Raw genomic sequence first — 288,358 nt, 5'->3', positions numbered from 1 at the left:
TGTATATGCAGGTCACTTTGTGTGGTTTCTGAAGGAATGTTATAGGTAATGTATGTTTCAATAAATTGTAAAACAGTGGCGTCAGAATCATGGCCATATTTTGGAGTATCCTTTTTCCACAAAAGCATGTGGATGTGTGGTCCTCCTCTGGATTGATATTATTTTCTCCAAAAGAAGTGTTGCACTTCTCCAAGTGGATGGGTAGTTTTATTTCAGATGAAGTGCAGTATGGCTGTGAAGCAATGGTGAAAGTACCTTGATACAGGGTCAAGAGAACAGAGTTACCCTGGTGTTTATATTTCTATTCCATCTTTATTTTGGTGTGCAGTGCATAAGAAGTCATGCAAGTCATCCCCTATGTACTCTGCACAACTTAAAGTAACAAACCATGTGGGTGGGCCTAAATTCCTTAGCAGAAAACGTACATCAGCATGACATCCCGACCAGTATTATTTTGTACTTCACATGTTTACCAAGAGATTTGTGATTCTGGACTGCAAAACTTCATCTTTGTATTTTATTAATTGAAGCAATTGGGTAGCCGATATGTTTAAAATGTTAGAGCCTGTTTTTGATGTGTGTGCAATTTCATAACATAGAGTTGCTAGTTCACTTTCGAAGAGGAGGTGGAAAATGTATTCGACATTTTGCTTGAATCTGGGGTTTTCACAATACATTTGTAAAGAGCGATATTCTGATACAGTCATTTGTGTGGACATTTCATCATATCTTCATCCTTTTCCTGTAGAAAAGGGTACAGAAAACGAACATGCTTTTACACTTTTTTCCCATGTGCTCATTGCAGATCTTTTGGCTTGATGCATTTGATACGTTTCTAATGCATCACCAATTGTGTCTTTGGAGTGCTTTTGGTGAATGGTATACTGGTCTAAAATGTTGGCTGCTGTAACAGGATCTACATGTTCAAATGTACCAGTTTCTGGTGACTCTTCAATAATTTGGGTGGTTACTTTTAAGTTTCTGTCTATTTTTCTATCTTTGTAGTATTCATTGATTTCTTTTATTTATTGATGGCCTTGTCTAACTTTGGTTGAGTCAACTAGTTTTTGCCAAATGTTTTTGTCTTTTGTTGGCACACCATTAACTAGTACAATGAAAAACATTGATCTATTGGCCATTGTAGTGCTAGAGTTTGAACATTTTCTTTTAGATCCAATGGTAAATATACTACTTTTCCAGTTATGCCCTTAAGTAGCTTGGGTGGAGGTGATTTGGCTGATTTTGGTTCAAGGCATATTATAGCTTGAAATGAGTGCACTGTTTGTATTATCATACTCTCGTACAAGTTAAGCTGTTGGAGAGCTTTTGGAAGTGGGAATATTTTGAAGTTATTAGTAATAGCACGTCATGGCATTTGGTTAGCTTTGGGTTGCAGTACATGCACACTCTTGAAGGGTTAGTTATTTTGTATTTACCTTCTGTTGTTAGATAACAAGCTAATTGGAACCATATGGTTTTGTCATTGTCTTCTATTTTGTAAGTTAGGTCTAATATTGTTGTGCTCTTTTTTAAAACATTCTGTGGCAACAGACATATTTGGTATAGTATTTCAGCAGATGTGTTTTGAAATTTAGCTATTTCTTTTTTCTATTTCTTTATTAGGATGTTGCTGTTAATTAGGTTTTTGGTAATGTTTTCTGAAGGTACAGAATTCTCCAAGTCACCTTAATTTCCAAAGTATTTACACTGGATGTGTTCTATTTCTTGAAGGAGTTCTTTCGCTGTTGCATGTAGGAGAATGTTATTTATATTTTGCAGTTCTAGAGCAGGACTTTTGCACAAGATTCCGTATAATAGAATGGTGTGTCCCTAACATTTTGTTGTGGTGTAGAGTGTTTTTGCATGCAGTTCCTAAAATTCAGGCTAATGAATGTCCTTGCAGACCAATGTGTCAGCGCACTGGACAGAAGTCTATGTTTTGGAAAGTTTTAATTTTACTACTGTCTTTTAGTTTTACATACTGATTGAGGAATTGCTGTAAAGATTTAAAGGATGGTTGGCTTATATTACCCATTGAGCTGCAAGTCCATTTGTAGACTAGATGGTTTGTTTGGGTGAAATGAGCATTTGGTTCAAAGTTTGTTGGGGATTTATTTGCTAAAATGGTTTCTTTTGCCATAATGGTTTGTTCGACCATTTCATATCCTCAACACTATTGTCTAAGGTAATTGTTTTTTGTTGTTCTTGTTTGAAGCTTCTTCATTGAAGTATGGTTCTGTACTGCTTGTGTGAATCCATTCACCATCACAGAAGTTTGAAAATGTCTCCATGCTGACACTACGCATGTTAAGAAATACTTTGTAATGTATTGATTAATTTAGTTAGTGGTTTTATTCTATTGAAAGAAAAGCGATGTCAATTAGAGCCTGCAGGATTACTCTCCATGCAGTAGTTTTTAATGGAAGATCGTGACTTTTCAGATGTTTTTATAAGATTGTGAAGAACTCTACGGTAGAACTTTTTTTGTAACATCATTTTGGGGATTTTCTTTACCGTGACTACGTTAACACTGGTAGATGAGGATTGGGTTTGGTAGTAGGTCTGCTTTTCTTTGTACATTATTTTTTACTTTTTTAATTTTGCAAGAGGGGACTTACCTTCTTTAGCCAGGGTTGTTTTAGATTTGTTGAGTGAGGTTACTAGCTCTTTTCTATGTTTTCTATACATTGTTTTAGAGGTGGATGACTATGTGGTGTACGTTTAGTCTTATCTGCTCTAGATTTTCTTTTCTATGCAGTTTTTTAGTAGGCATTTTGTTGTGCCTGACAGGAAAAAATAAAGGTTGCATTGGAAAGTTGTGTAATGCATATGCATGTATGGTTCATGGGCATGTGGCTGTGATTGTAGAGATGAATAGAGTGTTGTTTGATTGAGAGATGGTATATTAGCTGTGGTTGGAAAGGTTGTGAGAATACGAGTATTCAGAGGTGTGATGGAGGTGAGTTAGAGAGGAAGGCAGTGGTAGTGTGATGAAATCTGTACAGTGATTGTGCCGTTTTGAGGAAAACAGTGGGTGTAGAGTGAAATAAATGTTGGTTTCAAAAGAGTAGTCTGGGGGAATATATGTAGTGGCACTGTGCTGCTATAATAACATATATATATCTGGTACATTAATGTACTTATTTTGTCATATGCAAAGTGTATTCTTTATTCGGTTGTTGATTACAGTAATGTGCTTCATTCCTATAATTGTAAAAGAAAATGATTGGGGATATGTGGTAATGGTGAAGTACTGTGTGGAAGGAAGGGTCATATTTGTAATGGAAGGAGTCGTGGTGGGAAAAAGTTTATACAGTTGGTGGACAGTTCAAAATTATTGTTTTTAGGAGCATTTTCATGAAATTTAAGAAATGTGTTTGTGCATTTGCAGAAGCTCTGAAACATTTTGTAAAAGAGAAGAAAAGTGGATGGAAGAGATTTGTAGTACACTTTGAAATGGCAGTTGATGTGTATAAGTTTAATGCGTTAGGAGTATATGCATACTTGCCAACATGATGCATTCTAATCTGTAGGTGTTTAGGTTGTAATAGAGGTTTAATTTGCATTATGGGACTAGTAGTTCCACTTTTACTATTGTCAAAGTTATAGTACAAGTCACAGAATGTAGAGAATAAAGTAGTGCTGCATAGGCAGCTGAAGATTGGAATGGGTTATGTTATGAAGTATACATGTATTGTTAGTACACTAATCTGGCACAGACTGAGTGCCAATTACAAATGGAGTGGACAAATCTATTTTTCTGCTTTTACTTTCTTTTATGAAAAAGTGAAACGTTGCTGCTGGAAATGCAGATATGCATTTTTGTACTTTCTTAAAAAGGCTTCCAAAAATATATTTTGAAAAGCACAACATTGTCATGTTTATTTTATATACATGTGACAGTTTGAAATTGTGAAGTTTAGTCATGTATATTTAGTTTTATAATTGGCAAAATCAATTGGAAGTGACAGAATGCAAAGGAAAAAAGAAAGACATAAGATGCACCTACACATTGGAATGGGCGATGTTGGGATGTATACATGTACTGCCAACATAATAAACTGGCAGGCACTAGGTTCCACTTCAAAATAGTCTACAGGTTTATTTTATCTGGCGTTCCCTTATTTTATGGAAAGTGCTGCTGTATATGCACATATGCATTTTTTCACTTTTGTAAAAATGCTTGTAAAATGAACACTTTGAAATGCAGAGCATTATAATTGTTTGCTTCTTCATGTGAGCAGGTGATGAATGTTGCTCTGCATGGCATTTGCTAGAGTAGTTAAAAAAGAGAATATGCTTATTGAGAAGCTTATTACATGGTAAATTGCAGAAACCCTATTTATATATATATATATATTCAGTGAAAAAAACTTTGTTAAAGGGACGTTATGGTTAAGTTGCGCTACTAAAAACCTATGAAATTCAGTGAAATGTTCGTAAAGAAACGAAAATGTAACTGTCCTGAGGACACTACATCTGTCCGTAATGTTCTCATGCAAGTTCAAAATGTTCTAAGAACACTAGTAGTGTCCTGAAATGTTCGTAAAGAAACAAATATTAAAGTGTTCTAAAGAACATATATCTGTCCGTAATGTTTGCTATCAACTTAAAACTGTCCGAAGAACACAATTGCTGTCCTGAAATGTTCGTAAATAAACGAAAATGATGTGTCCTGAACAACAGTACAACTGTTCGTAGTGTTCGCTACCCAATTGAAAGTGTTCTAAGAACACAATTGGTGTCCTGAAATGTTCGTACATAAACTAAAGTACACGTGTCCTGAAGAACACTATATCTGTCCTTACTGTTCGCTACCAAGTTTAAATCAATGCGCATGCGCTAACCAATCTCCGTGCACTAGTTCGCAAACAGATCATATGACCGCGCCCACGCTCACCGTGTGTCCTGACATGCGGACACTGTTCGTGTCCCCGAACAATTTAAAAGTACATTTTCAGTTAATCCATAATATTTTTCAATAAAATCTCACCATGCCACAAGTCCCACATAGCAATCTTGAGTTTCTATATACCTTTTGAAACTTTCCGATCCTTTTTTTGTGTTCGATCTGTCCGCGCACAGTGTGCATGTCCGCGGACCGCGCACAAGCACCCCTATAAAAGACCACGCCCAAGAGCTTATTCCCATTGTGTTTCTGGCTATTCTTCAAAACGCAGTGATTTTTGCTGCCACCTGCAGACTACACCATCATCGACATGGCATCCTTGGCTGCTGAACTGCCACTTGGTGCTGCACCTGCTTCAGCACCACCACCACCCCCTCCACCACCACCACCTCCCCAAGGGCCTGAAGAGGGGAACAGGAGTGAGGATGCGGAGGAGGAAGAAGAGGATGATGAGAATGAGGTAGAGGAAATCCCTACTACACGCACTAGGCATGAGTCTTGGGTGTGGCGGTTATTTACCATTCATGGCAATGGTCCTAGGCTCGTGCGAACCATGTTACCTGCAATGAGTGCAAAATGATACTCAGTCGCGGGAAGCACGGTAACTACAGCTTTGGGACCACTACTATGAAGCGACACCTGAGGTCATTTCACTCTGGGGCTATTCGCAGGGTTGTACCTTGCAAAGAACGTAGCAGGTTGATTTCCTCTACTTCATCCTCTGTTTCTGATCCTGTCACCACAAGGACCACCTCTGTGGGACAGCGTCTTTTTGAAGCTGCCTCACAGGCCATACAGAATGCTGATGACCCTTACCTTTCGAGGGTCACAGTTGTATGTATGTACTGTGACACAGTACTCTGCAGGGGGGAGCGACTTCGGAGTGCTTTTGAGACTATCGTCTCAGAGCACGAGAAGACCTGCTCACTACCCAAATAAAACCCACTCTACATCTTCCTCTCTCAGTTCGCCCTTTCTTATCCATGTGGTTGGTGTCCCCCCCCTTTACCCTCCTTTACCCTCCTCTCCTAGTGTGTCGTGTCTGAAAAACCAAAAAAAATACAAAATTACAAAAATCAAAAAAAAATAAGGCTCTTTTCAGAGCCGCCTTTCCCAGTTAAAAAATAGAAGTGAAAATAAATGAAGCAGGGCTCTTTGTATTTTTTAGAAGTCCGCGGACAGTTCGCGAACATTAAAAAAATTGGGTTACTACTCCATCACAAACATTGTAATTTTCTCTGGAAAGAAGTGGTGGCTCTGAAAAGAGCCTTTGGGTGGTGTTTGTAAGTCAAAAATTGTAAATGCTTAACATCTACTTCAAAATCGTTGTTGTAATTCCAAAAAAGGTCGCAATGCATTTTGTACATTTCTCAGAAAAATCTGATTGCCAGCATAAGTAAGTAAGATGGACTCCATCTCTGCGAAAAATGTATGTACTACAAAACATAATATTTTCATTGTGAAAAGAAGACATGCCAAAATCTCTTAGGAAGCCACAAACAGCCTTATTAACATTGCGCCTTGCTTTTTCCATTTGTGGACCAAATGAAGAAGAACGAAGCCACATTTGTCTCTGCGCAATCTGTGAAAATATCACTTGCGAATTAGGAAACATGTCCATAACCTTCCTCAGTCCTTCTTTCATAGCAAATTGCAAAAAAATTCCAGTCACATGCCCTAAACTGTTCCCTCCACAATGAATTACAATTATGTCTGGATGTTGCTCTGTCTCCAAAGTAGCACAGAGAGGTAGCAAGTCCAACCACTTCATTCCACGTACTCCATGCCAGTGTACTTCCGCATGTGGGAATCCAAGATCTACAGCTACTCCACAGCTTTCTGCATGCACCTTCAACCAATGTATCCACGAATCTCCTAAAATCCAAACAATCTGTTTTCTGAAACACACAGCCATAGCTATCTTTTGTTCTCTCAGCAAAAAGAGTATCTCAAAAAATCTCTCCTGGCATAACACACCCACCAAACTTTCCTGACCAATCCCTTTCAGTGCTTATTCTCATTTGCATGACTTCTGAACCCAAAAATCCCCGGATGTAACTCCCGATGTCCTGGAACTACCGCCATGTCCGCGGACATATCGTAACATGAACAGCCCTTCTACCATTTCCACTACACTCTCTCTGCCATTCCCTCATTGGATGTACCTCAAAAATCACATGACCATGCACCAATCACATTCAAGACCTCTACATCTAACTGCATCATCATAGATCAGCACTGCAAATATACTCTGAATCTCTCTGAGTACAAGTGTCATATCATTGGCAAGCAGCATCTACCAGAAATACTGTACAAGTCTTCAAGATTTCTACTTGCAGCTCCACACATATCCATATGCATGAACACAAACTTCAGGTATGCATATTTTCTGTATAGTACATGACATAGCTCTCAACCATTTTTGTTTTACAGGCGGGTGAAATCACCCGATTTCGTTTTTAGCGGGTGAGACGCCCATTGGAATGAATGGGCGTCCAGGAGGCTTGGCGGGTGAGTCTGCCCTTTACAAGGCGTGTGACACCCGCCAAAAGCGTGTGACTTGAGAGCTATGGTAGATGAACACATTTTCAAACAGACTTTTACCTTGTAAAATCTGTTAAATGAATTTACTGTACTTTTTTCAATTTCCTAAAATCAACTACCACTTATACACCTTTATACTTTTTACTTTCTTTAAACACACACACTCAAATCATGTTAAACTAACATTTTTTAAATGAAATATATAGACTACATATATTCAAACAAATTGCATGCAAACACAATCTATGTTTAAACCTTTATAAAAATACTTATACAATTTCATATTTTTTTGTTTTTATTTATTTATTGACTTAATTACTTTAAATTAGACATGACATTGAGGCGCTATTACCTAGAACAGTTTACTTACAGAAATAGTGGTATTCACTAATATATTATAAATTTCACAAGACATAGTAAAGATATTTTATTTTTGCTACAGTTAGTCATTCAATACAATTAGTTCATTAAGTACATATCATATACACTGAACTAATGCAATGTATCTTATGTAAATACATTAGTTTAATGGTTTTCCAGAAGGCACTGAGGATTTCAATTAAAAAAATCAATATCTAAATTAAAAACACTGCTATACACAAACAAAGTTACTAATTTGAAGCTTTTACAGTTGCAGTGAAGACCAGTTTCCTGAAAAGAAGCAGCCGAATTCGAAGAAGAAAGAAAAACTAAGAAGTTACCTGTTAATTTAAAAAAAAAAAAGTAAGTAAAATATCACCATAATATTTATATTATTAATCGAATATACTATAACATTAATACCAGCTATTTTGGTTTCTTAAAATAGAGATTTAGTACCATTTTGTCCAAAAATGTCCATGTCGTAAACAGCGATTTACAACCAGAATGACCCACAAATTTCTAATTTTGGACACACAAATTAGCCAACTGAACGACTACAATATTCATATTATACAACAAACAACTGTTTTAATTGTATACATTAGATTTACTATTTGTACTTTTCCACACCACTAGCTTACTTTTTTTGTCATCTGAACCCCAGTTTAGTGACACATAAATTCAAGAATACCTATCCCTACTAGTTTTAGTTCCCAATACACAATCACACACCATTACATACATCTTTATCATCTTACTCAAACACTCATGCACACAACACACATACATTCCAGAACATCCCAACCCATATCTTCTTTATTTATAAGAATGCCTACCAAAAGACAACTCCGTAGAAAGCAACGCAAAATTAGAGCAAATGAAAATAAAGGAGTCCAACATAAGCATCCATCTCTAGCAGAATTTGTAAAAAAAAGTTGAAACAAAACAGCTAATACAATCATTTAATGAAACACAAGAAGTTTCAAGTACAACAACTTCGCTTCCTCTATCAAACTGTAAAACAAACCAAAAAACAAGCTCTTACCAGAAAATCAGCTATCAGTACAGATAAAACTATTTATTCAAATTTTAATATAGTGCAAAGTAAGCATACCAAGAAAAGTATTTTAGCCAAAATATACCGTCACAAAGTCCTTCAAAATCTTATAAAAACAGGAGAGAAATCAGGTTCACAGCTTTAAACCTATCATAGGAAATTAATCTTAGAAGCATTGATGGACAGTGCAATTCTTCTCAAAAATGTTTTTATTTATTTTACTGTTAAACAAAATGAAACCACTAATAAAACTAATAACTAAATTACAAAAAAGACTTCTCAATAAGCGAAATGTCAACAGAAATAACTTCTTAAGTATCTGTGGAGGTGAATGGAATCACACTACAAGCACAGAACCATATTTTAATGAATAAGCGTACAAACAAAAGCAAACTAATACAATTGCCATAAATAGCAGTGGTCGAGGTTATGAAAAAGTGAATAATACCATAATGGAACAAGAAGTACTCCTTACAAAAATATGCCCTGAAAACTTAGAATTACCCCTCCATTCAACTGAATCAGAACGTCTAGTGTACAAATGGCCATGCACGTCAATGTGTAACATTCCCAAACAATGTTTCAAATCTTTACACCAATTCCTCAATAAATATGTAAAAAGCAAAGACAAAATCAAAATTAAATTACTGCAAAATATAGATACCTGTCCAGTGCGCAAGTACACAGGACTACAAGGCATTCATTGGCCTGCATTACAGGACCTACTTGTAAAACCACTTTCCATGATATCAAAAGGATATCAACACATCATTCAACTATAAGAAATCTAGTCTATAAACTGTACTATGCTAAAAGTCCTGCTTTAGCACTAGCAAAGTTAAATAACATCCTTCTACATGGTACAGCAAAAGACCTACTTGAAGAAATTCACTATATCCAGAAAAAATATTTTGGAAGTGAAAGCCATTTACAGAATGAAATAGCTTTAAACCAATTAAGCAACAATTCTACACATGGCAACCTTTTGCTAAACACATACAAAAAAGAAATACTAAAATTTAAAAGTACATCAGCTGAAGTACCAAACCATGTATGTGTATGTTGCCGTAGAATTTTTTATAAAAGTAACACAAAAACTGTGGACCTATCATACAAAATAGAACACAATGAAGATTCTAAATGGTTTGAATTAGCTCTCTACCTTCTAGCAGAAAACAAATATGAAATAACTGAGCCCTTAATACTTTGCAGTTATTGCACCACAAAACTTGACAACAACCAAACTCCTTCACGTTCTATCAGAAATAATTTGGAATTATACCCAGTACCAAAACCTCTACAACAACTTAATTTATATGAGAGCATCATAATTCAAACAGTACACCCATTTCAAGCAATAATACGCCTTCAACCAAAAACAGCAAAATTACCTCCCTCTGAATTGGTAAAAGGCATTCGTGGAAAAGTAGTTTATTTACCATTAAATCTAAAAGAAAATGTGCATACTCTAGGAGTGCAACGTCCAATGCACCAATCTTTAATTATATTAGTAAATGGAGTACCTACAAAAGACAAAAAAATCAGGCAACAGCTGGTAGATTTATATGAAGTTAGACAAGCCTTCCAATATCTCAAAGAGAATAATGAATATTACAAAGAAATTAATATTGAAGAAAACTTGAAAGATACAACTGAAAAAATTCATGAAACACAAGAAGCTGGTCAATTTGAGCTACTAGATCCTGCTACAATATCAAATACCTTAGACCAGTATACAATTCATCCTTTGCACTGTAATGACACCGTACAAGATGTACTAGAAATTTACCAAATGCGTCAAACAAAAGGATCGCCAATCAGTATATGGGAAAAAAGTATAGAAGCACGTGCTTTTCCTCTACTCTTTCCTACTGCAAAGGAGGAAGGTATGATGATAGACCTATTCAAATATAAGCTTCAGAATACCGCTCATTACGGATGTATTCTGAAGATCCCAGGTTTAGACAAAATGTGGAATACATATTCCACCTACTCTTTGAAAGTGAAGTAGCAACTTTATGTTACGGAGTTGCACACATATTAAAATCAGGATCACACTTTCAAAATATGACAGCTACACAATTATTAGAGAAAGTGCAACAAAAGGATGAGGTTTTACAATCAAATATTACTAATCTATTAGCAAATATGCGTGGTACTAAAGAGTACTGGTTTCAACGTCATGGAGATGTACGTTGTATGATCAGAAACCTTGGCCCACCCACTTGGTTTGTTACATTAAGTTGTGCAGGATATGCATGGGAAGATTTACATGATTTCCTACGCATATCAAATAAAAACAAAACAAACATAGATATTCTAACACCTGGAGAACTTTGTTCTTTGGATCCTGTTAATGTTTCAAGATATTTTCACCATCGCTTCATTGCTATGCTACATTTTATTTGTAATAAAACTGTTCCTCCCCTTGGAGAAGTGCAACACTTCTTTTGGAGAAAAGAATACCAAGCCAGAGGAGCACCACATATCCACATGCTTTTATGGATTAAAGATGCTCCTAAATTTGGTCAAGACAGTGATGCCACTGTATTACAGTGTATTGAAACATATGTCACTTTTGAAATTCCATCAGAAGCCACAAATAGTGATCTTTGTGCACAAATTTTACAATTTCAAAGACACAAATGTGGAAAATATTGTCATCGCAAATACAAAAACAAAGGCAAATACTACACCAAATGCCGATTTGGTTTCCCTAGACCAGTTACAAATACAGGTCAAGTAAACAACCTCATGTCTTCAGTTAGACATACTGTTAAAGGAAAGTCACCTAAAAATACATATTACATAAAAAGAAAAGAAGAAGACAAATATATCAATGATTATAATGCAATCATTGCCCACTTATGGAATGCAAACATAGATGTGCAGGACATTGCAGACAATTCTACTGCAGTTGCACGATATGTCACAGCATACTTAACTAAAGCAGAAAAAACAGAGCTCCAAGACCTCTGGAATGACCTGTCATCAGATAAAACAGTATCTCAGAAATTATACAGCTTGGGCATAAAAATGCTCACCCATAGAGAATGTGGATTTTATGAAGCAGCTGATCGTTTAACTGGCACTTCATTGTATGGTAAATCTGAAAATATAGTATGGCTAAGTCTTGGTACAGCTAAATCTAGAAAAAGAGTTCTAAAATCATATGAAGATATAGAAACAATAGCCAAACATGATCCCAACAGCCAAGACTTTTTAAAAAACAATTTATTGGACACATACTACCCAAAAAGAAGTAATACTTTGGAAAACATGTGTCTATACCAAATAGCCCAAAACTACACATACAAAAATAATATGAAACCCGATGAAAAAAAAGGTAAATATAGAGTGACAAACTGTGAAGGCAGCTTAGTTAAACTCACTAAACCAAATTTAATTAATCATATCAAATTGTCATTGAAGACTCCTCAACATAAAGAAGTATATTACATGTCCCTGCTACAACTCTTCAAACCATGGAGAAAAGAAGAACAATTACTAGATAACTATGACTCATATGAGGATGCTTTCAAAGCAAATGAAAGCACTATAACTGATGTAAACTTTACACAGTACAAAACAATGTTGCACAATGAACAGCAACACGAAGAAGAACTCCAAGCCCAACTAGATAAGGATACTCCTGACAGTAGTCAACCTTCTGTAACAGGAAGCCAAGAACCACTGGGAGAACCACTAATAACAAATGAGGCAGAATTAGCTATGATAGAAGTAGAAAACACCATGTGTCAGTATGAAGATAAGGAAGACTTAACTATACTACAATCAAAACTAAACAATGAGCAAAGTAGCATTTTTCAAGAAGTAACAAAACAAATTGCACATGGTGTAAAACATGAAAATAAAGAATATTCCTGCCATAATTATAAACCTATACTACTGTACGTCAGTGGTGAAGCTGGTTCTGGCAAAACATTCCTAATCAAAATCATTAGTAAGTTCCTTCAACAATTGACAAACAACAAACTGTCAGCTGTTGTCACTGCCCCCACAGGTTTAGCTGCCTACAACATAGGTGGTGTTACATTACACCGATTACTACTATTACCAGTAGAACACCAGAACAAATTAGACTATTACAAACTTTCTGCAGAAGCTGCAATGGAATTACGCAGAGTATTGAAACAAATGAAAATGCTACTAATAGATGAAGTGAGCATGGTCTCCAACCTGATGTTAGCTTTGATTCACCTCAGATTACAAGAAGTACTCAAAACAGACTATGAAGAGCTCTTTGCAGGAAAACACATTATTGTTTTTGGAGATCTGCTTCAATTAACACCAGTAAAAGGTGAACCTATTTTTAAAACATTAGGGCACAAACTCTGCCGTAAAACTGTTGGCAGCATTGGAAATGTCAACCTTTGGCAACATTTCCAATACAGAGAATTAACAGAAAACATGCGCCAATCTGCAGATCTCACTTATGCCAACATTTTAAAAAGTTTCAGAGTTGGTATACTTTCTAAAGAAGCAGAAGCAACATTGAAAACCCGGCACATTAATGCACTTTATGGCGATAATGCATGTGCTACAGATGTTATGGAACAATTAGCCCACAAAAATGTCAATTGTATGGCCTTAATGCCAACTCTTTCAAGCTGTTTCAAATTCAATGAAATCATGCTAAGTAAAGAAATGCAACCAATAATGGAAATTAGCACCACAGACAAACTAGATGTACATGGTATGACACTACCCATGTGTGACCAAGCCACAACAAGACTAAATAATTTAGAAAAATCAATCTCAAACACAGCAGGCTTAGAAAAGATGTTAAAATTATCCTTGAATTGCAGAGTAATGCTTAAACGTAACCTTGACGTGGACCAAGGACTAGTTAATGGAGCACTGGGTACAGTTGTTGGCTTTCAAACATACCCACGTGACAACAAAATTCAGTTTGTCAATATACTCTTTGACAAACTTTCAGAAGTAAAACGGATAGGACGCTCAACAGCTAGATTCCTTCTCTTCAAAGATATGTATGTACGCAGAGAACAATTTTCTCTAACTCTTGCATACGCAGTCACGATTCATAAATCACAAGGTCTTACCCTAGACAAAGCAATGATAGATATTGGTAACATAGTCTTTAAAGAAGGCATGAGCTACGTAGCACTATCACGCTTACGTACACTTGACGGTCTATTTCTAATCAACTTTGATGCAAGTAAAGTAAACGCTGATATTCCTTGCATTTTAGAATATAATAGACTTTGCTCACTATACACTCCCCATCTAAACACATATTCTGTTCCACAAAAACTAAAACGTTGTAAAAGAAAACTAAATCAAACTGAAATGCAACAGGACGTCACTGGAAATCCTCCAAAGAGAGTAAAAGAAACTAATACTCCATCAAGTACCACCGACAAAAAAGAATCAATCAGAGAAAGTAAACCAGGTACTTCTTTAAAGAAGGAAGACAAACTCTAAAAAAAGCAGTTAGATACAGAACTACCTGGACCATTTAAATTCTCAAATATAGTTGGTGTAAGTCGCTATGCAAATGTAGCAATGAATATTCTATTTCAATTACCACCAATTGTTGACAACATTTACTCACACAGTACAAACCCGTTGTGTTTGCAAATGTTAGTACTTCACAGAAATGCAGCAAACAATCCTGACAACACATATAGGGCCTCATTACGACTCAGGCGGTAAGGGGTTTACGGCGGCGTAAACAGCGCCGACCCTTACCGCCTGATTCCGAGGTCCCTTAGCGCCATGGAGGTTTTAACACCTGCTTTTAGCAGGTGTTCAAATCCATGGCGCTAAGGGACCTTGATGTTAATTACGCCACCGTAATTTACGGTGGCGTAATTAACGCCTTCCCCACTCCCATTATGCCCTATGGGGCAAAAATGGGAATGGGGAAGGGTAAATGGGGATTGGGGACTTACCGCCCCGCCGACCTCGGAATGGGGCGGTAAGTCCGCCAACCACCATGGCTTAAACGTAGTTTACGCCATGGTGGTAAAGGTACGACCCAGGCGGTAACTTACCACCTGGGTCGTAATGAGGCCCATAGTGGTTTTGGAATAAGACGACAATTGGACTACTGTGCTGGAATGGTGAAATTCACTATAAACTCACAGGAAGATCCACAAGAATTTCTAATGTACTTACTACAAGTACTGGAAAACAAAAACATACCTATAAATGAAATCTTTCATACATGTGGAAACATACATGCACTCTCTGCAACAATGTGACACAAGAAGAAATCCCCAATGAACGCTTCATATATATATCAATACCAAATTGTGAATCCATTCCATTTCAGCAACTTGTACAAAATGCAAACCATGGTAGATTATGCTCTACCTGCAATTCAGATAATCGCTCCACGTTAGTAATACAAACACATAGTAAATATGTAATACTAATGCTTCTACGTTACAATGCAGATGGTACCAAAAACAACTGCAAGCTGACTGGATTCACACATGGTCAAATATCACTTGGTAAGAAAACCTTCACAACAATAGGTATAATCTACCATGCAGGAGCCACAACCAATTCAAGGCACTACACTGCATACATAAAAAAGAAATGTGGATGGTTTGAATGTAATGATAGTACCATTACTCTAAAGCAGAGATTACCAGCAAATCTTACAAACGCTTATTTGATGTTCTTAAAACCAAAATTTGATAAATAAACTGTATTTAAACCTTTCAGTATATTTGTGTTACAAAAATATAAACTGTTAGAATACTCCAAAACCTATCTAACTGCTCAAAGATTCTACAACAACTAATCAGATAAATGAATACCACTAAATTAGACCAAAAAATACACAGTTAGAATACGCCAATTGGTATCTAACTGTCCCAAAATTATAAATGTGTGTTAAAGTAATATAAACTGTTAGAATACTCTAAAAGCTATCTAACACTCAAAGATTCTACAACAACTAATCAGATAAATGAATACCACTAAATTAGGCCAAAAAATACACAGTTAGAATACGCCAATTGGTATCTAACGGTCCCAAAATTATAAATGTGTGTTAAAGTAATATAAACTGTTAGAATACTCTAAAAGCTATCTAACACTCAAAGATTCTACAACAACTAATCAGATAAATGAATACCACTAAATTAGGCCAAAAAATACACAGTTAGAATACGCCAATTGGTATCTAACTGTCCCAAAAATTAACAATATCCAAATAGGTAAATGAAAACCACTACTATATATTAAAAAAATAGACAGTTAGAATATGCCAATTGGTATCTAACTGCTCCAAAATTTTATAATATCAAAACAAATGAAGAATCTGTTACTGTTCCAAAAGAAATACAACAAAGCAAAGTATAAAGCATTAGCCAGAAACAACAAGTGAACACTGAAAACAAACAAAAAATAAACTGTAGCATAACAGAAAAAGGGTTTTTTTTTAAATCCAACATGGATTTTTTTTTCTCCCACAGACCCAATGATTTTAGCAACAAATACAGAAACTGAGCAAATTGCACAGTACTCTGATTTGTACTCTACTAAATATGAGGGTCGAAAAAAAATAATATTATATTGCTTATACAATGTAATAAGTCATTACAAAATACTAATACTAACATGCTATTTTCTTTTATCACAGAAATGAAGAAAAAAAACATGGACTCCCATTACTAGACCAAACAGTAAGTATACAAAAATAAGAACAACCATAGCAGCACATCACATCCATAGTATCTAATACCTTTGTTCCTTATACATTTGTTTTTCACCCAAACTTATAAACAAATATGAATGTGATATGCTGCGGTGGTTGTTGCCAGGGCATAGAGTCTTGGGTGCCATGCACCCAAGACTCTATGCCCTGGCAACAACCACCGCAGCATATCACATCCGCAGAGTCAAACATTTCAACTATGATCTATGGGAAACTTTTAATGTCCGCGAACAATGTGAGTGTTCTTAGAACACTTTGAGCTTGCCAGCGAACAATACGGACACTGTTTGCAGGACACACCCTACGAACATTTCAGAACAACGCGATAGTTCTTAGAACACTTTCAACTTACCCACGAACAATACGGACAGGGTCCTAAGGACACCCCCTACGAACATTCCAGGACACCGGGAGTGTTCTCAAACACGTCTTCAGAACACCCCCATCTTGTTTATTTGCGAACATTTCAGGACACCGCGAGTGTTCTTAGGACACATTCAACTTGACAAAGAACAATACAGACAGCGTCCTCAGGACACCCCCTACGAACACTCCCCGGACACTGGGAGTGTTCTTAGAAGCGCCTTCAGAACACCACCATCTTGTTTATTTGCGAACATTTCAGTACACCGCAAGTGTTCTTAGGACACATTCAACTTGACAAAGAACAATACGGACAGCGTCCCCAGGACACCCCCTACGAACACTCCCCGGACACCGCGAGTGTTCTTAGAAGCGTCTTCAGAACACCCCCATTTTGTTTATTTGCGAACATTTCAGGACACCGCGAGTGTTGTTAGGACAGACTCAACTTGACAGAGAACAATATGGACAGCCTCCTCAGGGCACCCCCTACGAACACTCCCCGGACACCGCGAGTGTTCTTAGAAGCGTCTTCATAACACCCCCATTTTGTTTATTTGCAAACATTTCAGGACACCGCACGTGTTCTTACAACACATTCAACTTGACAGAGAACAATATGGACAGCGTCCTCAGTACACCACCTACGAACACTCCCCGGACACCGCAAGTGTTCTTAGAACAGTTTCACTTTGCTTGCGAACAAAATGGACACATTTTGACTCCTTAGAACACCCCCTAGTCAGTTTATTTAGAAAATTTCAGAACGCCCGTGATGTCCGCAAACAAATCGAACACAAAAAGAACGTCTAACACATAAAAAACACACTTTCATCCTATCTCACACACTCCCACCCTCCCCAAACACTCCTACACACCAACACACTCTACAAAATACACATCCGCGAATCCAATATGGCGCGCGCTACCGAAAAATCTGACGTGCTTCACGCTCCATGCCGTCCAATCAGCGAACACTTTGCATGTCCGCGAACATCACGCAAGACGATTGGCCAATCAGGACACTTTCCGCGGAGGGAATAGGGAAGTGTATCCGCAAACCGAACACAGATATCACTAATTTTATTTTACCTACTTTTTGGTCATTTTAAAAAAAACTACTGGACGAATTTTCACCAAATTTGCAAAAGCACGCTTTCGGGACCAAGCTGCTGATCCTGGTCCAAATTTGGTGGAAATCCGTCCAGCGGTTTGGGCTGTAGACGCGAGCAAAATTTTTTTCCCATTCACTCTATGGAGAGTGACTATAATGTATACAAATATGAGCATATAGAGGGAAGGTAGAGTAATAAAAACTAAAACTATGACAAAGTGCTGATACCATAATGACTATCTTCATGCACAGGTGGCGCGAGTTATGGTTGCTTATGTTACCATAACTGGCGAATTTCAAGGGTTTTTCGGTTTTACTTGGAACCATAACGTCCCTTTAACAAAGTTTTTTCACTGAATTTCATAGGTTTTTAGTAACACAACTTAACCATAATATCCCTGACATGTAACATAGAACATACTAACCCCCTCGTAGTGATTTTCATGTCCGCGGACTACCGCCATGTCCGCGGACACATCGAAAATCTGAGCCTGATGAATGTAAATTTAAATAGTGTGCCCCATTTCCCCTTTGAAGTTGGCTCTGAAAAGAGCCGTTTTTTTTTCAGATGCTTGACAGACACCTGTTATTTTATATTTTTTTTCTTGTTTTTTTTCTTACTTTACTCCTAAAATCTTCACCTAACCTTCTCCAAAGCAACCCTTACATTCCAAAATAAAAAGGCATTTCCGGTAAAAGATAAAGAAATGCCATCTTCTTTAAAATTAACAGCATTACTGGCATCAATATTCTCATTGTTACAGAAGAACATACCAGCTCTAAGCATGAAGGCACACATGCCTCGGTTGATGACACACCTAGCAATGTTTTGCTGAGGACAAAAAACTGAACTATTGTCCCATATTGCCCTACGTAGTAATCCAGAAAAAATTACTTTCGCATTTGGAAGGATCTTCACTACAGCTTGAACCAAGCATTCCAAATCAGCCAACAAAGTAGGGGCACTGACGTTGCCCAAATGGAAAGCACCTTAGTGCAAAACTACCACATGCGGACTGTTCATCGTGGCCATATCCGCACAAACTTGTACAATTCCCTGTACATTGCAATCAGGCACAGTGCTTCACACCACCTCCACTCCTTTGACATCAAAGTTCTTTGCAACATGCCTGCATTCAGCGTACTGCTGTAAACCATACACAAACATATCTCCGAGCACCAACACCCTGACTTTCTCCACTTCTGCCATCTTCACCACACACAGTCTCTTTCAACACAAATCCACAACCTCGACATCTGATTGGTTGATCCGTACAGTCTTCTTTCCATGTTGGATTTCCTGGAAAAACCCGGATTTACCACGCCCTGTCCACGAACAGCCGCAGTGTCCGCAGACGGAGTCCACTTTACTCTCTGTACCATTCCCTCATTGCATACAGCTAAGCAATCACACAATACGAATAACGTCCTCAGAACACCCCCATTTTGTGAATTTTCCAACATTTCAGGACAATTATCATTTCATTATTCTACATATTAACATTACAAATATTATACTTTTATCTTGTACTCTGCACACAATGCTATCTTTCTCCATTAGTAGCTCAGTATACTACATAGAATCGCATAATACAATGCTATTTATTGATATAAATGCATCGTGCAAAGCACTAATAACGGTATGATATTTATTGCAATATCCTTGACACTTTTTTCGGAACAATATAATGAAAATCCCTAGTACACAAATTCCATGAAAAGTACATACACATGTGATGTCATCAGTGATTTCATCAATGACATTTGCGATGTCATCTTTGATGTCCTGGGTGTTAGTCTTACCAGTGCATGGTGTTGGCGTGAGTTATTTTTCATAGCTTACCATAACTTGCTTTTTTCAGGGGTCTTTCGGCTGTACTTAGAACCATAATGTCCTTTAAACAAACTTGTTTTAATATCACGCAAACAATATACAAACATGGCGTGCAAAAACCAACTTCTACAGATGGCTTTACACAGAATGTTGCAAAGTAAGAATTTATGCTCGTTCACAGTGAAGGTCAGCTGCTTCATTTTTTTCTCGGGCCCCGGAGAGGCTCACGAAACAGACTATAAGGTTGTATTGTGTTTTGACCTTGACAGACAGAGATTGTGATGAAAGACTTCTCTTGAAGGAGTGTTGCTAAAACGTAAGAGAAGATAAAGATGAAATTTCTGAAACGAAACCACTTTTACAAATTATATCACTATGCGAAAGATCGTTGGCACACATAGAGTCGTATTTTCGGACTGCACCACTCGTAGACAATGGAAATTGCAATTGTACTGTAAGTAACCCTTTACATTACTTTATACCAAATATAATTACAATAGCGTAGCATTAAAGACCGCTGAAGTTGAACTTGTTCGTTGAAAGTGGCATAATGTTTTCTACCGGGTACTATCACCGCCGAATTGATCCCTGTCATTTAGAGGGCTCTGAAAAAGGCAGACGACACAGAGTGGGTTAATAGAAATAATTTAACCGGTCTATAGGCGGTCAAACGCTCTACTCGCTGTGCCACTTTACTGTAGCCTGTCAAGTGGCACAGCGAGTACAGCGCTCGCTTCGACATCCGTGCACAGCTTGCTAACGCAAGTTCGAATCCAGGCAAGCCCAAACTCAGCCTTTCATCCTTCCGTGGTCGATAAATGAGCACCACACACCGTGGTTAATAATAAGCACCGCTTAGATACCTCACAGTTCTTAGTGCTATATGAATGGGAAAATATTATTTTTTTATTATTAACATACTCTGTTGCACTATCTTCGATAGCAAATAGTTTCACGCCCTAATAAATAAAATGATGATTTTTAATGAAGATCGGCTGGTGAGACTAATTTATGTTTTTTAAAACAGGTACGTGGCCCCGTTTTGTCTATGTCACAATTTACAGACTCCAGCGGATGGGGTCTTCAACTGCCAGGTGCAAGTCCAAATATGCAACTTCATGACCCTCACCATTTTATGGGACAATCGCCAAGGACCAATATGCCCTTACGCAGTACTAGCGGCTACAAACAACATACCAACCAATACGGTGGTCTAATGGCTCGTTGTTGGAGCAACCTTCCGATTATCAGAGAGACCATTTACTACTTTTATCATAAACCAACAGCCTATCTACCGCAAAGGAACAACGCGCGGCTCCAAATAAACTTTTGCTGATCGACAGCAAAGACAATAGCAAATCGATGAATATTCACTAAACATTTCATGTGAAATAAATGTACTTTACCAAGTGTACAATCCTGCTGTTTACTTTTAAACCACAGTTTCATATTCCGAATTGTGACGCACTGAGTTGTAAACTGATCTAACACTCGCTGTACAGCAAAGGGACATTGCGTGTCTCAACATGAACTTTTGCGGATCGACAACAAAGACAAATGCAAATTGCTGAATATTCTCTAAACATTTGATGTCAAATAAATGTATTTTACAACATTTACAATCTTGCTCTTTGCTTTTAAATCACAGTTTCATATTCTGAATTGTGGCGCGCTGTGTTGTGACATAATGTGTGTTGTCTTCCGGGTTCTGTGTAAAGTCGCGTAGTACTGGAGACGACTGGGCGCGTTTCATTACGCACCCTGTAACGTCACGGAGAGAGGCAGGGAATATGAATGCTTTGATAATATCAGGCTTTGTGGCGGGAGATATGATTTAGTGTCGCAAAAGCAAGTCAGCCAGGTCAATAGCGCCAGTCATAGGATTATCACATAATGTCGATGCACACCAGCCGGATTTATCGTTTCTTTAGTGGACAAAAAGTCGGTTGACGCCCCTAGGAAATTGTACTATTAGTGGACAAAAGGAGTGCTCTTAAAACACTTTCACCCTGACAACGAACAATACAAACAACGTTCTCAGAACACCCCCATTTTGTGTAATTGCAACCATTTCGGGACACTGCGAGTGTTCTTAGAACACATTCAACTAGACAAATTACAATACGGACAGCGTCCTGAGGACACCCCCAGTTTGTGTATTTACGAACAATTAAGTACACCGCGAGTGTTCATAGCTCATTTTTACCTTCCTTGCGAACAAAAATGACACATACTCCGTCCTCTAAACACCCCACCATTTAGTTTATTTACAAAATGTCAGAACAGCTGTGTTCTCCGCGGACAAATCGAACGCAACAAAAACGTCTAGCACATAAAAAACAAAGCATTGAACCTATCTCATACTCCCCCACCCTCCCCAAACACTCTTACACACCAACACACGGCACTAAATACAATTTTTTATCCACGTTTCACTGCGCTGTACGCGGTCGACTGCGAATACAAGATGGCGGGCGCCACAGAAAATCTGACGCGCTCCACGCCCCTCGCCGTCCAATCAGCGAACACGTCGCACGTCCGTGGACATGACGCAAGCCCACGGGCCAATCGTGGTGCTGTCCGCGGAGCGAACAGGGAAGTCCGTCCGCGAAGCGAACGCAGATATCACTAATTTTTTTGCCTTACATTTTGTTATTTTTTTAAAAACTACTGGACGGATTTACACCAAATTTACAAAAGCACGCTTTTGGGATCAGGCCGCCACTCCTGCCGCAAATTTTGTGTAAATCCGTCCAGCGGTTCGGGCTGTAGCCGTGCGCAAAGTTTTTTCCCATTCAGTCTATGGGAAAAAAAAAGTTTTGGGACCCCCCTATAACTTTGCCCCCCCTGGACGAATCCTCACCAAACTTTGCAGAGTGACCCAACTACTTTCTTTGCAAAGTTTGGTGAGGATCCGTCCAGGGAGAGCGAAGTTATAAGCCGCCCCAAAAGTGCTCTTCCTATGGAAACAGCAACTTAACCATAACTACATGGCCACTACTGTGGCCATGTAATATATATATATATATATATATATATATATATATATATATATATATATATATATATATATATATATATATATATATATATATAATTTGTGAAAGAGTTCAAGAAAGCTTTTTTAAAATTATAAGCATGCCTGTTGCCAGTAGGTTTTGATGCAGATGTATTTCATTAACAGGAGATATGTACTCAGAGTTCAAGTGTACATCTGAAGTGTTGAAGTGAGATAATGGTTAGGTATGGAGGTTTTGGGTGTATTTGGTGGATGCATGTGTGACTCTTTGAAAGCAGCCAATGAGGGAGCGTTGAGAACATGGAAGTGGAATGGGTAGGACCGCCCTCTGAAAGGAGGTCTGCGGACACCACAGTAGTCCGTGGATTGCACGTGCCATATCCAGGTCTTTTGTGGATGCCTGACATGGAAAGGTGACTGTGGGGATTAGCCAATCAGGTTTGCTGGGTGTGGTGTACAGGAAGAGAGGGTAGTAGGAGTTTTGTTGGCAGGGGTTATGAGAGCAGTGATAATAACTATTTGTATGTGATTGAGAAGGCAGACTGTGGATTCTGGGGGCCTCTTCAATTCAGTCATTGAAGGTATATGCTGATAATCATGCCATCCTTAGAAATATTGGATTGGCAGATGTGGAAGGTTCCTGCCATGCAGTTTGTGGCTCAAACTGGGCAAGCTTTCTTTTTTCTGTGAGAGTATGTCTTACTTCAAGTGTCCAGATATTGTTATTGTCAATTGTGGAGGGTATGTTTTGGGCTTTGTGACTCCAGTGTCTTTGCAAGTTGCGCTGAAGGAATTTTTGTTAAAGCTTAATGCAACTGTTTCCTGCTGCTCAGATTATTATTTAGGAAATAAATCAGAGATGCACATGGAGATGTCCAGCAAACATTTGCAGCCCTTAAATTGAACAATCAAGGCAGATTGTCAATAAAGGTGTATCTGTTTTTTTTTATGCTGCAGGAATGTCATCTTTTGAGAATTATAATATCAATTCTCAGGGTGTGAATTTATTTTGTCGAGATGGATTTCATTTTAAGGATGTCGGAAATGCAATTTTGCTTTAAAATCTTAGGAATGCATTGAAGAGATTCATTTAAGGAAACAAGAAACATACAAGGAAAAAAGGGTGTTTGTTAACAAATATCCCCCAAAAAAGGTTATTTTCCGAACCACCACTAAAGATTAAGTAAGTTTCATTGTGTTTAATTTTCCTTCCCACCCTCTTCAATTGGATGATCTGTCTGTGGATACCGCAGAAGTCCATGAATGGGATGTGCCACACCCGGGTCTTTTGAGGTTGCCTGACATGGAAAGGAGACTGCGGAGGCCGGGGACAGTTGAGGTGTCCACAGACATCAGAGAATGAGCCAATCTGGTTTCCTTGGTGTGGTGTACAAGAAGTGAGGGTAGCAGGAGTTGTGTTAGTAGGGATTTTGAGTGAATTGAACATGGCCATGGCAATGTCTTTCAGGAGGCAGAGTGTTTGAATTCCCGGGGACTCTTGGGTCCACTGGGTGAAGGTTTATGCTGAGCATTGGGGAATAGCCAAACATCTTGGAGTCCCTGAATTGGAAGTGTTCTCTTACAGAGTGCATGACATGAAGTGGGCGGACTTCCTCCCATTTTCTGCATATATAGTTCAATTGAAGAATCCAGACGTTATTATCATTCATTGCAGTGGGAACAGTTTGGGGAATGTGACTGGAATCTCATTCCAGTTTGCAATGAAGGAGATATTGGGAAAGTTGAAGGCAATGTTCCCTAATTCCAAAATAATATGTTCATGAATTGCCCAGAGACAGATGTGGATGCATTTCAGTTAATTTGGTCCGCAAATGGAAAAAGCTAGGTAAAACATCAATAAAGCTGTGTTTGCTTTTGTGTGTGATGTTGGCATGACATCATTCCATAATGAGAACATTTAATTTGATGGGGCCAACATTTTCAGGTGAGATGGTGTCCATTTAACTGATGTGGGTAATGAGATTTTTGTGGAAAACATTCAAAATGTTTTGAAGCAGTATCTGTGAAAGTGAGAAGATATTATGAAAAACCGTGAAATGTTTTCTTAGTTTAGTTTGTAAAGCCAAAAATAAAAATAAAAACATAAAAGCCAACACCCCCCAAAAACATTTCTTTTAACGCTTTAAGTGCTATGGGTTTTCCCCCCAGTGCCAAGGCATTTTTTGGTGATTTTGGTATGTCGTCATTCAATGCCTTGTAACTTTTTTTGTTGCATGAAATAATTTGGCCCCTTTTTTTCACACATGCAGGCGGTCATAATGCCATCCAGGAATCCAAGGTTGCAGTAGGGGGTGAGAGAAAATAACCAAAAAGGGCGAAATGGTTGTGTTTTTTCAAAAAATGCCAATAAAATGATGTACAAAGAAGCCTGTGGTTTTTTCCTTGTAAGAGCTAGGAACAAATGATTTGCTGTGCTGAATTCCCCAATTTCCTGGCTTTCAAGAACAGGTTGAGTGGAAATAAAAAAAGCATATTTTGATGCGGTGATCAACAATTTTGGGAGACGTTGTCGATTTTGGCCATTTTTGCTAATTGGTCATGTGTGGACAGAATGGAAGAAAAGCGTAAAAAAGCCAAATTGGAGAACAGAAAAGCATATATTTCTGAAAAGTAGACAAAATTCCAAGTTTGGGAAGGGGTGATTTGCACAGGTCAGGCAACAACTAGGGAGGGGAAAATGCCATAGTTTGGGGAAAAAGCAGAAAAATGACAGAACAAAGGTATGTAGTGAACATGGTTGGCTTGGTACAGCAATGGCTTCTATGAATTTTGAGAAAAACAATGCCCCGATACATTCCCCTGACTCTTGTAGTTAGGAAAGCACACATTTTTTGTAGTGTTTCACAAAACAAGCAATACCACAAGCCAAACACTGAGCCACGGTACACAGGAGTTTTATGCTTACGGCCTGAACAGACGTACTTAGCATGTTTAAATCAGGAAAACCAATGGGGTGAGGAACGGCAAGCATACATTTTTTGAATTGAAAGAGCACAGGCAGGCCTTTTCAAGGGTAGGTGACTTGTGCAGATTACAAAAGTGTACGGTACCTAAAGCAGCGACTAAATGTAGAGCATATTTGGGAAATAAAAGGGTTGTGTGACAAAGGGCACCAACGTTAAACCTTGAAACGTTATGAAAACCACAGAAAAACAACAAATGTCAAACCTACCTGTGTGCAAAGGGGAAAGCATAAAACACCCCTAACCCCAAGTCTTTTCCGACAGCTGAATTTCACTATTTTTTCAGATGGCACATCATACAGATATGGGCCTAGGGTGTCCAAGCCACCAAGGAAAACTGAGAACCCCATGCATTTATGAAAAGAAGACATCCATGGAAATCTGCAGAGGTCTGACTTGTGCAAATCGGCCCAGAATGTATTACCCAGAAAGCCTGGCAAAGTCTAAAATGTGGTGAAAAAAACACAATTTCCCGCTCATTTTACTCGGCTCATCCACCGAAACACACCACCAACAACTCATGGCCTACTGTCCCGCATTCCCGCAGGTGTCCTGATGAAAACGGTACCTCACATGTGTGGGTGCACCTACCTGGGCGCCAATGGGAAAGACTAAAATACCCCTAACCCCAAGTCTTTTCCGACAGCTGAATTTCATGATTTTTGCAGGTGGGAACACCATACAGGTATGGGCCTTGGGTGTCCAAGCCACCAAGAAAAACAGGGAACCCCATGCATTTCCGAAAAGAGGACACCCGTGGGAATCCACAGAAGTCTAACTTCCGCAAATCGGCCCAGAATTTATTACCCAGAAACCCCAGCAAAGTCCAAAATGTGGCAAAGATAACACAATTTCAGCATATTTCACTTGGCTCACCCACCGCAACACACCACCAACAACACATGACCTACTGTCCCGCGTTCCCACAGGTTTCCCGATGCAAACGGTACCTCACATGTGTGGGTGCACCTACCTGGGTGCCAAGGGGAAAGCCTAAAACACCCTTAACCCCAAGTCTTTTCCGACAGCTGAATTTCATGATTTTTGCAGATGGTCACACCATACAGATATGGGCCTTGGGTGTCCAAGCCAATAAGGAAAACAGGGAACCCCATGCATTTCTGAAAAGCGGACATCCGTGGGATTCCGCAGAGGCTTGACTTCCACAAATTGGCCCAGAATGTATTACTCAGAAACAGTACCTCACATGTGTGGGTGCACCTACCTGGGCACCAAGGGGAAAGCCTAAAACACCCCTAACCCCAAGTCTTTTCCGACAGCTGAATTTCACAATTTTTTCAGATGGCACACCATACAGATATGGCCTATGGTGTCTAAGCCACCAAGGAAAACAGGGAACCCCATGCATTTCTGAAAGGAGGGCATCCATGGGAATCCACAGAGGTCTGACGTGCACAAATTGGCCCAGAATGTATTACCCAGAAAGCCTGGCAAAGTCCAAAATGTGGTGAAAAAAACCACAATTTCCGCACATTTCACTCGGCTCACCCAACGAAACACACCGCAAAATCTCATGGCCTACTGTCCCGCGTTCCCAGAGGTGTCCCGATGCAAACGGTACCTCACATGTATGAGTGCACCTACCTGTGTTCCAAGGGGAAAGCCTAAAACAACCCTAACCCCAATTGTTTTCCGACAGCTGAATTTCATGATTTTTGCAGGCGGGCACACCATACAGATATGGGCCTCGGGTGTCCAACACACCAAGGAAGACAGAGGACCACATGCATTTCCGAAAAGAGGACACCCGTGGAATCTGCAGAGGTGTGACTTGCGCAAATTGACCCAGAATGTATTACCCAGAAACCCTGGCAAAGTCCAAAATGTGGCAAAGATTATCCAATTTTCTACACATTTCACTTGGCTCACCCACCGAAACTCGCCGCCAACAACACAAGGCCTACCGTCCTGTGTTCACACAGGTGTCCCAATGAAAAGTGTACCTCACATGTGTGGGTGCACCTACCTTGGTACCAAGGGGAAAGCCTAAAACACCCCTAACCGCAAGTCTTTTCCGACAGCTGGATTTGACAATTTTTTCAGACAGGGACACCATACAGATATGGGCCTAGGGTGTCCAAGCCACCAAAGGAAAACAGGGAACCCCATGCATTTCCGAAAGAGGACATCCGTAGGAATCTGCAGAGGTCTGGGGTGTCCAAGCCAACAAGGAAAATGGGGAACCCCATGCATTTCGAAAAGAGGACATCCGTGTGAATCCGCAGAGGCATTTCCACAGGAGTCCCGGTGAAAACAGTACCTCACATGTGTGGGTGCACCTACCTGGGTGCCCAGAGGAAAGCCTAAAACACCAAAAACCCCAAGGGGGTAATTCATAGAATGCAGCGCACAAGTGGCGCACGCGGCTGGCGCACAGTGTGCGCGTGTGAATCCCTGCGCCAGCCGCGTGCGCTAAAATCCATTTCCGCGCACAGCGTATTCATGGATTCCAGCCACCAAAACCAGCCGTGGCGCACAGTGGCGCAGCGACCCTGCAGCAGCGCCAGTTACGCCCCCAAGAACACCTCTCGCGCAGGGAAAAGCCATCAAAATCCCCAGTCCAGCGCAAAGGGCTGCGCTAACCCTGTACCAGCACGGCAAGCGGGCTACGTGTATCACTGGGGTGCGTGGGAAGTACCTCACGCGATTGGCCCCGTGCGACCAGGGTATGCGTATTTCAGGGGTGCGCGGGAAGTTCCACACGCGATTGCCGCAGGGTACGTGTATTTCAGGGGTGCGCGGGAAGTTCCACACGCGATTTCAGCAGGGTACGTGTATTTCAGGGGTGCGCGGGAAGTTCCACACGCGATTGCCCCCATGCGAGCAGGGTACGTGTATTTCAGGGGTGCGCGGGAAGTTCCACACAAGATTACCGCAGGGTACGTGTATTTCAGGGGTGCGCGGGAAGTTCCACCCGCGATTTCAGCAGGGTACGTGTATTTAAGGGGTGCGTGGGAAGTTCCACAAGTGATTGGCCCCGTGTGAGCAGGGTACGCGTATTTCAGGGGTGCGCGGGAAGTTCCACACGCGATTGCCGCAGGGTACGTGTATTTCAAGGGTGCGCGGGAAGTTCCACACGCGATTTCAGCAGGGTACGTGTATTTCAGGGGTGCGTGGGAAGTTCCACACGCGATTTCAGCAGGGTACGTGTATTTCTGGGGTGCGCGGGAAGTTCCACACGCGATTTCATCAGGGTACATGTATTTCAGGGGTGTGCAGGAAGTTCCACACGCGATTGGCCCCGTGCGAGCAGGGTACGCGTATTTCAGGGGTGCGCGGGAAGTTCCACACGCGATTCCAGCAGGGTACGTTTATTTCAGGGGTGCGCGGGAAGTTCCACACGCGATTTCAGCAGGGTACGCGTATTTCAGGGGTGCGCGGGAAGTTCCACATGCGATTTCAGCAGAGTACGTGTATTTCGGGGTGCGGGGGAAGTTTCACACGTGACATCAGCAGGGTACGTGTATTTCAGGGGTGCGCGGGGAGCACCACACGTGAATTGCACGTGTGGGTCCTCCCAGGTGTTCCCTCTACACCCTCCACAGCCCCTGCAGCTGGCTCACACCACAGGGGCCTACCCTGCACATGTCCTGCAGGCACCCCATCCACCATGGCCATGCCCCCCAGCCAACCCACATGTCAACTTGCACTACTGCCCACCAACGCATGTCCCCCTGCACCCCAGCTACCAGGGGCACCCTCCACCAGGCCCCCACCCATGTCTCCCACCCCCACCCACCCCCAGCACTGTGGGGCACCTGCCAGCAGGCCCCCACCCATGTCCAACTCATGTTCCCCACCACCCCCACCCCCCAGCACTGTGGGGCACCTGCCAGAAGGCCCCCACCCATGTCCAACTCATGTTCCCCACCCCCCCAGCATTGTGGGGCACCTGCCAGCAGGCCCCCACCCATGTCCAACTCATGTTCCCCACCACCCCCACCCCCCAGCACTGTAGGGCACCTGCCAGCAGGCCCCCAACCATGTCCAACTCATGTTCCCCACCACCCCCACCCCCCAGCACTGTGGGGCACCTGCCAGCAGGCCCCCACCAATGTCCAACTCATGTTCCCCACCCCCCCCAGCATTGTGGGGCACCTGCCAGCAGGCCCCCACCCATGTCCAACTCATGTTCCCCACCCCCCCGACCCCCCAGCAGTGCAGGGGCACCCTCCAGCAGGCCCCCACCCATGTCCAACTCATGTTCCCCACCACCCCCACCTCCCAGCACTGTGGGGCACCTGCCAGCAGGCCCAAACCCATGTCCAACTCATGTTCCCCACCCCCCCACCCCCCAGCAGTGCAGGGGCACCCTCCACCAGGCCCCCATCCATGTCCAACTCATGTTCCCCACCACCCCCCGCACTGTGGGGCACCTGCCAGCAGGCCCCCACTCATGTCTCCCACACCCCCACCCCCCAGCACTGTGGGGCACCTGCCAGCAGGCCCCCACCCATGTCCAACTCATGTTCCCCACCACCCCCACCCCCCAGCACTGTGGGGCACCTGCCAGCAGGCCCCCACCCATTTCCAACTCATGTTCCCCACCCCCCCACCCCCAGCAGTGCAGGGGCACCCTCCACCAGGCCCCCACCCATGTCTCCTACCCCCCCACCCCCCAGCACTGTGGGGCACCTGCCAGCAGACCCCCACCCATGTCGCCCACCCCCCCACCCCCAGCACTGTGGGGCACCTGCCAGCAGGCCCCCACCCATGTCCAACTCATGTTCCCCACCACCCCCACCCTCCAGCACTGTGGGGCACCTGCCAGCAGGCCCCCACCCATGTCCAACTCATGTTCCCCACCCCCCTCACCCCCCAGCACTGTGGGGCACCTGCCAGCAGGCCCCCACACATGTCCAACTCATGTTCCCAGCCACCCCCACCCCCCAGCACTGTGGGGCACCTGCCAGCAGGCCCCCACCCATGTCCAACTCATGTTCCCCACCACCCCCACCCCCCAGCACTGTGGGGCACCTGCCAGCAGGCCCCCACCCATGTCCAACTATGTTCCCCACCCCCCCAGCACTGTGGGGCACCTGTCAGCAGGCCCCCACCCATGTCCAACTCATGTTCCCTACCCCCCACCCCCCAGCACTGTGGGGCACCTGCCAGCAGGCCCCCACCCATGTCAACCAGAGCCCCCACCCCCCAGCACTGTGGGGCACCTGCCAGCAGGCCCCCACCCATGTCCAACTCATGTTCCCCACCACCCCCACCCCCCAGCACTGTGGGGCACCTGCCAGCAGGCCCCCACCCATGTCAAACTCATGTTCCCCACCACCCCCACCCCCTAGCACTGTGGGGCACCTTCCAGCAGGCCCCCACCCTTGTCCAACTCATGAACTCATGTTCCCCACCCCCTCACCCCCCAGCACTGTGGAGCACCTGCCAGCAGGCCCCCACCCATGTCCAACTCATGTTCCCCAGCCAACATGTCATCACAATCTAGATCCCTGGTCCCTATGGTCAGCCTCCAAATGCAAAACACCCACCCGAGTATTGCATCCACCCACTCATAATTGGCAATTACATGACAGAACACCAATTGCAAGTTCCGAAACAAACACATTTCCCTCACATACACCCAATGGGTGTCAGTGAATCTCAAAACCCATATCATGATATGCATGAAACAAATGAGATGAAACTACACATTGAAGTTTGATAAAAAAAATATGTATTAAACATAAATCGAATCAAAAATAAAGAAACATAAATGGGAATGTACAAAAATGAAAAGAAGCATGTCCGTGAAAAAAAGCAAAACCAAAAATCAAAATCCAAAGTAATGGTGTCCAAAGTCACTGTCCACAAAACAAAATCCAATGGGAAATAAAAAAGAAAGCCATTGCTCTATGGTTAAAATGTGAAAGAAAAATACAATCCAACAGTGAACTATGTACATACAAACAAGCCAGGGTCCATTATCCCAACAAAAGAAAGGATACCTATCTAACTACACTAACTAATAAAATAAACTATATACAAAAATGTGGCCAATGTCCAAAAGGTCCAAAATAAATCCAAAAAAAAATGAAACCTAACACTACTTACATAACTATGTACAAGGGCTGTGGGCTAGTTTGACGGCTCACTTTTGGATGTCCCGGGCCAGGGCATCATCGAACTCCTACTCAATATCCCGGAGGCGGTCCTCCTCCATGGCCCCGAGGGTCCGCAGGGCCGTCGACGTGTCCACCTCCAAACCCCTGCGGATTGCCTCGAGGCACTTGGCCCGCCTCTGGGCCCTCCGCATGGAGTTCTCCGCCCTGACCATTGTGAGCCGTGCCTCTTCCGCCCGCTGCAGCTCTGCATCTATGGCGTGGCCCAACCGCTGCCACACCGAAGACACTCTCTGTCCTGGGTCCTCCTGCCCTCCGGCCGATGCCTGCCCCTCCGATGTTGAAGGCCCCGAGCCTTTATGGCTCCCACCACGTTGCTGTTGCTGCTGTGCCTCTGCCCGTGCACTGCCCCCTGCTGCCTGCACAACCTCCGCTGGCTGGGATGCAGTCGTTGATGTGGCCACCCCTGCTGGACGTCCGACTCCCGACAGTGGCAGGGATGCCTCCTCCACCAGCCTGGCCGCACCGTCAGAGGCAGCTCCACAGGGCACCCAGATGTCTGATGGGTGGGAAGATGGCACGGAGGACGATTGGCGCGTAGGGGGTTCAGTTGAGGAGGGGGTCGTAGCAAGCCCCATCATACGGAGGAATCCAGCCTGGGTGACCTGTCCCAGCAGGCTGACGTGGTCAACGAGCCATTCGAGATGACATGCACTCTCCTCATGAAAAGACTGCAGGTCACCTCGCATGGCCCGTTGACACAACGCCACACCACTCAGAACAGGCTCAACCCGGACCCGGATAGCCACGTCCGCAGGCAGAGGAAGGCCAGTTGACGTGAGCTCATCCCCTGCCTGAAAACGGGTCTGGACGTAGGCATCCCTGCTGGTGCAAGATGATGCAGGGACAGGATCAGGGACAGAGTGCACACAGGCACCTCCGCGGCGGCCTGTGCTGCCTCCTGTCCCTGGTCCTGCACTACACCACTAGCACCAGTGGGATCCCCACCTCCAGACCCTGTCTCTGTTGCTTGCACGGCCTCCTCCTCCACCAAACCCCCCACCAACCGGGATGACTCCGTGCCATCTTCCCCTGTTGGGCCCTGTGGGGTCCCAGCTGCCCCTTCTGATGCCGAGGAGTCCACCTCCAACCTCCGCCTCTTGGACCTCCCCCCGGCAGCTGCGGCCTGGGATGCGGCACCGGACTCCTCACTCCCCGACGAGATGACAACATGAGAGGGGAGCCGGGCCTTGCGTCTCCGGCTGGCGGTGGGATCCCCGCCACTGTGCTCCACAGCACCTTCTCCGCCCTCTTCATCAGTTGACGCTGCAGACAGGGAGAAATAAAACACAGGCATCAGGGCACTGTACAATGGACACATACACACATGACAGTTGTACATGAGTGGCATTGGCAAACCTCAGACATGTCATCACAATCCCCAACACACATGTCATTTCAACTCGCACACATGATCCATACCACAGCCATATCGCAACTGCCAGCACCATCCATACACATACAACAGCATGAGGAGGCAAAGGTGAGCCAGACATCACATGCAACACAGGAAGTGCACCACACATGTACACACACCACCACACTTGCATGCATGTGTACACCTCTGCCAAGTGTCGCAGTGTTCAGATGGGCATCCATGTCACATCTGCCGATCAGGCTTCCACATACCGCTGTCACATGCATCCATGTTGCATCACTGTTGCACCCTTGTCAAAATCACACATATGCACATGTACACAGTGCTGATACATGCAGCTGAAAACAACATACATGGGTGACATCACGGACATGTCTACTTACATACACATTCATCCAAACATGTGTGCCCACACAACTGCATTTGGCATGCAAGCCTACACACACAAGCACCATCCATGTCTCACACATTCCAGCCCTCGCATGTGTTAGCCCCACGGCCCTGTACACCCCCACCCATACTCGACCCCATACAAACAGATGTGCAACCTGCACACTACTGAAAAATCACCACACGCACATCTCATAATCAGGATGCATGTACACTTACTGCTCGACTCCAGACGGGTCTGCCTCTCAAGGACCTGGACATGGAGCGCTGGGGATATGCGTTCCAGGACCCTCATCTGTTCTTCCGACAAGTGGCCCCGGCGCCCCTTGGCATCCTCTGCCTTCAAGAGGCGCCGGGCCTTGTTCAGGGTCCTGGACCTGAAGTCCTCCCAGCGCTTCTTGACATGTTGTAAGTCGCGGACTGCCACCCCCTCCGCGTTGATGGCAGTCACGATGTCAGTCCAGATCCGAGTCCGTCCTTCCTTGTCGGGGCTGGAACTGAAGAGGGCATCATACTGCCCCAGGAATTGCTCCACCAGGACACCAACTTCGGTGGCACTGAAGCTGGTGCCCCTCTGCCTCTCTGGCCGGGGGTTGTCAGTGGTCTCAGATGGTGTTTTCCCCGACATGACAACCCCAGAGGCAGGAGTGGGTGGGCAACTGGGTCCTGGGGCTGGGCTGAGGAGCGATGGAATCCCAGTCGGGAGTCTTCGGTTCCAGCAGGGGTGGTCACAGCAACAGCACCCCTGGCTGATGTGCAGGCAGCAAATGGCAGGGCACGTGGGCAGCAGGCAGTCAGGCAGCAGCAGATGGCAGGTGGGAGCGTGCTCGGGGCTCTGGGGGGCAGTAGTTTGGCCTTCTGGGCAGGAGCGTGGTCTTCCGTGTGCTTACGCGTGGCCAGCTTGATACGGAGTGATTTGGCACGTGAAAATTCGGCACGTCAGCGTGTAATTCGAGGAAAGGCCCTTAGCGCGTAAGCGAGTCTTCACGCATACGCATTTTCATTGGACAGAAGGCCCCTCAAGCGCAAGCCCCCCTGTGATGTGACGCGTACAGGCGTGCATGGGCATTTCAGCGCGGACACCAGCAGTTCGCTGTACGTGCCTTTCATGGAGACCGACGTGTGTTGCTGCTTCCTGTTGTTCCGCGCGCCATCACAACTTCACAGCTATCAAGGACGTATCTCTTCTTTTGGCGGGGGTATTGGCTACGCGTGTTTTTCTGCATCGCGCTAGTCAGACGGTGAGTCGCACACGCTCTTTTTCCCACTGCGGGTGCCCCTGTGTATCGCACCCATTTTCGATGTCATAGTAGCCTGCGTGTCCCACGCGTACGCGTTATTCGTGTTACTGGGTGCCACCGCGTACTGCGGGAGGTTGAACCCACGCACGTAGGCTGCAGGGTTGCGTGCACGGTTTTACTGCAGTTTTGGGGTGCCTGAGCGTTGCGTGACTCGTCACCACATCACCGGGGTCACATACAGCCTTGCAGGTGCAGGGGGGCTGTTAACATCTTTCTTCCCACCCCCTTCACCCCAATTGCCGAGGTCAATTGTGGTGTACACCTCCCATTGGCACCACTCCATCTGTGCCAGAACTTCTACATCGGTGCCATGGTTGGGAGGCCACCAAAGGTGAGGGGCGCCTCAGTTGGGCGTCCTCCTCGTGGCGGGCGTGGTCGGGGACGTGGCCGTGGTGACCAGGGAGTAGAGGGACTCCAGGGTGTCCAGGGCAGCCACCGAGGGGGAAGAGGCAGGGGTGCGCCACTTGAGCACTATGTTGTGCCATGCGTCGGTGCAGTCATGCCACCACCCCCTGTGGTTCCGGGGGATGCAGCTCCTGCATCTGCCACTGGCACCCGTTCGACCCGGCAGTCCGTTCCATCGACTGCCACGGGCCCAAGGGTAGTGGTAGCTGCAGGTGCAGCTGTGGACACCGCCACCCAGGCTCAGGGTCTGCCAGCGCAGGCTGCGTTGGCACTTGAAGAGCCCTTGGTAGATCTCCAACAGGCCAGGGGGGAAACCATAGGGCAGGCCGGGCTGCTCAGACCAAGACACGTGTCCCTGGGGCAGTCATGTCATCTGCTGCCCCGAACAGCCGGGTGTTGGCAAGTGCAGGGGCAGATGCACCCAACAGCACCCCGGTTGTGAGTCTGCCAACCAGGACCGTTGCGGTCCATGACCCTGCCACAGCTGATGTTGCTGCGCAGGGTCCATTAGTGGGCACCCAGCTGCCACTGACACAAGTCAGGCCTTTGGTCATCCCTCCACCTGCCACTCCCTTGGCTCAATCCACCGAACCATACTGGTCAGGGCGGCATTAGCCAGCCAGGGTCTGCGCCACAGTCCAAGAGGAGGAAGGTTGCACCTGCAGCACAGGCTGGGACCCCACACACAGCCACGACCTCCTGCAAGTCAAGGAAGAAGCCTTTCTGTAATCAGGAACTGGACTTCCTCGTGGACTACGTGCGGGGCCACAGCTGTGACATGCTAGTGAGTGCCAATAGTCAGACTACGGCTGCCCAACGTGACACCCACTGGAAGCATGTTGCGGAACATGTCAGTTCATTCGGCCATGAGGTGCGCACGGCGCAAGAGTGCAAAAAGCGGTGGAATGACATCAAGCGCAGCACTAAGGCTAAGCGTGCCTCTAATTACAACTTGACTCTGGTGACTGGCGGTGGGCCTGCACCAGAGGAGGAAGAGCTCACTCCGCATGAGGCTCTCGTTGCGGGGTTCATACCACCTGAATTGGTCGAAGGAGTGGGAGAGATGCTGGACTTTGATGCGCAGTCCAGTGAGTGTTGATGCGTGTTTGTTGAGGACGTGTGTGTTTCATTTGTGGGATGTGTTGTGCATGATTGCTGCTACATGTGACGTGTACATGGTTCTGATGTGTAAGTAATGCAATGCTTCCGTCATGCATGTCTCCTCTGCCTGCATGCGGGACTCCATGTAGGCATGCTCCCTTGCCCCTCCTCCGCCACTCTGCACCCCAGTTCCACCTTTGCACTGGTCTGCTTCAATCTTGCCAATGTGTAGTTTCTTGTTCATGTGTCCTGTGTAGATGCTAACTTCCAGCGTAGAATCTGCCAGACATATGCCGTGTGGTACAGCCTTAGTACCCGATGCAGGGTATCTCACTTGTACTGTGCATGGGTCAGATGTCCCGTGAGTGCCCATTCATGCTCCATGTGCATTGCACGCATGCCCCTATGTGTCCTTGACTGGATGATCATTGTAATATAAGTCCTTGGTTACATACATTGCCTGCCATCTCATCAGCCTTCCCATGTCAACTGTGGCTCAGTCCTGTGTTGCACACATGTTTAGGCTCTGACAATCTGTGTGGCTCACAGGCCTCAGCCTGTTCAATGGCCAATGACTCTGTCCAACTCTTGTTGTGTCTTCTTCACATGTGGGCGGCCTCCGGAGTTTTCATCATGTGTCCTGCCTACTGTCCCAGCATCATTTGCAGTGTTGTCATTTGAATCACATTAAGCTGTTGATGCCAGTCAACACTGCCTGTCAATACACAGGTGTATGGTCAGCCTTTTGATACCATGCTAGGTACTGGGGTGGAGGGGTGCTTGGCTTCTAGATATGGTACACATTGAATGCACAATGCACGTGATGTGTGAATTTGACATTGCACTGCCTTCACTTTTCCTGGCACACACCATGGAGTGCCTGTACATGTAGGTAGTGAGTGGCGTACACATTTTCTGCACTGCATAGACCCACTTCCATGGAAACTGCCACCTTTCAACAGGTCTGATCACAGAAGCTATTCAAAGTAGACCCAGCATGCATGCCAGGTTATATGTTGTGTGTCACATGTCTGCCGGATGCGTTTGCTGTCAGTGTGTGTGTTTGTCGTGTGCTTCTGACATGTGTAGTGACCTTTTTTCTCTCTATTTTCCAGGTGATGACGCAATGGAGGCGGAGGATGGTGTTGTCATGCCAGACACAGGGTTGGTAACACCACATCAACCCGGCACTAGTGGGGGTCGTGGGGTGGTAGGCCACGAAAACCCCCAAGTGCTGCAGTCCATCTTGTCTCTGGCTGCCTATGAGTCCAGCCTTGATGACGACTCTGACGTCCATGTTGAGTTGGATGAGCATCAAGTCCATGTGTCAGGGGTGAGTGATTCTGATGTGGACACTTCTCTGTCTGCGACACATGCACTGAGGGATCAGACAGTCTTCCTCTGCCCGTGGTGGATCGGGATGCAGGGTCACCCTCCACACCAGTCACTGATGTGCCTGGGACATCCCGTCGACGGGGGCATGTAGTCGTGCAGCCGCGGGCGGTGCCAACACAGCGAGGACCCCCGGTCCTTGGGTCCCGCAGGGGTCAAGCCCGGCAATGCGGTCGCTGCGGGCAACCGCTGTATACTGAGTGGGAGCAAGACATGACTGACAATTCTGAACGGCAGGGGGCAGCAATGGAGAACATCGCTGAGAGCATGGAGCGTGTGGCCCGATCTGTGATCCCCCCTGCTAGGCAGGTGCTTCTCCAGCAGCAGGCGGCACGGTTCACGGCCCACTCGCTCAGGCTGGGCATGGCGGCCTCAGACAGAGCACACCAGGCTGAAATGTCGTCTCTGCATCAAGCAATTGCTGCTCACGCAGAGGCGCACATGGATGCCCTGAGGGAGGAGTATGCTTCCCTCAGATCCACTCTGGGTGTCCTTATGATGTCCCAGAGGCAGCAGGCAGAGGAGAGGTTTGCACAGCTTGAGCGTACCATCTCAGCTGAGCTACAGGCTTGCCGGGAGGTGCAGCGGTTGTCCAGCCAGGCCTTGCAGGAGGAACTCCGTGTTACACGTGCTACCTTGCAAGAGGAAGCACGTGTATCACGTGAGGTTCTGCATGCATACCTATGTCACATCGCCACACAGAACCAGGCTCACCCGTCCGGCAGACTTGCTGCCGATGAGGGGCAAGCTGCGGCTAGGCGTGGCCAGGCTACTGTGCCACGTCCTCCTTTCCAGGATGAGCCTGACTCGGACGACCATCTATCTCCCACATAGGTCGGGCTGTGCAGGCGTTGAGCCCATGGAGGTTTTTTTTTTGGCTCAGCATCATCGCATGTGGATGTTGAGCAGCACCCTGTACCTCCCCCCTCCTGGGTGCCTCCCCTCCCCCCGGGTCATATTTGGCCATTTTTGATTTTTCTTTTAGTTTAATTAGTTAAGTTTCTGTTTGATAGTTAGTTTAATTAGGTAATGTAGGTTTTCCATTGTTAGTGTAATTAGTTAATAGTTGATTTACTTTAAAAGTGCTAGTCTATTGTGCTTTCATGTGACTGTGCGGTGCTTTGTGGCTTTTGAAGGCATCCACTGTCTGTTCCAGCTGGGCCCTTCAGGCTTGTCTTGTGTATGTGTTTGCTGCTTGGGGTCCTCGACTCACATATGCCACTCCTGCCTCCCTTATCCATGGGCTCGCAAGGATGGTTCGGTGTTACAGAATATTACACAAGGGCTTTGGACTGTCATATCTGTGGCATGTCTGGTGCTGTGTGACTTGTGTTGACACCCCTAGTGGGGATGATTTTGGTGTTATTGTCCACTGTTCATCTTTTGCTAGATGGGGTGTGTCATGATTAATGTGTACATTGATTGCTATGCATTGTGTAGTATGTTTCATATCTTTCCTGTACACGGTCTTGTTGCAATTCATGCTGTAGATAGTGTTCCACACTTTGGATGTGAAAGACGGACTGATGGTGTAATTTGTGATGTGACTCTCTGACATGGTCAAGTAATGAGATGCCTGATGAGACACACACAGATGACTTTGAAGCATTAATCATGTGTTTCATGCCCTTTCTGCAGGGGGATGAGCCTCCAGAGCACCTTTGCCAGCAGACATGGCCCATTGGTCGACGGAATTCTGGACCCGTTTGTTGGTGCCCACATGCACATGTGTGCACAAGCAGAGGCACAGGGATTGCAGAACCACATCCTAGAACTGCTGACATGTTCCAAGGAACTCCAGGCAAGGTGAGCAGCACAGGGGGGCCACGACACAGCAAAGCTTGCACCAGGCTAGTTGCACATGCAGGCTTAGTCACAGCACTGAGGGTGAGCTTAGACGAATATTGGTGTTGAAGCACACAATGCAGCTCAGATGTGTTGGTGGACTGATGGCTGTTGATAGTAGGGTTGTCTGGGACACATGCAGGGGCAGTTGTATCAACCATGTAGCCTTCCGAGACATGGAAAGGGGCAGCTCACAGGGACATACTCGGGTGCAGTGCATGTCTTTTCCATGTACTTTATGATAAATGCACTGCCAACTTTGTTTCGGTCATGGTGGTACGCAACTTGCTCTGAAGTCATGGCTTGCTATATGGGTCTGTCTGCTTACCCAGGGAACATTGCATGTTGTGTGAATTGTGACACATTGGTGTTCCATTTGTCACGCAACCAGCAGCGGCTGCCTTACTGCATTGACTGTGTATGACCCGTCAAAGGGGTGATGTTATATATGGGTACGAAGCATCTACACCAGATTGTCTGTTTGTAGAGTAGTTTGTTGCTATGGGGCATGTTTGGTGTTGTGTTTTTGTGTAATTGGCACGTACAGGTTGTTGACTGTGGCTCTCTTTGCAGCATTGCAGTGCTCCTGTAACCGGACCTGAGAGTGCGCAGGCAGGAGGCCAGCACTCAAAACCAGAGCTAAGTGTCTTGTTGTTTTTCTTTCGAACTGCTCTGCATAGGCTTGCTGGGGAGTGTACTATTGCATGGATATATGTGTGGTTCAATTTGGTATGTTTTTTCTCCCTAATCACCCGTGATCCTATGCAATTTTGAACCCTGTACCCTCTACCCGGTGTTCCTGCTTCCCGTACCTATCCAAGCAATGTTCCCTGACCCTCTTTCCCCGCTGGGGTTGCGGATGCCTGTGTAAGCCCCGAACTTGCAGGCGTCAAAACCCTAGAGGGGGTGGTTGGTTCGTACCACTCCTGAGCCTGGACTACAGAAGGCCATGACAATGATGTCCAAGTTTGTTTGGATTGTGTATGTGTTCATGCAGGTAGTACATTTTCGTGCATTCCCTAGTTTCATGTGTCATTCCTCCTCCCCTCTCCTGCCACTCATTCCAGTCATCCAGTGTGTCAACACCTGTCCCGACTGCATATCCCTGAACCTCCTTTCCCACCAGGGTCTCAGGGGCCTGTGTGAGTTTGACCTTGCAGGCACCCGGGACATCGTGGGGGTGGTTGTTTCGTGACACTCCCGCGCCTGTACAGTGGACCTGTGACAGTACATATCCGTTCATGATGCATCATCCTATGTCATGTACCAAGGATGTTTCACATCCTGTCGTGACATTGTTTTGCTGTGCTACCTTGGTGTTGCATCATTGTGGTAGTACTTGGCCTTTGTGAGGTACTGCTACGTCAAGTCATCTACTGGAGGGTGTTCTGGTTCGTTTTTCTGGCTTGGATTTTGTGATTTTGGACATTGATTATGAGGGTGCAGGCACCTTTTTACACACAAGGTGGGAGATGGTGACGAAGGGTAAAGGTGATCCTGTGGCCAGGTGGAATTGAGGTTTGAAGGCTCCATGACCCAGGTGCAGTTGTTCAGTGGGTCATGGTCATTTGTGAGGGAGGGGGGGGTTGTTGTTGATAGTTGCCTTGCCCTGCAGTGTGATGGGAACTCTGACATTGTAATGGTGGTATCCTATGTACATGTTGTGTTCTGCTGATCAATGCCTGTTCATGTGTTGTGTTTACCTTTGAGGTGCGAGGGGATAGTTGTGGTTTGACATGCTGGGGTGTACACATGGTGAATGTTCACATGTGATGTGTAGAGAACACTAATGGTCACTTGAGTGCACATGCATATGTGGAGTGCATGTCCTTGCAGAACCACACACTTGCACTCTGATGCACTACATGTACTCCCACCCTTGCATATCCATGTGTACACTGTTTGCCTTCTGGTGCCCACTGTGTCCCTGCAGCAGATGATCTGTGACCGATTATGGATCCTGTACATTCCTAATTTGCTGTTTGATGTGGTCTGTCACTTAGATGTGATGCTCAGGGTGTGCACCACACACAATTGCTGTTCACTGTGCTGTGCGCTGAGCAGTGTGTTGCAGGAGTAGGACACTGCACACATGAGCTGCAGTGTTGATTTTGAAATGCACAATGTGCATGTAGACAGGTATTCATTGTTATGTTACGTCTACGACTCTTGTAATGCATTTGGAAATGACTTATTTTGGGTGGGAGATTTTGTTGGTCTGTCATTTCATCTGATTCCGGGTCAGGCATCATTGTCTGATGCCCCTGTACATTTAGGACATGGCAATGTGTACCTTATCGTTACTGTGTTGGTGTATGGGTATTGCTTGCCATGTCATGTTGTGGTTTTGGAGGGTTTGAGTGACATGACAGTGATGGCCATGGCCTGTTTTGCAGGTGTGTGTGATGCACACCTTGCATGTCAGGGTCATCCGCTTCTCAGAGCAACTAGCTGGGGGTAGATCTCTCTCCACGGCAGGGCCCTCCCTCTGGAACAGCCTTCCTGCCTCACTTGAACTTGAGGGGAACCATCTCCAGTTCTGGAAGCACCTCATGACCTTCCTCTTTGCTTCTGCTTTCTCTCTGCCTCTCCCTTGCAGAATTCTTCACTGGAACTGCACTGGAGCTGCAACTGGGCCACTCTCACCGACCTCGGTCCCTGGCCCAGCCACTCTCCACTTGCACTGCCTCCCTGGCAACCCCTGCACTGCGGTACTGTCTCTCTATCCCTACAGCCCACGCTTCCCAGCACTTGTCTGCACTTACCTTTGCAGTTGCCACCAGCCGACCTATGTATTTTTTTTGGGCCACTTCCCCTGTACTGCAACCACCCCCCCTTCCCCTTGCACTTTTCCCTTCCCCCTACCCCTGCACTTGCACAATCTCAATGACACCTCGCCTAGTAGTACCGTTGTCTGTCTTCCCTTGTTCCCCCCACCCTGCCTCATCGCACCTTGAAATACTTGTGTATAGGCCATATCATGTCATATTTCATATGTGTGCCTTTTGGTCACACAGGATAACTTGTGTTTAAATAGCTAGGGATGCAATCGATGTGGCACTTCCATGGCAACTATCTCAGGGTGGTAGGGTTGTGACATTTGACTGTCTCTTTGTCATCATCGATTGTCACCTGGTATGTGACAGGCCTGTGTGCACTCCGCAGGGGTGGGAGTTTAGGTGAAAAATGTGGCCACAAGCTGGGTCCGGGCTTCCTCGCCACGTGCCCTGTCCCCTCCCATGGGCAGCGCCTGTGCCTGTGGTTGGGGATGTGGGGGCACCACCATGTCCACCGGGACGCCCTGCCGTGTTGCAACATTGTGCAGGGCACATGCTGCCACAATGATCCTGCACACTACTGGTGGTGCATAGAGTAGTTGCCCACCAGAGCGGTCAAGGGAGCGGAAACGTGACTTGAGCACTGCGAATGTGTGCTCCACTATGCCCCTGGTTGCAATATGGGCGGAGTTGTATTTTACCTGGGGTGGTGTGGTGGGGTTCCGGATTGGCGTCATCATGTGGTTGCTCAGACGGTAGGCACTGTCCCCTGAGGAGGTGATAATAGTTGAGATTATTAGGGTTTGGATATTTGTCTGTGTGTGACTTGCATGCATGTGCAAGGGCATTTGTACTGACCTAGGAGCCATGTGTCGCCATGCTGCCCAGCTTCCAGGGCCCGGCTCAGGGTGGACATTCTGTATATGAAACTGTCATGGGTGGAGCCAGGGTAGTTTGCATAGACAGAGGTGATGATTCCTTTTGCATCGCATACCACCTGTACATTGATGGAATGCCAGTGCTTGCGGTTTCGGTAGATGTGCTCAGTGGCCCTAGGTGGACGTAGGGCCACATGGGTGCAATCTATGGCACCGAGCACTTTGGGGAAGTGTGCCACCCTGAAAAAATCCAGGACAACGGCCTGCCTTTCTGCGGGTGTTCTGGGCATGTATATGTGCCTGCGGACTGAGGGGCGCGCTGTCATGATTGCCAGTACCTGGTGTAGGCAGCGTGACTGCGTGGCCTGTGAGACCCCCCCCCACTATGGCAGTGGTCCGCTGAAATGACCCAGTGGCCAAAAAATGCAGGACATTGAGCAGCTTCTCCAAGGGGCTCAATGCTTGGGAGCAAAGGGTGGGGGATGTAAGGTCATTTTCCCACTCCCTGACCAGGTCTAGGATGATATGGGGTGGAAACCTATACCTGCCATAGACCTGGTCGTCAGGCATCCCAAAAAGGCTTGTCCGTGGTGAGAAAATGTGTGCCCTGGCTATTCTCCTCCTCCTGCGGTGTCCCACGATCAGGGCTGCGACAAATGGGGCATTCATCTTAGCTGTATATACGCGTTTGTTGTTTGCGCGCACTTTTATGCTGTGCGCGGGGACGCTTCCGCCTGCCTTCGTGTGGCGGACGCGTTGACGCCTGTGCGCGTCTTTTGCCGTGCGCGGGTTTCCCGTATTCGGATCCATGAATACGGGTTGTTCGCGTGCGTGTGGGCGTTCCGTGTAGTTCCCTGCAGTACTTCCCCAGTTACGCCTTCTTTTTCATGCGTTGTTCCCCATTCCGCGTGTTACGCCCACTGTTACGCCCACTTTGGTTGTGTGCGCCGCGCTATGTGCGCTTTTGCTGTGCGCGTAGCGCACACGCCGTGTATGCCTGCGTGCGCCATGGCTGGATTGGGCGCACGGACAGTGGGAAACACGCGCAGTGGCTTCCTTGAATCGCACGCGTGCACGTGCGCTGTGTTTCTCACGCTTACGCTCCCTTGCGCCTGCTTGCGCTAGGATTTTCGGCGCATGTTTGTTCCATGAATCGGCCCCCAAGTCTTTTCTGACAGCTGAATTTCACGATTTTTGCCGATGGTCACACCATACAGATATGGGCCTTTGGTGTCCAAGCCAATAAGGAAAACAGGGACCCCATGCATTTCTGAAAAGAGGACATCCGTGGGAATCCACAGAGGTCTGACTAGCACAAATCGGCCCAGAATTTATCACCCAGAAACCCCAGCAAAGTCTGAAATGTGGAAAAAAAATAAAAAAGCACATTTCACTAGGCTCATCCACCGAAAAATGCTGCCAACAACACATGGCCTACCATCCTGCATTCCCACAGGTGTCCTGATGAAAACGGTACCTCACATGTGTGGGTGCACCTACCTGGTTGCCAAGGGGAAAGCCTAACGCCAAGTCTTTTCCGACAGCTGAATTTCATGATTTTTGCACACGGGCACACCACACAGATATGGGCCTAGGGTTTCCAAGCCACCAATGAAAACAGGGAACCCCATGCATTTCCAAAAAGAGAACATCAAAAGGAATCTGCAGAGGTCTGACTTGCGCAAATCGGCCCAGAATGTATTACCCAGAAACCCTGGCAAAGTCCGAAATGTGGCAAAAAACCCCCATTTTCCGCACATTTAACTCGGCTCACCAACCGTAACATGCCCCCAACAATACCTGGTCTACCGTCCTTCATTCCCACAGGTGTCATGATGAAAACGGTACCTCACATATGTGGTTGCATCTACCTCGGTGTGAAAGGGGAAAGCCTAAAACACCCTAACCCCAAGGCTTTTCCGACAGCTGAATTTCACGATTTTTCCAGACAGGCACACCATACAGATATGGGCCTCGGACATCTAAGCCACCAAGGAAAACAGGGAACCCCATGCATTTCGGAAAAGAGGACATCAGTGGAAATCCATACAGGTCTGACTTACACAAATCAGCACAGAATTTATTACACAGAAACCCTGGCAAAGTCTGAAATGTGTAGAAAAAAAATTTTTTTCCGCACATTTCACTGGGCTCACCAACCGAAACACACCGGCAACAACCCATTGCCTACCGCCATGCATTTCCACCGGTATCCCGGTGAAAACAGTACCTCACATGTGTGGGTGCACCTACCTGGGCGCCAAGTGGAAAGTCTAAAACACGCCTAACCCGAAGTCTTTTCCAACAGCTGAATTTCATGATTTTTGCAGATGGGCACAACATACAGATATGGGCCTCGGGTGTCCAAGCCACCAAGGAAAACAGGGAACCCCATGCATTTCTGAAAAGAGGACACCCGTGGGAATGTGCAGAGGTCTGACTTGCGCAGCTCGACCTAGAATTTATTACCCAGAAACCCCGGCAAAGTCCAAAATGCGGCAAAACCCCCCCATTTTCCGCAAATTTCTCTCGGTTCATCCACCGAAACACGCTACCAACAACACACGCCCTACTCTCCTGCATTCGCACAGGTATCCAGCTGAAAACGGTACTTCACATGTGTGGGTTCACCTACCGGGGCGCAAAGGGCTTGTTTCGGTGGGTGACCCGAGTGAAATGTGTGGAAATGTTTGCGTTTTTTTCCCTACATTTCGGAATTTGCCAGTGTTTCTGGGTAATAACTTCTGGGCCAATTTGCACAAGTCAAAACTCTGCGGCTTCCCATGGATGTACTCTTTTCGGAAATGCATGGTGTTCCCTATTTTCCTTGGTGGCTTGGACACCCTAGGCCCAAATCTGTTTGTTGTTTCCCCAAACCCTTTGGGGGTTATAAGTGGTGTAGCCTGTTTCGTTTTGCACCCTGGTAGGTGCACCCACACATGTTAGGTCAGGACACCTGTGGGAACGTGGGAAGGTATGACATCTGTTGTTGGCGGCGTGTTTCGGTGGCTGAGCAGAGTTAAATGTCTGAAAATTGAGTTTTTTACCCCCACAATTTGACTTTTTCGGGGGTCCTGGGTAATGGATTCTGGGCCGATTTGCGCAAGTCAGACATCTGTGGATTCCAACCGGTGTCCTCTTTTCAGAAATGCATGGGGTTCCCTGTTTTCCTTGCTGGCTTCGACACCCTAGGCCCAAATCTGTAGGTTGCCCACATGAACAAAATGTGCTGTGCCGGAAAGTTTGGGGTTACCAGTGGGTTACCCTTTTCCTTTTGCGCCCAGGTAGGTGCACCCACACATGTGTGGTACTATTTTCATCGGCACATGTGTGGGGACGCGGGAAGGTAGGCCATGTTTTGTTGGTGGTGTGTTTTGGTGGCTGGCCAGAGGGAAATGTCTGAGAATTGTCTTTATTTCCAGCCAATTTCAGGGACATTTCCCTTTGTACACTCACCGAAACACATATCCAACAACATGTGTCATACCTTCCCACGTTTCCACACGTGTCCCGACGAAAACAGTACCTCACATGTGGGTGTGCACCTACCAGGGCACAAAAGGAAAAGGGTAACCCACTGGTAACCTCAAGCCTTTTGGCACAGCACATTTTGGCAACCTACAGATTTGGGCATAGGGTGTCGAAGCCAGCAAGTAAAACAGGTATCCCCATGCATTTCCCAAAAGAGGATACACGTGGGAATGCACAGAGGTCTGACTTGCACAAAGCTGCCCAGCATTTATTACCTAGAACCCCAGACAAAGTGAACATTGTGCTTTTTCCCCACCAAATATCACACTTTGTCTGGGATTGTGGCAAATAAAAAATGGGTCCATTTGTGCAAGGTAGACCTCTGTGGATTCCCACGGGTGTCCTCTTTTCGAAAATGCATGGGGTTCCCTGTTTTCCTTGCTGGCTTCGACACCCTACGCCCAAATCTGTAGGTTGCCCACATGATCAAGACACATGTGGGGACGCAGGAATGTAGGCCATGTGTTGTTGGCGGTGTGTTTCGGTGGCCAGAACGAAATGTCTGAGAATTGTCTTTATTTCCAGCCAATTTCAAAGACATTTCCCTCTGTCCACTAACCGAAATATGTCACCAACAACAGATGTCATACCTTCCCACGTTCCCAGAGGTGTCCCGATGAAAACAGTACCTCACATGCGTGGGTGCACCTACCGGGGCACAAATGGAAAAGGGTAACCCGCTGGTAACCCCAAGCCTTTCCGCACAGCACATTTTGTTTGTGTAGGAAACCTATAGATTTGGGCATAGGGTGTCGAAGCCAGCAAGGAAAACAGGGAACCCCATGCATTTCCAAAAGACTACACCTGTGGGAATGCACAGAGGTCTGACTTACGCAAAGCGGCCCACAATTTATTACCCAGAACCCCAGTCAAAGCGAACACTGTTTTTTCCCCACCAAATATCACACTTTGTCGGGGGGCTGCGGACCGCGGGCGATGAAGTTCAGGTAAGCCTCTGCCTTTTCTCACAATGTCTTTTCCTTTCTTTTGCAGGTGCTGTTCTTCTGAGGTTCGTGGCTGAAGCTGAACACGGGGAGCGTTACGTTGCAGAAAAGCAAACTAACGCGAATCGTGTCAGTCCATTCGGGTGTGGTTTTAATAGCTTCAAGAAAGAAGTCCAGGTAAAATAGTCCCCATGGTACCACACCCAAAAACACTATACTGCAAGCCTGATATGAAGGAGCCAGGTTATGTGGGTGCCTCCACATGTCTGGCATTAATGAAAAGTAGTTCCCAAGCACAAGTCCATATTCAAACATGAGCCTGGTGCCAAAGGCACCAGGACTAGCCCCAATAAGGCCTAGGCTGCAATTTCTTGGGTTTAGTGGGGACTGGAATCAAACCATAGGTTGGCCAGGGGGTCTTCAGAGTATGGGTTGTGACAGCGGGCACCTCATGCAGCCCTCCCTGGACCTCCTACAAAGAGCTGTGTGAGGTATATCCCCCGCCATTTGGGGTGAGGGGGGAGAGGGCTACCAGAATTGGTGGGACAGGCCCCCCAGTGGGTGGAGCAGTAAGGTTTGGGCACCCAGGGGCCAGATTGGCACACCAATGTGCCCCTCTGCGCCAAGGCAAATTGGTAAACAAAGAAAGAAATTGAAAATGGCAGGTTGCACTTTAGGGGGGGATGAGGGGCACCCTACACCGCCAGGGAATTTTGTAATGTGAAGGGGGTGCACCTCTCCAACCCCACCCGAATTAGATGGGTGGCGCATCTCATGTAGCCCTCCCTGGGGCAGATAAGGGGGGCTGTCCTGCACTCCTCCCTGGGATCAGGTGTCTCTTCCTAGGAGTAGATATCTGCCCCCAGGAAGGGCTGCATGACATGGCCCCCACACCATTGTGGGTGGGGGCAAGGTGTCACCACCCCGTCCCATTAGAAAATTCCCATTCAGTTTGAGGTGCCCCACAGCTCCCCCTAAAATGTGGTTTACCATTTTCAGTGTTTTCCTTTAGTAACCCTTGGTGCAGAGGGGCACATTGGTTTGCCAGTCTGTCCCCTAGGTGTCCAAACATTACTGTCCCACCCACTGGGGGGCCTGTCCCACATTTTTTGGTGGCCCTCTCCCCCCTCACCCCAAATGGGTGACTTTGCACCTCATGCAAGCCTCACTGGGCCTCCTACAAACGGCTGTGTGAGGTACACCCCCCACCATTTAGGGTGGGGGGAGAGGGCCACCAAAAATTGTGGGACAGGCCCCCCAGTGGGTTGGGCAGTAAGGTATGAGCACCCTGGTGCCAATTGGCACACCAATGTGCCCCTCTGCCCCAAGGCAAGTTTGGTAAACAAAGAAAAAAATTGAAAATGGCAGGGTGCACTTTAGGGGAGGCTGAGGGGCACCCTAAACCACCAGGTAATTTTTTAATGTAATGGGGGGTGACCTCCCCCCTACAGCAATGCAGGGGGGCATCTCATTACGCAGCCCTCCCTGGGGTCAGATGCCCCTTCCTAGGAGCAGATATCTGCCCCCAGGGAGGGCTAAAAGGGGTGCTCCCATTTCCCCTTGGGGTGATGGGGAGAGTGCCACCCCACTTTTCCCTATAATAAATCCCTGGTGACTAGTGGCTCCGCCACTCCCACCCAAATCTCCCTTTTTTTTCATTTTGCCACCTTCCTTTGGGGCAGATGATCAACCATCTGCCCCCAGGGGGGCCCTAACCTGCAGGCCCCATCCTTTTGGTGGCCTGCACACTTATTCCTGGTGGCCCTTCCCCCCTCCAATTGGATGGGGGCCACTTCATGTACTCCTGCCTGGGAGCAGAAATCGGAGCCCAGGGAGGGCTACAAGGGGTGCCCCCCCTTTCCACTTGGTGTGGGAGGGGGAGGGCCACCACCCTTACATGAACAAAAAAATCCCTGGTGTTTAGTGGCCCTCTAGTGGTACATGCAGCACACTGTGACCCTCGACAGGTAAGTATCCACAGCATCCCGTTTGACCTGCAAGGTGGCCGATGGGATCCTCGACCCCACAGGAGTACCATGTGTGCTGGCAGGACCAGGAGAAGAAGATGGCTCAGAGGAAGAATCCTGCTCCTCCCTGAGAAAGAAACAGTCTTTCTAAGTGTATCCGGGTGGTTAGAACCGACGTGGTGGTGCATTGATGTCATCCCAAAGGAGTAGTAGCAATGTTGTCTGTGACTGTGTTTCACCCCACATTCAATGCATTCAACATGGGCAGTCTATGATTTTGGGACCTCACCCACAGTCTTAAAGAATCGCCACACCCAGGACTCACTCTGGGTGCTAGAGGTGGGCACTTCCACTACCTTATCTTCATCTTCCTCTACATCATTGCGCATGTTCCCATGTTCAGGCCCTACAGATGGTGATGGTGGTGTTGGGGGTCTGTAGGGAGCAGAGGTGGCCATAGCAGATGCAATGATGCTGTCCACTGTCCACAAACAAAGTTCTGCAAAGCAGGTCCTGCAAGATACTCTCCCCTGGATAGCCACATTGAGAATGCAGAAAATTAATGGATGGGTCCCTTTAAAGGCACTGTTCGTGGACAGTCATCCTGTCTGCAGACTACAGAGTCACAAAAAGGCCTTGAAAAGTTGTAAAAGTTGCCATATCAATGGAGAATCAGTCTGGGAGCTGTGCAAGGGTAACATTTCTGCTTGAAACATCACAGATTATCTGGAAAAGCTCTTTTGATCTGTCCGCAAACATTGACACCGTTCACAGACACCACCATCATACATCACGGGTGCGGTCACTTGATGATGTCCAGAATGGCTGCGGCCTTGACCGCTTTGCATGGACACCATCTGGGCGGGAACCGCAGGGCGCATGCACTGGGTGTCAATGGAACAAGTACTGTGCCCGGAGACTAATTAGAGGTGTGTCACATGAAAACAGATAGACATCACACCTTTCCGGGGGCACCTCCATTTTACTTTCCAATTTTGTTCACAAGTTCTTGATTTCGGGGATATGACTACTCTTTCTGATTGTTGGCAATGTAAATGATGAAACTGGGGTGTGCTTTTGACATGAACACGATGTATTATAAAAGAGATGACAGAGATAGAAATCATTATTTTAGTAAGGTGTGTACAAAGTACATTTTTTGTTGACCTTAAAATATCTATTGTATACCATTGGAGGTGTTATTGTCGCTCATTTATTCTCTTTGGAAGTTCTCCTCTAACCATTCAAGTGTGCTGGCCATTTCTGTGAGAAAAAAAGGGCTTATGTCCTTTAATCATGTTCATGTAATGAAAGCTAATAAAAGAGAAAAAAAATGCAATGCATTTACTATTTAGTGAGAATGGGCCTCATTACAACTCAGGCGTTAAGGGTTAACGCCACCGTTAACCCTTAACGCCTGATTCTGATTTTAACGCCTGCTTTTAGCAGGCGTTAAAATCTATGGCGCTAACCTGCCATGGTGCTAATTACGCCGCCGTAATTTACGGCGGCGTAATTAGCGCCTTCCACACTCCCATTATGCCCTATGGGGCAAAAATGGGAATGGGGAAGGGAAAATGGGAAATGGGGATTTACCGCCCCACTCACCTTGGAATGGGGCGGTAAATCCGCCATCCACCATGGTGTAAACAGAGTTTTCTCAGAGCTGGGGATAAATTCACCAAGCTTGTAATTTGGCAGACCCTTAAATGCGGCGGTAGTAGCATTACCACCACATTTAAGCTGTACTGCCAAACTCATGATGAGGCAGTATATGAAGTGCACAGTTATGTTTTGTGATTGGTGTATTCCATTGCAATGTGGCTTACATAAAAAAAATAGTATATTTAAACGTGAGTATTTGTACAAAAAGGTATACTTGCATGTTGTAAACATTAGTTGTGATTTTAGATATAACTGTTTGTTGGTTGATGGGTACATCTTTTTTGAGTCTCCTCTATGATTTTGAGCCTTGCAAATGCCACCCAACGTTTGTGCACGGACTCCATAGCTGATACATTGAGGGAGTACAAAATAAAGGATTTGTAGCAGAGGAAAGGTGCACTAGTAAAAACCTATGAAATTCACTGAAAACACTTTGCTAAAGGGATATTATGGTTAATTGCACTTACACAAACCCATGATATTCACTGAAAAAACGTTGTTAAAGGGATGTTATTGTTACACTTATAAAAACCGATGAAATTCACTGCCAACACTTTGTTAAAGGGACATTATGGTTAAGTTGCACTAACAAAAACTCATGAAATTCAGTGACAATACATTGTTAAAGGGACGTTATGGGTACAAGTAAAAGCACCCAACAGTCTAGGCTTAGGTCTTCACCACAGCCACCACAAACATAATGCAGGAATGCAGTTGTAACTCTGCATGTCTTTGAAGGTGGGGACCTTTAAACAATGGTTGAGGCAGACATTGGAGACTTGGTAGCACAGCAGAAGGGAGCTGCTATGCATACATTAGCATATGGTGTAGGTCATTCCATGTGTTGCACATTAGGGAGACACATGTGAGCATTTATGTTTGCTAGGGTTTGCCCTTTATAAGACCCTTCAAATGTTGTGTTGCATGCACGGCTGGAGCCCTTGCACCGACAAGTATGTCGACTGGTTGCAAGTAGGTTTGCCATTGTTGCTTTCTATGTGTGGTTTGGCTACATCACATACATTGTTTGTTCCATGGGTGTGGTGATTGTTAGAACATCTTACAGTTGTCGGTGCATGCCTGGAGATGCTGCAGTGAGCAGTGCTGCAGCATGTCCAGTGGGTGCAGTGGTGGAATACTGTCTGTATGGAAGAGGGTACGGTTGAAGTGGATGCAATATGTGCTTGAGTAGTTTGCATTGAGCAGGTTAGTAAGTGTTGAACTGCACTCTGCACTACTGCTTGTATGCAGTTACTTCTTACAGTTGTGGCTGCATGGATGGAGATGCTGCAGTGAGCAGTGATGTAGTGTGTCCACAGGTTGCAGTGTTCTATACAGAAGAGAGTATGGTTGAACTGGTTCTTATATGTGCTTCGGTAGTCTGCATTGCGCAGATTAGTAAGTGTTGTCGTGTACTATGGAGTATTGATTCTATGCACTTACTAGAGTGTTGGGAGCCGGACCAATGTTGTCAAGAATTGGTTGTTTGGTGGACAGTGATAGGATGCCTTGTGAATGGAAGTAGGTAGGGGTGCCAACCAGTGTGGTATGTGTGTGGATATTGTAAGTGGAACATGTTAGCATGCACTTCTAATTGCTATATTATGGGGCATATTCGCGGCTATGTCAACACCCTTAATTACATGCCACATGTACCCTCGGCTATATAGAGTACCCTGTGTTACCGCAGCAAAATACAGGCAAACGGCACGTGGTGTATTTGTTGATTTGTCATAGCCAGCCTGTGCAATATTTTGGAAAGAGCTGTGTAATAGAAACATCAAGTATTTCAGGGGGGATAGTAGAGATTAGGGGAATAGATGAGGATATTATGGGTGTGGGATACCTGGTACAGATGTTAGGGACACTTGGTTAGGGTTTGGGAGAGCAGACAAATATTTCGTTTTCGATGTTTTTCTGAATAGCTGCAGCTATCAACAAAGGGCCCCAATGGGCTGTTTCTGTAACTGCGGGCATAGGGCACACAGGCAAAGGCGCATTAACTTTGTTATTCTATTGTCTGTACTTCTACAGGCGGCTTTAGATATAGCTGAATGTATTGAGTCATACATTTTCTGTGCAATAATCATATTGTTATGTGGAAGTTACAGACAGCACACCATTTCATTTGTGTTAGTTATTTTATGGGTTTAGGTGTGTTGTTGTCTTATTTGAACTTTTAAAGGTTGGCAAGGTTTGATTCTGAGTTAGAAAAAAAATGGGCGAGTATCTGTGGCAACAAGTTGAGGCTCATAACCACGTTTCTTATCTGTGACTCTCCCAGATGGCGGGTAAAACAAAATAAGATTTCTGTGTGTTTCCTGGTTTGTTATTGGTTGTTGTAACTATTGTACTTGTCTGTGATAGGCTCCAGTCAGCCATGTTAGTACTTTGCATATTATTTAGTTTTCATTTTGTGGTTTTGACTTTGGGAAGTATAAAAGCCACCATTGTGTCCAGTTGTATTGTTTTGATTGCAGAATTCACACCGTAAACATGCTGATTGTGTGGCTTATGTGAAAATGCCAGTAAGTAGTTGCATATTTAAAGGTTTATTTGCAGTGCTGTTTGGGTTAAGTATATTAACCACTGCTAGCAGATGGTATTTATTGCCACTTTTTGTCATCTACTCAAATTCAGTTGCAGTTCATTCTTGATGTATATTTTAACTTTCAATTACATGCAGCTGAAAAAATTAGATTTTTCAATCAATAGCATTCATATGTAGCTATTTCACTGTTTTGTTCAGGTTTGTGTGGGTAAAGGTTTGATTGAATTTGTTGTAAACGTTAATGAACTTTCACTAGAAAGTACCTCCGGCTGTCTTCAATTTTCCGTGAGGTGGTACTATTGATGGTGTCCTGCAAGTTCATCTTAGTAACATTTTTATTTTTGTACTTTCTTGTGTCTGCTTTATTTTAGTATCTGTTGAAAGAAGGTGGGATTCTTTGAATTTATTTTCTGATTGGGTCTTTATTATTTCTATGGTGAGCAGGTTCTGATAGGATGTCAAGTACCTCAGGTGCTCTTTGATGAAGTCGTACATTTAACTCCATAGAAAATCCGACCCAAGAGAGGATTGAGGTTTTGAAGGAGGAGGTGCTGTGTGTTGGCGACATAAAGAATGAGGCCCATGCATTTTGATTTTGTGGTGCTGATGTTCTTTTATATAATCAGTGGCTACATTGTCCTAGTGCACACGTTTAATCAGCATCTTTTGGCAAAAGGTGCCTTGCACATCCTCTGCTTGTTTTCTGAAAAGTACTTCCAACAGTTTGTTATGGTCTCCATTAACAATACCCGCTTATGTGGTGGAGATGGATTTGGCTGATACACCACATCATCTCGACTGCTGCTCTTTGTGTTAGACATTTTGTTAAAAGTCTGACAGGATAGGAAAATACAAACCAACAAAAATGACAAGTCTAAAAAGACAATGCCACAAAACATTTTTTTACAAAAAGAATAAAAAACTAAAACAAAAAAGAGAAACTGACAATAACGGGACAAGGGAAAAGAGGATAAGGTAAAAAGTGGGTAAAAAGGATGTAGAATGTAGATATGGGTAGCCAAAAGTTATTGTAGTTACTTAGGCAATCTATTCACTAAGAAGAACTGATAGCATTGATCAATATAAAGTTATTTCCTTTTGGGTGTAGTCAGTATTCGCAGCTGTGGAATCTCATGTTTCCTGATTGGTCAAGGGTAGTGTTTCTGCTGTTTTGTATAACACGTTCTCCAAGTTTACTTAACCTACCCCATCCTTTCAACTGCAACCACCGAGGATACTCTCCCCTGTTTATCCTCACCCAGTTGACCCTGAGTATCCCTGTTGATTCATTGTAGTGACAATGTGTATACCTTTAGTGTATCAATATTGTGTGTTTCATTTTAATTATAGCATATTGTAGTAACTTAACGAGGCATCTGCATGAAGTAGAGGCACGTTTATTCATCAATAAAGTAGCCCATCGCATCACCTGAATCTGCCGCCTTGGACCGCACATCCTCAACTTACTCATTCGATTCCCCACGCATTCCGACACAAACTCTTTCCCTCTACAAACACAAACATTCTGTGCGGGCGGATGCAGGCAATAACATTGAGTGTCATGAAAACAATGCCATGCAATTACAACACAACCCCCCCCCATAAATAACAGAAAAATAAGAAAAGCAACACAAAAACAAAGTATACAAGAAATGAAACATAATAACTGTTAGGGAACATTCTCCAGAATGGCTAATTTCCCTTACCTGTTGAGTCCCTCAGCAGCTTTTCTGGATTTCTAGGATACATGTTTTCACCTGGTAAGAGTGTGAGCCTTTTTTTCCCACTCTTGCATGTGTTTTTGCTGTGTGTTGTACCTTTTTGTGTTCATGGATATGGAGTCTCACCAACTCCATGGGCATAATCCTTTTACTGTGTGTCACACAGCACCTTTAGTGCAGTGATACAGGGTTGTCTTTTTCAGACTTCCCACTTTAAAGTCCATTTTCCAGGACTGACTGCTGCCTCCCAGAACATGTAAAGTTGCCTTTAACTTTACTAGTCTTTTTAAATCTAGAGACCTAGTACACCCTATCTTCCAATAGAGTACTGGAGGGGTCAATAGTTATTCCCTTTTTGTCTGCTTCTCATGGAACATTAGTTTATTCCCCTTTCTCTAAGATTTTGTTGGTGGCAGTGGTATCTACCCTTTTCTTTCTACCGTGAGCTATGAAAATAGCCTCGGTATAGTTAGAGGCTATGGTGGTAGCCTCAAACTCTAAACCTGCTGGAACCCTTTTATTTTTATATGGTTCTGGTAGGGTTTATTCACCATTTCTTTTTGTAAAGATCTTTCTCGTGTTTTACTCTGCGTGACAAACCAGGTTTGGTTCCTTTGTTTGCCCTCCTTAGGCACCTGAGTGTATGGGTGGGCAGGATTTGAGGGAGGGGTTTTAGGCCCCCTGCACTGGGGCTCCTTGGAGACCCAAGTTGCACTCTAGTTTGAATGGCGAGGCGAATGTCCGGCCAGAACAACCACTCTTCTGTGTGATTGACAGCCAGGCTGTGTGACTAGGGGATTTGGTGCATAAAAAGCCGGTCTCTGGGACTGGAAGGCAAAGTCGCCACTGGATCGAGAGAGCCAACAAGAAGCTGAAGGAAGACGACTGCTGCAACTACTGGACATCCCTGTGAAGCCCTGCTGCAGGTCCGAATCGCCTGAAACTTCGATGACAGAGGAGATCTTCAAAGAGTCTTCTCCTCTTGAGCCTGGTGGGACCAACCAGCTCACAAAGCCCCTGGACCTCCTCTTCAGCCTGGTCGAATTTAATGTGTTACAGGAAACCGGATAGCCAGTAAGAGAGATTCCATTTGTGCTTTTAAGGAGTGCACCTTTTATTTGACGTTTTGCTTGGCTGCTGGCTTCTTCCCTGGGCAGTGCAGGACCACCCGACATCCTCCTTCTTGTCACCTTGACTGAAGCTTCAGGAACCATGAATCTGCAGGAACTGCCAGGAACAACTGCCTCAGCTACAGCATTCTTCTGCTTTTAAGGTACTGTGCAAATCTGGTTGCTCGTTCCGTCCAACTGCGGTGAAAGTGTTTGATATCTTTTGCCTGTCCGAAGGCTTGTCCTTCTCTTCTCTTTTGAATAACTTTTCCTCTGACCAACTTCTTTTTGAACTCTTGGCAAAGACTTAACCGTGAACTACATTGAACTGTGTGATCCTCTTCAAAGACTCTGAATCATTAACACTGGCCCTGGCCTATTGATTTGAATCCTATGTGTATTAAGCCTTTTCTAGATTGCCCTGCCTATCACTTGTTGGTGTTGTTGATTTTGAATAACCTTGCCGTTCATCCCCTTTAAATTGCTGGAGTGCCATTTTGCTCACACTTCATTTTGAGTTTAACTTGTCCTGAATTGATTGGTTGGTGTTGTAGTGTATTAAGATTTTGATTTTCTGCTGCTTGATAATAGTGAACTGTTTTATAACTAACTGATGGTGTATATAAATCTAGATTCTTTTATTCAGAAACCTTGAATCAGTGTTTGTTTGAATCATAGTAAGTGTTGTCTTTTATGTAACCTCTTGTACTGCTCACTTTACTCTTGAGGTCTGGCTGCTCAGCCATCGCTATCACTTTACTGTGTAGTACAGGCTTGTACCAAAGGTGAAATTGTACTGACACTTTTAGTCCTAATTGTGTGTGGTGTCCCAAAGGGTACTGCATATAATTCTGCCTAAAAATAACCAACAGGAGAAACATGGCGATATATAGTCTGCATCAATTAAACTAAAAAACACATTTGTAAAAATCCTAATCCATAACATAATCTCTGGACCACACAGGACGTTTCCTGGTTCTAGTCCTCTGCTCCACACCACTACCATCCTCCAAACTCTCATCTATGTGCTCACTCTGCAAACTTCCATCTATGTGCTCACTCTCCAAACTTCCATCCACATGCACTTCATCATCACACAAATCATCAAACAAATGAAAAACCTTCCTCCTCTCACTCTTGTGCAATAAACAGCAGTAACCCTTTGCTCTTGTGTGTGCCTCATACTCCTTTGGGATGCGGAGGGGTTCGGGCCTCCCCAACCCTGGAGGTCCGTGGACGGCCCTGCCGACCCATGGGAAATTACCCTGACACAATTGCTCCCTAGTTTTTCACTAAAGACTTCCTCAACTTGCATATTGTTCCTTAACGCCTTTTCTATGGTCTACACTACCACCCTGTTGCACCTTTCTAACATAACCTTACTAAAGGCTGATAACTTCAAACAATACTTCCTCTCTCACATGGTCAGAGGTAGACCAAACATATTTGTATACAAAGGAGAAAGAGCACAAAGACTAATTTCAAGATTTTTCAATTTAGCTGATCTATACCCATACAGACATGTGGTTGAAAACCTCCCTATACTTATAGTCCAGAAAAAATAGACCAAGTATGAACAAAATGTACACAATACTTAACATATTTTAAAAAAGGTTATGAATATATAAAATACTCTTCAAAATGTTCTAAATGAACATGACCCAACATTTAACACATGGTGAAAACAAAATGAATAACAATTAACATGTCTGTATGGGTATAGAACAGCTAGATTGAAAAATCCTGAAATGAGTCTTTGTGCTCTAGCACCTTTCTACCATGCCATTTGTCAGGGTATGATAATATGCTGAAAACCTCCACTCAATCCCCATACGGTTGGCAAAATCTCTCATCTCCTTGCTCTTGAACTGAACACAATTATCACTTATCATCGTCCTTGGATAGCCTTCTCTCATAAAAACTCACAACATACATTTGATGATCTCACTCTTATCTATTTTGTTCACCAACATGACTTCCATCCATTTGGAGTGATAATCCACGATAACCACAACAAACCTCTCCTCATTTGCCAAATGTTCATATGGTCCCACAATATCAATGCCGACTCTCTCCAATGTTTGCTCAACCTTGCATATCCTTATCGGTGCACTCTTGAAAATCTTACAACTTTTGTCACAGTTTTGACAAGGCCAACAATTCCTCACATACCTCTCCACCATAATGTAAACTCCAGGCCACCAATATTTAGCATGCACATTGTTCTTAGTACCCGGAAAACCAGGATGCCCCTGATGAGCCTTTTCCACTAATTCTTCGTGCAAACTTTGGGGTGGAACCAGCTTTTCTCTTCTCAACAACAAACCTTCCTCTAACAAGCATTCATCTTTAACCTCCTAAAACTTCAAACACTTTTCTTCCACCACTCTTTTATCAGACCACCCACTCCTGGTGGACTCTATAACATTGATCAATGTCTGATCCTTCATGAGTTCCTGCAACTACACTTCTCTTGATGTCACCTCAATTACAGCAGCCACCCCTTCTATATCCTCAAGTTGACCAGCATCTGGGTATTTTAATGGCAACCTCGATAGAAAATATGCAACCTGGTTTCTCTTGCCTGGGACATATTTTACCACATAATGATAATCTTGAAATTTAAGACTCAACCGAGCCAACCTAGGCGACACCTTGCACAATCCACGTACAGAGAGCACTTCTACCAGAGGCTTGTGATCCATATGTATTATGAACTTGTTCCCCCACAGGTACTTTCTGAAATAATTGATCGCCCAAACACAAGCCAACATTTCTCTTTTTATTACAGAATACCTACTTCCAATATCTGTGACTGACCTGGATGTGTGGCATATAATCTTATCCTGACCGTCTTCTGACAATTGTTTCAAAACAGCTCCCAATCCAATGCCACTGGCATCTACCGTAAATTTCATTTGCCTCTCGAAAACAAAACTACCCAATTCAATGGACTCACAAATGCCCTTCTTGATACACTCAGCTGAATTATTGAACTCATCACTCCAACTGAATTTGACATCCCTTTTCAGTAACCTTCTCAAAGGCTCAGTCATACTGGCAAAGTTTTCTACAAATGTGTTATAATATTCAAATAGCCCTAGAAATGATCTCAATTCATCCTTCGTTTTGGGCTCAGGTGATTCCTTAATCACTTTCATGGCCTCCAATTTTGGTTTATGACCCTTGCCATTGACAACGTGTCCCAGGTATTCCACTTCTGCCATCTTAAATTTAGATTTACTCCGTTCTACTTTCAACCCTTTCTCACTCAGTCTGGAAAACACCTCACGCAACCTTCCATCATGTTCATTTGTACCCTTTCCAAAAACAATAATATCATCCTGATAGACCAGAGTTCCTTCAATACCTTTTAACACATGTAAGCTGACTCTCTGAAATACAGCTGCCACAGAGGCCAGTCCGAACGGCCTTCTATTATATTGGTAAATGCAGTGTAGTCTCTACAATCTCCTGTCAAACATATCTGGTGGTAAGCACTGGATAGGTCCAAAGCAGTGAACGTGTCTGCCCTCTCAATACAGATTAGCATCTCCGATATGATTGGTAGTGGGTACATATCTGCCACAATGTTCTTGTTTACATCCCTGAAATCCACACAGATTCTTAGTTTGTCATTTATTTTCACAGCAATGATAATGGGGCTCACCCATAGTGACGATTCAATCTTCTCAATCATTTCTTCTTCTTCGAGTCTGTTTAATTACTATTCTTCTTTATCTACCAAGGCAAACAGTATTGGCCTAGCCTTGTTGTGTGATACTGGTACCGCTTCTCGTTTCATCCTTATCTTGTGAGCTAAATTTATTAATAAACCTAAACTTGACTGAAATACATCCTCAGGGTCACTCCCATGCTTACTTATGCATTCTCTATTGCTTTTTACGAAGAGAATCGATTCACTCTCACATGGGTCTAATCTTATCCGCAAAGCTGCCTGGTGTTAGCTGTTAGTGTTCACTGTTACTGATATAATGGTAGGTTATAAAACAACCGCAAATAACAGTTTAATTGAATCGGGCGTGGCTAGAGGGCCATGTAAGTGGACGTGCTCCCGGAGGAGCTCCAGTTGATCCTGCAACACTCCGGATTTAAAGTGCAAATAAAGGTGCCTGAGACGGATGAAAATATGCGTGCAAACATACGATACTGAGGAGCATGTCTGAAGTGGGTCTGTGGCTCGTGAGGCACTGTGGTTCAGGAACGTTAAGCCTAAAGAAGATCGCCATGGCTTGAGAGATAAGAATCCAAAATGGCGAACAACCAAGGACAACGGAACGGAGCAGGAAGACAAGCAATCTGGAAAACTGCGAAGAGCGGATGGATTGAAAGTGGATGCACAACATCGGAAAAGCTCTGGTGTAATACTGAAACACAGTATCAGCCCGTCGTTACATAGAGCGATCATTGCAAGAACCAGGTGAGCGAAACGGAACGGACTGCGGGCCATGCAACATCCAGAGAGGGCATGGACAAGACTGTGAATCTCTGATCCCCGGGACTGAAAGATCAGCACACACGCAGAGCGGTCACCGTTTACGGTCACTTGCACATTTGTGACATCGGGAACAGGCACAATAGATACACGGCTGCCGGAGCACAAGTGTATGAGGCGCCTGAATGATATGTTGTATCATGGTGGTTCGGAACGAACGAGTGACATGCCTGACCATGAAACCGTGGATGTAACTGCGGACATAAGGGGTGCAACATCAGAACAACAACGTCAAGACACTATAGTTAGTGACGGGCTGACGCGAGTGGGTGAGCCAGTGAAGCTGGAACGTTCGGAAGAATAAACGTACAAACCACCAGAAGTGAGTGTGGAGTTACAGGCAATACGAACCTGTGATAGCAGCAAAACGTACACCCCGGAAAATAAAGCCTGGGAGCCGCCTCTGCGATCACAGTGTGCACATAAGGTGGCAAGCACGAAACAATGGAAAGGTAGCCATGCAAACTAACATGCAAAATAACACGGCGTGCTTTATGGTACAGCAGGATCAGACACCGTACTAAATAGTTGCGGCCTGCAAACACTTGGTACACAGTAAGAGACACAGGGTGGAGGGTAGCACAGCACCTTGCCGAATTGATTGGGGCACGACACTTGACCCAGACCCGCCAAGACGGTGCCCATTAAAAGAACTAAAGTGTGCACATTACACAGTGCTGGCGACCATGCACAACAAAGGTGCAGATCAAAGCACGGCGGATCGGACCCTGTCAGTGAAGAGTGCATGCTAAGCAAGCAGACTCTAGCTGCTGATACGTGACAGAAGTGTAAGTAGATCCGCAGCGTGGGAGCCAGGACTGCAAGCTCGTCCCCGTTGGTGGGTGTGGACACTAAGTGATTATATAGCAGCATAAATTGGGGCGATATGGTGAGCCTACTGGAAGGTTGACTGGGGCCACATGGCAGCCCAGTACATGACAGCTGCCCATAAACTGGTGGAAGTGCTTGGATACGGCACTGCTGGTAGTTCCTGAATTAGCAGCTCCATGTGTGGTGCACTGTGCATTAACCCATAACAGTGAATGGTGGCCTGTAATAATGATTAAGAAACGACCCAGCCCGGGTGTGTGGGTGCAATTGACCTCCCCTGCTGGCGAAGCAGGGTCCAAAGTGGGAGTGGCCCTGGCTCACCTATTGTTCTGTGGACGTGACTGAATGTGGGTGGTTGCTGAGAGGCCAAGTTGAGTCCGTCCCATTAACTGCGCAGTCTGCTTGGGAAAGTGTGCCAGGACTGCATGAACCAACGGGCCTCGGACGTGGAGGTGCGAACGCCTGGCAGGACATTAGCTATGGACGGAAGGGGCGCACTCGTGCGGGAGCAAAAAGCAAACACCAGCACCACGCCCTAGGGACATAAACACGATGGAATGAAGCTTAGAAGAGCTGATGACCCGAGCCGGACCCCACTACACAGAATGACCAGCGGCCAGGCGTTAAGATACACACGCCTGAGAGCGCCCAGAGAACACCAGGCAGGCGATTGGTCGTGCCACCCAAGCGGGAGTTGCCCAAATCTTAATCACACTGACTAACAAGGGAAGTGACACTCTGTACGTTATTTGATACGTGGGAGGGCACAATCCACTCAGGTGGCTAATAATTGGCTCCCGGATACCCCCAGTGCGGCCTGGCCAGGCTCAGGTGCCAACAGCAGTTTCACCCGTTGGGGCTGGAGAGAGGGGAGGCTCGCCCACAACTCTTCGACATGACAACATGTCCAGCAAACCACTAAGAATGAAGAGCAAGCAGCCCACGCTGGAAGAGTACACCAGAACATCGCCGGGCACAGAAGGAGCCAGGAGCAAGAATAAAACCCCCTCTAGGAGCGCAGTCACCATGGGCACCAATCAGGAGGTCCTTGCGGTGATCGCAGACCACCAAACTGGGTCTGGCCATGACTGAATTGAAAGCAGCACTGGAACTGAAAGTCGGGGCAGTGCAGGAGGAAGTGAACCTTCTCTGACAAGATGTCAGGTCGCTGGCAGAGCGCACATAGAACCTGGAGAAAGAGGTGGGCCCGAACACAGCAAACAGCGCAACACAAAAAGCAGACCTGCACGCCCTAGTGCAACGCGTGGGTAACCTAGAATGCAGGGCAGAGGAGGCGGAGGGACGTACCCGAAGGAATAACATCCGCATTGTTGGCTTGCCAGAGGGGGCCGAGGGATCCAACCCTACAGAGTTCATTGAATCTATGCTGCTACAGGAAATAACAGGAGGAGTCTTGTCCCAAGGGTTCACGGAGGAAAGGTCACACAGGGCTTTAATGAGGAGGCCGCCGCCAGGCACCCGCCCTAGGCCGGTGATCGCCAAGATCCTGAACTATCGGGACCAAGAAAGAATCCTGGAACACTTCCGTAAAGGTGGAACAATACACAGTGGAACAGCAAATATAACTGCATACCCAGATTATACCCTGTTGGTACAACGTAGCAGCATGAACTTTGGGGCTGTAAAAAGAAGATTGCGTGAAGCAGGCTACAAGTACATGCAGCTTTACCCGGCGAAGCTGAAGGTGTTCCATGAAAACAGAACCTTGTTTTTTGAACCCCCTGAAGAAGCTATGGGGTGGCTCGACACGCAGAGCTGCCCCTAGGAGACGGGCATCCAGATGGGAGAAGGAGAAGGAAGGGATAAGTAATCTATGAAGGGGGCACTAATGGGTGCCGAAGCTTAAGACTGTGGGACACAACCTTTGCAATAGATGTAGCTTATGGGCTGGCATGATCAGGTTGGATTGGGACATGGTACGTGGCACTGAGATTTTTTACCTAGTTAGGGAGCCTTGCAGAGCTAGTCCCCATGCCCCCATTTAGAGTAGTTTAGTTAGGTTACCGGTAGTCCGTGACACCCTGCTGGGTTTCTGTCCTCGGCACCGAGACAGCACCAGAAACGGGGTCGCCTGAGATCCAGGGATGGAGCTGGGCATTTGTTGGGGTTGGGGGGGTGGGAGCAGGGGGGAGGGAAAGGGTGATGTCTGGGGATTTGTTGTTGGGGAAAGGAAGGGGAGGAGTTTGGTGGGGCGGGTGGGTGATGAGCCAACATGGGAATCTTATCAGGCGGGAGGGAGGGTGGAGGGGGAGAACAGGATATTGCATCTATGTCGTCGGGATGCCTTAGAGTGGTCACCTGGAACGTTAGGGGCCTCAATAGTTACTTGAAGCACAATAAAGTTATGATGTACCTGAAAATGATGAGGGTTGACACAGCTTTACTGCAGGAGACCCACCTTACCAGGGAGAAGCTGGAGGTGGTCAAGAGGAAGTGGAGGGGGAGCGTTGCGGGTGCCACATACTGGGCATATGCAAGAGGAGTTATCACCTGGATAGCACCCCATGTACCATTCCAGTTGCTTCTGTCCATAGGGGACCCAGAAGGCAGATTGATTGTTGTGAAAGGGATGCTAGAAAACCAGGAAGTGAGTATCGTAAACTTATATGCTCCCAACCAAGATACAGCAGCCTACTTTCGGACCCTGTATGGTAAAATTAGCCCCCTACTGGGTGGCAGGATCCTATGGGGTGGAGACTTTAATTGTGTACTGAATCCCAAGATGGAAAGATCAGACAGCAAGCTAGACAAACCCACCCGGCTGCAAAGGTGTCACAGGCCCTCTTGAGAGACTTTGATCTAGTGGATGTCTGGAGGCAGTTGCACCCAACAGATAGGCAATACTCACACTATGCGGCACCACATGATCTGCACACGAGACTGGACTATGTGTTCGCCGCTGCTGATCTGGTAAGTGGGATGAGAGGTGCGGAATATAAGGCCAGGGTGCTCTCAGACCACTCCCCTTTGGTCCTGGAGTGGCAACACCAACCCCTTAGAGCACGGATCCCAACATGGAAGCTCAAAGCCGAGGCTCTGCAGGATTTGAGATTCCAGGAGGATTTAAGGGAGTTTGTGGAAGGCATTTAAGGTGGTGGTGCGGGGGTCGGCTATGTCGAAACCCAGAGGGCTCCAGGGGGGCATAGAACAAGAGCTGCAGGGAAAGGAAGAGGAGCTGTAAAACATTATGCATAGGGGAGGCACTTCTAGGGAGGACGGGGTCAGGATGAGACAGCTTCAACTAGCTAGTTGTGAACATTGGGACAAGTTATGAAATTAAGCTATAAGAAATATGTGGAGAGACAGCATGCGGGGGGAGATAAACCTGGAAGGTTGTTGGCCTGGCTTTATAAGAGCAAGGCACCAAGGCTTGTGATCTGGGATATTAGAGGGGAGGGAGGTCGGATCCTGGACAGCCAGGAAGGAGTAAATGGCGAGGTCCTGGGATAACACAAAGGGCTATTTGAGGACCCAGGTGGAGCTGGAGGCCAAGAAATCCGGGACATGCTAGGAGACATAGGCCTACCTACCTTAGACGACTTAAAACGGGCAGACCTGGATGCCCCTATCACAATAGAAGAGCTTGAGTTAGTGATTCGTCACCTGCCCACTTGCAAGGCTACGGGGTCAGATGGGCTACTGAGTGAATTTTACAAAACCTACAAACAGGAGCTGCTTCACCCATTGCTGGCAATGTTTAATGAGGGGTATGAGCAGGGCAGGTTGCAGAGAGTCCCTACGAGAGGTGGTGATCATTCCGCTTTTAAAGCCAGGCAAGCCGAGCACAGACTGTGGGTCATACAGACCCCTATCGATGCTCAACCAGGATAGCAAAATCCTTACGGCAGTGCTGGCTAACAGGCTTAAGCGCGTCATTGGCAAACTGATACATCCTGACCAGACAGGCTACGTCCCTGGTAGGAATATAACTGATAACCACAGGAGACTGCATCACATTATTGATCAGACAGAGGAGGATCTGGGTGAGCTGGCAATCGTCTCGCTTGACGCGGTCAAGGCCTTTGACGCAGTAAGGTGGCCCTGGCTGTTGATGACTTTAGAAGCCTATGGAATGGGTCCCGGGTACCTTACGTGGGTTAAAATGGTATACAGCTCCCCAATTACTAGAGTTAAATCGGGTGCCATGATCTCAGATAAATGGCAACTTAGCAGGGACACCAGACAGGGAGGGCGGTCCCTGGTCTCCCATGTTGTACATATTGGTGCTAGAGCCATTGGCTGTCAGTCTTAGACAACAAAACGGGGAAATCGGGATATGCACCGCGGGCGGTCCGCACCTCATTTCATTATACGCTGACGACATGCTTTTGTATCTGCGTTTCCCAGAAGAGAATACACAATACATCCTGGAGGTGATGGAACGTTATGCCGCCCTTTCCGGCATAGCAGTAAACCCCAAGAAATCTTGCATGTTTCTCCTGGGGAGATACAGACATGTCCCACCAGGGGGTTTGCTGGTATTCCCAATACCCTGGGGAACTGAGTCGTTCCGGTATCTAGGAATTGACATATACCATACGACAGTAGAAGAACATAAACAAAACACGGCAAAGGGGGTGGAAGGTATCAAAAATAGCATGGGATTCTGGTCCAGACTGTCCCTGGCCATTATGGGGAGAGCAGCTCTAATCAAGATGGTGGTCCTACCCAGACTGTTACATTTCTTCCTAAATATTCCGCATGTGATCCCTAGGCGCTTCTTCTCCGGTCTGCACAGCTTGTGCAGGGGCTTTATGTGGCATAACTCCAGAAACAGGGTGGCTCTTTGGAAATTACAGAATTCATGTTATAGGGGAGGAATAAACCTGCCGAATTTTGAGGTATACTATCTAGCGGGACAATTGCAATATGTGCCAGGTGGCTGTCGAGGAAGAAACAGCAGAAGCCAGGCAGTTATGCATGGAACAGGCTCCCTACTTCATCAGAGAGGTGGTGTGGCTGTCCAAGCCTAAGGTACTAGAGATGGTGTGGCTGTTGGTGCTTGGCGGGGAGGTTTGGCATAGAGCATGGCAGATGGCGGGATACCCGGCTCCGGTTTCTATGCAGGTGCCGCTGGCGGCGCTATGTAGGGAGGATCCCCAATTGATACAAGGGGTCCATAGATAATGGGCCTGGCCACTCTGGCAGACATATGGCAAGAAGGAGAGCCGCTAAAATTCCAGAAATTGGTGGAGGATACCGGGGTGCACAGAGGGCAGCATATAACCTACTCCAGGATTGTTAAGCGGGTGCGGGAAAAATGGGCGGCGGTGGTGCTCACGGAACAACTGGATGTCACCATGGAGATAATATATAACATTTCGGAGGGCGGGCATGAGATATACCGCATATATGAGCTACTGGGCTCCAAGGTATGGAAGGAATTGTCCCTTTTGAGACAGCTCTGGGAAGAAGAGGTGGGAGAGCCTATGTCGGATGGGTTATGGGATAGAGCCCAAAGATATCATAAGAAAGTATCCCAAAATACGAGGCTCCAACAGATCCAATTATACGTTACACATAGGACATATTTGACCCACAGTAAGATTTCTAAGTTCGGGGGCCAGATGATTCAGAGGTGCCCCAGGTGCGGAGAGGAGGAAGCCGGGATGTTACACATGTTCTGGGTTTGTCCGGAGGTGGGCAGATTTTGGTCTGAACTAAAGACATGCCTGGTGGAAAAAGGCATTACGCTGGAGGTGGAGTCGGCCTGGGCATGCATGCTAGGAGGTTTCCCTAGAGCACGTCATCCGAGGCACATTAGCAAGATGAAGGACCTGGCATACATCCTGGCCAAAAGGAGGATTGCAATGTGCTGGAAGACTGCCCACAGGCCCAGGATGGAGTTGTGGTGGGCTGACCTCTTGAAGTGGGCCGAGGCTGAACGGCTGTTTGGTTCAAAGTGATCAGCAGAGGTGGTGAGGAAAAAGTAGGACTCCTTATCGAATGGAGGCAACTGGTGGTCACTATGGTGGGCCCTCCCAAGCCCGATCACAGTGATGATGATACGGATGAGATGAGGACAATAGACCCGCCTGAGGATGTACAGGCTGATGATACAGACATAATGGCTCAAGTTGGGGGGCGGGGGGGAGCGGGACGGAAGAACATAGTTTGTAATGTTACCTTGTTAGACCTGAATATGGAAGTCCCAGTTATTGTATTATTTGGTGTGTTGTTATAAAATAATAAAAAATGTTTAAAAAAAAGAAAAAACATTTTAATTGAATCTTCAAATTTCACACTAACCTGGGCAGTCAGCAGATCCCAAGGAAGACAACAAATGCGGAAGTGAAAGATCTCCCGTGACAATCCTACCCCTCCCTCTCGGAAGAATAAAACCACCAGAGAGAAAGAGGGCACGACCCTCAGGAAAACCCTCCAGGGGAAAACAACCCTGTATCGCCGTAGATAACTGGACTTCTGGCCAGATATTAGGGTTGGATGATGTCCACTGGGCAATTGGAAACTTGATGGCAGTGAAGACTTCTCTAAGAAGGAGAGACAGAACAGGTAAGTGAATCCTACATAGAAGGTTAGGAGGACAATTACGGAAAGCTAGGAACTAACATTTACTCTCTGGTCTGAAAAGATACTGGCTGAATAGCGTGCGTAGAACCTGGTCCTTTTGAGCACGAAAATCTGTGTCCTGAAGCACTAGATAGAAAGCGGTTCTACCAGTAGAGAAGGAAATTATGGTCAGAAGGCAATAGCAATAGTAACTGAGGAGGGTAGTATCGGAAAGCGTAAAAAGGGAAGACTCACTTTCCAATGACAAGGGGGTAAGTTATCTCTCACTACCCGGGGGTTGAAGGGATTAGAATCACACGGAGATCCAAAGGAAGCAAATGGAGACTGCTGGGGAGATTCGGCACAGGGAGAGTGCAGTAGGGAGAGTCTAAACACGAAAAGGGTAATAACAAGAAAGGTAAGAAAGAGGAAAAGTCACAAGCATGAAAGGACAAACCTAAACTCCTAGGAGCGAACTTACGGAGTGCCGGTATGAGCAGTAGCGACGCGTTTGCTTACTGCACTTCCTTCCGTATATGAAGTCACATGATTACCCCATAACGTTCATTGCGAACGTGAAACAGTACCGCCGTCCTCAGCACAATCACATAGAACGTCGGCCATGTTGGGCGTACTCTTCCTGATTGACCTACATAATCGTCTGCGCTGCCACAATGACCAGCGCCGGAAAAGTGTAACACCTGGTCTCTCCAACCAAGCATGTTCACTCCCTTCTTTGCTATGTATACTTTCACTTGAGCTTGGCAATCCTTAAATTGAACAATACTGGTGAACCATCCTGTTATATGGACTCTTGACCCTTCAAACCCTCCAGGTTTCTTGATGTCTGGTGGTCGCAGCTTTGACTTGAGTCCTTCATGAGTAAGCTTCTCCCAAGTCTTGCGTGTGATGATGGTATATGGTGAACAGCTGTCCACCATGACAAAAATCTTCCAGTTATCCACTATGATTTCACATCATGGGCACTTCAATTCCTCTCCAGGCGATCCTCGAACAACCAGTACCCTTTCATTACCTGAATCTTCATCATCTTGCACCACAGACACTATCCTCTTGTGTCTGCACGTTACTGCAAAGTGTCCTTTTACACCGCAGCTACTACATTTCTGCCCTAAAGCTGTTATTTCTTGAGCTGACATTATGTCCAGATCTGCCGCAGTTAAAGCACCTGTCCCCATATCTTGCCTGTGGGAAATACGTTTTTCCTTCTTGCTTTGTCCAAGGTCTTCTGGGATTTTCCATCAATTCTCTGTAATCTGATCCTGTAGACTTGTAAATCTTGCTATTGAAATCACCTGCTCATTCTCTGTGTCTCCTGATGCGCACAGCATTTACAGCCACGTATTCCCCCAGGTCTTGTGCTGATTTGATGTTGCACTGTGCATTGTTCTGTGTGGCCTCCAATTTCTTGTTCTTCATTTCCTTGGAGCATAGTTGTGTATGCTCCACTCTTTTAGCTATCGCGATGGCTTCAGGCAACAAAGGAGTTCCTATCATCCAAAGTCTATCTGTATTAAGGAGTCTTTTGTGTGGATGATTATCTGGTCCCTGATCAATTCATCTAAAGTAATGCCTGCTCCAAATCGACATGTTCGGGCCTATGTCCTTAGTGCTGATACATGCTCCTCAATGGACTCTTGTTCCTTTTGTGTCCTGGTATAAAAATGATATCTATTAATGGCTAGATTAACCTCAGGTGCATAATGCTTGTCTACCTGCCTCAGAGCCCTCTCATGCTAATCTGTGTCTCCTGCTTCATCCGCTGGTAGCTCCGGTAGTTCTCTGCATTTCCTTTGACCAATCCCAGGGCACGTAGTAACAACAATTTCTTTTTCTGAGAAGTCTGCACTTCATGCTCAACTGTCTTGATATAATTAATCCAGAATTCTTTCTATTCAGGCCATAACACGCCTGGGCTTGGTAAAAAAAACTTGCAGGTGGCTGTATAGTAATACCTTGCATGGTATCTTTCCCCCAAAGATCCAATTTGTTTTATGTTTGCCTTGTAAGTGATTGTCCTGTGTGCAGGACACTGTCTCTCAACGATTAAACAATTTTCTCCTTGTTTTTTTTCTTCTTTTTTTGAAGTACTACAATAAAGAGGAGCTTGATCAACTCCTGACTGTAACAATTGTTGCCTGACTCTTTATTTGAGGCCAAAATGGAGTCAGGTCACGTGACTCAGTGGGGTTCTTTTCTCTAACTGCTTCATGAAAACCTTTGTTTGCATCCTCACGTCATCTACATTTGTATATGAGTCTAAATGCTGCACATCTGCCTTTCCAAACTTGTTTCATTTATTTCTGCTGCACGCAAAAACTACTCAGCATCCTTCAGCTACCTCTACAAAGGGACTATGGCTCACTCCCCGGAGCTCCAGCTCGCGAGTGTTACGTGGGTTTGTCTGGTCAATGGGCTGCCCTCATTGCCAAATGTAGTAACTTAATGAGGCATCTGCGTTAAGCAGAGGTACGTTTATTCATCAATAAAGTAGCCCGGCACATCACCTGCCTCTGCCGCCTTGGGCTGCACACTCTCAACTGACTCATTTGCTTCCCCACGCATTCCGACACAAACACTCTCACTCTACAAACACAAACATTCTGTGTGGGCGGGTGCAGGCAATAGCATTGAGCATCATGAAAACAATGCCATGCAATTACAACAATTACAACACATATCCATACCCTGTATACCCTTATCTAGTCTATCCATATCTGTACAAGTATTCATACCTGTAGCCTCTTTTGCTGTGGGGATGAATTTGAAAATCAAACTACATCATCCTCAAAACACTTCTTTTGTAAATGAAACATTGGTGGTGGTATGACTCCAGGTGGTTTGAGTTAAAAGTAGGAGGAGTTTTTATTCGTGTTACACCCAATAACTGAATGGTTCTCATAAGACATGCACATCACCCTAGTGGACTCGAACTGGATGATGTACCCAACGTTCACTTATAATAAGGGCCATAATTATAATTATGTTATATATCTTGGTTTCTGGGTTAAGGTTGAATAAAATACTTTGCAAATTTGACATCATTTAATATGAACCAATGTTTGCACAGAATTGAAACACAGCTTTTTTGTATACAGTTATTTATTTTTATGATATAATTATTGTAGTTTCTTTTTCGAAAGATAATATACTGAAATTCCTTTAGATGTGCATGTACTATTGACCTTGCGGGCAATTCTATTTATAATTTGCTGATGCAAAATCCGGTTCATAGTTACCTAAATGTTTGGTGTAGTCAATGCAACCATTGAGTGTGTTTTCTATGTAAAGTCCTTCCTTTTCAAAGTATTATTCTTTTAATCTTTTTTTAAATATAATGTTCATGCATTGGAATGTTAAGATTCTTATTGAACCTGTCATATAGGCTTGTAGAAAGTGATATAAAATTAAATTTGTGCATAGTTATTTTTAAATATTTTAGATAAGTGAGTAGAGTTTCTCTCTAATGAGAAGTTTTCTTTCCTCTGCATAATGATTAATGCATACAACCTTTATTGGTTGAGTACTATTCATTCTGGTTCAGAAATTTTGCAGTAACTGAACACAGAAGCTGTGACATCCAAGAAAGATATTAGATAAGATGTTACATCTACAGTATATTTTTGATATATAATATTATTTCAGTAGTATTGTCCTTGTGTAGTGGCAGTGTTAAAAAAAAATAGCGGACATATCTTAAGGTCGTGCATACTGGCCATGGCTGAAGGCTATCCCTACTGTTGCAGGAAAAACTATGGAATAACAAAACCTTTGAAATTCAAGGAAAAAACTTGATTTGCAAGGATGTTAAGGTTAGTAATACATTGTTAAGAAAAACCTTGAAATTCAAGAAAAAACGTTATTTGCAGGGACGTTAAGGTGAGAACTTAACACAGCATAACTACTGGCATTCAGCTAAAGCCACCTTAACTTTGCGCCCCTGTTGCGCAGCCTATGACCACAATGATGATGTCAGAGATCACATCACTGTTGACATCACTAATTGCATTACAACAGTAAGTGGCATTAAGCATGGCCTTCAGCCATGGTCAGTGTACATGGCCAAACATATTTAACACATGTATGGGTAGTCATGGCTTTCAGTTATGGACAGTGACCACAACCTTCACCGATGTGCACTGTACATTTTAAAACCGTATCAGGCCACCAACCATAGATTGTTGTCTTCAGCAGCCTCTACAGATTTCAACTGTGTCCACGATATATTATATACAATGATCAGTCACTAGCAATGCTCTTTAGCACACTACTGGGCATTGGACACAACCTTTGGTTGTGCCCACTTTATATTCTAACATATAAATGGGCTATTAGCCATTGCCTTTGACGATGAGCAGTTTGCACATCTTTTGGCCATGTCACTGTATATTTTAACATACTAACATGATGCTAGCTATGGCCTTCAGCCGTGCTCGCTGTATATTAAATACACTAACACAATACTAGTCAGTGGTCACTGCCTTGGGCCATGCCGATTGCATATTTTAACATATTAATGGCACTAGCTATGTCCTTTAGCCATGGCCACTGACTACAGCGTATAATGTTGCGCATTGTATATTGTGATGGACTACTAAGCATGGCTTTTAACCATGCACATTGGTATTTTGGAACACTAACTGACCACTAGCTATGGGCTTTGGTGATGGGCAGTAACCACAGCCTTCATCATGGCCATGTCCATGGTCTAAATTGTCATTAAGCTAATCAAAGTTGTTATGAGATAACTTATAAATGATGTTATCTCTAATGCAATTGTTGATGTAATCAATGATATAAGATGTGATTAGTGTTGTCACCGGTGATGTCATCAGTGTTTTACTACAACATTTAATTACTGATGATATCAGTGATGTAATCAGGGATGTCATGATTGTGGTCATATGCTGCGCAACAGGGGTGTGACCTTAAGATGGCTTTAGTTGAACTTCAGGGGTTTAGTTGTGTTAAGTTCTCACCTCGATATCCCTGCAACTAAAGTTTTTTTCCTGAAATATTGATACAAATCAAAGAGGTTAGCTGGTGCACCATTCCCCAATTTGCATTAACCCCACCACCAACCATGAACAATGAGGCTTCCATTGACTTCTAAGTGAAAGTACCCAAAAACGCTGCTCTGCATTTTTAAACTTAACTGATCGGTGTACAGAATTCAATTTAAAATAGGAGCATTTATGCACCATGTTTCCTGTAACAAGGTATCATACTTGTGAAAAAAATAGAAATGAGTTTGTTCAAACCAGCAATGATCCACAAAAAATCTTTAACCTCCCACTTCCCCTTGGTTATACGGATTGCAAAGATTCATGACAAAGCTGTCGTAGTTCACAGATGGTCCGAGACAATTGACCTACTCAACCTTTCAGCACACCTGTGGAACCTACAGAAAAACACAGGTCTCCCCAGGTGAACCAAAAAGGACGGGAAACGATATGGATGCCAATGATAGGAAGGCTTCATCCAGTTCAAGGTCTGGGGCAGGGAAGGTCAATAAATGAGATATCCAGTGCAGGCAGACGGAAAGGTGAGTGTGTTTTGGGCAAGTAAGGTAGAAGATATCAGGAAGGAACATAGTAGGAAAGAAGGGGTAATATCCAGGGAAAGGTATTGAGAAGGTGAGCATGGTAAAGAGAACAGTTGCAAGATGCACAAAACAACAGGGCTTTGAACTTACTTTTGTTGTAGAGCACCGTCTCTGCCGTGCCAGAGTTTCTTATTGATTGCTTCTGGTTTGCTCATGGCAGTATGTTCCATCCAACTATCCCACATGACTGTCATGTCACATGAAGGATGCACCGTTCAGTGCGATGTTGCTGGCCCCCAGCCCACTGGGGCATGTAGTCCCTATGTGCATGTAACCGCCATGTTGTCTGCCAATGCCGCAGACAGTGGCGTCTGCATAGGACCACAACACCAGCAATATTAACCATCACCAAAGATATATGCTAATCAAATAGTTATCAATATACATACTCATTTGAAGGCTGCATACCAGATCTAGTGATGAAATAGGAGTATAATTTCCAATAATCTTTGAGAGAGGGAGTGCCATGCTAGAATTAAAATTACTGTTTCCCAACAGCCACATTATTTACAGCCCAGATTTCAATGTGGGTACTTTTACTTATACATACATTAGATATACCCTTCAGCCCAAATTCTTTCCGAAATAGCAATTGACCAAAAAGTGCAACCACACCCTATGATCTTTCTTTGAGTGGGTGTCAAAACAGACCTCTGCATGTCATTAATATATCCAGAGGCTAAATATAGCAGCCCCTTACCTGAGCAGATAGCTAATGTGTACCTTTGCAAATTAAGGCAGGAACAGTTCCTGCTTACTGAACATGAACACATTAAAGGGGTTGGCTGCTGTAGGGAAAGATAATCTATCTAGATACCCATTCAAATTTCTCTTCCAAGAAAAAAACAGCTAAACCCTTATCATTAATGTTGCTAATATCCTGCCCAGTGCAAGGTCAATAATTGTTTGTTTTAAATATAAATCGTACACTCAAATTCCACATGGGGTCCATCCAAAATATTTCTTCTGTAATGGATCCTAGAACTCACGGTAGTACCTTTGGACATAGATAAAGAAGAATCAATTGCCATGAAGGCCAAGCCAATATTAAAAGGTGTATCAATTACGCAAGAAATAATTTTCTACACGCAACATGATCTTTCTTTTTACATTTCCTAAGAGCATATTCTACTGGAGATAATAACATAATGAAATGTAGAATTGTCAAATCGATTGACAATGAACTGTTCCATGAACAGGTTTGAGGATGTCTATGTGAAAGATCAGTACTTCATTTAGGGGTAATAAAACCCTTTCCAGCTTCTTTACAGATTCATATTTCCTCAGATTCCGCCTATTTAAGGATTACATTTCCTTTGGGAATCTACAGACATTATAATTATTGTTTCCACGGGCTGAGTAAGAGTTGGAATTATTGGTGGTGTTACTGTTAAGTCACAGTCATCCATAGAAAATACAGTTAATTATTCTCTGTAAGAAAAGTGACTTTGAAGAACAATTGGCCTTGTTACCAGTATGCCGGTACGGAATTAACGTTCCATTAATTCTGTTTACTAGCACATTACAAGTTTGCAGGTGGGGAGGCCTGATTTACATCAGCCAAGAGCTCGAGGTAAGTCAGGCACCCCACTGGCAGAAAAACAGCCTGTATTACCAGCACCAGTATTACTGGTGCTGTTACTAATGCAATCCCCCCATGGAGTTCTTTGGGACTCTGTGACATGGGGATTAACCTACCCTTACTGTCACCTGTATTCTTCGGGTAATTCAGGCAGACCAGGTTCTGTAACAGTATTACCGTTTGGTGATATCCCACTGAATTTACCAACGAGTTATCACCAAACATGTAATGAGGCCCAATGTGTTTAGCCTATGAAGTATCCTTTATTATTATTCTGTAATAAAGAAGATTGCTTTGCCGCATGATGTAATTACACAGGAAGATGAAGGACATGACCTGCTTCTTTCATTGTCCCACGAGGGATCTCAAATTTATCAAAATTGTCTACTGTTACTTTCTGGGCCTTTTTTTAAAAGGGATTGAAAACTGAATTAACTTGTCATCTGTTTCTGCTTTCTTTCTCTTCACACCATCTTCACACACCAGAAACAGACATGGGCGTAGTGTTTTACCCTATGAAGGTTCCTTCTCTCTGTTTATATCCAAGTTATGAAGAAGATCTTCAGTTTCTAATATTAAATTGTTAACTTTTTTGAAGGTGGCTGATATCTTGTTTAAAAAAACAACATTGGATTTCTTTAATGAATGCTGTGGGGGGAAGTGTCTGCTTTCCGGTTACCCATTTTCACAGATTATTTATATCTTTCCCTTAAAATCTTTAAAATCTTTAAAACTTAGAAATATTCTTTTTTTGTTGTATTGGTTTATAAAAAACCTTAAATAAAAAAAGCACATCAACATCATTACAATGCATTAAAAAGGTTAAAAACAAATGTGTTACTTCATAATTTACATAACCTAAGTACCGTTACGGAAAACATAATTAATAAAACTGTATCACAAATTAGAAACAACACAAATTCATCTGTTAACTTCAAAGCATTTAAAAATGAATCAGCACAATAAATAATGAGCTTGACCGACTGCTAATAATCTTGTACCTGAAGATTTAATTAAAATTATCAGCCACATGCACACATTTAAAGCAAACCTGCTTTCTAATTGCACAAAGGGCAGGGAAGAGAATGACGATATTCATCACAGACTCCACGACCTGAAAAAAAGCTGCACTTGTTATCTATACCGAGACTGCTAGTATATAGAATCTTGAATGTGTCTATAAAATGTAACTTAATTCTGTTAATTCTGAGAAAGGTTCTCATACTTTACCCATGCAGGCACTGCGTAATACACATAGACCCCTATGCTTATTTTCAAGGCTGATAGTATCAAACAATTTATAAGAGCCCCTTTTCTCACAAGTTAAAATCCAATCCAGATAAAATAATTTATTTTTACTACCTCTGGATTATAAATTAGGAGCTCTGAATTCCCATTAAACGTGTGCAATACTACACTTGAATTTGAAACTAACCAGAACATCTGGGTTATTTATTGCCATCTGTACTCTAAGCAGCTGGTAAAGGGTATTGCCAGTCCTCATAACGATTTTCCTACATAGGGAAATGGCATTCCACACAACCAAATAGTACATTGCCATTGTACCCAGCTCACACTTTATAAACACAATAGCTACACAAGCTGGCAGGTTCGAAGCTTTGCACCACATTCTACCTTTCAGTTCTTTCAAAAAGAAACTCTTCTGAAAATGAAAAAGTTTGCAGAGCATAAAGGACTGGAGGGAGAAATTGGTATGAGAGGAGAAAAAAAAATCAATATTTCTGTGGAATCCAACTCATCTGAGTTCTGTTGCCAACCAGGGTCCTATAATAAATCACATAGTACAACACCATGTGAGGTTCAAGGTGAATCCCAAGTATCTAATTAATTGAGAGACGATCACAGCACTATCACTCAGGAACCATGTATAGTTTTGGAGCTCTTTGTCTGGCACCTTTAAAACACATCACACTTGTCTTTGCAGGATTAATTTAACTGTTAGCTCATTCTGATTAGTATAATCATAGAAGCAAGAGAAAAGTCACTGCAATCCTACTTGAAGGTCTGTCCATTAAAAGTACATTGTCAGTATAACTGAGCCAGGAACAATTTACATCTCCTTAGAGAGATACAAATGCAATAGCATCAAAACATTCCCCAAGTTTGAGATGTACAAATTAAAAAGACAGGGGGCCAAAACACACCTCTGCCTTATACCTCTGTCGATCGGGATTGCCTTACAACCTGAACAATGCATATTAAGTTTCACTCTGAGGAAGGTATCCTAGTGTAAGTGGGCGAGCATTGACAAAAGATGTTCTTCAAATGTCCTTAACTTGTTCCAGAGTCTGGACCTAGCTAACATGTCAAATGCGAGGGCCAGGTCCACACGAGCTATACATAAAGGGTCAGATTCCTTCCCTTTTCCCCGTTCATCCAAAGCTTTGATCACAAGCCGGTTTGCCCCATCCCCATTCCCTCCTGAAACCGGTTTGATATCTGGACACTCGATTGGCCTTCAGCATTCATTCTTCAATTTATCTTGACAGGAGTGCAGCAAAGTTGTTACTGTTGGCATCCAGGAGGGCTAAGGGAGTGTAGCTATTGGGGCACATGCATTCACCCTTCTTCAAAACTGGGACGATAATGGAAGTGCTCCATTAGTCAGGGATGATTCTAGTTATCAGGATGTTTTCGAAAGACCCAAGCAGAATCTGAGCCCCTAACTCTGGAGTGCGTTTTATGACGCTATTGCAGGGGCCACTAGGGGCAGGAGCACGAGACTCCAACCTAGATTGAATTATAGTTTGAATTCTCTCTTCTGACACCTCCAGAACCCATAGTCCATAATAAGAGGATACAAACTGCCCTGAAGGAGATTCTTTAAATAAGTTCAAGAAGTGAGTTTTCCACTCACTTTCGGCAATAGGATTAATGTGTGACTCTCTGGAGGAATTCCCCCTACTCTGAACTAATGCCCAATAATTATTTGAGTTACGTTTAAGTATTGCATGTAACATGGATTCAGCATCACGTTGAAGTAAAAGAAATCCATGAGCTTTTACCCAATAGCTGTTTCAACTTCCTTATTATTTCCTTACTCATATCCGAGGCTAACATGCAGACTTGACGTGCACCAATATCCTGCCTCAGTTTCTTTTTCCGGCATTGCAACAAGCTATTGTATCTATGCACCCAAAAAGATGTTATACAATGCTGTCTACCTTTACCCAAATCCGACACTTTTGTATCGAAAATGTATCAGGATAGAATGTTAATATTTTAAATGATAGCGTGGTTGTGTGCCATATCCTATTGATCGCAATATTAAAGAGATGTAAAATCAAAGATCTCCAAGTGATATAAGTTTTGCTAGGGTTATTTGTCTATGCATCATCCTTCACATTGGACCCACCTAGTAGATACAATCAACACACAATGATCACTAGCTGCTTTCTCCACAATTTCAAAATGTTCACATTTATGAAAACAACGTTCAGAGGAAAAAAAAACTAATCGATCCAAGAGAAGAGTTCCTCTCTATGACAAGTGGGTCTACTTAGTATGTCACCAGAGACGTGGCTATTAAGCATTAAGAGGCCCCAATCTCTGCATAGTACACTCCAATATTTGCCATGCTCCAACTGTTGCCTAAGATACTCAGATCCCCAGTTCTTACATAGGACCCCACATTTTTCAGGGAACAAGCACATGGAGTTCCAGTCCCCAGCTAATATAACCTCACACTCCCAGGAACAGAAATTATAGTACTCCAGGACACATCTTTAACTAGCAACAAAATCTTGGATCACATAATTTGAAGGATGCCGATATATATGTTTAGCAGGAGGAGGTGAGAGGAGAAATCACCATTAATTGAACAAATCTCAAACTGCCAAAATACTTCTGTTGTCTTCAATACACATTTCCCCACATACCCCGATCTATTGTCAATTGCAATGAGAAGGCCTCCTGAGGGTGTACCACCTAAGAAAATTGGTGACCGACTGAGGAAAAATATTGTGACCATCCAATACCATTTGATTCAGGGCACAGGTTTCCTGCAGTAAAATAATTGAGTATTGGGTGAGCAATTTGTTGAGTTCACAATCTTGCATAAACGTGCCATATTCTCTCACATTACATGATAAAAAGAGATATGTTATTGATGTTATTGTCCCTTTCCGCACCCTGTAAAACATGAGTTTCGTGATATCTCGGTGGTAATACCACCAAGATACTACCAAATGATATCACTGTTACTGCCAATTGGTCAGGCAGTATTACTACTGGAGGTATTTCCGCCAGATTACATGTGGGGATTTGGTAGTATTATTCACTGTTGATTTTTTTAGGTAAAATTGAGGAGTTACCCCTGGGAGGTAACTTCTCTACTTTACCTCCTAAAATCGCTCCAAAAATCAGTGGTATCCAGGGAGTTAACTCCTCCACTTAACCTAAAAAAATCAGCAGTATTACCATACATTAGTACCCAGCACGAGCGGTGCACCGGGAATCCAACGTGTTGACTGGCTCTTTTCTGAGCCATACCACACAGTATTCCCGTGTACGCCGTGCGTGCCGGGTGCTCTGTTCCCGGTGAGGGGTGTGGCAGCCCCTCAGCCAATGAGGAGGCTCGAAATAGGGCAGTCCCGAGTCCGAGCCTCCCCATGGCTGGAGGCTGCCTTTTTTCCCCTCCCTCCCCCCACCCCGCTTACCTTCTATCCCTTGGTCTCCGGCAGAGGACGGTGGAAGCCTCCAGGCGTGTGGAGACTCGGAGCGGGGCCATCCCTGCTCCGATCCTCCACACGGCTGGAGGCTTCCATCGTCCCCCACCGGAGCCACGGTACCTTTTTCTTTTTTTTCCTTCCCCCCTGCCAGCCCCACTTACCTTCTTTTTTCTTCTTTTCTTGGGAGCGAACGCGCTGGAAACACTTTTGTTCCCAGCGCGTCCGCTCCCGATGGCTACCATGGAAAGGGAAAACGACTATGTTTTTCCCTTTCCTGTCGCCCATTTTTTTCACTTTTTTTTTTCTGTTTTGAAACGCTGTAGCCTTTCTAAACACAGAAAAAAATGCCATTAGTACCCTGGTCTAACGGGCTGGGGTACTAATGGTAATAAGACCCTCGGTGCTGGGCATTACCTGGGGTGGTATTGGCCCGCCGCCGAGGGTCTTATTGCCACAGTAATTCTGCCAGAGGTAATACCACCAAACATGTATTTTGGCTTTGCAGGAAAATTGAGGTAAACAGAATTACCTCCACTGTTTTCCCATACCACCAAACTCGTAATGAGGCCCTACATGTCTGACCAATGCTTTCAGCTCATTCTTACCTGCTAATACTGCTGGAAGCCAGGACCAATGTTCTTGAGGATCCAGGACCATGGGTTGCAAGTTTATAAAGCACACCCTCCTATTATTATTTTCCAATGAACCGTCAATGTTCTATTCCTCCCTTAATAAAGACCAGCCATTAGTTCGCTTACTGGCTGATTCGTTTGTTCTTTATTCATGTTCAGGTGTCACAGATATAATAAACTTGGGTGTACATCAAACCCCATAGATGTAAGGGATGTAACCTCCTCTATAAGCATTGAGTATACCCCCAGCAAGGGATATTAATGGCCACAATGTCCGTTCTGTCTTCGTCAAAAAAATCAACAAGCTCTGAATCCTTAGTTGAAATCAACCTAAGACTGGGAATTTCGTTAAATAGAGCCACAATGTCTGATCGATTCAAAACAATGTTATGGTTTATGGAAGGCCACAAAATGAATTTCAGGAAAACAATGGGGAGGAGGATTGACCCCACTATAACAGATATTATTTCCTTTAATCCCCCCACCTTGACCCCAAGCAATCTTAGATTGGACCTCCTCACCAAGAATTCCCTGGGATGGGCGACAATGGTTGACATCTGTTATGCAGGTCCCCGCGATCTTAGCCAACCCCTCTTCTCTGCTTCCTGTTAAATTGGAACAACCAGTGCTCCAGACATAATTTTGCAGTGCAAGATTTTTACTCCCTATTTTTTGTAAAAAAGTAATTGCCATTCCCAATGGGAGTATTTAATAAGCAAGTACAAAACTGTTTTAAATCTGAAGCCGCAATGCTTTTGTAATAAACACTTCTTTGCAACTAGTTAGCAATGCACATTAAAAGAACCATTTTACCTCTTTAGATCAGTAACAATAATAATAGTTTATTTCCTGGCACTTTGTGTACTAGTCGCCCACACATACCCATCCTACAGTAGCAAACTTTATCGCAGAGCTAGGACTCTCCCATCGCATCACCAAACCTACACACAATAAAGGAAGCATTCTAGACTGGATTGCAGACCTTAATTGCGAAACCAACATTCTCTCTAATGCACCATGTGCATGGACAGGCCACCACTTCGTCTCTTTCACCTTACAGTCTAGTACTCAACTGAACTTGCCTATTGCCTTGGCAGCAGCAGCAATCACTAGAAATAACAAGAATATTACAGCAGAGAATTCACTGCCCTTTTTGCAATCTATCTTTAATAACTCAACTACCAATACTGACCCCTCAACTTAGTAGAACTATACAACTTAACACTCTGCCAAGCCATCGATACGATAGCTCCACTGAAACTGCCCAATGTTATGGAACCTATGGAAAAACCACCCTTCAGCTTCCAACAGACTCATTCTCACAAGCCGCTAGTTGCTATAAGATGGCTATCATCCAAACCAAACGTGACACAACAATAGAATCATGAATGATAAATCGGGCACTAGAGAACTATTTACTATTCTTAAAGAGCTTGAGTCACCTACACCCCCCACTGAAACATGTCCTAAAGATAAGACTCTGTTCACCAAGATTCAAGAAACTTTGCTTGACAAAATATTGATGCTCCAAGTTAAAATCGAAAAGAAAAAACTCAGCATCTGCAATGAATCAGCTTTTCATACGGCCCAGCCTCCAACAGCACAATGCGGCAGCTTATTTAAAGGAACTCCTCTATCCATCAACAAAGTTGAAAACATAAAAACTAGCCTCAAACCATCTAGATGTCAGGGTGACATTTGCCCTGCTAACATCATCAAAGAGGTAGCAAGAGATCTCGCACCTTTCGTCACTACTATTATAAGCACATAATTTGAAACTAGCATAGTCCCATCCAATCAGAAGGATGCTTGGGTCCTACCTGTGTTAAAAAACGTAATCTTGATCCGGACATTTCTATGAACTGCAGACCTATCACCACAGTGCCTTTCCTGCTGAACATTTAAGACAGGGCTGCATATTTACATATGCAGGCACACCTAGAAACAAACAATCTTCTGGGCCTGCGACAATCTGGGTTTAGACCCAGACACAGCAAACAAGCTGCCTTAATAGACTTGAAAACACAAATGGACGACCAGAAAGACAAAGGTAACACAGCCCTCCTTCTCTTCCTAGATCTATCTGCCGCCTTCGACCTCATCAATCATGAAGTCTTGTGCAATTAACTTACCTCATAAGCTAATTTGTCAGACAAAGCAACGGCCTGTATACAATCCTTCCCGCTAACAAGCCTTCCTGTAACTACGCTGTGATACCCTTGGGTTTGGGCATATAACAAATGCAATAAATAAATAAATGCAATAAACAGAACGATGAGGCTTTTAGCTCCAACTGCACTGCCACAAGGGTCCTGCCTTTTACCTACGATGTATAATATTTTCACCAAGCCTTTGTTTGATGACCTTCACTAATTGGGTGTGACCTACACTGACTATGCAAATGACACACAAATCCTCAACCCCATCACCGACGACTACGAGCTTGATTCAAAACTACTGAATAAAATGTACCTCGTCATCCTGGCATAGATGGTCGCACACGGCCTCTGCCTTAACGATGAGAAGGCTGAATGTCTTCTTATTGGCTCCCAATCGAAACTAAATAAACTAGACAACAAGTTTAAATCTTTTACCATAGATGGCATTAACATACTGGTGTCTAAGGAAGTCAAAACACTCAGGTTTTACCTTGACTCATCCTTGACCCTGAACAGACAAGTGAACGCGACAGCATCTGCTACATCCTACACTTGCAAACTAATAAACACTTGCATACCTTTCCTTTCAACACTAAGCTGTGCCACTGTAGCCAGAGCACTCATTCTATCCAAATTGGATTATTGCAATGCACTATACCTTGGAACTAACAAAACCTAAAAAAAATACAAATACTTCAAAATAATGCCCTCAGATCTGCCCTCAACATACCAAGATCTCATCACATATCAGAGGCCAGACGTTACTCCCAATGGCTATCAATTGAGAATAGAATCTCATTCAAATCGCTAACGCTCACCCATAAATGCCTCTCCAATTTAGCACCTAAATACCTGACATGCAAATTTACTAAAAGCCAATCAGATCGACCTACCAGACCCTCACAACTACATTGCCTCAGAGTCCCAATATGCAATCTACAGAACTCATGAGGTAGTAGCTTCCCAATGTTAGTTTCCATTCTGTGGAACTCCCTACCTACAGCCTTAAGAGCAGAACCTTCTTTCTCCTGATTTAGGATACATGTAAAAAATGGATTTATATCCCAGGAGATTGGATAAATGCCTACCTCCTTTTGCTAAATTGCTGTCAACTGTCAATGTCCTCACTAGATGTACCTATACATATGATGTATATATAACTACTGCTATTTACATTGTAACCAATACTATACTACCTCATGCTTGTACATAACCTTTAGATGTTTTTTGTTGTATTGCATACAACTCACTGTGCAACATTTTATTGTAACCATTGTAACCATGTAACCTTATACAAAGCGCCCAGATACCTGAGGGTCAGGTGCGCTATATCAATAAACAAATCAAATCAAATCCAGGAGCCTGGGAATGGGGCCTTATGTGTCTATTTACGATTGTAACTCTCTATTTTTATTTTTGGGTATATTTGCGTAATTTTAGGGAGTAAAAGTGGTTGATACACCCCTTATCTGTAGGACTGCGGATGACCATCAGCTGGAAGATGCTTTCAAAATACTGGAATATGGCAATTTCTGATGGTCTTTGTGAAGTTATAAAAAGCTCCTTCTCTAGAGCAAGGACAACTCCCTATTGTAGTAATAGAGGCCCACACTCCTCCCCTGATTGTGTACCCAAATTCCTCTTAGGAGGGTTCCCCAAAACCAGACACGGTAAAGGTACAGAATTCAAAAAAATCCTATGAAAAAGGATTTACAAGATGCAACACAATTCTTTTGACCGGTTCCATTATCCAAATGTCCTTTCTTAGATTTACCTGAATAACAGTCTCCAAATCCACTGCCCCAGTATTAGAATCGAATCATTGTAATTGTGGTGTTTCACATTGCATTGATACATCATTAGTCTGGGACGGTTCAGTAGCAGAGGATTTCAGGATGTGAGCACGACGCCTCACCAAAACAATCTTCTTTCTCAGTGCCGATGGTCTCAGCCTTGCTTGCTTGCTACTGACAATCAATTTGCTCTGAGGTGGAAGGTACCAGGGATGTGGGATCACTCATTAATTCTATTTTGTATTGTTTCTTGCCGAGTGCAAGCTTATATGCTCTCACTTCATCACATATGCTGTCATACAACTTTAAAAATGCGCTGAGCGCCAAATTAAGTGCTGAGATTGTGGAAGACGTAGGCTTGACTCGTTCATCCACATCCCTAAGAGTGTGATGTAAAGGGTCAATATTTCTCTTATTACTCTGTTGAAATGAATTGCCGATGGGTACAGAAATCAATTTTGTAGTTATAGATCCTGACCAGGAGTCTCCATCAATAGGGGAGACATGCACCTTCATTAGATTCTCAAACCCCTCCTGCTCTCCAACTTCATCTGAGGCTAGAGCTGGACACACAATTAATTTAGCAGCTTAAATAATGCTTTGATCATGTATGATTGAGCACTCCACAATAGTAAGAGCACAACATGGCACTGATTATATAATATCGGTGCTAGTTCCAGAGCTAAGAATGAAATTAGTATATTTTTGCCCTGCAATGGGGGTCATGTTCACCATTTCCAAATTGTTTAGTATTTCCTGGACTTTTCTCCCCTCACACCTATTCAAAGAGGCAATAGATGTAGTAGATATGAGATCTCCCAGATGCTTCATAAGTTCTGAAACCATAGCCTCATTATGATGGTCATGGGAGGGAGCATCCCTTTCTATTGCATCTACAGCCAGTGTCTCACTAGGCATCTCCTCAGAGGGATAATCTTTGTTTCCCGCTGAGGGTACTGAATTGCTTCGTAGAAGATAAGTGCTTCTTTCAGCCATTTGTCACCACAAAAAGAACCCAGGATAGGTATACAGGCGGTCCTATTAAGTTTACATGAATCAGTGGGCCTCACAATGTCTAAAACCGCTGCTCCACCAAACTATCAAATTGTACTGATACACTACTCCATACATCCTTATGCTTAACATTGTGGAAATTCAAAGTTTCAAAAGCTTCAAATTAGCTTGCCTTCACATGTCAAACAGACGCTATTCCACCATAACTCCCACGCTAGACCTCCAGACCAATCAACCCCCATGGCCCAGACTTCTGGGCAAAAGTCACTGACTACCGTCTGCAGACTGCAGACCAAACAGCCTTTACTGAGGGTACAGGTTCCAGCACTGGAGGCTATGTAAACAGGCACAAGCGCCGGCCGCAACGTAGTGTGAAGATCTCAAAATCCGGGTGTACAGGTATTTCACTCACACTCGCTAAATCACAAGGCACAGAAGGCCTAATGCCCAGTGCAAAAAAATGCTTCAGCCGCTCCAGCAGCAAGACTGAACAGCAACGGAAAAGCTAGAAGAATGAACATCTCACGTACAGCACGAGCGTCAAGCAGCACCCCAGGCCACTTCCAACAATCTCAGAACCTAGATCTGGTATATTACTTTGCACAGATATCAAACATGCAGAGTACCAGCAGAGCCTCTCTAGCCTATATCTTGCCACCTCAGCATTACATTATGACAAGGAGGACCAGACTCGACATACATTTTAGCTGTTCAGTCCCTCTCCTTGTTTTGGTTCAATAGCACGTTCATGAATATAAAATTGTTATAACAAACCTTGAAGACATTACCACTTGAAGGATCGCTCTCCAAAGTCAACCGCCAACCACCCAAACAACAAAAAAAGCACAAGATTGTGTCTTGACTAATCACAACTGACGAGGATGCTAATGAGCTGGAACTCTAGTTATGTACCCCCTCCATGGGCCAGTGAGTGCGGTTTGGGCAGGCAGTCAAATAGGAGACTCAGTGAGCTAGACTTTACGCTGACTTTGCATCACTGGCACAGGGGCTGATGCACCAGAACTCCATTTATGAAGCCTCCCCAGGGGCGGGTTGGCAGTCCAGCAAAAAACGACACCCAGAAAAACAGTAATACATTTTGCACTGGCTTGGAGTCGTTCAAGGATTCCAAGAAAACAAGCCTGCAGTGGGGATGGAAGCCAGATCAAGCATACCCCTCCCCTCATGGATTAACAAGGGCAAGACGAGCATTATTGAACTAGAGCATAGGTATTGCATCTCAAATCCCCCTTCTGAACTGAGTCACTGGAATCCCATAATGCAGTTGCTGTGTCTATGGACTTATCTAAGACCTTGACCTGCATTTGCAATCGCTTTGGGACTGGAGGTAACCAATGGACGTAAGGGGATGAAGATAGAAAGAGCTGGACTGCCCTAATAAGAAAAACCGGTTTGCGATGGCTTGATCTATTAAACAGAGTTGAGTTTCTGTGCACCTGTAAGCTGTAGATTGATGCAGTGTACAGATGGTATTGTGAGCTACCAAAGCACTTATCTCCAGAATTTTTCGGGTCATTTCCATTTCCAATCCTGGGGCACTTTCCAGTGATATTCCTGATTTTGTCTTCAATTTGAGCCTCAACCACATTCAAGATGAAATATATCTAATAGTCTGTCAAATAATATGTTATAGTATGTTATAATTTAGTATCAACTATACTATTGTTTTTTTGTTATAAATAGATCTTATTCATACATTGTCACCTATTTCTTTCTTTCTTTCTTTCTTTCTTTCTTTCTTTCTTTCTTTCTTTCTTTCTTTCTTTCTTTCTTTCTTTCTTTCTTTCTTTCTTTCTTTCCCATTCACTGTTCAATTATCCCAGCATGTCACAGGAAGTTTGTGATACATGTTTTGAACTGTACAGCATGCTGTTGTAAACTCATTCATGTTCTGAAGAGGTATCTCATCCTTAGCCCAATGGCTCAAAAGGTATATTGGCTGGGGATGTTGAGACATTTAAAAGATGCACCCATTTGAAAACATTGTAATCCACACTTTTGACCTGAAAACGGAGTCAGAGGGCCTATCAAAACCTGTCTCTTCGGGTGAGGGTAATGTTTCATAATGCACTTTCCACAGACTCATATTTATTAATTAATAGTTTTTAATGCAGCGCTTTGCATTTATTTGAAATTATGATATGTATCCAGAACATGTTTCTATATTACAAATCTTTTAAATCTTGCCCAATTTCAGTTCTTTTGCATTGTCTTCAAATGGGACATGGCCTCTCTCATACCTCTTGTCTACCATCTGATCATCATTGTACTAGTATGGTTAGATCATCAACCCTCTGTAAATTGGTTAGTCCCTTTGCTAATTGGGCAGCATTTCAATTTTGTTTGTTGTCTTCTAGAATCAAAATTTTGGAAAAGATGGATTGTTAATGCTCCCCTCTCTTAATTCCTTTCGCAAGATAACACTTCTAAAATCATACCTGGTTTCCTTGTCCTTGAGTTTTGTATCAAGTTATTCTGTTTTTGAAAAGCTCTCTTGAGATCATGCCACAACCTCATATTTCATTTGAGTACAAGTTCCTACAGCGGAAAAAGTCAATTCAGTGAATTAAGTCAATTAAAATAGCACATTCAGGAGAAGAGGCTAGCAGCTGGATTGAGAAGATGTGCATTTGAAAGCCCTTTTTCTGAATCGGTGACATGTCAAGGTAAGGGTTAAGCATTGCCACACAAGAGAGAAGAGAGGAAGTGGAAGATGATGAGCAGTGTTTTTTCAGCAGTAAGAAAGGAGGTGCGTCAATGCTCTTCATTTCTTGAAGACCATGAGAGAGATTGGATGGTGATCGTACATTGGTGGCACTGGTTCCCTGGAATCTCAAGACTTTCCTTCCACCAGGAGAAGGTGGGACATTTTGGGGGCTAAAAAAAGATGATGCTGGGCTAAATAAAACAGCCCTCTTGTCCCTGGATATCATCGTGGGTGTGGATCATCAAAACAGCAGGAGGCCAGAAATAGATAACCTAAGTGTTATGTTCTTAGTTTGTGTTCAAGTCAACTAGAGAATGTAATGATGTCACTGTGTTCCAGAGTGACATGCGGGGTCCACAGCACAGAAGGATAGAACCAGAGAGAGAGGAGGTATAAGGTTGAAGAAGGAGGCTGTGGATACATTCAAATAATACATCCTAAGTGAGCTTATCCATACACAGCAAGGTTCTTCAAAAGACAACAGTTGCAACGTGGAAACAGTAGAGAGACAGACTTTACAGGGGAAGCGATGGTTGTCCAGTGGCTACTGACACATACTTGTTAGAATGACCATTGATGCTTGCTGTAACCTATTTACAGCCTTACATTGAAGATACATCTGGGAGTCACCACTATGTGCATTATTGCATGTAACATTAATTGGCAAGGAGGTAAAACAGCTGTAGTGAAGGGGAGTAGCCTAAACTACAACCACCAACCCCCAGAAGATCATCCATCCACCTTGGAGTGGTAAAAGGACAGCTCAAGGTGGATCCCTCCAGCAAACAGGGTGAGCAGGTCAACCAGAAAGGTGAAGAAGACTAAGGAGCCAGTGGGGCAAGAAAAAGACCACTACAGAAGTTCGGAAAAAGTGGTAATGATGTAACGGGATCATTCCATAATATTGGAGCAAAAACATATTCCTAATGTCACATTTGTAAGGGGAATCACCACAGAAACAGTGATTAACTTTACGCAACAGATGTTTGACCGGGAAGATGTGTCTAATATGATAGTGTCAGTTAATGACACTCCCTTTGTAGCCGTGAAAAGTCACTGTGTTCCGTAGTGGTGTGAGGGATCCACAGTAGAGAAGGAGAGAGACAGACAGAGAAGAGGAAGGAGGTTGAAGAAGGAGACTGTGATTATGTGTAAAGAATAAATCCTAAGTGAACTCATCCAGACTCAGCGTGGTTCTTCAAAACACAACACTAAGAAATAGTAGATGACCCCTGAGGCTCAATTTGGGACAGGTAGAAAAACTTGGTCCCAATTAACATCCCTGGGAGTGTAGTAATGGCATGAAAATTGAGACATTTTGCGACTGCTAGCTCACCTGGAATGGTGTAAGATCTTATTAATATGGGATCACCCAGGACATTGACCCTGGGGACAGACTTTCTTCTTTCGAAGTAGTGTGTGCACAGCAAGAGGAAGAATGTAAAACTGAATGGATCGCTTTTTGACAAAGAAAGAGGTAGTTAGCGCCTCATATTAGATAATAAGTGGGTAATGTAGACAGAGTTAAGGCCTAATAAAACATTTTCTGTCCTGGCCAAGTAACATTTGGGCCCTCAAGCATAATGGGATGGAAGTATCCCATTTTTCACGGTACAGCCCCCATGACTTCAGCCACACAAAGTATGATACCTTCCTATAAGGGGAGGGCACCACAATGACACACTGAACTAGTGCAGGAATGATAAGGTCAGTGAAAAGAGAGAGTGAATACTTGTAGGGGAAGTGTGGGGCAATGGAAGATAAAGATCGATTTCCAAGAGCCATCTTACATCATTTATCAGCCAGCATTGTGGTGGATTGAACATTTGTTAAGGGGCTAACAATGTAACTGCATAACTTAAAAATAAAATTGAATTCCTGGACTAGCAGAAGAGAATTCCTTCTCAGATGTACTGACCACATACTTGGGATACATGAACAGAACAGCCAGAGGTAGTTTATTGAAATGTATTTGTAGAAAATGGTCATATTGAAGATGGGATAGAAATGACTGTCAAACCTTTTTCCTGTATAAAAGGCGCAGAGTGCTCCATAAATCCTATAGAAATGTGGTAGTAAATTAGAGAACAAATCATGGTTCTTTGGTTGACTTGAACTTGATACATTAGCACAGCCTTTTAAGACATTTCAGTGACTCACAGACATGCTCCCTAGAAACGAAATCTAAATTGGGGACTATTCAGTTTTGAATATTGGGTATCAAGCATGGGATTTATTTGGAGATTTGGGGGGAAGGTGATTGAAAAGGCAATGGGAAAGGCATGACAGTGGTGGGAGCAGGGTGATCACACTGAGCTTAAGGTTGAGTAGCGTGCTGGGGGTACAGTAATGTTGGAGAAAATATCCAACGCCCTAAACGTGCTCGAAACTAAAAGCTGCAAAAGTCACTGTAAAGAGGTACACAACATAGAAGTCAGCAGCTCTCACAAAGAAATGCCCTTTTGCAGGCCCAATGAAGCGCAAGTAGCCATGCTTTATGAGCCAAAGTGCATTCACCTTATAGTTGCACAAATCCCAGTGTTCACAATCGAAATAGCAGCCTTTAACATTAGTTAGTAAAACATAAAATAACCTTTTGTACTAACTGAGCAAACAGTACATTTAGGCCTCAAAATCTAGTCAGCCACCCCACAAGGATGAAGATCCTCGCCCTCATAGCAGAAAACATTAGCCCGACCCATGCAAACAAATACACATATCCCAAGAAGAAAGGTGGAGGAAGGAGCCCGAGGCCAACCATACCTAAAATATGGCCTGCTCACACAATTTGCCTCACAGCACACACCAACCCCTTACCCCACCTCCCAAATGAGCAGGACCCAGACATGCAATATTATTACCCACACCAGGCCAAAAGTGACATTCTGCCAGTTCCACTGGGAACGCTGCCACTCCCCAGAGGGTGCTGGCCTTGTCCCAACCATTGAATGCTAACACAAAAGCTAGGTGTGCCCTAAAGTAAATATGATTCTCTTATGTTGGCGATTATCATGTATTTGTTTACAGCGACATGTATTTTGAAAAGTACGCCCCAAATCGGATCAGTGTGCATATCTAAAGATGATAAGTGTGTGGCAGATGCAGAAGCTGCAGCTCCTGCACTCACCACAGTTTGGTGCAATTTGTGGCAATGGGCATAGGGGCTCTTTTGGGGGTGGGGTTAGTTCTGCCTCAGCTGGCGATCACTTTTTGTGCGTTTGCTGCAATGCTACATCACCAAGGAAACAGCACACATAGGGCCGGCACAATGATTTACCTCACTGTAGCTCATGTCCTGGCTCCACAACAAGACATCAAACACTCTCTACATTGATTGGCTCCATTTTGCGTGCCCCGCAGGTCCTGACCCAATGGTCTGGGCACCCAGACCCCTTCTCACGCCTTGCTGCCAAGTGTAGGCTGACCACACAGTGGCTGGAGTTCAATTAACTGCATCTAATGTCTATTTCTCTGCCATTCCTCCCTGTGCACCCAGGTGCTTAGCTCATTGGTCTCGAAAGTATCTTTTAGAATAGCTTTGCTGTGGCTACGTTCTCCTGGGAACCTTCAGACATGCAACATGACAGTACACTGTTTCTGCTTAATTTTCAAGAACTACATTCTGCTTGTCACACAAGGGCGTGCAACTCCTTTGTTATGAACTGTCTGTGAGAAATGCTTTCTTTATGTGGGCCTTTAACCAAAATATTTTCTCTACCGTTCATATCTTGCTCAAAGATTACCCCATACCATAAGTCTCTCTACGAAATCTTCCACCCACACTGTGCCCGCTTTAAACAACTACCCCATAATGCCCGCGCAGCACACACCCCTCATTGTGTGCCATCATGGAACTACTTGTGCTGCATTTGCTTCTGAGTCACCATATACAAGCAGCGCAGCACTCAATGACTTCCCCACCCCCGGTGTCACTCACCACAGCATCCTTGACGTCAGCACATTACTTGAGCAACTGGTACATGCACCACCCTGGTAGCATTGAATCTGGACCTATACAAGCCTACCCTTGGAAAGGGGAAAGCAAGTGTAACAAAGTCTTGAAAGAAATATACAAAATGATTAAACGAGTCACAAGAGATTACTTGAAATATTGTATTAATAAGAACTGAAATGAAAAAAAAAACTTGCAAGAAGAAAGCTTCTACGAGAACGGAGACATTCTCCTCCATTTAATTGTTAGAATAGTGGTAGGGTCAGTTAGACTTAGTTTCGAATGTGGACACTTTAACTTTGGACATTTCAAAAAGACAACTGACAGTGCACCCTTGTTAGTTTGATGGGCATGGAAGACCCCACAGAGATAGGGACAACTAGGCATTACATTTATTCTTTAATAAATACTTATTTGCAACGTCTTCAAAGAGTCAGTGGGCCTCATTACGAGTAGGGCGGTAAGGGATACCCAGCACCGGTAAGGAGACCGGTGCCGGAAATCCCTTACTGCCCTACTACGAGTTCCCTTAGCGGGTCACTCCTTTAGCACCTGGTCTGACCAGGCGTTATGGGCGGGACCCGTTAAGGGACTTCAGAGCTAATAACGGTACCGCAGTTTGCAGTACCGTTATTAGCACCTTCCCCATTCCCATTGAGCGCTATGGGGGCTCAAATGGGAATGGGGAATGACTTTTTCAATGGGGACTTACCGGTCCCAGAAAGGTCGGACTACACCGGTAAGTCCCCATTGAACCATACCGGTGCCGGACCCGTTATTGTAGGCACTCATGGTGCAAATAGCGCCATGACTACCTCCAATCTCGGAATGAGGCCCTGTGTCCTTCTACTGAACCGCCACAGTATGCAATATCAATCTCTCATATACATTTCAACCCACAGTGTTTAGTCGAATACTAAGGTCCTTCTATCTAAGAAGATCATTTATTTGATGGATTAGTTTAATGCTAGTAAAACACACATTTCTTTCGTGATGAATGAAATAGCCAACATGTGTTTCAACCCTCAGTGGTCTTGTTCAAGGCTGATAACAGTAGTAGTGTTTAAAATAACATATATGATATTGTGAGATGGAAAATGTAATAAAACAATATAATAAATGGTATCTATATATAACATGTTGTATATTTTATTTATTGTATTTATTATTAATATAGAAGAGGAACAATACTCTTTTGATCACAAAAGAATGTACCATAGATAAACAATCATATTTGAGGAGAAGCAGTGAGATTCTTACAATTGGGTACATTTGAAGGACATTCTGATCAGTTTGTGCAGGGGAGTACATGCAACAGTCCTGGGGACAATGCATATGTGGACATACATACATTAAAGATAGTGTACATTGGCCATTTTTAAGTTTGGGTAGGCAGTATGAACAGATGTGCTCAGAATGTGACCATGATGGGTGAAGTGCTAGAGTGGAGGCAGAGGAAGGGAGGGACAGGGGCAGATTAGTGGTGAAGGAACAATGTAAGCTAACAGGCAGATGTGGATATTGATAGTAAATTATGGAAATCAATATTGTTTAAATAATCTATTGTTGAAACAGGGAGTCACGAGATTGGTGAGGAAAAGGGAAAAATAAAGGAGAATGTGTTTAATGAGTTACAATAAACAATCACTTTACGTTAACGTCTCAGTGAACATCAAAAACCAGGTAGGATAATCTTACCATAGTTTACATCTGTTATTTTGTCACAACAGTGTGGTACACACAGTGTACAAAGTTACCTGGGTCTTGATTAAATACTATGTCGATTCCCAGTGCAAAGATATCTGAAAATTAGTGGAAAACATTATCTATAGTAATATATCTTAATATTGATCCTATGCTATGCTCTTATAAGTAAACAGTTGAACCATTGGATTCATATCCTGTTTGTATCTGGCATTATGGGCGAGGTAGCATCTCAAAGCGATATTTGACATTCACATATGTAGATCTGTGTTAATTGATTATATATGGAATAGACAAGATGTGACATTTGAGTTATATGATTATATGTTGTGGAAGCCCTCAGCAACAACTAAAAAATTGCATACATGCATAACGTCTTACCTAGTCCACTGGCATTTATACATTAATCCTAGCCTCATTAGACTGTTGGTGTACCACTTGTTACTACCAAGGGTGCTATTTTGAGATTGACCTTTTTTTAAACACGATGAAATCATGTGCAATGAATGTGATGCCATCTTTCCAGGCTAAATGTTTACATTACCAGCAAGTAGAAGAGCTGGAACCGTATACAAGATCAAAACCTGGCCAATGATTAATTAGGCATATGGCAGTAACACAAATAAGAGTCCAATATTCAGCATAGAACTGTCTAAATATTTTGATGGATCAATGGATACTGTAATACACATACAACCTCCACATTTTCAACAATGTATTGTGTGTGTATATTAATGGGTCAGTATAAAGAGTCTCGTAATATTGGCTTATTATAGTTGGGTTGTGAAAACATTTTTAATTCATGAAATGCAAACTCGGTATCCCTTGTAAAGAGGCCTGGATATGTGTGTAAATATAGCCATAATCATTGGGAAACATGTTCTATCGTTTGGTGAATTTGAGGTTATTCCTATTCGAGCAATATAACTATGTATACAGGAGGTTCACATGGCATGGACATACATTATTGATGCTGCACCTTGCAACAATCAAAGAGTTAGGTAACATGGCACATGGAGACATAGGAGCACATTAATTGCATGGTCAACGTTGAGTCTCTCCAATACAGTACACAATTTACAGATATATCGTGGTTTCCAACTGTCTCAGTTTCAATACTCTTCTATCACAATTGATGATCTGAAGTCCAGCAAATTTCCCATTTTTCGTATCCTGTTGTTGGTGGAATATTTCCCAATGTGATGCTAGTGGGAGATTTGGGTCTTGATTACCCATCGAATTCACATGTTTATTTATCCAGATTCTGAGTTCACAAATGGTACTACCAATGTAAATCTTGTTGCACACATATATTATAGTGCAAATCAAATATTTGCTTTGGCAGTTAATGAATTCTCTGATGGTGAAGCTGCCAAACATGTTAACCTGCAGATATTTTGACTACTTAGCATATTGACCCGTGGAGCAAGTGTCACATTTAAAAAAGAAAAAATCAATATTGTGTTTATCTAACCAGGTATCTGAAGTATGTTTGTGTATCAGTCATGAAGGAAGGGCTTAAAATTTACCTAAGTGTAGAAGCTTTGTGCGAGTACCGGTGGGCCTTTCCCCAATGGCAACTCTATCCATCAGTAGCAAATGTCACTTTGTAATGTGTGTTTATTAAAAACGTTGTGAAGTCTTTCACTGTGAGTGTTATTTCTGGTGATGCCTCTTACTGCATCAGTGTCCTGAATAGGAGCCATCTTTTGGGTGTCAAGGCATTTGGCCTCATTACAAGTTAGCCGGTCCAGATTGAACAGTGCCTGTAAAACCATACCAGCACCATTTTCCGGACCGGCTAACTACATGTTCTGTGGCCGTGTGGTGTTACACCCGCCAGGTCTGACCTGGAGGGCGTAATGCCACTGGCCGCAGACGGCCACAGAAACACCAACAGCATTACGGCATGGTGCCAGTGTTTCTGCGGCACCTGTTCCCATCCAGTCCTATGGAACTCCAAGGAATGGGGAGTAACGGAATGGAGGTGCTGGAATTACCAGACCACCAGAGCTGTAATGCCCCGGTAATTCCGACAAGTCTGTCACTGGTAAATCCCCACAAGTCCGGCGGCAGCCTGCCGCTTTTACCAGCATGGCTACCGCCAGACTCATAATGAAGGCCATTCTGTCTATCCAGTTATGGTATTTAATCTGAGCTGTTTTTAGTTTGTTAGCTCTGTATCCACTATCTTGGAGTTATGAGTGTGCCTTCTTCCTTCAAGCTAGTATAATTTCTGCAATGTCTTCATGCCTGGATGTACTCTCCCATCGGAACATTATCTATGACAATCTATCTGTGACAACTTGTTGCATGAAGCATGGAATTGACTTCTGTGGGTTTTCAAATGTCTTACTTTGTAGTTTATTGTCTTCCACATAGATATGGATGTCTAAAGAATCTATTATAGTACGGTGTTGAGTATTGGTTAGCTCGATCTCAAAGTCAATGAGGATCATTAGAGGGTTGCGGGTATCCCACTGGTAATTCCAGCAGGATAACGGCAACCCTGCCGTACCATCTCTGCTGTCCGATATCACGGTTTTAAAGTATATTATGGGATTTTTCGGGCAGTGGAATGATGGTAAATTCCCATTCCCATCGAGTACCAGTGCTAGTGCCAGTAATTCAGGCATTTATATGGTATTATGGGCCTGTTCTACCGGCAGATCTGCCAGGAGAACCGTGGGCCCCATCTGCAGACTTGTGATTTTGCCAGTCCGGAATAAATGTCGGGGCTCTAATTACCATACTTTATACCAGCATTTATTCTGGAACGGCAAACACGTAATGAGGCCCAATGACTTTATGGGATAGAGCTAACCATTACTGCACAACATACTGTGACACAGAGCTAGCAAACTCAAAAAAGCTCAGAATAAAACAATGGTCTGAGTCATCACCATTCAAAACTGCCAGAACTTTTACAAAGTTTTCAAAAAATACTTTACAAAATTTTCAACAAACACTGGTATTTGCTACTGATGGATAGTGATGTCAAACAATACATTGGGGAAAGGCCCACCTTTTCTTACACAAAAGCTCCTACATGTGGGCCTGTTTTAAGCCCTTCCTTCATGAGTGGTACAAAATGTAACAAAGGTACCTGGTTAGATGAACACAATATTGTTTTTTTCTCCATGTGTCGATACGCTAAAAACTCAAAATATCTGCAGGTTAACAAGTTTGGCAACGTCACCATCAGAGAAGAAAATATGGGATTTACGCTATGATATGTGTGTGCAGCAAGATTTACTTTGGTAGCACCAACTCAGTATCTGAATGCGTGAACATGCGAACATTATGGGCAGTAAAGAACCGAATCGCCAACTTGCATCGCATTGGCAAAAATTTCACCAACAGGATCAGAAAAACCCGAAATGTGTGGGACTTCAAATAGTCAATTACGATAGAAGCGGAGAAGACTGCTCATTACGAGTCTGGTGGTATAGGTTAAAAGTAGTGGTAATGGTATTACCACCACTTTTACGATTCTGCCAAATTAGGAGGCAACAGTATTTCCATCAGTGGTAATACTGCCCATGGTAATACTGTTGGCGGAATTAACACGAATGGATTTAACATTGGCAGTATTACCGCTAAAATCATAAAACTGTACTACTGCCATTTTACAAGTTGGAAAATAGCAGTAATACATTGAAATTGGGCACTAACAGCACCAAAATCATGCAGGTGATGTAAATTAAGCCACAGGTGCACCAAATCTGCTCAGGCAGGATGCATTAGTCCCACACATTCCCTAAACACACTTTCCAACACCATTATGTTGCCACTGGCTCCTGTGCACATGGATATGCAGCTGCTCCAGCTCCTCACTAAGCTGCAGACTCTGGAAGAGCAGGACGCAGAGGATAGGTGGAGAAGGAGAAAGAGGAGGAGGGGGAGGAGGAGGAGATGCCATGCAAGGCGAGCGCCCATAACCCAGGTAAAGCCCTCACCCTGGACCTTAACAGACACCAAGCTAATCACCCTGTCCTGGCTGAACAGGGAGACCATTGCTGAGCGGCTCACCCTGATCCAGGATGACATAGAAAGCAAAATTAACATCCTGTCGGAATAGAAAGTATATCGTGCCTCCTATTGTGGAAAATATATTTAATATTGCACTACACCAAGCTGCTCAAAAGTCGCTTGTAAGAGAAATCTGTGTTGCAAGGTCCTGACCTTTAATCCATGTAGGTCGCCATTTTAGGATTTGTGTGGAAAAGTCACCCTGTGAGCTAAAATGGTGGACGATGTCATTGCAAAATACAACATGGCCGTCTTGACCTCTGTACATCGCTAATGTGTAATCTGCCTGCAGGCTACTTGTTGAGGTCATGAACTGAGACCTCGTCCTACTTTGACCTATGTGTAAAAGGACTACTCGCGCAATGAAACCAATCCACAAGTACATATTATGATAATGTATTTACATATTGAACAAAGAACATCTGTTTTACTACATTGTATTAATTTTTAAGAAGACCTGCAATGCGAAACTTTAGAATACACAGTTAATGCATACGCTTATTGTTACATGTAATAAAAACCAACCAGTTAGATGCGGTTATTTGGGATTCGGCAACAGACCCTAGAATTGTTGATGTATAAAGTGGAATATTAACCCGAAGTGGGGCTGGACATAGTGCCCACAAAATGTATAAAAAGCAAATGCATTCTAATGTACAGCGTCTCTCACTGAACACACTGAACCACGCTGGAATTAGTTGTGTTGTACTGAGGGCCGATAGCTATCTGACTTTGCACTGTTTTTGTAATTGAATTCAGTAGAGAATAAAGTACTTTGTATGTTCCTTTGTAACCCGTGTTCGGTGTATTTCCTTTTGGGGTAATCAGCCTCGATATTTTGTTTCTGTTTTCACAGTTGGTGCCCGAAAAGGGACCCTCAAGATTGATGCCGGATTGTTGAAGGTTGACACACGCTATCGGACCGGGATCGGACGGTGTGACAAAAAGGAAGGGGCCCCTGAATGAGACACGACACCTCAGCAGCGCTGCACAATCCGATCCCTGGACGACTAGCCTGTGGTCTGAGATGGCATCTTGACGAGGGTCCACTTATCGAGGCAGGCAGATTTGCCGAAATCACCATACACAAGGTAAGATTAGTTAGGTAAGATTCTTAGAAGTATCGTTCGGTCCTCCTTAGGTTTGGCCAGGTGAGTCGTGACCCGACTCTTAATTTAACCTTGGCAATTTGAATTTTGGCGCATTGTATCTGCAGACACAATTATTGACCCCAGGTAACACCAAGAATTTGAGATATGCCTGGGAAATTGTCTACCTGCTTTAGGGCATTATTCCGCAGTGATAAACAATCTTTGGAATTTAACCGTCCCGCACCACAGGAGGGGTCGCCGGCATGTACTATGTACTGTAAGTATGGCATTGGAAGTATAGTATTTAATGATATTTGGCACAGACAAACCAGACATGCCTCCGAACTTCAGTGGCCAATCAATGGTAGTTTTGAGATCCCTTGCATTGATTATTTGGAGTCAGTATTGTTAAAGAAAAAGGCTAGACCTGCATCATTTGATGTTTTGCAGAATTGGAAAAAAGAAGCGTTACAACAGCTTAAGAGTAGAGAGAAACATGCGCGCCGCCAAGAAACGATTGCCGAAAAAGCGTTATTATATGACCAGGATAAACAGTCTGAATCGGCTAAAAATATGAAAAGGACTTTCTCACTTGGTATTCAGAAAATCTATCCTTCCAAAGATCTTCATGATTCTAATGAGTTTTTTGAGAAAATATTAAATGAACGAAGGCCTGGTGCCTCTGCGCCACTCCATATGTTCCTCTTCCTGCTGCTGTACCTTTTCCTGTTGTTATTCCTGCTCTTCCTGCTCAACGTGTTGTTCATACTCCTCTGACTTTTGTCCCTCCACCTGCTCCTCCGCCTCTTTTTATCGCACCGTTATAGCTCCTCCATCGAATTTGCCTGCTCCCCCTCTTCCAAGTGGTCTTGGGCCGCTTGTAATCGATCATGGTGCAGATTTGAAGGTTGTCACTCGCATTACTGTACCACCGGAGAAGAAACATGAGTTAATTGCATGGGCTAAGCATTGTATGGAGAAGGATGATCAAGCTAGTGTTTTTTCAACACTTTTTAATACGGATAATTTTCCTGAGAAAAATGTTTTTATTGAAGGTTTGGGGATTCAGTTATGTATAATGTGGGGAAGATTAAATAATGCGGACGTTCCGCAAGGGTTAAGGGATCTAAATACTTTAGCACTTTCCAGAGACACTGTGGAGAATGTAAAAGAGTATGTCGAGAGGTTATTTGAGTATAGAAAGGAGTTAGAAAGGATACGGAATGAGGATGATGAAGAGGAAAGTATGTATGTACAGAAATGGTACCTTCCGTGTCGTAAACCGATATCGGAGGAAATGCGAATTTGTAAGGAAGATGCGATTAGATGGGTTTCAGACATATCGATAACTCCAGTTGAGGTATATGACACATATAGTCAATATACGTTGGAAATGCAGAGGATAGTGATACAGGTAATGGTAGAGTACCTGCAGAATGAGTGTGTAAAGAGGAAGATTAGTTGTCCCACAGAGTTATTGAATATTTATAAGAGAGCTTTTTTGCCTGACACTTCTTCGACTGCTTTAGCGCTCGACTTGGCTCTGTTGCTTAGTAAGCGTTCAGAGTTGCCTACATCTCAGTTGCCTATGAGAGAGGTTCCTCCGACGTTTGTCCCGAAGGTTGAGGTTGCGGCCAATGCTGCTCAAGGTATAGTCGATGTGGACATTCCCGCACATTATGTATCACAGTTTGTTCACGTCCCTTTTTCACGACAGGAAGTGAACACCATTAGACAGTCTATTCCTGACATTAGGAAAAATCTGACAGGGTTCTGTAAAGAGATAGAATCTGTTTTGCAATCCTCAGTGTTCAACTTAGGTGACATTGATTAATTGTTTCCAGTACTCCTGCCCGTAGATTTATGGAAACAAGTTAGAACTATTGATGATGTACCCGGGTTGGGAGATACATGGGCAAATGTAACTAGGCTTGGTGGGGAAAGGCCAGCTGGCGAAAGACCACAACAGGTGATATTAACTCTGCCTGATAGAATTATTGCTAAATTAAAAACCATAATTCCCGAAAAAAGAATTATTTGGGACAAGCTTACGGCCTGTGTCCAAGGAAAGTCTAAGGGTGCTACCGAGTTCTTTAATCGGTTCGAACTGGTATTTTCAGATTTCAGTGGACAAGACTTAGGCACAGAGTCTAGGAAAAGATTATCTGTGGACAAATTTGTACGTGGATTGCTGCCTGACATCCAGTCACAGATTATGTCCTCTGAGAGCGCTTGGCAGGCAAAATCGCAATCAGAAGTACTGCATATGGCTCAGTACTATGAGAATCGTGTCAATAATGAAAAAGATAGGAATAAAAAACGGAAAGGTGATTTAAAAACAAAAGTGCTATTGCAGCAAATTGTTAGGGGCCCCACAGGGGGTAACTCTCAGGTTAGAGGTCAGTATGTCTCACAGGGGAATGTGCCCTTGGGTCCTGTGAACATTAATCAATGTGCTTATTGTCGTCGAGAGGGTCATTGGCGAGCACAATGCCCCGTCCTTCAACAGAGGTCGAATAATACATTTGATAATATGGGTAGGCAATCCAGAGGTCGCACGGGCGTAGGGGGCCCTGGTAGAGGTCAGTTTACACAGGACCCTCAACAGCCTTTTTCACAGGACAATCAGACTCTGAGTGCGGACACTAGGAACATATTCGATCATCCTTCCGCTGCATATTTATCTGAAGAGCTTCCTTTTGATAATATTCTGTTTCATTAGGATTGCCAGAAACAGGGTCTGGAACCTACTCCTATTCCCATCAATCAGAAAGGTCCCTACGTTGAAATCATGGTGGGAAATAGGAAACATCAGTTCTTGATAGACACTGGAGCACAGAAGTGTTCCATTGATCGTTCGCGAGTTCCAAACATTCCACTGTCAGGGCAAAGCAATGTTTCTGTAGGGTTTTCCGGGACACCAGTTGTTTGTCCGGTCTCTATGTCCATTTACGGACCAGTGTCCTTTTCTATTGACCTCGGATTGCGGGGAAAACTTGCTGAGGTTGAATTTGTTAAAAGAATTGAATGCAGTGATTTATTGTTCTTCCGATGAAGTGCGCTTGACGATTTCACCACAGCAATCCTCTGCCTCGCAATTTCTGACTAGACCTTTGCCTCCAGAATTCATTGATGTACCAGAGAACTTGTGGGCTGTTGACGACAATGATGTTGGTGTTTTGCAGGTTGAGCCTGTTAAGATAGTTTTGAAACATGGAATTGAGCTGCCACGCATTCCGCAATGTAAGATTTCGGTTGAGGGCGAGCAAGCTTTGAAATGTATTGTTTCCGATTTTGTGCACCGCAGTGTGATTGAAGAAATTTCAGGAAGTTTGTGTAATAGTCCGATTTTACCCGTGTACAAGATAGGCGAAAATGTAATTCCATTCCATTTTATAATTGATTTACGAACCATTAATAAAGTTGTGGCATCGCAATTTCCAATTGTGCCTGATGTGACGACAATCCTAACCATGATTCCAGCTACAGCTACTTACTTTAGTGTTGTGGACCTAAAGAATGCGTTCTTTAGTATTCCTATACACAAGGATAGTAGATATTTTTTCGCGTTCACCTTAGGGGGACGCTCCTTTACATTTACTCGCGCACCTCAAGTATTTATAGTAGGGCTTTGAAAGAACAACTTGATACCCTTGAATTGCCCTCTGCTTGTACTTTGCTTCAGTACGTTGATGATTTGGTTCTGGCTGCTGACTCTGAGAGTGCCTGTAAGGAGGGCACTGTGTTACCACTAATTCATCTAGCTAAGCATGGTCACAAAGCTTTGCTTAAGAAATTTCAATATTGTTGTCAGGAGGTCGCCTATTTAGGCTATCTCCTGCCAAAGGAGGGAAGAAGATTGATACCTGAAAGAATAAAACACATTTCTGGCATGTCTGTCCCAAATACGCAGAAGGAAGTTAGGGCCTGAATATGTATGGCTTCTTACTGTAGGTTGTGGATCCCAAATTTTTCACTTGTGATAAAACCGATGATGGCCTTGACGAAGAAGGGCATTTCTTCGCCGTTGCCATGGACCTCGGAACACCAGCAATCGTTTGACTTGCTTAAGACTGCATTATGCTCTGCACCAGTTTTGGACACACCAAACTATGAAAAGGCCTTCGTATTATTTGTGCATGAATGTGATGGATGTGCTTTGGCTGTATTAACGCAGGAGCATGGAAGGAAGAATAGGCCGTGGGGTTACTATTCCTCCGCCCTTGATCCTGTAGCATGCGTTTTGCCAAGATGTTTGAGTGCTGTCGCAGCTGCGTCTGCAAAGCAGAGTGAGGGAATGGTCCTAGGCCCTGATTTGACCCTGATGGTGCCTTACTCTGTAGATGTTCTATTGAACCGAACTCAAACGCAACACCTCACTTCCACACGGTTGACGAGATATGAATTGATCTTGTGTGCCCCTCACATTCAAATTAAGAGGTAAGTGTTCTTAATCCGGCTGAACTCCTACCTTTCCCGCAAGATATTACTTGCGGCGATGAAGACTCACATGATTGTTTGTATACGACCGAACAAGAAACAAAGGGCAGGATTGATTTGAAAGATACCCCTTTGGATAATCCGCAAGGAGAGCTGTTTTGTGACGGCTCCTGCTTTAAACTTCCAGATGGTACATCCACAGCCGCTTATGCAATCACTACCTTGAGCACGGTTGTGGAAACTAAGAGAATTACGCATAATTCTGTGCAGGCCGCAGAGATTATAGCATTAACCCGAGCTTGTGAACTATCCGAAGGGCTTGTAGTAAATATATATACTGATAGTCAGTATGCCTTTGGGGTGGTTCACAACTTTGGGAGACTTTGGTCGGAAAGAGGATTCCTAACCTCGCATGGCACCAAGATCCAACATGTCACCCTAATAGTGCAACTACTCTCAGCACTTGCGCTCCCTACTCATTTAGCAGTTGTAAAATGTGCAGCACTTCGAAAGATTGTAGATAACATTGGAAAAGGGAATGCTTTCGCCTATCAAATAGCTAGACAAAATGCCACTGATCTCTTTACGGAGATATATGTTTCTAGGGAGACTGAAAATGCTTATGTGATGGATGAGGGCATTGGGTCTGTATGGGATATCCAAGCCGATGCCACAGTAGAAGAAGCTAAGAGGTTTGCTGAGGGCTTGTGAAAACTTGATGATGATGGGTGTTGGGTGGACACAGTGGATGGAAAATGGTTACTTCCCAATGCTCATGTGATGATGATGGTTGTAATGGCACACGGTCCTACGCATGTGTATGCCCGACAGATGAAGAAAATGTTAGAAAAAGTTTGGGTAAACGACAGAATTTCAAAAATTGCTCAGCACTACGTCCAGAATTATGATTTGCTTAATACATAATGTGGGAAAGAGGACAGCAACCCAGAGGGCAAGTTTTGGGCCACCCTCTGTCCCATTTGAAGTAATTCACTTTGATTTCATTGAAATGGAGCAATGCAACAATTTAAAATATGTATTGGTAGTCATTTGTGCCTTTAGTAAGTGGGCTGAGGTTTTCCCTGCTAAAGATGCTACAGCCATGACCACTGCGAAAACCATGTTAAAGGAGTACTTTCCCCGGTTCGGGTTGCCGAGAGTTATCTGATCGGACAATGGTCCACACTTTGTCGCCGCTGTAATCCTACAGATATGTACAGCGTTACGAATTGACAAATGGTTCCATTCGGCCAGACATCCTCAGAGCGCTGGACTAGTAGAAAGACACAACGGTATCATCAAGAACAAGCTCGCTAAGTCGTGTGCCGGCACCAAACTAAAATTTACTGATCGTTTTACTAGCTATGCGTATTACCCCTCAAACTAAGACTGGGCTCTCTCCATTTGAGGTGGTAATGGGGAGTCCTGCCAATATCTGGAATATTCCAAAATGTTGAAATTTGAGAAATATTGAAAATGTACTACTTTCAGATTGTTGCAGCCAATTGACTAAAAACCTGTATTTGATTTACCACCAGGTACGAGAGGCCTTACCTGTGCGTTACGAAGGCCCGGGCCACGGCATACGACCGGGGAGCTGGGTGCTCATTAAATCCTTTGAGCGCACCTCCTGCCTCGCACCTCGCTGGCGTGGGCCATTCCAGGTCCTGTTGGTCACCCAAACAGCGGTGCGGGTAGCTGGCCGAAAGAATTGGATCCACGCATCACACATCAAGAAACTTCCTCACCCTGTGCCACACGTTACAGAAGAAGCAGAACCCCTCGCTGATACTCCCCTGATGATCCCAAAGCAGTAAGCAGCACTGAGAGTGTGTCGGAGAATATCTCTTTTTTTTTTTTTCAAATTTATTTTTTATTTTCCAATTAAACAATACAACACAGTATCATTTTCGAAGCAATTGCATGATGATATTAACTCTCCCTTTCCCTCCCTCCCTCCCCTTTAGACCAAGACCATGCAGGTGGGCTGCAGTTCGAATACGACGGGGTTCAATGCTGGCTGTCCGGGTCCTCTCCGGAGGAGCTGTCTTCAGTGCTATAGAACAGTGATGTAGTGAGGGCCACCCATTGTAATATGTCATCAGAGGTGTCCGTGCTTTGTTGTCGCTGCGCCAGTTCCCATGCCTGTGTTTCAGCTGCAGACCATCTTTGTAGGTCCGCCCACCACATCGTAATGCTGGGGGCTGCAGGGCTCTTCCAGGTCATCGCGATCCGTCTTTTAGCCAAAATGTACATTAGGTCCTTAAGCCTGTTCAGGGGCATGTTCTTCTTGCTCCTAGGGTATGAGCCCAAAATGCACGCCTTGGGTTATTGCACATCCAATATAATGTTTGCTTCGGCTACTTTCTCGTTGATTAGGGTCCAGAAGGCATGTATGGCCGGGCAACCCCAGAACATGTGAGACATTCCAGCTGAGGGTTCGCAGCATTTAGGGCAAGGTACAGCGCCCGTGCTACTGAATCTGGAGATGACGTCCGGGGTGAGGTAAGCCCTGTGGATGATGTAGAATTGAATGAGCTGGAAGCAGTCGTTCCTGGATACCTTTTTGTGGTAATATGTTATGGCCTCCCACTCTTTGTCTCCGAACGAAGTGCCGAGTTCTTGTTCCCATTTTGCCTTGCTTTTAAGTTCGTGTTGCGAGCCACAGTTGAGCATGATCTCATAGAGCCGCGAGGTTTCGTGACCGCCTTCTGCTGTGCTCAGCAGGTTCTCAATGGCCTCATGCCCTGTGTTGAGGGTCTCTATCTCGGGCCAACGTTTCATGAGGTTTTTCACTGTCACTCCATGCAGGAGCAATTGGCCTGGTGGCATTCCTGCAGTCTCTTGCAGTTCGATAAACGATAGGATGCCAGGGTCGTCTACTAGGTCTCCCAAGGTGGCGATGACGAGGGGTTCCCATAAGTTCCTGATATCCTTCTGGTCCTCTGGTCTGGTCGACATAGTAGCGGCTATCGGGATCTGGGGGGATAAGGGGTCGGCCACTTTGGCGGACATGCAGGCTCTTCTCCAGATCCTGGTGCCTAGCGTGATTAGGTATGGATTTTGTTGTTTTGCGTCCGGCTTGATCCAGAGTAAGTCCCTAAGCAGTGTCTGGGGGTCTGAGGGTCGTAATAGGCGTGTGTCCGAGGTGGGGTCATCGGCCATCCATTGGATCACATGTTTCAGCTGGCCTGCTAGATAATAGAGTTCGAAATTGGGGATTTTGAGGCCTCCTTTGTCGTACGGTCTTTGCTTTACATCTAAGGCGACTCTATGTCTTCCTTCGTGCCATAGAAATTTTCTGCAGAGTTTGTTTAGCTCATTGAAGTATTGCCGGGGGATGTTGTACGGGACATTGGTGAAGAAATACAGTAGTCTCGGCAATGCTACCATTTTGAGGAGCCCCGCTCTGCCGGCCACCGAAAGGGGCAATTTGCTTCAAAAATCCATTGATTTAATCAAGCCAACTTTGGCGTTCTCAGTGTTCAGCGCATGTTCGGTTCTGGGGTCGCGATGGATCTTGATGCCTATGTATTTAAATGAGGTGGGTTCCCATTTGAGGGTTAGTGCGGGGAGGTGTTCTACCTTAGTGTTGCTTAGGGCGGCTAAACGGTACAGGCAAGACTTGTCGTGGTTGATTTGGATCCCTGTGCATCTGTGAAACCCCCTCAATGTCTCCAGTAAGTAGGGTAGTATGTGTTTGGGGTCTTTAAGATAGAGAAGCATGTCATCTGCGTACATGGAGACTAGGTGGGTCACCCCATTTATTGTTATGCCCCCGTCGCCGTACTCCTGCCTGAGGTATGCTGCCACTGGCTCGATGGCTAAAATGTAGAGTAAGGGGGAAAGGGGGGCAACCCTGTTGGGTCCCTCTGGAAAGATTCCATTTGTCAGAGAATGTGTAATTAGTTTGCACCCTGGCCATGGGGTCTGTGTTGGTGAGTTTGACCCACTTTAAGAAGGCTGGCCCGATTCCCATCTTGGCCAATGTGGCGTGGAGCCATTTCCACCGGACCGAGTCGAAAGCTTTGGAGGCGTCCAAGGACGCCACCACGCATCTATCCGGCCCGCCCTCTGTGCTATATATGACGTGATGCAGTTTGCGCAGGTTTTCCGTGATGGATCGACCTTGCACGTACCCGGTTTGATCTAGGTGGATCAGGTGCGGGATGACGACCTGTAGTCTCCTTGCCATTAGTGCCGTTAGTATTTTATAGTCCACGTTTAGCATGGAGAAGGGCCTGTATGAGCCGCAGTTAGTGCTGTCTTTGTTGGGTTTTAGCAGGGGGATGATGGTGGCCTTGCGCATGGAGTCGGGGAGGCGGCCCTCCTCGTACACCTCATTGTATACCTGGGATAGTAGTGGTGCTAGTATGTCTTTGTAAGTTTTATAAAATTCCCCGGGAAGCCCGTCAGGCCCTGGTGTCCTCCCTGAGGGTAGTGACCTGATAGTTGCCATAACCTCATCTGGGGTAATGGGGCCATCCAGTGTCTCCGCCATGTGTTCGTCTAAGTGAGGCAACTCAATGATGTCGAGGGAATCTTCAATGTCAGTGGGAGGAGTAGGGTCTGAGTATAGGGCCTGATAGTACTCTTTGAACGCTAGGTTAATCTCAGCTTGAGTGTGGGCATTGGAGCCGTCATTGCACTTGATTTGGCAGATAGGTGATCTGGGGGTCTCGCGCTTGTATAACCACGCAAGCAGTTTCCCAGGTTTATCCCCCAGGGCGTGGTTTCTCACGGTGTAACTCGCGTAGCTCAGTTTCCCCAGTGTCTCCCAATGTGTTAGGCAAGATTGTTTAAGCTCTATTATTTTGTGTATATGGGCCGGGTCAGGGGATGGCCTTGCCTCCAGGACCTTCAGCTCTGTTTTGGTATGCCCGAGCAGGGCAGTAGTGTGTCTCTGGGCTACCCCAGCCACAGCAATCATTTCTCCCCTTATTACGACCTTGTACGCCTCCCATGCTGTGCATATGTGTTCAACGCTGTCTGTGTTAGTTTGCCAGTAGTCTGTTGTGCCTTGCCTGATTTGCTCATTGAAGGCGTTGTCTAGCAGTGCCTCGCTTCTGAGTTTCCAAGTCGGGATTGGGGGCCTGGGGGCTGTTAGTGTCCATGTGGTAATCAAGGGTGAGTGGTCTGACAGCACCCTGGCCAAGTATTGCGTGTCATTGAACAGAGCCATCTGTTCCTCACTCGCAAATAGGTGATCGATTCTGGTGTGGACTTTATGTGGAGGCGAATAGAAGGAATAGGCTCTGGTATCGGGGTGTTGAACTCTCCATAGGTCTTTCAAGGCGAATTGGTGTGTGAGGGAGTTTAGTATTTTGGCGGGTCTGTCCATGCGGGGGTCTAGGGTGCAATTGTGGTCGCCACCCCATATTATTATGGCTTCACTATTCGTGCTCAGGCGGGTGTATAGTGAGCGAAAGAAGACGGTGGTGTCGTGGTTGGGAGCGTAGGTGCTATAAGACAGAGGTCCCTTACTTCTATGGTGCCTTGCATCAGGGCCATTCTACCTTCATTGGGCCTCATTACGACCCAGGCGGTAAGTTACCGCCTGGGCCGTGACTTTACCACCATGGCGTAAACTGCGTTTACGCCATGGTGGTTGGCGGACTTACCGCCCCATTCCGAGGTCGGCGGGGCGGTAAGTCCCCAATCCCCATTTACCCTTCCCCATTCCCATTTTTGCCCCATAGGGCATAATGGGAGTGGGGAAGGCGTTAATTACGCCACCGTAAATTACGGTGGCGTAATTAACTCCATGGTCCCTTAGCGCCATGGATATTAACACCTGCTAAAAGCAGGTGTTAAAAGCGCCATGGCGCTAAGGGACCTCGTAGTTGGCGGTAAGGGGTCGGCGCAGCTAACGCTGGCGTTAACCCCTTACCGCCAGGGTCGTAATGAGGCCCATTGTCTTTTTTGGTGTGGGTCAGGGTGAAGGGGATGGAAGGTGTGATCCATATCAAGACTCCCCTCGCATAGGTGGAGTACGTGGAGCCTATCAAAGTTCCTCTCCAGACTTTGGCTAGCGCTGCTAGTTTAGGTGCGTTTAGGTGGGTCTCTTGCAACAAGGCGACTCCTACCTTATGGCGCTTCAGGAAGGAGTGGATTCGGTGCTGTTTGACGTAACTGTTTAGGCTCTTACATTCCAGGACATTATTTTGACGTCATCAGCCATGGTCTAAAAGCGAGTGCGGCTCTATGGATGATTCGCAAGGCAGCCCAGTGGTATGTTCTACTCTCTGGGGGTTCCCGTGCAGTCCTATAACGATTCTGCTGCCAGTGGTCTTGGTCTGTTCCCTGTGTAACTTCAACTGGGTTCCCTGCATGGGGTTCCCTTGCCTATAAATGTAAACTTTTAACTTTTCTGCTAACAAAACGCGTCTAGCGAGGTTCCCCCTGTTCTGATTTCCCCGTTTCTGCTCCATTAGGCCTAGGCCCCTTGGTTCCCTACGGGCAGGTAAACTACCCAAACAGATCCCAGGGGTAAGAGTGGTTCAACTTCTGGTGGTGCAACTATGCAGAGTTTCGTGTCTGGATTGGCTCCTGTTACATCGTTGTCGCCGCTTTCCTAGTGTAATACTATTACACTAATGAGCATTGCCTGGGGACGGCGGGGGGGGGGTTCTTCGTGATTTTGGTTGTTGAGGTATGCGCTGCTTCGACTCAAGGTCAGGGACCTGCTCCCTGTCCATCCATTTGCTGACCTCCACAGGGGTTTCGAATAAGTTGGCTCTGTTGTTGTGCAGGATTTTCAGTCTAGCCGGGTATAGCAGCACATAACGCAGGCCTGCGTTCTTCAGTCTGGCTTTGATGTTATTGAATTGGGCCCTACTCCTTTGGACTTGTAAGGTGTAATCTGGATAAATGGCGATCTTTGCAGAATCACGTTGTATGGTGCCGCCCTGTCTTGGAAAGGCTAAAATGATTTCTCTATCCTTGTAGTTAAGCACTTTGGCTATGATGGGTCTAGGCGGGTTTCCCGGGGGTGGCCGCTTGGCGAGGGATTGGTGGGCTCTCTCTATGGTGAAGCCTTGTGATAGTTTCCCTGCTCCATTTTCATGTATCAGGAGGTCTTTGACATAGTTTCTGCGGTCATTACCTTCAATACCCTCAGGCAGGCCACTGATTCTGATGTTATTTCTACGGGCCCTCCATTCTGCCTCGTCGGCTCTGTCTTCCAGGTTCTTCACCTTCTGTGTTAGGGCGTCAACTTCTTTCTGGAGTTGGGTCTTTGCTTCGGTGTTGTCTCGTACTTGGGTTTCTAAAGCTTCTGTTCTGCAGGTTATGGAGCGCACGTCCTGCCTCAGTAGGTTCAGATCAATGGCTACAGCGTCAATTTTATTTTCCATGGTTTTTTGGAGCGTCATAATGGCCTCTAATAGCTGCGAGTTCGCCGGTTCGGGTGTCTCCGCGCTCGATGTCTCCCTGTTGGCGGTGTCAGCATCTGGTCTGAGCGACCCGGTGGCCACAAAGGACTCCATTGTGGTCTGTCTGTGTTTGTTTCGGGCACTTTTGGTTGACATAGCCTTGGGTGTGGGCAGGCCCGCAGGGTCTTTCAAAAGCTTCTTGGTGGCGGTTGAGGCTGCTCGCCCCGCAGCGGTGCAGCCTCCGGGGCTGTCTAGGGCCAGTCTACATCCTCCGCTTCCACCAATGACAGGCGAGGTGCAGGCTGGTGGGAGCAGTGGGGTGCTTGAGACAGACAAGGCCCCAGTGGAGTGTGCGCCTTGCAAGAGGAGCTCCTTAGGTTCAGGTTGGGGGGAGGGCTTCAGTATCGGTACTATCCGAGTACCCAGAGTGTTCAGGCGGTGCGCTGCGTCAGTTTTCGGGCTAGCTGCGGTCCCGCAAGCCGCAGGGTATCACTTTGCCTCCTGAGCCCGAGGTGCGGAGTGCGATCACCGTTTGGAGGTGTTACTGAACATGGGCCTTTGTAAGAGATGTTGGTGTACTGGCGCAGCGTGGGGGCCGTGATGGTCGTTGGCCCTGCCCCACTCACTCCCACGCCTCTGCCAACCGCCGCACCTCATGACTGGGGCTGGTGGCGTTTAAGGCCTTCAGTGGCGGTCCCGCTGAGCTCTCCAGGCTCGGCGGCACAACGCCCAATGCAGGGCGGGGTATGCTGTCACTAGGCATGCTCACGGCAGGGCCGGGGGGTCAGCACATTGTGTTTATGCGCTGCGCCAGTGGTGTCCACGGGGTCCTCCCTTCCCCGCTCCTCACCGCACATCCGAGGGTCGCCCAGCAGGCTCTCTTGGTGCTGCCACCCGGGGCCCGGCGGTGGGGCCGAAGGCCGCGGCAGCTCCTATCCGGGCCAGTGGAGTGCCGCCCGCTGTCACAGGGTGTGCGCATCCCGCTTCCAAAGGGCCCCGGAGACAACGCCGCTCTCGTGTCCGCGGGGGCCTCTGCCGCTCCTCCTCACTCCTCCTCTACGGCCACGCCATGAGGCTCTGTGGTGCGCCTGGTTGGGGTTGCAGTCTCCCCAGGGGAGCCCCGTTATGTGGTCGAGGCGGGGTCAGGATGACTCCGGCTCCTCTCCCATCACTTCGGCAAGCAGCACGGGCCGCTCTCCACTTTTGGCGCTCCTTGTCCGCGGCCACTGCTGTTGGCTTCTGTTCCGGCTCCTCTCTCCTACGGTCCGGCCTCTGCTCGGAGGGGCTGCTTCCTCCTGGTTCAAGTCTCCTGGTCCCCGGTCCACGCTTCCACTGCGATTGGAGGGGGCCTCAGGGCCAGCAGGATCGCGTGGTCTCTGTATGGTGGGTAGGCTCCAGCAAAGAGACGGATCAGTCTGCAGCTGCCATTTTCTGGTCACAGCGTATTCTTTCTCCACGGCGCGATGGGTTTGTGGTGGATCAGAGCGGTATCAGACCTCGGCCTCGGGTTCCCCAGGCTTACGCTCACGGTCGTGTTGATTTTCTGTGGTCTAAATGCGAAAAAGCTGAAGTTGGCGGCGGATCAGTGAGCGTATTATACGGAGCTGCATAGAACACGTCTGTCCTACATGGCAGTTGGCCACACCCCCGGCGTGTCGGAGAATATCTCTAAGCCCGAGAGTCTTGGGGAAGCTGCCATTTTGTTTCCACACTCTCCACAAATTTTGCACCCGGAAACGGCTGTTTCAAATTCAGCCTCTTCATCTGTCCCTCATACGTTGCTTCCAACGGAAAGTGACGACACATTGTTTCCGGATCAATCAGTACCAAGAACAGCCAGATATCACTTGCGTCCGAGAAAATAGACATACGGCACGGGTCGGCTGTGCATCTGATAGACATACGGCACGGTTCGGCTGTGCATTCAAGGAAGGAAAAGAGTCATCGAGGGCTTGTTTTTTCCCAAATTTGAGAAAGGGGATTCTGTTGGCTAGGCTTTTGGAAGGATATAGAAATCGCGCAACCGGGGGGGTCACCAGCAACGAACATTGGGGTTTCCGTTTGAAGACTGCAATGCCTGCAACCACCGCCGCTCGTATTGGACTTGTAAATAAGGGTGTGACCAACCGGTGCAATGGACAAAATGCCTGGCCCCGAAAATGTGTTGCTGTATTTTTGTAATAATATTTGGTTTTATAATAGTCACTGTTGTAGGCCTTTGGTATTTAGAAGAAGCTTATCCTTTAGAGTTTTCGCTACTGACTAAAAATGTACCCACTGTCCATACACCTTTTGTGCATTTGCATACTTTGTCCCCTAGAGATTCCCAGCACAGAAAAAGGTATCATAATAATACTCTGTTACTTGTCATGAATGCTACACATGCCATTTTTAATAGGTCCAATTGCTGGGTCTGTTCACATTTACCGCAACAAGGGGATAAAGGGCTAGGTTGGTATATTCATCCTTTACCGTTGACAACTGCTTGTTCTCTTAGAGCACTGTTCTTTGGCCGATGGAACAATAGCGTCTCAGGGAACTTTGATGGCACCAATTTGAATAGTTTTGAAAAGCGTGTTTTGACTCCCCTGGGATGCTCCCTTTTCGCAAATAGGAGTAAGCTGAATGTTGCTTCTATTAGGCCTTCTGATAGACTGTCTCGTCCCTTTCAATCTTTGATTCCCTTTAAAATGGCTCCGATAGGCAATAAGGATGCCATGCCTCCTTCTTACACTGTTAACCATAGCCCTGATTCAGTTTCTTCTGCATACAGAGGAATGGCACTCGGTCAATGGGAGTTTTTAAATGTTGTGCCAACGTTGCAAATTTGACCGGGGAAGACAGACCTTTGTATGTAGGCGAACCTGTCTATTTTGTTTGCGCTAATGTAGCGTTTCCATGGTTGCCCAGCAATTGGCAGGGAACCTGTTATTTAGGGATCCTGTTATCTGGGGTGTTCATAGCAAGTACTATAGAAATTTCAAAAGCTCGTCAACGACGGGACGAGAATGGTGACACCCCAGCACAAGTCTTGGGAGATATAGCCAAATCAATTGTGCCATTTTGGGGGCAGATAGCGAATTCAGAGGATATCAGGAGACTAGCGAGAGTACTGGAGAGAACCATCAACCGGACCACGGATATAGGGCCTCATTACGACCCTGGCGGAGTGGGTTTACGCCAGCGGTATTCGCGGCGGACCCTTCCGCCCTACTACGAGTTCCCATAGCGCCATGGAGCGGTTTCCGCCTGGTTTTTCCGGGCGGAGAAATCCATGGCGCTACGGGACCTTGTTGTTAATTACGCCACCGTATTTTACGGTGGCGTAATTAACGCCTTCCCCACTCCCATTATACCCTATGGGGCAAAAATGGGAATGGGGAAGGGTAAAATGGGGAATGGGGATTTACCGCCCCGCCAAGGTCGGAATGGGGCGGTAAATCCACCAACCCCCATGGCGGTATCGGCAGCTTTCCGCCGTGCTCCATGGTACATATTGCACCACGATCTCCGCCAGGGTCGTAATGAGGGCCATACTCTACAATATGACATTAGAGCAGAAAGCAATAAATTTAGTAGCACTCCAAAATTGTATGGCATTAGATGTCATTTTAGCTGAGCATGGTGGAGTATGCAAATTAGTAGGGTCCGCTTGCTGTGTTTTTGTACCAGATTCCTCCCCAACTATCTTCAAGGCAATACAGAATCTGCACGTCCTTAGTTCCGAAGTGCATGTTCCCGAGGGAAATTGGGATCTTGGCGCTTGGTTCTGGGACTTCTTGCGATCTTGGGGTTGGAAGGTACTTTCGGTCTTATTAACTATTTTAGGAATTCTGTTGTTCCTTTGTTGCTGTATTTAGTGTCTGCCTGGTATGTGTTCGATGCTAGGGGGATGTTGTGCACAAGCAATAGATTCGATAGGACATAAGGTGTATGCCTCAAATAAGACTTCCAAAGAATATGTGTTAAAATATATATTAGTAAAAGACCTAATGGCAATAGATATTTCAGATAGTGATTCAGGGTACATGGATTCTGATGCATGGAGTTATTCGCAAGGAGACCCAAAGTAGTTTTTAGCACTTGGCATAGGCCAAAAGGAGGGTTTTTCGGAATAGAAAGTATATCGTGCCTCCTATTGTGGAAAATATATTTAATATTGGCCTACGCCAAGCTGCTCGAAAGTCGCTTGCGAGAGAAATCTGTGTTGCAAGGTCCTGACCTTTAATCCATGTAGGTCGCCATTTTAGGTGAAACCGCCATTTTAGGATTTGTGTGGAAAAGTCACCCTGTGAGCTAAAATGGTGGACGATCTCATTGCAAAATGCAACATGGCCATCTTGAACTCTGTACATCGCTAATGTGTAATCTGCCTGCAGGCTTCTTGTTGAGGTCATGAACTGAGTCCTCGTCCTACGTTGACCTATGTGTAAAAGGACGACTCGCGCAATGAAACCAATCCACGAGTATATATTATGATAATGTATTTACATATTGAACAAAGAACATCTGTTTTACTACATTTTATTAATGTTGAAGAAGACCTGCAATGCGAAACTTTAGAATACACAGTTAATGCATACGCTTATTGTTACATGTAATAAAAACAAACCAGTTAGATGCGGTTATTTGGGATTCGGCAACGGACCCTAGAATTGGTGATGTATAAAGTGGAATATTAACCCGAAGTGGGGCTGGACATAGTGCCCACAAAATGTATAAAAGGCGAATGTTTTCTAATGTACAGCGTCTCTCACTGAACACACTGAACCATGCTGGAGTTCACTGTGTTGTACTGAGGGCCGATAGCTATCTGACTTTGCGCTGTTTTTGTAATTGAATTCAGTAGAGAATAAAGTACTTTGTATGTTCCTTTGTAACCCGTTCGGTGTATTTCCTTTTGGGGTACTCAGCCTCGATATTTTGTTTCTGTTTTCACAATCCGGATAGCATTACCCCTGAAGCTTGTGTCGCTCCTGCTTTTCCTGGCAACAGGCAGCATCTAGCATACCATGGGCATGGTGCACGGCATGTCCCAACCCATATTTTTGAATACGCTTTTGCTTGTGCTGGTAGCACTCTTGAGCCATGTCTCCGAGCACATTTCCCTGCCACCACTACAGCACAGGTGACCGCCATGAAGGCACGTTGCTATGCAGAAGCCCATATGCCCAGTAGCATTACTGCACTGGACTGTCCGCATGTGGAGATAGCGGCGCCCCAGTCAGCAGAAGAGCTATATCACAAACGGGAGCAGTACCACTCCTTGAATTTACAGGTCACCTGTGATCCTGACCTCCTCATTGCACATTGCTGTGCCTGCTTCCCTGGCTCCACCCATGATGCCATGGGACTGAGGAACAGCCCAAAGCCGAAATGCAGGGAAAGGCACATAGAGCAACAGATGTGGATATTGGGTGAGCACAAGTGCCATCACACAGACACTTCTCACAGCACAATAGACATGCCATGTGGGGGTTAGCACAACTGAACAATGCATGCCCTGTCTTGGCCCTGTACATGCAGGATGTGACCACCCACCACCGCACATTAGAGACTACTACCTAGAGGACAATGACATGATTGAAAATGTTTCAGTAAATCACCAATGCATATTTGCTCAACATGCTACCAACACACGCATAGTACTACAGGAGCCACAATGCAAAATTTCACATCCTTATACATGGAACGACACGCTCCAACACTGCAACAAAGGTATGTGACACTAGCAGAAGTAATGCTATGTACTCAAGTGGCCATGGATGTGAAGCCATCATAGAATAGACACACACAACCTGCACTAGTACTACTAAACACCCATCAGGGCGCTTGCATGGGAGAAATGCACAGGCCCAACACAGGGACCATTATATTGTGCCCTGTCAATCACAAACCATGAAAGTGATGAGTGCTGGATGTGAGCTCTGTGCATGATGTTTCACGACAGAGCAAATATATCCCCTGAGTGAATGATTCAATATACAAGTACTGGTATGGTAAATCATGTCATGTGACAATACTTATCAAATGCATGCACAGACTCTCTCTCTATTAAAATGCTGTTGTAATATCTAACACATCTGCAATGCTTTATGTCTGACACATATGACCTTTGACCTTTCAGGTGACTCTGGATACCTTCAGCTACCATGGCTGATGACACCAGTGCAGAATCCACAGACACCAAAGGAAGTGGCCTACAATGGGGCACATGTCCAGACCAGATTCTGCATTTAGTGTATCTTTCTCCTTTTGAAGGCTTGTTTCTGGTGCCTACAACATTCTGGATGGGCCCTAATGTACAGGCCAGAAGCGCGTGCGTGGGTCCACCCATGCATTCGATAATTTGAAAGAAAGAAAGGTGAGACAAAATGTTCTTGCCTTTACCACGCTGCTCAACATTAGCATCAGGCAAAATGTTCCCCTGCCCCTGATGAGGACATGCCACCCCAGAAGAGGTGGAAGAGGGTAGGTATGAATGTCTTGTTCACCAAGAACTGATTGAAAATTGTGTTGATAACAATTGAAATGCACTTGCTACATACCTCTGTCTATAGTGATATTATTTATTAGACACTTGCACAGAATAAGGAATGTCTTAGTATTGATTTCAGTGAACTATTTAATGTGCAATTACAAATGACCCTACCCAAAATCCCTCCCCTAACACATCCGCATGCATGGGTGAATCTCATGTTTGTATGTGTTGGCATGGGCATTTCATTTACAGAACATCTGTATTACTGCATGTACCCACCTCCCCAGGCACATCAACCTTACCCATTGTGAGCATCTACACTACAGGATGCATGCTTTTGGGCACTGCATTCAAATGTACATGAGATCCGAATGATTTACCACCATCACTGTGCTTTCCTGCTGTGGCCTCTGCAATGCCCTATATGGCCTCCATGTGGAGGATGGAGCTTGCCTTATCTTTCCACAGAATGAGGGATAAAGGTTCCACTGTGCCACCTCCTATGGCAGCACTCTCCCTCCTGTGTCGTGAGATAAAGGTGCAGACCCTCACGTTTAATTTGTTCCACTGCTTGCGGCAGTCCTCTGCTTCACAGGAAACCATGCCCACAGCTGTCACCTTAGCCATGATGTCTTCCCACATGGCTGCCTTCCTCTCTGCAGAAGTATTCCTCAGCCTGCTCCGAAACAGCTCTTCAGAAACTGCATCAGCTAGTGCAGTGAGCTCAGATTATGAGAATGTAGGCTTCTGCAGCCTAATTTCTGGGAGGCGTGCCTTTCCTGTGTCTTGAGACATGTTGCTTCCACGGGTATAGTGTCAGGATGGCAACAGGAAATGGGAGATTCAGAGCGGATTGAGTTTTTAAAGATGGGTGCCGCTGTGCTTCCCATTCCGGAAGTGCCATTATTTCCGCAGGTCGTAACACCACCAGCAGAGCTACTGTCAGGTGTCCGGCGGTAACAGTGATACCACTGTGTTTTAGCAGCATTACCGCTCGATGTCTATTCTCGGTGGTAATTCCACTGAATGGTATTACCGTTTACTCCAGGGGGGTTCACATGTGCCAGCCAGGTCATGATACAGCAATAATTCCGCCGGTCATACTGACGGTAATAGTATTACTGACTGCTGTATTTCCACAAAACTCAGAATGAGACCCAGAGTATTGCAACTCAGATAGTTGGAAGCCAGATAAATCTGTAAATTCCATAGTGTATTGGAAGGACTCAACACTGAATATCCAAGTAATGTGTTCCTATGACTAAATATGCCATATCACCTATCTCATTGATTGTGCATGGTCTACTATCAATAATGTGGGTCCATGCCATGTGGAGTTGTAAGACACAGAGAACATCATCAGCCTATACCAAACAACGTATGAACAGGACACCACCTTAATAGTTTCCTGTACGTAGTTTAAACGCTCAAATAGGAACAAGATCAGGCTTGCCAATCGATTGAATACATTTCCCAATTATAGGGGATTTATTTACAGATATATCTGTGATGGTGCAAAAGGGGCACATGTCATGTCATGCACCGCCCCCTAAATCCTCAAAACGCAAATCAAATACAAGATAAGGGAACTCACATAAATGAATGAATGTAGGCCTTTTTTCCCAAACTGCTTTCATTAGGCCTGAGTACAAGCAACACACTCAAACAACTAGAATAGGGAGAAGTGTATGTTGTTGTTAAAATATAAACACAAGTAGAATATAATTAGTTGGCAAAACTATAAGTAGTGTGCAACATTTAGGGAGTTAGACATGCAGGAAAAATGATAAGTGTAGCATTGATCAGAGGTTCTGCCATTTTCTAGCAAAAACCTTATGTGGATTCACCCAGCGTTTTATTTTAGAGTTGAGGCACTGCACTGCTTAGATTTGTTAAACTTTTATGAAAAGCCTTTTCTCATCTGAAAGTATGTGGCAGCCAACGTTACGGTGGAAGGGAATACAAGATAGTGCTTGCCGGAGCGTCGAGGAAATATTGATTGCCAGGTGCAATAATGCCAAAACACCCAACACAGTGCCCTCTCTGACCAAGCAGTGCCACTACACCCTGTATTAAATACAGTAAAATAGAAGGAAATATCCCCAGCAGACAAAGCCTCACAGAGACTGTTCAATGATCCAATTAAAAGATTATGCACATGCGTTGGTAGCGAGTATCAGGATCACAATTGCAAGCTAGAATATTCAAGGTTAGGGAAGCTGCCTGGAACAAAGGAGGCATGGCATGGAAAATTAGATGGAAGTATATTTTTATTTGTAGAAACAGGGTTTCGATTTCTCCATTCCCAGTAACAGTACATTAAATAATAATTGGAGTGACTGGCATAGATGCAACATTCGAGGTCCCCTTAAGAGGTGCCATCCAATGGCAGAGAAATATTCTTATCACATTCAGAATGAAGTGTGCAAACCAACCAGATTGCATTCTAAGGATCTTTTTGCAATGACGACTATGTTTGAGGGGTTGGACCTGGGTGGGGTTGTAGGTAATGGACTAGCCAATGGCATGCTCTAATGAATAGGTGTCTATAGGGGACCTAATTAGTGCAGCCAATTATTATGTTAGAAAATGTCACATGTTATTTTTGTAATTATACAAAGTGCTTGGATTTGTACCTTATAATACTCAGCCCGGTGTGGGCCTGTTGATTTTCTTTTGTAACTTTATTGACTCCTGGCTGACAATACTCTCTTTGCGTGTGCATATTGTATACCTGGAGTGGAACACACTATTCCATTTTTAGTAAGCAAGATGGTCATGTTTAATTTGCTCATGATGTCCCTACCCAATATATTCACTGGCGGTTTCGTGAATAAAATAAAGTTGCTTTTATCTCTTGTGTTCCATTTTTTATCAGTAGGTCTTCTCGGAAAGGAATCATCTCCATTACCCCAGAAAATCCTGCATGCCCATTATGGTGTCTGATAAAGGAAACCATCCATCCTTGATACAGGATTTGGTTGTTCCTGAGTCGGTCAGGAATAAAAAAAGTAATTTCTCTTATCTTCACTCTGACACAAGGTTCCTCTTCTGGGCTTGAGCTTACTGATAGCATTGGGCATGTCATACACTTCTGTGAGCTTCTGTGGGATGTCTTATTGTGTATTTGTACTGATGCTTGAGAATGTGAACAGGTTTGCCCCTCCCACTAACCCTGCCAAAATCTGCTGTGAATGGTTCTGAGCATGTACTTGCAGTGAGTTTGGTGTCTGTTGCTGCAATGGTGTGTTATGTTGTATTATAGCAGTGTACGCATTTGCTGTTGTTGCATTGCTTTTATATTGTTTGCTAATGGATATGACATCTGTTGCTGCTGCTTTATATTATGTGTATTTGGATAGGGCTGTATTGTAATCTGTGTATTTGGAAAGAAGTATTGTGTCTGTTGCTGGTAAGGGTTGTGTTGTGTTTGATACTATATTAGAATGTATTTTGTGATGGTAGTCCCCCTATTCCATAGGGACATGAGCCAGAAGGTCCTGCCTGTCCCCCCGCTTTTACATGTTCGTGCATAACGTGCAGTCTTTCCCCATGTCCAACATTGTGCGCCAAATCCTCCAAAACACCATCTATGTATGTACTATTTACCTCAATTCCAACTGGACCTCATTCAGTAGACCCCTACTCAAAATGTGATAAAATATTGGAATGTTTTTATCTCATGGTTCCCTTGTTTCCAAATGTCATGTTTCTTGCAATTCCCATGTGCATTTTGTGGCATCCTCATCCACTTTCATTGTTTGTGTTCGTGTTATGAACTTGCTCATGTCCGGTGTGTTTGGGTAGTGTACCATTAATGCTTTTCATACTTGTGTTTGACAGTTATTAAAAGGTGCTCCATCATGTGCATTTCTATTCAATGTCACTCCTGGGTACCTTGCCTTCTTCCAGAGATAGTCTGCTTCCTCTCCCTGTAGTGAGCCAATACACTCTTTATGTCGCCCACCGCAAACGTAACCATTTTTCTAACGAATGCATCCATTTACCTGCTCCTGTTGTGAGTGATGGTACATTATTCACGAACTTGTCCTCATCTAAATCTGGCCACAGAACATACTGTGATACTCCTGGACCTTTCTGTAATAAAGGACATTCTGTACCCCTTTATCTCTGTATCAATACATTCTCCTTTCCCTTCCCCTTTGCGACAAATACCCATCCTGGTATACTCCTAAGCCTGTCCCTATAAAGAGACTCCCTACATTCTGTTCTCAGAGGTTCTTCAGTTTCTGTCTCATCCATCACATCGTTGTCATCCATATCTGTATTTTCCCAATCTTGAGATAAATCATAGTCAACAATGTCCCTGCGCAATTGTTCATTTGACCACTTGCCCCATGTTTCTACTGTATGTTAGCCATTTACACAGAGATTCTTTATTGTTTTGTTGTCCATTTTAAATCAAATCTGTCCTGTCCTCCATTTATCTGTAGTTACCACACCCCATGTCCATCTCCTCACCCCTTTCTTGCTTTTACCAATTCTGCCTGTATTTCTTTCAATTGTGCTTTTAGAGCCACCTGCACATGATTTTCTACTTGCGAAAACAAGTGGATTTCTTGTTGAATCCTTAGGTGGGTCCTGCTCATTGTTATTTTCCTCTCCACGGTGTACAAACTTGCAGGCTGCAAGGGATAGTTTCCTCAAATTGTCTCTGGGTATGGGGACCCATACAGAGAAGGGGCAGTGGGCTGTGTGAGCAATTACATTTGTATCTCCTTCAACTGATTCAAATATTTTCCACAATTCTATAATACTTAAACTATTTTTTTACTTCCCTTTATATTTAGCCGTTAGAGGCCCTCTTAACGGGATGGAGGGTAAACCACACCTCCTCACTTCTATAATGCAAGGGTTTCTACACTTCCTCATGCCCCTTACCATGATGGAGGGTAAGCCACACCATGTTTACAATACACCTTATGATCTATGCAGCGTTGCCCTTCCTCTTGTAGAAGAGCACTCATTTCTGTATTATTTCACCATAAAAACACTATAACTACACTACCTGGTCTTCACAATTTACCAGGAGAATTATTTTTAACTCAACAATTCACCCCTCAATAACTGAACGACCATTTATTACACCACAGAGTTTTTTTTCATGCACAGGCACACTCATGTTCTATGTTCCTTCAAGGTCCACAATGCTGAGTCTCTTCTTGCAACTCCCTGCCTCACCCCGCTCAACGGGCCACCAGAAAGATTGTGCGGGCCTTCGCAGAACTCTGCGCCCACTCGCCTCCTCATTTGTGTGCATGGAAATTGTTTTCGACAGGCCAAGGCTACTGGCCAAGGAGGGCGGCAAGGAGCCCTCAACTTTCTGAGGACCCTGGAGTCCCTTTATCATTTCCAAATGTATTAATGCCAGGAAAACCAGCCCATTCACAAAAAAAAGGAAGTGCACCAAGTGGAGGAAAATACAGCTTTATTCACTTTTATTAACAAAGAGGTATTTTGTGGATACAACATTTTGCAAGGAGCACAACTAGACCATGATTTATTCCTTATCAGAGTGAAGGTAATATTGGCATTGGTGCCTATACTAGAGGACAACGTGTTATTCAAATTTACAGAAATGTTATTCAGATCAGCAGTTCCCACAGAGAGTGTGCATGGAATAATCATTACAGTACATTTGGAATCAATGATAATGAAGGAAACAGCAGTAATATTACATGGAGTAGATTAGGAGGGTATTGAATGTCCACTGATACAACACTATGTTTGACTGATTTAACTGACAAACAACTCTTCAAAGATAATGACGACGACGGAGAGGCAATATTTGAGGTGTGTATACCATACCAGTTAATAGTGGAACATAGGGAAGTACTCCAGAAAGTATTGTTAGCAGAAATGTACCCCGGTTGAAACAGTACCCAAGAGTGCCCAATGTCCAGAGAAGTGTATGGGGGAATATATGATACAATTGTAGCATTAGCCGGTCAAGGCATTATAGTACCGTCATAATCCCTATGTTTATGGCTGTGTACTTTGTTAAAATGTCAAAGGACAAGCTTGTAAATGTATACAAGTTGCATGTGCCCTGAATAACATAATGAAAGCAGCATTTCCAATAGTTCCAAATCTTGCAACAATGTTGTGCAACATACCCACACATGCAAATTCATTGTACTTTACAGTAATACATCTAAAAAATGCTTTCATTTCCATACCATTGCACCCAGATTCACAGTATCTGACCACGTTTACTTGTTACTGCCAAAGACTGCAACATACCTGTTTACCTCAGGGGCACCGTTGATCACCCAGTGTGTTTAACAGGGTGCTACAAATGGACTTAGGGAATATACAGACACAGAGTGAAGTGATACAATATGTTGATGAAATCTTGGTGTGCAGCACCACAGAAGATGGATAAAGAAAGATTCAGTTATGCTCCTGATGCTATTAGCAGAGAAGGGGTACAAAGTAGAAAAAGAGAAACTGCAATATTCCTCCCATGATGGGTAAAAATCAATTTTGGAGGAATTCTGTTACTGGTGTCGAAAAAACTCTTTGGAATTGATCCAATGATTTCATTACCTAAAGCAATAGAATAATGATGGTCATCAATCACCATTCGAATAAAGGTGCTTGCACCAAAGGTTATACTTAAAGGGTTGCTGTTATCCAATATTCAAATGGTGTTGAGTTCTAGATTCATTAGAGGTGTCAGATTTAAATACTAAACTTTTTATTGGAGAAGGGAATTCAAGTTTATATTGGTGTCCTGATGTTTGAGGCTCTGTCCTCTCTTAATTTTGAGGGGAATCGTGAATTGTTGCACCTGTTCTGGAATGGAAAACCTTTTCTCACACTTGAACTTCAACTGCATAAAGCACATGTCATGACCAGACTGTGGGCCTCATCACGACCTCGGCAGTAACCCTTAAATCCGGGAGTAGCGCTATTACTGCCAGATTTAAGGGTCCGCCGAATCAGGGCCTCAGCAGATTTCAACCCAGCTCTGAGCTGGTGTGAAATCCACCGAGAATTTGCGCTCATACCGCCGGCGGGAAATCCGCCGGCGGTATGAGCGCGAAATTTCCCCATTGAGCCCAATGAGGAATGGGGCATTCCCGAATGGGCTCAATGGGGAATGGGGACTTCCAAGTCCGCCCAACTCGTGATCCCGCACTATTAGCACCGGGGGCTATGGCGGTCGTGCTAATAGCTCCCGCGCTAATACCGCCAGAGTTACTGCCGAGGTCATGATGAGGCCCTTTGTTATTACTTAGATCCAAATTGATTGTGAATCAATTGAGAATGTTGCTACCTAAATAAAATATGGAAGGGACATCTCTCAAGACCCAACAATTATGTGCTATGCTTTTGCTGCCAATGGATATGGTTAGCATACACCTACTAGGTAGGAACTGTTTGGAATGTGGGGTTTCCAGATCCAGTTCCCATTTATCAATCAATTTAAATGTGGAAATGGCCTGATCTTTTGGGAGTTTCCTGAATAATACTTGTCTGATGAAGATTTTGCATTATTCAGGCATACTCTGGCGAACACAGGCCCCCCACCCCCCAGATTTATCTGAATGGGGAAAAACAACTGTTCAACCTTTTTCAGAATGTCAGTCAGAATTTGAGCTGTTTCTGTATCGTCTTCTTTCATGGGATTCAGTGTTTCTTCTGACTTTGAAATAGTGTAAAATGTTAGGGTGTTCCTTCCAGTGTGGAATGCCACTCAAAACTGGGACAAAGGTTGATTTTCGAGAATGGAGAAGTGTTCCCATCACCAGTTTGTTCTCCTACAGAGATAACGGTGATGTCTCGGACATGATTATTCTTGAAATGAAATTTCACTTTCTCAGAAAGTCGTTCTTTTAAATGGCAGGTACCATTCAAACGTACATAATTGGTACTATTTTTAGTTTTATATGCCGGTTAGTCTGAATCCAGAGGACCTTGTTTACACAGTCAGTCAGAGGTTACAACCTCCGAAGAAGGATAGTCCCCAGTAAACAAGGTGTGCCTGCTGGAGTCACGACTATCACTGGATGTTTTAACCGATGTTGCCCAATTTTTATTTCCAGATCTGCAGTCTGTTCGATGGAAATGTCATTCCCATCGAAATGTTGGAGTTGTCCGGGAAGCGGTATGAGGGGAATTTTGGTGACCTTCACCCTCCCTGAGTTGGTTGAATGTCTTTTTGTACAACGGTGGCTTGGGATCCAGTCTGCACCAGAGCCGATAACTCACACTGATCCTGTACGTTGACCGGGGAAGAAAATATGCCCTCTTTCTCCTGCAGGGTACACAGAAAGTGTAAGTTATTTGCCAGCTCATCAGTCATTTTCCTGATATTGAACTCTGACACTATGTGATCTTGGGCAATTTTCTGTGTCGGAGATCGGGAATATTTAAGAACAAATTATGTCTGGCAATTTGCTTTGTTGGGGGGATCCTCTTTCTTCCCAGATTCTTTGCTGTCCCCCTTTACCTGAAGACAGTTTTCAGGATACTACTTCTGTTTCTATATTAGCTGGGTCGCATTTTTGGGGTCTAAGAGTTTGGGGTCTAAGAGTTTCTTGATCTGGGTCAGTCCCCATATTTACTCTGTCAAGCTCAAGGTCTTTTGACACCTTTTTCTTTGGCAGGGATCCTCCCCCATTCCAGAACGAGTAGATTTGCTTTCCTCAATCCTTTGGGGATTCTTCTCTTACAAAGGGTATTATCTTACCCTTTGCTCTTTGGGTTCTAACTTCCCTGAGGTAGAAGATTCGCTTTCAGGCTGAATGGTTTCCCGGGATTTTGTTTGGGTGAGAAAGGGAACTTCATCTATGGCTTGGCCATTCCTCCTCCGGGGCATTGGACACGGGTGTTGGGGAATTCTTGGGAAACAGGGTTAGATTGAGGGTTTGACTGTGCCCTCAGCATGCACCCAGGTCGTCGGTCAATTACTGGACTTGTCACTCCAGTTGTGAACATTTTTCTGGATTAGAGGGAGGTCTCTGTTCATACCTTTGCTTCTCCTGAAAATGGTAACTGGCCCTCCTCCCGTAGTAGCTTGTTTATTAGAAAGGTCCCCCATAATTTTCCATCCTGATTCTCCCTGTTTCAGGGATCGATTGTCCTGGAACCAAGGAGAAAGAGGAGGATTGTTCTTGAAGTTCTGATTCTAAGGGTACCTTTTGAAAAAATTCAGGTTGATAGGTGGAGGTGAATCAAATTTTTCAGAACACTAGACTGCACATTATGGTTAACACTTTTGCTCATTGCAGACCTCTTCCTCATTTCATTACATGTTGTTTCACAACATAGAAAATGTTCATGAATTCTGCCAGCACTTTTTACTGGATATTGAGTGGGTTTCTCACAATATGACATTAGGGCATGGGGAATGGAGGTGGTACCCCTAAAAGAAAAGTGGGGATTTCATGCCTTATCGGATGATGCCTGTCTGTTCTTCTGATGGTCACCTCCCGTCGTGTGATCTTCCCTCACATAGCCACCTCTAGGGTCAGGATCAGTTAGTGGCTGCTGTCCCCTGGCCACATGAGGAGAGGCTACCTCTGGTAATGAAGTGATGGCATCAGATTAAACACATCAGAAACATTGGAATGCATTACACACGGGGGACGTAACACTTAGAACTATGAGTTTAAAGAAATGCACAGATGCACATGTTAAGGTACTGCCTTGGTGCACACAGAGAACAGCTGCACAAAATAGGGGATGTCTTTCATAGAGTGAAATGGGAAGAAGGAATGATGGTATGCAGAGTGGAGGCAAAGTTTGGATTGGCAAACAAAATGGTGCTAACTTAGACGATATATGTCTTGTTGAATAGAGGCAAAATGGAAAATTGTTAACTAGGATAAATGGGAAAAAAGAACCGTTTCACAGCAAAAATCTCACACACCCTTCTTTATGTTTTAGATCCAATGGAACTATCAAAGTGGTAGAGAACACTGGGTGTAAAAGAATAATGGACATGACAGCAGCTCTCATGCACCATTACTGGTCCTGCGGCACCCAGGCCTATGTGCAGCTCCCAACCAATTTGAGTGGCTCTTGCACATTAACAACACCTCATTCACCAGCATTGGTGCTGCCACAAAGTCAAATTTTCTCAATCACCAATCACCGCGCCCTAAAACTATCTGAACTATTGCAAGCAAGATAGATGCTCTTTGACTTTAGAAAGAAACACGAGAGAACATTATTTTTTACAATACTCTTGTGACAATTTGGTGGCGATCCCTACAAAAAACAGATTTTTTAGTAAGGCAGCAGTATTCTTCACATCTCTTTTGGCACCTGGAACTCAAGCAGCCACAAATGCAAATTGGGTGGAGATCACCCAGCGGGAGCTGCTACAGATGGCGAACAGTACTGAAAAATGGTTGAACTAAATCAAAGAGGTGCTTAGGGATGTCAGATTAACCACTCTCCAGAACAGGCATGTTATAGACCTCCTTACCACTATGGAAGGTGGCGTCTGTGCAAAAATCAGCACAAGCTGCTGTACATTAATACCAGCAAACGATGCACAGAACAGCAGCTTAACAGATGCTATTGCTGTTGTGCATGAATTGCACATTATCATGGAAAAGGTGAGTCATCTAATTGTTGAATGTAATGTTTTCCTTGGTGCCCTCTGGGCTCAGAATTTTTTTTTAAATGTTGGTTCCTATCCTCATTGACTTGAGAAGTTTAGGGTATTTAAAGAGGGTTGGGAAGAAGAAATCGCAATCACAAATATTGTCACTTACATTTCGGTCTTATGATGTCACTGTCCTCTTGATACATACTTATACACAAACATGCCCGTCGAATTGGGAGAAAGAAATATGTATGTTTGGTAGCAATAGATGGTTGGTTGCAATAGATAGACCCATTGGACCCCCTGGCTCCCGTTTTACCCCTCCCCCAGAACTTGAAAATTATACCCAACACAAGGTATATTGTGATGCGGATGGAGAGTGCTGTTTTATGACATGTCCTCCAGAAGAATATGGAGCACACACAGCAAGTTTTAAGGGAGTGTGTCAGGCATGGATCCCAAAAGATGCCTAACCATGTGGCCTCTAGAAATATTGTTGCCAATTGTACTACCAACACTGCTGTCATGAAGAATATTGTTGCCAAACGTAGTCCTATTCTTGTTGCTACTAGAAATATTGTTGCCAATTGTACTGCCTACACTGCTGCCACTAAAAATATTGCAGCCAATTGTATGCCTAACCCTGTTGCCACTAGAAATATTGTTACCAATTGTACTCCCAACACTGCTGCCATCAGGAAAATTGTTGCCAACTGTACTCCTAACCCTGTTGCCACTAGAAATATTGTTGCCAATTGTACCACCAACACTGCTGCCATCATGTATATTGTTGTCAATTATATTCCTAACCTGGTTGCCACTAGGCACCGCCACACAACACACCATGGTATGTCATGCTATGTGAGAGCAAACAAAGTAATCCCCACAACATGACACAAGTGTCACAAAGTACAGTGTCCCTGATGGAAACTGGCCACACATGAAATGCGCACAGTAATGCAGGACCAACAACACACATTACCAAATATTTAGCAATAATACAAATCAACTACACAACCTCAAACCTACATTAACATGACAGTACGGATTTAAAAAATTGGTAGTCTCACTACCTGATAATGGCAGCACTTCGACCACTTCCAACTGTACAGTGTTAGCGCCACGCAAAAGTGTATGTGCACTGCTTACAAAATACACTCCATTTCCAAAGTAGACCGCCTTGTGAAGACATGAGGAATGGACCTGTAAATTAGGAGGATGAGATGGATGCAGAGGCACATATCAATACACCATGCAGTGTACAATAAAACAACAATATGCACTAGGAATTTATACACAGTATTAACTACAGACTGCCCACACAGCAAATGGGAGTCCAACGTCACTGTGTAAATCAATGTCTCTTGGGCACACCCTTTGCAAGCCCATGGAAACGGGAAGTAGGAGGGGTGTGTGTCACACAAACCCAAGCATCTAACCCAAATTCAGGACAAGCCTGCATGTGCCCAGCCACAATACAGGGTATGCCCACGGGAGCCACACAAGGCAACACTCTGTTAAAAAAATTCAGAAATCAAAAATCAAAAATCAAAAATCAAAAACCAGAAATGGCCATGTATGGGCCAGGAGGGGTGGGGGAGGCCACCCAGGAGGTCCGAGGACAGGGTGCACACCAAAACCCACCAGTGTGGATTTTGGGAAAAAAACACCTCCATGGGCTCATGGCCTGCACGGCTACCCTATTGTGAGAGAATCGCTGCTGTCGCTCTCCTCACCCTCTGCAGCTGCATCAGGAGGTGGTGGTACTATGGGAGGCAGCCCACGCAAAGCCCTAGTCTGGTCCTCCATGGCAGCAAGCATGCAGGTGTGGAAGGTCTGGTTCTGGAGGATAATCGTGCGGAGGTCCCCATGCAACAACTCACGGGATGCCCGGACCTCCTCCCGAGTTGCCTGCATCTCAGCTGAGAGCTTAAGTGTGAAGTGCTCCAGCTGCTGTTCTGTCCTCGTGTCAGTTGAAGCCTCAAGCTCAACAAGAGTCACCCTGAGCTGACGGAGTTCCACCCTCAGGGCTTCCCTGTGGCCCTGGGACTCAATAGAAATGGCTTCCCGCACAGTCTCCAGTGTCCTCCCTGTGTGACTGACAAATGGAGTCTGTTGCCTGCTGTAGTTGTTTCATCAGCCTTTCTTGGGGGACAATGGAAGTGGCCACCCTATCCATGGCCTGAGTCATCATCTCAGATGATGCTGCCTGTTGGTTTGCCATACCGTATATGGATTGCTCCCATTCGGTATTGCCAGGTGGCATACGGCCACCGCTTCCGCGGGCACCACACCTGTCTGGGGCAAGGCGAACCGCGCCTTGCTGTGCCCGCACTGCCTGAGGCTGCAGGACTGCATTCCCCCTCTGATCTGCTGGCCCAGGAACAGGATCAGATGTTGCGGAGTGTGACCCTGCATCCGTAACCACCAAAGGTGGACCTACCAACACTGACATCCCCATTGAGGGTTCTACCCCTGGTGCAGGTGGGTTGGACAGTACAGAATCCCTCCCAGAAACACTTACCTGTACATAAGTGGCTGGCCTCAAGTCATGCCGCTACTCTAGTGACTGGAGGTGGGTCTCCAGCAGAGGACATTGAACTCACTCCACATGAGTATGTTGCTGGGACCTACGTCACAGAGGGACAGATCCAAGGCGTGGGATGACACTTCAAGGCCAACTGGCGTGAGGTTGGGCTAAATGTCTACTGTTGCCAGAAGGGATACTGCAATACCCAAATCCTGGTGCACAGAATGTATTGGATGAAGCACATGGGTGACCCAAACCACTCAGGCACACACGCCCTCACCTGGCACTCAATCAGAAGCCCTCACACACACACCATGCACATGGATGACACACACATGCATGTGCACTCATCGGACAATGCCTCGTAATCTGGCAGGTCTCCCACGCCTTGGATCTGTCCCTCTGTGACGTAGGTCCCAGCAACATACTCATGTGGAGTGAGTTCAATGTCCTCTGCTGGAGACCCACCTCCAGTCACTAGAGTAGCGGCATGACTTCAGGCCAGCTTTTTCTTTGCCCTGCGCTTCAGGTCATTCCAGCGCTTGTAGCAATCATTAGCTGTGCGCCTCACGAATCCAAGGGCACTTATGATGGCCGCGATAGTCTGCCAGTGTGCCAGACGTTGTGCAGGTGTGGTCTTGCATCCTGCAGTAATCACCATTTCGCTGTCATGTGCGGACACATACTCCACAAGTGCATCAAGTTCGGCCTGATTGAAGCTGGGCTTCCTTGGCGGGCCGGACTGTGTAGCCGTGTCTGGGGCATCAGCCTTTACTGGGCGAGCACTCTTCCTCTTGGAAGGTGGTGGGGATCCTGAGTGTCCTACGCCACTCTGGACACCAGGGCCAGGAGCCCCGGTGGATTGTGGACTAGGAGTGTGGGAATGAACACTCACCATGGGACTTGGTGCAGGCATTAGCTGAAGTGTGATGTAGTCAGGGGGAACGTCAGCAGGATGGACTGGGACCGACACTGCCCTGGCTGGGAGACTCAGAGCTGGAGTGGATGGAGCCGCAGCTGCCCCTGCACATAAGTCTCATCATCCGAATCGACACCTGAATAGAGCTCGGGGGAGGTGCACCCAGAGAAAACCCTTGAGAGAATGGTCTGCAGCAAGTGTGGGTTCTCACCCAGCACCACACCACGTCCCTCACTGGTGTCCGGTCGGGCCTGAGACCCCTCCTGGGTCTGCACCATCTCCACAACCCCAGCAGTATCAAGTGCGTCATCCCCTGCAAAGACATGAAAGAAAAGAAATGGGAACAGGCATTAGCACCATGGCACACAATTAGGGCTGAGAAGCAACAGAACCAGTACTTCATTGACACATGTCCCACATGACTATAACCCTCCCATGCATGCACCGTCACTGCGTATGAAGGGGAGGCAAATGGCACACATTGATGACACCAAGATGGAAGACCAACACATTTGCTGCATGCTGACTAGCAGTGCCATCACACATTGGCCTGTGATTGGCATGTCCAATACACATACATGACACATGCCATCACACAGATGGCATGTACCATAGCCATGTCACACATGTGACAATAGGACTGAGAAATGCCTAGTGAAAGTGGTGGAATGCAAACAATCAGCCTGAATGAACACAGAATAATACGCAACAATGTTGTGGCAAGATGACACTTCAAGGGCAACTGGCGTGAGGTTGGGCTAAATGTCTACTGTTGCCAGAAGGGATACTGCAATACCCAAATCCTGGTGCACAGAATGTATTGGATGAAGCACATGGGTGACCCAAACCACTCAGGCACACACGCCCTCACCTGGCACTCAATCAGAAGCCCTCACACACACACCATGCACATGGATGACACACACATGCATGTGCACTCATCGGACAATGCCTCGTAATCTGGCAGGTCTCCCACGCCTTGGATCTGTCCCTCTGTGACGTAGGTCCCAGCAACATACTCATGTGGAGTGAGTTCAATGTCCTCTGCTGGAGACCCACCTCCAGTCACTAGAGTAGCGGCATGACTTCAGGCCAGCTTTTTCTTTGCCCTGCGCTTCAGGTCATTCCAGCGCTTGTAGCAATCATTAGCTGTGCGCCTCACGAATCCAAGGGCACTTATGATGGCCGCGATAGTCTGCCAGTGTGCCAGACGTTGTGCAGGTGTGGTCTTGCATCCTGCAGTAATCACCATTTCGCTGTCATGTGCGGACACATACTCCACAAGTGCATCAAGTTCGGCCTGATTGAAGCTGGGCTTCCTTGGCGGGCCGGACTGTGTAGCCGTGTCTGGGGCATCAGCCTTTACTGGGCGAGCACTCTTCCTCTTCCGCTGGGAAGGTGGTGGGGATCCTGAGTGTCCTACGCCACTCTGGACACCAGGGCCAGGAGCCCCGGTGGATTGTGGACTAGGAGTGTGGGAATGAACACTCACCATGGGACTTGGTGCAGGCATTAGCTGAAGTGTGATGTAGTCAGGGGGAACGTCAGCAGGATGGACTGGGACCGACACTGTCCTGGCTGGGAGACTCAGAGCTGGAGTGGATGGAGCCGCAGCTGCCCCTGCAGCCTCCCCACCCTGCCTACTCGGGGCAGCAGATGACATAGCTGCCCCTGATCCACGTGGCCTGGTGACACCAACGTGCACCGCCACACATGGCCTAGACCTGCTGACCTGGAAGTCAGCCATGTAGTCCCCCGGTGCCAGGTCTGGTGCCACAATGGGCTGGTCCAAAAAGGGCTGAGCAGTGATGGTGTCAGCCACATTACCCTTAACCGGGGGGGGCATGGGTCTCCCTGACTGGTCATCCACACATGGGGAACTAGGGGCACCCTGCAAGTCCTGGCCACGTCCCCTACCATATCCACCACGCCCACCTCTTGAGGCTCGGCCACATTTGCCACCCTTACCGCGTGCTCGCCTCCCAACCATGGCACTAACGTTGTTGTGCGTATGGGAGTTGCAGTAAACTATTGTCCTGGGCAATTGGGGGTCAAAGGGGTAGGGTACTAGATGGAATTCATACCCTAGTGCTCTAGCAAGGCTGTATGTGACCCCTGGGGGAAGATGACGGGTCACGCAATTCACAGGCACCCCAAAAAAGGGAGATAATGTGCACGCAACCCCTCCTAGACCACGTGCGTGGAAAAATAAACCTGCACTACGCTGTGGCACCCAGAAACAAAAAAATGAACGTATGCGTGTCACACGCAGCCTAGAATGACCTCTGAAGAAGTACGCGACAAACAGGGCAAGCACAGATGTTAAATACGTGCGCGACTCACCGTCTGCCTGGAAAAATAGCGTGAAAAAGACGCGCGTGTGCGCGTTGGCAACACCCCCGCCAAAAGAAGAATTGTACGCTGTCTGAGGAGACAGGACAACAGAAGAAGTGAACGCTGTTTGAGGAAACAGGCCCAGGAAAAAGACAAAAAGAGAAAAAGCTGTCAGAGATAACAGGGAGTACGAACTTGGAACGCAGTGAAGTAAATAGCGTGTGAACCAACAAGAAGTGCAGATTTCATCCACTCGCTCTACACGAAAAGCACGTACAAGGAAATGGCGTTCTACACGTACCTTTTAAACATGCCCACACGTCCAGTGTCACTTTCTGCGTGTACGCGCTAAGGCCCTATCCTCCAATTACACGAGCTGACACTCTGATGTGCAGTCATTGGACGTTTAACATGTACCTGCGTACAGGGAAATGCCCGCGCACGCACGTCACAGACGCGCATATGCGCTGAGGCCCTTTCCACCAATTACATGCTATGACACTCTGACGTGCTTATTTTTTCTATGCGCCATGGAAAACGCATGTACGCGTAACGTCATAGACGCGCCTACACGCTGTGGGCCTTTGGGCCAATGAATTTGCGTACGTGTGCTGACGTGCTTACGCGCTAAGGCCCTTTCCTCGAATTACACGCAGACGTGCTGGATTTTCACGTGCCAAATCACTCTGTATCAAGCTGGCCACGCATAATCACACGGAAGACCACGCTCCTGCCCAGAAGGCCGAATTACTGCCCCCCAGAGCCCCGAGCACGCTCCCACCTGCCATCTGCTGCTGCCTGACTGCCTGCTACCCACGGCCTCTGCCATTTGCTGCCTGCACATCAGCCAGGGGTGCTGTTGCTGTGACCACCCCTGCTGGAACCGAAGACTCCCGACTGGGATTCCATCGCTCCACAGACCAGCCCCAAGACCCAGTTGCCCACCCACTCCTGCCTCTGGGGTTGTCCTGTCAGGCACTGCAACATCTGGCACCGCTGGCAACCCCCGGCCAGAGAGGCAGAGGGGCACCAGCTTCACTGCCACCGAAGTTGGTGTCCTGGTGGAGCAAGTCCTGGAGCAGTATGATGCCCTCTTCGTAAGTTTGCGCGCCGACAAGGAAGGACGGACTCGGATCTGGACGGACATCGTGACTGCCATCAACGCGGAGGGGGTGGCAGTCCGACTATTCCATCATGTCAAGAAGCGCTGGGAGGACTTCAGGTCCAGGACCCTCAACAAGGCCCGGCGCCTCTTGAAGGCAGAGGATGCTAAGGGGCGCCGGGGCCACTTGTCAGAAGATCAGATGAGGGTCCTAGAACGCATATCCCCAGCATTCCACGTCCAGGTCCTTGAGAGCCAGACCCGTCTGGAGTCGAGCGGTAAGTGTACATGCATCCTGATTGTAAGCTGTGCGTGTGGTGGTGTGCTAGTAGTGTGCAGGTTGCACATGTGTTTTTATGGGGCCAAGTATGGGGGGGTGTACAGGGCCGTGAGGCTAACACATGCGAGGGCTCTCATGTGTGAGACATGGATGGTGCTTGTGTGTGTAGGCTTGCATGCCAAATGCAGATGTGTGGGCACACATGTTTGAATGAATGTGTATGTAAGTAGGCATGTTCGTGATGTCACATATGGATGTTGGTTTCAGCTGCATGTATCTGCACTGTGTGTTGTGTATTTGACAAGGGTGCAACAGTGATGCAACATGGATGCATGTGACACCGGGACGTGGAAACCTGATTGGCAGATGTGACATGGATGCCGATCTCAACACTGCAACAGTTGGCAGAGGTGTACACATGCATGCAAGTGTGGTGGTGTGTGTGCATGTGTAGTGCACTCCCTGTGTTGCATGTGATGTCTGGCTCACCTTTGCCTCTCATGCTGTTGTATGTGTATGGATGGTGCTGGCTGTTGCGATATGGCTGTGGTATGGCTCATGTGTGCGAGTTGAAATGACATGTGTGTTGGCGATTGTGATGCCATGTCTGAGGTTTGCCAATGCCACTCATGTACAACTGTCATGTGTGTATGTGTCCATTGTACAGTGCCCTGATACCTGTGTTTTATTTCTCCCTGTCTGCAGCGTCAACTGATGAAGAGGGCGGAGAAGGTGCTGTGGAGCACAGCGGCAGGGATCACACCGCCAGCCGGAGACGCAAGGCCCGGATCCCCTCCCAGGTTGTCATCTCGTTGGAGAGTGAGGAGTCCGGTGCCGCGTCCCAGGCCGCAGCTGCCGGGGGGAGGTCCAAGAGGTGGAGGTCGGAGTTGGACTCCTCGGCAGCAGAAGGGGCAGCTGGGACCCCACAGGGCCCAACAGGGGAAGATGGCACGGAGTCATACAGGTTGGTGGGGGTTTTGGTGGAGGAGGAGGCCATGCAAGCGACAGAGATGGGGTCTGGAGGTGGGGATTCCACTGGTGCTAGTGGTGCAGTGCAGGACCAGGGGCAGGAGGCAGCACAGCCTGCTGCGAAGGTGCCTGTGTGCAATCCTGTCCCTGATCCTGTCACTGCATCATCTTGCACCAGCAGGGATGCCTACGTCCAGACCCATTTTCAGGCAGGGGTTGAGCCTGTCCTCACTGGTGTGGCGTTGCGTCAACGGGCCATGCGAGGTGACCTGCAGTCTTTTCATGAGGAGACTGCACGTCATCTCGAATGGCTCGTTGACCGCGTCGGCCTACTGGGACAGATCACCCAGGCCGGATTCCTCCATTTGCTGGAGCTTGTTCCGACCCCCTCCTCAACTGAACACCCTATGCGCTAGTCGTCCTCCGTGCCATCTTTCCACCCATTTGTCACCTGGGTGCCCTGTGGAGCTGCCTCTGAGGTGCTGCCAGGCTGGTGGAGGACACATCCCTGCCACATTCGGGAGTCGGATGTCCAGCAGGGGTGGCCACATCAAGGACTGCACCCCGGCCGGTGGAGGATGTGCAGGCAGCAGGAGCCAGGGCACGGGCACAGGCACAGCAGCAGCAGCAACGAGGTGGGAGCCATGATGGCGCGGGGCCTTTGACATTGGAGGGGCAGGCATCGGCCGGAGGGCAGGAGGACCCAGGACGGGAAGTGTCTTCCGTTTTTAGCAGCGGTTGGGCCACGCCATAGATGCGGAGCAGCAGCGGGCGGAAGAGGCACGGCTCACGATGGTCAGGGCGGAGAACTCCATGCGGAGGGCCCTGAGGCGGGCCGAGTGCCTCGAGGCAATCTGCAAGGAGTTGGAGGAGAACATGTCGTCATCCCTGCGGACCCTCTGGGCCATGGAAGAGGACTGCCTCCGGGACATTGAGCAGGAGTTTGATGATGCCCTGGCCCGGAACATCCAGAAGTGAGCCGTCGGACTAGCCCGCTGCCCTTGTAAATAGTTCTTTAGTGTTAAGTTTCCTTTCGGATTTGTTTTGTTTTGGGGCGCTTGGACAATGCCCCAACCTCTTGTATATAGTTCTTCATTAGGTAGGATTTTATTTTATCGGTTTAATTTAAAGGATTGGGCACATGGACCCTGGATGTTCACTTTGTACATAGTATGACAATGGATTTGGATTGTTGATTTTTTTTTTCATGGATCAATGGTTTTTTATTATTTTTGCACCTTGGATTTATTTTCTCAGACTGACACTTTGGAGACTTGCTTTTGGATTGCTTTTCATCTGGATTTCATGCATCTTTTTAATTTATTGGACATGCTGGATTTCATGTATTATTTCCATTTTCTTCTGTTCCATTTCATTGCCTTGCTTTTCTGTTTAATACATTATCATTTGGTACTTCAATGTGTGGTATTCTCTCTTTGGTTTCATGCATGTCACAATGTGTGTTTTATCATTCACATGCTGTCATTGGCCCTCATTACGACCCTGGCGGAAATCAACCGACCGGACCGCCATAGCGTAAATAGCGTTTCCGCCATTGCACGACGGAGCAAAGTGCGGCTCATTCCGTCCCATCGGGCACGAGCACCACGCCATGGCGGAAGTGAAAAGTCTGCGATGGCGGAAATGACCCCAAAACAGCCCACACCGCCGCCGTACGGCGCCCTAGGTGCAATACCGCCACCCATCTTAGCGGACACCGCAGTGAGCGCCAACCGGAAAGTACGGTGACCGGAAATATACGGAAACGGAAGTAAAAGCATGGTCCCGGAACGGGAAACATCACGCCGTACACCTATAAAACCACAAATTCCACACAACCATTAAAAATACTACCCTGAGACACATCCCAACCCGTCATCCACCCTAGTGAAACCAAGAAAAATGGGAAAAGTAGCGAAGAAAGCGTGCGACCGCAAGCGGCAGGTCCACTTCTCCCATGAGGAACTCACCGTGCTCACAGAGACCCTCCAGGAGAATGCTGCCGCCGTCTTCTCCACGCAAATGACCAGGACGGCACTTGCGAACAAGAAGGCCATATGGGCCCTGGTGGCACAGCGGGTAAGTGCGGTGGGGACCGCACCCCGCAACCCACAGCAATGCAGAAAGCGATGGGACGACCTGCGGATACGCGTCCGTAGCATACTTTCTGCCGACCGCAACATTGCCACAGCTACCGGGGGAGGATCGGAATCACCCATCAAGTTGACCCCCTGGGAAGAAATCTGTGCCTCCACCATTGGAATGGAGAGCATAGAGGGAGTCGGAGGGATGGAGAAAGGAGTGCAGACATCCGAAGAATCAGGTAGGTGTCCCAAATAAAACAATGCCAAAACCACAATGTCCAATCATGTGAAGTACCACGTGTCCACATAGTGCAACAGTAACACATGTCCAGGAGAACGTCCACATACATAGGCCTGATAGCACACTTTAAAACTCACATCAAATACATAAATAATTAAAAATCCTAAAAACACCCTCTACACGTGCAGCAGGCACACCCTAACTGCAGGCTGCAAAACAACTGCACCCTCACTCCACACACAAATGAAACCACCTCCAAGGCCCCGACCCAAATCACCCTCAGGTACCACCCCAATGCATGTGATACATTGCCATTCCGATTCGCACAGACCCATTAATAACGCTCGCCCTCCTTTACTCCACCACAGGGTCCGATCCAAACGACGAGCTCCAGGACACCCCTACCAGCACACCTGCAAAGAGGGCCAAGACCAACGGCCAAAGACCCTCCACCTCAGCTGCACGCATCAAGACACGGAAGCAGCACAAATCAAGTGGCAGCACAGAGGAGGGAACTCCAACAGGCACCCCAGCAGCCAGCATGCCCACAACAGCACCACCGAAGGTCCCCCCAATGGATGCCACAGTAGGCACTGCTTCTGGTGGCAGCAGCACCATAGGTGACACTGCATTAATGGCAGCATGCTCCGACACAGAAAACGGGGATGTCGAAGTTAGATCCATCCATGACCTGTCTCAATCCCCCTGTCTGTTCCATCCCGTACACCATGAGGATACCACGCAGGGGCACCCACAAGACGACGACTGGCCATCCCCCACAAGCCCTGTGGCAAGGCAACATGAGGTGATCAGCCACTCTGTGACACCACCGCAAATGGCCATGGCCCAGCAGAGGCAACAGTCCCTCGACCAGGTAATCGTGCAACAGCAGCAACTGGCCACGCTCCTCAAGGACCATGCCGATGAATGTGGGGGCACTAAGGCAGACATAGAAACATCAACTGAGACACTTAGTGCAGAAATGGAGAGAAGTACAGAGACACTAAGGGCACAAATGGAGAGTAGCACCGAGAGCCTGAGAGTACAAATGGAGAGTAGCACCGAGAGCCTGAGAGTACAAATGGAGAGAAGCACCGAGAGCCTGAGGGGGGAACTGCATGCGACGTCCAAAGACGTATGTGCCGAACTTGCCGCAGTGCGCCGTGTGCTCACTGAGCTCTCACAAACCCTTAGGGACATGCATGGACGTGAGCAGGCAGAGACATCATCCGTTGCAAGTTCCGTCCAGGGCAGCCCCCAACGTAGATCTGGGAGGAACCTGCGCTCCACAGGCAGGGGTGCCCCTGATACCCGGAGAGGGGGCTTGCAATAGCGACTGCCCACTGACAATGAGCATCTTTGGACACTGGTGTTCGGGGGGGAGGTAGGAGGGTGGAGGGCATGTGTTGGGCTCACTTGGGTGGCGGGTCGATAGGGTGTTTAACATGATATCACATATGCCATAAACAATGCACGATCATCCAATGAGATGTGTGGACATTGATCTTTGTGTACGAGGCCATTATAGGCGTACAGTCCATATTGTGCATGTTCCAGACACACACAGTGCCACGAGTCCCGTGCCCATGTATCAGCCACCAGGCGTGAGTGCTAGAAGCATGCATCTATGAGATGCTGACGAATGTCACGGCCCTCCTGTGCCTCGCGGACTCCTTGAGGTGCTGCCACATCCCCACCCTCATCATGACCATCTTCAGGTGCTTGCAGTTCTGCGTCAGGGGGCATGGGCACATTTCTACGTACGCACATGTTGTGGAGCATGACACATGCCATGACCATCTTTGCAACCTTCAAATGGCGGTACAGGAGTGCCCCGCCAGACCTGCTGAGGCAGCGGAAACAAGTCTTCAGTAGGCCGAATGCCTGTTCTATGACTACACGGGTACGTGAGTGGGCATGGTTGTAGTCCTCCTCATGCTGGTCCCGTGGGTTCCGGACTGGTGTGAGGAGCCATCTCTTCAGTGGATACCCGGCATCACCTGTATGTGGACAATAAAGGAATTTTGAGGAATGCCATTGCTACGTACGCACCCCCCCCCCCTTCCTGCCAGGTCATTGCCGCATCACATACCCCACATCATCATGCATGAAATGAGACTCACCGAGTAGCCAGGATTTGTTCCCTGCGTGTCGCTCCATGTAGCGTGGTATTGTAGAGTTCCTCAAGACCATAGAATCATGGGTTGATCCAGGGAATCGGGCACAACAATGTGTAATGATCCTGTTTGAGTCACACACCATTTGTACATTCAGAGAATGAAATTGTTTTTGGTTGCGGTACTGGGCCTCCATGGCATGTGGGACGACCAATTCCACATGGGTGCAGTCGATGGCACCAATGCAACCCGGTATGCCGGCAAGTGCATGGAATCCCACTTTTGTGTTGGTAATTTCCTGCTCCGAGCGTGGTAGAGAGATGTAGTCGTCTGCGTGCTGCAGGAGGGCATCGAGCACTTGCAATAGTGTCCGTGAGAACAGTGGCTGTGAAATGCCATGCATTTGTTTTGATGATGTCATGCTCAGGGGCGGGGGATTAGCTTTTGTGTGACAGATGCCGGTCAGCCAGTTGGATTGGTGGAATGATGTGATTATCGGAATATGGCTGGTCACAGGTGCCTGTGTTTGCGTGCGTTTCTTGGTGGGAGACTGAGGTCAAGTCCATTTGTATAGCTTCGTTATTCGTGCCATCTGTGCCCTGCAGCTCCCATTGGCCCCTCTTGAGATTCATTTGTTCGTTGGCAGGCATGGATGACTAGTACATTTCACTGGTTGCATTGTGTGACTTCATTGCACCTACGGGGAGTTGTACAATGTGGCCAGGGAGCGGTGTACAGGCACTCAGTAGGGCCGTTTACGGTTGGTTCGCGATGCCGTACTTCTCACCATGGCAGAATGGTACTTTCCGCTGTGCTTGATGGCGTTAGGTGCATGTCCACTAGGGTCAGAATTCGCGTACCGTTGCGCCATGGTCGTAATTACGGTTTGGCATGGCGCGCGCGCGCGTACTTGGTGCAGTTAGCGTTGGCGTTCACTACGGTGTCGCTAATGGCATCGTACTTTGCGGTGACGGGTCATGATCGCACCGAGCGCTATTCGATGGCGGTATTGCATTTCCGCCATCGTTTTTCGATTCCCGCCAGGGTCGTAATGAGGCCCATTGTGTGGGTTTGACGGATATATGTTGATGTGCATACTAGCCATTTGGGATGAATCATGTGCTGGTGATTTGTTTGTGGGGTGGATGTCATACCTGGTGGTGTGTTCGGACTGGGGTGGCGTAGGCAGTGTATTGAGGGGGCATGGGGGCCATTCTGGGGGGTGGAGGTGCAGGGGGACATGAGTTGGACATGAGTGGGGGCCTGCTGGCAGGTGCCCCACAGTACTGGGGGGTGGGGGTGCAGGGGTACATGAGTTGGATATGTGTGGGGGCCTGGTGGAGGGTTCCCCTGACTGCTGGGACGTGGGGGTGCTAGGAGACATGAGTGGGGACCTGCTGGCAGGTGCCCTGCACTGCTGGGGGGTGGGGGTGCAGGGGGACATGAGTGGGGACCTGTTGGCAGGTGCCCTGCACTGCTGGGGGGTGGGGGTGCAGGGGGACATGAGTGGGGGCCTGGTGGAGGGTGCCCCTGACTGCTGGGGGGTGGGAGTGATAGGAGACATGAGTGGGGGCCTGCTGGCAGGTGCCCTGCACTGCTGGGGTGTGGGGGTGCTGGGAGACATGAGTGGGGCCTGCTGGCAGGTGCCCTGCACTGCTGGGGTGTGGGGGTGCAGGGGGACATGAGTGGGGGCCTGGTGGAGGGTACCCCTGACTGCTGAGGTGTGGGGGTGCTGGGAGACATGTGTGGGGGCCTGGTGGATCGTGCCCCTGGATGAGTGGGGGCCTGCTGGCAGGTGCCATGCACTGCTGGGGGGAGGGGGTGCAGGGGGACATGAGTGGGGGCCTGGTGGAGGGTGTCCCTGACTGCTGGGGGTGGGGGTGCTGGGAGACATGTGTGGGGTCCTGGTGGAGGGTGCCTCTGACTGCTGGGGGGTGGGGATGCAGGGGGACATGAGTTGGACATGAGTGAGGGCCTGGTGGAGGGTGCCCCTGGATGCTGGGGGGTGGGCGTGCTGGGAGACATGTGTGGGGGCCTGGTGGAGGGTGCCTCTGACTGCTGGGGGGTGGGGATGCAGGGGGACATGAGTTGGACATGTGTGGGGGCCTGGTGGAGGGTGCCCCTGACTGCTGGGGCGTGGGGGTGCTGGGAGACATGAGTGGGGGCCTGCTGGCAGGTGCCCTGCACTGCTGGGGGGTGGGGGTGCAGGGAGACATGAGTGGGGGCCTGGTGGAGGGTGCCCCTGACTGCTGGGGTGTGGGGGTGCTGGGAGACATGTGTGGGGGCCTGGCGGAGGGTGCCCCTGGATGCTGGGGCGTGGGGGTGCTGGGAGACATGAGTGGGGGCCTGCTGGCAGGTGCCCTGCACTGCTGGAGGGTGGGGGTGCAGGGGGACCTGAGTGGGGGCCGGGTGGAGGGTACCCCTGACTGCTGGAGGATGGGGGTGCTGGGAGACATGTGTGGGGGCCTGGTGGAGGGTGCCCCTGACTTCTGGGGGGTGGGGATGCAGGGGGACATGAGTTGGACATGAGTGGGGGCCTGCTGGCAGGTGCCCCACAGTGCTGGGGGGTGGGGGTGCAGAGGGACATGAGTTGGACATGTGTGGGGGCCTGGTGGAGGGTGCCCCTGACTGCTGGGGGGTGGGGGTGCTGGGAGACATGAGTGGGGGCCTGCTGGCAGGTGCCCTGCACTGCTGGGGGGTGGGGATGCAGGAGGACATGAGTGGGAGCCTGGTGGAGGGTGCCCCTGACTGCTGGGGGGTGGGGGTGCTGGGAGACATGTGTGGGGTCCTGGTGGAGGGTGCCTCTGACTGCTGGGGGTGGGGGTGCTGGGAGACATGTGTGGGGTCCTGGTGGAGGGTGCCTCTGACTTCTGGGGGGTGGGGATGCAGGGGGACATGAGTTGGACATGAGTGGGGGCCTGGTGGAGGATGCCCCTGGATGCTGGGGGGTGGGGGTGGTGGGAGACATGTGTGGGGGCCTGGTGGAGGGTGCCCCTGACTGCTGGGGGGTGGGGATTCAGGGGGACATGAGTTGGACATGTGTGGGGGCCTGGTGGAGGGTGCCCCTGACTGCTGGGGTATGGGGGTGCTGGGAGACATGAGTGGGGGCCTGCTGGCAGGTGCCCTGCACTGCTGGGGGGTGGGGGTGCAGGGAGACATGAGTGGGGGCCTGGTGGAGGGTGCCCCTGACTGCTGGGGTGTGAGGGTGCTGGGAGACATGTGTGGGGACCTGGCGGAGGGAGCCCCTGGATGCTGGGGTGTGGGGGTGCTGGGACACATGAGTGGGGACCTGCTGGCAGGTGCCCTGCACTTCTGGGGGGCGGGGGTGCAGGGAGACATGAGTGGGGGCCTGGTGGAGGGTGCCCCTGACTGCTGGGGGGTGGGGATGCAGGGGGACATGAGTTGGACATGTGTGGGGGCCTGGTGGAGGGTGCCCCTGGATGCTGGGGGGTGGGGGTGCTGGGAGACATGTGTGGGGGCCTGGTAGAGGGTGCCCCTGACTGCGGGGGGTGGGGATGCAGGGGGACATGAGTTGGACATGAGTGGGGGCCTGCTGGCAGGTGCCCCACAGTGCTGGGGGGTGGGTGTGCAGGGGGACATGAGTTGGACATGTGTGGGGGCCTGGTGGAGGGTGCCCCTGACTGCTGGGGGGTGGGGGTGCTGGGAGACATGAGTCAGGGCCTGCTGGCAGGTGCCCTGCACTGCTGGGGGGTGGGAGTGCAGGAGGACATGAGTGGGAGCCTGGTGGAGGTTGCCCCTGACAACTGGGGTGTGGGGGTTCTGGGAGACATGTGTGGGGGCCTGGTGGAGGGTGCCCCTGGATGCTGGGGGGTGGTGGTGCAGGGGGACATGTGTGGGGGCCTGCTGGCAGGTGCCCTCCACTGCTGGGGGGTGGGGGTGCAGGGGGACATGATTGGGGGCCTGGTGGAGGGTGCCCCTGACTGCTGGGGCACCCTGGGGTGCAGGGGGACATGAGTTCGACATGAGTGGGGGCCTGCTGGCAGGTGCCCCACAGTGCTGGGGGCTGGGGGTGCTGGGAGACAGGCGTTGTTGATCAGTAGTGCAAGGTGACATGTGGCTTGGCTGGGGGGCATGCCCATGGTGGATGGGCTGCCTGCGGGACATGAGCAGGGGTACAGGGTAGTCCCCTGTGGTGTGGGCTGCCTGCAGGGGCCGTAGAGGGTGTAGAGGGAACACCTGGGAGGACCCACATGGCCAATTCACGTGTAGTACTCCCCGGAACCCCTGAAATACACATACCCTGCTGAAATTGCATGTGAGACTTCCCGCGCACCTCGAAATACACGTACCCAGGGCAATCGCGTGTGGAACTTCCAGCGCACCTCTGAAATACACGTGCCCTGATGGAATCGCGTGTGAAACTTCACGCGTACCCCTGGAATACACGTACCCAGGACAATCGCGTGTGGAACTTCCCGCGCACCACTGAAATACACGTACCCTGCTGAATTCGCATGTGAAACTTCCCGCGCACCCCGAAATACACGTACCCTGCAGGATTCGCGTGTGAAACTTCACGCGCACCCCGAAATACACGTACCCAGGACAATCGCGTGTGAAACTTCCCAGGCACCCCGAAATACACGTACCCGGCAGGATTCGCATGTGAAACTTCATGTGCACCCCGAAATACACGTACCCAGGACAATCGTGTGTGGAATTTCCCGCGCACCCCTGTAATACACGTACCCTGATGAATTTGCGTGTGAAACTTCCCGCGCACCCCAAAATACACGTACCCTGCAGGATTCGCGTGTGAAACTTCACACGCACCCCGAAATACACGTACCCAGGACAATCGCATGTGGATCTTCCCGCGCACCCCGAAATACATGTGCCCTGATGGAACCACGTGTGAAACTTCACACGCACCCCTGAAATAAATGTACCCTGTTGGGATTGCGTGTGAAACTTCCTGCGAACCCCTGAAATACATGTTCCCCGCTTGGCGTTTGCTGTTTAACAGCCCTGTAAACTGGTCCAGGGTTAGCGCAGACATTTGCGATGAATTGGGGATTTTGATGGATTTTCCTTGCGCGAGGACGTTCTTGGGGGCGTAACTGGCGCTGCTGCAGGGTCGCTGCGCCACTCTGCGCCCCGGCTGGTTTTGGAGGCTAAAATCCATGAATACGCTGTGCGATGAAATGGATTTTATCGCACGCGGCTGGTGCAGTGTATCGCACGGGGACACTGTGCGCCAGCCGCGTGCGCCACTTTTGTGCAAAATTCTATGAATTACCCTGCTAGTCTCCTGCTTTACCTGTTTTTCGGGTCAGGGTGTCTCCAGACTCATCACAGCCAGCTCCTGTATATTTTTCTAGAATTCTACATTTTGTACTGTTGAATCCAAACAGATTTTTCCAAGTGGTGCCCGCTTCTCTTATTTTTTGCTTTTTTTTAATTTTTCTGTAATCTGTGGAAACCGAGAGAAGAGGAAACATCACTCACCTGTGAGTACTAGCTTAAGGACTTCCGTCGAACTGCTACCACAGCTGCTGTTCGAACATTGCGACCTGTAATAACGAGAAAGTAAAAAGCAATATTAGAATGCGCGATTCCAAAACATCGAATTCCATCAGTCTTACCTGAATTCCATCGCGCTACGCCACGCTTCCATCCGGAGCACCAAAGCAACATCTGCAAAGGAAAAGAGACATATTCAGGTTTGCTTTCAATATTAAACAACCACACAGCGCTGTACTTACCTTAATGGATTCCGGGGGCCTGTTTTTCATCGCGCTCTCATCCACTCACAGCACCACAGCGGCCTGCGAGGAGAAGAAGAAGAAAACACAGGTTAGCTTTAAAAGACAATAAAGGTGCTGCGCTTCGCGCTTTCTCTTACCTAGAAAAAGTGCCTCTCCATCCGGCACGCCAGCATCAAGACCTTCGCACCTGAAAAGAAGGAGATAAAGACATTAACAAATTCCCACCCAAACAGAACAAAGACTTGCAATTAACAAACCTAACTGCCTACCAGCAGATTTGGGGTCACAGCAGGCCTTTGCCCAAGGAATGCATGCTGCACCAGTGAAGCAACTCGGCAGCTCGCCAACAAACGTCAAGCGCCCCTGCACAAGAAACGCAAGACGGATAGCTCACCCTACAAATAACTAAGATTTATTATTCAACATTGGGCAACTATGCATCCAGGGTTCCCGATCTCAGAGCCTTCCAGACGCCCCCGGGGATAGCAGGTGAGCGTAACAAAAGCACTGTGGGTATGATGCATGCAGGCAAAGACCACTTTTCACAAGTACAGGGACTGAACCACTTAAAGGGGGCTTGCTTTGGTACTCGTGCCTTGAAACACTTTGTATAGGCACGTTATAAATGACATGTCACATATCACATACAAATACGATCACCTGGTGACCTTTGCCTATAAATGAGAGTGTCTGCCACTTGTTCTTTGATTCTTTTGGACCATTCAGGCATAAGGAAGAATTAATTTGAGCCTCTTTCTGGATATTTGATCTTTCCAAAGTCCTCTAACATTGAGGTGAAGATGGAATGCTCCAATCCAGAGACAGGATCTGCTCTCTACTCACTCCCAGGGCATATTGGGGATGAATCTTGCTGAGTTCTGGAACCAGCCTCTCTGCACCAAACTTCTCTATGATGTGAGAGCAGAACATGTAAGGACTCATCCTGTCCTGGAGCATCTGCAATGTTTATCACAGCATCTGGGGGGCTAGATCATCCAACGATACCTGTTCCACTACATCAAATTGGCCAAACACATTTTAAACCGTGTTCACTGCACCCAAAGCATAGGCACCCACTGTTGCTGATTGTGGCACTTCATCGAACCTTCGAACAACCACTGATTTGCATCAACAGTAGCAACTTGCTGCAGCATTGTGCAAGTAAAGCAAGTCACCTGTTGACTCAAGCAACCCACTCACCACTGCAAACAAACTCAAATTGCTGCCACTTTGAACCCTGCCACTGTTCCCAAAGGTCACTGCATCAAACGGAAAAATTGTGACCCGATCCTCTGCATCGCATTACTGGCAGACCCAAATCCGCGGTTACCAATAGCTCAACTGACTCAACACTCAAACTGGCCCTAAGCCATTCATACTGCACAACCTGAATGCTGCACTGAAGGTGAACTACTTCGGACCAATAAGATGCCTGCATGCTTCCTTGGACCGACACGACTCCCTGCACCCAAACATACTTTCACTCGCACTGCAGTACAGTTTGAAGCCTGGTTCAATTCTGTCAAACCGACATAAATCGGATAAGGGTACTCTGAACTCACTCTGTCCTGTTGGTGATAAAAAGCTCCTACAAGGGGTTGTGTTTACAATGTTGGTAGCAAGATGCCAGAGGTGATTAGGAGACCTATCATGAAGTATTGGGGTGGGTCCCAAAATGTTTGGTTCTTCCCATAGATGCAATGGAAAAAGTCTGGGGCAGGAGTGGTGGCTTGGTCCCAAAAGAATGCTTTTATAAATGTGGTGTACATCCTCCATCCAGTAGTTCATTTTGAAACAGCAAAAAGGTAAGTAAGAAAAAATTGATATCTGGCTTCAGTCCACGGACTCACTTCCCTGTTCGCTCCATGGGCAGGCCTCCTATTGGTCCAGATGGCAGCGTGATGTCTGCGGACATTGGATGCACCCGCTGATTGGATGGTGAAAAGCGCAAGGTGCGGCATATTTTCCAAAATGCCTACCCTGTTGTACCCGCTGACAGTCACGACTGACCCCAGACATTAAAGTGTGGAAAATACATTTTCGTTATTTGGTGGTGGAAGGAGTGGCTGGGAAGGGTTGAGGAGAGGAAAAAGATGATATGAGGCTATTTTTGTAGGTGGAAAAAGGCATGCCGGTCTTGTAGCAGCACACAGACACCATGGTAGTTCACGGACAGCAGTGAATGGACCGCTTCAGAAACACATTTAGAGTTATTTGTTGGTGAAAGAGGGTTCGGAAAGGGTGGGGGAGTGGAATAAAGTTGATATGAAGCTGTTTCTCTAGGTGGGAAAAAGGGTCTAGAGATTGCGTTTAGTTTTCTGTCAATTTTAGTGTCCTCAGACACATTTGGATGGCTGTGTTCTGGGTGAGTCATTTGAAGGTGTGTTTTACATACTTGTTATATGATTAATTGGCCACAGCCACCACAGTAGTAATATGTGTATAATAATTATAGTTAATATAGTAAGAGTATGGCCAGAATCAACACAGTAGTAATATGTGTACAGAAATTATAGGTAATGTAGTGGGAGTATAATGATTTTGTAATATGGTGCAATTATATAATTGAACTGTATTTATGATTGTAGTATAATTGAGGATAGTACATATAGAATATGTAAATGATTATACTTGGTATGGTTACTTAGTTCCATAGCGTTATGAAGCTGGAAACTCTGGTTAATTTTCTGTGGAAAAAAAAACTGTATAATTTGTGAAGCAGGATAGTTTAAAAGCTTTTTTAGACCCTCATAAACAGTACATTCTAAGTACTATGTTTGGTACAACATTAGTGTTTGAAACACTGCTGTTGTATTGACATTAAATAATCATTGGGTCATTGGGAAAAATAAATCCATACTGCATTAAAAAAACAATTACAATTATGTGTGTGAGTGTAAGTGTCATAGTATGTTTGTTTGTAGTATGTTGTTATTAAGGGAATGCTTAAAATAGTTAGATACCTGTTGACGTATACTAACCACATTAGCGTTTAGAAGATGTTTTGTCATATAAGAATTGTGATGGCGTATTTGAAGTGTTTTGCAATAAAGCGCACCAAACCCAGAGGTAACTAGGTGCATTGTAGCAAGGTTACAAGGTTACAAGAGTTACAGATAGTAATAGTCCTACATTGCAGTAATAATTACGCATTACAGAGTCAAGTGTGTAATGCTAGTGAGATTACAGTTATTTTTGGTACCATCTGCATTGTACCTTACATATTGGCCATGTAAGTTTATTTTTATGCTGGAATGATTGTCTGAATTGCAAAAAGGGCATAATTTGCCATGATTTGCATTCTGCAGAAGATGGTGAAATGGAATGGATTCATAATTTGGTATGGATAAATAGACAAAACGTTCATTAGGGATGTGATCTTGTAAAACATGGCTGCAGAGAGTGCATGTATGTTTCCACATGTATGAAATCTAGAAGATTTCATTCATAGGGATGGTTTTGGTTGATAGACCACTAATGGCCTAGTGTGCAACCATCCCATCCCCATTAGTGACTCCATCTAGTCTTTCGCCCAATGGGACTGCATTGGATCCAGAAAGCAGAGGACACTGGGACTTGACTCCTCGCCTTTTACCTGAGACAGTGTAAATGATGTCAGGATTATTTGTGGCATTTCTTTAAAGGCCAGACATTTGAAAAAACAACTGGTCTAAGGCATTTAAGTAAATGTTGTGAACACTTTATGGCAATTGAAAGAGAATATTGATTGCTACATTTGCATAGATGTTTACTCCAGTTGTGTTGCCGAATTTAAATGCACCAGAAAATTGTACCTCTGTATCCTTTGATGGGCCTGTAGTAGTTTTTTTTAGAAGAGACATTTGAATCTTTCTCTTCTGATGGACATGCAATTATTTTTGGACTAGAGGGTTTTGTGATTGTATTATTTGTTTTAGCAGCAGTTGTTGTTTGTTTTTTTAGTGGTATTGCAGAGACACCTGGTATAGTTTATGTTTGTATTAGTTTTCTTTTTACAGGTTTTCCTTTTTGATGTACAGGGTATATAACTAGATGGGGAGTGTACAGTGAATGTAGCCTGTTGTATTCCAGAATGCATGGAATGTCTGCATTGACTTGACTTTGTTTGCATCAAGGTTCACCAGGAGTAGATCATTGAGTGTACGGAAATGTGAAAATGCTACTTAACTCATACCTTCTTTGAAGACTGTTCTGGCAATGTCAATCAATGCATGATCTAGAGTTAGACCATGTGATTTGTGAGCAAGAGAGAGAGAGATTTATTCTCTACATATGTACATGTCTTTGAAAAGAAAGAACATGCTATTGTGTAGTCTATTCTTTTAACTTCTTCTAGTTTGTCAAAATGGATGTTGACAAACTGAATGTTGTTATCATGTGGATATGTTTGGATTCTAATAACTGTACCAATTGCTCCATTGTCCAAACCTTGTTCTAACTCCATGTTACATTTTACAATTACTAGACACAGAGTTAATCATTTTTCTAATGCAACTGTGTTGGAGATACTTTTTTCTAAGCTAGTTAGTTGTGCGGTTGCTTATTGACACACACAGAGTGTCATCCCATACACTTCTAGTTTGTCCATGGAGCTGGTGTGCACTATTAGTTGCATTTCCTTTATCAACATTGTATCATTGAATTGACTACATCTTGCAAGTGTTGCAAGGTTGGCATTAAGGACATACATTGTATATGTTGCTGACTTAATTGTTCAATGACATCAAGGACAGATATCTTTTGCCCATATAGCTCATGGATTAGTCTTGTTTTCAAGATGGATTTTGCATCTTTAGCAAGCAGACCAGTTCTAATGCTTTTTAAAACATTAATTTAGGTGAGATCGGCAGACTGACACATATTTTGAGTTAGTTCTCTGCAGTGAAAATATTGCCAGAGATTTATATTCCTGAAGGTTTTACAACATTCTTTGTTCCTAACATTTTGAAAATAAGTTTACCTTTTACTGTCGGAGGTCTCTGAAAACAATAACGTATTTTCCTCCAAACAACTATTCACAGTCGGTTTTTAGGACTCCTTGCATTCTGAGGTGAATTAAAGCCAGCATGAGGTTGGAAACCATGCTAACTTCATCAAAGAGGAGGACTTTAATTTCTGGTTATCTGAACAGCAGTTTCTGCTGATAATTTATAGTGTTCTCATTTGTGTTAGTGTTTGACTGAGAAGCAGTGGGTGTAATGTTACACCTCCTATGATACAGGCAGCTAGACTTGTGGGGACTGTTACAACAACTGAAAGGTTGTTGTTTGTTAAGTCTCTAGAAGTGTGTTGTGTAATTAAGAACATTTTGCCAGAACCACCTTCTCCACTTACATACAGAAGCAGAGGTTTATAATGTTTACAGCTACATATTTTAGTTTCATATTTAAATACATGTTCAATTTCTTCAGTGACTTCTCAATAATTGGTGAGTTGTTCATCATTTAGCTGTTATTTCAGCACTGACAAGTCTTCTTCAGAATGTTTAGATTGATACATGGTATGGGCTACCTCAGTCATGGCTATTTCTGATTGATTTGCAATGAGTGGTTCTTCAAGTGGGCCTTGGCTTCCTGTATGAGAAGGTTGACTGCCTTCAGAAGTGTCTTTGTCTAGTAGAAGTTCAATGTCTTCCTCTTGTTGGCTTTCATTGTCCAACATTTGTTCATATTATTTGAAAATGTAATGTCAAGGTTTGCAAAGTTGTAGTAGGTCATGTAATAATGTTGATACATTTACAGGGTCCATAGTAATACAGGGTCCATGTAATAATGTTGATACATTGACAGGGTCCAAAGAACAGAGTTAAAAATATCTATTCCTTCTTTACTTTGGTTTACAGTATGTAAGAAGTCAAGCAAGTAATCACATGTGTATTCTGCACAATTTAAAGTAACAAATCATGTGGGTGGTCCTAGGTTCCTCAGCATACAATGTACATCTGTGTGATTTTACAACCAGTATTCTTTTGTACCATGTATGTTAGCCAAGAGATTTGTTATGCTTGACTACAAAAATTCATTTTTGTCTTTTATGTTTTGAAGCAGTTGGGTTGTGGACGTGTTTAAGAAATTAGATTCTGTTTTTAATGTGTTAGCAACTCCATAACATAGAGTTGCTAGTTCGCTTTCGAAGATGAGGTGGTAAATGTATTTTACATTTTGTCTGATTATTCGGTCTGCAGAATAAATTTGTATAGAGCAATATTCTGATGCTGTAATTTGTGTGGATCTTTCATCATATCTTCCTCCTTTTACTGAAGGAAAGAGTAGAGGAAAAGGACATGCTTCTACACTTTTCTCCCATATGTTCATTGAAGATCCTTTGGTTTGATGCATATGATATATTTATAATGCATCTTCTATGGTGTCTTTAGAATGTAGTGGGTGAATTCTGTTAGCTCCTGTTAGCGCAGCCAACATGTTAAAACCAGTATCTAAACTGTTGGCTGCACTAACATGATCTACACATTCAAATTGGCCAGTTTGTGGTGAATCTTCAATTATTTGGGTGGTTTCTCTACCGTGTTCCTCTATGTATGTATCTCTGTAGCATTCATTGTTTTCTTTGAGATATTGAAGGGCTTGTCTAAATTTGTTTAAGCTGACGAGTTGTCCAAATTTGTTTGTCTTTTGTTGGTACACCATTAACTAGTACAATCAAAGATTGATTTATTGGCTGTCAGACTCCTAGAGTTTCTACATTTTTTTGAAGATCTAATGTCAATTATACTGCTTTGCGAAAAATGCCTTTTAGTAACTCGGATGGAGACAATTTGGCAGTTTTGGGTTGAAGGCATAGTATAGCTTTAAATGGGTTTACTGTTTAGATTATAATGCTCTCAGACAAGTTTCGGAATTGGGAAGATTTCTAAGTTATTAGCAATAGCAAACGCCAGCATTTGGTTATTGCAAGCTTTGTATTGCAGCACGTGCAAAGTATTGAGGGGTCATTTATTTTGTACTCATGTTCGGCTGTTAGATATAAAGCTAATTGGAACCTTTGGAATTCCTCATTGTCTTCTATTTTGTATGACAGATCTACTGTTTTTGTGCTCTTTTTATAAAAAGTTCTGTGACAACAGACACATAGCTTGTCTAGTATTTCAGCAGATGTGTTTTGAAACTTTGCTATTTCTTTTTTGTATGTGTTTGTAAGTGTTCTAAAGTTACTGAACTGTTGAAGTCTAATTCAGTTTCAAAAGATTTACTTTAAATGTGCTATATTTTTTGAAGGGTTTCTTTGGCTGTTCTATCCAGGTGAATTTTACACTTCTGTAGCAGGACTTCTTGCATAATACAGTCTATGCACAAGGTTTTGTATAGTGGAATTGTGTGTTGCTGACATTTTGATGCGATGGAAGGTGCTTTTGCAAGCAGTTCCTGAAATGCAAGCTAATTCATTTCCTCCCAGTCCACTATGAATGTGTACTGGGCAGTAGTCCATGGTTTGTAGGGTTTTTATTCGACTTTTGTCTTTTAGTTTGACATAGTGATTGACGAATTGTGGTAAAGATTTGAAGGATTGTTGGGATAGGTTACATATTGAACTGCATGCCATTTGTATACTGGATGGTTTCTTTGGGCAAAAGGAATATATGGTTCAAAGTTTGTTGGGGGTGATTTTTCTATAAGGGTTTCTTTTGCTATAATGGTGTCTCATACCACTTTAGAGCCTCGCCACTATTGTATATGTTTTTTTTTTGTTTGTTCTTGTTTAGAAGCCTCTTCATTCTAATATGGTTCTGTGGTGCTTGTGTGAATCCATTCATCTTCACAGAAGTTTGAAAAGGTATCTATATTGACATTGTGCATATTTAGAAGTGCTTTCTGTGAAATATTGATTAATTTAGTTACTGGTTTCATGGGTACTGGTATTGGTATTGTTTATAGCGCTCAAGGAGGGTGGGAAGACGGGGAAAAAACAACATTTGCTCAGAGCCCTTGAAATTCTGAGACAACATTAGTCTGCACAGGCAGAGTAAGTGTGTAAAAATGCATTTAACAGTTTGAAATACAGCAAATAGGCCTGATGGCGATACTGCAGTTTTTTAACAGTGCAATTAAGGGGTGAAGACAAGGGGGAACAGACAGACAATCTTCAAGCAGGGAACATACAGATCAGGGAAGTGCACAGAAGGTCACAGGGAGGGGGAGGATCAAGTGCACCCGGTCAGTTGAGACTGGGGTAAGTGCAGAGAGAGCCACTCCCTTGGGTAATTTCTCAAGTGCAGAGTGTGGGTGGGGTCTAGGGCCCTGAGGCAAGTGCGAGAGAGGACTGGTGGGGATGCCGGAGACCTGTGGGACTATGAGGTATGCCAGGTGGCCAGTCAGCATGCTGTAAGGAAGAGGAGGGAGAGATGGAAAGAACAGAGAACTAGGTTAGGTGGGTAGAGGGAGAGAGAAGGAAGAGGAGAAGAGGAAGGTCTTGAGGAGTTTCCAGAATTTAAGGAATTCCAGCTCAAGACCGAGGGTGGCAGGGACGTTATTCCAGAGGGAGCACCTGCTGAGGATAAGGATCTCCCTCCAAATCTGCTTGGAAAACAAGTCTCACTCAGAGAAGGTCGGAGGTAGATGAGCAGAGGGCTCGCGAGAGACAGTATTTAGATAGGCAGTGTTGTAGGTAGGTTCGTGCCAGGCCCCAGAAAGCCTTGTGAACAATGAAAAGAGTCTTGAACTTGATCTTTGCAGCCACAGGGAGCCAGTGAAGGGATTTCAACGCTGGAGAAATCCATTCCCTGGGCTTGAGGCCAAGGATAAGTCTTTCCGGTTGCTTTCTGGATGAGTTACAGATGGCGTAGGGCAGAAGAAGGGAGGAAGAGGCTGTTGCCATAGTCTAGCCTAGAGAGAACCAGGACTCTGGAGACAGTGAGCCACTGGGGGAAAATGAGAAAAGGTAGAGTGCCTCTGAGGGGGTGTATCTGATAGTTAGATGTATTAGAGATGTCCGAAATGTGAGACGAGAAGGAGAGAGTGAAGTCAAAGATGTCCCCAAGGTTTCTGCCTCACAGTTGGTTGCAGGTGCAGGGCCAAGGGAGGCCAGCCAGAGGTAAAGAGGGAAAGCGGGAACAGGGGTCCCAAATTCGAACATTCTTAGGGCATTTGCAGCACACCATGACTGAATTGAGGACAGACAGTCATCTGTCAAATGTTGCTCATATCTAGCAAGGAGGAGGAGGTGGCTGAGTGTAGCCTGAAAGAATGGTGCGTGTCATCCGCGTAGCTCTGGAAGTTAGAGGTGAAAGCGGCAATCACATGTGCCAAGGCAGCAATATAGACGTTGAAAAACCAGGGAGATAGGTTAAATCCCTAGGAAATGCCACAGGTTGAGAGAGTGATAGTCAAGTGAAAAGGTCCGAGTTCCACTGGGATGGGCAGTTGGAGAGGAATGAGGTTAACCATGTCGATCCTGACCAGTGATTGCCAGGGTGTCACAGAGACATGCAATCAGGATGTTGTGGTTAACCGTGTTGAAGGCAGAGGAGAGGTCAATGAAAATGAGGATATAGGGGGTGTTATGGTGTCAAGATATGAGATCATTTCTTCTCAGGTGTTCAGATGAGCAGTTTCGATGCCTCTGGATGCTCTAAAGCCAGATTGAAGGTCATGGAAGCAACCAATAGATTGAGTGTGGAGGGTCAGCTAAGAGATAGCCAGTTTTTCCAGGAGTTTTCCCAGGAAAGGAGTGATGGAGAGAGGGCGGTAGTTTGATGGAATGGAGGGGTTGGCAGATGGTTTTTTGAGCAGAAGGTCCACACAGAGTGGTTAAGGGTAGTTAGGAAAACTCCAGTGGAAAAGGAGAGATTGCAGAGATCAGCCATGGCTGGGGTGAGGGAGTCAATATTGTCTTTGATGGTTTTGGAGAGGCAGAGGTCCACCTGTTTGCATGAAGCCTTCATAGATTGGACTTGTCTGGTGACCCCATACAGTGTGACTGGTGAGAGACAAGAGAGGGCAAGTGGAAGGGGGGCGAAGGGAGGCTCCAGTGTTGGTGTATGCTGTGGTCAGGAAGAGACGGTGGAAAGAATGTCTTGGGTTGTTGTGGTGAATTGTGCAGCCAGGGCCGGGCAAAGGTCATGGGTGGGTGTGACAGAAGAGGAGGCTGCTTCAGGATTGGCTAGTTCCTTGCAGACTTTGAAAAGTTTGGCCGTGTTGTTTGATGCCGCAGAGTTGGGGGCTTGCATAAAACCTTTTTCTTGGTGCAGATTTACAGTCGATAATGCGTTTGAAGGAGGTGACAGGCCAGTTTGTCAGATGGTTCGCCCGACGCATTCGCTTTCTGCTCAGCTGCGTAACACTTACGTTTAAGGACAGCCAGGTCAGAGTCGTACCAAGAGTTGCACTTTTTGGAAGGCTTCAGTCGGACCCTCATGACAGAGACAATAGTGTCAAGAGTGTTGGAGTTAGAGAGATGGAGTTTAACAAGGGCTGTGTCAGGGTGGGGGCCAGCCAAAGGAATGGGTGGAGGAGAACAGGAGTAGGCAAAGGCAGCCACTGACACTTTTTTCATGGGTCTGGTGACTTTGAAGCCAAGTGGCTGTGCCAGGTGTTTAAAACTAATATAAACAGTGTTTTCTTTAGTAGGAATGCACTGTCAATTAGAGCTTTGAGGATTTGTTTTAGTGGTCATTTTAAAGGGTAGATCATGAGTTTTTAGCTTTCTTCATAAGATTTTTAAGAACTCTACGGTGGATTTTTTGGGTTAACATTTTTTTTAAATGTTTTATTGTGGCAACACTAACATTGGTCAAGTGTTAGGTTCATTTGTAGGTCTACTTTTGTTTGTACACATATTTTTACTTTTAATGTCTGCAAGAAAGGGCCTTACTTTTTTTATTGGTGGCTGTTTTGCTCGTTGAGTGAGTTTAACAGCTGTTCCGTTTTAATGTTTTCTATACATTGTTTTAGAGGCAGATGACTATATGGATTGTTTTTATTTTTATCTGCTCTATATTTTCTTTGTTGTCTACATGGTTGGTTTTTAATAGGCATTCTATTCTGTCTGTTGAAAAAAAGAAAGTTTGCATTTGAAAGTTGTGGAATGTTTATGCGTGTATTATGCATGTTTGTGGGTGTTATTGTACAGGTGAATAGAGTGGTGTTCGATTGTGTAGTGGGATGATAGGTGTGGGTGGGAAGGTTGTAAGAGGCTGAATATGTGTGTTGGGCTTGGGTAAATATGAGATTGAAATTGGGTGGTGTTGTATAAAAGAAGTGCATTTACGTGATGGGTAATTGGTAATAAACTATTGATAGCAGAGAGTGTTGAGCAGTACTGGTGGAGGTAAGGGAGTGGTGGTATGATTGAATAAGTAGGCATTTTATGATGTGTTGGGGAAAACAGTGGTTGCTGTAATGGTGTGATTTAGTGCATAGGTATGAGGGTTGTGTGGGTGTAATAGAAATAGGGTGAGCAAATGTGTGTATGTGCTAATGTGCGTTAGTGATTTGGAATGCAATGAGTGTGAACGTTGTCGGGTTGGAATTAAGGATTTCGCATGGATAGGTCTATGGAACAGTATGGAAATGAAATTGTAGTATAGAATTTGATGAAGGATGGATGTGTTGTTAGGCAGTAAGGAATTGGTGGTGTATTGAATAAAGAGCAATGTTTAGATAGGAATAGAATGAGTGTGAATGCTGCATTAGAATGAGTGAAAGTGAAATGCAATATTGTGAAGTAGAAAATAATAATGTAAGCTGATATATAGTGAAAGTGTTTTGTTACAATAAGAGAGATATACATGCTATACTAATCTACTTTGTAGAATGTGAAGAGTGTTATTTCTTCGGTAGCTAACTTTGTCGATCTTCTTTTTTCCTGTAATTGCAAAAGAAAGATAGTTGGTATATGTTGTAGTGGTGAAGTAGTTTCAGTAACAAAGGTTGTTCATTATTAAGATATGGGGAGTTATTTTTAAAAAGAGTGAATAAAGTTGTGTTATGCATGGAGTGCTAGTATGTTAACTATGGTATTACAACGATTGTACTATGACACGTGCAGTTTCCCATACTGTAAGCAACAGGGTCAAAATTTTCGTATTGCAAAACAGATGCATATTAACTGCATTATTTGCCGCACCGGAAAGTTTGCACTGGGATTAATTTTGAATGGGTTTAGCTGTACAGCAAAGTTTGTCTTCATGTACAAATGCATGAAACATTTGTGTTTGCAGAGGGCAATTTTTCTGGTGGTGCTTGTAATACTAAAAGTTCTGTGTTTGTGGTGAAATATATTTGTAATATGTTGCAGTGTTTATAAATAATATGGAAACTGTGGTGAAGTGGTAATGCAATGGCAGTTTGTAATTAGAGTATGGTGTCTTATAGTAGTGGTTAGAAAAGAGCAGTATTTTGTATGTAAGGAGAAGTGTTGCATATAGATACTTTGGCAGTGTACACATATGTGTGACTAAGTGGAGAATGGTGGTACAATAACAGATGTGATGAGAATGTTTAGAACGTATGACATTTATACATAAGCAAAAATGCTAAATGCTGTTTATTTGAAAAGAAAATCTTTTAGGAGAATTTGGTTGAAAGTGAAGAGATGCATATGTACATCTACAGCTGGACTGTTAGTAACTTTTTTCTACAAGGGAAATGCAGTTGCAAAATAAGTGTAGAATAATGTTAAATGGCAGTTGGTGCATGGAAATCTAATATGTTGGCAGTGCATATAAGTAAACAACACTTGATGTGACCAGATGCAGAATGTTGCAATACGTGGCATTTCATAGCAGTGGTTAAAAAAGAAAATAAGCTTATTGAGATGCTTATTAAAGGGTAAGTGGCAGGAACACTGAATCTTAGCTATATAATTTTTTACCTTGGGAGTAAACACTGTTCTCGATAGACACTACTCTATAATGTATACAACAAACCACAAAGCTTACTGGTCATTCGCTTATATTCGCAAATATGCAGTTTCTATCCGTGCCGGATTCACAAACAAACACAGACATAGTTTAAGTAATCTTAACGATAAAAACAGTCACTGACAAGCTCTACATGAAGAGGAGGTTTAACATATGTAAACCTCAGAATGAAAATAAATATTACTGCAGAATGTGTAAATTGTGAATTTAAAAATGACTACTGTGCAGGTTTTATTATTCTTGAGAAAAGAGTAACAATGCTAGTTCATTTGATGCTTTTATTGAATGCATCTTAGTGTATTTAACACGACCCACGAGGGTTTGTAATACGTTCAAACATGGCGGATTTTGTTAAATGAGCTTTTATGTGAATGCACGTTACTCTATCCATGAATACCATAGAGAGCACGCTGGTTTAAATGTCCTTTCTTAGTGTTTGCACCCTAAACGTGGCCAGGCGGCCAGTCTGCCGCGAAACGCGTCATTTTCGTACACTTTTCTTCTGTCCATGGCATTTACCTATTAAAGTAAATTTTTTGATGCTTGGAGCTTCTTGTTTTTTTTAACTCTGGATTCAGTGTGGAACAGCCTCGTTGGACTGTTTTCTGGAGTGCACTCCATCAACTTTATACCAAGGTATAAAGCAACCCTACATTCATACACGCCGAGGGAAGAACGGCGTTGGAAGGTGCACCTGCTCCTGATTAGTAGCGACACGCAGCATTCGCTTTCTTTTCCATAAAGGAGCTGTGGAACATCGTTCCGGACTGCCAGAGCCATCAAGGCACTGTGAAGCCACAGTCTTTGCATCGACCGAAGGGCTTGCCAAACCACGGATTGGAGGAGCCATTGCCATCGGAGGGTGGAGGCGCGTTCATCCATTCTGGTGAGTCCCAGGCTGACAGTAGAGATTCTTGTGTTTTGCATTCCATTAAGCTTCACATTTACTGGACGTCCGTTAAGGATAGTTTCTCAAGCATTCAGCAATAAGGAACTTTTGCATGAAAAGTGGAAAACATTTTCCAAGAGAGTTCAAAACCAACACCCAAGCACTACTAATCACACTATGTTAACACATATGGACAGATAAAGTGGTGGGAAGAATATTCTTTGCAAAATTATGTTGATGTGGGCCGCATCCCGATAGGCCTGTGCATATTAACAGCACCCACCTATAAAGAACAGGATCCCGCAATGTTAGAAGAATGGGGGCAAACAAGTAATACAGTAACGTTCCTTAAAATCCTTATAAAATATGCCAAAATTGATTGACAGAAAATTTTGTCTAAAATACAAGACACAGAAGAAGCACTACAGGCCATCAGTCAAAGTTAAGAAGATAAAGCCATCCGTATGAACATGGAGAAGGGGTGCAAAGCATTTGAGGAAGAATTTAAGCTGAGAAAACAGCGGAAATTTCTGCGGGACAAGGATGACTATGATAAGGGGAGAGTACTTGTATTAGCCAAAAGGTGTGATACCCTGAGACAGAAACTCCTGATAGTCACACCGAATGCCGAAAATGACATGCCCAGCGAACCATCATCCTCTGATATCGACACTACAGAAAGTGAAAACGAACAGCCCCAGAGAAAATTTAATTTTTTAGAAGAAATGAGACTTTTAGGAACGGATGGCAGAAGCAACAACAGCAAAAGGAAGAGGACGAGGAAAATCAACCAAGTCGCGAGGATCAAGAAAACAAGGAGGAGCAACTGCCACAGATACCGCAGCAACAGACAAGACAGACAGACAAACACGCTCTGGGATAAAAAATTGATGCAAGCACAAAGTAAAATACCAGACATGTCTATCATCAACCTTACATCACAAGAGTTTACCTGCGAAGAACAATCTGTACTCAAGCTGGGCCTTAATTTCTGTCCCTCATCCTCTTACAACTACGCTGAAACCAGAATAGACTTTGATAAGTATATGCGTAAAATCCGGCTGAAGAAATTCTTCGCCATCTATCCACCTAAGCCAAGGAAAGATGAACCTCTGAGTGGCTATACCCCTGTAACAATAGAGGACTCACATATATTAAGTGACCTAATCAATCTCGAATCAGAATGGCAAGATAATGAAGACATTAGTGACCCACAATGGGACTTCATGAACATACAAACTGATTGGCGTAGCAAAAGGAAACTTAAATCACAATCACGCTTCAATCCCATGTTCAACCCAGGAGGGCATGTCAAAGCTTTCCAAGATCTGGTCATTAGTGACCTGAAGAAATTTAGGAAAAGGAAAATGGACACTAAAGATAATCTCACCCGCCGTGAGCAGGAGACCCTGTCCAATATATGCACATTGGATGACACCCTCAAACCCTCAGACAAGGGCGCTAATATAGAATTGACAAGATTACATCGACAAATCCAATAGACAACTTAAGGACACAGAGTGTTACAAGCTGTTGGTTACCGACCCAACAGCAGAGATGAATGACAAACTCTCTGAGTTTCTAATGTATGGGAGGTCAAAGAGACCCTCCTCCCCTGCAGTCCCCTCCTTGTGATGTCCATGACTCATCGGGGGCCCCCCTGCCAGCAGGGCCCAGGTGGTGGGTGGACCACTGGCCGACACATTGACCTAACGTACTGTATTAGGCTAGGCCCAGGGAACCATTTTGAAAACCAGAACGCTATCTTAAGACAAGACTCCATGTGCGCTGCAGCACGGCCCCCACCTCCAGAGAATCCTCGCCTACCCTGTTGCCCTCGCTCCTTGGCAGATCCATTGAAAGCCCGTTCCCACGAGCAGTTGGACATGCGCTAGTGTTAGAATAAACACTGTGGGCCTCATTACGACCCTGGCGGTAAGCGCCCGTCATTAACGCCATGGCGTAATGAGCGTTTACGCCGTGGGACGATGGCGTAAAGAGCGCCACATCACGACCCATCGCGCACGAGCATTACGCCATGGCGGTAATGCAAATAACGCCATGGCGGAAAAGGCCCCTACCGCCATCGCTAAGCGAGCAAGGTGCCCATCCGCCAGCGTAAGTAGCGGCCACCGTAATTTACGGCCAGCGTAATTTACGGCCACCGTAATTTACGGTGGCCGTAAAAGGCCAAACCGGAAATAGCGTCATCGCGCCGGAACGGGAAGCAGCCTGTCGGCCATCTTTAAAAACACAATCCATCGCCATCCTACCAAACAACACCAGACCCAACCCTGACACCTGTCCCGACAAAACACCCACCCACCCAAGTTCCCGAAAATGCCGAAATGCGTGAAAAAGGCCTGTGACCGCCTGCGCCAGGAGCGATTCAGCAGGGAGGAACTCTGCATGCTAGCGGAGACCCTGCAGGACAACGCAGGTGTTGTTTTCTCCCCTGAAATGAGCCGGACAGCAATCGGGAAGAAGAAGGCCATCTGGGCCCTGGTGGCTGAGCGCGTCAGCGCGGTGGGGACCGTACCCCGCACCCCACAGCAGTGCCGGAAACGCTGGGATGACCTGCGCATACGGGTCAGAGCCGTCATCTCGGCAAACCGCAACCTTGCCCAGGGAACCGGTGGAGGGTCAGAATCCCCCCTGAAACTCCAACCGTGGGAGGAGATCTGTGCTGCCACCATCGGCATGGAATCCATCGAAGGCGTTGGAGGGATGGAAAGGGGAGCCCCGACATCAGGCGATGAAGGTAGGTGCCTCATACAAGACACAGCAGTCCAATCATGTGTAGCACAAGGTTGCCCTAGAGTGTAAATGCAACACAAATCAATACTGCCCATAGCCACATGCGAGCACCACCCTGCATACACTGCTGGCACCCGCATACCTGCATCCACATGCCACACCAAAAGGAGACAACCTGCATGGCACTGCCTGAAATCTGCCTCATCCACTGGCCAAAATAATGTCAACCATTGTCATTCAAAAGTCCGTATACCCATCAATAACGCCCTCCCACCTTTGCTCCACCACAGGCACAGAATCACACCCAGAGGACCAGGAGACCCCTGCGCCGAAGAGGGCGAAGTCCACCAACAACCTCCTTGCACCCTCAACCTCAGCTGCAGTGAGGCAGACCCCACGACAAGCAGGTCCCACTGCAGGCATACCGGAGGTCCCACCGGCAAGCACCCCTGTTGGCAGCAGGCCAGCAGCTGCTGCTCCACCTCCACCGACATTGCCTGCCACAGAAGGCAGGGGGTCAGCGGCCAGCAGCAACATCGGGGAGACAGCTGCAACAGCTGCATGTTCTGACTCGGACATGGAGCAGGAGGTCAGAAGCCCCACTGACCAACTACATTCCCCCTGCTTCTCAGACGCCAGCCCCCATGAGGGCGACACACAGGGGCACACTGAGGCAGAGGAGTGGCCTTCCACCCCATGCCCTGTCCACACTCCACAGGAGGGGACCAGCCCCTCCATCACTCCACCTGCACTGGCCATGGGCCAGCACGGCCAGCCGTCCCTCGAGGACATCACTCAACGGCAGCATCAACTGTCCGCAATGCTGGATGAGCATGCAGCGGAATGTGTGGGGGCTAGGTGTAGCATTGAACAGGCCACGGAGACACTAAGGGCGGAAGTGGCGCAGAGCACAGCCACCCTCAGGGATGCCATGCAGGCCATGTCCAGGGACATCTGTGCAGAACTTGCGGCCTTGCGTCGTGCGGTCATTGGCCTCACCCACACACGACAGGACGTGCATGCACAGGAGCAGCCAGGGACATCCTCCACTGCCAGTTCTGCGCAGAGCAGCCCCGTGCGCCGTTCCGGACGCAACCTGCGCTCCACAGCCAGGGGTGCCCCGGGTGCCGGGAGAGGGGGCTTGTGACGGCCTGTGGACACTGTCACAGGCATCTGTTGACAGCTACTTGGGGTGTGTTGGGGTGTGCAGGGGGGGGGGGGGAGGTGGGAGGGGGTGTGTTGGGGTGTGCAGGGGGGAGGTGGGAGGTGGGAGGGGGTGTGTTGGGGTGTGCAGGGGGGAGGTGGGAGGTGGGAGGGGGTGTGTTGGGGTGTGCAGGGGGGAGGTGGGAGGTGGGAGGGGGTGTGTTGGGGTGTGCAGGGGGGAGGGGGGAGGGGGTGTGACACGACAGTTCATGGTTCCAATACACTTTTTTCTTTCAAAAAAAGGAAATGTGTGGACATTTTCATTGCGTATGTGTGCTTTATTGGTGTACAGTCCACAGTGTGCATGCCCCAGAGACACACAGTGCCCCAAGTGCAGTCTCCATGCGATGAACACCAGCCGTGTGTGCTAGAAGCAGTGGTTGATGATACTTTGGCGCATGGCACGCCCCTCCTGTACATCGCCTCCTCCATGTGGTGGCGCCCCATCTGCACCCTCCTCATCCTCATCCTCATCGTCAGGTGGTTGCAGTTCTGCATCAGGGGGCAGGGGCACATTCCGTCTGACGCACATATTGTGCAGCATGACACATGCCATGACAATCTTTGCAACCTTCTCATGGCCATACAGGAGTGCCCCACCAGACCTGCTGAGGCTTCGGAACCGTGCCTTCAGGAGGCCGAATGTCTGCTCTATGACCACACGAGTACGTGTATGTGCACGGTTGAAGTCCTCCTCGTGCTGGTTCTGCGGGTTCCGGACTGGCGTGAGGAGCCACCTCTTCAGGGGGTAGGCTGCATCACCTGTATGTAGGCGAGAATGTATGTGTCAGTCATGTTGTCTGATCAGGAACATGATGTTCCACCATGGCTGGCATGGAACTGTTACCTTGGCTCACTTCTACATGCACTAATTGATTCACACTATGCAACCAGTATATGCTCATTGCTGCCATGGCCTGTTTTGCATGCCATCACCCTATGTATGCAGAGGGGTTTTGTGCATTGTGAGTGCCCTTCCTCTGTATCCGTTCTCTGTGTTACTCACAGGCCAGTGGAGTATGCATCATCCCCCCCCCCCTTTCTGCCAGGTGGAGTATGCATCATCCCCCCCCCCTTTCTGCCAGGTGGAGTATGCATCACCCCCCCCCCTTTCTGCCAGGTGGAGTATGCATCAATCCCCCCCCCCTTTCTGCCAGGTGGAGTATGCATCATCCCCCCCCCCTTTCTGCCAGGTGGAGTATGCATCATCCCCCCCCCCTTTCTGCCAGGTGGAATATGCACTGGTACGTCATTCCCATGCCCACTTCCATGACATAGCACTCACCGAGTAGCCAGGATCTTGGGCCTGCATGTCGCTCCATGTAGCGTGGTATTGTGGAGTTCCTCAGGATCATGGAATCATGGGTTGATCCGGGGAATCGGGCACAACAATGTGTGATGATCTTGTTGGAGTCACAGACCATTTGCACGTTGATAGAGTGGAACTGTTTCCGGTTGCGGTACGGTACCTCCATGGCACGTGGAACCACCAATTCCACATGGGTGCAGTCGATGGCACCAATGCAACCGGGTATGCTGGCTAGTGCATGGAAACCCACTTTGGTGTTTGCAATCTCCTGGGCAGTCCGTGGTAATGAGATGTGGTCGTCTGTGTGCTTGAGGAGGGCATCGAGCACTTGGATGAGTGTTCGTGAGAATAATGGTTGTGAAATGCCATGCAGGTGCCCCACTGTGTGCTGGTAGGTGCCTGTGGCCAGGAAGTGGAGTACAGCCACTACCTTCAGTAGGGGGGGGATGGCGGTTGGACTTTCTATCATGCTGACGATGTCGTCGTGTATCATGTCTACGATGGCGGTGATGGTGTCCCGGTCCAAACGGTACAGGGTGTGGATCTGCTCAGCTGTGAGGTTGTTTGGATTGGCTCTGATGCGTGGGATTGGGGGCTGCCTGCGTGGTGGCACTGGCTGTGCTGGTGGGGCTTGCTGGGCCTGCCTTGCCCTCCTTCTCCTCCTGCGTCTCCTCTGTGCTGCCTGTTGTTGTTGTTGTTGTTGCTGTTGTAGTAGCACATGCATTGCTATCAGGTCCTCCAGCCCCAACATTGCTAGTCGTATTGGCATCATTGTGGAGTGTGACTGGGTGTGGGTAGGGGTGGGGTGTGCTCTTTTTGTACTCCCCTGAGTCTGTATTGCCTTCACCTGTGCTGTTTCTGTGCACCTGTGGCAGCTGCATTCACTTGAATTGGCCCTTTACGGTTGGTTCGCGATGGCGTTATTTGCACCATGGCGGTAAGGTACTTTGCGGCCTCGGTGATGGCGTTAGGTGCATGTCCGCTTGGGTCGGCATTTGCGTGCCTTTCCGCCATGGAGCTAAGTACGGTGTGGGCGGTCGCGTGCGCGCACCCTTAGCGCAGTTAGCGGCAGCGTTAACTACGATGCCGCTATTGGCATCGTAGTTTACGGTCAGGAGTCATGATCGGACCTGGCGGAAAACGATGGCGGTAAGCATTTACCGCCATCGTTTGTCACTTAGCGCCAGGGTCGTAATGAGGCCCTGTATCTTTCACCTTCCGCAGTGCATCATTATCCTCAGCGTGACCCGGGTAGCGGGGCTGGCTTGGAAAATAACTGTGAACTGTCCTCGATGAAACAAAAGCCTTAATCCGACACCAAGAAAGGGCTCATATATACATATATATATATATATATATATATATATATATATATATATATATATATATATATATATACCTATATACATACCTTGGATTACAATGATATCCCTTCTGCAAACTCCCCCTCCCCCCCAGTATGTGCACACACACAGAGCCCCTGGCCTCCTACATGTGCTTCTCCAGGAGTAATGTAAAAAGAGAGATACCAGGTCCTTATCCATGACTGCCCTGATGCTGCTAGAATGCAAAGGGACACAAGCGCGACACTATTGTGAACTCTTGTAATGAGATACATAGAATACCATCAAATGTGAATGAATGAATTTAACGTGTATTACTGCCGTCAACCGTATTGGTCTGTTGCTCCTGCGTGCTCCACCAACCCTAATGCTACCTCACGTATCGTGTTTACAATATGATGTTAGCACTGTTAATTTTACAAATACTTACCCTGTAGAGACTAATAGAACTGTTGATGTAGTTAACATGTTCTGAAATGACTGTGCACTGATTTAAAGACTGTGGACGTGTAACACTTTAGCTATTTTACATTTTGCGAATCCCTTCGTTTTCAATACAATTTGCAGCTCGTGAGAAGACTATCATTGTGGGCATATCCAAGGCCAGCTCCCCTCCCTTCCCATTGAAGCCTGCTAGAGAAAGCAAAGGCCCGAGTGGCACCGCCTCACCTCCCCCAATTCGGCTGGAGCCGTTTCAGGCATTCATGATTCCCCCGCAGCTCATATGGCCACGAACAGCCACCTGAATTATTTACAGCCCAGCAGCAAAATCTGGCCATAACCAGAGGCCAGAGGTGCCCCCCCATAGGTCCCACGACCCACCAGTTCACCCCAGGTTAATGATGCTTGTAAAAGAAGACACCTAATATTGCACTAACATTTTGTAAAAGCATCCGTCATGACTTCTAACGAGACCCAGAGCTCGGACAGCTTACCCCGTGCCCTGAGACCCGACCCCATGGCCTATAATACCTAGTCAACAGGATAACAGCAACCCTGTATTGATGTATCGCCAAAGTACCCCACCTAATGCGCATTCCTCCTGTGTTATTTTAACCTGTAGAATAACCTATTGTAGGATTTACAGGGCAACTGGCATTGCAGCATTGAATGAATGGGGTGTGCCTGGCCCTTAGGGCAGAAAGCCAAGGAAGACGTCCATCAATGACACTGACCATGCCTGACCGGACAGCGCCTCCCGAATGAGCCCAGCTGACCTGCCCACCCCACGTTGGCACCCGGCGGTGTTCACCAACCACAGAGCGACGCATCACAGCTGCACATATAGTTAGTCGACGCCACCCAATCCCCATGTACATGTGCCCCCTATAGTGGGTAGGTGCCTATGACACTTTTTGTAAATATAAACGCCTTTCTTTGCGATTGTCAGACAGAGCGCTCTCGGAGTTTGCAGAGTTCTTTGCATGCCCTATTTGACTTAGATAAAGCTTCCCTTGAGCTCACCTGCACTTGGTCCTAGCCTTATTCCCATTCGTGGGAGAATCCATTATTGCCTCTCATTGCGGGGAGGGTCGTTCTATCTGGGGACGCTCACCTTCACTAATGAAATGGAAAGAGAAAGGCTTGCTTGATGAGGATATGTGTAAATACCTGCATCCCAAATTCCCGGTGATGCCCACTATCTATTTCTTACCCAAGGTACATAAAAACAAAACTAGACCACCAGGGAGGCCCATAGTCACGTTGTGTGGTGCACTTCTGGAAAATGTATCGAAATTAGTGGATGAAACCCTAATCAAATGTGTTACCACTCTACTGTCATATATAAGAGATACTAAGGACTTCCTTAATGAAATTGACGGAATACCTTGGGAAAAGACCTATGTGTTAGCAACACTGGATGTGGTCTCCCTTTACACATCTATTAAGCATAGGGACGGCCTGAAATCATGTGAGTACTTCCTACAAACCAGATCACTCAACTACTTTGAACATGGCAAGATGATTCTGGAGATGATAAATTTATTTTTGACAAATAACAGTTTTCTGTTCAATAAGAACTTTTTTACTCAGTTGAAAGGAACAGCTATGGGAACGACCTTTGCTCCAGGATACGCCAACTTAACTATGGGCTGGTGGGAGAAGTTCAAAGTCTGGACATCCACCAACAGTCACAACATAGTCAAAGTTCTACTTTGGTTACGATATATAGATGACCTCTTTGTCATTTTGGATGGGTCTATTGCTGAATGGTTGGAATTTGTCAAGTCACTTAATGTAAATTAATTTGATCTACAATTCACCGAGTGCCACAGCAAGACTGCTATCGTTTACTCAGATATTCTTGTTACTGTGGCACAAGGTGAATTAGTGACTGAACTTTATCAAAAACCTACAAGTTCCAACATACCCCTACATGCAAAAAGTAATCAACCCACAGCCTTCAAGTGGAGCATACCTTATGGCGAATTCATTCGCATAAGATGCAACTGTTCCCAACTTGAAACTTTGGACAATGAATGTAGCAGCATGGCTTTAAAGTTCCTACAAAGAGGCTACCCCAAGAAAGTGCTGGAAAGAGCATACAGTAAAGCACGAGAATAAGATCACTCCATCCTGTTGATGTCCAAAGTCTCAGCTGTGACTAGCCCAGAAACAGCAGATACTAGACTGATTCTAACATACAGCAAAGCTTCCAATAATATATGTCACGTAATGCATAAACATTGGCATATATTAAAACAAGATGAACATTTAGGAAGCATTCTGGGCAACAACATCAACATCACGTTTAGACACTCTACCTCACTCCGGGATAACCTTGTATCGAGCTATATGAGTCCTAAGACTATTCCAGCTGGTCAAAGTTGGCTCAGTATCACACCCGAAGGCTTTCAGAAGTGTATGATGTGTAAGGCGTGCAAATTTGCCAAAAACACCAAAAATACCTCCATCCAATACTACACAAAAATATGATTATTAAATCTCGTATCACGTGTGAAACTGAGTATATCGTGTACATGCTCACTTGTCCGTGCAACAAATGGTATTTTGGTAGTACTATTGGCAAACTGAAACTTAGGATACTCCAACACATAAGAGCCATCAAGAATACTGATACCACATATCCGATGGCCCTACATTTTCAGGAAAAACATGGAGGCAAAATAGATGGTTTCGCCTATTTTGGGATACATACAATTCTGAAGGCACCGAGAGAAGGCAACCGGGAGCTGCTCCTCAGACAATCTGAGACTAAATACATTCTGGACTTGGAAACAAAGAAACCAAAGGGCCATAATCTGGATGAGGAACTCTACACTTTTTAGGCACCTTAGTAAACAGACTGCATTTACACCATATTCTGTAATGGAGACATTTTATACTTAGCCTTGGTCTTACCATTACTCCCTTGATTCTACTTTGCACTATACTCTGCTAACTTTTAACCTAATCTCTAGTTATATCAGTAAGTCCCCCAGAGGTGGGAACACATTATGTAACTAATTGATATTACATAAAGTTTACATTCCGTTGACATAGGTAAAGTTCTTCACATTAGCTTTCAGGATAGAGAATCTATCAATTCAATATTTTATTGACAAAAGAGAAATTGAATGAATTTTAGACTCGCTCCATCTTTAGCTATGTAATTTTAATCTTCTTTCTTGCTTAAGGGTGAGCAATGCCTTTGCTTTGTTATTTAGGAACAAAAGTTAAACTGGCTGCTTTTTTATTCAACGTGTATTTAATATGTCTTTTCTCAAATGCACATTTGGCTAGAAAACAATTTAGTGTCTATTAATCATCAAGGTTTTATCTATTCTTTTAGCTATGTATTTTAATTGTACTATTATTCATTTGGCAGTGTGAGTTACTTTGATTTAACGTTCAGGTATTGCATGCAGTAAGCATTTTATATACCTCCATATAGGATATATCATTAGCTGCTAAACTGCTATTTGCACTTTACCCATTTGGGTTGGTCACTGCAAATTTGCACACATAGGCACTTGCACTTTATGTATCCCTACATAGGGTATACCTAAAAAGCTGCTGTAATGTGCACTATACACTTAACTAGCAATAGACTGGTTTCTGCTTTATTGCACAGCCAGCTCATAGAGGCATTTGCACTTTAAAGAGGCAATGCTTTGTAACGTATAAATCACCTGGACAAGTGCTCTAATTTACCACACACACCTCAATGTGACATTGCCATAAGTAATTTTAATCTTAGCTATATCATTTTTTACCTTGGGAGTAAACACTGTTCTCGATAGACAATGACTCTATAATGTATACAACAAACCACAAAGCTTACTGGTCATTCGCTTATATTCACAAATATGCAGTTCCTATCCGTGCCAGATTCACATACAAACATGGACACAGTTTAAAATATCATAACGATAAAAATGCTCACTGACAAGCTCTACATGAAGAGGAGGTTTAACATATGTAAACCTCAGAATTAAAATAAATATTACTGCAGAATGTGTAAATTGCGAATTTAAAATGACTACTGCGCAGGTTTTATTATTGTTGAGAAAAGAGTAACAATGCTAGTTCATTTGATGCTTTTATTGTATTTTAGTGTATTTAACACAACCCATGAGGGTTTGTAATACGTTCAAACATGGCGGATTTTGCTAAATGAGCTTTTATGTTAATGCACGTTACTCTATCCATGAATACCATAGAGAGCACTCTGGTTTAAATGTCCTTCCTTTGTGTTTGCACCCTAAACGTGACCAAGTGGCCAGTCTGCCGCGAAACGCGTCGTTTTCGTACACTTTTCTTCTGTCCATGGCATTTACCTATTAAAGTACATTTTTTGATGCTTGGAGCTTCTTGGTTTTTTGAACTCTGAGTTCAGTGTGGAGCAGCCTCGCTGGACTGTTTTCTGGAGTGCACTCCATCAGCTTTATACCGAGGTATAAAGCAACCGTATATATATATATATATATATATATATATATATATATATATATATATATATATATATATATATATATATATATTTAAAATATATAACCATACCTGTAATATATCTGTTAGATGTAGATTCTGTTGACTCTGCAAATAGAAATCTTGGACAGTTTCACAGTAGTTTTTGAAGCAGGATGGTGTGGCTAGCAGGATACATGTACTCTCAGAGTTGAAACGTACATATGAAGTGTAAAAGTGAGGTGACAGGATTACATGTAGAGATTTTTGGATGTGATTGTTGAATGGATGTGTCAGTGTTTGAAAGGAGCCACTGAAGGAGTGGTACAAACATAAAAGTAAAAAGTGTAGAAGGGCTGCACAATGCACAGTGCTATGGTGTCTTCTGACACCGTGGTACTTGCCAGACCCATCCGGCTCTTTCAAGGATGCCTGTCATGGAAGACTGCAGAGACTGCAGACTTTGTGGTGGTGGTGTACAGGAAGATAGGGTAGAACATGTTTGTTGTGTTCAGTGAAGATGGTTATGAAGAAGCAAAGTGTCTGGATGGTGGGAGATTATTGGATCAATTTGTTAAAGGTGTACTCTGAGCACAGTGGATTATCCGTGTATCTTGGATTAGAAGAATTTGAAGTTTCTTGGTGTGGAGTTTGAGGATTGAAGTGGGCGAAACCACTTTGTGAGAGTATGGTTACTTTGGAGGATCCAGACATCATAATATTTCACTGTAGAGGCAACAGTTTGAGCTATGTGACTGGGATATCCTCACAGTTTGCCATAAAGGATACATTTACAAAGTTAGTGTGACTGTTTCCAAGTTCAAACTTAATTTTTTCTCTGATAGCTCAAAGGCAAATGTGGAAACGTTCTAACTTGTTTGTCCACAAATCGAAAATGCCAGGTGGAATGTAAATAAAGCTGCATGTGTTTTTTTTGCAGAATGTTGGAATCATATCTTTCCACGATGAAAATTTCAAGTTTGATGGCATCAATATTTTTTGAAGAGATGGAGTTCATTTGACTGATGTTGGAAACAAGATTTTACTTTCATATGTTCATAATGCATTGAAACAATTTATGTGAACATATACATTGAAGTATTTTTGAGTGGCTGTAGTAAATAAAAAGCAAAAACAGAAAAAAGCTAGAAGCAGTTTTTGTTAAAGTTACAAAAAACAAGTACAGTAGAACATTTTGTTAGTTTACGATATAAAAAAAACCAAAAATGTAAGAAAGAAAAAAAAGGTTATTTTAAGAGCCACAATTTTTTTGATCAAGAATAAGTGAATTGGTGTTAACTCCTCCCACCCCTGGAATTTTACAGGTGTCCATCGACTATTACACTGGCCACAGACTATGTAGGTTACAAAACGTAAATAGGAAGTTATATTACTTATTGTATGCTAGATGAAAGTATTTGGGACAGAAAATGGTTTCTTGCCTTTTTTCATTATCTCTAGTATACAGCTGTCCATTATTTCCATTAACATAGAATAGAATGATAATGGGAATGTTGGAGAATCTTATTGAGTCTAACTACTTTACTGAAACATGTAAAGCAGATGGAGTCTCTAAGATTATTTTGTTATTTCTATTTTTTAACTGTGAAAGGCAGCTCCAAATGGAAACTTTAATGGGGTTATGTTTTGGTTTTGTATTTTCTTTTCAGAAGAGGCATGGAAGGTGTTCCAACCACAGATATGGAGGGGCAGGTGGCCAGGGCAAAATGTTGGGCCTGTCTTAAATCTATGGTAGGTGGTAGTGTTTCTCGTCCTCCTTATTTGCAGCCTCGAAAGCACTTTGAAACTTCTCCCACCTCCAGAGTGGTGCATCACAGCACATATAGAGTACTGTTGTCCTAGAAAAGTAAGGATCAACAGTCTCTTGTAAGGCCTGTGAAGCAGCCAGTGGAATCCTCTGCCTCAGAGGAGAGAACCGTGTGGTGGCTGGAGTGGTTGAGGAAGATGGGGTAGTGGAACAGCCTTTCTCAGATTGAATGTCTTGGTGTGACTGCGCATGGAGGAGGTACAGAAGGAGCACTGTCCGTGATGTCTGTGTGCATTTCACATGGGCAGCCCGAGCCTTTGGTACCCCTCCAACGGTTGTAAAAAAATGCCATACACATAATTCCTAATGGGTGTTGGAGGTAGGTACTTCTTCTACTTCATCTTCCTCATCCTCTTAATTCTCCTCTGCATCATTGCACCTGTTACGCTGTCCAGGCCCTGCAGCTGGTGGTGGCCCCTTTGGAGGAGGGTTGGCCATTGAGTGATGCCATTGAAGGGAAATAGCAGGTGACCTTTCTCCTGTCTATAAACTTCTGGAGTCTAAAATACACCTTGGAAAGTTGTAAAAAGTTGAGAGATCAACTAAGAATGGCGTAGGAGCTCTGGAAGGGTAAACATTAATTTTCAAGCTTCCTATATTGGCCATCATGTTTTCAAAAGGTCAAGGTGCACGGACACTGATTGCAGTCATGTCATCACATCGCAGTGTTGCGGTCACATGACACTGCCTAGGGAAATACATGATGCCGGTAGATGTTCGCGAACATAAGCAAACAAAAACCGCCGTAAAAAGTTGTAGAAAGTTGATAAAAGTGTTAAGAATGTTGCTAGGAGGTGGGGAATAGCAAAGCTTTCAATTGAAACATCGTAGAATGGCAGAAAATAGTGTTTCAAAATGTCTGCGGTGTCCGGACACATCATTACACTGCATTGGCGCCGTCACATGATGAAACCGGGGAAGTCAGCGACACCCCGGTAAAGTCCGCAGACCACAGTGGCAGGAGCCGCCAGGCACATGCTCAGTGATGTCCAAGATCCATAGCACACCCATGCGGACTAATTAAAAGTGTGTGATGTGAGAACGGACATGCCTGGACTAGGCACGCACTCCGCAAATGTCGGACATTGCGTAAACGCAAACACAAATTTGTATGGTCTGCGGACTATCAATTGCAGTTTTAAAAAAAAAGTTTGTTTTGATTCAACTATATACAACATATTTATAGCATAAACAATAAATGTATTTATCAATATTTGAGTTTATAAAAAAGATGTTATTGATACAACAATATACAAGATATCTGTAGTATAAACAATAACTTAATTTATGAAAGGGATGGCGTATTGGAATGGGAAACATACATGAGAGAATTTGGTGTTTTGATAAAGTCATCATCAGTGCAGGCAGGGAGAGTAATATCATCAAATTGTCTGTGATGTATGTTTCCTGTATTGGATTGTGGTGATTGCTGGGGATAAAGGGCCAGGAACAAGTAGGACAGTGGTAATTAACATTTGTAATGACATGATTTTCACATACATTTGTACTTTAAAGTTATTTTTCAGTTAATCCATTTTCAAATACAAGTTCTTGATTTCCTTCTGTAGAATTGGAGATTGGTATTGTGTTTCTGGGTCTTCAGATTGCTGTGTGGTGCAGTTTATACTATACACATATATGTATATCTTATTTCAAAAAGCTCTGTATAAGTTATATTATTAGTTTTCATTCAAAGATTTATTTACCATTAGTACCCAGCGAGAGACAATCTGAATGCAACAAGCATTCTGATTGGCTCTCGCCAGGTCCCTACCTGGCCGGGAATCCCTCTGTCGGGATTCCACAGCCTTTGTCCCCGGCGGGGGGCGTGGCAACCACTCAGCCAATGAGGAGGCTCGAAGCGGGGCCATCCCACTCGGAGCCTCCCCGCGGCTGAGAGGCTGCCTTCGCCCCCCGCCGGGGACTCGGGTAAGTCTTTTTTTTTTTTTTTAATTCCCTTCCCTCCCTCACACCCAACCGCCCCCCCAACTTACCTTCTTGTTCCTGCGTCCCCGGCGAGGGACGAGGGAAGCCTCCAGCCGTGTGGAGACTCAGAGCGGGGCCATCCCCGGTCTGCGCCTCCATACGGCTGGGGGCTTCCCTCGTCCCCCGCCGGTGACGCAGGTACGTTTTTTTTTTCCCCTCTTCCTCTGTCCCACTCCCACCCTCCCAACCCCACTTACCTTCTTTTTGATCCTTTTTCGGGAGCGGACGCGCTGGGTACACTTGTGTTCCCAGCGCGAACTTGTGTTCCCAGCGCGTCCGCTCCCGATGGCCGCCATGGAAAGGGAAAAGAGACTCTGTTTTCCCTTTCCACGGCGGCGCCCATTTTCTTTTTTTTGTTTCTCTCGAATCGCTGCAGCTTTTAGTGCCCCTGTCACGCAATTTTGCGGGGTACTAATAGCAATAGAACCCTCTGACTCAGGTAATGCCCCCGACATGAGTGTTCTATTGCTTAATTAAAGATTTCATCACCACTTATTTCTTCCTTGGGAAGTGTAGTTCTAGCCATTTCGTTCGCCATTTCTATTACAACAACAAATGGTAATATTTGCTTTTGAGAAAAATGTATATAATGAATGGTAATAAAACAAAATAAAAATAATATGGACCGTTTGGTAAGAAGTTATTTCCCAATTTGATGCTGGTATATGTTACTGTGTTAAGAGTAGTACTAAAGTGATAATATGAAGTGTACAATTATGTTTTGTTTTTGGTACATTCTATAACATTGTGTGCTAAATGAAAAATGTATGTGTACATTTCAAAATGTTGAATTCTGTACAGATGTATGTTTAGGTGTGGTTAATATTAATATTTTCGGTTTATGTATATGTCTTTGTTATTAGAAGGGTACAAAATGTTCTGGTGCCCCCTTTGCTTCTGGGTTTTTCTGATGTTACCTGCTGTCCGCAGACCTTTATACTGTCCACAGAATCCAGAGCTGCTACATTGACGGTGAATAGGATATTAGGATCATGTAGCAAAATAGGGTGTACTGGTTGAAACCTGTGAGATTTTGTGAAAACACGTTGTTAAAGGGACGTTCTTGTTAAATTGTACTAATAAAACCTATGAAATTTAGTGAAGGAAATGTGCTAATGAGACGTTATGGTTAATATGCACTAATAAAAACCTATGATATTCAGTGAAATAACTGTGTTAAAGAGATGTTATGGATACAAGTAAATCAATGATGTCATCAATGACATTTCTGATGTAATCTTGCATATCCTGGGTGTTAGTCTTATCAGTGCATGGTGGTGGCAGGGGTTATGGTTGCTTAGCTTACCATAACTGACAAATTTATGGGGGTTTTCAACTTAACTTGTAACCATAACGTCTCTTTAACAAAGTTTTTTTACTGACATATATATATATATATATCTATTCAGTGAAAAAACTTTGTTAAAGGGACGTTATGGTAAAGTTGCGCTACTAAAACCTATGAAATTCAGTGAAAAAACTTTGTCAAAGGAACGTTATGGTTCCAAGTAAAACCAAAAAACCCTTGAAATTCGCCAGTTATGGTAAGCTAAGCAACCATAACTCGCGCCACCACCGTGCACTGCTAAGACTAACACCCAGGACATCAAAGATGACATCACGAATGTCATTGATGACATCACTGATGACATCACATGTGTATGTACTTTTCATGAAATATGTGTACAAGGGATTCTTATTATAATGTTGCGAAACAAGTGTCAAGGATCATTGCAATAAATATCATACCCTAATTAGTGCATTGAACGATGCATTGATATAAATAGCATTCTATTATGGGGTTCTATCTAGTATACTAAGCTACTGATACAGAAACATAACATGGTGTGCAGTGTACAAGATGAAGGTATAATATTCGTAATGTTAATATGTTGAATAATGAAATGATAATTGTTTTCTTAATAGATTTTTGTGTACTGTGAAATATGTAATACGTAGCTAATAAAACATTACTATAGACAAAACACAAAGACACAAGAACACATGCCAATATGGGTATATACAGGGAAAGTGAAGTTAGCAAAAAAGCACAAGTAGTAGCAGAAACAATTCATAACTTAACTGATTATTTTCATGCAAATAAATGATTGCTCTGTTTCAAAGCTGCTATTCACCCTATGTATATGTATCACTTGATGTGATTGGACCCACAGGGAAAGTACAGCCATAAAAAAAAACAACAGAACTATCAGAAAGTGCTCATAAGTCTATTGATTATCTTTATGCACAAAAAGGATTGCTGTCTTTCAAGCTTGTGTCTTCCGGTATGTATATGTTTCATATGATGTGACTGGACTCTAACAGGATTACTGTAAGAACCTACTTGAAGGATACGTCTACAAATAAAATAAAATGTTTAGTTTCTGACTGTTACTGAAGAAAACCATGTGACCTAGATATGTCAGCTAGTGAGCCAAACATGTGATGTCATCAGTGATGTCATCAATGACATTTGTGATGTCATCTTTGATGTCCTGGGTGTTAGTCTTAGCAGTGCACGGTGGTGGCGCGAGTTATGGTTGCTTAGCTTACCATAACTGGCGAATTTCAAGGGTTTTTCAGTTTTACTTGGAACCATAACGTTCCTTTGACAAAGTTTTTTCACTGAATTTCATAGGTTTTTAGTAGTGCAACTTTACCATAACGTCCATTTAACAACGTTTTTTCACTGAATTTCATAGGTTTTTAGTAGCGCAACTTAACCATAATGTCCCTTTAACAAAGTTTTTTCATTGAATTTCATAGGTTTTTATTAGTGCAACTTAACCATAACGTCCCTGTAACATTTTTTTTTTACTAAATTTTAAAAGTTTTTATTAGTACAACATGACCATAACATCCTTTTCAATAGAAGAAGGCCACTAATATCTTATGTCCTCAAAGTGGGAATGCCGGGTGGTAAAAAAAACAAAAAGATTTTCCTTCCTACGCCGGGACGCCTGTGGCGTCTCGGTGTAGGAAGGAAAATCTTTTACCAAGATGGCCACCATGGAAAGGGAAGGCGGGGTGTATAAAGAACACAACGGCGCATGAGCGGGGTTGTGGGGGCACAGGGGAGACACATGGGCATGAGCGGGGGGTGAGAGGGAACAGGGTACAAACGGGGCATGAGCAGGGGGTGGGGAGGAAAAGGAAGGAAACACAGGGCATGAGCGGTGGTGGGGGGAACACGAGAGAGACACGGGGCATGAGCAGCGGGTGGGGAGGAACATAAGGGAGACACAGGGTATGAGCAGGGGGTGGGGAGGAACACGAGGGAGACACAGGGCATGAGCGGGGGGTACAGGGCACATACGGGACATGAGCGGGGGTGGGGAGGAAAGGAGAGAGACAAGGGGCATGAGCGGGGGGTGGGGGAACACGAGGGAGACACGGAGCATGAGCGGGGGGCGGGGAGTAACACGAGGGAAACACGGGGCATGAGCGGGGGGTGGGGGGAACACGAGGGAGACACGAGGCATGAGCGGGGGATGGGGGGCAACAGGAGACAGACATGGGGCATGAGCAGGGGGTGGGGTCAACAGGAGAGAGACACGGGGCATGAGCGGGGGGTGGGGAGAACAGGAGACAGACACGGGGCATGAGCGGGGGGTGGGGAGAACAGGAGACAGACACGGGGCATGAGCGGGGGATGGGGGAACAGGAGACAGATACGGGGCATGAGCGGGGGTGGGGAGAACAGGAGACAGACACGGGGAATGAGCGGGGGGTGGGGGGCAACAGGAGACAGACACGGGGCATGAGCGGAGGGTGTGGGGGGCACCAGGAGAGAGACACGGGGCATGAGCGTGGAGTTGGGGAATGCAGGAGACAGACACGGGGCATGGGTGGGGGCAACAGGAGACAGACACGGGGCATGAGCGGGGGGTGGGGGGTACAGGAGACAGACACGGGGCATGAGCAGGGGTGGGGGGCAACAGGAGAGACACGGGCATGAGCGGGGGGTGGGGAGTACAGGAGACAGACACGGGGCATGAGCGGGGGTGGGGGGGTACAGGAGACAGACACGGGGCATGAGCGGGGGGTGGGGGAACAACAGAGACAGACACGGGGCATGAGCAGGGGGTGGGGGGTACAGGAGACAGACACGGGGCATGAGCGGGGGGTGGGGGGCAACAGGAGACAGACACAGGGCATGAGCGGGGGTGGGAGGAACAGGAGACAGACACGGGGCATGAGCGGGGGGGTGGGGAGAACAGGAGACAGACACGGGGCATGAGCAAGGGGGTGGGGGGCAACAGGAGACAGACACGGGGCATGAGCAGGGGTGTGGGGGGCAACAGGAGAGAGACACGGGCATGAGCGCGGAGTGGGGGGGGTACAGGAGACAGACACGGGGCATGGGTGGGAGCAAGAGGAGACAGACATGGGGCATGAGTGGGGGGTGGGGGGAACAGGAGACAGACACGGGGCATGAGCGGGGGGTGGGGGGTACAGAAGACAGACACGGGGCATGAGCGGGGTAGTGGGGGGCAACAGGAGAGAGACATGGGGCATGAGCGGGGGTGGGGGAGTACAGGAGGCAGACACGGGGCATGAGCAGGGGGTGGGGGGCAACAGGAGAGAGACACAGGGCATGAGTGGGGAGGTGCAGGGGTACAGGAGACAGACACGGGGCATGAGCGGGGGGTGGGGGGCAACAGGAGAGAGACACGGGACATGAGCGGGTGGGGGAACAGGAGACAGACACGGGGCATGAGCAGGGGGGGCAACAGGAGGCAGACCCGGGGCATGAGCGGGGGTGGGGGGCAACAGGAGACAGACACGGATCATGAGCGGGGGGTGGGGAGAACAGGAGACAGACACGGGGCATGAGTGGGGGTTGGGGGGCAACAGGAGACAGACACAGGGCATGAGCGGGGTTGGGAGGAACAGGAGACAGACACGGGGCATGAGCGGGGGGGTTGGGAAAAGAGGAGACAGACACGGGGCATGAGCGAGGGGGTGGGGGGCAACAGGAGACAGACACGGGGCATGAGCGGGGGTGTGGGGGGCAACAGGAGAGAGACACGGGCATGAGCGCGGAGTGGGGGGGGTACGGGAGACAGACACGGGCCATGGGTGGGAGCAAGAGGAGACAGACATGGGGCATGAGTGGGGGGTGGGGGGAACAGGAGACAGACACGGGGCATGAGCGGAAGTGGGGGGTACAGAAGACAAAGACGGGGCATGAGCGGGGTAGTGGGGGGCAACAGGAGAGAGACATGGGGCATGAGCGGGCGTAGGGGGGTAGAGGAGACAGACACGGGGCATGAGCAGGGGGTGGGGGGCAACAGGAGAGAGACACAGGGCATGAGCAGGGGGGTGGGGGGGTACAGGAGACAGACACGGGGCATGAGCGGGGGGTGGGGGGCAACAGGAGAGAGACACGGGACATGAGCGGGTGGGGGAATAGGAGACAGACACGGGGCATGAGCAGGGGGGCAACAGGAGGCAGACATGGGGCATGAGCAGGGGAGTGGGGGGTACAGGAGACAGACACGAGCATGAGCGGGGGGTGGGGAGGTACAGGAGACAGACACGGGGCATGAGCAGGGGGTGGGGGGCAACAGGAGAGAGACAGGGGGCATGAGCGGGGGGTGGGGGGAACAGGAGACAGACACAGGGCATGAGCGGGGGGTGGGGGAACAAAAGAGACAGACACGGGGCATGAGCGGGGGGTGGGGGACAACAGGAGAGAGACACAGGGCAGGAGCGGGGGGCAACAGGAGACAGACACGGGGCATGAGTGGGGGGTGAGGGCAACAGGAGACAGACACGGGGCATGAGAGGGGGGTGGGGGGCAACAGGAGACAGACACGGGGCATGAGCGGGGGGCAACAGGAGAGAGACATGGGACATGAGCGGGTGGGGGGAACTGGAGACAGACACGGGGCATGAGCGGGGGGGCAACAGGAGACAGACACGGGGCATGAGCGGGGGTGGAGGGCAACAGGAGAGAGACACGGGGCATGAGCAGGGGGTGGGGGGGAACAGGAGACAGACACAGAGTATGAGCGGGGGGTGGGGAGAACAGGAGACAGACACGGGGCATGAGAGGGGGTGGGGGCAACAGGAGACAGACATGGGGCATGAGCAGGGGGTGGGGGGCAACAGGAGAGAGACACGGGACATGAGCGGGTGTGGGGAACCGGAGACAGACACGGGGCATGAACGGGGGGGGCAACAGAAGACAGACAAGGGGCATGACCGGGGGGTGAGGGGCAACAGGAGACAGACACGGGGCATGAGTGGGGGGTGGGGGGCAACAAGAGACAGACACGGGGCATGAGCGGGGGGTGGGGGGCAACAGGAGAGACACGGGGCATGAGCGTGGGTGGGGGGCAACAGGAGAGACACGGGACATGAGCGGGGGTGGGGGGAACAGGAGACAGACACGGGGCATGAGCGAGGGGTCGGGGTAACAGGAGACAGACACGGGGCGTGAGCGGGGGGTGGGTGGAACAACAGACACGGGCATGAGTGGGGGTGGGGAGAACAGACACGGGGCATGAGCGGGGCGGTGGGGGGCAACAGGAGACAGACACGGGGCATGAGCGGGAGGGGTGGGAGGAACAGGAAAAAGACACGGGGCATGATCGGGGGTAGGGGGAACAGGACACAGACATGGGGCATGAGCGGGGGGGTGGGGGCAACAAGAGAAAGACACGAGCATGAGCTTGTGGGGGGAACAGGAGACAGACACGGGGCATGAGCAGGTGGTGGGGGAACAGGACACAGACATGGGGCATGAGCGCGGGTGGTGGGAGGTTCGAGAGATACACGGGGCATGAGTGGGGGGTGGGCGGGAGGGAGAGAGACACACGGGGCATGTGCGGGGGGTGGGCGGGAGGGAGAGAGACACACGGGGCATGAGCGGGGAGTGGGCGGGAGGGAGAGAGACACACAGGGCATGAGCGGGGGGTGGGCGGGAGGGAGAGAGACACATGGGGCATGAGCGGGGGTGGGGGGAGGGGGAGAGACACAAGAGGCATGAGCGGGGGTGGGCAGGAGGGTGATAGACACGGGGCAAGAGCGGAGGTGGGCGGGAGGGTGAAAGACACGGGGCAAGAGCGGGGGTGGGCGGGAGGGTAAAAGACACGGGGCCAAGAGCGGGGGTGGGCGGGAGGGGGAAAGAGACACGGGGCAAGAGTGGGGGTGGGCGGGAGGGGGAAAGAGACACGGGGCAAGAGCGGGGGTGGGCGGGAGGGGGAAAGAGACTCGGGGCAAGAGCAGGGGTGGGCGGGAGGGGGAAAGAGACACGGGGCAAGAGCGGGGGTGGGCGGGAGGGGGAAAGAGACACGGGGCAAGAGCGGGGGTGGGCGGGAGGGGGAAAGAGACACGGGGCATGAGCGGGGGTGGGCGGGAGGGGGTAAGAGACACGGGGCAAGAGCGGGGGCGGGCGGGAGGGAGAAAGAGACACGAGGCAAGAGCGGGGGTGGGTGGGAGGGGGAAAGAGACACGGGGCAAGATCGGGGGTGGGCGGGAGGGGGAAAGAGACACGGGGCAAGAGCGGGGGTGGGCGGGAGGGGGAAAGAGACACGGGGCAAGAGCGGGGGTGGGCGGGAGGGGGAAAGAGACACGGGGCAAGAGCGGGGGTGGGCGGGAGGGGGAAAGACACACGGGGCAAGAGCGGGGGTGGGGGTAGGGAGACAGACACGTGAGGCATGAGCGGGGGGTAGGGGAAGGGGAGGGACATGCGGGGCATGAGCGGGGGTAGGGGGAAGAGACACACGGGGCATGAGCGGGGGTGGGTGGGAGGGGGAGAGACACACGGGGCATGGGTGGGGGGGAGGGAGAGAGACACATGGGGCATGAGTGGGGGGTGGGGGGAAGGAGAGAGAGACACATGGGGCATGAGCGGGGGGTGGGCGGGAGGGGGAGAGATACACGGGGCATGAGCGGGGGCGGGGGGGAGGGAGAGAGACACACTGGACATGAGTGGGGGGTGGGCGGCGGGTAGGGAGAGACACACGGACATGAGCGGTGGTGGGCGGGAGGGGGAGAGACACACGGGGCATGAGCAGGGGGTGGGCGGCGGGTGGGGAGAGACACACGGACATGAGCGGGGGTGGGGAGAGACACACAGACATGAGCGGGGGTGGGCGGCAGGTGGTGAGAGACATACGGACATGAGCGGGGGGTGGGCGGCGGGTGGGGAGAGACACACGGACATGAGCGGGCGGCGGGTGGGGAGAAACACACAGACATGAGCAGCGGGTGGTAGAGACACATGGGGGTGGGAGAGACACACAGGGCAAGAGCGGGGGGTGGGCGGTTGGGAGAGACGAGCGGGGCACGAGCGGGGCATGAGCGGGGGGTGGGCGGGAGGGAGAAAGACTCACGGACATGAGCGGGGGGTGGACGGGAGGGAGAAAGACACACAGACATGAGCGGGGGGTGGGCGGGAGGGAGAAAGAAACACGGGCATGAGCCGGCGGTGGGCGGGAGGGAGAAAGACACACGGACATGAGCGGGGGGTGGGAGGAACAGGAGACAGACACGGGCATGAGAGGGGGTGGAGGACTTACTGTGCAGGCGGGATACAAAGCCTCTCATGCGAGAAACAAAGATGGCGGGCATCTCTGAAGCCAGACGCACTGCACGCTTTCACGCATCCAATGAGAGAGCACGTCAGATGTCCGCGGACATCATGCAAGCTGCTTGCCCAATCACCGTCCTGTCTGCGGAGCGAACAGGGAAGTGTGTCCGCGAAGCGAACACAGATATCACTAATTTTTTTCACTTACATTTTTGGCATTTTTTTAAAAACTACTGGACGGATTTACACCAAATAAAGCAAAGCACGCTTTTGGGACCAAGCCGCCACTCCTGCCGCTAATTTGGTGTAAGTCCGTCCAGCGGTTTGGGCTGTAGGCGTGAGCAAAGTTTTTTCCCATTATGTCTATGGGAAAAAAAAAAGTTTTGGGACCCCCCCTATAACTTTCCCCCCCCTGGACGAATCCTCACCAAACTTTGCAAATATATTCAGAGTGACCCAACTACTTTTTTTCCAAAGTTTGGTGAGGATCTGTCCAGGGAGAGTGAAGTTATAAGCCACCCAAAAAGTGCTCTTCCTATGGAAACAGCAACTTAACCATAACTACATGCCCACTACCGTGGCCATGTAATATATCTATTAGATATATCTATATGTAATAGATATATTACATGGCCACGGTAGTGGCCATGTAGTTATGGTTAAGTTGCTGTTTCCATAGGAAGAGCACTTTTTGGGTAGCTTATAACGTCGCTCTCCCTTAAATTGCTGTTTCCATAGGTTGCAAAGTTTGGTGAGGATTCGTCCAGGGGGGGCAAAGTTATAGGGGGAGTCCCAAAACTTTTTTTTTCCCATAGACTGAATGGGAAAAACTTTGCGCACGGCTACAGCCCGAACCGCTGGACGGATTTACACCAAATTTGCGGCAGGAGCGGCGGCCTGGTTCCAAAAGCGTGCTTTTGTAAATTTGGTGTAAATCTGTCCCGTAGTTTTTTAAAAAATGACCAAAATGTAGGGCAAAAAAATGAGTGATATCTGTGTTCGCTTCGCGGACGGACTTCCCTGTTCGCTCCGCGGACAGCACCCCGATTGGCCCATGGCCTTGCGTCATGTCCGCGGACATGCAACGTGTTCGCTGATTGGACGGCGAGGGGCGTGGAGCGCGTCACATTTTCTGTGGCGCCCGCCATCTTGTATTCGCAGTCGACCGCGTGCAGCGCAGTGAAACGTGGATAAAAAATTGTATTTAGTGCCGTGAGTTGTTGTGTAAGAGTGTTTGGGGAGGGTGGGGGAGTATGAGATAGGTTCAATGTTTTTTTTTTTTATGTGCTAGACGTTTTTGTTGCGTTTGATTTGTCCGCAGAGAACACGGCTGTTCTGACATTTTGTAAATAAACTAAATGGTGGGGTGTTTAGAGGACGGAGTATGTGTCATTTTTGTTCGCAAGGAAGGTAAAAATGAGCTATGAACACTCGTGGTGTACTTAATTGTTCGTAAATACACAAACTCGGGGTGTCCTCAGGACGCTGTCCGTATTGTAATCTGTCTAGTTGAATGTGTTCTAAGAACACTCGCAGTGTCCCGAAATGGTTGCAATTACACAAAATGGGGGTGTTCTGAGAACGTTGTTTGTATTGTTCGTTGTCAGGGTGAAAGTGTTTTAAGAGCACTCCTTTTGTCTGCTAATAGTACAATTTCCTAGGGGCGTCAACCGACTTTTTGTCCACTAAAGAAACGATAAATCAGGCTGGTGTGCGCCGACATTATGTGATAATCCTATGACTGGCGCTATTGACCTGGCTGACTTGCTTTTGCGACACTAAATCATATCTCCCGCCCCTAAGCCTGATATTATCAAAGCATTCATATTCCCCGCCTCTCTCCGTGACGTTACAGGGTGCGTAATCAAACGCGCACAGTCGTCTCCAGTACTACGCGACTTTACACAGAACCCGGAAGACATCACACATTATGCCACAACACAGCGGGCCACAATTCGGAATATGAAACTGTGATTTAAAAGCAAACAGCAAGATTGTAAATGTTGTAAAGTACATTTATTTGACATCAAATGTTTAGAGAATATTCAGAAATTTGCATTTGTCTTTGTTGTCGATCCGCAAAAGTTCATGTTGAGACACGCAATGTTCCTTTGCGGTACAGAGAGTGTTAGATCAGCTTACAACTCAGTGCGCCACAATTCGGAATATGAAACTGTGGTTTAAAAGTAAACAGCAGGATTGTACATTTGGTAAAGAACATTTATTTCACATGAAATGTTTAGTGAATATTCAGCGATTTGCTATTGTCTCTGCTGTCGATCAGCAAAAGTTTATTTGGAGTCACGCGTTGTTCCTTTGCGGTAGATAGGCTGTTGGTTTATGATAAAAGCAGTAAATGGTCGCTCTGATAATCGGAAGGTTGCTCCAACAACGAGCCATTAGACCACCCTATTGGTTGGTATGTTGTTTGTAGCCGCTAGTACTGCGTAAGGGCATATTGGTCCTTGGCGATTGTCCCATAAAATGGTGAGGGTCATGAAGTTGCATATTTGGACCTGCACCTGGCAGTAGAAGACCCCATCCGCTGGAGTCTGTAAATCGTGACATAGGCAAAATGGGGCCACGTACCTGTTTTAAAAAACATAAATTAGTATCACCAGCCGATCTTCATTAAAAATCATCATTTTATTTATTAGGGCGTGAAAATATTTGCTATCGAAGATAGTGCAACAGAGTATGTTAATAATAAAATAATAATATTTTCCCATTCATATAGCGCTAAGAAACGTGAGGTATCTAAGCGGTGCTTATTATTAACCATGGTGTGTGGTGCTCATTTATCGACCACAGAAGGATGAAAGGCTGAGTTTGGCCTTGCCGGGATTCAAACTTGCGTTAGCAAGCTGTGCATGGATGTCAAAGCGAGCGCTGTACTCGCTGTGCCACTTAACAGGCTACAGTGAAGTGGCACAGCGAGTAGAGCGCTTGACCACCTATAGACCGGTTAAATTATTTCTATTAACCCACCCTGTGTCGTCTGCCTTTTTCAGAGCCCTCTAAACGACAGGGGATCAATTCGGCGGTGATAGTGCGCGGTAGAAAACATTATGCCACTTTCAACGAACAAGTTCAACTTGAGCGGTCTTTAATGCTACGCTATTGTAATTATATTTGGTATAAAGTAATCTAAAGGGTTACTTACAGTACAATTGCAATTTCCACTGTCTACGAGTGGTGCAGTCCCAAAATACGACTCGGCGTGTGCCAACGATCTTTCGCATAGTGATATAATATATAAAAGTGGTTTCGTTTCAGAAATTTCATCTTTATCTTCTCTTACGTTTTAGCAACACTCCTTCAAGAGAAGTCTTTCATCACAATCTCTGTCTGTCAAGGTCAAAACACAATACAACTTTATAGTCCGCTTCGTGAGCCTCTCCGGGGCCCGAGAAAAAAATGGAAGCAGCTGACCTTCACTGTGAACGAGCATGAATTCTTACTTTGCAACATTCTGTGTAAAGCCATCTGTAGAAGTTGTGGAAGCAGCTGACCTTCACTGTGAACGAACATAAATTCTTACTTTGCAACATTCTGTGTAAAGCCATCTGTAGAAGTTGGTTTTTGCATGCCATGTTTGTTTATTGTTTGCATGATATTAAAAAAAGTTTGTTTAAAGGACGTTATGGTTCTAAGTACAGCCAAAAGACCCCTGAAAATCGCAAGTTATGGTAAGCTTTGAAGAATAACTGGCGCCACCACCGTGCACTGCTAACACTAACACCCAGGACATTAAAGATGACATCGCAAATGTCATTGATGAAATCACTGATGACATCACGTGTGTATGTACTTTTCATGGAATTTGTGTACTAGGGATTTTTATTATAATGTTGCGAAAAAAGTGTCAAGGATATTGCAATAAATATCATACCGTTATTAGTGCTTTGAATGATGCATTGATATAAATAGCATTGTATTATGGGATTCTATCTAGTATACTGAGCTACTAATGGAGAAACATAGCATTGTGTGCAGAGTACAAGATGAAAGTATAATATGTGTAATGTTAATATGTTGAATAATGAAATAATAATTGTCCTGAAATGTTCGAAAATTCACAAAATGGGGTTGTTCTGAGGACGTTATTCGTATTGTGTGATTGCTTAGCTGTATGCAATGAGGGAATGGCACAGAGAGTAAAGTGGACGCCGTCCGCGGACACCGCGGCTGTTCGTGGACAGGGCGTGCTACATCCGGGTTTTTCCAGGAAATCCAACATGGAAAGAAGACTGTACGGATCAGCCAATCAGATGTCGAGGTTGTGGATTTGTGTTGAAAGAGACTGTGTGTGGTGAAGATGGCAGAAGTGGAGAAAGTCAGGGTGTTGGTGCTCGGAGATATGTTTGTGCATGATTTACAGCAGTACGCTGAATGCAGGCATGTTGCAAAGAACTTTGATGTGAAAGGAGTGGAGGTGGTGTGGAGCAGTGTGCCTGATTGCAATGTACAGGGAATTGTACAAGTTTGTGAGGATATGGCCACGATGAACAGTCCGCATGTGGTAGTTTTGCACTATGGTGCTTTCCATTTGGGCAACTTCAGTGCCCCTACTTTGTTGGATGATTTGGAACGCTTGGTTCAAGCAGTAATGAAGATCCTTCCAAATGCAAAAGTAATTTTTTCTGGATTACTACCTAGGGCAATATGGGACAATAGTTCAGTTTTTTGTCCTCAGCAAAATATTGCTAGGTGTGTCATCAACCGAGGCATGTGTGCCTTCATGCTTAGAGCTGGTATGTTCTTCTGTAACAATGAGAATATTGATGCCAGTAATGCTGTTAATTTTAAAGAAGATGTCATTTCTTTATCTTTTACGGGAAATGCCTTTCTATTTTGGAATGTAAGGGTTGCTTTGGAGAAGGTTATGTGAAGATTTTAGGAGTAAAGTAAGAAAAAAAACAAGAAAAAAAATACAAAATAACAGGTGTTTGTCAAGCATCTGTAAAAAAAAAAAAAATGGCTCTTTTCAGAGCCAACTTCAAGGGGGAAATGGGGCACACTATTTAAATTTACATTCACCACGCTCAGATTTTCGATGTGTCCGCGGACATGAAAATCACTACGAGGGGGTTAGTATGTTCTATGTTACATGTATATGAAGTCAGGGATATTATGGTTAAGTTGTGCACTAAAAACCTATGAAATTCAGTGAAAAAACTTTGTTAAAGGGACGTTATGGTTAAGTTACGCTACTAAAAACCTATGAAATTCAGTGAAAAAACTTTGTTAAAGGGACGTTATGGCTCAAAGTAAAACCAAAAAACCCCTGAAATTCGGCAGTTATGGTAACATAAGCAACCATAACTCGCGCCACCGTGCACTGCTAACACTAACACCCAGGACATCAAAGATGACATCACAAATGTCATTGATGACATCACTGATGACATCACATGGCTGGCTCTCCCTTTTTATCCTTTACTGACATATCGAAGCCACATAGTTTTCTTCAGTAACAGTCAGGAAGTAAAAATTGAAAAGGTACTATATTTGTAGACTTAGGGTCGAGTCACATCATATGAAACATATACATAGCGGAAGATACAGGCTTGAAAGAGAGCAATCCTTTCTGTGCATGAAGATAATCATTATGGTTATCAGCACTTTCTCATAGTTTTATTTTTATTACTCTACCTTCCCTCTATATGCTCATATTTGTATACATTATACTCACTCTCCATAGAGTGAATGGGACAATTTTTTTGCTTGCGCCTAGAGCCAAAACCGCTGGACGGATTTCCACCAAATTTGGACCAGGAGCAGCAGCTTTGTCCCGAAAGCAAGCTTTTGCAAATTTGGTGAAAATCCGTCCAGTAGTTTTTTTTAAAATTACCAAAAAGTAGGTAAAAAAAAAAATAGTGATATCTGTGTTCGGTTTGCGGACACACTTCCCTGTTCGCTCGTCGGAAAGTGTCCTGATTGGCCTATCGTCTTGCGTGATGTTCGTGGACATGCAAAGTGTTCGCTGATTGGACGGCGTGGAGCGTGAAGCGCGTCAGATTTTTCGGTAGCGCCCGCCATCTTGGATTCGCGGACGTCCCCGGACAGCGCGGTGAAACTTTGTTCAAAATGTGTATTTTGTAGAGTGTGTTGGTGTGTAGGAGTTTTTGGGGAGGGTGGGAGTGTATGAGATAGGATGAAAGTTGTGTTTTTTATGTGTTAGATATTCTTTTTGTGTTCGATTTGTTTGCGGCCATCACGGGTGTTCTGAAATGTTCTAAATAAACTGACTAGGGGGTGTTCTAAGGAGTCAATATGTGTCCGTTTTGTTCGCAAGCAAATTGAAACTGTTCTAAGAACACTCGCGGTGTCCGGGGAGTGTTCGTAGGGGGTGTCCTGAGGACGCTGTCCGTATTGTTCTCTGTCAAGTTGAATGTGTTCTAAGAACACGCACGGTGGCCTGAAATGTTCGCAAATAAACAAAATGGGGGTGTTCTGAAGATGCTTCTAAGAACACCCGGGGAGTGTTCGTAGGGGGTGTCCTGAGGACGCTGTCCGTATTGTTCTCTGTCAAGTTGAATGTGTCCTAAGAACACTCGTGGTGTACTGAAATGTTCGCAAATAAACAAGATGGTGGTGTTCTGAAGACGCTTCTAAGAAAACTCGCGGTGTCCGGGGAGTGTTTATAGGGGGTGTCCTGAGGACGCTGTCAGTATTGTTCTCTGTCAAATTGAATGTGTCCTAAGAACACTCGCGGTGTCCTGAAATGTTCGCAAATAAACAAAATGGGGGTGTTCTGAAGACGCTTCTAAGAACACTCGTGGTGTCCGGGAGTGTTCATAGCCGGTGTCCTGAGGACGCTGTCCGTATTGTTCTTTGTCAAGTTGAATGTGTCCTAAGAACACTCGCGGTGTCCTGAAATGTTCGCAAATAAACAAGATGGTGGTGTTCTGAAGACGCTTCTAAGAACACTCCCGATGTCCGGGGAGTGTTCGTAGGGGGTGTCCTGAGGACGCTGTCCATATTTTTCTTTGTCAAGTTCAATGTGTCCTAAGAACACTCGCGGTGTCCTGAAATGTTCGCAAATAAACAAGATGGTGGTGTTCTGAAGACGCTTCTAAGAACTCTCCCGGTGTCCTGGAATGTTCGTAGGGGGTGTCCTTAGGATGCTGTCCGTATTGTTCGTTGTTAAGTTGAAAGTGTTCTAAGAACTATCGCGTTGTTCTGAAATGTTCGTAGGGGGTGTCCTGAAAACGGTGTCCGTATTGTTTGCTGGCAAGTTCAAAGTGTTCTAAGAACACTCACATTGTTCGCGGACATTAAAAGTTTCCCATAGATCATAGTTGAAATGTTTGACTCTATGGATGTGATATGCTGCGGTGGTTGTTGCCAGGGCATAGAGTCTTGGGTGCATGGCCATTTGGCCATGCACCCAAGATTGTATGCCCTGGCGACAACCACCGCAGCATATGACATTCATATTTGCTTATAACTTTGGGTGAAAAACAAATGTATAAGGAACAAAGGTATTAGATACTATGGATGTGATATGCTGCTATGGTTGTCCTTATTATTGTATACTTACTGTTTGGTCTAGTAATGGGAGTCCATGTTTTTCTTCTTCATTTCTGTGATAAAAGAAAATAGCATGTTAGTATTAGTATTTTGTAATGACTTATTACATTGTATAAGCAATATACTTTTATTTTTTTTCCACCCTCATATTTAGTAGAGTACAAATCAGAGTACTGTGCAATTTGCTCAGTTTCTGTATTTGTTGCTAAAATCATTGGGTCTGTGGGAGAAAAAAAAAATCCATGTTGGATTAAAAAAAAAACCTTTTTCTGTTATGCTACAGTGTATTTGTTTGTTTGTTTTCAGTGTTCAATTGTTGTTTCTGGCTAATGCTTTATACTTTGCTTTGTTGTATTTTTTCTGGAGCAGTAACAGATTCTTCATTTGTTTTGATATTATGAAATTTTGGAGCAGTTAGATACCAATTGGCGTATTCTAACTGTCTATTTTCTTAATATATTTTAGTGGTTTTGATTTATCTATTTGGATATTGTTACATTTTGGGACAGTTAGATACCAATAGGCGTATTCTAACTGTGTATTTTTTGGCCTAATTTAGTGGTATTCATTTATCTGATTAGTTGTTGTAGAATCTTTGAGCTGTTAGATAGCTTTTGGAGTATTCTAACAGTTTATTTTATTTTAACACAAATTTATAATTTTGGGACAGTTAGATACCAATTGGCGTATTCTAACTGTGTCTTCTTTGGTCTAATTTAGTGGTATTCATTTATCTGATTAGTTGTTGTAGAATCTTTGAGCAGTTAGATAGCTTTTGGAGTATTCTAACAGTTTATATTTTTTTAACACAAATTTATTTAAAGGTTTAAATTCAGTTTATTTATCAAATTTTGGTTTTAAGAACATCAAATAAGCGTTTGGAAGATTTGCTTATAATCTCTGCTTTAGAGTAATGGTACTATCATTACATTCAAACCATCCACATTTCTTTTTTATATATGCATTGTAGTGCCCTGAATTGGTTGTGGCTCCTGCGTGGTAGATTATACCTATTGTTGTGAAGGTTTTCTTACCAAGTGATATTTGACCATGTGTGAATCCAGTCAGCTTGTAGTTGTTTTTGGTACCATCTGCATTGTAAAGTAGAAGCATTAGTATTACGTATTTACTATGTGTTTGTATTACTAACGTGGAGCGATTATCTGAATTGCAGGTAGAGCATAATGTACCATGGTTTGCATTTTGTACAAGTTGCTGAAATGGAATGGATTTACAATTTGGTATTGATATATATATGAAGCGTTCATTGGGGATTTCTTCTTGTGTCACATTGTTGCAGAGAGTGCATGTATGTTTCCACATGTATGAAATCTGAAAGATTTCATTCATAGGTATGTTTTTGTTTTCCAGTACCTGTAGTAAGTACATTAGAAATTATTTTGGATCTTCCTGTGAGTTTATAGTGAATTTCACCATTCCAGCACAGTAGTCCAATTGTCGTCTCATTCCAAAAACACTATATGTGTTGTCAGGATTGTTTGCTGCATTTCTGTGAAGTACTAACATTTGCAAACACAATGGGTCTGTACTGTGTAAGTAAATGTTGTCAACAATTGGTGGTAATTGAAATAGAATATTCATTGCTACATTTGCATAGCAACTTACACCAACTATATTTGAGAAATTAAATGTTCCAGGTAGTTCTGTATCTAACTGCTTTTTTTGGAGTTTGTCTTCCTTCTTTAAAGAAGTACCTGGTTTACTTTCTCTAATTGATTCTTTTTTGTTTGTGGTACTTGATGAAGTATTAGTTTCTTTTACTCTCTTTGGAGGATTTGCAGTGACGTCCTGTTGCATTTCTGTTTGATTTAGTTTTCTTTTACAACGTTTTAGTTTTTGTGGAACAGAATATGTTTTTAGATTGGGCTTGTATAGTGAGCGAAGTCTATTATATTCTAAAATGCAAGGAATATCAGCGTTTACTCTACTTGCATCAAAGTTGATTAGAAATAGACCGTCAAGTGTACGTAAGCGTGATAGTGCTACATAGCTCATGCCTTCTTTAAAGACTGTGTTACCAATATCTATCATTGCTTTGTCTAGGGTAAGACCTTGTGATTTATGAATCGTGACTGCGTATGCAAGAGTTAGAGAAAATTGTTCTCTGCGTACATACATATCTTTGAAGAGAAGGAATCTAGCTGTTGAGCGTCCTATCCGTTTTACTTCTGAAAGTTTGTCAAAGAGTATATTGACAAACTGAATTTTGTTGTCACATGGGTATGTTTGAAAGCCAACAACTGTACCCAGTGCTCCATTAACTAGTCCTTGGTCCACGTCAAGGTTACGTTTAAGCATTACTCTGCAATTTAAGGATAATTTTAACATCTTTTCTAAGCCTGCTGTGTTTGAGATTGATTTTTCTAAATTATTTAGTCTTGTTGTGTCTTGGTCACACATGGGTAGTGTCATACCATGTACATCTAGTTTGTCTGTGGCGCTAATTTCCATTATTGGTTGCATTTCTTTACTTAGCATGATTTCATTGAATTTGAAACAGCTTGCAAGAGTTGACATTAAGGCCATACAATTGACATTTTTGTGGGCTAATTGTTCCATAACATCTGTAGCACATGCATTATCGCCATAAAGTGCATTAATGTGCCGGGTTTTCAATGTTGCTTCTGCTTCTTTAGAAAGTATACCAACTCTCAAACTTTTTAAAATGTTGGCATAAGTTAGATTTGCAGATTGGCGCATGTTTTCTGTTTATTCTCTGTATTGGAAATGTTGCCAAAGGTTGACATTTCCAATGCTGCCAACAGTTTTACGGCAGAGTTTGTGCCCTAATGTTTTAAAAATAGGTTCACCTTTTACTGGTGTTAATTGAAGCAGATCTCCAAAAACAATAATGTGTTTTCCTGCAAAGAGCTCTTCATAGTCTGTTTTGAGTACTTCTTGTAATCTGAGGTGAATCAAAGCTAACATCAGGTTGGAGACCATGCTCACTTCATCTATTAGTAGCATTTTCATTTGTTTCAATACTCTGCGTAATTCCATTGCAGCTTCTGTAGAAAGTTTGTAATAGTCTAATTTGTTCTGGTGTTCTACTGGTAATAGTAGTAATCGTTGTAATGTAACACCACCTATGTTGCAGGCAGCTAAACCTGTGGGGGCAGTGACAACAGCTGACAGTTTGTTGTTTGTCAATTGTTGAAGGAACTTACTAATGATTTTGATTAGGAATGTTTTGCCAGAACCAGCTTCACCACTGACGTACAGTAGTATAGGTTTATAATTATGGCAGGAACATTCTTTATTTTCATGTTTTACACCATGTGCAATTTGTTTTGTTACTTCTTGAAAAATGCTACTTTGCTCATTGTTTAGTTTTGATTGTAGTATAATTAAGTCTTCCTTATCTTCATACTGACACATGCAGGGTAATTCATAGAATTTCGCAGAAAAGTGTCGCAAGCGGCTGGCGCAGAGTGTCCGCGTGCGATTGTCTGCGCCAGGCACGTGCGCTAAAACCGATTTCCGCGCACAGCGTATTCATGGATTTTAGGCTCCCAAACCAGCCTTGGCGCAGAGTATCGCAGCGACCCTGCAGCAGCGCCAGTAACGCCCCCAAGAACGCCCTCGCGCAAGGAAAAGCCATCAAAATCGCTAAATCATCGCAAAGGGCTGCGCTAACCCTGGACCAGTTTACAGGGCTGCCAAACAAGAAACGCAAAGCGGGTAACGTGCATATCAGGGGTACGCGTGAAGTTATACACGCGATTAGCCAGGGTACGTGTATTTCAGGGGTGCGCAGGAAGTTCCACACGCGAATAGCCTGGGCGCGTGTATTTCAGGGGTGCGCGGGAAGTTTTACACGCGATTTCAGCAGGGTACGTGTATTTCAGGGGTGTGCGGGAAGTTCCACACGCAAATAGCCTGGGCGCGTGTATTTCAGGGGTGCGCGGGAAGTTTTACACGCAATTTCAGCAGGGTAAGTGTATTTCAGGGGTGCGCGGGAAGTTCCACACGCGAATAGCCGGGGCGCGTGTATTTCAGGGGTGCGCGGGAAGTTCCACACGCGAATAGCCTGGGCGCGTGTATTTCAGGGGTGCGCGGGAAGTTCCACACGCGAATAGCCTGGGCGCGTGTATTTCAGGGGTGCGCGGGAAGTTCCACACGCGATTAGGCTGGGTGGGTCCTCACAGGTGTTCCCTGTACACCCTCGACGGCCCCTGCAGGCAGCCCACAAAACAGGGGACTACCCTGCACACCTGCTCATGTCCCCCTGCACCCCCACCCCCCAGCAGTGCAGGGGCAGCCTCCACCAGGCCCCCACCCATGTCTCCCACCACCCCCACCCCCCAGCAGTGCAGGGGCACCCTCCACCAGGCCCCCACTCATGTCTCCCACCACCCCCACCCCCCAGCATCCAGGGGCACTTTCTACCAGGCCCCCACTCATGTCTCCCACCACCCCCACCCCCCAGCAGTGCAGGGGCAGCCCCCACCAGGCCCCCACTCATGTCTCCCACCACCCCCACCCCCCCATCCACCAGGGGCACCCTCCACCAGGCCCCCACCCATGTCTCCCACCACCCCCACCCCGCAGTCACAAGGGGCACCCTCCACCAGACCCCCACTCATGTCTCCCAGCGTGCTCCGTGTATTTCAGGGGTGCGCGGGAAGTTCCACACGCGAATAGCCTGGGCGCGTGTATTTCAGGGGTGCGCGGGAAGTTCCACACTCGAATAGCCGGGGCGCGTGTATTAGAGGGGTGCGCGGGAAGTTTTACACGCAATTTCAGCAGGGTACGTGTATTTCAGGGGTGCGCGGGAAGTTCCACACGCGAATAGCCTGGGCGCGTGTATTTCAGGGGTGCGCGGGAAGTTTTACACGCGATTTCAGCTGGGTACGTGTATTTCAGGGGTGCGCGGGAAGTTCCACACGCGAATAGCCTGTGCGTGTGTATTTCAGGGGTGCACGGGAAGTTCCACACGCGAATAGCCTGGGCGCGTGTATTTCAGGGGTGCGCGGGAAGTTCCACACGCGATTAGGCTGGGTGGGTCCTCACAGGTGTTCCCTGTACACCCTCGACGGCCCCTGCAGGCAGCCCACAAAACAGGGGACTACCCTGCACACCTGCTCATGTCCCCCTGCACCCCCACCCCCCAGCAGTGCAGGGGCAGCCTCCACCAGGCCCCCACTCATGTCTCCCACCACCCCCACCCCCCAGCCACCAGGGGCAGCCTCCACCAGGCCCCCACTCATGTCTCCCACCACCCCCCACCCCCCACCATCCAGGGGCACCCTCCACCAGGCCCCCACTCATGTCTCCCACCACCCCCACCCCCCACCATCCAGGGGCACCCTCCACCAGACCCCAACTCATGTCTCCCAGCGTGCTACATGTATTTCAGGGGTGCGCGGGAAGTTCCACACGCGAATAGCCTGGGCGCGTGTATTTCAGGGGTGCGCGGGAAGTTTTACACGCGATTTCAGCAGGGTACATGTATTTCAAGGGTGCGCGGGAAGTTTTACACGCGATTTCAGCAGGGTACGTGTATTTCAGGGGTGCGCGGGAAGTTCCACACGCGAATAGCCGGGGCGCGTGTATTTCAGGGGTGCGCGGGAAGTTTTACACGAGATTTCAGCAGGGTACGTGTATTTCAGGGGTGCGCGGGAAGTTCCACACGCGAATAGCCGGGGCGCGTGTATTTCAGGGGTGCGCGGGAAGTTCCACACGCGATTAGGCTGGGTGGGTCCTCACAGGTGTTCCCTGTACACCCTCGACGGCCCCTGCAGGAAGCCCACAAAACAGGGGACTACCCTGCACACCTGCTCATGTCCCCCTGCACCCCCACCCACCAGCAGTGCAGGGGCAGCCTCCACCAGGCCCCCACCCATGTCTCCCACCACCCCCACACCCCAGCCACCAGGGGCACCCTCCACCAGGCCCCCACTCATGTCTACCACCACCCCCACCCCCCAGCAGTGCAGGGGCACCCTCCACCAGGCCCCCACTCATGTCTACCACCACCCCCACCCCCCAGCAGTGCAGGGGCAGCAGGCAGTCAGGCAGCAGCAGATGGCAGGTGGGAGCGTGCTCGGGGCTCTGGGGGGCAGTAGTTCGGCCTTCCGGGCAGGAGCGTGGTATTTGTGGCCAGCTTGGTACGGAGTGATTTGGCACGTGAAAATCCTGCACGTCAGCGTGAAAACCAAGGAAAGGCCCTTAGCGCGTAAGCGCGTCTGTGACGTGACCCGCACGGGTGTTTCCCACACAGCACGTGATGACAGAGCACACGTGGAAAGACTGCACGTCAGAGTGGCATCGCGTGTGATTGGTGGAAATGGCCCTACACGCAGAAGTGACAAAGCGTGTAATTGGTGGAAATGGCCCTAGCGCGTACACGCCCCGTAAGTGACGCTGGACGTGTGGGCCTGTATAAAAGGTACGCGTAGAACACCATTTCCTTGTACGTGCTTTTCATGGAGAGCGAGTGGGTGAATTCTGTACTTCTCGTCGTTTCACACGCGATTTACTTCACGGCGTTTCAAGTTCGTATTCCCTGTTACCTCAGACAGCTTTTTCTCTTTTTTCTCTTTTACTGGTTTACCTGGGCCTGTTCCCTCAAACAGTGTTCCCTTCTACTGTTGTCCTGTCTCCTCAGACAGCGGACAAATCTTCTTTTGGCGGGGGTGTTGCCAACCAAACGCGCTCCTTTTTCACGCTCTTTTACCTGGCAGACGGTGAGTCACGCACGTATCTAACATCTGTGCTTGCCCCGTGTGTAGCCTACCCCTTCAGAGGTCATTCTAGGCTGCGTGTGACACGCATACGTTCATTCTTGTGTTACTGGGTGCCACAGCGTAGTGCAGGTTTTTCTTTCTGCACACGTGGTCTAGGAGGGGTTGCGTGCACGTCATCTCCCTTTTTTGGGGCTCCTGTGCGTAGCGTGACCCGTCATCTTTCCCCAGGGGTTAGAATCAGCCTTGCAAGTGCACTAGGGTACAATTACCATCTCGTACCCAACCCCTTTGACCCCCAATTGCCAAGGACAATATTCTACAGCCACTCCCATACGCACATTAACATCAGTGCCATGGCTGGGAGGCGAGGATTCCGTAAGCGTGGCAAAGGTGGAAGAGCCACAAGTGGTGGCCGTGGTGGATCTGGTAGGGGACGTGGTCGTTACTTGCAGGGTGAGCCTGTCCCCCCATGTGTGGAGGACCAGTCAAGGGCACCCATAATCCCCCCCCCCTCCTGTTGAGGCTGATGTGGCTGACACCATCCATGCTCAGCCCTGGTTGGACCAGCCCATTGTGGCACCAGACCTGGCTGACTCCATGGCTGACTTCCAGGTCAGCAGGCCTATGACACGTGCGCTGGTGCACGTTGATGTCACCATGCCACGTGCATCAGGGGCAGCAAGGTCATCTGCTGCACCAAGTAGGCAGGGCGGAGAGGCTGCAGGGGCAGCTGCGGCTCCATCCACCCCAGCCCTCACACACCCAGCCCAGACAGTGTCGGTCCTAGTCCATGCTGCTGACATTCCCCCTGACACCATCACACTAGAGTCAATGCCTGCACCAACTCCCATGCTGAGTGTGCAATCCCACACTCCTGATACAGAGTCCACCAGGGCTCCTGCCCCTAGTGTCCAGAGCGGCGCAGGACACTCAGGATCACCACCACCTTCCAAGCGGAAGAGGAAGAGTGCTCGTCCGGCACAGGCTGATGACCCAGACACGGCTACACAGTCCGGCCCATCCAGGAAGCCCAGCTTCACGGATGACCAACTGAATGCACTTGTCGAGTATGTGTCCGCACATGACAACGAGATGGTCATTGTTGCAGGATCCAAGACCACACCTGCACAACGCCAGGCACACTGGCAGACCGTTGCGGACATCCTAAGTGCCCTTGGAATCGTGAGGCACACAGCCAATGATTGCTATAAGCGCTGGAATGACCTAAAGCGCAGGGCAAAGAGTAAGCTGGCCTCAAGTCATGCCGCAACTCTAGTGACTGGAGGTGGGTTTCCAGTAGTAGACATGGAACTCACTCCACATGAGTCAGTCGCTGGGACCTACGTCACGGAGGAACAGATCCAAGGCGTGGGAGATCTGGCTGATTACGAGGCATTGTCCGGTGAGTGCACATGCATGTGTGTGTCATCCATGTGCATGGTGTGTGTGAGGGCTTCTGTTTGTGTGACAGGTGAGAGTGTGTGCGCCTGAGTCGTATGGGTCAGCCATGTGATTCATGCAATACATCCTGCGCAGCTGCATTTGGCCATAGCAGTATCCCTTCTGCCAACAGTAGACATCTAGCACAACTGCACGCCAGTTGCCCTTGAAGTGTCACCTTGCCACAACATTGTTGCTTGATTTTTCATTGTTCATTTAGTCAGATTGTTTGCATTCCACCACTATTACTAGGCATGTCGCAGTCCTCTAGTCACATGTCAGACATGGCTATGGTAAAGTGGAGTGACTTTGTTACCTGGATATCATTTGTACAAACATGTCCCTGTGCAATTGCACCATTTCGGACTGGCAGCTCCAGGTGAAGAATCTGACCTGTTTGAATTAGAAAAGCTATTACATGCGGGAACTGGACTGAATTAATAGGTGCTGCCCTCCTCTCCATCTTCACTCAATAGCAATGGTACATGCCATCTGTGTGATGGCATGTGTGTTTCACCTGCCAATCACAGGCCAATGTGTGATGCCACTGCCAGGCAGCATGCAGAAAATGTGTTCATCTTCCATCTTGGTGTCATCAGTGTGTGCCATTTGCCTGCCCTTCATATGCAGTGAGGGTGCATGCATGGGAGGGTTTTAGTCATGTGGGACATGTGTCAAACAAGTACTGGTTCTCTTGCTTCTCAGCCCTCATTGTGTGCCATGGTGCTAATGCCTGTTTCCATTTCTTTGTTTTAATGTCTTTGCAGGGGAAGACGCACCTGATACTGCTGGGGTTGTGGAGATGGTGCAGACCCAGGAGGGGTCCGAGGGCCGACCAACCACCAGTGAGGGACGTGGTGTGGTGGTGGGTGAGAACCCACAAGTGCATCAGGTCCTGCTCTCAAGGGGTGTCTCTGGCTGCACCTCCCCCGAGCTGTACTCAGGTGTTGATTCGGATGAGACCTACGTGCCGTCGCAGGTGAGTGTTCCAGGGAGGGATTCTGTTCTGTCTCACCCACCTGCACCAGGGTCAGAACCCTCAATGGGGATGTCAGTGTTGGCAGCTACGCCTTTGGTGGTTACGGATGCAGGGTCACACTCCGCGACATCTGATCCTGTTCCTGGGCCAGCAGATCAGAGGGGGAATGCAGTCCTGCAGCCTCAGGCAGTGCCGGCACAGCAAGGCGCAGTTCGCATTGCCCCAGACAGGTGTGGTGCCCGCCAACGTGGTGGCCGTACGCCACCTGGCAATACCGCATGGGAGCAATCCATTTACGGTATGGCAACCCAACAGGCAGCATCATCCGAGATGATGGCTCAGGCCATGGATAGGGTGGCCACTTCCATTGTCCCCCCTGAAAGGCTGATGGAGCGACTAGAGCAGGCAACCGACTCCATCTGCCAGTCACACAGGGAGGACATGTTGGGGTCCAACAGGGACAGGCGGGCGGCACTGGCGACTCTGCAGGAGGCCATCTCCATTGAGTCCCAGGGACACAGGGAAGCCCTGAGGCAGGAGCTCCTTCACCTCAGGACGACTCTTGTTGAGCTTGAGGCTTCAACACACCAAAGGACAGAACAGCAGCTGGAGCGTCTCACCCGTACGCTCTCAGCTGAGATGCAGGCAACGAGGGCGGAGGTCCGGGCATCCCGTGAGTTGTTGCATGGGGACCTCCGCACACTCATCCTCCAGAACCAGTCCTACCACACCCGCATGCTTGCAGCCATGAAGGAGCAGACTAGGGCCTTGCGTGGGCTGCCTCCCATAGTGCAACCACCTCCGGATGCAGCTGCACAGGGTGATAACAGCGACAGCAGTGATACTACCACAATAGGGTAGCCGTGTGGGCCATGAGCCCATGGAGGTGTTTTTTTTCCCAGGATCCACGCAGGTGGGTTCTGGTGTGCATCCTGTCCTCGGACCTCCTGGTGGCCTCCCCAACCCCCCGGGCCCTTCAATGGCCATTTTTGATTTCTTTTTATTTTTATTTTTATTTTTATTTATTTTATTCCCTATTTTTTTGGGACGATTTGTTGGCTTCCGTGGTTCCTGTGGGCATACGCTGCATTGTGGCTGGGAACATGCAGGCTTGTAATGTATTTGGTTCAGATGCTTGGGTTTGAGCCACACACACCCCTCCTGCTTCCCGTTTCCATGGGCTTGCAAAGGGTGTGCCCAAGTGACAGTGAATTACACAGTGACGTTGGACTCCCATGAGCTGTGTGGGCAGTCTGTAGTCAATACTGTGTATACATTCCTAGTGCATATTGCTGTTGTGTTGTACACTACATGTTGCATTGATGTGTAACTCATCTTCGGTGTCTACCTCCCAATTTGCAGGTCCCTTCCTCATGTCTACACAAGGACCTCTAGTCTGGAGATTTGGTCCATGTTGGCAGCAGTGCACCTACAACTCTACATGGCGCCAACACTGCACAGTTGGTAGTGGTGGGAGTGCAGGCATTTCCAGGTGGTGAGACTACTAATATTTAACATTAGTGATGTCATGTTAATGGTAGTACGTGCTCAAGTTTGTTGTTGGTCCGGCATTACTGTGAGCATTTCAGGTGTTGCAAGTATCTAATAGGGACACTGTACATTGTGACACTAGTGTCATGTTGTGTGGATTACTTTGTTTACCTGCAAATAGCATGACATGGCACGGTGTGTGGTGTGGCGGTGCTGGGGTTGGGTTGGCTGACATGGCACTGTTCTCTTGTTGCATTTTGCAAGTGGGTATTCATTTTAGCTGCTTGAATGTGCAACTTCACAAAACTGCATTGGTGGTGTCTGTGTGGGTAGGGATGCACACATTGTGACACTTCCAGGTGAACAATCTCAGGCTGATATGGTTTTCACAGTTCTTTCTCCAGACATTCAGGCTCAGTGTCAGGTTGAGTCATCATTGATTGTCAGATGGAATGTGGCAGGGCAGTGTGCACGCCACAGGGGTGTGATTTCTATGTGAAGTAATTAGCCACTAGCTGTGTACGGGCTGCCTCCCCCCGTGCCCTTTCCCCTCCCATGCGCAGCGGCTGTGCATATGGTTGGGGATGGGGGGGCACCACCATGTCCACGGCCAGGCCCCGGCGTGTTGCAACGTTGTGCAGGACACATGCTGCCACTATGATCCTGCACACTACTGGGGGAGCGTACAACAGCTGCCCGCCAGAACGGTCAAGGGAGCAAAAGCGTGACTTCAGCACTCCGAATGTGCGCTCCACTATGCCCCGGGTTGTAATGTGGCCTGCGTTATATCTTACCTGGGGTGGCGTGGTGGGGTTCCGAATTGGCGTCATCATGTGGGGGCTGAGAGGGTAGGCACTGTACCCTGTGGAGGTGGTGATTGGTATCATTGGTGGGGTTGTGACCTTGCTCAGTATCTGACATGCATGCATGTGCAGTGGCATTCATACTCACCAAGCAGCCATGTATCGCCATGCCGCCCAGCTTCTAGGTCCCGGCTTATAGTGGACATTCGGTAAATGAAGCTGTCGTGGGTGGACCCGGGATAGTTGGCATATACTGAGGTGATGATTCCCTTGGCATTACATACTACCTGCACGTTGATGGAATGCCAGTGCTTGCGGTTCCTATAGATGTGCTCAGATGCCCTGGGGGGACGTAGAGCCACATGGGTGCAGTCGATGGCACCTAGCACTTTGGGGAATCGTGCCACAGCGTAGAAATCCAGGGCGGCAGCATGCCTTTCTGCAGGGGTTCTGGGCAGGTATATGTGCCTGCGGACTGATGGGCGTGCAGTGATGATGTTCAAGACCTGGTGTGGGCAGCGTGACTGGGTGGCCTGTGATACACCACCCACAATGGCACTTGTCCGCTGAAATGATCCAGTGGCTAAGAAGTGCAGTACATTGAGGACCTTCTCCAGGGGGCTGAGTGCTTGGGAGCACAAGGTGGGTGATGTGAGGTCATCCTCCCACTCACTCACCAGGTCCAGTATGATGTGTGGTGGAAACCTGTACCTCCCATGCACCTGGTCATCAGGCATCCCGAAAAGGCTGGTTCTGGGTGTGAATATTCTGGCCCTGACTATCCTCCTCCTCCTCCTCCTTTGGTAGGCCACGCCCACTGCTGCTAGGAACGGTATGTTCATCCTGGGTCTGAGCTTGTTATTTTTTTAGCGCGCAAATTAATGCGTCGCGCGTGTTGTAGGCGAGCGTGTGACCCGCGCACCCCTGAAATCCAGTACCCAGTCCAATAGCGTGTGGAAATTCCCGCGCACACCGGGATACAGGTGCGCTGACGTACTTGCTTGTGTAAGTGTCCGCGCACACCTGATATACACGTACATAGGACAATCGCGTGTACGCGCACTTTTGTCCAATTACACGCGATGACACCCTGACGTGCTGTCCAATTACACGCAATGAGACTCTGCCGTGCTGTCCAATTACACGCGATGACACTCTGACGTGCAGTCTTTCCACGTGTGCTCTGTCATCATGTGCTGTGTGGGAAACACCCGTGCGGGTCACGTCACAGACGCGCTTACGCGCTGAGGGCCTTTGGTCCAATAGATTCGCGTATGCGTGCTGACGCACTTACGCGCTAAGGGCCTTTCCTCGGTTTTCACGCTGACGTGCAGGATTTTCACGTGCCAAATCACTCCGTACCAAGCTGGCCACGCGTAAGCACACGGAAGACCACGCTCCTGCCCAGAAGGCCGGACTACTGCCCCCCAGAGCCCCGAGCACGCTCCCACCTGCCATCTGCTGCTGCCTGACTGCCTGCTGCCCAAGTGCACTGCCATTTGCTGCCTGCACATCAGCCAGGGGTGCTGTTGCTGTGACCACCCCTGCTGGAACCGAAGACTCCCGACTGGAATTCCATCGCTCCACAGCCCAGCCCCAGGACCCAGTTGCCCACCCACTCCTGCCTCTGGGGTTGTCATGTCGGGGCAAACACCATCTGTGACCACTGACAACCCCCGGCCACAGAGGCAGAGGGGCACCAGCTTCAGTGCCTCCGAAGTTGGTGTCCTGGTGGAGCAAGTCCTGGGGCAGTATGATGCCCTCTTCGGAAGTTCCCGCGGCGACAAGGAAGGACGGACTCGGATCTGGACTGACATCGTGACTGCCATCAACGCGGAGGGGGTGGCAGTCCGGGACTTACAACATGTCAGGAAGCGCTGGGAGGACTTCAGGTCCAGGACCCTGAACAAGGTCCGGCTCCTCTTGAAGGCAGCGGATGCCAAGGGGCGCCGGGGCTACTTGTCGGAAGAACAGATAGGGGTCCTGGTACGCATATCCCCAGCCCTCCACGTCCAAGTCCTAGAGAAGAAGACCCGTCTGGAGTCGAGCGGTGAGTGTACATGCATCCTGATTGTGAGCAGTGCGTGTGGTGATTATTCGGCATAGTGCCGGTTGCACATCTGTTTGTATGGGGTCGAGTATGGGTGGGGGTGTACAGGGCCGTGACACATGCGAGGGCTGTAATGTGTGAGACATGGATGGTGCTTGTGTGTGTGGGCTTGCATGGCAAATGCAGTTGTGCGTGCACACATGTTTGGATGAATGTGTATGTAAGTAGACATGTCCGTGATGTCAGGCATGTATGTTGTTTTCGGCTGCATGTATGAGCACTGTGTACATGTGCATGTGTGTGTATTTGTCAAGGGTGCAACAGTGATGCAACATGGATGCATGTGACAGCGGTATGTGGAAGCCTGATTGGCAGATGTGACATGGATGCCCGTCTGAACAGTGCAACACTTGGCAGAGGTGTAGACATGCATGCAAGTGTGGTGCTGTGTGTACATGTGTGGTGCACTTCCTGTGTTGCATGTGATGTCTGGCTCCTCTTTGGCTGTTGATGCTGTTGTATGTGTAGGGATGGTGGTGGCAGTTGCGATATGGCTGTGGTATGGCTCATGTGTGTGAGTTGCAATGACATGTGTGTTGGGGATTGTGATGACATGTCTGAGGTTTGCCAATGCCACTCATGTGCAACTGTCATGCGTGTATGTGTCCATTGTACAGTGCCCTGATGCCTGTGTTTTGTTTCTCCCTGTCTGCAGCGTCAACTGATGAAGAGGGCGGAGAAGGTGCTGTGGAGCACAGCGCCGGGGATCCCACCGCCAGCCGGAGACGCAAGGCCCGGCTCCCCTCCCGTGTTGTCATCTCGTCGGGGAGTGAGGAGTCCGGTGCCGCATCCCAGGCCGCAGCTGCCGGGAGGAGGTCCAAGAGGCGGAGGTTGCAGTTGGACTCCTCGGCAGCTGAAGGGGCAGCTGGGACCCCACAGGGCCCAACAGGGGAAGATGGCACGGAGTCATCCAGGTTGGTGGGGGGTTTGGTGGAGGAGGGGGCCGTGCAAGCACCAGAGACGGGGTCTGGAGGTGGGGATCCCACTGGTGCTAGTGGTGCAGTGCAGGACCAGGGACAGGAGGCAGCACAGGCGGCCGCGGAGGTGCCTGTGTGCAATCCTGTCCCCGATCCTGTCCCTGCATCATCTTGCACCAGCAGGGATGCCTACGTCCAGACCCATTTTCAGGCAGGGGATGAGCTGACGTCAACTGGCCTTCCTCTGCCTGCGGACGTGGCCATCCAGGTCCGGGTTGAGCCTGTCCTGGCTGGTGTGGCGTTGCGTCAACGGGCCATGCGAGGTGACCTGCAGTCTTTTCATGGAGAGACTGCACGTCATCTCGAATGGCTCGTTGACCACGTCAGCCTGCTGGGACAGGTCACCCAGGCTGGATTTTTCTATCTGATGGGGCTTGCTCCGACCCCCTCCTCAACTGGACCCCCTACGCGCCAGTCGTCCTCTGTGCCATCTTCCCACCCATCAGTCATCTGGGTGCCCTGTGGAGCTGCCTCTGACAGTGCGGCCAGGCTGGTGGAGGAGGCATCCCTGCCACAGTCGGGAGTCGGAGGTCCAGCAGGGGTGGCCACATCAACAACTGCACCCCAGCCGGCGGAGAATGTGCAGGCAGCAGGAGGCAGTGCACGGGCAGAGGCAGAGGAGCAGCAGCAGCAACATGGTGGGAGACATGAAGGCTCGGGGCTTTCGACATCGGAGGGGCAGGCATCGGCCGGAGGGCAGGGGGACCCAGGACAGAGAGTGTCTTCCGTGTGGCAGTGGTTGGGCCATGCCTTAGGTGCGGAGCGGCGGCGGGCGGAAGAGGCGCGGCTCAAAATGGTCAGGGCGGAGAACTCCATGCGGAGGGCCCTGAGGCGGGCCGAGTGCCTCGAGGCAATCCGCAGGGGGTTTGAGGAGGACACGGCGTCGTCCCTGCGGACCCTCGGGGCCATGGAACTGGACCGCCTCTGGGACATCGAACAGGAGTTCGATGATGCCCTGGCCCGGGACACCACGGAGTGAGCCATGGACTTGCCCGCCGCCTTTGTATATAGTTCTTTAGTTTTAGGTTTCCTTTCTTTCTTATTATGATTTGGAGTCGACGGACACTGCTCCACTTTTTGTATATAGTTGATTTTTGGGTAGGTTTCCTTTGTTCAGTTGGGCTCCTGGACCCTTGGTAGTTTTTTACATAGTTCGTTATTGCAGGGAGATTTTTTAACTTTTGACTTTGGGCAAATATTTTTTGGATTCTGATTTTCTGTTTTGTGTTTTTATACGGACATGCAGCTTTTTTTTCTCATTCACATTGTAGTTTGTTTTCTTTCTTTAGCATTCTTTATTTTTTTCAATACAATTTTTGTTTCCATACTTCACTGTGTGGTATCATCTCATTGGTTTCATGCATGTCGTGTTGTGTGTTTTCCCATTCAATTGCAACCATTGTGTGTGACGGACATGGGTTCATTAGCTTAATGAACATTGGGGGTGTAACATGTGATTTCCATTTCCATGTGGGTGAATGGGTTACTTGGTAGGGCTTTTTGGCTGTGGTGGCTGTCCATTACGCACATGATTGGGGATTGTGAGGACCTGGTGGGGGCTGCCCCTGCACTGCTGGGGGGTGGGGGTGGTGGGAGACATGAGTGGGGGCCTGGTGGAGGGTGCCCCTGCACTGCTGGGGGGTGGGGGTGGTGGTAGACATGAGTGGGGGCCTGGTGGAGGCTGCCCCTGCACTGCTGGGGGGTGGGGGTGGTGGGAGACATGGATGGGGGCCTGGTGGAGGGTGCCCCTGGTGGCGGGGGGGTGGGGGTGATAGGGGACATGAGTGGGGGCCTGGTGGAGGGTGACCCTGGATGCTGGGGGGTGGGGGTGGTGGGAGACATGAGTGGGGGCCTGGTGGAGGCTGCCCCTGGATGTTGGGGGGTGGGGGTGGTGGGAGACATGAATGGGGGCCTGGTGGAGGCTGCCCCTGCTCTGCTGGGGGGTGGGGGTGGTGGGAGACATGGATGGGGGCCTGGTGGAGGGTGCCCCTGGTGGCGGGGGGGTGGGGGTGATAGGGGACATGAGTGGGGGCCTGGTGGAGGGTGACCCTGGATGCTGGGGGGTGGGGGTGGTGGGAGACATGAATGGGGGCCTGGTGGAGGCTGCCCCTGGTGGCTGGGGGGTGGGGGTGGTGGGAGACATGGGTGGGGGCCTGGTGGAGGGTGACCGTGGATGCTGGGGGGTGGGGGTGGTGGGAGACATGAGGGGGGGCCTGATGGAGGCTGCCCCTGCACTGCTGGGGGGTGGTGGGAGACATGGATGGGGGCCTGGTGGAGGGTGCCCCTGGTGGCGGGGGGGTGGGGGTGATAGGGGACATGAGTGGGGGCCTGGTGGAGGCTGCCCCTGCACTGCTGGGGGGTGGGGGTGGTGGGAGACATGGATGGGGGCCTGGTGGAGGGTGCCCCTGGTGGCGGGGGGGTGGGGGTGATAGGGGAAATGAGTGGGGGCCTGGTGGAGGCTGCCCCTGGTGGCTGGGGGGTGGGGGTGGTGGGAGACATGGGTGGGGGCCTGTTGGAGGGTGCCCCTGGTGGCTGGGGGGTGGGGGTGGTGGGAGTCATGAGTGGGGGCCTGGTGGAGGCTGCCCCTGGTGGCTGGGGGGTGGTGGGAGACATGAGTGGGGGCCTGGTAGAGGCTGCCCCTGGATGCTGGGGGGTGGGGGTGATGGGAGACATGAGTGGGGGCCTGGTGGAGGCTGCCCCTACACTGCTGGGGGGTGGGGGTGGTGGTAGACATGAGTGGGGGCCTGGTGGAGGCTGCCCCTGGTGGCTGGGGGTGGGGGTGGTGGGAGACATGGGTGGGGGCCTGGTGGAGGGTGCCCCTGCACTGCTGGGGGGTGGGGGTGGTGGGAGACATGGGTGGGGGCCTGGTGGAGGCTGCCCCTGGATGCTGGGGGGTGGGGGTGGTGGGAGACATGAGTGGGGGCCTGGTGGAGGCTGCCCCTGCACTGCTGGGGGGTGGGGGTGGTGGGAGACATGGATGGGGGCCTGGTGGAGGGTGCCCCTGGTGGCGGGGGGGTGGGGGTGATAGGGGACATGAGTGGGGGCCTGGTGGAGGCTGCCCCTGCACTGCTGGGGGGTGGGGGTGGTGGTAGACATGACTGGGGGCCTGGTGGAGGCTGCCCCTGGTGGCTGGGGGGTGGGGGTGGTGGGAGACATGGGTGGGGGCCTGGTGGAGGGTGCCCCTGGATGCTGGGGGGTGGGGGTGGTGGGAGACATGAGTGGGGGCCTGGTGGAGGGTGCCCCTGCACTGCTGGGGGGTGGGGGTGGTGGTAGACATGAGTGGGGGCCTGGTGGAGGCTGCCCCTGCACTGCTGGGGGGGTGGGGGTGGTGAGAGACATGGATGGGGGCCTGGTGGAGGGTGCCCCTGGTGGCGGGGGGTGGGGGTGATAGGGGACATGAGTGGGGGCCTGGTGGAGGGTGACCCTGGATGCTGGGGGGTGGGGGTGGTGGGAGACATGAGTGGGGGCCTGGTGGAGGCTGCCCCTGGATGCTGGGGGGTGGGGGTGGTGGGAGACATAAATGGGGGCCTGGTGTAGGCTGCCCCTGCACTGCTGGGGGGTGGGGGTGGTGGGAGACATGGATGGGGGCCTGGTGGAGGGTGCCCCTGGTGGCGGGGGGTGGGGGTGATAGGGGACATGAGTGGGGGCCTGGTGGAGGGTGACCCTGGATGCTGGGGGGTGGGGGTGGTGGGAGACATGAGTGGGGGCCTGGTGGAGGCTGCCCCTGGATGCTGGGGGGTGGGGGTGGTGGGAGACATGGGTGGGGGCCTGGTGGAGGCTGCCCCTGGATGCTGGGGGGTGGGGGTGGTGGGAGACATGAATGGGGGCCTGGTGGAGGCTGCCCCTGGTGGCTGGGGGGTGGGGGTGGTGGGAGACATGGTTGGGGGCCTGGTGGAGGGTGACCCTGGATGCTGGGGGGTGGGGGTGGTGGGAGACATGAGTGGGGGCCTGGTGGAGGCTGCCCCTGCACTGCTGGGGGGTGGGGGTGGTGGGAGACATGGATGGGGGCCTGGTGGAGGGTGCCCCTGGTGGCGGGGGGTGGGGGTGATAGGGGACATGAGTGGGGGCCTGGTGGAGGCTGCCCCTGCACTGCTGGGGGGTGGGGGTGGTGGGAGACATGGATGGGGCCCTGGTGGAGCGTGCCCCTGGTGGTGGGGGGGTGGGGGTGATAGGGGAAATGAGGGGGGCCCAGTGGAGGCTGCCCCTGGTGGCTGGGGGGTGGGGGTGGTGGGAGACATGGGTGGGGGCCTGTTGGAGGTTGCCCCTGGTGGCTGGGGGGTGGGGGTGGTGGGAGACATGAGTGGGGGCCTGGTGGAGGCTGCCCCTGGTGGCTGGGGGGTGGTGGGAGACATGAGTGGGGGCCTGGTGGAGGGTGCCCCTGGATGCTGGGGGGTGGGGGTGGTGGGAGACATGAGTGGGGGCCTGGTGGAGGCTGCCCCTGCACTGCTGGGGGGTGGGGGTGGTGGGAGACATGGATGGGGGCCTGGTGGAGGGTGCCCCTGATGGCGGGGGGGTGGGGGTGATAGGGGACATGAGTGGGGGCCTGGTGGAGGCTGCCCCTGCACTGCTGGGGGGTGGGGGTGGTGGTAGACATGAGTGGGGGCCTGGTGGAGGCTGCCCCTGGTGGCTGGGGGGTGGGGGTGGTGGGAGACATGTGTGGGGGCCTGGTGGAGGGTGCCCCTGGATGCTGGGGGGTGGGGGTGGTGGTAGACATGAGTGGGGGCCTGGTGGAGGCTGCCCCTGGTGGCTGGGGGGTGGGGGTGGTGGGAGACATGGGTGGGGGCCTGGTGGAGGGTGCCCCTTGGGACTGGGGGGTGGGGGTGGTGGGAGACATGGGTGGGGGCCTGGTGGAGGCTGCCCCTGGTGGCTGGGGGGTGGGGTGGTGGGAGACATGTGTGGGGGCCTGGTGGAGGGTGCCCCTGGATGCTGGGGGGTGGGGGTGGTGGTAGACATGAGTGGGGGCCTGGTGGAGGCTGCCCCTGGTGGCTGGGGGGTGGGGGTGGTGGGAGACATGGGTGGGGGCCTGGTGGAGGGTGCCCCTTGGGACTGGGGGGTGGGGGTGGTGGGAGACATGGGTGGGGGCCTGGTGGAGGCTGCCCCTGCACTGCTGGGGGGTGGGGGTGCAGGGGGACATGAGCAGGTGTGCAGGGTAGTCCCCTGTTTTGTGGGCTGCCTGCAGGGGCCGTCGAGGGTGTACAGGGTACACCTGTGAGGACCCACCCAGCCTAATAGCGTGTGGAACTTCCCGCGCACCCCTGAAATACACGCGCCCAGGCTATTCGCATGTAAAACTTCCCGCGCACCCCTGAAATACACGTACCCTGCTGAAATCGTGTGTAAAACTTCCCGCGCACCCCTGAAATACACGTACCCTGCTGAAATCGCGTGTAAAACTTCCCGCGCACCCCTGAAATACACGTACCCTGCTGAAATCGCGTGTAAAACTTCCCGCGCACCCCTGAAATACACGTACCCTGCTGTAATCGCGTGTAAAACTTCCCGCGCACCCCTGAAATACACGTACCCTGCTGAAATCACGTGTAAAACTTCCCGCGCACCCCTGAAATACACGTACCCTGCTGAAATCGCGTGTAAAACTTCCCGCGCACCCCTGAAATACACGCGCCCAGGCTATTCGCGTGTGGAACTTCCCGCGCACCCCTGAAATACACGCGCCCAGGCTATTCGCGTGTGGAACTTCCCGCGCACCCCTGAAATACACGCGCCCAGGCTATTCGCGTGTGGAACTTCCCGCGCACCCCTGAAATACACGCGCCCAGGCTATTCGCGTGTGGAACTTCCCGCGCACCCCTGAAATACACACGCCCAGGCTATTCGCGTGTGGAACTTCCCGCGCACCCCTGAAATACACGCGCCCAGGCTATTCGCGTGTGGAACTTCCCGCGCACCCCTGAAATACACGCGCCCAGGCTATTCGCGTGTGGAACTTCCCGCGCACCCCTGAAATACACGCGCCCAGGCTATTCGCGTGTGGAACTTCCCGCGCACCCCTGAAATACACGCGCCGAGGCTATTCGCGTGTGGACCTTCCCGCGCACCCCTGAAATACACGCGCCCAGGCTATTCGCGTGTGGAACTTCCCGCGCACCCCTGAAATACACGTACCCTGCTGAAATCGCGTGTAAAACTTCCCGCGCACCCCTGAAATACATGCGCCGAGGCTATTCGCGTGTGGAACTTCCCGCGCACCCCTGAAATACACGCGCCCAGGCTATTCGCGTGTGGAACTTCCCGCGCTCCCCTGAAATACACGTACCCTGCTGAAATCACGTGTGGAACTTCCCGCGCACCCATGAAATACACCTACCCTGATGGAATCGCGTGTGGAACTTCCTGCGCACTCCTGAAATCCACGTACCCGGCCAAATTGCGTGTGAGACTTCCCGCGCACCCCGGTATACACGCACACGTATTTTTTGTCAGCGGGTGTCCGTGTTTGTGGGTACCCCTTTGCACGTCATTTGTCCTGGAGGGCCACAGTATAGGACATTCATCATGGCAGTATATAGGTGCTATTTGTTGGCGCACCTTTTGGCGCACATTTCTTACAGCCGCAGAGACGCTACCGCCTGCTTTCTTGTGGCGGTCGTGTTTGTGCCTGTGCGCTGGTTTGAGCGTGCGCTTTTTTTCCCTATTCTATTCCATGAATATGTGTTGTAGGCGAGCGTGTGGGCGTTCCGCGCACTTGTGCCCTGTACTTCCCCCGTGACGCCCACGTTTTTGCAAGTTGTTCCCCATTCCGAGTGTTACGCCCGTGTTCCGCCTACTTTTGTTGCGTGCGCCGCGCTATGTGCGAATTTCGCTGTGGCATGTGCAATTTTCGCTGTGACCTGGCGCACGCTGTTAGATGGCCTGTGCGCCAACGTGCGCGGCGCACTTTTTTATCGCACATCCGCTGGTTTTCTCGCGCACGGACTTCCATGAATCGATGTGCGCTGCTTTTCGTGCGATTTTCGCACTTGCACTGCGATTTTCGCTATTCCACTGCGATTCGCACGTTTTTGCCCACTTGCGCCGCGCTAATTATTCCATGAATCGGCCTCATGGTGTTTTCTACTTCTATCATAGCTAATTCTGCCTCATTTGTTATTAGTGGTTCTCCCAGTGGTTCTTGGCTTCCTGTTACAGAAGGTTGACTACTGTCAGGAGTATCCTTATCTAGTTGGGCTTGGAGTTCTTCTTCATGTTGCTGTTCATTGTGCAGCATTGTTTTGTACTGTGTAAAGTTTACATCAGTTATAGTGCTTTCATTTGCTTTGAAAGCATCCTCATATGAGTCATAGTTATCTAGTAATTGTTCTTCTTTTCTCCATGGTTTGAAGAGTTGTAGCAGGGACATGTAATATACTTCTTTATGTTGAGGAGTCTTCAATGACAATTTGATATGATTAATTAAATTTGGTTTAGTGAGTTTAACTAAGCTGCCTTCACAGTCTGTCACTCTATATTTACCTTTTTTTTCATCAGGTTTCATATAATTTTTGTATGTGTAGTTTTGGGCTATTTGGTATAGACACATGTTTTCCAAAGTATTACTTCTGTCTGGGTAGTATGTGTCCAATAAATTGTTTTTTAAAATGTCTTGGCTGTTGGGATCATGTTTGGCTATTGTTTCTATATCTTCATATGATTTTAGAACTCTTTTTCTAGATTTAGCTGGACCAAGACTTAGCCATACTATATTTTCAGATTTACCATACAATGAAGTACCAGTTAAACAATCAGCTGCTTCATAAGATCCACATTCTCTATGGGTGAGCATTTTTATGCCCAAGCTGTATAATTTCTGAGATACTGTTTTATCTGATGACAGGTCATTCCAGAGGTCTTGGAGCTCTGTCTTTTCTGCTTTAGTTAAGTATGCTGTGACATATCATGCAACTGCAGTAGAATTGTCTGCAATGTACTGCACATCTATGTTTGCATTCCATAAGTGGACAATGATTGAATTATAATCATTGATATATTTTTCTTCTTCTTTTCTTTTTATGTAATATGTATTTTTAGGTGACTTACCTTTAACACTATAGGCCTCATTCCGAGTATGGCGGTAAGGGATAGCGGCCACCGGTAACGAGACCGGTGGCGGTAATCCCTTACCGCCATACTCCGAGTTCCCTCTGCGCCCTCGCCCTTAACGCCTGCTTTGAGCAGGTGTTAAAGTTGAGGGCACAAAGGGGCCTCCAAGCCAATAACGGTGACCGTAATGAACGGTCACCGTTATTTGCATCTTCCCCATTCCCATTGAGCCCTATGGGGGCTCATTCGGGAATGGGGAAGAGCCTTGGTGAATGGGGAATTACCGACCCGCCAACCTTGGAATGGGGCGGTGATTCCGCCATCCACCAAGGCGCTGCCGGTCCGGGTACGGCGTCAACCAAGGCGTTAATAGCGCCATTGGTTAGCGCCGTACTCGGAATGAGGCCCTATGTCTAACTGAAGACATGAGGTTGTTTACTTGACCTGTATTTGTAACTGGTCCAGGGAAACCAAATTGGCATTTGGTGTAGTATTTGCCTTTGTTTTTGTATTTGCGACAACAATATTTTCCACATTTGTGTCTTTGAAATTGTAAAATTTGTGCACGAAGATCACTATTTGTGGCTGCTGATGGAATTTCACAAGTGACATATTTTTCAATAAACTGTAAAACAGTGGCATCACTGTCTTGACCAAATTTAGGAGCATCTTTAATCCATAAAAGCATGTGGATATGTGGTGCTCCTCTGGCTTGGTATTCTTTTCTCCAAAAGAAGTGTTGCACTTCTCCAAGGGGAGGAACAGTTTTATTACATATAAAATTTAGCATAGCAATGAAGCGATGGTGAAAATATCTTGAAACATTAACAGGATCCAAAGAACAAAGTTCTCCAGGTGTTAGAATATCTATGTTTGTTTTGTTTTTATTTGATATGCGTAGGAAATCATGTAAACCTTCCCATGCATATTCTGCACAACTTAATGTAACAAACCAAGTGGGTGGGCCAAGGTTTCTGATCATACAACGTACATCTCCATGACGTTGAAACCAGTACTCTTTAGTACCACGTATATTTGCTAATAGATTTGTAATATTTGATTGTAAAACCTCATCCTTTTGTTGCACTTTCTCTAATAATTGTGTAGCTGTCATATCTTGAAAGTGTGATGCTGATTTTAATATGTGTGCAACTCCGTAACATAAAGTTGCTAGTTCACTTTCAAAGAGTAGGTGGAATATGTATTCCACATTTTGTCTAAATCTGGGATCTTCAGAATACATCCGTAATGAGCGGTATTCTGAAGCTGATATTTGAATAGGTCTATCATCATACCTTCCTCCTTTGCCAGTAGGAAAGAGTAGAGGAAAAGTACGTGCTTCTATACTTTTTTCCCATATACTGATTGGCGATCCTTTTGTTTGACGCATTTGGTAAGTTTCTAGTACATCTTGTACGGTGTCATTACAGTGCAAAGGATGAATTGTATAATGGTATAAAGTATTTGATATTGTAGCAGGATCTAGTTTCTCAAATTGACCAGCTTCTTGTGTTTCTTGAATTATTTCAGTTGTATCTTTCAAGTTTTCTTCAATATTAATTTCTTTGTAATATTCATTATTTTCTTTAAGATATTGGAAGGCTTGTCTAACTTTATATAAATCTACCAGCTGTTGCCATATTTTTTGTCTTTTGTAGGTACTCCATTTACTAATATAATTAAAGATTGCTGCATTGGACGTTGCACTCCTAGAGTATGCACATTTTCTTTTAGATGTAATGGTAAATAAACTACTTTTCCACGAATGCCTTTTACCAATTCAGAGGGAGGTAATTTTTCTGTTTTTGGTTGAAGGCATATTATTGCTTGAAATCGGTGTACTGTTTGAATTATGATGCTCTCATATAAATTAAGTTGTTGTAGAGGTTTTGGTACTGGGTATAATTCCAAATTATTTGTGATAGAACGTGAAGGAGTTTGGTTGTTGTCAAGTTTTGTAGTGAAATAACTGCAAAGTATTAAGGGCTCAGTTATTTCATATTTGTTTTCTGCTAGAAGGTAGAGAGCTAATTCAAACCATTTAGAATCTTCATTGTCTTCTATTTTGTATGATAGGTCCACAGTTTTTGTGTTACTTTTATAAAAAATTCTACGGCAACATACACATAAATGGTTTGGTACTTCAGCTGATGTACTTTTAAATTTTAGTATTTCTTTTTTGTATGTCTTTAGCAAAAGGTTGCCATGTGTAGAATTGTTGCTTAATTGGTTTAAAGCAATTTCATTCTGTAAATGGCTTTCACTTCCAAAATATTTTTTCTGGATATAGTGAATTTCTTCAAGTAGGTATTTTGCTGTACCATGTAGAAGGATGTTACTTAACTTTGCTAGTGCTAAAGCAGGACTTTTAGCATAGTACAGTTTATAGACTAGATTTCTTATAGTTGAATGATGTGTTGATATCCTTTTGATATCATGGAAAGTGGTTTTACAAGTAGGTCCTGTAATGCAGGCCAGTGAATGTCCTTGTAGTCCTGTGTACTTGCGCACTGGACAGGTATCTATATTTTGCAGTAATTTAATTTTGATTTTGTCTTTGCTTTTTACATATTTATTGAGGAATTGGTGTAAAGATTTGAAACATTGTTTGGGAATGTTACACGTTGACGTGCATGGCCATTTGTACACTAGACGTTCTGATTCAGTTGAATGGAGGGGTAATTCTAAGTTTTCAGGGCATATTTTTGTAAGGAGTACTTCTTGTTCCATTATGGTATTATTCACTTTTTCATAACCTCAACCACTGCTATTTATGGCAATTGTATTTGTTTGCTTTTGTTTGTACGCTTCTTCATTAAAATATGGTTCTGTGCTCGTAGTGTGATTCCATTCACCTCCGCAGATACTTAAGAAGTTCTTTCTGTTGACATTTCGCTTATTGAAAAGTCTTTTTTGTAATTTAGTTATTAGTTTTGTTAGTGGTTTCATTTTGTTTAACAGTAAAATAAATAAATTTCTTTTGAGAAGAATTGCACTGTCCATCAATGCTTCTAAGATTAATTTCCTACGATAGGTTTTAAGCTGTGAACCTGATTTCTCTCCTGTTTTTATAAGATTTTGAAGGACTTTGTGACGGTATATTTTGGCTAAAATACTTTTCTTGGTATGCTTACTTTGCACTATATTAAAATTTGAAGAAGTAGTTTTATCTGTACTGATAGCTGATTTTCTGTTAATTGTTTTTTGGTTTGTTTTACATTTTGATAGAGGAAGCAAAGTTGTTGTACTTGAAACTTCTTGTGTTTCATTAAATGATTGTATTAGCTGTTTTGTTTCAACTTTTTTTACAAATTCTGCTAGAGATGGATGCTTATGTTGGACACCTTTATTTTCATTTGCTCTAATTTTGCGTTGCTTTCTACGGAGTTGTCTTTTGGTAGGCATTCTTTAGGGTCTGTTGAAAAAAATAAAGAAGATATGGGTTGGGGTGTTCTGGAATGTATGTGTGCTGTGTGCATGAGTGTTTGAGTAAGATGATAAAGATGTATGTAATGGTGTGTGATTGTGCATTGGGAACTAAAACTAGTAGGGATAGGTATTCTTGAATTTATGTGTTACTAAACTGGGGTTCAGATGACAAAAAAAAGTAAGCTAGTGGTGTGGAAAGGTACAAATAGTAAATCTAATGTATACAATTAAAACAGCTGTTTGTTCTATAATATGAAAATTGTAGTGGTTCAGTTGGCTAATTTGTGTGTCCAAAAATAGAAATTTGTGGGCCATTCTGGCTGTAGATCGCTGTTTAAGACATGGACATTTTTGGACAAAATGGTACAAAATCTCTATTTTAAGAAACCAAAATAGCTCGTATTAATGTTATAGTATATTTGATTAATAATATAAATATTATGGTGATATTGTACTTACTTTTTTTAAAAATTAACAGGTAACTTCTTAGTTTTTCTTTCTTCTTCGAATTCGGCTGCTTCTTTTCAGGAAACTGGTCTTCACTGTAATTGTAAAAGCTTCAAATTAGTAACTTTGTTTTTAAATCAATGACATTTGTGATGTCATATTTGATGTCCTGGGTGTTAGTCTTAGCAGTGCACGGTGGTGGCGCGAGTTATGGTTGCTTAGCTTACCATAACTGGTGAATTTCAAGGGTTTTTCGGTTTTACTTGGAACCATAACGTCCCTTTAACAAAGTTTTTTTCACTGAATATATATATATATATATATATATATATATATATATATATATATATATATATATATATAAATATATTACATGGTCTGCGGTAGTGACGCTGTAGTTATGGTTAGGTTGCTCAACCCATAGAAAGAGCACTTTTTGGCCAGCTTATAACTTCAACCCCCGCTTCCCAAAACAAATCCTCACAAGACTTTACAAACAATGTATACGGCGCCGTCAGATTGATTCTGCAAAGTTTGGCGAGGTTTCGTTAAGGGGGGGCAAAGTTACAGGGGGGTCCCACGTTGTGTGGTTTTTCCCATAGACGCAATGGAAAAAAATAATTTACTCATGCCTACAGCACAAACCGTTGGACAGATTTTCATCAAATTTGTGGCAGGAGCGGCAGCTTAGTGATATCTGGGTTTGTTCTGTGGACTCATTTAACTGTTCGGACGGCGAATGGGCCCCTGATTAGCTCAGAGGGTGGTGTGAGGTCCACAGACATCGAGCATGCCAGCTGATTGCATGGCGAAAAGGGTGAGGTGTTCCAGATTTTCGAAAATGCCTGCCATGTTGGATTTTTGGACAGGGTCTGATGTCTGTGAACACTGCAGTAAAAACATATTAAAAAACAAAACATTGCACTTTTGACCACCCTGCCTTGGTCTCTCAGAACTTAGCTTTGTCTCATATACCATAGTTCTGAATGGCACAGTTGTAGCACAGGCTGAACACAATCCACACTGTGGTCCAACGTACAATGGTCACTTCCACATCCTCTGCCTGATATGATATAATATGGCATTTATAACGCACCTATGTGTCTGCCTTCTCCTCTTGCCTTGCAACCACAACTCTTCTAGCTCGACACCATCGCATCCCACAGTCACCACCAATATACATTTCCAATGCACCCATTCTAGTGTACGCACAGAATATTGCAAGCCATATCCTTTTCACAGAAGTCTCAACGCAGAGACAATACCTACATTGAAAAGTTTGTGGATTCTAGAGCATCACAACAAAAAGTCTTCTATGATGGAACCTAGAGACCACCGACGCACTGCTCAAAAAGTAAGACCAGATGCAACAGAGATGGAGTCACAACCAAATCTGTCTGGAAATAAATGCATAAGAGTAAACTGTTGGTGTGCATTGAGGAATAAGTGGACAAAAGTGAAACGTGGAAGAGTCGAACTGTGTCCAAATGGAGGATCCCGAGCAATGGGGCGATTTGCCAGCTTTGACTTCAAATGATGGTAAATTGGCCACACTCGTTCTCCCACTGTGTGTAAAAAGCTTTATCTTATTTTCTTTTAAGTTAAATAATTACATTTATTTCCAAAGCAGCAAAATGGACCTTCAAACACTTCAAAGCTTTTTGAGACCCTGTAAGAATACATACATTATTCCAAATACACTGGCAGTCACCGTGGACCATGTGTTGTACATTGTACATATAGCAACAGTGTGATGATCTGAAGGCCTTAACCAGGGCTTTTTGAGTTCACCATTCCTTCTGTGATGCCCACCATTAACATATACTGTATGCACAATTAGTACCCAGCGAGGGCACAATCAGAATGAAACAAGCATTCTGATTGGCCCTCGCTGGGGCTTTACCCGGCTGAGAATTCCTCGATTCTAGGTCGGGATCCCAGCTGCCTTTTCCACGGCGGGGGGTGTAGCAGCCTCTCAGCCAATGAGGAGGCTCGAAGTGGGCCATCCACGGTCCAAGCCTCCCCACGGCTTAGAAGCTGCCTTTGCCCCGCGCCGGGGACTCAGGCTTTTTTTTTGTATTCCCTTCCCTCCCACCTCACTGCCCTCCCCACCCCACTTACCTTCAGCCTGCTTTTTCCCCAGTGGGGGACGATGGCAGCCTCCAGCCGTGTGGAGACTCAGAGTGGGGCCATCCCCGCTCCGAGTCTCCACATGGCTGGAGGCTTCCATCGTCCCACCGCTGTGGACTCAGGTATGTTTTTTCTTTTTTTTCCCTTCCTTCCGCCCTCTCAACCCCACTTACCGTGTTTTTTTTCGGGAGCAGACACGCTGGGAATGCTTCTGTTCCCAGTGCATCCGCTCCCAATGGCTGCCATGGAAAGCCCATTTTTTTGGTCATGTTTTGTTCTTTTTTCTGCCCCGAAACGCTGCAGCATTTTGAGACAGAAAAAATGCTTTTAGTGCCCCGGTCACGCAGATCTTGCAGGCCGGGGTACTAATGGCTATATGCCCCTCACGGCAGGGGCATTACTGACTCTGGTAATTCCCCGGGGCCTTCGTTAAGGCTCTTGCTTCGCTCAGGCCTATAACTATGGGTCCCAGGACATTACCTGAGCCTGTAATGCCCCCGCCGCTCGGGGCATATTGCTTAAATATAGCATCTGCATTTTGTCTGTTGTTTCCTAGGCAGTATAGCTCAGTTGAGACAAGTGGTTCTTTCCCTGGGGCCTCTTTTTATTTTGTAGGGAAGAAAACCTCAACAGGAATCGGTTACAGATACCGTAAAATACCTTCTTGCAACACACCTACTCTGCAGAAGGAGACCGTGGCTTTTCCAGATCACAGAGCTTCCTATAGCATGCATCTTTAATGATGTATACCTTGACTCAGCATTACTGCATCCAATGAGATTCTAGGCAAGGCGTGGAGGGCCTAGTAGTCTACTAGATTGATGCGGGCACGGTGACACAATGTTTGTTTACCGTGACCTTGGATATGCCATTGTTAAAAGCACATTTGAGCTTTGTTTTCTAAAGAAAATAAACGCCATTTAAGTATCACAGTTTGCTTTGTAAAGAACAAAGTTTGTTTTACCTTTTCATTATTTAGAGACGACAAAGGCATACATTTATCAATGCAGTTTAAAGAAAAACAGGACGTGAGTAACATTTTCTGCACTTTGAGCCGTGTGCTCTTTGTCCAAAAGACATGGTTGGACTGAGACATATATTAGGCACCAAACAAAAACATTCCCAAAGTCATTAAAAAGAAGGGTCTACATTACAGTCACAAAAAAGTGTTCTTCAGACATAGAAAAGTGACCCATAGTAGTACATCGCAACACTCTTCGGTTAGAACCTAGATGGACATTTTCGGTTCCATGTCTGGCAATAAATGAATTGTAACATAACGCAGTGTGCGCCCCTTACATCAGTCACAAACAGAGCTTAAATACAATGGCCATCGTTACAAGTCAGGCGTTAAGGGTTTAACAGCGCCGTCGGCGCCATTAACCCTTAACGCCTAATTCACACTTTAACGCCTGCTTTTTGCAGGCGTTAAAGTCCAAGGCGCTAAGCGACCTTGGTGCTAATTACGGCACCATAATTTACGGTGCCGTAATTAGCGCCTTCCCCATCCCCATGGAAGGGCAAATGGTGAATGGGGAATTACCGCCCCACTCACCTTGGAATGGGGCAGTAATTCCGCCATCCACCATGGCGGAATCCGGCATGGACCATGGTGCTAAAAGCCCCATGGTCCACCGCCTGACTTGTAATGAGGGCCAATGTCATGGGTTCTCTCTTAGAGTTTTTAGGAAATGTTCTGGGAAATGGTATATTTTAAAGCACAGTAGGCTTACGTGTCAAACATGGATAATATTTAAAGCTATTTATAGAGGAAGGTTTAGGAGATTTAGCACAATTAATCTATATGGGGCATTTAGAAGCATATTTCATCCAAAGCATCGATGCTGATTGGATTTCATTCCAAAGGTGGCATGATTTTGATAGCCATATGTCTACAATGTGAGCCCTGTAATCAGAGCTGGAACCGATCAGTAAATCTGACAGAATTCACAATGGCCAATGACTGCCAGACTCCCAGCAGTCCAAAAACCACTATCCAGCCTCCTCGGTGATGAAGATGTTTCCATGCCAAAATACATAGCTCACAAACTTCAGCTTTTTGTTATACTCTTAACAGCCAAATGCTGGCATATAATTGCCCCACCTCATTACTCTGCACAAGATAAAAGATTCAATAACAGTACATTATGCACTCCATACAGTTGGTGCATGAAAAAGCCTCAGTGAGCTGAAAACCGTATCACATACTAGCCCCAAAGACAAAACAGAATATCACACACATGGAAAGCTAATCAGCAGAGGGGTTGTCTTTCACAATGCACCAGTTAACAAGCATAATGAATTACTAATTTCCACAAAGCCACTAAACTGCAAATATATCCCAATGCTGCCAAAATACCAACATGGTGTACAGTCTCAGAAAAGCTTCAGTAATGTTCATATTCCAATCTGTGTAGTAGTAAAGCATTTATGTTAAATGATGCCTGCTAAGTACCTGCTAAGTGCCTCTTTGCCGGATCCTCTGTGTTTGCTGCTTTTCTGGTCCCGAGGATTCAAGTTGTGATGTTTCACGCTGAATGAGCGTAAAAATCCTTGAAAATACAAGGCGTAAGGTAGTAACGGCGCCGTTACTACTGGACCGGCAAACTACGAGTTGTGCTTGTGGGTGCCTTAGCACCCGCCAGGTCTGACCTGGCGGACGGACAGGCACCTATGAGCACGAATGGCGCCAGTGCATCCAGCTTCCCCATTCCCATTTGAGACTTATTGGGGCTCAAATGGGAATGGGGAAGAATATTTTCCAGCGCCCAGGAATGGCCAATTACCTGGCAAGGCCGTAATGTCCCGGTAATTGCCCATTCCTGGGTGCCAGAAAAATGCAAAAGTTTGGCGGCAGCCTGCCGGTTTTACCTTCAAGGCTACCGCCAAACTTGTAATGAGGCCCATTTAAAAAATAAACAAAACTGACCCTCCAGTGGCTGAAAAAATATCCTACAGCTTCTCAAAAGGTTCCACACTAGCCTTTTAGCACTATGGGACATTACCCCTATGCCAACTGCCCAGTCTGTGGGACCGATTATGTGGTGCATGCAAACATTCCATGAAGGATGAACACTTAGCTTAAAAGCATCATATTCTGTCAAAGTAAACATGTGATGGCCTGGCATCAAAGCCTCAACATTTGCATGTGTCTGATTTAGGGCGTAACAGCAGCACTAGCAACCATCAGGAATGCAGGGCAGGCACTCTGCAGGGAATCTGATTCCAAAAGCTCTAGTTTTGCACATCAAAAAACAAAAAGTTAAAATATGACACCTTTGAGGTACCGTTAAACTGTACAGCACACTTTTTCCTTTTATGAAAATAGCGTTTTCTAGACTGCAGCAGTACTGTTCTAGTTTACTGAAAGCTTAAGAAAACATTTTTTAAATCAGAAAACTGTCAGTCATTTAAGAAATACTTGCACTGCCACTGGCGCACCTGTTTCTATTAAAAGGATAGATTTTAGCAGCTTTTGCTGCTGGAAAGCACAACATCTCCTCGCCAATACTTCCACCCACCTCAGAATGGTGGCGCTGGAAACTGGAGGCGAGAATGTCTACATTTTTCACTACTTTTATCACAAGCGGTTCATGGGTCTGTCAGAAGGTCTCTAAAGATGGTACATTTTGCATGAAATGTTCTGCATTACAACCCTTGAAGTAGAACCTCACTAGGCATGGGTCGCATTGAACTGTCAGGTATCACCTGGGACAGTGCAAATGACCAGTTTTGTTTGGGCCTGCACTTTAAAGCAATTAATGCATGTAGCGGAGTGTAAGGTCTGTAAGATCCATTATAACTAGTGGTAGAGGAATACATTTGTGTGAGGGCAGAAGTGCGCCTTGGCAATGGTTCCTTCCAGCTTGTGGACCTTTATGGGTGTGAGGGTAATGAGATGGGTAGAAGAAAGGTCAGTAGACCAGTGAACACAACTTGTCTCACACTTTTGAGAAGTCCATGTGTGCCCCAGTGGTTTCCAGTGTCGGGGGGGAATTCTGCCGGGGTCGGCCGGGCCGTCCGCAGACCTCCGGGCAGGGAGGCCCCAACTCCTCCCGTGTATATCTCGGATCGAGACAGAGTATGAGGCACACACAAGGAGCAAGGCAACTTCTGTCGTTTATTATGCAAACGGCAGGGATGGGTCAAGGAGCGCACGCGTTCGTCCTGACACACACACAATAGTGGGGCTCGCAGGCCCTTTTTACTACATTATGACGCGCTACTTGCGTCATTCCAAAAAGTTACCAAAAGAACCTATCGCCACTCTTGATTGGTTGCTCGAGTGGTGGGGTTAGTATAGTACGCCTATAGAGAATGATATTAGTGGTTAAGGTGTAGTCAGGTGGTATATCTGGGTTGTCCCTACAATTAGATACATAAGAATTGTTACATGAAGACCCCTGAGGATTGGCTAACGTTACTGACGTCTGAGATAAGAACCTCATGTTCTGATTGGTGCATCCGTGAGCTCCCCAGCCTGGGACCACCGTTGTTCCCAGCACACGGTGCACCTGTGGTTGCAACAGTGTTTCAGTATGGGTACGTGCAGGCAATGTGAGGATTTATTCATAGGTGGGAGACTGACCGTTCCCACTGTAGCAGGTGTCCATTGAGCCTTTCAAGTGTGTCGGCCTGCGTCTCGTAGCGAGGTACCCAGACGCCTTTTCTCTCCTGGGTTTTGGCATCTCGTCAGGTTCGGCTTGGTCACGTGGGGAGGGACCGTGTTTGAGGCATAATTCTGCACAATTAATATTGTTTTTCCACTGTATGTCTGGTTTAATTTGCAGATATGATTTTAACATTGGTACGTGGAGTGCGAGGTTGCAACATCGTGCCTTTGAAGATTTGTTTCTTGACTGTGGGTTTGCAACAGTACGACCTTGGCTGGTTGCTCCACTGGGTTCTTTCTGCAGGCTCAGCAACCTGATTTTTGCTTTGTTAATGTCCACGGGAACTCTTGCTTGGGGCCTACTTGGGCCTGGTGCACGAGTAATCCATTTAGTGCATGGATGCTTTAGGTTATAGTGGCATACAGTTTCATGGCCAGTATCGTGTTTCCATTATATCTCTCATGATGGTAACGGGTTTCAAGAGAAGCGTGAGCAAGCGTTATAAATGAGCTCATGGTGCGTCTTGCGTTTCTGCATTCTGAAAGCCTATGTAAAAATAATAAAGATGCACGTCCGTGAATAAGCCTGTCGCCTACGTCAGAGCACTGAGTATGTTCTTCGTGTAGATTGGTGTGGAAATGTTCAGCGTGTATAATAGTTCAGCGGTGCTTCCCGTTATCTAGGTCGTCATGGCATCTCTAACGATGTGTAGATTTCAGTCTAGTTGGTCCGTGCCGCAGGTGTCGGCATGGCCAGTGCGGGCTGTTGGGCAGGCAGATGGACACATCCGTATGTTTCTGTACCAGGGTATTTGGTCATCTGGTAAATGGGCAAACTCTTCTCGTGGCGGGTGTCTGGGCCGCGACCCTCTAGGCCAAGCGCGAGAGGTGAAGGACGGGAGTCTGGTTTTCCATTCTCCCACTTCAGTCCCCCCTCTGGTCGACTTGTCGACCACAAACATATCCTTCTCGTTATCTCCTCTTACTCTCCATATCTTGGTTATCCCTCCGAGATGTCCATAATGGTTTACGTGATCTTCAAATGACCAATACATGTATTCGCATGTTCCTCCAGGAGTACAGTACACCCATCTTCCTATGTAGCTCCTAGGGTTCCTTGGGTTCTCGATCTTCACTGATGGTGGGTCTAGATGATTGGCGATGATTTGGGTGCGCAACTTCTCCCTTTCGTGTATTATCACACCTGTGTGCTGGCCGTCATCTGCTGGCATCAAGGGGTGCATTCCCACCATTTCCAGCAACTCATCAGTTGAGCGCGCCTTCCGGGCTTTCCAAAATCTAATTATTATCAGTGCAGCTCCAGCCAAAATAGCACATCCCACTATTATTTTCAGTCCATCTGACAGCCAAGATGGCATCCATGACCATAATAGTGAAAACCAGCTTTTATCCTTGTTTACGCCGTTACTCTCGTCCATCATTTTGGAGTGCATCTGGGCCAATTGTGAAACTGCTTCTGTTAGTGTACCATTGTCGGCATCGTTGGCAGGTATGAACGTGCAGCATGATTGTCCTATCTTTGCACAAACTCCTCCTTCCATTGCTGTGAGAAGGTCCAATACATATCTGTTCTGTAGTGCTACCATCCTTACAGCTCGCAGCTCCTCTTTAATTGCGTTAAACCCATTTACTGTCGAATTTATGGTCATCATTAGTTCCCATCTGGTTATTTGCAGCCATTTTGCGTTTGCGTATGCCTGCAGTCCCGGATGTATTATTGAGGAGAAGAACATTGCTGCTCTGCTGAATAGTCTGTGTTCTGGCGGTATTGAGGTTAGTTCCGTTTCCGACCTTCCCCACAGATAATTTCCTGTTAATGGCTCTCCTTGTCTTTTTCTCCTGTTTAGGACACTATCATTGCTGTTGGTCCTGTTTTCGTGCTCCTTCTGGAGTGGTGCAGATCTCTTTCTTCTCCTGTCTCCTTCATCCATTTTCGGAAATTTCGCCACATCGACATGCTTCTTAGGTACCACTAGTGATGGTACATTGACGTGTACCATTGTGCACACACCACTCCACAGGGGAGGCAGTGTATGATATGCCTTTTCTCCGCAGGCCCAATAATGGTCCATTATTACTGCTGTTCCCGCTCCCCCCTCAGGTAACTCCATCACACTTGCACAATTGGTGTTATATCCCACGTCCACCTCTCCTTTATGCTGGTAACATACTTTGGGCGCAGTCAATGGTAATATAGTTATCGGGTCTTCATCTTCTTCTACCCACGTGAGCATTGGTACGTACTTGATCCATGTCGTCCAACATCGATGATTGTGTGTCTCGATGGTTGAGATAGTTTCTTTTGTTACCATGTTGCTGCCAACCACTCCTATCTCCCAGCTGGTACCCAGGAACACCTTTCCTGTTATCGTCAGTAATGGCCTCTCCCAGCATCCTTGTTTACCCGGAACTTCCGTGGCGTACCAATCACATGGTAGATACTGCAGTGTTACCTTCTTTGTTTCTCCTTTTTCAGGGCCACTTGTTATGTATCTGAATGCTTCAGCATGTAAACTGGTCTTGTGATAACTCAGATAGGTCTTGAGGAAGTTGTTTTCATATGGGTATGAGTCTCGTGTTTTCCATGTCATGTGCACTACTGTTCCTTGGAATCTTCCTTTCGTTTGGAACAGGGCCAAATATATTATGCACTGTGCTGTTTTTTCATCTATTTCTGTGGCAACAAATGTTCGTGAAGCGCTCATGGCGTATGGTATTAATGAGCAAACGTAACAGCTATCCTCAGTTGTCTGCTTACCAATGCGGGTCATGTGCTGGTACCATATGTTGTTTGTGACGTGTGCTGAATCTTGTACATAATTATCAATACCTTTATTGTCTGAGTATGTGCTGCGTTTAACTTTATTTCGCTTTTGTTCATTGTTACTGTTACCACCTGACGTAACACCTGTTGCAGCAGGGAGGTGGGGTACATTAGGTTTGGGTGCAGCAAAAAAACTCATAGCATAGCTGTACTGCCATACAGAGGCAGCCAAAACTCCGGTGATCATAAAAATCCCTATTATTTTTATTACATATGCTAACCTCACCGACATTTTTGCTCTTACCTTGCTGCAGTCCTGGCAGCGTATTCTTGCGACGTTAAAGTTGCCCGCCTAAAAATTCTCAAAAAGTGCTTGTTATTAAATGTTAGTTTTGTTTCATTAAGCTCTCCCTATCAAATAGTCATTCAGTGCCCAGGTGAAGAGTTGCTCCCACGCTACTCTAAGTGATCGGTCTCTCAAGACCGGCAAGTATGGGCGGAGGTGGGGCATGTAATTTTCTATGGCCAGGAGGAAGGCCGTGTAGTATACACGTACCCTTTTCTTTTTTAAGTATGTTGGCCTTTTTATTTCGTATACAAATTGGTGTGACAATTCTTCTGGGTAACTATCGTCTGGCAGCACCATCTACGCCTGCACACTGAATTTGTTAGATAACTTTTCTTAACAATACAATATTACGCAGCTCCTGTATGTGCGAGAGAAAAAGAGAACATTCACGTGTTTACATGTGTATTGGTGCAAGCGAAGTCCTTAGTTTTTATTACAATTGTATTTAGTAGTCAATGGGGGGGGGGTTTGCTCAGATGGCGGGAGCAGTTTTACTCTTTGAACGTGTGACCATGGGGTGGGCAGTGTGGGGATCGCCCCCTTCTTCGTCCGTTATTCTCTCCGAGGGAACAATTGGGTCGTTGTCTGTGGTTGTGTTTTCTTCCGCTGCCGGGGATGTTGTTGGCGTTTTTCCAATGGACCTGTCGTTGGCGCTGGGGCGGGTCTGCAGTTTGTAGATTTTTACATCATGCAGGTGGTTCCACGCACGCTTATCCTTTAGTTTTACTGCTCTTGTTGATACGTCCTCTACTAAATGGGGGCCAGTGAACCTCTGCTGGTTCCACCTTCTATTAAAATTTCGAAGTAGTACGTGGTCACCTTTGGCAAGTTGGCACAAGTTCTCCTTTCCCAATTCTGTATTTTCTTCTATTTCTTGGTTGCTGGTGGACCCGCCCCGTGTGCGCTCGAGCTGTTGAGACACAAACACAACGCTAGTAATCAAAGAAGACACATATTGATACATTTCATCACCTAACACATTCGCAGAACTTTCTTGGTCGGTGAATGCCCTTGACGTTGGTGTTAGGGGAAGGCGCATTTGGCGTCCAGTAACCACCTCGTGTGGGGTGAGGTGGTGGTCGGACCCTGGCCTGTTTCTAAGTTCGAACAGTGCTAACGGAAGGCAATACAACCAACTTTTCTTTGTTGTTTGCTGTATTTTAGCAATTGCCTCCTTCAATAGGCCATTCAGGCGTTCACATACACCATTGGCCTGTGGGTGGTACGCACATGCAAATTTGTGTTTAATGTTCAGTAGGGATGTGATATGCTGGAACATTTCATTTGCGAAATGGGGTCCGTTGTCTGATCTTAACACCTCGCACACTCCCCACCTGGGGAATACCTCCCTTACTATAAATTTGGCTGCTCTAAACGCATCAGGGTGTGAACAGGGCCCTGCTTCGATCCACCTAGAAAATGGGCATACTACTACTATCATGTATCTATTGCCTTGACAAATGTTGATCATATCAACATAGTCAATGTGGAGGTGCCGAAAAGGTCCTTCTGGTCGGGGTATGGTACCTCTTATCACTTTTAAAGTATGACCGGCCGTGAACTGTTGACATGTAAGGCAATTGCTGATAAAATTTGACACATGGGATGTTAACTCGGGACAGAACCAATCTTCTCTAATTCGTGCTGCTATTATTTCTTTGCCTGTATGGGCAGGGTGATGTAATTGGTTCAAGGCGGTATTTAACAATGCCAATGGTATTACAACTTTCCCAGTGCCACCCTGGCGCCATAGTGCGTCGGTTGGTGACATTGTGCATCCTCTTTTCACCCATACTTCTTTTTCGGCCATTGGTGCAGCCGCTTGTAACTCCATAATCTGGGTGGCTGGGAGATGGGTGTACCCTTCTTTTATTAACATCTCCCTCGCTATTCCCCTCCCTCTCCCTCTCTGTGAGTCTGTGGGGTTCCATATCTCACCAAAATATGCAGCATATTTTGCATGTGCGTCTGCTGCTGCATTTCCTTTTGATATATAGTCTTCTCCATTGGTGTGTGCTGTGCATTTTACTAGGGCTAGTTCTTGGGGATCGTTTATTACTTCAATTAGTTCAGCCAACAAGAGGGCATGTTGTACTGGAGTGCCGTCAGCTCTCCTAAACCCTCTTCTTCTCCACTTTGATAGCCCTGAGTGGACAGTGGATGTAACATATGCACTGTCGGAATATATAGTAACTTTTTTATTAAAACTTTCCTTTAGTGCCAATATGAGTGCAACCAGTTCCGCCGCTTGAGCAGAGTAATGCTGTGGTAATTGTACACACTTAATAGCCACACACACTGGCGCTTCCATCATTTGTACTACTGCTGCCCCAGTCCTCCTTATCCCGTCTCCTTGATCAATAGTTGATGACCCATCAATAAACAAAAGCTCACCTCCCTCTAGTGCGTTTTCTTCAACTTTCCTAGTACATGAGTACATCTCAGTTACTTGGGTGCAGTCGTGGGCGTAATCTCCCTCTTCAATTACTTCTGCTAGGAACCTTGCAGGGTTAACCGTGCTACATCTAACAATTGCCAGTTCAGCTTTGGACAAAATAATCTCATAACCTGTTGCCCTCTGTGTCGTCAGTGTGGACTTAGGTTTATTCAATATCGCAAATAGTGCATGTTCTACAAATAGTGTAGTTGGACACCCCATAGTTATTGATGATGCTTTTTCTACTGCAAATGCAGCTGCAGCAAGACCTTGTTCGCAAGAGAATTGTCCTAACATTATTGGATCTAAGTGACCGCTGTAAAATGCTACTGGTTTATAGCCCATGCTAGTCTTTTGGGCCAATACTGCTTTCATTACTGCTGAGTCGCAATGTGAAAATATAAAAAATCGTCGCTCATAGTCTGGGGATGCTAGTACTGGAGCAGTTGATATTGCTTCTTTTAATTCATCAAATGCCTCCTTCATTTCCATAGTCCATCCCAACTTTTTCTCCCCTTTATTTGCTTCCTTCAAACCCTCAAGCAGGGGTCCTATGTAAGAGCTGTAATCAAATACCCATGCTCTACAGTAGTTGCACAGTCCCAGAAATTGCTGCAGTTCTCTTACAGTCTGTGGCACGGGAGTGCCTGATATTGCCTGTGCTCTTTGTGGTGCAATCCTTCTTCCATATTGTGATATCAGTTGGCCAATGTAAAGTACCTGTTCCTGACAGTATTGTATCTTTTCCATGTCTACCTTGTACCCCTTTTCAGCCAATATCGTCAACATTTTTAATGAGTCCTCTCTACATTTATCTTCATTTGTACTGCAAATTATTATGTCATCCACATACTGTAACACTGTGCTTTCCAACTCAACGTTACCCAAATCCATCTGTATTACCCTATTGAAAATTGAAGGTGATTCACAATATCCCTGTGGTAATCTGGTATGTTTCCACTTCCTATTTCGGTAAGTGAAGCTTGTCAAGTCTTGTGAGTCTGGGTGTAATGGTATTGAGAAAAAAGCATTTTTAAGGTCAATCACTGTAAACCGTGATGCTTCTGCTGGAATGCCACACAAAATTGTGGCCGGGTTTGCTGTTACTGGATACTCTGCTTCTACTATGTTGTTCAACGGTCTGAGGTCCTGTATGAACCGCCAAGACCCTCCTTTAGCCTTGCGCACCGGGTACACAGCTGTGTTGCATGGGGATTCTGAGGGGACCAATATGCCATTGTTTATAAGGGCTGTTATGGTTTCGTATATGCCCTCATCTGCCTCTCTTGACAATGGGTATTGTTTCACTCTTGGTAGTATGGCACCCTTTTTTAATTTTATCTTTACACCCCCTATGCTTTTAATGCATCCTACATCATAAGGGCTAATAGTCCATAATGATTTTGGCACCTTTGACATATCTTCTTTAAAAAATGGGACTGGTGTGCCAGCGGGTGCCTCAAGTGCCATTGCAATTTTCTGTGCCACTTGTTTGTGAGCCACTGTTAGCCACATTTCTACACTCATCATGAACACCATTTCATTTTCCTCCTTTTCTTCTGAAAACAACTCTTCATCTGACACCTGAGTCAGCCTACATCCTTCTGCTAGTGCTATCACCGCCCTCCATGCTCTCCCTTCTTTATCTTGGGCGTGCACAGCAACATAATCAGCTGTTGCAATAATGCTCTCAATGTCCACTGCAATGACCTTCCCTTCCAGTTCATTAGCTGGTGTTTCTGGTCGGAATAGATAGGCTGCTGGTCTCCTCCATATTTTCCCTCCTATCCCTGGCATCCATGCAAATGCCATGTCTGTTCCGTACTGGAATAGCTCGCCGTCTACCGGCTCCGCCCTGATCGCTATCTGTCCACAGTATGCTTGCAAAATCTGTCGTGCTGCAAGCATGTTAATCCCTGGAGTAGAGCAAATTATGCCATCCTCTGTAAAGGAGATCGTCATATTTAATCTGTTCATTATGTCCCTCCCCAGTATGTTTACTGGTGAGGCACTATAATACAAAAGTGGTACTGACAGATCGTAATCTCCAATAGATAGCGGAACGTTATCAGTAAATGGAACCAACCCTTTAGCCCCAGAAAACCCTTGTGTGTTCATGGCTTCGCCTGACATCTTAAACTTACCTTCCCTTATGCAAGACCGGGTCGCCCCGGTGTCAACAAGGAATGATAATTTTTTGTCACCTATCGTTACCTCTATGCGTGGCTCCTCCGCACTATTAGGTGTTACTGACAGGATGGGACACACCAAGGCCGTCTGTGGGCTGTCCTATTGGGGGTACAATGACTGGCCATTCCCTGTGTAAGGGTTGTGCCCCAACACCGTCACCCCACCCAATTGCGTTCGTTCAGGTTGTGGTGGTGGTTGTATTAACGCTGCACCAGTTACTTGTGGCAGGTATTGTTTTATTTGTTGTTGTGGTAGGGAATAGTGTTGGTCACTCCCTTGTGGTGACATCTGCTGTGGTTGTATGCCCTGCTGTTCTTGTGATGTCCTATGTTGTGCTTGTTCGTTCCATGCTGGTGTTCCTGGCCTGACCCTGCATGTACGTGACATGTGTCCTAATAGTCCGCAGCTCCAACACACGGGTGGTTCCCTGTTTTGCCATGGGAAGTTCCCTGTGTTGTCCTGGTATACTGGTTGCCCTGTCTGGTAGTTATTTCTGAGTCCCCCAGCCTGTTGTTGGGTATTATATCCGTATCCTCTTCCCCTCATAAACCCTCCTCTCCCTCTATTATAATTATAATACCCAGCTCCTTGCATTGGGTACCCTCCTCCCATGTTCTGTGCGTGTGATTGCAGAGGCAGCACTTGCTCTATTACCTCTTGTGGAGGCGCTATTTGAGCTGGATTTTGTGCAGCCACTACTTGCGTTGGGCTTTGGGCCATTGGTGTTGGCGCAGTTATTAGTGCCCCTTCCATGGTATATTTAGTAAGTTTTTTCTGTACTAATTTGGCCTCTTCTGTTTTCCTGTCCTCTTCCTTTTGTTTCATTTTTCCTTGCCATGTTCTACAGTGATGTACTATAGTCAGTTGTATTTCCGGCCATGGTTTTGCTTCCATCCCCACTACTTTCTTTAATTGTCTCTGAACTCCTTCTGGGAGCCCTTGTACTAGTATATGATAAAATATGGCTGGTGTTTTGTCCCATTGTTCTCTAGTTTCCATGCGCCACTTCTCTTGAATATCCTGGATATAATCAACAGGATCCTCGTTCTCACCCATCTTACGGGAAGTAATGGCTCCTATGTCTGATGTGTCTGGGTACTGCACTCTTAGTGCCTGCCATAGCGCATGTCTGCAGTTTGCAAATGGTGCTCCATCATGCGATGTGTTTGTTATTGTTACCCCATGGAATCCCGCTCTTTTCCAAATGTCATCCGCTCTATCCCCTAATATTGATATTAACAGGCCCTTAACATCTCCCACTGCTAGTTTCTGTCCTGCGGTGTGTTTTTCCATTTCATATATCCATTTACCCGCACCTCCACTTAATGATGGGAGCCTACATTTTATGTTTTCCTTATCCGTATGTTTCCAAGGTACATATTGTGGTCTAACCCCTCCTCTCTCCAGCAGTGGCATTACATTCTGTCTTGTGTCATCCTTTATGCTCCATGATGTTAACTCTTCACACCCCTCCTCTTCCCCCATTCCTTTTACTACTTCAAATCCTTCCTTACTACCTCTTCTCCTACCTCCCTCTTCTTCCTTTCCCCTTTTTTCATCCTTTCCTGTGTTCAATATTGGCACGTCTGTTTGCCTGTCTTGCCTGCGACTAGGGAGGTCCCTAAGCCGACATGCATAAGGTGTAACTTCGTCCATGAAGGGTGCGAGCTTTATTCTGTGCAGAGAGCGTGCAGTTGTTGAACATGTGGGGTGTGGCGTTAGAGAGCGTGATGGTGATGTGGGTGGCGTGTGTTCGTTAGTTTGTGTTTCTCCCATTCTTTTCACTTCCTCCTTACTTCTCTCCAGCTCCTCCCATCTTCTACTCACCCATGGCGAATCTATGTTTGTTCTAGTGAGGTATAGCTTATCTAAGCTTTCCCTTTCACTCTTCCTTCCATCCTCACTACAAAAATCATTCATAAATTGCGCCCCCCACTCTGCCTTTTTTCCTTTTATTGTTACAGTTTTTAAGTCTATTAGGTCTCCCTCTTCCTTTCCGTTGTTACCACCTGTTCCCCTTAGTGCTGACGTTGTTGCTACCTCTCTATTTTTATATACTTCTCCCCATCTTTCACTCTCCCTCTTACTCTCCTCTCTCTCCCCTTCACTCCTCTCCTCCATCTCCCTACTATTTTCCTCTCTTTTCCTTTTTAATTCCTCCATTACTTCGTTGCTCATCTGTTCCAATATCCTTTCATCCTCTCTCCTCCTTTCCCATTTCACCCTTTCTCTTTCTACTATACTCTCTATTACCTTCCCCTCTTCATATTTTTTAGCTGTCTCTGATATTATCCTCCTCCTCCATATTTCCATTTCCTTTTCATTTTCTTCTTCTTCCTTCTTCTTCTCCCTCATCACTACTCTTGATACCCTTTCTGCTGCTGCTTTTACCCTTACAGCTTCCCTCTTTCTCTCCTCACTTTGCTCCCTTAATTTTTCCAATTCGTCCTTATCTTCTTTCCTTTTCCTCACTCTCTCTCTTTCCTCCCCCTCAAGTTGTTTTATCAGTTCATTCTGCTCATCCCTTAGTTTAGCTAATCTTTCCTCCAAAATCTCTTCCTTCTGCCGTAGCAGCTCCTCTCCCCTCATTTCACTCTCTCTTTCACTATCCTCGTTTGTTCTCTTTACCGCCTCCCTTTCCTCTCCAGTTAGTGATCCTCGTAATTTCAACAATATCTGTGCAGCTACCCACTCATCGTTTCCTATCTCTACAGTCTGCTCTTCTCTCCTCCCGTCCCCCATTGGTATCTTTCCATGAGCCACATATGGTGGAGGGCTGTATGCCGGGTTTGAGTATCCTTCAGCCGCCCTTAACTGTCCTTTTATTTCTCCTAATTCTCTTAAAGGGTACAACCCTCCCCCCTCTGTTTTCACTCCCGGTGTTAAGGGTATCTCATTGCTCGGTTCCTGTTTTATGTCAGCTAATTTATCAACCTTTCCTCCACCCAATTTTTCATTCCCCATATTCTTTGTTCCTTCACTCTCCTTTTCCCCATCCGTTCCTTCTTTCTTAATCTCCTTTTCTTCCGGTGTTTCCCCCATAGTGAACATTCCATTTGGTCCTGGTCTAGACCCCTGGAACATCCTCCATAAGTTAAACACCTCCACATGGTTTGCCAACTTCTTCCCCTTGTATGTATTGTGCAGATGGTTTAATAGTGAATGTTGGGCATATGGGTCAAAGCTACCATTAGGCGGCCATGGTGTCAACATTTTGTTGTCCGTCCCCTGGGTCCACTCTATGCTGTACTTAATTAACTTCTCCCTATGTGGTGGCAGTGTGGTGCATATATGTTGTAGTGGGGTAGTGAGGGTATTCCCCCACCCTCCCAACCCTCTCCCGTCTGACATACTAGCGCACCCTTTCTTACCCTTCCCCTTGCTACCAGTTTGCAACATACAACCTTTTATTGCTTACCTTGCCCCGCAAGTGTGGGGACTTACGACAATCCTTTGACAAATTATGCAATGATAATAATCACACAAAAAAAAAAAAAAAATTATAAAACAAATATATTTATGATGTTATATTATATTCCTTCCCCTACGGCCCCCTGCGGCCGAAGCGCACGCAGCCCCCTGCAGCTGCGTACCCCTTACGACGATCTTACACAGTCGTCCTTTTTCCCCGTTCTCCTCCCACCTTTACACTTGCCGTGGCCGGCGTTCTCCGTGCGCAGCCACGCCCCCTTCCCCTTCTCCTCTTTGATCCACTCGTTTATCGTTTATCTCCGTGTCCGCTCCTTTATCATGTTTCTCTTCCCCACCAATGTCAAACCCAAAGCTTCTTGTGTTCACGATATCTTACTAAATCCCTACTGGTGACGTCACCTATTTCTTCGAACTACTGGTATATTCGTGTTATGTTCTTTAAATTCAAAATACACTTGCAATCTACCCCGCTAACCCTACAGCTGTCTTCCTGTCTCTCCTGGAACAAGGTAATCTCATCAATACTATAACCGGACTGCGCACGCTGCGTCGCCTCGCGTGTGATACGCCCCTCAACAGGAGGGCTTAACCAGCCAATTATCTTCCGTTTTGGGCAACTACGTAACTAGCCACCGCCCACAGGGAAACGTCATCTACCTATCGAGTTTCTTGCTCGAACAATAGGGAACCTCATCTACCTATCGAGTTTCTTGCTCGAACAATAGGGAACCTCATCTACCTATCGAGTTTCTTGCTCGAACAATAGGGAACCTCATCTACTCATTGAATGATAAATGTCAAATCGTAGGAAACCACACACACCCACCCTCACACGTAGTCGCGATTTAGGCCAATCAGTGTCTTTCGAGCGGCTGCACGTGATGTTTTCGTGCCCCGCCCCCCTCTTTCGCGTAACGTTAGCTTTTTGTTGCGAGCGTCTGCACGTGTTGTTCTCGTGCCCTGCCCCCCTCTTTCGCGTAACGTTAGCCGCCTTCTCTCGCACTTAATTCACTACCATTCATTCCATTATCATCACTCAATTAAACCTTCACCCCACCTTTTTACAATACCTCCCTCCTCCCTTATTTACTTCCGCCCCCTCCCTCACAATTTCGCATTGCTTGTTGTGCGTGTCATGCTCACCAAGTTCCCTCGATGCAGGGCCGCTCGACTGCGTGCACCCCTCCAAGCGGCTCGCCACCTCCCCTCGTCTGGACCACGTCTGGACACTCGCCGACCGCGGGCGGGATACTTCTCAACCGGCTCCCGAGGGCCAATATCCGGATTGCGCTGTCCGGTCCTCTCGCAGCTCCGCGATGGTCCTGTAGTCCTCAGAAGGGGGCAACGGCAGAGGGGGCCGCGCCGCCGGGCTACCCGCAACGGGAGTGCCTGGAAAAATAAAAAATAAAAGTCGATCTTAAACAGATCTCAGCAGTGCCTCCAACTTGTCGGGGGGGAATTCTGCCGGGGTCGGCCGGGCCGTCCGCAGACCTCCGGGCAGGGAGGCCCCAACTCCTCCCGTGTATATCTCGGATCGAGACAGAGTATGAGGCACACACAAGGAGCAAGGCAACTTCTGTCGTTTATTATGCAAACGGCAGGGATGGGTCAAGGAGCGCACGCGTTCGTCCTGACACACACACAATAGTGGGGCTCGCAGGCCCTTTTTACTACATTATGACGCGCTACTTGCGTCATTCCAAAAAGTTACCAAAAGAACCTATCGCCACTCTTGATTGGTTGCTCGAGTGGTGGGGTTAGTATAGTACGCCTATAGAGAATGATATTAGTGGTTAAGGTGTAGTCAGGTGGTATATCTGGGTTGTCCCTACAATTAGATACATAAGAATTGTTACATGAAGACCCCTGAGGATTGGCTAACGTTACTGACGTCTGAGATAAGAACCTCATGTTCTGATTGGTGCATCCGTGAGCTCCCCAGCCTGGGACCACCGTTGTTCCCAGCACACGGTGCACCTGTGGTTGCAACAGTGTTTCAGTATGGGTACGTGCAGGCAATGTGAGGATTTATTCATAGGTGGGAGACTGACCGTTCCCACTGTAGCAGGTGTCCATTGAGCCTTTCAAGTGTGTCGGCCTGCGTCTCGTAGCGAGGTACCCAGACGCCTTTTCTCTCCTGGGTTTTGGCATCTCGTCAGGTTCGGCTTGGTCACGTGGGGAGGGACCGTGTTTGAGGCATAATTCTGCACAATTAATATTGTTTTTCCACTGTATGTCTGGTTTAATTTGCAGATATGATTTTAACATTGGTACGTGGAGTGCGAGGTTGCAACATCGTGCCTTTGAAGATTTGTTTCTTGACTGTGGGTTTGCAACAGTACGACCTTGGCTGGTTGCTCCACTGGGTTCTTTCTGCAGGCTCAGCAACCTGATTTTTGCTTTGTTAATGTCCACGGGAACTCTTGCTTGGGGCCTACTTGGGCCTGGTGCACGAGTAATCCATTTAGTGCATGGATGCTTTAGGTTATAGTGGCATACAGTTTCATGGCCAGTATCGTGTTTCCATTATATCTCTCATGATGGTAACGGGTTTCAAGAGAAGCGTGAGCAAGCGTTATAAATGAGCTCATGGTGCGTCTTGCGTTTCTGCATTCTGAAAGCCTATGTAAAAATAATAAAGATGCACGTCCGTGAATAAGCCTGTCGCCTACGTCAGAGCACTGAGTATGTTCTTCGTGTAGATTGGTGTGGAAATGTTCAGCGTGTATAATAGTTCAGCGGTGCTTCCCGTTATCTAGGTCGTCATGGCATCTCTAACGATGTGTAGATTTCAGTCTAGTTGGTCCGTGCCGCAGGTGTCGGCATGGCCAGTGCGGGCTGTTGGGCAGGCAGATGGACACATCCGTATGTTTCTGTACCAGGGTATTTGGTCATCTGGTAAATGGGCAAACTCTTCTCGTGGCGGGTGTCTGGGCCGCGACCCTCTAGGCCAAGCGCGAGAGGTGAAGGACGGGAGTCTGGTTTTCCATTCTCCCACTTCACCAGGCAGTGCACTTCACCAACAATGAGCAAAGAAAAACAGCCGTAAAAAAAGAAATGTACAGCAACAATGTCTATCACTATATTCAGGTGAATGTTATTTGTTGATCCCATGGTTTCAGTAATAATCAAAGGCAAGCTGGCTTTTTCAACTCCACAATAGTGCATTGACTATTCCCCAGATGCTAAACGATAGTGGTGGCCCGATAGATAATAGTGCCGATGAACGTGGAGATATCAGATGAGTAGAACCGAAGAGGTGTGGGGCCAATGTACGACCAGTACGTACTGTGAGGGTGTCTTCACCCTTCCCTTCATAATGCAGACAAATGCAGAGGCTGAGCATTGAGCTGCTGCACAAGAATAGGGGATTGTTCAGCTTTAGGGCTCAGTGGGTTTACCATTGTCTGCAGAGCCAAATGCCATGAACTGTGGGGCGCTGCTTTAGCTGTTCTGTTGACTGTTAACATGGAGCTCTCTGAGGGTAAATGCTGGGCCAACGTGCTGAGCTCTCTGCTTTTCCTTCTCTCCCTCCGTCCATACAGCTTATTGACTGGCCGCCTGGTGTACCTCAGAGTCTCACAGGTCCCAGGCACGCCTGCCACTCCTTCTGCACTTGCCGCAAGGCCCTACACCCCACTGCACTTGTAATAAAACATTGAGAGTGTCTCTCTCCGCACTTCACCAGTTTCTACTGACTGGGGCACTTGGTCCCTTGCCCCTCCCTGTCCCTACCACACTGCACGATCTATAAACAGCCCTGCCTGAAGATCGTTGTCTGTTCTCCATTGCTGACAGGCCTATTTAATGTATCTAAACTGTTAAATGTATGATATTCACTTAATCTGCCTGTGTAGACCATTATCGTCTCAGAAATTCAAGGGCTCTGAGCGACTGTCATTTTTCCCCCGTGTTCCTTCCCTCCTTGAGCGCTTTGAAACACTTGCCAATGTATAGGCGCTATACAAATATACATTACCATACCTTACCAGGTAATAAAAAATAGGCCTGTCTTACTTCAGGAGCTGTCAGCCTAATCAAAGCATGAAACTCACTTGATAGTGATTTGTCATTTATATAGAGATTTCGCCATACATTTATCCCTCATGCGAAGTTGGTACTCATTTATGGACCTCAGAAGAATGAAAGGCTGTGTTGGCCTTACCAGTATTTCCACCTGTCAAGGGCACATCACACACAAGTCGCAGCAGTGCACCCACTACCCGCTGAGATATCTTACTGGCGCTGAGGTAAAGTGATCCTGCTCTGGAGCCACCAAATCGTCTATGGAAAAAGTGCTGACAGTAGTTAGGGGAGTGATGGTGTGAGCATTATTTAGAAACTGAAGGGGCCTCTGTCAGACTCCCTCCTACCACCTCCACATATGTACAACACCTGATGTAATGCCTTTTGGCATGGGTTTTGTATTGGCGCAATGTAAAGGTGGAATGTGTTTGGGCTTGATCCACTCTTAACCAGAGCACGAACCCATCAGTAAATCTGACAGAACTCACAATGGCCAATGACTGCCAGACTCCCAGCAGTCCCCAAAACCACTATCCAGCCTCCTCGGTGAAGAAGATATCTCCATGTCAAAATACAATAGCTCACCCACTTCAGCTTTTTTTTACACTCTTAACAGTCAAATGCTGGCACATAATTGCCCCCACCCCATTACTCTGCGCAAGATAACAGATTCGAATAACAGTACATTATGTCCCCCATACTGTTGGTGCATGTAAAAGCCCGAGCGAGCAGAAAACCGTATAACATACTAGCCCCAAAGACAAAACAGACTATCACACACATGGAAAGCTTATCAGCAGAGGGGTGTCTTTCACAATGCCCCAGTTATCAAGCATAATGATTTACTAATTTCCACAAAGCCACCAAAGTGCAAATATAATTCCAGTGCTCCCAATGCTTCCAAAATACCAAAATGTTCTGTAATGTTCATATTCCAATCTGTGTCCTCAACAAAGTAGTAACGCATTTATGTTAAATTATGCCTACAATGCAGAAACAGTGATTGGATTTGCAGTTTCTAAAGTGTGCATTAAGCAGAGTGTGAGCCCTACATGCAGACACATAAGCAGACACACAGACAGACAAACACACCAGAACTCAGGTATGCACATGTAGACACACACACACACACACACACCCCTAGACAGGGACATATTACAGAAACAGAGGTAGCCACACATAGACACAGGCAACCACAGCATTCAGCACCACTCACTATCATTATGGCTTTGATCTGGACATTGCGTTGATGGCATGGTCCGAGCTAGGCTAGTAGCCTTGAAATTTTAGTCTTCCGACAGGGGATGATCACATGGAAGGGTGGATAGAATGGGTCGGAGCACTACCTATGGAAGGCCGGCATGAGCATGGAGAAGAGTTTGAGAAGAGTGGGACCTCCCTGTACTGCTGATTTCATGTATTGGCGATTGCTTCGGGCTCCCGCATCAGCCGGCCTGATTCAGTGTAATGCATTCAAACAACAGCAAAGGCCTTATTATAAGTTTGATGGTGTGGGAAAAAAGTGGCAGTAATTCTGTTACCTATACTTTTCCTGCACCGCAAAATTATAAATTTAGTAGGATTACAGGCGGTAGAATTACCACATGGTAAATCTGCTGATTTTAGGCAGAAAAGCAGTGGATTCGCCTCCAGCTTGGTGCTGAAGCTAAATCCTCCACTTTATTGCCATAAATCAGTGGGTTTACCACACAATAATTCTGCCGGCCCTGAATCCGCCAAAAAATCCCAATGGAGTCCTACGGACTCGCAAAATAGGGAATTAACACAGCTCCCATAGTATCTCCAAGGGACAAAGTGGCGGTAAAAAAAATAGGATTTCACATTATTTTAGCGGATTTACCAGCGGCATACCACCAAACTCAACATGTAATGAGGCCCCAATTCTCAAAACTGCATGGTGGCAGTTCCACGCTTATGTCAGACCTGATCACGTCCGGTACTACTATACACTATGATACCAGGCTTTAAATGTGTTTTGTATGAGTTTTACGCCTGTTGTGCCGCCACCTCAGAGTGGTATCCCTACAAAATATCCCCACCAAAATTATTTCCGTACATATGGCTGTTTGTCTCGCCATAGGCGATATTTTTGGGGGGATAATTTGTGGGAGCGGTGGTTGCAGGGATGTCCCCAACACATTTTAAAATAATGCAGGGCTTGCGGGGGTGTCCCCGCAGGGTCCATGGGTCAATATAGCTGCAAAAATATGGCAATATTTTTGTATCACAATATGTTTGTGGGGATATTAACACATGGAAGCTTCAGAGTAGAACCTGTCAATAGGTGCAAGTGACCAGGCAGCCACAGAGAAAGCTGAAACGGGGTACTGACTTGCAAGATCAAGTTATTTAGGAAACAACCATAGTTGTGGACATCGTGGAATTCATGTTGCCAGTGTTATGACATGAATGGACTCGGACAAACTGACCCATGGATATAAATGACCAGAGCCAAACCTGGATTCGTGAATGCTCACGCTTGCGCTTCAGTGCCATGAACTATGGCAGCAGGCACTGTACATTTGCAAGATAACAACATAACACAGCCATTTTGCTGTGAACGTTTTACTCCTGCCAGTCACTGATTCCACTACACATTTTTTATTTACATTTTAAACTGACCCTCCAATGGCTGAAAAAATATCCTACATCTGCTCAAAAAATGTCCATACTAGCCTTTTATCACTATGGGAAATTACCACTTTCCCAACTGGCCAGTGTGTGGGCCCGATTCCGTGGTGCAAGCCAACATGGGAAAGTGATCTTCCATGACGGATGAACACTTTCTGTAAAAGCATCATATTCTGTGAAAGTGAACATTTGAAGGCCTGGCATCAAAGCCTCAGCTTTTGAATGTGTCTGGTTTAGGGGTGTAACAACGGCCCTAGCAGCCATCAGGAATGCAGAGCAGGCACTCTGGAGGGATTCTGATTCTGTGCGCTCTGAGGCCCGCTGACATGTATCGCACAACAAACATTAAAATAAATAAATACATTCATTCATTTTGCACACCAATGACACCTTTGAGGTGCCGTTAAACAGCAGCACTACTTTTCTAGTTTACTGAAAGCTTAAGAAAACATTCTTAAATTTGAAACTGGCAGTCATTTAAGAAATGCTTGCAGTGCCACTGATGCACTTGTTTCTATCAAAAGGATAGATTTTCTCAGCTTTTGCTGCTAGAAAGCACAACATCTCCTCGCCAATTCGTCCACCCACCTCAGAACGGTGGTGCTGTAAACTGGTGGGGGAATGTCTGCTTTTTTCACTACTTTTTTCACAAGCTATCTATAGCACCGTGGGTCTGTCCGAAGGTCTCTAAAGATGGCACATTTTGCATGAAATGTTTGACAACCCTTGAACTAGAGCCTCCCTAAGCATGGGCCACATTGAGCTCCCTTAGGTATTTTGTTTGGGCCTGCACTTTAAAGCAAATAATGCAGGTAGCAGAGTGAAAGTTCTCTAAGATCCATTATAACTAGTGGTGGAGGAATACATTTGGGTGAGGGTAGAAGTGTGCCTTGGCAATGGTTGCTATGAGCTATGGACCTTTGAGGGTGTGAGGGTAATGTGATATGTAGGAGAAAGGTCAGTAGACCACTGAACACAACTTGTCTCACACTTCTGAGAAGTCCATGGGGCCTCATTACATGGAAGGCGGTAAGGGTTAACGGTCATCGGTAATGGTACCGGTGACTGTTAACCCTTACCGCCTTACTACGAGGTCCCTTTGCGGGTTGGCACTTTAATGCCTGCTTTTTAGCAGGCGTTAAAAACCAACCCGCAAAGGGACCAGGGTGCTAATTACGGTACCGCAATTTGCGGTACCGTAATTAGCTCCTTCCCCATTCCAATTATGCCCTATGGGGCAAAAATGGGAATGGGGAAGGGCAACGGAGGAAGGGGGAATTACCGCCCCGCCAACCTTGGAATAGGGCGTAATTCCCCTTTCTTCCAAGGCAGTGCCGGTATTTTACCGGCATGGACCAAGGTGCTAATAGCACCTTCGTCCACCGCCTACCGTGTAATGAGGACCCATGTGTGTCCCAGTGGTTTCCGGGCAGTGCACTTCACCAACAATGAGCAAAGAAACAATGTCTACCACTATCTTCAGGTGAATGTTATTTGTTGATCCCCTGGTTTCAGTAAAAATCAAAGGCAAGATGGCTTTTTGAACTCCACAACAGTGCATTGACTATTTCCCAGATGCTCAACGATAGTGGTGAAAGTACTACTGTGAGGGTGTCTTCACCCTTCCCTTCATAATGCAGACAAATGCAGAGTCTGAGCACTGAGCTGCTGCAGAAGAATAGGGCCCTGTTCAGCTTTAGGGCTCAGTGGGTTTACCATTGTCTGCAGAGCCAAATGCCATGAGCTGTGGAGCGCTGCTTTAGCTGTTCTGTTGACTGTTAACATGGATCTCTCTGAGGGTAAATGATGGGCCAACGTCCTGAGCTCACTGCTCTTCCTTCTCTTCCTCCTTCCATACAGCTTATTGACTGGTTGCCTGTTGTACCTCAGAGTTTCACATGTCCCAGGCACACCTGCCAATCCATCTGCACTTGCCGCAAGGCCCTACACCCCACTGCACTTGTAATAAAACCTTGAGAGCGTCTCTCTCTGCACTTCACCAGTCTCTACTGACTGGGCGCACTTGGTCCCTTGCCCCTCCCTTCCCTCCCTCACGGCACGATCTGTATACAGCTCTGCCTGAAGATCGATGTCTGTTCTCCCTTCTCTTCACCCCTTAATTTGCACTTGAAAAACAGCAGAATCGCCAGCAGGCCTATTTGCTCTAGCTAAAGTGTTAAATGTATAATATTCACTTCATTTGCCTGTGCAGACCGTTATCGTCTCAGAAATTCAAAGACTCTGAGCGACTGTTATTTTTCCCTGTGTTCCTTCCCTCATTGAGTGCTTTGAAACACTTGCCTGTGTATAGGCTCTATACAAATAAACATTACCATACCATAGAGGTAATAAAAAAGATGCCTGTCTTCACTTCATTCAACTCTTGCATAGATAAGATTTTAGAAGAACTCAGCAATATTCATTCCTCCATTTCCACAGTTGACTCTCGTTCCTCCAACATTCAGGAAGAAATCAAAGGCTTCCAGCATGTGATCAAAATGTTCACTGGGAGATTAGATGAGGCTGAAGAAATAATTTCTTTTGTTGAAGATAGGGTGAAAGGGCTTGAATGCATGCTGCAAAAAAATTCGCCAACTGGAGCTTGACGTCACTGAATTGGAAGACGGAAACCGTGAAGATAACCTATGCTTTTAAAGGATCCCTGAGAAATTAGAATCTGATGACTCTATATATTTTCTCACTAAATGGATCCCCTCAGACTTAGGTATCACTTTTTCACCTCCATTAGAACTACAACATGCTCATCGACTATGGCCTCAGATATCTGCTAACAAGTCTACGCCTAGACCTTTTATTGCTTGCTTTCTAAAACACTATCAAGCACGCCAGACCTTACTTGATGCCAGGAAAAAACTCCCCCATTCTTTTCCAAGGTCAAAAATGTTTTGTCTCACTGGATTTTTTCAAACTCACACAATCCAAAAGAAAAACATTTCTAGATATGAGACTTCTCATGAAAACCCTTGGTATCAGATATGGATTGATAAATGATAATCACAATTCCAGATGGCCCGACTAAAGAATTCACAGAACCTAGCAATCTCTTCAATCTAGTTCAGTTTTCTCTGATGGATACTTCTTCTTCAGATTCAACATCCTGCTCTCATGAACCGGACCTTCATCCTCAACTGCTTTCTTATAAACAATCAAAAAATCACCAAAGGAAGTTCAACTTTTTATGAAGTAGATCTGTTTCTTCAATCCCTTTGGCTTCTTCTCCCAATCCTAGTGGCTCCAGAGACAAATCTGGATCACTTATTTAAACCACTGAGCCTGATCTTGCTGCCTAACAAATTTGGATGCAATTCCAGTCTCTTGCAATGCTCTGATTTGATTTAGTCATATTCACAACCTACCTATTTCATTCTGTAGTTAGCTGTGATATTGTTGGTTGGTTACTTTATTTGTTGCCATATTTTTCTTACAATATTGTTAGTTATCATTATCTCCTGTTCATTAGCTTCTCTTCACTTTTGCTTTGCTTGTCACTGTGCTTTTATATCTCCCATGGCATGTTCTTGTTATTGTCATTCTATGTGGATTCTCTCAATTTTTCCTGCTGTTACTTTTCAACATTCCCACATTAAATCTAGTAGAACATCTACATTCCATTATATATCCTTCTTCCTATTGTCATTCCCTCATCCTTCTGCACTTTCCTATATATCCCAGCATTGCTACAATGCATGGAAGTCAACGTTGTGCTTGTTCTCTAACTACTACAATGCCATACATTTTATTCATCTGATATATCGCATTTATTTTTGCTGCATACTTTGGTCAAATGATGTACAACTTTACAAACACCAATGTCTATTAAGTTTATCACTTGGAATGTTAAGAGATTATATCATCTCATTAAATGCAACCAAATGATTAGTTAACTTGCAAAACTCAAGGTTGATGTTGCCTGGCTTCAAGAGACTCACCTGAACTCTGACAGCGAAAATGTATTCTCCGACCTTTACTTCTCTTGGTTAGGCTACATTGTTCTTACACTGTCGCTAACCCCTACCATTATTAATTCTGAAATAGGGTCCATAACCATGTCTGACCATGCGCCTGTCTTTACAATTAATTTAAATGGACACCTATCCCTAAACTCTATCAAAGATGAAAATGTAACTATGTTCTTCTTAAATATAACTACTTCATTGAAAAAAATGAATTTGTTTATTGAAGATTTCTTTCTCCACAATCATCCAGAACACACTTCCATTCACAATGATTGGGATGCTTTCAAAGCCACCCTACGTGGGTTTATATAACAATCTGAATCCATCCATAACACTTTATTAGCTTCCATCATGGATCTTGAAAGGTCTTATTATGCTAACCCAGATCCTATAACTGCCAAAACTCTTATTAGTAAGCATATTGAATTTAATAAATTGTGCACTCTCAAAGCTGCAAACTCTATACTTTGCTCTAGATCTAAATTCTAGAGTGGCTCCAACAAATCTGAGAAATTATGGCCTCTTATTTAAAAAAGAAAAAAGATACATTGCTCATCAACCACATCATCTCTTCTAATGGAAATAGATTAACTAATCAAAATTACATAAATGTGGCCTAATTGGACTTCTATTCTCATCTATGCTCTTCTACTCCTTCTATTAAGGAGTTTGAAATCCATTCCTTTTTTGAAAGAAATAACAAAAACTCTATTGACTCTATTGATCTTTCTTCCTGTATTTCACCTATATCCTTATCGGAAATTAAACAAGCTATATTAGACCTTAAACCTAACAAAGTTCCTGGCCCTGACGGGCTTTCCATTGACTTCTATAAGGTCTTTTTTTACTATATCTCTCTAAAAGTTGTACATTTGTGCTCCTACTTTGCTAAAATAGGACATACCCTTGGTTCCTTCGGTGAAGCCCTTCTTGTATTGTTTCCCAAACTGGATAGAAATCCCTGTCATATCAAAAACGATAGACCTATTTCCCTTATCAACTCAGGTTCCAAAATATTTGCTAAAATCTTAGCCAAACATCGAGAAACATATCTTCCTAAACTCATACATATTGATCAATCAGGTTTTTTATTAAAGATCGTTACACTTCCTCCAAAACTAGATTACTCTTTAATATCTTATCACATTTTCAGAAATCTAATGATCTCTTAGCCCTTCTTGCACTCGATGCAGAAAAAGCTTTTGATCATGTTTCTTGAACCTTTATGTCCCACTCCTTAAAATGTCCTGGTTTTCTGCTTCCTTCACCTTATTCAAATCATGTACTCCTCTCCGTCCACCTAAATTCTCATTGATACCTCTGTCTCTCCCTCTTTTCAAATAGAGAAAGGCACTCCCCAAGGATGTCCTCTCTCACCTTTATTGTTTAACTTAGCCTTAAAACCCCTCCTACAAAGTATAAGATAAAAATAACTTAAGTGATATCTTCATAAAACATTTGGAGGTGAAGATTTCTGCTTATGCAGATAATATTTTATTCTATCTTTCTAACCCTGCCTCTTCCATTCAACATTTAATAACTACCATTGATGATTTTTCTAGTGTTTCTGAATACAAATTAAATCTTGACAAACCCGAAGTTATGACTCCCACTAACACCTGTACTTTAATCAACACTCCACTATTCAGTATGACATGGCAAACTGCATACTGTAACGCTCACCTGATTCCCGTAGAGGCGCCGGTCTTGACTGGGCGTATACCGTATCTTCAAAGGTGATGTGTAACACACGGCTGGCTCTTTGGGCTGGACCTCTGTGCACTGTATGTCTGGCTCGAAGGGTAAGATGTCTGCAGATAGAAAATGTGGGATTAATGAACTGGGTTATTGAATGTCTCTCTCTTCTTCCCTTTCTCTTCTCCTGTAGAACCCCAAAGGTTAACGCTCTCACCTTAGGTAAGTGAACGCCGTGCTCTCCATCTGCCTCGAGGCAGGGTGCTGTAACCAGTTTCTTCACTGGATAAGGGGAGCAGGCCTCTTGACTTCAGAGGACTGCTGTCCATCGTTTACTGCACGAACGGTAAGTTTCGAGTAATTCTAATGTCTTTAAAGTCTTTAGTAATGATGTCTCTTGTTTTGCAGGGTTCCGGCGATGGCGGATGGCGGACTGAAGTGAGTTGAAGATGGAGCCCGTGTGATGAATAGAAGCGCCTGGAAGCACGTAAGTAAGCGCTTGTTGCTTGCTTCACGATGCGCTCTAACTGTCTTTTTATTTTGCAGGTACAAGTTCGGGGCGGCTGCAGGGTGCCGGAATACCCACTGGGTTAGATGTGGAAAGGAGTAATGGCACGTGAGTATTAAAGTTCCCCAATGTCTTTAAACGCACCTTGTTTTGTCTTTCAGATGCGGGATGCAGCGCCGAAGGCCTCCGGAGCGTGCGAAGAGTTGGTAAGCTTTTGTCTTTCAGATGCCGGAATGCAGTGTGAAGACCTCCGGAGCGCACGAAGAGTAGGTAAGCCTTTGTCTTTCAGATGCCGGAATGCAGCGCGAGGCTTTGGTGACAGCCGATGGACCAGGTAAGTGAAGAGCTGTCATTGAAGACCGTAATGCTAACCTGTTTTTTCTTGTCTTTATAGGTGTTGCTGAAGACTGGATTCAGAATGGTAAGCCTTTTTCCTTAGGCCCAGGATCAGATGCAGAAGACACGATGAGCGTTCTGCTGCTGATGATGCAGAATAACGCAAAGCAAGATTCATCCATCGGGTGTGGTTTAAATAGCCTCCTGTAGTGCTTAGGTGTCTCCTTCCACAGCCACGCCTAGGTAAGAAAAAAGTTCCTGCTTTCCAGAAGAGTTCCAGTGTTCTGAATCTAGGGAGTGGCTCCTGCCCCACCCAACAGGAAAAGTAGTTCCAAACAGAAGAGGATCAGAGACTCAACTGGCAGGCAAGTAAGCAGCATGGTCTGCTGCAGGTAAGTCCACCCAAGCATTATGAGCCCGGCGCTTCCAGCGCTGGGACTGGGCATATTTATGAGCCTGGTGCCACTGGCGCCAGGACTGGGTCCAAAAGGTCCCAATTGGGACTGGTTGGCACTCGGAACCTGGGTTATGGATCTGCTTCCAAGGGAGTTGGGAAAACCCTGACCTTTTGGAAGCAGAGATCATGACAGTACCCCCCCTCAAGGCCCCTCCCAAACCGGGCTTCTCCGGGGGTTTTGGCTTGTCAGGAAATGTTCGGTGAAATCTTTTTATTAGGCGAGGAGCGTGGACATATTCAGCAGGTTCCCAGGATCTCTCTTGGGGGCCGTAGCCTTTCCAGTCAATTAGGTAGAATAGTTTAGATTTGGAGATCTTGGAGTCCAGAATGCTTTTGACTTCAAACTCGAGTTCTCCATCAACTAGGATAGGTTTTGGAGATTTGGTTAGTCGGGTTTGAGGTTGCACGGTTTTAATAGAGAGACGTGGAAGACCGGATGTATCTTCATGTGCGGGGGCAAGTCCAACTTGACCGCTAGTGGGTTTACTATGGTAGTGATGGAATAGGGACCAAGGTATCTTGGGTTGAATGTGCGTGGCCCTTTTAGAGGTAGATATTTGGTGGATAACCAAACTTGATCCCCTACTTGATATTGAGGGGCTTCCTTCCGATGTTGATCTGCTCCTTTCTTGTATTGTTCTTTAGCCCTTTGAAGGTGAGAAACAGCTTCCTTAAAGGCTTGGGTGATTGTAGAATGCAGGTAGTCTACTGCTGGTGTTTCGAGATCTTGGAGGGGATCCAACTCCGAGGTTCGAGGGTGACTGCCGTACAAAAGAAAAAACGGGGTTTTCCCAGTTCCCGAATGGACAGAGTTATTGTAGGCATATTCGGCTATCCAAAGGATGTCTTTCCAAGTTTTTTCAGTTTGTTGCAGCATGCAGCGTAAATACTGTTCCAGAGTTTGATTGGTCCTCTCGGTTTGTCTGTCGGTCTGAGGGTGGTGACTGGTCGATAGTCTCACATCAATTTGAGCCGACCGACAGCAACTTCGCCAAAAATGAGAAATAAATTGACTACCTCGATCCAAAATTAGAACCGAAGGAAAACCGTGCAGTCGGACGATGTTTTCGAGAAATTCTCGGGCCAGAGTTGCTGCTGTTGGCAAGCCTTTGAGCGGAATGAAATGCGCCATCTTGGAGAATAAGTCCACGATTACTAGAATCGTATTGTATCCGGAGCATGGAGGTAGATCGGTGATGAAGTCCATAGAAAGCGTATGCCAAGGGCGAGGTGGGATGTCAATAGGGCGTAAGAGGCCTGCTGGTCTTTCCTTTTGACTCTTGTTTTGGGCGCATACTCCACAGGACATTATAAAGTCTCTGATATCTTTTTTACAAGACGGCCACCAGAAGTAGAGCTTGATCTTTTCTGAGGTCTTGGCTATACCGGGATGTCCTTCCATTAAAGAATCGTGATAACAAGAGATTACTTTTTTCTGTAAATCTGTGCTGGGTAGGTATAATCGTTCTTGGAAATACAATAAGTTGTCCTTTACTGCAAAGTCCTTTCCCTGCAGATGCCAATTCTGTATGTCTGCTGGAGTTACAAGTTGCCTGGCTTTATCCTTAACTTCCTCTATGGATTCTGTGGCGATTACACCCAGAATTCTTTGTTCGGGAATGATTGGTACAGGTTTAGGGTTGATCAAGTGTTCTTCCACTCCCATCCGAGAAAGGGCATCAGCTTTACCGTTTTTTGTACCAGGTCGATAGGTAATTATGAAGTCAAACTCGGCAAAGAATAATGCCCAACGGAGTTGTCTAGAGGATTGGGCTTTTGCGGTTTTCAAATATTGCAGGTTTCGGTGATCCGTATTCACAGTAACGGTGTGTCGGGCCCCCAGCAGATAATGCCGCCAAGCCTTAAAGGCAGACTTGATAGCCAGAAGTTCCTTGTCAGTAATCGTGTAATTGATTTCAGGAGGCGAGAATTTGCGGGACCAAAATGCCACGGGATGCAACTGATTGGTTACCGGGTCCTTTTGTGACAGAACTGCCCCCATGGCAAGGCTTGAAGCATCAGTTTCCACGATGTAGGGGAGTTCGGGGCGAGGGTGTTTTAAGATTGGTGCAGAGATAAATTTAGTCTTCAAATCCTGGAAAGCTTGTTCCGCCTCGGTAGACCATTCAAAACGTTTGTTTTTCTTTAACAAGGCAGTGATGGGCTGGACTATTCGAGAGAATTCGGGGATAAACCTGCGGTAACATGCTTTGCACACCTTTTACGGAGGATGGTGATGGCCATTTGGGAACTGCATCGACCTTCTTTGAATCCATACACACTCCGCCAGGTGATAATATGAATCCCAAGAATTCAACTTCAGTCACGTTGAAAACACATTTTTCCAACTTAGCGAAAAGTTTGTGTTGACGCAATCTTTCGAGGACCATTTTCACGTGTTTCCGATGTTCAGATTCCGATGAAGAATAAACGAGGATGTCGTCAATGTAAACAACAACACACACATCTATGAGCTCTCTGAGGACATCGTTCATAAAATATTGAAAGGCGGCCGGGGCATTACAAAGTCCGAAGGGCATGACCTGATATTCAAATAGCCCATACTTGGTGCGGAAGGCCGTCTTCCATTCATCGCCCTCTTTTACTCCTACCAAGTGGTAAGCTCCTCTAAGATCCAGTTTTGTATATATGCATGCTTTTCTGACTTGGTCCAGGAGTTCAGGGATCAAAGGTAACGGATATCTGTTCTTAACGGTGATCTGGTTCAGGGAGCGATAATCTATACAAGTTCTAAGGTCTCCTTCCTTTTTTGGAACGAAGAACAAAGCTGAAGAAGCAGGGGACTTGGAAGGACGAATAAACCCATTTGCCAGGTATTGATCCAGGTATTGTCGAAGGTGAAGGTTCTCAGGCTCGGTGAGGGCATAAATTCTACTACAAGGAGGAGTAGATCCAGGTATCAGGTCGATCTGGCAGTCATAAGACCTATGAGGAGGTAGAGAGTTAGCCTGATCCTTCCGGAAAACATCTTGGTATTCTAGGTATTCGGGAGGTAACTGGGGAGTCTCTGAAGAAATTGCTGCCAGTGCAACACCAGGTGGAGGGTGACAAGTAGAGACACATTCTGGAAACTGGACCGTTCTTGCTCACCAATCGATCAGAGGATTGTGTTTCTCTAACCAAGGTATTCCTAGAATAATCTGAAACTGAGGGGACTTGATCACATCGAACACGATCTTCTCATGGTGTCCATCTTGACTTACTAGCGTCACTTCTTGGGTGGTATGCGTTACTGGCCCGGAGGCTATCTCCGTACCATCCACCGTAGTAATGACATCCTTTACAGCCTTGGGACAAAGAGTTAGATTCATCCTCAAAACCATTTCATGATCCACATAATTGCCGATGGCACCGCTGTCGACGTAAGCTTCAATTGCATGTAATCGATCCGGATTATCAGGGCTAATGAGGACCATAGGTATCACGAAATGCGAGGTCACGGAACTGGTTTTCACGCTCGGCAAGAGGACCTCTATTCTTGTCGGGCGAGGTCGTTTCCCTGCTCAGAGTTTGTAACTTTGGTAACTGCAGCTCCTACTGCCTTCTTGGCAGGTTTCACCGGACAGTCTCGAAGAAAGTGCCCTGAGTTTCCGCAATAGAGGCATAATTGCAACTGTTTTCTCCTTTCCCGCTCCTTTTGTGTTAGAGGACCTTTCAGACCCCCTTTTTGCATGGGTTCCCCGGAGTCTACTCCTTTGGAAGGAGTTGGCGGTTTGGAAAATACTCGAGCATCAAACTTGGAACGATCGGCCTTCCTGTTCTGCAGTCTGTGATCTATTTGAACGACTAAGTCTATATAGTCCGAACAATCTTGTGGGGGATTCACTACTTGGGCTAACACATCTTTGAGCTCTCCGCGTAGACCTCTATAAAACAGCGTAATCCTTTTGTCCTCAGGCCAGTGAGTTTCCACCATCAGTCTGTTGAAAGACGCAATATAAGCCAAAAGGTCTTGATTACCTTGTCGCGACGAAAGAAGCTCATTGTCCAAGGCCTGCCCCTGTGAATGTCTTGCGAACAGTTTTTCCATACTGAGCTGAAAAGCTTGAAAATCATGGAGGACCGGATCATCTTGATTTACTAGAGGGATCGACCAGTCTGCCGCATTGCCACTAAGGTACGAAAGCACGAAAGCTACTTTAGCTTGATCAGTTGGAAAGGCTGCTGGCCGGCATAAGAAATGCAACCGGCACTGATTGATAAATACTGCAAACCTCTTTGGGTCACCAGAAAATCGTTCGGGCGGAGCCAGAGGTACATTCCCAGGTAGGTTGATCTGCACTGGATTCATAGAGGATGTAGAAGGAAGATTTCCCCCAGATGCGGGTAACGGGGTCTGTCCGTCTTGTGACTGTAGCAATTGTCTAGCGAGATCATCTGTTCGCTCCTTGGAAATAATCAGTTCCCTTCTTAGAGCGTTCGTTTCCTGACGGGCTGCATGCACTTCTGCCCTTAGTTCCCCAAGTAACTGGGCTAGCTGGTCGGTATCCGAGGTTTCCATAGCGCCTGGAAGGGGAGTTTTGTGGTAGGCTTTGCGTTCTGTAACGCTCACCTGATTCCCGTAGAGGCGCCGGTCTTGACTGGGCGTATACCGTATCTTCAAAGGTGATGTGTAACACACGGCTGGCTCTTTGGGCTGGACCTCTGTGCACTGTATGTCTGGCTCGAAGGGTAAGATGTCTGCAGATAGAAAATGTGGGATTAATGAACTGGGTTATTGAATGTCTCTCTCTTCTTCCCTTTCTCTTCTCCTGTAGAACCCCAAAGGTTAACGCTCTCACCTTAGGTAAGTGAACGCCGTGCTCTCCATCTGCCTCGAGGCAGGGTGCTGTAACCAGTTTCTTCACTGGATAAGGGGAGCAGGCCTCTTGACTTCAGAGGACTGCTGTCCGTCGTTTACTGCACGAACGGTAAGTTTCGAGTAATTCTAATGTATTTAAAGTCTTTAGTAATGATGTCTCTTGTTTTGCAGGGTTCCGGCGATGGCGGATGGCGGGCTGAAGTGAGTTGAAGATGGAGCCCGTGTGATGAATAGAAGCGCCTGGAAGCACGTAAGTAAGCGCTTGTTGCCTGCTTCACGATGCGCTCTAACTGTCTTTTTATTTTGCAGGTACAAGTTCGGGGCGGCTGCAGGGTGCCGGAATACCCACTGGGTTAGATGTGGAAAGGAGTAATGGCACATGAGTATTAAAGTTCCCCAATGTCTTTAAACGCACCTTGTTTTGTCTTTCAGATGCGGGATGCAGCGCCGAAGGCCTCCGGAGCGTGCGAAGAGTTGGTAAGCTTTTGTCTTTCAGATGCGGGAATGCAGTGTGAAGACCTCCGGAGGGCACGAAGAGTAGGTAAGCCTTTGTCTTTCAGATGCCGGAATGCAGCGCGAGGCGTTGGTGACAGCCGATGGACCAGGTAAGTGAAGAGCTGTCATTGAAGACCGTAATGCTAACCTGTTCTTTCTTGTCTTTATAGGTGTTGCTGAAGACTGGATTCAGAATGGTAAGCCTTTTTCCTTAGGCCCAGGATCAGATGCAGAAGACACGATGAGCGTTCTGCTGCTGATGATGCAGAATAACGCAAAGCAAGATTCATCCATCGGGTGTGGTTTAAATAGCCTCCTGTAGTGCTTAGGTGTCTCCTTCCACAGCCACGCCTAGGTAAGAAAAGAGTTCCTGCTTTCCAGAAGAGTTCCAGTGTTCTGAATCTAGGGAGTGGCTCCTGCCCCACCCAACAGGAAAAGTAGTTCCAAACAGAAGAGGATCAGAGACTCAACTGGCAGGCAAGTAAGCAGCATGGTCTGCTGCAGGTAAGTCCACCCAAGCATTATGAGCCCGGCGCTTCCAGCGCTGGGACTGGGCATATTTATGAGCCTGGTGCCACTGGCACCAGGACTGGGTCCAAAAGGTCCCAATTGGGACTGGTTGGCACTCGGAACCTGGGTTATGGATCTGCTTCCAAGGGAGTTGGGAAAACCCTGACCTTTTGGAAGCAGAGATCATGACACATACATCTAATACCTAGGTTTACATATTACTTAAAGTATTCTCACTACAGTTGCTCTCAACACCAATGTATTGATAGAAAAAGTTTCTAAGCTGGTTTCTGGATGGTCTCTTCTTTTTTGTCTTGTTGCGACACCTTGATTGTATAAAAACGATGATTAGCCCTATCATCTTTTACTGGTTATCTATGAATCCTGAAGCTATTCAAACTATTTTTCTCAAATATGTGACTCTTCAATTGTCAAATTCTTGTGGAATCAAAAATCTATCAAAATTGCTATTAACAAATGGAAACTGCCAAAGCATGCAGGAGTACAATTTCCCAACGTATAACTATATCACAATGCTTTTATTTTAAAGCAATTAGCTTCATTTAACAACTATCAAAATCGTCTTTGTGACACTCCTATTTGGATCAATATTGAGGCTAATATCATTGCCCCACTTTCCCTTTCTCAGTTCTTAATTCCTTACCTGAATTAGGGGATATTTTGTTTTGGCTTAACAAGCTCTGCCCTATTAAATCTAACAAAATTAATATGTACATATGGTACTCCTCAGGTATCCAGCTTGTTAAACATATGTTCCATAATACTATAGAAATCCTTTTTACACAACTTTGTCAACAATACATTCAGTTGCCAAGTTGCTGCCTACATTAACTCAAAAGTCCCCATCCCCTCACTTTGTTTTTTATGTTATAATCCTTCCATTAAAGCCGCCAAGTTATGTGCCTTTTTAAATGACGCTCAGTCTTCTAACCTCTTAAATTCCAGTATTATTAGGCAATGTGAACTAGAATAGAATGTTCCACCCTCTCCAGAAATGTGTTCCGAAATTTGAAACTTTATTATTCAACATCTGTTGTTGCCAATATAACTCAAGCTCATTTATTTTATTTTACACATAGTGTTTCTTACTCCCTCAAGAATGGCAAAAGTCACCTCTAACTCAACCAACAATTGCTAGTCTTGTCATTCACATGTTTTTTGAAACCTTGATGGTCGTGCAGATTATGTGATACCTCTGTCCCCAAGTACCTCACAGGCAGAATATAATCACTGCCTGTGAAGTCTTTGCGGCCACAGGTGAGTGGTAGGTCGTCAAGGTGGAACCAGGAACTGCCGAAGAGACCCCTTGAACGCTGAAAGGCAATAGGCAAGTAATCAAGCAGTGCAAGAATGGCAAACTGAATACACAGGTAATATAAACACTGCTTACCTAAGGATGCGTATGAACTGGCAACAAAGGAATAGAGGGGACTTGGCACCAGGTTGGAAATATGAAAGGGGTCTCAAATGACAACCAGCGGACAGGTGTTATGTTGCAGTCTGGTAGGAGCCAATAAAGTTGTGAACCATGGGAAACACACACACCAGGATCAAAAGGGAGTCAATCCACGTGGTATCCGTTGAAACAAATCCATAGGGAAAACCATTAAGCAAAGTCCCAGGTCAGTAGGAGGAAGGCAATCGATATGTCCAAGGCGACGTAACAGTTCAGTGGGCAGAGTCCAGAAACAAAATCCAAAAGAGGTCCGTAGTCGTAGGTTCCGAAAATCCAGTAGAATACAAAGCGCCACGCAGTACTTGAATAAGCAGCCGAGAAGCACCGTTTCGGAGTTCTCAGCGGGCTTTAAGCAAAACAGCAGCAGTCACGTGACAGATCCACGAAGCCACGGTCGACGTGCAGGAGAGTCACGTGATACTGATTGCCGATCACGTGACAACTAGTCCATTTTGCCGCGACGATTGCGCCGATAGCTGCGCCAGAGGAAAGGGTACCTCCATTTCAGTTGCCAGAGGAGGGAGGGTCGGTAAACGCCTGAACTACCAAACGTACTGGTAGGGAACCGTTGCCTTTGCCTGTGGAATCGTGTGTGAGCATGTGAGTGTTTAAGGTTCTGTTGGGTTGCAAGTGACTGCGGGTTGTTCCTTGCATCAGTGTGCACCCTGGTGGACGTGACAGAGCCCCCCCTCAAAGGCCCACGACCCTGTGGGCTGGAGGGATTGTCCCTATTAAAACAGGAAATCAGCAGAGGGGCTTGGACATCAGAGGAAGGGACCCAGGAGCGATCCTCAGGACCGTAACCCTACCAATCCACTAGATACATGAGCCTACCCCTGTGCAAACGGGAACCCAAAATAGCACTGATCTCGTAGACATCCGGGGAAGACACAGAGACAGGAGCAGGCGGTACAAGGAGACGGGTAGGAGCAGGGCAAGGCTTGAGTAAGGAAGTGTAGAAAACAGGTGGATGCGCCAGGAGGGAGGAATAGAGAGGCGATAAGCCACGGGGTTTAGAACCTTGGCGACCCGGTAAGGGCCAACAAAACGAGGCAGTAGTTTGCGACAGCCGGGAATACGAAGATGACGTGTTGACAGCCAGACACGGTCACCCACACGGTAAGTAGGGGCTTCCGACTGTTTGTTGTTTGCCTTGGCTTTCATTGCTGTCTGAGCCTCACGTAAATGGACAAGGGTCTGGGCATGTATGGTAACTAGATCCCGTGCACAGGCGTTGGCAGCAGGGGTTGCGGAGGCAAACTCAGGAAGAGGTAGTGTACGCGGATGTTGACCCTACAATGAGTAGAATGGGGAAAAGCCAGTAGATGAATGCTGTGAATTGTTGTAGGCAAATTCTGCAGGATGGAGTAACCAAAGCCAGGAGATATTGGAGGGTCAAGCATCGTAAATATTGTTCGAGGGGCTGGTTTACTCTTTCGGTCTGGCTGTCACTCTCTGGGTGTTAAGCTGAGGAGTAGTGTGAATCAATACCCAGGAGTTTAGTAAGTGCCTGCCAAAACCGGGATGTGAATTGAGTGCCGCGGTCTGAGATTATGACCTGCGGTAGGCCAAACAGATAAAAAACGGACTCAAAAAACAACCGGGCTAGGGTTGGAGCCGACGGTATCCCGGTAAAGGGTATAAAAAGGGCCATTTTTGTAAAGGAATCAACTACAACCCAGATTGTATCATAACCTCGTCTGCGGGGCAGGTCTGTGATGAGGTCCATTGTAACTGTATGCCAGGGCTTGGGAGGAATAGGCAAAGGGTGGAGTAAGCCTAACGGATGACCCCTATGTGATTTACTTTGTGCACATACCGAACATGTGTTTACATAGTGTTCGACGTCACGCCTCATTGACGGCCACCAACACCAACGTTGTAATAGTTCTAAGGTACAATGTTGTCCCGGGTGACCGTTGATGGCGGCGTCATGGGACCATACAAGTGCCTGGTTTCGTACCTCACAAGAGGGAAGAAACAGTTTCCCTTGGATGAAAGGCAATCCCGCCTGAAGTACCACATCCCATTCTGTCAAAGCATTCGGGTGATCGGAAACCCATTGTTTAATGATGGAGATCATGGGAGGGGACGGGGTACACACACAAATGACATGGCCTGTGTCTAGTATGGTATCAGGAAACTGAGACAGGGAGATGATACACACAAATGACATTTCCTGTGTCTAGTATGGTATCAGGAAACTCCCCCCCAGGAGAGCGAGAGAGAGCATTCGCTTTACCATGGGTAATGCCAGGTCTGTGCTTCACCACGAAATCGTAGGCTGCAAAGAACAAGTGCCAACGGACCTGTCTACTGTTTGAACATTTTAGGCTGGCCAGTTCCTGCAGGTTCTTGTTGTCGGTGTAGACCACTGTCTGATGCTTAGCCCCCATAAGATGGTGTTGCCATGTTTGAAGTGCGTACTTGATGGCTAGCAATTCTTTTTTCGGTGACCGTGTAATGGGACTCTGCTGATGTCCATTTTCGTGAATGGTATGCCACCGGATGCAGGCGACCGGTGGTCGGGCAAGGCTGTGATAGAACGGCCCCCATGGCAAAGGAGGATGCATCAGCTTCTAGGATAAACGGGAGGTCCGTGTTAGGGTGTTGTAGAACAGGGGCCGTGGTGAACCTGGTTTTAAGCGTTTCAAAGGCCTGCTGTTGCTCATGCGACCAAGAAAACGGAACAAGAGGAGTAATCAGGGCTGTAAGAGGGGATACAATTGATGAAAAACCGGCGATAAATCGTCGGTAAAAGTTGGCGAAACCAAGAAAAGTTTGTAGCTGTTTTAGGGTAGATGGGACGGGCCATTCAGTGATCGCACGGACTTTGGACCGGTTCATGGACAGGCCACCAGGTGTTATGTGGAAGCCCAGAAAATCCACCTCATTGGTATGAAAGATGCATTTTTCTGGTTTGGCAAACAGGTGGTTACTTTTAAGGCGGGATAACACTTCCTTGACATGGAGTATATGTTCCTACAGAGATGACGAAAAGACCAAGATGTCATCCAAATAGATCACTACATAAACATCAAGGATATCTGTGAATATTTTGTTGACAAAACGCTGGAACGTCGCAGGGGCGTTACAAAGCCCGAAGGGCATTACCAGGTATTCTAATAAACCCTGTCGGGAACAGAATGCCGTCTTCCACTCGTCTCCTTGACGTATACGGACCAGATTGTAAGCACCCTGCAGGTCTAATTTGGTGAAGACGGTTGCCCGTGACAACCCGTCCAGCAGCGTGAAGATGAGTGGAATCGGATATCTGTTCTTAATGGTAATGGTATTCAATCGTCTATAATCGACACAAGGGCGTAAATCCCCTTCTCTTTTTGGCACAAAGAAGATAGGGCCAGCAGCAGGGGAACAAGAGGGTCTGATATGACCTAACTTTAGTGCTTGCTGGATGTATTCCTTCAAAACCTTCTCCTCGGACTGTGACAAGGAATAAATCCTACCCTTTGGAATCATAGCATTCGGTACCAAATCTATGGGGCAGTCATAAGGTCTGTGTGGTGGCAAACCTTCGGATGTGGCTTTATCGAAGACCATTAAGTATTTGTGATATTCGATGGGAATGCTGGTTATCACTGGCCCCACGGTGTGTGCTGTGGGGACGTCAGGTGCACTGTCAGCAATATGGGAAGCGGCCATAGCGCTGAGGAAACTGGCGGGAGAGGCGGTTGAGTCGGGTTCTGATAAACAGAAATGTTGGCAAATGTCCTATTCGAAAACCACCTGTCCTGTTCCCCAATTGATTAAAGGATTGTGTTGTCTCAACCAGGTAATCCCCAATATTGTACCAAACTGCGGAGTAGTAATGAGGTCAAAGGACATGGTTTCTTTGTGGATATCTTGGATTACTTTCTAATGGTGCAGTTTGGTGGATGATTGGACCAGAAGCAAGAGTGGTCCCATCCACCGCTTGCATGAGTTCTGGATGCGTTTTCTTAATCAGTGGTAGATTGAGCCGTTGTGCTAGTGAGACGTTAATGAAGCACCCAGAGGCTCCGGAGTCAATCACTAAGTGTACTGGGTTGGTGATTTCCTTGGTGGGTTTTAGTACTGCTTGGACTACTATGGGTCTAATGAGACCAAAAGCTGGTTCAACGGGGGTTGTTGAAGTGCTTATCCGTACCCCAGATGTTAAGGGTGAGCCTTCTGAAAACCCGTAGTATTATTTCTAGGTCGGCGGGGGCATTCTTTCATGTAATGCCCATTTATCCTGCAGTAAAAACAGGCATTGTCCATCCTCCTGCGTTCCGGTTCGACCTGAGTTATGGGACTCCGAATCCCGCCTATTTGCATGGGTTGTGAGCTAGTGGTTGCAGATGCCAGGCTTAGAGAGGATTGATTGAAATGACCAGCCTCGGTCTTGCGCTTGGTCTTACGGGCGTCCACCTGAAGGGTTAGATCGACTAGGTCCGAAAAGACAGAGGGAACGGATGGTACCACAGACAATGCGTCTTTCATTGCATTACAAAGACCTCTGTAAAACACTACCGCCTTTTTTTTCTTCGGGCCATGAGGTTTCCGCGGAAAGTTGATTGAAGCGAGTGATGTATTCAATCAGTGATTGTCTACCTTGCGTAAGGTCCAGGAGTTCTAGATCTCGAGGTTGGGCTTTATACTTGGTGTCAAACACCTTTGGCATCTCTGTGACTAGAAGTTCAAAATCATACAAAGCAGGATGATTGTTTTCCATGAACGGGTTTGCCCAGGTCGCCGCCACACCAGACAAATGGGAAAGGCAGCCTTAGTCACTGAATCGGGGAAAGCCTGAGGTTTACATAAGAAGTGTAACTTGCACTGGTTGATGAAAGTGCGATATTTCCGGGGGTCACCCTGGTATCGTTCAGGAGCCGCAAGTGGAAATGAGGTCGAAAGGAAGACTGGGGTAGGTGTTGTGGAAGGCGTGGGTGGTGGCAGGACTTGAGGGCCAGGGTCACCTAATTCCGCATCTGCGGGTAACGGGTGGTGTGCACTTTGCAGAGTGTCAAGACGGTGGTGATTCGCGGCTGTGGCTGCGGCCATGTCGTTCCTAAGAGCCACAACCACCTGCTTTAGAGCGGTCACAGGGTCCCCGGCAGAGGGATCCATAATCTGGACGACCAAGAGGCTTCTCAGTCTGTTCTGAAACCTTGATGGTCGTGCAGATTATGTGATACCTCCATCCCCAAGTACCTCACAGGCAGAATATAATCACTGCCTGTGAAGTCTTTGCGGCCACAGGTAAGTGGTAGGACGTCAAGGTGGAACCAGGAACTGCCGAAGAGGCAGTGCTTGAATGCTGAAAGGCAATAGGCAAGTAATCAAGCAGTGCAAGAATGGCAAACTGAATACACAGGTAATGTAAACACTGCTTACCTAAGGATGCGTCTGAACTGGCAACGAAGGAGTAGAGGGGACTTGGCACCAGGTAGGAAATATGAAAGGGGTCTCAAATGACAACCAGCGGACAGGTGTTATGTTGCAGTCTGGTAGGAGCCAATAAAGTTGTGAACCATGGGAAACACACACACCAGGATCAAAAGGGAGTCAATCCACGTGGTATCCGTTGAAACAAATCCGTAGGGAAAACCATTAAGCAAAGTCCGAAGTCAGTAGGAGGAAGGCAATCGATATGTCCAGGCGACGTAACAGTTCAGGGGGCAGAGTCCAGAAACAAAATCCAAAAGAGGTCCGTAGTCGTAGGTTTCGAAAATCCAGTAGAATACAAAGCGCCACGCAGTACTTGAATAAGCAGCTGAGAAGCACCGTTTCTGAGTTCTTAGCGGGCTTTAAGCAAAACAGCAGCAGTCACGTGACAGATCCACGAAGCCACGGTCGACGTGCAGGAGAGTCATGTGATACTGATTGCCGACCAAGTGACAACTAGCCCGTTTTGCCGTGACGATTGCGCCGATAGCTGCGCCAGAGGAAAGGGTACCTCCATTTCAGTTGCCAGAGGAGGGAGGGTCGGTAAACGTCTGAACTACCAAACGTACTGGTAGGGAACCGTTGCCTTTGCCTGTGGAATCGTGTGTGGCATGTGAGTGTTTAAGGTTTTGTTGGGTTGCGAGTGACTGCGGGTTGTTCCTTGCATCAGTGTGCACCCTGGTGGACGTGACAACATGATGCAGAGTTCTTTCATTTAATTCATGACTGTACATTTGTATATGCGTTTTGACAAAAATATGGATATGCCTGCAAAAGATTTTCAATTTTCATGAACCACTTTATAATCTTATGAATGGCCCTATTGTTAACCATAAAATTGATTGAATCACCTAATATGTTTGATGTATTTATTAGTATTGCTTTCCACAATATTACTTCTAATTGGAAGCACTCCTCCAATTTGTCTTTTAATACTTGGTGGCATTTCATCTGCTCTATCTGCCATATTGAAAAATGTCATGCTTTTTCTGTTAATTGATTGTACAAATTTAACAATTCATGGAATTGTTTTATCCAATACCTTAATAATACTGACTAAAGAAGTTTTGCTATGCAGTGTTACTATATATAGATTTCATTTGCCCCTTCCCTTTTCTTTCCTATTGTTTTCTGTCCTCTTTATCGCCCCTGTACGTCCACCTTCACTTCACAAAAATGTACTTCATTATGTTCTTCACATTTAAAACTATTTCAATACATTTTAATTGATTGATGTATTGTATAAATTGTCAATTGTTCATGTCATATTTGTACTGTATTTCAACATGTTTTGATAAAAATTACAAAAAATAAAAATCAAACAAAAAATAAAAATCAAACAAAACATGCTATACCATACAAATGATATATGGCTAGACGGGCTTCACCAATGTAAGCCAGTCTTTCCATGTAATATCACTTATCATCTTAGTTTTATCATTGATGTCCAGTAAAAAAAAAAGTGACACTAGTCAGACTTGCTTCCCCAAAGTAGGCCAGTCTAGCTACATAGTAATACTCATCATGTTTGATTTACCATGCATTCCCAGTTAAAAAAAATACCATGCCACAGAAAGAACATATAACCAGACTGGTTGTACCATAGTAGGCCAGTCTAAGCACATGCTAAGACATATCTTATCTGCTTTACAGTAAAAAAAAATGATGCCACAATAATAATATATCTTCAGACCTGCTGCCTCGAAATAGGCCAGTCTAGCTATGGAATACCACTTATTATGTTTATTTTATCATTGATGCCCAGTAAAAATAACTGTGCCATGGGAATAATATGTGGCCAGCCTGGCTGCACCAAAGTAGGCCATTCTACCCACACAAATACACATAGTGTGTTTGCTTTATCGCTGATGCCCAGAAGAAAATGCCATGTCACGTAATAAGATAGTTGGCTACAACAAAGTAGCCAGTATGACCATAAGATATCACTTAACTTGTTTGATTTATCATTGATGTCTGGCAAAGAAATAACATACCACAGTAATAGGCAGTCTGGCTGCACCAATGTAGGCCAGTCTAGCCACACAATTACACGTCTCACATTTGTTTTATCATTGATCCCAAGTAATAAATGCCATGCCACAATAGGTAAGCAGACTGGCTTCACCAAAGTAGGCAAATCTAAGTTCATAATAAAATAACACTCATGTTTGCTTTATCCTTGGTGTCTAGTGAAAAGCACAATACCATGTCACTTTATGAAAATATAACCAGACTTGTTGCACCAAAATAAGCCAGTCTAACAGTCTAACTATGTAATAAAACTCATCATGTCTGTTTTACCCTGGGTACCTAGTAAAAAAACAAATGTCAAGCAACAGAAATAAAAAGAATAGTTGGACCGGTTGCACTAAAGTTGGCTAGTCTAGCCACATGATAACACTTCTCATGTTTGCTTTACCATTGATCCCCAGCGTAAAGACTGGAGGGGGTGTCTGTACTTCTGCTCTCTATATGGTAGAGGAGAGGCACATAGGACCCCAGCCAAGATTCTACATAAGGTAGCAATGGACGAGCAATCAAGGCCTAGCTTCTCAGGAGGTGATGCGGGCTGGTTCTTAAGTACAGTGTAGTCCCTGAACCCCCCACAAAGGAATGTCCACACACAGTATTACTGAAAACACAGTCTTTATATAATTAATATTCAAAGGTATGTACACGATCACAATAACGCACTTTGTACTCGGAAATCAACAATGATAAATATATACAATTCTAAAGTGGTACCACCAACGTTATCAAATCTCATTAAAATGCATCAACTGTACGGTTAAAATGTCACACAGATCAATAACGAGGAAACCAGCAATAGAGATAGGAAGGAAAGCAAGATGGTTGAAACAATAGGCAGAATACTGGCCCCTACCGATAGACACAGTTCTGTGTGGAGATCCCCCCACCTGGGCAACCTGTAAAATAAAGATATATAGCACAAACCCAGTCCATATATTGTTCAATAGCCTTATTTCCTCCTATAATGTTTTACCCCCCCAATGTACCTGGTGGAGTAGAGTTCTTCGTAGACGCGTCATAGGATCCTTCTTGAGTGACTCCCCTAAAAGCAGGAGCCATGGATCATCGAGAGGCATTGAAGATGGGGAACTTGTCGTCAATGGCGGCAATGAGAAGTTCAAGGGTGCCGAGACCATGACGTCGATCCAGGCGGTGCTCGTCAGCAACGTCCTGCGAGGATGAGGTGTGCAGGGCACCTTGGCAATGGATTGTTCAGGACCGCAAATCATTTCAGAAGAACTGTGGCCCAACAAGGGTATCGAGTCATCAAAGTCTTTGTGGCCTTCAGGTGGCGGGAAACCCACCGGCGGATTCTCCTTGGCGCGTTGGTCGTCCTCGACTTTCTCTGGCGGGACAAATGTTCTTAGGCAAAGGAGCGGGCGGCTCCGGTCGTCGGTGGCACAGCGTCAAGTGGTCCCCACAGCTCGGCAATACAACTTTGACGGGCCTCCAGCGGTTACACAAACCTGTGAACCCTGGTTGACGGCAATAGACTTCGACAGCGGCGAAGTCCGGGTGCTTTGCTTCGTTCTCCTCAGCGGTCCCATCTCGGGTCGGCAGCCTTTTGAGGGTCTGACTTCCAGGGAACTTCGGCGAAGGTTAGCGGTGCTCGATGGTCCCTCGGAGCACGAGAAGAGGGCGCCTTACCAGGTCCTCTCTCGGATCAGTCTTCGACGAATTCGGCAGCTTTCAGATCCGGTCAAAATAAATACAACAGCAAGTCTTATTCTGACAGCTGGACGTCGAGGATCAGCAGTTCCAGTTACTCTTCAAGTGTAGACACAGCTTCTGAAGAATTTCCAGTGGTGAGAGGTCCCCAGATATACTATCTTGTATCTCATCCATACTGCTAGGTCACTCTCAGCAGCCAATCATACAGAAGGGCATTCATGCAGTCAGTCAGCCAATCAGGCACACTATGCATTCAGGCCATCCTCCTCCCTCTCAGACACTCACAACAAGGAATGTGGATTGGGACAAGTACCCAGCCATTCAACACTACACACTGCATTCAGGCCAGTTTCGGGCAGGGCTGTCTCAGTCTTTGTCTCTCATACCAGAAACCAGACAGCCACAACAAGAAGTGCATATTGGTCACACACTCCATCACCCAGGTCCCACCCACAGGGCATACCCACAACATACAGTCACTGGGAAGGCTCCAGTCAGTCTGGACTGGATTTCACAACAACACCATATATGGAACTTCTACTCAACAGCCAGTCAGGGGGAAGGGACAGAGTCAGGGCATCCCAGGCCTTTGGGAAAACAAGGTAATCGGCATTAGAAAGCAAGAGGCCACAGGGGCCATCTTGTTTTCCATCAGGAATCAACTGATTCCAATGGCAGGGCCTGGGTATCCCAATATGGAGGATACTCAGCGCACCTGTGAAATTCAGCATGGAGCTGCCACCAGCCCATACCCTGCTCTGCGGGCCACCCATAGGTGCCCAAAAACATACAATAGGGGCACAAGGTTGTACCCCCACCCATTGGTGCCTTAAGGTAAACCATGGGTCTGTTCACCAAACCAAAAGAGAGAGAGCTGCTCCGCCAGGAGTCCCACATGAACTCCTGTACGGAAAACATGACAGAACACACGATAAAAAGGCAGTAAAGGACAAGGATATGGAGGCCCTGTCCCTCCGATGCATTTCCAGCATCAAACCCAGTAAAAATATGTCATGCCACAATTATAATATATGGACAGACTTGCTGCACCAAAAAGGCCAGTAACACTTGTAATGTTTGCTTTATCATTGATGCCCACTAAAAATGAGTATGCCACAGTAATAATACATGGGCAGACTGGCTGTGCCAAAGTAAATATATGTATCTATTGATAGAGCATTCACTTGCTCATTCACACAGGCCCCCAGACACGTGTCCCTTCACATGCACACCAAGACATCATACATTTGCTCATTCACACATTACATATATGCATACATATGCATATACATTCATAAGTTCATTGTTTCTTACCTTTACTTCCTGTCCAGAATATGCTCCTCATGTCCCCTCACATGAATGCCCGAGTTCCAAAACAGCACAAGCAGAAACCAGGAAGCAGGAAGTGGTTTGTGGGTCCTGCACATGCACAGAAGAGCCAGGGCACTCAGAACAAAACGCCCCAGGCTGTCTGAAAGTGAGAGGAGGTGCATTTGGTGTTCATTTTTCAGTTTAAACAGACCATCTGACAGGCATTATTGAGACCAGAGAACCAGAAAGGTGGCAGGAGGGAGAATGGCACATCAAAATGTCCTCATATTCAGGAGCTGATAAGATGCATTTTTCAACTAACATGATTTTCAGACTGCAGGATCACATTTCAGTTTTAAGTACCTACATCCTTTTTGGATGGAATGTTTATAAAGCTAGAGCTGAAACTCTGCATGCCAGTCACTTACAGGATGCAAAACCACCACACAGAAGTCATTCATAGATGTAAAACAAACAACAGATCATGATCAGCAATTGAGTCTGTATTTATTCATGCTGGATTTTCATGTCTGGTATATTTTATTCTGTTCTGTTATAAACATGAGACCATTGTGTTGCTAACATCCTGCTGACATCCTGCTGCTGGCAGAAAACCTAATTGAACCACTGCCATCATCATCACATTCTCAGGCAGGCTTGGGGCCTGAGAGATACAGCAGGGTCAGATGCTGGGTTGGACTAACTATACCCTTGCAAAACAGAAGAGGTCATGACTGGAAGGTTTGGAATGAATCCTAACCTCTGGCATTACTATGGGCAACCCTCCAGACCATCGTTATTTGTCTGCCAAGCCATTACAAAAGGGGAAAGACCATATGGAAATCAGGCGTGGTCCCACCCCAAAAAGGGGCAGGCCAGCAAAAACTGCTTGGTCACATCCCTTCTGCACGAGACCACAATCATTTCCAAACATGTTTCAGCCATGTTGGGCCTCATCAGTGAGAGGTAGCTTTGGTCACTAGTCCCAGCAGGCACAGGACCCAAGTATGTGCATACCTGTCCCACTATAGCAAAACAAAAGAGATGATGGCTGGAAGGTTAAGAATTAATCTTTACCTCTGGAATCACCCTTTTGCAAATCAGGTCTAGTCCCAACCCATAAGGGGCAGGCCGTCAGAACTGCTTGGTCACATCCCTTCCGCATAATAACACAAGCATCCAAAAGCTTTTCTACTCTTACTGGACGTGTCCTAATTTCTATTTGCGATTTCTATTTGTATCCATGCTCCAAATCATAAGCTTGGCTATTTAAGTTGTTATGCTTAGAGCCAGGCGTTTAACCATTTACAACATTTTTAAAGATTACGAGTCATTTTTCAAAATATTGGCTTGGAATTGCAGAGTTTTGATGATAGGTACCTCGTAAACAGTCACATTAAAAATGCTGCGTTATCAATAGTCTTTTCATACAGAGTCTGACACAATGTGTGGAGATATACCAAGGAGGGTAGTTGTCAGGAACTCAGGTTGTTTTTAAAACACATTCTTGTGAACGAGATCCAATGTCTTATACTAAATCCTCTTGGCACAACAAAACCATTGTATTTTGTCAAGAATCAATACCTTTTGAGGGAAAAGCGTAAAATATCTGGGATTTATGCTTACCTCTAACCATTCAGTGCAGGATTTTGCAGATTCTCCCTTATTCTGCTCATTAACGTTTGTAAGGGCACGATAATTCTGTCCATCTTTATGGCATGGAGTGCAATCCTTGGATGCAAAATATTAATTGGAATCGGCTTGAGGGCTGCTTATGGAAAAAAGCACTCTCCTTACCTCTTTATTTGTTCATCTCTCGAGGTTGCGCTATGAGTTCGGTTTGCATTCTTTGAAGTCTTATTATAGCTGGAAGGTTCCTGCCCTCTACAGACTCATTCTAATTCCTAAGGAATAGTTGTTGTACGAGGATATTCATGTCCACCACTTTGTGCAGAAGAATTCCTATTTGACAATTATACCTCATGATGCTGAAACAATCTTGAGCAATTGTAAATGTACTAACTCCACCCTTACAGAAAATGCAGATAAGGTAAAGTGTGCACTTATGTGAGCAGACTGACTAAATACTAGAGTCTCGATTAGTAATCTAAAGAACCCTAAAACGTTCACTTTATGGGGAATCCCCATTAAATATGTTCTCCCATACATAAGACGATTTCCTGATCCTGACTAGAGAGCTGCGTTGTTGCGTTTCCCTCTCAATCTGATTAAAACCAAGGAAACAAAACAGATATGGCAAACATGCGATTCTTCTGCTGCTGAATGTACTTTGTGTGGTGAAGGTTTTGTACAAGACCTGAGACATCGGGTCATATAATGCACCTAAACTCTTGTCCACTGAGAAAAATATTTTTCATATTTCGTTCATAAAACAGACTGGATCTCTACTTGGCACAGGATCTCATCTACCAAGGAGATCCCTGTGTCTATTGCCCTGCTGAAAATATTTTATGAATTGAACTACATAAAAATGTCTCTGTCATTTGCATACACTTTACGGATTCAACTATAGTAATCATTTTACAGGTGTAATTCAGTTTCCAGTTTTTAACTATTTAATTAGTCATTTTAATATATATTAGATTTGTATCATCAAATATTTATTTGAAAAGTGCTGTTTTGTTGTATTGTTATCTTTTCCTGTTTAGATGATGTGCAATGTTGCTGTTTTTGTATATATACATGTCTTTTTTTATTTTTCTTCCTTATTTTCCACTTCAAATTTCAATGTATAATGACAAATGTGTAAAAAGACCTTTTATGTGACTATGTGCACAATACAAAATAAAAAAGTACCTTTGATTGCATCAACTTATCGCAGGGCTATAACAACTCTTCCCTCCCCCTAAAATCGAGTACACGCCATTTATTCAATCCAGGTCCTTTGAGAGCTGAGAATAAACATACGTTTAATAATGACTAGGAGACAATCTCACCCAGCAGCCATAAAAAAGAAACAGACTGGTTTGAATGTGAAAATGTGTCATCCGTGAGTTATCCTATGATAGTCAGTATTCTAAATAATATGTACTTAAACACTTTAATGGCAAGCACAACATTAACAAAACAAATTTAGATAAAGTAAAATCAACTCATATTTAATAAATCATTGCAAGTGTAAAAGTAAAGAAAAAAAGAGTATGAAACTTCAATCACATCAGTACTTTTGGTTAGTCTGCTCTACATTGGCGTTTTATGATGAAGCAGGACTGGAACATTTTACGTATCTAACCTTGGTGAGATGTAATTCAGAAGACATTATTGAAACACAATAGATAAGCAAACCTTTCCAAACAAAGCTATTATATGCTGTATTCTATATTTGTATCTATTTAAGACAAATAAAATAAAAAACACTTCTCAATAGTTTTGATTTTGCAATGAAAGGCAAGTGAGAAGGGGAATTGATTGGAACCACTGACAAAACATAGAGGGCCTGATTCACGGAGCATTTTCCTATGGGAGAATGCCATCATAAAGCGCCTCTGTGAATCAGGCCCAGAATCTTCTGTAAAATTGGTGGCTCTTTATGCACCAGATGTCACAGATTTCAGGATATTCTTGTTTCTTGAAACAAAGGAAATTCAATTATTAATGTTATTCGGAGATGAAAATGCACCCCTTCCAAATATTCTATTTCCAAAGGAAAGTCAGGAGCCAGTATCAGGAATTTTAATCTCCTTTGACACCTCAAAAGACCATCTGATTGCTCTTCTCCACCCTTGGATTCAGTTAACAAGGTATCCCAAGCCTCCCCCCCCCCTACTTACTCTGTGGACAAATCCTCATGTGCACTGGAAAAAAATGCCTCAGCTCCTTGCTGGCACACTTGGCATGAATTTCCTTGTCTGAATTGCTGTGGTTGTCAGAATGAAGGAATACATTGATTTACATTGGCTATATGGTTTAGAGTTGTTTTCCTCTTGCCCATCCAACATCCCATTTAATCTATCCAACATCCCATTTAATCTGATGCAGCAATATTGTATTGGGTGAGCCATCTGATTGACTTGAAGTCAAGAAGGCACATCAATAAAATCTACCCTCCTAGCAGCGCCCTTATGTCTAAAGGTTTGGAATCTCATCAGGATGGGTTTCTAACTGCAATGTTCGACCCTCGTGAGTGAGTTTATTTTTGTCAAAATTGTAATTTCTTAAATAACTTACATTTTTTCATGTGAGGAGATACTGCTTAACAGCATATTATGTGATGATTGTAGTGCAATGTCTTTGTAATCTACAGTACACTATCTATGATATCATGTATAGATTATATGGAGGCATACATTAAATTAAACAAATTAAATATTCCAATATCTCTTATGCAAATAACAGGAACAATCAAGGAAATTAGGCACTGAATTAATTACAATATGTTCAGTTATGGTTCTAAAGAATACTAATACATCAATTGAACTCAATATTGTTTACCTTAAAATGTATGGTATGAGAAAAATGGTCCTACAGTTGATGTAAAAAGGGCAAAATAATACAAATGAAAAGTTGTTTATTTCCCTTATGTGCAGAATGCAATTATTAAATCAAGTCTGCTGCTACTCAGCCACAACACTTTCTAGTGTAAGGGTGCAGAACTAAGCCTCTGACACAATGGCGACATGTTTTGGGGTATGCACGTTTATTTACTAGTTAAAGGTTGTAAAAATGCCTCTCTATCCGTAAAATTAAGGGGGGTTTCCATAACTCAGAAAACTAGTGAACACATCAGGACATCCAAAACTAAAACGTTTGTCACTGTTGTGTCTCAAACTTACCTCTGTCCCTAAGACTAACAAGCTAAGGTAACTATGCAAGGATAGTCTCTTCTCGAAGTAAAAAGTGTTCTTTGTGTTTGCAACCAACAGAAAAGTTCCCATTCTTTCTGGTAATAAAGGTGATGCAAAATAAAGTTCCATGAATGCCAAATTCCACTACTAGGGTGGTACTCATTTCCACTAGACGACTTCTTATCTTGTGCTTATATAAAACGTGACTGTATAATTCACAAGGTAAGGCGTCTTGTGTTTCTTTGTCCTAGCAGGCATAGTTCACTATCAAGTGTAGGATTCCTCTCTCATGTTGGTGCAGGTCCCAGACTGGAATACTTTACACAGAGTGGTTCACTCTCCTGCCAAGCCAGTGTTTTCTCTTGTAGTCTCTATTTCTCTTCTCATAGGGTACCAGACCTTCTTTGGCTCATACAGGTGTGAGTCCCAGACCTGTGCTGTGGTGTTGCACCACTTGGTTCACTCTCCTGCCAAGTACACACCTCGTTCAGGGTCACAGACCCTCTTCTTCTCCTTTGCTTACTTGGGTGTGGGTCCCAGACTCACACTGCTTTGTTGTTTAAACTTGGTTCACTCTCTTGCAAAGTATACACCTAACACAAGGTTCCAGACCCTCTTCATCATGTTTTCTTACTCTGATGCAGGCCCATACTCACACTACTTCGATGTATATACTTAGTTCACTCTCCTGCCAAGTTCACAACCCACTCAGGGGCCCAGACCATCTTCTTCTCATTTTCTCACTTGGGGGCAGGCCAAAGACTTGCACTACTTTGTAGAATACACTTGGTTTACTCTCCTGCCAAGTACACAACTCACTCAGGTCTCAGACCCTCTTTTTCCAGTTTTGTAGGTCCAATTGTTTCCCCAGACCTCCTGCACCTCGCAGACTCTTTGCATATCTTTTTCCTACCATCCTACAGGTATCTGTGGTTGTCGTCAGCTGCATTCCTCTGTGAGGCTCGAGTGGAATTTGGGCATCCAGCGGGGTCTGAAGCAGCTCAGCAATCTCTGACATTCCTTGGCTGCACATTTTCCTTCTCATGCACATCGGCGAGGCCTGGGATGCTTAGAGGATTTTCCCAGCTGCAACCAGCTGCAACTCTAGTAGTCCACTCCTGATGGACCACCTTTGGGTTCTCCCTTTGCTCTCAGTTCGGCTCTATCCGACTGCCTTCCTGCATGCCTCCTGCTCTTCCCCCTAAGAGGAATGTTCTCTCTCATTGGTATCCAAGCTGATCTGCTTTGAAACTCCTGCATCAGAGATTTGTACTTCTGTGAATCAATCACTTGTGGTAAAAAGCTAGACTGCTCACTCTGCTTCTCCGGAGTAATACTCAGAATCCTGTTGTCTTCTTTTTCACAGTATCAGTTTCCAACTTATATCTAAACCACTTTTTACTTTTTGGTCATATTTATTGGTGTGACTGACATAATACAATGGCTCTCATTACAAGTTTGGTAATATCTGGGTGGTAAATCTGCCCAGATACCACCAAACTGAATAACATTTGTGATGTCCTCTTTGATGTCCTAGGTGTTAGTCTTAGCAGTGCACGGTAGTGGCTTGAGTTATGGTTGCTTATCTAACCACAACTGGGAAATTTCAGATGTTTTTACAACTTTTTCCACAGTTTTTGCTTTCGTCGATGTCTGTGAACATTTGAGGTCATCGCCATAGTCATGTAACTTAGCCCCCATTTGACAAAATCCATTCAGACTTTGCACAAACATTAATGGTTCGGTCTATAATCTTTCTGAAAACCTTTATACACATTTGTCAAATGGCAACAGTTAAAAGCCATCCAAAAATGTTGAGAACCCCCTCTAATTTAGTCCCCTCTTGGAAAAATCTCACCAAACTTTGCAAAAACATGTATATCTAGATCTGAAATCTTTTTAAAAACCTCTGTGCAGATTAGTCAAATGACACCACATTTATGAGCCTTTACAATATTTTGGGACCCCACCTCTAATTTTGCCCCCTTTTGACAAATTCCCACCAAACTTTGCAACAACATTTATATCTAGATCCACCAAATTCACAACAGCAAGCTTTCAGCACCAAGCTGCTGCTCCTGCCACACATTTGGTGAAAATCTGTCCATTGGTTTGGGCTGTAGGTGTGAGCAAATATTTTTTCCATAGTGTCTATGGGAAAACCACACATTTTGGCACCACTCTATAACTTCAATAACTTTGCCCTCACATTTGACCAAACATTGCCATTCTGATCGGGCCATATAATTGTTTTCCAAAGTTTCATGAGGATCCTTCCATGGGGGGAGGGGCGATGTTATAAGCCATCCAAATGGTGCTCTTCCTGTGGGTTGGGCAACCGAACCATAACTATAGGGCCACTACCGCAAAAACTATTTTGAAACTCTCCAAGATTTCTATTTGCATATTCAACAATATCTATCTCTAACAAAACACCTCTACAAATATATATACAGGGTTGCTGCCACTAACCCTGTAATACGCATCTTAATAAGCATATTCTCTTTTTTAACCACTGCTATCAAGTGCCATCTTTTGCAGAATTGTGCACCTGGTAGCATCAAGTGGCAGTTACCTACATGTACTGCCAAGATATTAAACTTCTACACACAAACATGCACTTAACAGTGTTCTACAAGTCTTTTGCAACTTCATTTCCCTTACATGTAGAAAAAGGTTATAAACAGTGCTGCTGTAATGCAAATATCCATTTTTTAACTTTCAACAAAACGTTCCTTAAAAGAAAATGTTTTAAATTAATAGTATTTTACATTTTTCCTTAAGTATACATGTCATACTTTCCAAACTTTCTAATCGCATCCCTTATAGAGGCATCACTCTCCACCTGTTCACATATATGTGTATACTGCTATCTATAAGGAACACATCTCCTTGACATACAAAATATTACTCTTTTCCAAACACTACTATAAGACACCATACACTCCTCCAACTACACACTGCCATTGCATTACCACTACCCAACTGGTTCCCTATTATTAAAAAAAAACTTCAACACATTACAAATACATTGCACCACAAACAAAGCACTTCTCTTATTAAAAGCACCAGCACAAACAATTCCTTACTGCAAAACCATATATTTTTCATGCATTTGTACCTGAAGCCAAACTTTGCTGTACAGCTAAGACCATTACACATTCACCCTAAAGAAACGTTCCTGTGCTCCAAAAATAACCTAGATATGCATCTTCTTTACATGCCAATGTATACCCTGTTCCTTATAATTTCCCACACAGCACTACTCGTAGTCTGATTGTTCTACCAACATGGTTAACATACTTAGTTACTCTCTTAGTGAAACTACTTCACCATTACCAAATGTACCAAGTAACTTTATTTTACAATTACGGGAAAAAGGAAGATTGACAAAGATAGCTACCGAAGAAAGAACAATCTTCACATCCTACAAAGTAAGTACTTTAATATAGCATGCATGTCTCTCTAATTGGAATAATGTGCTTTCACTATATATTAGTCTAGAATATTCTTTTCTACTCAACAACATTTTGTTTCCCTCTTACTGATTCTATTGCAGCATTCCCACCAGTTCTATTCCTATGTAAGCATTGCTCTTTATTCAATTCACCAATGATTCCTTACTGCCTAACAACACAGCCATCTCTCATCAACTTATATACCTCAATTTCATTTCCTTTCTGTTCCATAGCCATATCCGTGTGAGTTCCTTAATTCCAACCCAACAACTTTCCCTCTCATTGTATTCCAAATCACTAACACACATTAGCACACATACACACATTTTCTCACCCCTTTTCAATTAAACCCATGCAACTCTCGTACCTATTAACTAAATCACACCATTAGCAAAACCACTGCTTTCCTCAACACATCATAATATTCCTACTTATTCAATCACACCACCACTTCCTTACTGACTAACACCAGTAGTGCTCAACACATTACACTATCAATATTTTATTATGCATTCCCCATCACATAAATATACATGCTGTATACAAAACCACCTTATTTCAATTGCATATTTACCCAAGCCCATCACACATATACAGCCTCTTACTCTTACAACCTTCCCAACCATACCTATTATCCCACTAAACAATGACACACCACTATATGCATCTGTACAATAACACCCACACACCCATTCTAATACAATTATAAACATTCACAACTTTCAAACACAAACTTTCTCTGTTCCCAACAGTCAGAACAAATGCATACTAAACACCAACTCATAGAGAACAAAGACAATATAGAGCAGATAAAAAAAAACAAGCCATATAGTCATCTGCCCCTAAAACAATGTATATAAAACATTAAAACAGAACAGCAAGTAACCTCATTCAATTAAATTAATCCAGCCTCCACTAAAAAAGTAAGCCCACTCTTGCAAATATTAAATGTACATAAAAATGTACAGACAAAAGAAAACCTGCAAATTCATCTAACACTATATGTACCAATGTTATAGTAAACTGAAAGGTGCAGGAAAACCCCACGCTCTGGACCAGGGTAAAAATGTATATATGTTTTAGTAGCCACAGTAAAACATTCAGAAAAAATCAATTTTACAAAACACTTCCACCGTAGAGTTCTTAACAATCTCATAAAGAAAACAAAAAATCACTTTCTACCCTTAAAAATGACCACAGAAAACTAATCCCCGAAGCTCTAATTGACAACGCATTTCTACTAAAGAAAAGTTGTGTATATTAATTTTAAACGGAATAAAACCAGAAACTAAATCAAGCAATCATTTAAAAAAAAGTATTTTAAACATGCACAGTGTCAATATAGATACCTTTTCAAACTTTTCGAACTTCTGTGAAGGTGAATGGATTCACATAGGCAGCACAGAACCATAGAACCATAAACCAGAGGCTTATGAACAAGGAGAAAATACATTCCTAGACAATAATGGCTGAGGCTATGAAGTGGTAGGAGAAACCATTATGGCAAAAGAAACCCTGATAGAAGAAACGTGCCCAAAAAACTTCCAACCAAATGTTCCTTTTGCCCAAACAAACCGTTCAGTGTGCAAATTAATGTGAAGCTCAATATGTAACGTACACCAACAATCCTTCAAACCTTATGACAATTCCTCAATCACTATGTGAAACTAAAAGAAAAAGTGGAAACAAAACTCTACAAACCATGGGCTCCTGCCCAGTACAAAACCACACTGGACTTCGAGGACATTAATTAGCCTGCATATCAGAAACTGCTTGGAAAAGCACCTACTGCCATATTGAAATGTTAGCAAAACACTATTCTGCCATGACTGCAAATAGTCCTACTCTAAAATTGAAACAACATTCTCTTACATGGAGCAGCCAAAGGACTCCTTCGAGAAATCAAGTACATCCAAAGTAAATATTTTGGAATTGAAGTTCACTTAGAAAATTCATTAACTTTGGAAAACTTTGGTGAAAACCTCACAAACACCAACCTCCTTACGAATAAAAAAAAGAAATAAAGTTTCAAAACACATCTGCTGAAATACCAGAACAAATATGTGTCTGTTGTCGCAGAACATTTTATAAAAAGAGCACACAAACAGTAGATTTGGTCTACATAATAGAGAAACATGAGGAATCCCAAAGGTTACAGTTAGTTTTCTATCTAACACCAGAAAATAAATACAAAATAACTGACACCGCAATACTTTGCACGTACTGCAATACAAAGCTTGACAATAACCAAATGCTATTATGAGCTATCACTAATCACTTAGAAATCTTCCCACTTCCAAAAACTCTCCAACAACTTAACTTGTTTGAGAGCATTATAATCCAAACAGTACACACATTTAAAACTATAATACACCTTCAACCGAAAACTACTAGATTGTCTCCATCCGAGTTAATAAAATGCATTTATGGCAAAGTAGTATATTTGTCATTAGCTCTCAAATAAAATGTAGAAACTCTAGGAGTATGACAACCAATAGATCAATCTTTGATTGTACGAGTTAATGGTGTACCAACAAAAGCCCAATGAATTTGACAAAAACTAGTCGACTTAAACACAGTTAGACAAGCCCTACAATATCTAAAAAAACAATGAATACTACAGAGATATAAACATAGAGGACAACTTAACAAACTGGCCTATTTGAATGTATAGATCCTGTTAATGCAGCCAACGCGTTATGATATGATATGATATTTTATTTAAAGCGTTCCTATACACAAATGTTTCAAGGCACGACAAGGCAAGTGAGGGGTACAAGGGAGGACAAGAGAACAATCATACTAGGCCCAGTGACATTGAGATCGTTGTGCAAGTGTAGGGGAGAAGGAAGGGGGAGGTGCAAGGGGTAAGGGAGGAGTGGAAAGTGCTGAACAAGGGATCAATACAACAACAAAAACAGTGTGGCCAGCAGGTGGAAGTGCAAGAGTTAAGTGCAGACAGCGGGCATCTAATAAGTGCAGGTAAGGGGATTGTAGGGTTGCAGATAACGAGGCAAGTGCAAGGGTTGCCAGGAGGCAGTGCATGTATGCAGCTGGGTGGGCAGGGAGCTGGGCCCGAGTCCAGAGGGTAGCCAGGTGCACAGTGCAGTAACAGAGATCAGGGAGAGGAAGAGAGAAGGGAGAAGCAAAGAGTAAGATCTTGAGGTGCTTCTGGAACTGCAGATGGTTCTCCTCAAGTTTCAAAGAAAGAGACCATAAACTCGATGCTTGAAAAAGCGACAGTCCCATTTTAAACTAGTATTCGATTCAACCACTACATTCCAAAGACACCCTAGAAGACACATTAGAAACATATCAAATGAGTGAAGCCAAAGGATCCCCAATGAAGATATGGGAGAAAAGTATAGTAGCACATGTTTTTTCTCTACTCTTTCCTCCAGGAAATGGAGGAAGATATGATGAAAGATCCACACACATTAGTGCATCAGAATATCGATCTCGAAGGCATCTGGTCCCAACACAATATAAAAACACACAAATAAAGGATGCACCCCTGTAAGGAAGGAGACCAGGATATGGATTGCAAGTTAAACTAAGTTTATATCAATAAAGTTGTACACGCAGAGAACTCTGATGCCCCTAGAATGCTCTGGCAACATTTACACGGTCAGCACATTATAAGGACAAGAATCGTCATTGATGACAACATATTCCAAATACACAACTCTACAATATCATTGGGTTAAATTATCATTACTATATGGAACCGTAGGGGTGACCGTGCAGGATTGTCTGTGGCATGGGTGTCACTCTTGCAGCACATGGCTCAGCGGGGCTCATCTCCACAGAGTGAAGGTCAAACTTCATTCACAAGATGTCATTCCTCTAGCTCATGGGTGCACAACATACGGCCCGCGGGCCAGTTGCGGCCCGCCATGCTCTTTTGTCCGGCCCGCGAGGCACAAAGACTTTCCTAATGGAGGGCGGCCCGCGGCCGCCCGCATTAGGAAAGTCTTTGTTGTCTTCCGGGCCGGACAAAACACTGGCCGTCATTGGCTCAGCACACATGCACCACGTTGCTCCTACGAGCCACGTAGTGTGTGTGTGCTGACCCAATGGAGGGCCAGCACTACGGCTGGCGTGGTCCATAAGGCTTGATGTCGGAAGGCATTTCAGCCTTGGACCATGCCAGCCGTAGTACGATTCGAGCGTTCCAGTTTACCTGCTGCTTACCTGCCTTCCAGCACGTCTCCGATAAGTGGTCTGTTTGTGTTTGTGTGTCGGGTCTGTTTTACTTTATGTTTGTGTGTGTATGTTGCGATGGGGAGGATGGGGGGGCGTCAGATGTGTATGAATGTTGGAATTTGAATGTATTTTATGTGTGTATGTTGAGATGCGGGGGTGGGTGGGTGTCGGATGTGTATGAATGTTGGAATTTGAATGTATTTTATGTGTTTGTTGAGATGCGGGGGTGGGTGGGTGGGTGTCGGATGTGTATGAATGTTGGAATTTGAATGTATTTTATGTGTATGTTGAGATGCGGGGGTGGGTGGGTGTCGGATGTGTATGAATGTTGGAATTTGAATGCATTTTATGTGTATGTTGAGATGCGGGGGTGGGTGGGTGTCGGATGTGTATGAATGTTGGAATTTGAATGTATTTTATGTGTATGTTGAGATGCGGGGGTGGGTGGGTGTCGGATGTGTATGAATGTTGGAATTTGAATGTATTTTATGTGTATGTTGAGATGCGGGGGTGGGTGGGTGTCGGATGTGTATGAATGTTGGAATTTGAATGCATTTTATGTGTATGTTGAGATGCGGGGGTGGGGGGGTGTCGGATGTGTATGAATGTTGGAATTTGAATGCATTTTATGTGTATGTTGAGATGCGGGGGTGGGGGGGTGTCGGATGTGTATGAATGTTTTGATTTGAATGTTTTTTGTGTGCTGAGTTGGGGGGGGTGGGGGTTCGGGTCTGTATGGGTGCATGTTTGTGTGTGTGCTGAGTTGGGGTTGGGGGGGTTCGGGTCTGTGTGTGTGCTGATTTGGGGGGTGGGGGTTCAGGTCTGTATGGGTGCATGTGTGTGTGCTGATTTGGGGGGTGGGGGTTCGGGTCTGTATGGGTGCATGTGTGTGTGCTGATTTGGGGGGTGGGGGTTCAGGTCTGTATGGGTGCATGTGTGTGTGCTGATTTGGGGGGTGGGGGTTCGGGTCTGTATGGGTGCATGTGTGTGTGCTAAGTTGGGGGGTGGGGGGTTCGGGTCTGTATGGGTGCATGTGTGTGTGCTGAGTTGGGGGGTGGGGGGTTCGGGTCTGTATGGGTGCATGTGTGTGTGCTGAGTTGGGGGGTGGCGGTTTGGGTCGGTAAGGGTGCATGTGTGTGTGCTGAGTTGGGGGGTGGGGAGTTCGGGTCTGTAAGGGTGCATGTGTGTGTGCTGAGTTGGGGGTGGGGGGTTCGGGTCTGTATGGGTGCATGCTTGAGAATGTGTGTGCTGCGTTGGGGGGCGGGGGGTTCGGGTCTGTATGGGTTCATGCTTGAGAATGTGTGTGGTGCGTTGGGGGCGGGGATTCGGGTCTGTATGGGTGCATGCTTGAGAGTGTGTTTGGGGTATAGTGTTTGGTTGGGGGTGAGGGGGCCATGGGGCATAGTGTTTGGTTGGGGGTGAGGGATAGGGGGCATAGTGCTTGCTTGGTGGGTGAGGGACAGGGGGCATAGTGTTAAATTGGGGGTGGAAGCCATGGGGCATAGTGTTTGGTTGGGGGTGAGGGGGCCATGGGGCATAGTGTTTGGTTGGGGGTGAGGGGGCCATGGGGCATAGTGTTTGGTTGGGGGTGAGGGACAGGGGGCATAGTGTTTGGTTGGGGGTGAGGGACAGGGGGCATAGTGTTTGCTTGGGGGGTGAGGGACAGGGGGCATAGTGTTTGCTTGGGGGGGGAGGGGGCCATGGGGCATAGTGTTTGGTTGGGGGTGAGGGATAGGGGGCATAGTGTTTTCATGAGGCGTGGGGGCCATGGGGCATAGTGTTTGGTTGGGGGTGAGGGATAGGGGGCATAGTGTTTGCATGAGGAGTGGGGGCCATGGGGCATAGTGTTTGGTTGGGGGGTGAGGGGGCCATGGGGCATAGTGTTTGGTTGGGGGTGATGGATAGGGGGCATAGTGTTTGCATGAGGCGTGGGGGCCATGGGGCATAGTGTTTGGTTGGGGGTGACGGATAGGGGGCATAGTGTTTGCATGAGGCGTGGGGGCCATGGGGCATAGTGTTTGGTTGGGGGTGAGGGGGCCATGGGGCATAGTGTTTGGTTGGGGGTGAGGGGGCCATGGGGCATAGTGTTTGGTTGGGGGTGAGGGGGCCATGGGGCATAGTGTTTGCTTGGGGGTGAGGGACAGGGGGCATAGTGTTTGCTTGGCGGGTGAGGGACAGGGGGCATAGTGTTTGGTTGGGGGTGGGAGCCATGGGGCATAGAGTTGCACTCCATGAGTGAACTCAATAATAAAGCTAAAACAGGCACAGTTAGGAGATGTACATCCTTTGCTTTTTTGAGGAAACCTGACTCAACGAAGGCCATACTCCTCTTGGGCAACCCAAACAGCAAACTATAGCAGTCCAAAATAACGGAATGTCCAATCAATGGTCAATAAAATATATATAATTTAATTAAACAGACGATATACAATAACTAAATCGAAATAAATTATAACAATGGAAAATGTGTAGTACAAAATGTAAGTTTGAAATGCAATAAAATTCGTTACCCCTCAAAAACATATTCTTTTTCCATGTGTTTAATACAAATTGGGGGTTGAAAAAGCCTCTTGACATGTCCCGCCTACCGCCCCGCCCACTTTTACTTTTCGGCCCACTATAGCCCTCATGTAAGGTACTTTCGGCCCTCTGTCAAAATCAGTTGTGCACCCCTGCTCTAGCTAATCTAAACTACACAATTGTCATTGGAATGCAAAGAGTAATGTTAGACATGGAGTTGTTATTCTAATGGAGGAGGCCATAAAATGTGACTCGATATATGTGCATTCTGACCCATGCCTTTATGGGGCATGGGTATCTTGTGCCCTTGTTTCAGATGTCTTATCTTCAAGGCCTTTATTCATGATCTTCTCCCCCTGGTGCCTCACGATTCAAACAAGTGGATCAATGGGTGTTGGTTTTGCAGAAGGATATATGGTCACACAGTATTACGTATATTGTGGGCCGTTGAGGGAGGTCTAGAGGGGACGGGTCCTCCAGCAGTTACTTCAAAGTGTGAGAGAGTAAAGTGGGCAAAGGGTCTGTAAACTGGGGGTCAGGGTGTCAAAGGCAGCTTTGTGGAGATGGATGGAAGCACAGGTCCGAGCTTGCTCCGGTCACACACAGGGCAATGAGCTCAGAGAAAGGGTGAAGAATACTGAGTATTTGCAACAATACATGGCCAAGCGCTTTTGTGAGAAATGGGTGTAAGCAGATCTGCCAGGAGGAGGTGGAGGAGGGGGTTGGCGGGGCTCACTGTGCGCGGTGATGGTCAGAGGGAGCAATGGCTTTTGTGAAATCATAACAGGGCCTAGAAAAAGATGGCATTTCTGGGTCACACAAAATGGAGACTGTAGGTCTCACCAAATGGCTTTGTCTATCGTCTTTTTGTGACTATACTAAGGCCGAATTATTAGAATCGATAGACAAAAGTGGGGATGTCTCCTTCCACTTGGGTAAACACGAGATCCATTTCACGTAGGAATGTCAGGGGGGGCTGGAAAAACCTTTCCATCCTTACACTCTTTAAGAATGTATCCTGAATACCAAAGATTCAGACAAAATGAAGAATACATTTTCCACCTCCTTTTCAATAGCAAACTAGCAACTCTACGGCAGAAAGTATGGGTCAAAATGAAAAACTAGGGGTGCCTGGAATGGCTCCTTAACCTTGTCAGGGGCTTGCACTCAAATACTCAAGCTTGTTTTCACTTGGATGACCAGGGCGCTATGTCCCGTCTGGTGCAGACACACATGGGAGTCAAGCAAGGGTGTCCCTTGGCTCCTTTTCTGTAAAATCTATACATGTCAGACTTACCTAAACACTTTGGGTTGGGAGTTGGGTGTTTTACAAATATTGGGAACTGCCCTATACAGTGCATGCTGTAGTGCATGCTGTACGCAGACAATCTCATCATGTTTAATTTCACCCTGCCAGGTGCTCGGACTATGTTTGAAACCCTGCTGGGTTTCTCGAGAGATAACGATTTAACAATTGACCTCGGGAAGACTAAGGTCATGACCATATGACCATATCAGCCAAAAGAATAAAGCACATGAGTTATGACACCAGCCTGGGTAGGATTGACTACGTGGATTCATACCCGTATCTGGCGTTTGATGTCAGCACTAACAGGGCCTATAAGGACATCAAAGAGGTGAAGTGTATACATGCCCGGCAACTGACGGCTTTAATAAGATCCTGTTAGGCCAAAACTGAGGGATATACACTTGATGGAACCATAGTGCTCTACTGACAATGTTTTTGCCCTATGATACTGTATGGACTGGAGTCACTTTGTATGAGGGACTACAGGTTGTTAGATACCACTGAAGGCCATTTCTGGAAACAAGTATTAAAACAGACTCCCTCCACTTCGATGGAGTTTCTCCGATTAGAGCTGGGGTTGTTATCCTTGAAAGGGCAATTGATAATGCAACAGGGTCTTCTGCACATTAAAGGCAATTTGCGCCCACAATGTAAATTACTTGCTACCCTTAGTGAGACAGAAGGTGGCCTTAACAGTCAATGTGAAACTGAATTTGGCACCAGTAATGCACAGATATATGAGCAGATAGGATGGTACCCCGATTTAAATGAGGTACGAGGACCCATTCTTTGAATCAATTGTACAAATATTAAGTGAGGAAGTGGGACTGGACAAATAATTACCTGTAAAACAAGAAAAGTGGCAGAGAAAAGACCCTAAAGGGTACAGCGCAAGGATGGCAAGTTTAGGTGCTTGCTGGTGGGCTGCGGATGAGAGTGATAGAGGGAACCTGCCAAATTACCCACAGAGTAAACAATAAAAGAAGACTGGGTTTGCTCTCACACTGCGCACACAATATCAAATAAAAGCACAATTTGCTGATTATATTGAGTGATTTTAATCAACAACGTTGCAGCCTGACACGTGTTTCGAGCTTCATGCTCTTCTACTGAGGCTGTTTGGACAAAATTTAGGTGATAATAAATAACCCCACGGCCACTCTTCGATCAACCATCAAATCAGTAGTAGACAAATGGTACTCAGCTGGACTACTAACTGATGTGGAAAAACAATTTTTAATTGTAGAAGGGCCGACTATACCAACAGCGTATTTTCTGCCTAAAATTCATAAAACGTTTACCAAAATACCAGAAGGGAGACCAATCCTAAGTGGTGGTGGTGGTATTCTGGAGCCCACCTCCCTCTATATCAATGAGTGTATTTCATCACTGGTGAACACTATACCAACTCTCATCCGTGATACTATCCCTATTCTTCAGATGCTTGATCTGTTACCTATGCTACCTAATTTGGTCTGGGTTACACCTGATGTTAAAACCCTTTATACCTCTATCAACCACTAACAAGCAATCAGCAGTATTGACTATATTTTTAGAGCACACTCAGCTTCGTTCTTTCAACACATAGAAATGATTAAAGACTCACTAACAGTTGCTCTTTCTAATAATGTGTTTCTGTTTAACAACACCTACTACAGACAATGTATTGGAATTGCGATGGGGGAAAGCTATGCTCCTGCCCTTGCAAATATCTTTATGCATAATTACGAACAACAAATTGTTTTTTCAAACTAATCTTTCAAACCCCATATTTATATGTGGAAGAGATATATTGATGATGTGTTTTTGGTGTGGCAGGGTTCCATTGAATGCTTAAATGAATTTGTCACTTATCTTAATTCAAACAATTGGGGCATCCATTTTACACATGCATATAGCTTTACAATTATCAATTTTTTGGACCTTACAATTAGCATTTCGGACAATCAGTTTGTGACCAAAACCTTCAGAAAATCTACATCGGTTAACGCAGTTCTGCATGCCAATAGTTGTCACAGGAAAACTGTGATTTCCAATATTCCAAAAGGGGAATTTATCAGGGCTAGACGTAATTGTCTGTTGAACACTGATTTCAATGAGGAATACTCAATAATACGTCAGAGGTTTCTTACCAGAGGTTATGATTCTCGATCAGTAGCTAAAGCTGAGCAAGAAGTACGAGTCATGAAGAGGTGCAATCTACTCACACCGAAAGTATGGAATGAAACTACCCACTCCCAGAAATTGAAATTCATCACCAGATTCAATTCGGATAGTTCAGTACTCTACAATATAATCAAAAGACACTTGCACATTTTACAACTCAACCGGGACATTACTCCTTGGGTTGAGAGCACACCAAGCTTCATCTATACCAAAGCAAGCAATCTTAAGAATATTCTCTCCCCCTCATTCATGCCAACATCACCACAACACCAACAACATATAACGTGGTTACACCAACCCTCATGCCCAGGTTTCTATAAATGTGGGGGCTGTTCTGTGTGCTCACATGCAATTGAGACCACAACCATTGACTTTGGTCATTTAGGCACACACAAGATCAATTCTTTCATTAATTGTAATTCCAAATTTTGTAGTTATTGTATCAAATGTGTTTGTGGTCTTTATTATATTGGCAGTACGATTCGTCCATTGAAAATCCGTATTAGGGTACATCTCTATTCAATTGCACAATCTGACTCCAAATACCCCCTAGCCATGCATTGGCAACATGTCCACCAAATGGACAATAAATCAATGATCCAATTTGCTGGGATCATGAAGGTTATACTCCCGCAACGTGGAGGCAACCTGGTATTAAAACTCTGTTAATTAGAAGCCCGCCTAATTTGCCAATACGGTCCTGTTGATTTTTGTCTAAACACAGACCATGAACTATCCGTGTTTCTGTGACCCCATATGCCTTAGAACCCTATTGTATGTGATCTGTCATGTGTCATTAATTAAGGGTTTGAATCACTATATACTTGTAACAATGGAGATCAGTCAATCAATACATGTGTTTGCATATGATTTTCCAACTTTCATTTTTGATCCAGTTACGTAATCAGTAACTGTTATTGATTCAATGTATGATTCGCCAATTGGCTCCCCTTCTTGCATGTTGGCTCTGGAATCCATCACTTGTACTAAATGTCTTCAATTTTATTGTTTATAACATGAACGGTCCCCTGTTCTGTATGTCCCAGCTGCCACTTTAATATGTGCACTTTATGGGCCTTGTTACATTCAGCCCATAATTTACAATTTCTATACGCATACGATGCTTCCAATTACCCATCCATCCAAATGGGTTCCTCCATTGGCTGGTTGATTATACTTATAAAGATTATTTGTGACTATTGCCACTCTCTCATATACTACATTTCGCACTGCTTCTTTTCTGCACAATTGCAGAGCACAACACTAGTTCAACATGGCGGCCCCTCTGCCATACTGTTTGTGTTGGTATTCGGCCTTTTTTCGCTGTTTCCGCCCCTTCCTGTTCCATTGAAGTATGGACACAGAACTTCTCGCGAGCGGCTCCATTCATTTCATTTAGCAGCGGACGCACTGGTAAGTCATCGCTCAGTTAGTTTGTAGATGAACCCTAACCTACACAGGGACCCTAATCAATTCTGTGTTAGTCTAGTCGACCGCCGAGGGCAACATTCAATTTGCTAATTGATGCTTCTCCTTTGCTCTTTTTCTCTTTACGTTTGTTTACCACTTGGACTTTGGCTACATTTCAGCATTGCTCTGATTGAACAAATACGTTCTCCGTGCAACTGCAAGTTATTGGTATGTTGCCATTATTTTTTCAATTTTAATTATGTGCTACTTTTGCTTGTTATGTCTGCCAATAGGCGCTCAAAATGTTTTACTTTTCTTTAAAATAAAAACTTTTCTTATATTCTTCTTGCTTTATAGGGAGCCCACGTATTACTATTCAATTCTATTTAAGGTTCAATACCCGGTAAGCCCATTTCGCTTGACTTTTAAATTTCGTTATCCTTTGACTCATCTTTAATTTAATTTAATTCCTTGCA

The sequence above is a fragment of the Ambystoma mexicanum genome, chromosome 11, assembly GCF_040938575.1.
Source record: "Ambystoma mexicanum isolate Mex_15411 chromosome 11, UKY_AmexF1_1, whole genome shotgun sequence".
In the NCBI taxonomy this organism is placed as follows: domain Eukaryota; kingdom Metazoa; phylum Chordata; class Amphibia; order Caudata; family Ambystomatidae; genus Ambystoma; species Ambystoma mexicanum.
The sequence above is the reverse complement of the archived record's forward strand: the minus strand, read 5'-3'. Positions refer to the sequence as shown.